Source organism: Pongo abelii, chromosome 4, assembly GCF_028885655.2.
Source record: "Pongo abelii isolate AG06213 chromosome 4, NHGRI_mPonAbe1-v2.0_pri, whole genome shotgun sequence".
Classification (NCBI taxonomy): domain Eukaryota; kingdom Metazoa; phylum Chordata; class Mammalia; order Primates; family Hominidae; genus Pongo; species Pongo abelii.
In genome coordinates, this window is record NC_071989.2 from 122352891 (window position 1) to 122641248 (window position 288358).

The window sequence follows — 288358 nt, forward strand, 5'->3', positions numbered from 1 at the left end:
AAATGTTAAGTCAGATCTTATTACTTCCATGGTTCAAGCTTTCCAGGGGGTTATAATCACTTTTAAAATAAAATCTAATTCTGTGAGGTTCTGTATGATCTGACTCTCCAGCCTCGTTTCCTAAAACTCTTTTGCCTGTCCTTGTTCTGTTCTCATTCTTGCCAACCTGACCTTTTTCTTTTTCCTTGAGCACACCAAGTCTTCTTTTGTCCTTATATTTGATATTTTCCTCTTTAGAGACTACCCTACACCCATATAGTCCTGTGCCTCCTTCCTTATTTCATTGAGATCAGTGCTCAAATACCTCCTTAGAGAAGTATTTTCTGACCACCTGTGTACCTCATCCATTGCTCTTTGTCCTTCTACTCAGGTTTTGTCTTCCTAACAAGGAAATATGCTTAACATTATATTGTATAATGCACTTATTTGTTTGCTGTGTATTTCTACCATTAAAATGTGAGCTCTTTGAGAGTTTGTTTGTATTTTGCAGGTTTCTTTATCCCTGATGAAGGTGTCAGCATCTAAAACATGGTAGATATTCAATATATACTATTTTTAGGATGAATAAATAAATGGCTATAGTACTTGCCAAATGTCCCTCATGGAAAGTTACACTTAAATTGGCATTTTAAAGACTGAGAAATCTGGCAATTCTATTAAATTTTGTTGAAGGCCTTTGTGTTTCACATGATTATTTGAGTGTGGCAAACTGTTTTCTAAGACCTTGATATTAAGACCTTGTAGAATCTTGTTATGGTTCTGTTTAACTGTTGAACCTAGGCTTGGTAGGAACTGCTTCCATTTTCTCCTTTCTCTCTGTCAATCTCTGTCTCTCTGTCTCTCTCTCTCTGTCCCCGCCCCTCCACCATCTCTGTGTGTGTGTGTGTGTGTGTGTGTGTGTGTGTGTATGTGTGCATGTGTGTGTATGATATCCTAGTCAGATTTTGCAGCAAAGGTACTTCTAGCTTTAAGATTAAATAATTTTTAAGCATATACTATGACCTGAAGCAGGTAAAATTTTAAAATAAGATAATAAATTATGTCCTTGAAGGCTTGAGTCAAATTTAAAATATCTGGATTTGGTGTCTATGATCAAGGTTGTAATTCTGATAATTTTCTGTGTTTTTTTTCTAGTGTCTATTAATATTTCATATTTCTTTGTAAATACTTAAATTTAAATATTTTTCTGGAAAGTCATCCATTACTTTGGATTATCTAGTTAGGGTGCTATAGTTTTTATATAATTTTCATTCTCATTTTAAAACACTTGTATGTAAATGCTTTTGTGATGCCATTCTCATGACTAATATTTATGTATTTGTGTCTTCTTGTATATATCCATATTTTGGCCCTTTGGCAGGCGTACTGGAGTTTTAGTACTGTATCAGTCTCTATCACTGGGTTTCATTTTTTTTTATTAATTCAACTATTTATTTCTTTTGGTGATAGATTTGTTTTTAATTCCTTTCTTTCTCGTTTCACATAATCTAATCATTCCTTTGTATGGGGAATTCATTTTTACTTCAGTTGAATTATAGCAGAAAACAAAGGAATCTAGGCATCTATGTTTTAGAATGTGTTGAAATTTCCATGTGATGGAACATGACCTGTTTTGTAAATATTGATTTTGTAAATGTTGCAGAGAACTTAAAGATCACATTTTATTTCTATTTATAATCAAGCTAATCATTATGAATGTCTTTTTAAGTTTTTGCTATTACTTTAAATTAGTAATACAATCATATTTATTGTCTTTTATTTCTAACAATTTTTTATGTATACATTTTTATGCCATGTGAACTAAAATGTAAAGATTTGTGGCTGTTGCATCAACTTCGTGAGATTTATCTGCATCTGTGATCATGACTGAGGCTGGCCTACATTTGTGTCCTTTTTATACGCTTTTGTTGGTTTTTGGTAACAAGGTTATGTTGGTATCATAAAATAAGGAAAGATCAGAGAGAGCTCTGTCTTCTTTTTCCTGTTCTCTAGAAGGCTTTGTGTAACATTGGATTTTTAAAAATATCTTTGATAGAACTTTCTGGAGAAGCTGTATGAAATCATAGTTTTCTTTGTGGGAAAGGTTTTATTGCATTCAATTAATGAATTCAATTCCATTTCTAACTGTACTTTCTTAAATAAATGTTTATACTTGCTCTGACTTCCAAAATCACTGTTAAGGTGTCAGTGATAGTCTGTGCTACTCCTATGAATTTAATCTGCTCCTCTGCTGCATTTAAGATTTTGTTATTGTCTTTTCTTTTCTGCAGCTCCACTATCATGTGAATTTGTTTTTATTCATTCTGCAAGTGCTTTTTTAGAACTGTTGAATAGGTACTGGTTTCTTTCATCAATCTGAGTTCAAGTATCAGTTCTCTTAAACATTGCTTCTGCCTCATTTTTCTTTCCTTTCCTTCTGAAACTCAAATTTAATGTACATTGGACTGTGTCTTTTGATGTCTGTTATCCTCTCCCGTGTGTGTCCCATATTTTTGTTTTGTCATGCTTCATTCCACATGGGTTCTTCTGATAAATCATCTAGTTTATTAATTTTCTCTTGAGTGGTGTTAAACCCATCTATTGAGTTTTAAATTTTTATTATTCTATTTTTCAATTCTATTATTTCTAGTTCGTTAGTTTTTGAATCTTCAGTATCACATTTTACTTTTTCCACATTTGCTATAATCTTAAATTCAGCTTATATTTCATTGGTTGTAATAACTATAACTGCAGTAGTTTCTACATTTGATGGTTTGCAAATATAGATTTTCTATATTTCTGTTTCTATTGACAATTGTTTGTACTGATTTTGACTATTGTCATCTTTGTATGTCTCTTATTGTCCTTATAGTCTTTCGTTGTTGCCTAAACATTTTGAGAAATTATTTGTAGGAAATGATTTGAGACTTGGAATATACCTTCTTCCAGATATTTGGAAGAAGCTTGAATGACAGGTTAGATCATTTGAAAAAGAAATTTTCTTTTTTGTATTCCAGGTACCTAGGAGTGAAAACAGTCTCAAATTAAGGCTTGAGGACTTTCTGAGCTACCTAGATGATCTGCCAAAATACCTCAGTTTAAGAGTACAACTCCTGAGCGTCCCTACCACATTAGAGTATACATTACCTTAGGTTTTTACCTTTGTCGTGCATTACATTCTGACTTGTCCTTCCAGCTCCTGAAATTTACCCAAGAGGTCAGCTTGCCTTCAAGCCATTTCCACAAGAATAGGCACGTTGGCCAGAGTAAGAATGACATCCAGGAAGAGGGGATATTCTTCAGGTTCTCTATTTCTGGTAACTTGAGGACCTTGAACCTCACACCTTTTCACTTTAAAGAGCTCCACCCCTCTCAGGTGATTTTTCTACAAAGGCAATTATTGCCTGAAAAGGAGGGCTCTAGTTCATCTCTTTTTTTCTATTCTCTTAGCAAGGAATTCCCTAATATCTTAGGTCTTTGATGTTAAGTAAGATCTTTTCTGACTTTTAATCGAGTTTTTTAGTCGTCTTCAGCAAAAGGGTTAGTGCAAATCACCTAGTATGCCATTATCAGAGTGAAAGCCTGTGTGTATGAATATGCATGTTTGTGTGAATAATAATTGGATTTTTTAAAAAATTCTGTTTTAGTAGGAGCTATTTCTTTGGTTATGCAACTTGCTGTTCTCTTTCTAAATTGTGAGTTTTCATCTTATGTCTATAATTTTTCATTGGCTACTCATATAACAAACTAATCCAGATAGTTGAGTACAGATAAAAGTCATCTCCATTTTTTCTTTTTTCTTTTTTTTTTTTTTTTTTTTTTTGAGATGGAGTCTTGCTCTGTTGCCAGTCTGGAGTGCAGTGGCACAATATCGGCTCACTGCAATCTTTGACTCCCTGGTTCAAGTGATTCTCCTGCCTCAGACTCCCCAGTAGCTGGAATTAAAGGAATGCGCCACCATACCCAGCTAATTTTGTGCTTTTTTAGTAGAGACGGGGTTTCACCATGTTGGCCAGGATGGTCTTGATCTCCTGACCTGGTGATCCACCCACCTCAGCCTCCCAAAGTGCTGGGATTACAGGCGTCAGCCACCGCGCCTGGCTGATCATCTCCATTTTTGATCTTGTTGACCTTTACCACTGTACGGGTGAAATCTTCCGGTGTGTACCAGATGAAAACAGACAGACTTTCCAGCCTCTAGAGCTGTGAAAAAATAAATTTCTGTTGTTTAAGCTACCCAGTCTGTAGGATTTTGTTATGGTACCTTGAGCAGAGTAAGACAGTTGGCAGGCCGGGCGCGGTGGCTCACGCCTGTAATCCCAGCACTTTGGGAGGCTGAGGCGGGCGGATCACGAGGTCAGGAGATCAAGACCATCCTGGCTAACACGGTGAAACCCCGTCTCTACTAAAAAATACAAAAAAATTAGCTGGGTATGGTGGCAGGTGCTTGTAGTCCCAGCTACTGGGGAGGCTGAGGCAGGAGAATGGCGTGAACCAGGGAGGCAGAGCTTGCAGTGAGCCGAGATCGTGCCACTGCACTCCAGCCTGGCGACACAGTGAGATTCCATCTCAAAAAAAAAAAAAAAAAAGAGAGAGAGACAGTTGGCAAAAAGATATAGGTAATTCCAAGTAGGGGAGAAAAATATGAAGAAACACATGGAGGAAAGAATGAGTGCAGTCTGTGAGGGTGTGTGCAAATGGTTTAATAATGTTAGAACATAAAATCAAGACTGTGATAAATGAGGAAGAATGGCAGAAATAGGAAATAAGGATAAGTAAATCAAGCCATTTCTTGGAAATCCTTAAGTCCCATACCAAGGAACCTGGATTGTCTCCTAAAATTATAGATCAGAATTAAGTAGCAAATTTGCAAGGTGATATTTGTACAGCTTTTAAAATTTTATTTTTATTCAATAATTGTAGATTATGTGAATAATTAATTTGATGTAAACATACATTGAGTGTGGGCAGATCAGTAGGAAGCTGTTTCAGTCCTCCAGGTAACAGATGATGATGCTTTAAACTGCTACTGTAGAGTTGAAGATGGAAAAGGCTGAAATGGATCTAAAAATTCTTGTGCATATAAAATAACTCAATATTCTCCTTGAGGTGAAATTGCAGATAAAGAGAAATGTAAAGAATTAGCTGCAGACAGAAATAGATCCAGATTTTTAAGGTTCTGAGGCACCTACAATTTGGGAAGCTTTTTTTTTTTTTTTTCCGACGGAGTTTCACCCTTGTTGCCCAGGCTAGAGTGCAATGGCATGATCTCGACTCACAGCAACCTCCTCCTCCTGGGTTCACGCGATTATCCTGTCTCAGCTTCCTGAGTAGCTGGGATTACAGGCATGTGCCACCATGCCTGGCTAATTTTGTATTTTTAGTAGAGACAGGGTTTCTCCACATCCAAAAGTATAAAATCAAAACGTCCTAGTCTCCTTCCTAATTTAGCTTCAGGAAGGAGAAGCCACCTCCACTGGCTCGTTTTAAGTTTGAATGACAGGGTAGATCAGGAGCCACCAATGCAGCTAAAAATTATATGGGAAGGTCAGGATTAGAGAAGAAGGTGATGGGTTTAGTTTTGAACATACCCTTGGTATCAGAGAAGCAGTTAGAGATGTTTGAAAGGATGCTCAGCATGTTAGTCTGAAGCTTTTGAAATCTGAATTTCAAGAATAAATATGTTCATTTAGGAGTCATCGAAGATCAAGTAGAAGTTGAAATCAAGAAAAATAATTCGATCATCCAGAGAAGTTAAGAAGAATGATAAAAAAAAAGAGGGGCAAGTATGAAAATCTGAGGAAAACTAATGTTTTAGTGTAGGCTGGGACCAGTGCAAGAACAGTTAACATTATAGTTCCACATTTTATATATATCATAAAGGCCTGAACCACAGCAGTGGCAAAGAGAAGGGAGAAGAGGGGAGTTGTTTCTGAGATTTTAGTTGACTAACAAGACTAGGAGAACAATTTTCTATGAAGGGATGAATGAAAAGAGTGAAATAAAGATGACAATGAGTTTCTAGTGCAGAGAGAAAAATGAATGTTTAGATAAAATCGCTTGGACAAAATAGTGAATAGATAAAATATCCATTTACTGATATAGAAAGTCAGACAGAAGAGATTTAGGAAGAAATGGTTATTTTGAACTGCCTTTAGACTATCATGACACAAGTGTCTATTAATCAGTTAGAAATAGATCCAGCAATTGTAGATTTTGAAGTAGATATTATCTTTCTCTATTTTCCAATGTAAAGAAAAAAATGAGTAGAAAAAAATGTTATATCACTTGTCTAGAATTATACAGTAACTGGTGCTCCTACAGTTAGTAAGCTCAGAATCATCAGCCAGTCAGTGTTACATGCAGAAGACGCCCATGGACAGAACCCTGGAGAATACCAAGGGCCAAAAGAGTAGAGGGTGAAAAGCTAGTTTAAAAACAATTGTTCCAACCATTGTGGAAGACAGTGTGGTGATTCCTCAAGGATCTAGAAACAGAAATACCATTTGACCCAGCAATCCCATTACTGGGTGTATACCCAAAGGATTATAAATCATTCTACTATAAAGACACATGCATACATGTTTATTATAGCACTATTTACAATAGCGAAGACTTGGAACCAACCCAAATGCCCATCAATGATAGACTGGGTAAAGAAAATGTGGCACATATACACCAAGGAATACTATGCGGCCATAGAAAAGAATGAGTTCATGTCCTTTACAGGGACATGGATAAAGCTGGAAACCATCATCCTCAGCAAACTAACACAGGAACAGAAAACCAAACATCACATGTTCTGACTCATAAGTGGGAGTTGAACAAGGAGAACACATGGACACATGGAGGGGAACAACACACATCGGGCCTGTCGGGGGGTGGGGGGCAAGGGGAGGGATAACATTAGGACAAATACCTAATGCATGTGGGGCTTAAAACCTAGATGACGGGTTGATGGGTGCAGTAAACCACCATGGCACGTGTATACCTATGTAACCTGCACTTTCTGCACATGTATCTCGGAACTTAAAAAGAAAAAAAGAAGAAGAATACTCAGAGAGTAGGATGCTTTCTAACTAGAAAGGGTTGATGGTAAACTACAAAACTTTTAGACATCAACAAGTTTTCCTATGCTGTGTTTTATTATGTTTTAGTTTTTCTTATTTGATATAGATGATTATTTTATTTCTAAATTGAAGTTTTCTTTTTCTCTAAGTAATGGTGCACAGAGATTCAAGGTAAAATTATACTATCAATCAATCAATAAATAAATACAATTGTTCTTCACTATCCTCTTCCACTACTCCCTGGCACCCAGTAACCTGCTTTCTGTCATTCTGGATATTTCATACAAATGATGTTATACAATGTGTGCTCTTTTGTGTCTGGCTTCCATTACTTAGCATAAGGTTTTCAAGGTTCATCCAAGTGAGGGCATATATCAGTACTTCATTCCTTTTTATGGAGTGAATAACATTTCCTTCTGTGTATATACCACAGTTTGTTTAACATTTGGGTTGTTTCTACATTTTTGCTATTGCAGATAGTCCTGTTGTAAACAAGTGTTTACATGTAATTGTTTGAATACCACTTTTCAATTATTTTCAAGTATATACTTAGTAGTGGAATTGCTAGGTCATATGGAAATTCTGTGTTAAACTTTTTGGGATTCACCAAACTGTTTTCCACAGACCAATTTTACATTCCCATCAGTAACATATGAGGGTTTCAATGTCTTGACATCTTTGCCATTACTTCATATATATATACATATACACACACACACACACACACACATACATAATGTTTTTTGATAGCCACACTTGTTCGTGTAAGGTGGTATGTCGTTGTGGTTTTGATTTGCATTTCTCTAATGACTAATAATATTATGCATATTTTTATGTGCTTGTTGTCAATCATATATTTTCTTTGGAGAAATGTCTACTCAAGCCCATTGTTCATTTTTTAATTGCATTGTCTTTTTGTTATTGAGTTGTAAGTATCTTTATATTCTAGAGAATAAACCCTTGTTAGATATATGATTTGAAAATATTTTCACGCATCCTGTAGGTTGTCTTTTCACCTTCTTAATAATGTCCATTGACACACAAGACTTTTTAAATTTGATGAAGTTCAGCTTATTTTTTTTTCATTGCTTATGCTTTTGGTGTCCTATCTAAGAATCTATTGCCAAAACCCAGATTTACCCCTATATTTTTTTCTAAGAGTTTTATGCTTTTTGCCCCTTGCTTTGCTCATTGACCCATCTTGCGTTAATTTGTGCACGTGGTGTAGAGGCACAACTTCATTCCCTTGAACGTGGATATACAGTTTTCCCAGCACCATTTGTTGAGAAGATTAATCTTTTCCCCCATCAAATGGTCTTAGCGCCCTTGTTGAAAATGTATTAATAATAGAAGTATGGGTTTATTTCTGAACTCTTAGTTCTATTTCACTGGTCTGTATGTTTATCCTTATGCCAGTACCATGCTGTTTGGATTGCCATAACTTTATGTTTTGAAATCACAAGTACAGGTCCTCCAATTTTGTTCTTTTTCAAGATCATTTTGGCTGTTTGACCAGTTTCAACATTGTTTAGCTTGCAGTTCCATATGAATTTTAGAATCAACTTTTTTTTTTTTTTTTTTTTTTTTGTTTGAGACAGAGTCTCACTCACTGTGTGGCCCAAGCATGGAGTACAGTGGGGCAATCTCTCTGCTCACTGTTACCTCCACCTCACAGATTCAAGTGATTCTCCTGCCTCAGCCTCCCAAGTAGCTGGGATTACAGGCGTGCACCACCATGCCTGGGTAACTTTTGTATTTTTAGTCTAAATGCGGTTTCACCGTGTTGGCCAGGGTGGTCTCAAACTCCTGACCTCAAGTGATCTGCCCGCCTTGGCCTTTCAAAGTGCTGGGATTACAGGAGTAAGCCACCGCACCTGGCCTGAATCAACTTTTCTATTTCTGAGAAAAGGACTGATGAAATTTTGATAGAATTGCATTGAATCTTTAAACTGCTTTGGCTAGTATTGCCATCTTAACAGAATTAATAGTAAATCATTAACATGGGAAGTTTTCCATTTATTTAGGTCTTTTAAAATTTACTTCAGCAATGTCCTACAGTTTTCAGTGTACAAGTCTTTCATTTTCTTGATTAAATTCATTTCTAGGCATTTTATTCTTTTGGATACTATTGTAAATAGAATTATTTTTTAAACTTCCTTTTTTGGATTATTTATTGCTGGCATAAAAAATACAACTGTACTGTGTTTTGCTCTTTACCCTGCAACTTTGCTGAATTAGTTTATTATTCTTAAAGGATATTGGCCTGTAGTCTTCTCTTCTTGTGGTATCTTTATCTGGCCTTGGTATTGCTGTGGCCTCATAGAATGAGTTAGAATATGTTCCCTCTTATTCTGTTAATTTGGAATAGTTTGAGAAAGATTGATGTTAAATCTTTTTTATTTGTTTGGTGGAATTCACCAGTGAAATCTGGTGCTGGACTTTTCTTTATGGGGATGTTGGTTACTGATTAAATCTCTAGTTGTTATAGGTGTTTTCAGATTCTCTATTCCTTCTCAAATCAGTTTTAGTAATTTTTATATTTCCATGAATCTATATTCATATAGGTTATTATATATAATTTGTTGGCATATAATTACTTATAGTATTATAATCCTTTTTATTCCTGTAAGGTCAGTAGTTATGTCCCTAGATTTCATTTCTGAATTTAGTTATTTGCATCTTCCCTCTTTTTTTCTTAGTCTAGCTAAAGCTTTATCAATTTTATTGATTTTTTTAAAGCATCAACTTTTAGTTTCATTTATTTTCTTCATTATTTTTCTTGTCACTATTCTCTAATCTTTATTATTACTTTCTTCCTGTTAGCTTTGGCTTCAGTCTGCTCTTTATTTTCTAGTTCCTTAAGGTGGTAAGTTAGATTATTGATTTGTGATGTTTGTCTTTGTTAATGTAGGCATTTATGAGCTATAAATTTACCTCTGAACACTGCTTTTGCTGTATTCCGTAAGTTTCTTTAATGCTATGTTTTTGTTTACTTTTATCTCTAAATATCTTCTAATTCTCCTTGTGGTTTCTTTTCTGGCATATTGATTGTTTCAGAGTGTGTAGTTTAATTTCTACATATTTGTAAACTTTTCTATTTTCCTTGTTACTGATTTCTAGCTTCATGAAGCTAGAATGATGTTTCATATGGTTGCAATCCTTTTAAACTTACTGAAACTTGTTTTGCCGCCTGACATATGGCCTATCCAGGAGAATGTTTTATGTACACTTGTGTATGTATTCTGCTACAACTATGTTTTTGCACATAAAATAAAGTACATGGGATTATAAAGGAAACTATAATAATAGAATAGGAAAACTATATTAAATATAGTCATTAAAATATTTTAAAATGTGTAATACAGTAATATATGAGCTTTTAGTTTTTATTATTATTATTATACTTTAAGTTTTAGGGTACATGTGCACAGTGTGCAGGTTTGTTACATATATGTACATGTGCCATGTTGGTGTGCTACACGCATTAACACGTCATTTAGCATTAGGTATATCTCCTAATGCTATCCCTCCCCCCTCCCCCCACCCCACAACAGTCCCCGGAGTGTGATGTTCCCCTTCCTGTGTCCATGTGTTCTCATTGCTCAATTCCCACCTATGAGTGAGAACATGCAGTGTTTGGTTTTTTGTCCTTGCCATAGTTTGCTGAGAATGATGGTTTCCAGTTTCATCCATGTCCCTACAAAGGACATGAACTCATCATTTTTATGGCTGCATAGTATTCCATGGTGTATATGTGCCACATTTTCTTAATCCAGTCTATCGTTGTTGGACGTTTGGGTTGATTCCAAGTCTATGCTATTGTGAATAGTGCCGCAATAAACATACGTGTGCATGTGTCTTTATAGCAGCATGATTTATAATCCTTTGGGTATATACCCAGTAATGGAGATGGCTGGGTCAAATGGTATTTCTAGTTCTAGATCCCTGAGGAATAGCCACACTGACTTCCACAATCGTTGAACTAGTTTACAGTCCCACCAGCAGTGTAAAAGTGTTCCTATTTCTCCACATCCTCTCCAGCACCTGTTGTTTCCTGACTTTTTAATGATCGCCATTCTAACTGGTGTGAGATGGTATCTCATTGTGGTTTTGATTTGCATTTGTCTGATGGCCAGTGATGATGAGCATTTTTTTCATGTGTTTTTTGGCTGCATAAATGTCTTCTTTTGAGAAGTGTCTGTTCATATCCTTCGCCCACTTTTTGATGGGGTTGTTTGTTTTTTTCTTGTAAATTTGTTTGAGTTCATTGTAGATTCTGGATATTAGCCTTTTGTCACATGAGTAGGTTGCGAAAATTTTCTCCCATTTTGTAGGTTGCCTGTTCACTCTGAAGGTAGTTTCTTTTGCTGTGCAGAAGCTCTTTAGTTTAATTATATCACATTTGTCAATTTTGGCTTTTGTTGCCATTGCTTTTGGTGTTTTAGACATGAAGTCCTTGCCCATGCCTGTGTCCTGAATGGTATTGCCTAGGTTTTCTTCTAGGGTTTTTATGGTTTTAGGTCTAACATGTAAGTCTTTAATCCATCTTGAATTAATTTTTGTATAAGGTGTAAGGAAGGGATCCAGTTTCAGCTTTCTACATATGGCTAGTCAGTTTTCCCAGCACCATTTATTAAATAGGGAATCCTTTCCCCATTGCTTGTTTTTCTCAGGTTTGTCAAAGATCAGATGGTTGTAGATACACAGCATTATTTCTGAGGGCTCTGTTCTGTTCCATTGATCTATATCTCTGTTTTGGTACCAGTACCATGCTGTTTTGGTTACTGTAGCCTTGTAGTAGAGTTTGAAGTCAGGTAGCGTGATGCCTCCAGCTTTGTTCTTTTGGCTGAGGATTGACTTGGCGATGCAGGCTCTTTTTTGATTCCATATGAACTTTAAAGTAATTTTTTCCAATTCTGTGAATAAAGTCGTTGGTAGCTTGATAGGGATGGCATTGAATCTATAAATTACCTTGGGCAGTATGGCCATTTTCACGATATTGATTCTTCCTACCCATGAGCATGGAATGTTCTTCCATTTCTTTGTATCCTCTTTTATTTCATTGAGCAGTGGTTTGTAGTTCTCCTTGAAGAGGTCCTTCACATCCCTTGTAAGTTGGATTCCTAGGTATTTTATTCCCTTGAAGCAATTGTGATTGGGAGTTCACTCATGATTTGGCTCTCTGTTTGTCTGTTGTTGGTGTATAAGAATGCTTGTGATGTTTGCACATCGATTTTGTATCCTGAGCCTTTGCTGAAGTTGCTTATCAGCTTAAGGAGATTTTGGGCTGAGACAATGGGGTTTTCTAGATATACAATCATGTCATCTGCAAACAGGGACACTTTGACTTCCTCTTTTCCTAATTGAATACCCTTTATTTCCTTCTCCTGCCTGATTGCCCCGGCCAGAACTTCCAACAGTATGTTGAATAGGAGTGGTGAGAGAGGGCATCCCTGTCTTGTGCCAGTTTTCAAAGGGAATGCTTCCAGTTTTTGCCCATTCAGTATGATATTGGCTGTGGGTTTCTCATAGATAGCTCTTATTATTTTGAGATACGTCGCATCCATACCTAATTTATGGAGAGTTTTTAGCATGAAGGGTTGTTGAATTTTGTCAAAGGCCTTTTCTGCATCTATTGAGATAATCATGTGGTTTTTGTCTTTAGTTCTGTTTATATGCTGGATTACATTTATTGATTTGCATATATTGAACCAGCCTTGCATCCCTGGGATGAAGCCCACTTGATCATGGTGGATAAGCTTTTTGATGTGCTGCTGGATTCGGTTTGCCAGTATTTTATTGAGGACTTTTGCATCAATGTTCATCAAGGATATTGGTCTAAAATCCTCTTTTTTTGTTGTGTCTCTGCCAGGCTTTGGTATCAGGATGATGCTGGCCTCATAAAATGAGTTAGGGAGGATTCCCTCTTTTTCTATTGATTGGAATAGTTTCAGAAGGAATGGTAGGTACCAGCTCCTCCTTGTACCTCTGGTAGAATTCGGCTGTGAATCCTTCTGGTCCTGGACTTTTTTTGGTTGGTAAGCTATTGATTATTGCCGCAATTTCAGAGCCTGTTATTGGTGTATTCAGAGATTCAACTTCTTCCTGGTTCAGTCTTGGGAGGGTGTATGTTTCGAGGAATTTATCCATTTCTTCTAGATTTTCTAGTTTATTTGCATAGAGGTGTTTGTAGTATTCTCTGATGGTAGTTTGTATTTCTGTGGGATCGGTGGTGATATCCCCTTTATCATTTTTTATTGCGTCTATTTGATTCTACTCTCTTTTCTTCTTTATTAGTCTTGCTAGTGGTCTATCAATTTTGTTGATCTATTCAAAAAACCAGCTCCTGGATTCATTAATTTTTTGAAGTGTTTTTTGTGTCTCTATTTCCTTCAGTTCTGCTCTGATTTTAGTTATTTCTTGCTTTCTGCCAGCTTTTGAATGTGTTTGCTCTTGCTTTTCTAGTTCTTTTAATTGTGATGTTAGGGTGTCAATTTTGGATCTTTCATGCTTTCTCTTGTGGGAATTTAGTGCTATCAATTTCCCTCTACACACTGCTTTGAATGTGTCCCAGAGATTTTGGTATGTTGTGTCTTTATTCTCATTGGTTTCAAAGAACATCTTTATTTCTGCCTTCATTTCGTTATGTACCCAGTAGTCACTCAGGAGCACGTTGTTCAGTTTCCATGTAGTTGAGCAGTTTTGAGTGAGTTTCTTAATTCTGAGTTCTAGTTTTATTGCACTGTGGTCTGAGAGACAGTTTGTTATAATTTCTGTTCTTTTACATTTACTGAGGAGAGCTTTACTTCCAAGTATGTGGTCAATTTTGGAATAGGTGTGGTGTGGTGCTGAAAAGAATGTATATTGTGTTGATTTGGGGTGGAGAGTTCTGTAGATGTCTACTAGGTCTGCTTGGTGCAGAGCTGAGTTCAATTCCTGGGTATCCTTGTTAACTTTCTGTCTCATTGATCTGTCTAATGTTGACAGTGGGGTGTTAAAGTCTCCCATTATTATTGTGTGGGAGTCTAAGTCTCTTTGTAGGTTAATCAGGACTCGCTTTATGAATCTGGGTGCTCCTGTATTGGGTGCATATAAATTTAGGATAGTTAGCTCTTCTTGTTGAATTGATCCCTTTACCATTATGTAATGGCCTTCTTTGTCTCTTTTGATCTTTGTTGGTTTAAAGTCTGTTTTATCAGAAACCAGGATTGCAACCCCTGCCTTTTTTTGTTTTCCATTTGCTTGGTAGATCTTCCTCCATCTCTTTATTTTGAGCCTATGTGTGTCTCTGCACGTGAGATGGGTTTCCTGAATACAGCACACTGATAGGTCTTGACTCTTTATCCAATTTGTCAGTCTGTGTCTTTTAATTGGAGCATTTAGCCTATTTACATTTAAAGTTAATATTATTATGTGTGAATTTGTTCCTGTCATTATGATGTTAGCTGGTTATTTTGCTCGTTAGTTGATGCAGTTTCTTCCTAGCCTTGATGGTCTTTACATTTTGGCATGTTTCTGCAATGGCTGGTACTGGTTGTTCCTTTCCATGTGTAGTGCTTCCTTCAGGAGCTCTTTTAGGGCAGGCCTGGTGGTGACAAAATCTCTCAGCATTTGCTTGTCTGTAAAGGATTTTATTTCTCCTTCACTTATGAAGCTTAGTTTGGCTAGATATGAAATTCTGGGTTGAAAATTCTTTTCTTTAAGAATGTTGAATATTGGCCCCCACTCTTCTGGCTTGTAGAGTTTCTGCTGAGAGATCAGCTGTTAGTCTGATGGGCTTCCCTTTGTGGGTAACCTGACCTTTCTCTCTGGCTGCCCTTAACATTTTTTCCTTCATTTCAACTTTGGTGAATCTGACAATTATGTGTCTTGGAGTTGCTCTTCTCGAGGAGTATCTTTATGGCATTCTCTGTATTTCCTGAATCTGAATGTTGGTCTGCCTTGCTAGATTGGGGAAGTTCTCCTGGATAATATCCTGCAGAGTGTTTTCCAACTTGGTTGCATTCTCCCCGTCACTTTCAGGTGCACCAATCAGACGTAGATTTGGTCTTTTCACATAGTCCCATATTTCTTGGAGGCTTTGTTCATTTCTTCTTATTGTTTTTTCTCTAAACTTCTCTTCTTGCTTTGTTTCATTCATTTCATCTTGCATCACTGATACCCTTTCTTCCAGTTGATCGCATCAGCTCCTGAGGTTTCTGCATTCTTCACGTAGTTCTCGACCCTTGGCTTTCAGCTCCATCAGGTTCTTTAAGGACTTCTCTGCTTTGGTTATTCTAGGTATCCATTCGTCTAATTTTTTTTCAAAGTTTTTAACTTCTTTGCCATTGGTTTGAATTCCTCCTGTAGCTCAGAGTAGTCTGATTGTCTGAAGCCTTCTTGTCTCAACTCGTCAAAGTCATTCTCCATCCAGCTTTGTTCCATTGCTGGTGAGGAACTGTGTTCCTTTGGAGGAGGAGAGGTGCTCTGCTTTTTAGAGTTTCCAGTTTTTCTGCTCTGTTTTTTCCCTATCTTTGTGGTTTTATCTATTTTATCTACTTTTGGTCTTTGATGATGGTGACGTACAGATGGGTTTTTGGTGTGGATGTCCTTTCTGTGTGTTAGTTTTCCTTCTAACAGTGAGGACCCTCAGCTGCAGGTCTGTTGGAGTTTGCTAGAGTTCCACTCCAGACGCTGTTTGCCTGGGTATCAGCAGTGGTCGCTGCAGAACATCGGTGGCTGTAGAACTGTGGATATTGGTGAACCGCAAATGCTGCTGCCTGATTGTTCCCCTGGAAGTTTTTTCTCAGAGGAGTACCCGGCCGTGTGAGGTGTCTGTGTGCCACTGGGGGGGGGGGGGGCCTCCCAGTTAGTCTGCTCGGGGGTCAGGGACCCACTTGAGGAGGTATTCTGCCCGTTCTCAGATCTCCACCTGCATGCTGGGAGAACCACTGCTCTCTTCAAAGCTGTCAGACAGGTACATTTAAGTCTGCAGAGGTTACTGCTGTCTTTTTGTTTGTCTGTGCCCTGCCCCCAGAGGTGGAGCCTACAGAGGCAGGAAGGCCTCCTTGAGCTGTGGTGGGCTCCACCCAGTTCGAGCTTCCAGGCTGCTTTGTTTACCTAATCAAGCCTGGGCAATGGCGGGCGCCCCTCCCCCAGCCTCGCTGCCGCCTTGCAGTTTGATCTCAGACTGCTGTGCTAGCAATCAGTGAGACTCCGTGGGCGTAGGACCCTCCGAGCCAGGGGCAGGATATAATCTCCTGGTGTGCCGTTTTTTAAGCCCGTTGGAAAAGCGCAGTATTAGGGTGGGAGTGACCCGATTTTCCAGTTGCTGTCTGTCACGCCTTTCTTTGACTGGGAAAGGTAACTCCCTGACCCCTTGTGCTTCCTGAGTGAGGCAATGCCTCACCCTGCTTTGGCTCACGCACAGTGCGCTGCACCCACTGTCCTGCGCCCACTGTCTCGCACTCCCTAGTGAGATGAACCCAGTACCTTAGATGGAAATGCAGAAATCACCCATCTTCTGTGTCGCTCATGCTGGGAGCTGTAGACCGGAGCTGTTCCTATTTGACCATCTTGGCTCCACCACAATATATGAGCTTTTAAATTAAAATTTGAAATAAGCTACCATAATCCCAAAGTAGTAATATGGATAAACACTATTTCAAGATTCCTGCATAACCTAAGGTGCCATGAAAATATCTATAATTTCTGCTGGTAATAGTCATAAGTACTACTAATACTACTGTGGTATTATTGGTATAACAAAAATAAAGATGTGATTGTTTTCCCCACCTAAGCTCATAGATATACTGTACTCTATCCCCAGATTATCTGGTGGTCTGAAGAACCTAGATTAAGAACTCTTGTTTAATGATTTGTCCTTCAGTTTGAAAAACATTGTTCTAAGCCATCAGATAAATAAATAGTTTTTCTAAGTTAAAGGAGGGAGAATGAGTAACCTCTTATAGCCTGTCAGAAGTCGTCTCCACCCTGGAAAAAGAGACTGATTGTCCCCTCCTGGTGGCATCTTGGGCCCAAACTGGTATCACACAACGTGAGTTCATCCTTATGTCTGAAGACCATCCTGATGGAAGGAAGAAGCTGGAACCTTGCCTCAGCTGCTGATGTCATTGTTTACGCTAAGAATATTGCTTTAGGGACAAACCCTTAGGCATTTTGTAAGACTAGAAGAGAAAGTCTCATTTCTGAGGCTTAATTAGTATTTGTGAAACACCAAGAGGTCTCTGTAGAAATGGCCTTGGGTAACAGCAAATTAGTATTTTTAATTATTATCATTAAAAATGAATATTTACAAGAAATTGGGCTGAAGGCCATCTGGCCCAAACACATTCCTAAGGGAGGCCATAAGCACTAAAGGAGGGAGGCAGGTGCATGGTGCAGAATGGATGGAACTATTTATAGTTTCTCAAAGCTTTCGTTTAGGTCATCAACTAGAAAGGGCATTTAAAAGTTAAGCTAAGCACCAAGAGACCCAATGGAAAGAATAAGTAAATATTGTTTGCTTTTAATTTTTGAGAAACATGTTCATATTTTGACATTAAAATGTGACAATATATATTTCTTCCTTTTCCTCATGTATATATTCTTCACTGTTTCTCTTAATTGAAAGATACAAAGCAAACATTTAGACATAATTCTATTTACATGCAGCCTTGGCAGGTCATTTTATTTCGGGGGCTCTGTGTGAGTATTTCCTCCTTAGCTACTTGCTTGGTATTATATTGATGAAAGAATTAATGTTTGAAAGGTTGTGTAGTATTTGAATTCTTTTAAAGTATAATTTGTCATTTCTGTAATTCAATATAATGTATTAAATATAGGATTGAATATTCAGGTATTAATTTTACTATTCAGATCATTTATTTTATCAAAATTTTAAAACTGTGGCTGAACATAGTGGCTTATGCCCGTAATCCTGACTACTAGGAGGCAGAGGTGGGAGGAACGCTTAAGTCCAGGAGTTGGAGGTTACAGTGAGCTGTGATTGCACCACTGCACTGCAGCCTGGGTGATAGGGCAAGTCTCTGTCTCTAAAATAGAGAAATAATCTTTAAAAATAATTTATTAATTATAAAATTTAAAAGCAAATCAAAGTTTTGTTATTGATTCAATATATTAATGAAATGATATATTGAATATTGCTCTTTATTATCAATAACAGAGAAAAGAATATGTGCTACTTGATGATAGTGACAGTTCAGTGAAAGAGGCATCTCTCCTACTTTACATTAGGTATGTAAATTGGTACATCATCTTTGAAAAGTAATTTGCAATATAACTCGAGAGCTTTAAAATAGTCATACCACTAAACTTCATAATACTACTTCTGAGAATGTATCCCTCCAAAACCTCTAAATACAGAAAAATCTTTCTTTGCAAATATATTTACTGCAGCATTATTTATTAAATAAAAGAGTGAAACAATCTAAGTATTTCATAATAGAGGTCTGGTTATATAAAGGATATAATATTGATTTAGTCATTAAAATAATATGTTATCAGAGTTTTAATAACATGAAAAATATTCAAGAAATTATGTATTATATAACAAGTTTACAGTATATAACAAGGCTTGTAACACAGTGGTAAAAGCTTAAGTTTCTTAGCTGTGTTCTTGGTCAGATTATTTCCCCTATGTCTCAGTTTCCTTATACATGAAATGGAAATGATATTCCATTCCCTGAAATAAAATGGAAAAATAAATAAATATAAAATGAAACTGATAGACTGTGAAATGACAGTACCTACTTTGTATAATTACCATGAAAATTAGGAGTTAGTTTATGTCAATTGCTTAAAAGGTACCTGATACTAAGTAAGTGCTCCGTAGATGCTAGATGCTGTTATTATCATCATCTACTGCAGGGTTGTCACAACAGGCTCAGGAAAAGAAACCAGCAGACACTGGCAAAGAATACACATTCTTTAATGTAGACAAAAGATGCCACTTACTGCACAGAGATGGCTCTGCTAGGAAAGGGACACAGAAGTACTCTCAGTTGGAGGACCAAGCTTCTAGTGCCTTCTCCCTCCACAGGGGAACCCTGCTCCATAGATGCCACAGACAGTGTGAAGAACCACCAGGTCATTCAGCAGCCTGGTGGACCCTCCTGGCCCCTCCCCGCTCTTCTCTTCACTCAGCCAGGGCCTGCTGGCTCACCAGGTGCAACACTGGTGGCAATCCCAGCATACCCTAAGTGATCACCAGGAGATGAAAAACCGAATTTAGGTCAGTTTTCCAGGCTTTAGGGTTTTGGAGTTTATCCCTACAATTGCTTGTTAGGTGAAAAAAACAGGATCCAAAATTAGGATATAAAATATCATCACAAATATTCTATAAGAAATAATCCTGAATAGAAACCAAGAATCAAATTAAGGAAGCCAAAATATACCCAGATGTTGCTTTGGGGTAGTAAAACCATGGGTGATAAATTTTGTTCTTTTTCAAATTTTCTGTTTTCCAAAATTGCATAATTCAAATGCACTGTTTTATAAACAAAAATGTAAACTAACAAGTAATAATGGTGGTGAGGATTTTCTACATCATGTATGATCACTCTCTTTTTTTGGCTTCACTTCAGGTATAGTGTTTTTCATGGGGAATCTCTGTAACAGGCTGGTAAGATATAGCCAAGGCAAATTTGATCACTATCAGTATAAATTAGGAAATGCAGTTGAAACTATCAGAAACACCTGATTAAACCTGAATAAAAAAAATAATTATTAGTAATTAACCCCAGCATTGGGGCTGTTTTCAGGGTGAAGGTTAATTCAACAGTATAATAATGTCACTAAGAAACACTTCCCCCCCCTTTTCTTTCTTCCTTCCTCTTATTCTTTCTTTGGTTTTCTTGTTCTTTCCATCTCTGCATCTATAAGGTTGGTTTTATCCTAAGGCTGCCTCCTCTATGTTTGTCAGCAGCACCAAGGCTACAGGTCTTCTCATTCACACATACACAAATATTCTGTTGGGAGCAACTTAGGTCCAATGGTCATTCCTGAATCAATTACTTTGGCTCAGAGAATGCCATACACTAATGGCATAGGCTTGAATTTCAGGCTCATTTCTGAATCCATTACTGTACTAAAAGAGGTAGGATTTTCCTTATCGGTGCTGAGTGTAGCCCCATTTCTAAATGTTTAAAAACAATAAACAAATATAAAAGGTAAAGAGCTTAAACACAATTCTCAGAGTTCTCTCTTTTTCCCTTTTCCTCCTTCTACTCTTCCTTGGGATTCAGTTTCTTTCTGGGGGGATAGATACTAATGTGTCCTGCTATCCTCTGGAAAGGATGTAACATCTGTGTCATCTGTGCTCACTGACCTCCACAGAGACACAACCTATCCCATCTAGTCCCATCTCTGGGCACTGGCAACCACTGCTGATAGCTCTAGTCTCACCCAGTGCCTCCAGTCATGTGGTCCTTGTACTCTGTAGCAACTTCAGGTCCTTTGAGTCTTCCAGTTTATCCTCAGCCACTTCTGTGCTCCTTTGAGGAGGCCATGGCAACCCAGTTAGGTTCTGTGGGACTTTGTGAAGATATCTCCAGGTCTATCTACCCAGTCATCTACCACCTTCAGTCATTACTCCCTACACACAGGGTCATGTTGGAAATAACTTCCAGTATCAGATGCTGGTTACCTGTTTATTCAGAAGTCATCTCCAACCTGGAAAAGAGACTTTCTGGGGCTATGCCCCAGAAAGCCTGGTGGTGATTCTTCCAAAAATGGTGTTTTTTGTCCACTCCTCCCAGATACTCAGCCCTCCTACCTTCTTCATAGTCAGACGCTCCTTCCCCTTCTTACAAAACCATGAATTCTCTAATATTTTATTTTTGGGAAAACTGTATGACCTCTTCCTTCAGGTTTTGGCTCTTGGTTTCCAAGCCAAGTTTTGAAAATTCCCGAAATTCTCACCTCTTTCATAAAAGTGACTTTCAAGATTATTGCCTCTACTATATGTTTTTAAAAGTCTACTTTGGAGTTAAAAGCATGGAAATCAACTCTTTGTTCTCAGTGAGCGCTTTTCTGTTTTTTTCTTTCCAGGGACAACAGTCTCAGCCTCCAGACCTTGTTTTAATTACAGAAGGGCTTTAGAGTGAAATCATAATTAGAGCAATTACATTGGAGAATATTTCAAAATGTTGTCTTGCTACCATAATAAATGTCAAGAATGATGCAGACATTAAACACTGTAGAGATCTAGGGAAAAGATAGATTAAGTTATAGCAATGGAAGATCAGATATTATTTATAAATGTAGTGAGACTTGAGATAATTTTTAAAGAATAAGTAGAAGTTTGGTAAGAAGAAGAAAAGGGAAAGAGAAATGGAGTTATTCTCAGTTATTTGCTTTTGTTGTAATAGATTATATTGTAGAATATTTTCTCTGATGAGCTGCTCCTTTAGCAAAGCTCTGACAGGAGTGGATCCACATATTTTTAAAGCATAAATGTTGATTACAAATATAATTTCCCTTAAGAGGATACTTCACATAATTCTCATCAACTTCAGAAAATACTTTAAAAGCACATATTTGCCGCTCTAAGGTCAATGAACTGTCCTGAATTTTAGCGTTATCCACATGACTGTGTTGGACTGGATCAGTGCGTCTCACAATGGGGGATCACAAGAGTTTTATTTCATTTTCCTTTAGATCATGGTGTAAAAATACAAGCAAAAGCTAAAATTTATTATTTTTAGTAATGACTTTTTTGGAAAGTGTTTTCCGAAAAGTAAAGTTTCCTTTATTAAATCTTTTTTTTTTTTTAATTTTACTTTGTTTTCTAACTGGGACCTATAGACTGTTCTTGAGAGTCCTTACATTACTGTGTAAATAAGGTCTCCAATAGCATTGTTTTCTTCCAGGAGTGATTCTGCTGATTCCTAAAGTTTGAATTGCAGCTTTACTGTTTATTAGCTCTGTAACCTTGGACTTTTATTTAATCTTTGTCTTTGTATCCTTTTCTGTAAAAGGGTAATGAAAAATTTTATCTTACTATGTCTTGTGAGGATTAAATAAAGAAAATTAATTAAAACCTGATAGCTACCTTCATTCTGGTTAGAATTATTATTTGATAACATAAATGTCCATATTGTCATTTCTCTTATCACATGCCTACCGAGCGCCTGTTTCTTGGGTCTTTTCTCTGTATACAAAAAGCTCTCTTGTAATCTATTTCTACCCTAATGCTGGTGCCATGAAACACCCTTTTAGTGTCTGTATCTGGGCTTGCCATTCTCCCCTTCTCCCTGGTAGTCACCTTTCTGGGAGGTGGGAACTGTTTCCAGCTACCCACTCATATCTGCACTGAGGCTCGGGGAACAAGCCAGCGTGGGAGCCAAACTAACATAACTTGCCCCATTGGCTCCAGGCAGCACTTGTGCCAGACAGGAGTCTGAGTCCTGGGTAGCCTTTTGGCTGAGAAGTTATTCAATAAAAACCTACAGAAGACTGTAGGATTAATCTACTCAGCACTGGACAGATTTGAGCCCATAGAGTAAGACAGGTTTTATGCTGTGGCAAAACTACATTTGATTATTTGACCAAAGCAGTGTAACAGCGGAGGTTTGTTAAGTGACCAGGAAATGTAAAACACTTTACTTATGTTATCTCTAATACCCCTTCAAAAAAAATCCTTGCGAGATATGAATTACTATCCTTATTTTAGATTTGAAAATGCTGATGCTTGGCATTAAATGGCACCAAACAAAAGTACTGTCCATATCTGTCAAACTTGAGGAATAGTCTGTTTCTACCATTTTGTTCTACCTTCCTAAAAACTGGAAAGTATCTATTAGAACTACTTCAGATAGAGGGTAGGCTGCTGATCGAAAGTACTCTTAGCTGGGTTGCTGATCTCACCTACCTTATCCTTCTTTTCGTACTGTTGAACTTATAATCATGCTTGACTTTGCATAGTTATTAACAGTACATTTGTAAATAACTTATGTCTCCACCTACAAGATAAATTCCTTGGGGATTGAGGTCTTGTGTATATTTCTACCATGGCTAGCACAATACAATGAATATTTATTTGTTCATTCCAAAAACATTTATTTAGGACCTACTATATTCAAGGTATTGTATTAGATAGCTGCTACTGCAGACAAAATATAAAGGCACAAGTTATCTAATCATAAGGAAATTCTCCATCTAGTAGGAGAGCTACCTGGAATAACAGTTACAATGGAAGAAACTGAAGAAAATGATAGGTATTAGGGTTTTGGAAGTAATTAGAAAAATGACAATGGGTGGTTGGCGAAAGAAAGGCAAAATAAAGAGCAAAATTTTATTTTATTTAACACTGCATCCCTCTTAGAGAAATAAAAATTACAGGAGATTTTTCCTAGGTCTTGTGATTCTACCCTTGAATTTGAGAGTTCTGAGGCAGTTAGAAGTAGAGCATTCTGGAGGGTTTGGTGCCTTCTGGCATGAGATCATTGCAAACAATTTACAACCAGGCCTGGGTTTAGAACAAGGTTTCTCTGAAGTGCCTCAATAATATAGCTGCCATAAGACGGCTGAAAAAAGTACTCAAGCAGGTGTTACTCTGCATTTCAGGGCCATACTGGTTGCACTTAGGAGAGAGATAACACAAGCCCCTATGGAATTTCAAATGTGAGAGAGAAAACTTCTTATTGGAAAGGACCAGAAGAGGCTCCATAGACAGGAATATGCAGGCAGATAGAACAATCTTAGCAAAGCCCAGAGGCAGTAAACTTGGATATATGTCAATGTACTGAAAACATTTTGCCAAGAAGACAATTCAATTTGGCATTCTGGCCATTGAATAAGTTGACTTTGGAAAATTGGCCTGCTTCTGAAAGCAGGGATAAATATACATCTTGGGACAAACATAAAAAGGGAGAATAAATCAGTATACCGTATTTATTGCTTTCCTACTAGGTATCAGAGACTCTACTTCGTGTTTTATATGTATTATTTCACCTGTTCAGCAAGGCTTTATGGTAGGTATTAATTATACTAATTTTTAGATGAGAAACGCTGAACATCACAGTCAGTGTGTAAAGGTGTGGCCCAAGATCTCAGTTACTTAGCTGAAGGGCTGTGATTGGAACACAGATTTACTTGGCTTTAACTCTGTAGTTTCTGCTTTAATACACAGCCCAAGTTTGTGTTGAAGTAGGAAGACTTTATGAAGGGAAATTGGTGAAAATTGGTTTATAAAGGCAGGCAGAGGCCAGAGCTCGCACGCCAAACCAAAGAGCTTGAACCTGACAGCTCGGAACCACCGATTCACTGGAAGAAAGAGAATGACAGTACATTACAGGGCTTTTTGAAAATAAATCTTATAATCTTGTGCATAGGGTTAAGGAGACCACATAAAAGCCCATTGCAGTAGGTCCAGTAGCAATAAAAATATACTTAATAACTTAAGTTGCAATGCAAATAGTAGAATAAAACAGATTTGACAGAGGTAGAATGGCAAGACAATAGAAATTAGGGATTGATTGGTGGTAGGGCACTAGAAAAAGGAATGAGATTGTAATGAAAGCATAACTACTGAGGAAGTTTGGAAGTTATTATAGAGTAGATTCAGAAGGAAGGACGATATATTTCTGACATATAGAATTTCTGGAATCAATTGTATACACAGCAGAGATGTCCTCTTGGCAGTTGGAAATTTGTGACTTGCCCTTGGGAAAAGTTTTGGCTGGGGTATAATTTAGGAGTCATTTACATAAAAAGAACTGTTATATACTTCATTTTGAATAAAATTACTTAGAGAGGGAAAGTGTAGTTAGAAAACAGAGTTAGACTGAGCTCTGTCCACTGGAAGAATTTCCCTTCATTACTGTTCTTTAGGGCTACTCCTGGTGGGAGGGATATAGACAGTAGCAACCTGTTTTCAGCTAGAGCCAACATAGTGGGCCAACCCATCTGAGAAGCAGGCTTGAGGTTTTTTTCCTCCATCAGCTGGTTATAAGACACTTTTTATGAGGCCATAGATGTAAATTATTGGAGGAGAGTTGGTGCAAAAAAGGTAGGTGTCATGGGAGTCTGGGCCATCTTATCATACAACTTCTTTAGGCCTTTTGGCCCCACTCAGACTAAATGTGAATGTACCATTTTTGCAGTGCAGTTGATTGCTACAGAGCCTACCTACCCTTATGATTTGGCGAATCTTATAATATCCAGCTCATGATGGGAACTTGGATCACACAGTCACTTGATGGTCCATCATCAAGTGCTTCATCTTAACCAGGGCAGACTAACGTGCCAGAAGCTGTTTATCAAATGGCAAGTAGTTCTCTGCCTCAAAAGGTGTGGCCTTACTCCAGAATCCTAAGGGTCTGTGCTGCAATTCTCTTTTGGGGCTGAGACTCCACATAGCATCCTTAGCCCTAATAGTAGAACTCTTGCCAGAATGGCAGACAGCTTGTACCAAAACCTGAACCTGAAGCAGAACCCCTTCTTCCATGGAACCCCCTCAAAACTGAGAACTTTTCAAGTCTTCAGAAAGATAGATCAGAGAGATTTTCCCAAGTAGTGTCTATGTTACCTTCAAAATCCAATGATATCTACCAAGTGCTGCACTTGCTTTTGAGTGCTAAGGGTTTTGAGTTACAACACTTTGTCTTCTGCCTTGGAGAGGATGACTCTGCCTGCCATTTGACCACTGGGCCTCTAAAGTATTTGCCAAAATAACAGATTGCTGATTATTTTTTAAGATTATATCAGTCAGCGTCTAATCGCAAGATGGAAACCACACAATAATTTGAACAGGGAAAGTTTAATATTAGAAATTCTTAACTATAACAGGAGACTATAAAGATGTAAACAGAACTCTAGAAGATAGCCTAAGGTTGAAGGAAAATATGCAAGGAAAAAATAATCTTGTTTGGTAGGGGCAAGGGGTTGTCTCCTCAGCAAGGCTGGGATTCAAATTCTCAGAAAAGGTGCCGTTAGTTGCAGCTTCCTGGATGGTAAAGAAATTCACTGGCTTGCCTAGGCCAGAGATGGCCTATGATCTCTGAGCAAACAGGAGATACCTCTCTGGGATGAAGGCAGGCAAAGGCAGGCTGGTGGGTGGGCTCACATAGAGTGTTAGGCTCAAGAGCCAGCTCAACATGGAGTGGGGGTTCCTTCCTTGGGATGTATCTTATCTCTGTGTTGGGGTACCAAGAGAAATAAACCTCCAGGCTGTGGATGGGTCAAGGGAGTCAGGGCATCAGGAGCTTGCTCACCTTCAGGGTAGCACAGAGCCTGAGTTCTGTGTATACATCCAGAGGGCCTCAGCCAGATGGTCTCTGGGCCATGGCTAGGGCTGAGGCTGCAAGTTCCCAAAGGGATTTTGTGTACTGGGGGTGCTGCTATGGCAAGGCACTGCTGGATGTCCACACATACATACACACACACTGTCTTCTGCTAGTTGCACAGTAGGAACAAAAAGAAGCAAAACAGCAGCACAACTGGACCAGGAAGAGAAACCCCTTCCTCCTGAAATGTCCCTCCAGTGCCCTCTATTGACAAAGATTAACATGCTCACTGCAAAGGAGAGATTCTTAAATGTTTCCGGTCCACTACCACAAAATAGGTTTATAGGTCTAAAAGGGTAGATAAAGCAATATACTTGTAAGTGACAGAGGGATTCAAACACTACCCTGTGGCATGCATATTTTTTATTAGGGTAATTTTTGTTTTCTGATCATCAAGTCTAATAACATGATGTCATCTGTAGTGAAGCAGCATAATATTCTTTGGTATGTCAAGGTGATCAAGGTCTCTATAGATTGCATTATGACAGAGAGAAGTAGAGTTGTCATAGCCCTGGAGCAACACTGTGAATTTGAACTGGTATCTTTACTGCATAAAAGCAAACTGCTTTTGATTTCCTTTACTGATGGTGATTAAGAAAGACACATTTGCCAGCTATATAGCATTCACCAGATCTGCCTGCCAAGTGCCACAGTCTATGTTGATCTCTCCTATAAGGATAGCACATTCAGCACAGCAGCTGTGACTGGGGCTACTACTTGGTTAACTTTATAGGTGCCCACTATCATGTATCATGCTCTATCTGGTTTTACAGAGGCCAAACAGATAAATTGAATTAAAGTCCCTGATAGTGATCCTAATCTCTGCAATTCTGGAACATGACATTGTTTCTAATTTGCTATGTAATTGGAGATGGGGTGGTTATAAGGCTCTCATTTGGCTCTTTCTACAAAAATGATTCATGCTTTACTGGTCAGAGAAGAACAGTAAGAGTTCTGTTAGATACTAATGATATGTAGCTCAATTATACTTTTAGGGACCAGGAAAATAACCACAGGATGGGTCTGAGGACCTGATGGAAATGTATTTAGGGCAGAAATACATTTACTACCCACCTTTCATCAGTTCACACTTAAATTTTTTTTTTTTTTTTTTTTTTTGAGACCTAGTCTCGCTCTGTCACCCAGGCTGGAGTGCAGTGGCACGAACTCAGCTCGCTGCAACTTCCGCCACCCAGATTCAAGTGATTCTTCTGCCTCAGCCTCCTGAGAAGCTGGGACTACAGGCACACGCCATCATTCCCAGCTAATTTTTTTGTATTTTTTTAGTAGAGACGAGGTGTCGCCATGTTAGCCAGGCTGGTCTTGAACTCCTGACCTCAGGTGATCCACGCACCTCGGCCTCCCAAAGTGCTGGGATTACACATATGAGCCACTTTCATAAAGGGGCTGTGATCAAGTTTTGGTTCCCCTAGTATCAGTGTTAGACCCTGTGTTCCATAGTCCTTGCAAAGTCTATATATTATCTTTGACCCAGTGCAGTTATCTGTAAGTGGCTTTAGTTGTTTTCAAGAAAGGATAATGAGAATATTTATTTACACATTTATGGTGTCATTGGGTTATCTCAAGTTTTCCCAGCCTCCTCATCAGTCAGTGGGTTCTCGGTCTGTGAACTAACTTAGATCTGGAGACTGAATGAGGAATCCTGATTTATTCCATTGCAGCAACTGACATTATAATTCTGCTCACCAACCCCTGGTTTAAAAGAAATAAGCAATACACTAATTATGTATATTTATATATGTATTGCTAGGTCCTATGGGTCTGATTGCTACGCCGGTCTGGCCTTGTTGCCCGTTATGATAATTCTGTCAACCTTTCCTCTGATGCTTAAATGCCACCCACCTTACTTTTGCCATTCTAGAATCATATCCTCATTGATACTGTAAAACCCAGTCCCATGGTCACATCTCTTATAGTAAACTGTGTCCAATAGGGGACAACTCTCACTATGGTCTCAAAAATGTCAGTATTCTCTTACCAGTGCATTCCTGATTACCTTAATGAAAGGACAATTCTCTAGACCTTTCTGGAAATAGTCAGGGGTGAGTTCTCTGATCGTATATAATAAATTCATTCTAACATTTCTACCTCCTCAAGCCATCTACCCTCAGTAATCTGCCAAGACAGTTTTAGCATCTCCACCTTATTTAATATTGGCTATCATTGAGGCCAAGCTTCAATGACCCATCCAGCAGCATATTAGGACTGGATCCATGGGTGCCTGCAGGACTTTGAACATCAGCTTGATTCCTCCTTATACTTTCTATTCAGCTTGATTCCTCCCCATACCCCAATCAAAAATCCTCGTGATCCACTCCTATACATAATCTACTCATTCCTCCTGATACACACACACATACACATACATATGTATATGTGCATATGTCAGCCAGTCCCTTTGTTGTATAAATTATTTACTCCCAGAGAGGAAACTGTGTTTTTCCTATCAGGCTTTGCTGAAGTTTCTCCTATCTAGCCCATCTCAATTTATCACAGCTGAGAATAATTGTGATGCCACCACATGCTGGAGATTACCACCACCCACTGACCATCAACAAAGGGATCTGCCTTGCTATTTGACTGGTAGGGGATCTAGCTCCAAAAGCCCATTGTCATGTCTTTGTACAGCCAATCCTGATACCTGCTGTTTTATCCTTGGTCTCCCTTAAAGTCCAGCTTGAGATGAAGACTTGTATAAGAGCAGTTTAATTTGGAAGTGATTCTAAAGAGTGGGAATGAAGGAGTTGGGAAGTGAAGCAGAGAAGAGAGACTATACAATATTGCATTATCAAGTTGGCCATGTTGCAGGTGACTGATGCTTGATCCCGTGTTCGTCAAAAGTAGCCTCACGGTCATTTATTCTCTTGAACTTCTAGGTTACATATGTGTATCAAGCGTGTTACCACACCTCCGTATCAGAGAACCACTAGAACAGGAAGCAGTAGCACACAGTTCAGGTTGAGATACTGTGATAGCATGTGTAAAGCTGGCCAAAGCCAGTATGGAATGGGTGGTAATGGTAATGAGTATAGTGAGAGTTGGAGCTGAAAGATGCTAAATGTTGCATAATAGTTGTGCAACTCACCGAGAGAGCCCACAGCTAATGGCTCACAGCAGGATGGATGGACAGATGGATGGATTAGGACTAAATGAAAAATTTAAAAATCCCTATTTCTCTGTTTCAAGTCTTGATTTATAAAATCAAAATGTTATGCTACATTATTCCTTTCTGAAGAGAAAAGTGAAATTTTGCTAATAATTATAATTTATAGAAAATTTATTTTCATGTTCTAACAACTCTCTGTCAAAGGAATTGGTTATTGTACAGCTTTATTTACTCCATGACTTAAAATTATTAAAGAAATTGGAATGTTTAATTCTAACACTTGATTTAGGCCTGAAGGAGCTGAAAATTAAATTAATCTTATTGCCTGATTTATATTCTTATCACTAGTGAACTAGCTGCAAATCTATTTAATTTGAAGAATGTTAGTAATTATATTTATTCACTTATGTCTATTTGAGAGCTTGCATGTTACCTTTTAAATGCTTCATATGGGCCAACAGTTTTACCCAAGGCAGACAAAATTGGGACAGTATTTTTCAGAGGTAAATAGCGATTCAAAATTAAATTCAAGGTCCATAACACAACTAGGCTCAATTATCAAGGCCAATTCCAGCATTCAGCTTTATTGCTCACGGGAAGCATGCTCACACAACAGCAGGTTTTTTAGACTGGATTTTCCTCACAAATTATATATTACTCTGTAAGAAACCAGCATGTAAATTACAAAGCTTATGCCCTGAGTCCAAATTGCTTTGTGTATATGGTGAGTTTAATGTATTTTCCTCAAATATTAGGAGACATGAGGCAACAATTGTTTGGATCATTCCTCTATAGGAAAGGCAGGCAAGTGACACTACAGGCCTGTGGATGTAATGAAGACAAAGGCAGATAAAGTCATTAATTCATTTGTCAGAGAGACCCACTAGGGACCTATCATTCATGCCAGGCTAGGTGCTAACAGGGATATGGAAAGTGGGGAAGAACTAGCTATCTAGGAGAGTCAACCGTAAAACACACAGACAGGTGTAATATGGGTATGATGAATGCCATAGTGGAGTGCAAAGTGATTCCTGGCTCAAAGAGTGAAATGAAAATATGAACAGGTACAGGTGTGACATTGGGAATGGGTTTACAGATAGTCTAGAGTCCAAACTGAACCCTGAAGGGATAGGTTAGATTTTGAAAGATGAAAATAGAGGTGGAATGGCAACAGGTGGACAGAACAACTCTGCTATCCTTCAGGTTTCAACCCAAATGCAGTTTATTTCACAAAAGACTTTCCTTACTCCTCTCAAGTTGCAGGACCTAACCCTTCTTAAAACTTTTTGTGCCTCTTCTCTAGCACATACAATTTACTGTCATAGGTTATTGTTGCATGCATATCATAGTGCAAATTTTGCAAATTCATATTCTCTTCACCTTGTGAGAATTTTTTCACCAGTGAAATCTTTCTTTCCACCTCTTGCCAAAGTGCCCTTCTGTGTTTGCATACCAACACAAGAGAGAAAGAAGAAGAGAGAGAGGGAGAGACCACGAGAGAGATGGAGCCACCAAGATGCACAGAAACCACAGTGCTCCCGCCCCAGTACCCCACATGGTTAATGGAGTGACTGACGCAAACACAAGGCTGCCTTTCAAAGATGCCTTTGTGAAAGAGCAGGTTAGTAGTGCAGAAGTAATACATTTAATTTCCTTTTCTCTATTGAAAAAATTTAAACACATTAAAGTGAGGACCAGATAAACTAAAAGTATCTGTTACTTGAATAATAAACACAGGATAGCTCAATATTTGTAGAATGTGTCATTTTCTTAGAAACACAGTTCCAGGGGGACTGTGCAGGATCCCCACTGAAGTACTCCAAAGGTTAATTTTTTTTCAAATGACCATTTTTAAAATATGTTCAGAGAAAACTGGGAACTTATGAACAGAGAGATAGGACATAGGAACTGTGACTGTATTAGACAGGAATATTTCATAATTTATAAGTTCTTAGGAAGGTGACACTTGGTATGAAAATGGCTAGATAAAATTGCACTTTCCTGTGTATTAAGCACAGTTGGAAGCTGAGGGCAAAGTGGGCCATATGAAATGGGAGTCTGTGTTCAATTCTGTTCCATGTGTCTAGTAAAATGTTCTGTTTTTAAAAGCAAAACTCATTTCCCTTTCTCTGGGAGCGAGTGTGTACCAGGAAATGAGGTACAGTGCTATCTAAGGTACAATATATCATGATGATTTGAGTTTATTCATCAAAGTCTACCCTCTTTTGCTGCCTCTTGACAGTTTCCTGCCTCATACAAGCCTAGAAACAGGGACACTTTCTGGTGGGAGAATCTAGTTTTCTGCAAATTTGGGCAGTGACTTGGTGAGATAAGCTTATATTAACATGAAACCTAAGTGAACTTTGTTTAAGCTGACCTTGCGTCTCTTTGCATCAAGCATATATATATTTTTTTAATATTAGGTGTTGGTAAATTTCCTTCTAAAAAGATAATGGCACTGGCTCAAAGTGACTTAATCCAGACATATTTTTCATACTTGAAGAAAGAGGTAACAATGTAAATAAAATAGTCCTTCATTTACTGTCTCATTTGTGTTGATGAAGCTACTCTTTAGATTCTGGAAATTAAAGTGATTCTACTAGCAATGACTCCTTTATAAAATAAGAAGCTCAGTAGTTTAATAGCCACGACCATGGATGTGGAACCTATCCAGTGAACGGCTGCATTTGGCTACTGCCCCTTGGCAGAGTCTTTTTCCTTTATAGTTGGATGAAATTATAATTCTCCTTTTAAAAAGTTTATTTTCACTGTTTTTGGCAGGCTCCCTCTCTCTCAGAAAATTATTCTCATGTCATCTCTTTCTACTTTGTGCCTTGCATTGATCTGAAGATTTCTCTTTTCAGTTGCTTTGGTTTTATCAAGCTTTTTGTGCAGGCTACCAACACAGAGCTAGGTGCCATTTACCTAGCCATTTACTAGATGCAGAGTTTATTACTGTTGTAACTAATAAGGTCTTTCTGCATGGATTAGAGATGAACCTTTGGTTTCATTTTCAGTACATTCAATTTGGGTTTTCAAGTTCTTGCTTTGCCACCTTCTGTATTTGAAAGGTTGAACCAGTTACAATTTCTCTGAGCCTCAGTTCCTCATCTATAAATGAGAAAACTCATGCTATCTCATGTGGCGCCATGAGGCTTAATAAAATGATGAATGCAATAATGCTTTGGATTCAGAAAGTGCAGTACACATAGTAGCTATTAATATGGAAAGAAAATCCAAACCTCACTATGAATTATTTACCTGTGTTATCCACTTCTTTTCATATCAGTGAATCAGGGATCTACCTCTAGTGAGTGGACAGAATGAATGGAAAGAAAGCTCTTAGAAGACATGGTAAGAGAAATCTCTCTGGCTTTCAGAGCCTCCTGGTGAGTAGGGCCATTGTAATGCTAATTCACAAGAGGGGTGCTGCCCCAGCTTTCTTCTTGCTTCTTCGCATGAGTTTTTGGAAGAATCTCTTTTCTTCCTGCTGCTGGCTTTTTGAACAGGCTGTCCAGGCATTTTCAATTTGGCAACCAATGCAATAAATTACTTCTTCTTAAAATAACTCAAATCACTTGATTTGGCTTGCCCCTAAGACTTTTCTCCTTTGATTCATCCTGTGAAATAAAAAAGGAGATACACACAAACACACACACACACACACACACACACACATATATATATATATATGGATCCAGCCTAGTCCATCTTCTCTTGTACAAACCCCCATATGGTCAAGAACCCAAGTGTTGCCCTTTTCCAGAACAGTTTACTCTGCCCAAAATTCTTAGCAGTAATGTCTAAGCCCTTCTAAGTGTTGAATGCAACCCCTGGAAAATTTATATTTGCAGAGGTATGTAAGCTATCCTTGTGTGAATTCCTCTAGGGGTTAAGCCCTAATGATTGTGGAAGAAATAAAATGGAAAAATCAGATATAACTGGAGAGGATTGCACTTGACATAATTTCCTAGCAACCTCCCAGTTTTCAAGGCAATGTTTATTTTATGTGCTGCTTTTCAAAGTGATGCCTTTAATGTTATTGCTATGTAACATGGCTAATTTTCTCAGTAACATATGTAGCCCAAGGAAGATCTGTGATAAGACTGGAAAACACAAGTTGTCAGTAATTGCACAGTGCCTAGTTAATTACATTTTAAGCTAGAAACATGTTTTTCTCATTTGCTGTATTGCTACTATATTTATAAGCTACCCTGCCTCTCTGGAACCTTGTTTTGATCTCTGTAGAAAAAGGAATATTAGTCTGAGTCTCTGTTATGTTTTCCCTTTGTTTTGTTCATTTGGCTCCCACTTACATAGCTCCTGTACTGCACATTTAGTTCATCATTCAAACATTTATTGTGAAAGCCATAGATTTTTCCTTTTCCTGTTTCCATCTGCTGGAACATTGAAGATTGTCACCTCCTTCAAATTAAAGTAGACCTCATTCACAAGGGAATCTTCCCAAGGTCTTCAAGAATCCTCAGTTATTAACTTCAAGGAACATTTAATTCCCCCCTCCACACAACAGTTAACTATAGCTGAAAATTTTAATTGAACTCTTCAGACCCTTAATAATTCTAGATATACAAGCTTAAGTCATTTGTATGTATATAGCTGCAGAAACAAAGCCAGCAAGTAAAATAAGCTCAATCCTGTATTACATTATATTCTTTTGCTAGTAACTTAAATCAGTGAAACTGCTACAGTGATAGTAAAAAGGTGCTGACATGTGGACAAAGATGAAGATGAAATGTACTCACAGAAGCACGAAGTTTGGTCACAGCAGCTCACTCGGGAAGGTGACCCTGAGATCTGGGCCAATCTACAAGATATCCAAGGAGATGTTCTGCCTTCAGCCTCTTTAGACTATAAATCATCTTTTTCCTTCTTGGATAAGAACATTTGCAAAAGGCATCTTCCCTTTAACATATGTCTGTTTCCTCTCTTTTACTCTGAAGACAGGCTTTTGCAGCTAAGTGGTTCTCTCCTATTAATTTCATAGCATGGAATACTTCCTAAAGTTTACTCATGGAAAAGGTCAGTGTAATTCATAAGAATCAGTCTCAAAGTCTCACTGGTTGCTTCATGAAATGTTTTTACAGGCTCTTTGCTTCTTCTAAAGTCACTTTTTAGTTAAACAGTGTTTTTTTGTTGTTGTTGACAAAACCAAATAACTACTTAATCAACTTCGATGAACATTTCTTTTTCTGTTTCATCAACAGCTTTGGCACAGGGAGTAGCACTCACTAAAATGATTTCGTGGATCACTTTTCTTGTTTCTACAGTTTTTGCCTAGCTGTTCATGTTGTATAGGACATGAACAAAATGAGGTAGGAGCTGCCGCCTCCTAACAACTTTTCATTAAAATTAATAGACTTTATTTTTAGAGCAATTTTAGGTTACTAAAAAATTGAGCAGAAAATACATACAGAGTTCCTATGTATCACTCCCCCGCTGCATAGTTTCGCTATTAACACCTTGCATTGGTGTGGAACATTTGTTACAATTGATGAACTGATATTGATGCACTTTTGTTAACTAAAGTCCATATTGTGTGTTAGGCTTCTCTCTTTGTGTTGTACTGTTCTATGGCTTTTAAAAAATATGTAATGTCATATATTTACCATTGCAGTGTCATACAGTTTTTCTACCCTAAAAATGTCCCATGTTTTACCTATTCCTCTTTTCCCTACCCTTAACCCTGGCAACCTCTGATCTTTTTAATCCTCTCTATAGTTTGCCATTTCTCATATAACTTTTCACTTTAAAAATTTTTTACTTTCTGGCTGAGAAGCATGCCTTTTACTTACGTTATTTTCCCTTCATTTTCCTCACTGAACTAGCAGAAGATTTTCTTTTCAGAAAGAATATAAATTTTACCACCAAAAAGTTATTGTACAGGCAGCCAAAGTGTACAATAATAATAGCCAGCCTGAAGTGTAGTTGTTTAGAGATAACCCAGGCCCACTCACTTACCAAGTGACTCCTTCTTTCACATTACACTTTGAAGCATAAGATTCAAACTAATTCATTTACAAAACAATAAATTGCTACATGGCATAGACCTTCAGGTGCTCTTGCGGACCCTCTAAACCATGAGGGTTAAATCCACAAATGCCAAAATGAACTAAAACCAGTATATTTGAGCATGTCATTGAGGCTAGTTCCCCTAACAAGAACACAGAGGTTTGATTACTGCCTCCTCATCTACAGCTGAGCTTGATTCATAGGCTACTAAATCAACAGGATCTGAGGGTAATGGTGACTCCAACCTAGGTTTCTTTTGTTTGGAGCAAACAGGAACCAGAATCTGTGCTTCACTGCTCTCAACCATCCTTGTCCCAGGAAGACTTGAGCACCTTCCATTCTTCTGTTCTTCTGTGGCCTTGTATGTTGTGTTGTGGGTTATGTTTCTCATAAACTATTATACCTGGTGAATTCAATTAATTCAAGCAACATTCTCACCAGTTACAGGTACTTAATAGTTTGGGTTCTTTGGATATCTGGGCAAGTATAGGGCTCGTATTTATTTTATAGAGATAGCAAAGAGACAAGTTTAATGCCTAGCATGGAACACACTAAAATAAGCAGCCTTAGAGTGTACCACCCATGGAAGGCAGAAACTATGTGTGTGTGTGTGTGTGTGTGTGTATATAACTTCTGTTTTAAAAGTGGACTGTTCTTATTATTTGTGATTCATGTTCATATTTTATTACCTATTTTAGTGGTTTTAAAATAAACTTACTATATTTTCACATTTCACAAAATCAGTAACATTGATTAAATATAGGCATAGTTGTCATCTCCCATTACAGAAAATTCAGAGAACTATCCAGATTTCTTTATTTTGTTGGATTTGTTGGATTTGGGTTAATCAAATATTTTGCTTATTGAAATTATGTGTTTATTGAAATAGAGTAACCCTGTTAACATACTTTTTAAAGGTTATATCAAGGAATATGTAATAGAAACAGATAAAAAGCACTTTGGAGTTCTCTGGGTCCTTGATAGAGAAGGTTTTCTGTGGAGTGACCTTATTGGAACATTCAAATCCTAGAAGCAGAATTACCTAAGATATGCTGAGATATAGGGTAGGGAAGCTGTTAGGAATCAGATATTGTCCTGAGGATGGGAGTTGGAAGGAGGCAAAAAAAACCATTTGGTCTGGGCCTTATATTTACCAAGGAACCTCAAATTGAGAGACTATCTTGAAATAAGTTTACTCATGCAGCAATAAAAAACACGGTACTGAAAGATATTCATCACACACGTATATAGTGTGTGTGTTGTAACCTGTTTTAGCATATATTCCATCTATCAGGAGCCCCAAAACTAAATGGCCAAGAGCTCTTCTGACTTATAGGAGATGCAGCATGGTACCTTATAAAATTAATAGGTGTGGATTGTTATAAATTTATTTTTAGTAATAATTTTTCCCATGACATTCTGTACAGAGTCCCAAAATATAAGAGAAATAGAAGCAGAACTATTCTCTTAGAATGAAAGGTCACTGGAGCCCCCTCCTGGCCCCTGAGCTTGTAGCTAAGATACATCTGAGGAAACTTCAGAAAACAAGATTTTGAAACCGCTAGACTGGCTTAACCCCCTTGATTTACAGATACCAACATGTAGGCTCAAAGAAGTTACATATTGTACTCAACATTGCCCAGCTGGGGAGAAGCAGACCCGCAGATTCACAATTGTTGGGTACTTTTCCAGCAGTAGGAATTGCTGAATAATAGTTTCACTTTGATCCTGTGTTATTCTGGATTCAGAAACCCAGAGTCCTCAGGAATAATGGTGCATGAAAAGCTGTTAACATGGTCCCCAAAATAAATCCATATGAAAAATGTAACCCAACCAGTCATATTACAAAACCATATCTCTAAATCGTTAATACATATCACTATCTAGTCCAGCCATGATTTAAAACACGCCCTAATGCAGTTATAATATTAAGGCATATATGTGTGTGTATGGACTCAGGTCTGGCCATCTATACTCATCTGTGAATATAAGTATAGGTGGTCACACCTGAGTCCACATGCACAAGAAAAAGGCAAGGAAAGGAACAGTCCAGGGTGTTCTTTGAAAACTGCAGGCATTTGGTAAATGTTTATGGAATAAATTCCAAATCTTGAGCTCATGCTAAGACCCTTTGAGATCAGCAAATGCTTTCCTGAAGGGGCTTTTCAGCTGAGTGACATCCTTGCAGCTTGTTCCCGGATTTTTTTTTTCACTTCCTTCAATTCCTTCATCTCTCTTCCTCGTGAACTTCTACTGGCCCTATGCTATAACTTTCTGCTTTTGAGCCATGGCCCCTTGAGATCTTGCAAAAATAAAAAGAAAATAGAGGCTTGTCTGGACTATAGAAATTTGGAAGCTTATTGATCCAATTTATTTTTTTTCAGGAAGCCAGCTGTGTAATGTCTCAAGCCTATCTTAAGGAAATACACTTTTTTACAAAGCTTATATCATCAGACCTGCAGTGTCTTGTTAGCTTGCCTTTTCTAATTCACTTTTAGTTTAGGCAAAAGTTACCCTCACAAGGTAACTTTGACTTCAGAGATCCCAGCTTCTTAATCAAAATATCTGAAATCGCTCATGCCAATTATATTATTCATTGTTTAAAGTGTGCAATGATAGCAAAAATCATCCATTTTTCCTTAGACTATAATTGTTGATCTCAAATCTTTTTTATCTGGAAATTAACCCCTTTCTGACTTACATTTTTTGGGGGACTTTCTGATCCCATTCCCTCCTTTGTTTTTGGCTGTAGCTTTCTCATGGTGGTGTTGACCATTCTGAAGAGTCCTGCACCTCCATGAGTTATGTGCTACAGAAAGTCTTAGAGTGAGTAGGAATTTTGGAAGTAGATCCTATGTCACAGGAGAACTCAGGTGACAATTCAGAGCAAAGAGGTGAAATACCAGTAGAAATAAAAGTAGCTTACACATTAGCCATTATGCTAAATTCTACAATACTCACATATTTAGCAAAATGGGCATATGTTTCTTAGCAACTGCCTGCCGCAGGCAACGTGCCTTCCCATCTTCACGGCAGCACAAGTATGACTATGAAATGAGTTGTAAAGCACTGAAGAGATAAGAGATAAGGGACTGGGAGGGGGCAGGGATAATGAGCAAACGAAAGCAACAGACCAACAGTACATGTGGATGTTTATTATGGTGTACTAGAAGGGTAAGTCCATTCACACTCCCTGTGTTTTTTTGTTCCATCTCTGTACTATACAGACTGTCTGCTCTTTACCTGACAGTGTCCTGCTCATCGCCTGTCTGCTCTTCAGTTGGACTCCTTATATTTCTACTTTCTGGAGATGCTTATTAGTTTAGTTTCCTTTTTGCCTAGGCAGGATAATGCTGTGTTTTAAGGAAAAGGCAATACAGTTTAAAGACAGGTTCTCTAAGTGCCCTACCTTCAGATTTTACCCATAATTTATTTTGGAATATTATCAAATCCTTATTACCATTATCAAATCCTTATTACCACTCATTGTTGTTTGTTTGATGTTCTCATCAAAAATATTTTTTTCCTAGTAAAAGCTGAAGGATGGCCACTTACATATGTATTAATAGAGTATATATCTTGTTTAAGGTATGTATTTATAACCCCAGATCTGAAAAAGTTGAAGCTTCTGATAATGTATGAACTGTAGCTATATTGTACTATATTATAATACCACTATATATAATTATACACTTATCATAACAATGATAATATCATAATGTAATTTTGTATTATATAAGGATACATAATTATATATGATAATTCATATATAATTATTGTGTATAATTTATTATACCATATTATTGTTCACAGGCTGGCAGGTACTGTAATTACATTCTTTCTGTAATCTAGATTTACTCAGGGTTCACTGACTAAATTTATACACTGTGGGTATAAATCATAGTTACAGTTTAGATTCTCTTCCTTTATAAATGTTCTTCCATAATCCTTGGATTATGCTTCTGGGAAACCTTGTTTCCTATATAAGCATGTATTATGTTCATATTTTGATTGTGTTCCTTTTAATTATTCTCACTGAACTATTTAAGTATTACAGCTGAAAAAGACATTGGAGAGTGGTGATTGAACTGTGGGTAAACTGAGGCTCAAAGATACTGAGTGAGACATCAGCCATGCCACTCTGCGATTTTATCATTTCATTCTTCTTTCTTCTGTGCCCCCAACATACACAGACCTCTGTATAAATCCTGAGGCTAAGGGGTATATTCAGGAATATACTCATTCCTACCCAGAGACTGAGTGACTGCCAAGAATAGGGGAGACAAAATAGATTAAGGATGACCTTCATATTCTGAGCAGGAAAGCAGCTAAGCCCACTGGCCCCTTCTTACAGTCAGTTTCCCACCACTGGTCTTATCTGCACACTGAGGGCTTCTAGCCCTCTCCATTGCTGTGTCTACCCTGAATCTCCCTGCAGGGAGCCTTCTTAAGGGGATGAGCTGTTTCCCTGAAGAGCCCTATGAAGACAGAGAAAGCAGAAGCTACACAGGTATATCTCCATGCAGTTCAGACCCAGCCTTTGGTACTGCCTTTCTGTCATCAGTTGGCTGTTTGCCTCAGCACAGTGGAAATTCATCATAGAAATGAACTCTGTCATATATAGCAATTTAGAATACAGCCTGAAACTCAGAGTGATAAAGGAGGATGGTTTTATGCCCATAAATATATTTAAAGCTGAGGTGAGTTGCTACTAGAAAATCATTGTTTTATATGTAAATCTCTACTCCTTTGCCATGGTTATTATAAATAAATCTTTATATATTCAGGCAAAAGTCTGACTTAAGTTGCACATCCAGGTTAATCTGAATGTAGTATAACACAATTGCTCCTCGCTTCTAAATCAAACACTGTAAGATATAATGCTTGATAATGTTTCATTATTATGCCAAAATGTCAAATTTTTCTCTTTTATTAAGGTAAGTTCAAATCAAAGATGCTTTGTCCCATCACATGCTGTCTCATTCTATAATATTTTTATGTGCTAATTGTGACTCATATAATCTGCTTACAGAAACTCTCCATTTTCTTCCTTGTTGTTAGTCAAAGGAAGGAATCCAGTGTTTCCTTTGATATAGAGCTCTGAGACAGACTTCTATTTTCAGTTGTCTGTTTCCCTTCCTTGAAGCTTATGAGAATTGTGGAGAAAATGTTTACCCATTGTTACTCCACCATCTTTTTTTAAAATGGAAGTTTTAACACATAAATAGAAACAGATCCCCTTCTTCATATCCCCAAACATGAATGAGTAACCATAAAACAGGAAAAGATTCAAGTACAGTCATATAACTGATGTATTAAATGGATGAATTTCATAGAGTAAAATCAACATACCCTGTCCTTCCTTGGGTCTGGATGTTATCACAGCCATGTCCCAGATCTTTTTTTGGTTCCACAGGGTATTAGATTAGTGAGGGTTAAAAAAAAATTTTAGTCCAATTTAAATAAAGCATTCATCCAGGCCGGGTGCGGTGCCTCACGCCTGTAATCCCAGCACTTTGGGAGGCTGAGGCGGGCGGATCACGAGGTCAGGAGATCAAGACCATCCTGGCTAACATGGTGAAACCCCGTCTCTACTAAAAAATACAAAAAATTAGCCAGGTGTGGTGGTGGGTGCCTGCAGTCCTAGCTACTCGGGAGGCTGAGGCAGGAGAATGGCATGAACCTGGGAGGCAGAGCTGGCAGTGAGCCGAGATCGCGCCACTGCACTCCAGCCTGGGCGACATAGCGAGACTCTGTCTCAAAAAAAAAAAAAAAAAAAAATGTTCATCCAATCCCAAGAGCCTCCCTCTCCACCAGATCTGGCCCAACTAGTGATCCCACAAGCAGGTTTGGAGGGGTAGGGTGCATGGTTTGTTCCTCTCCATCCTTCATGTATCTCCTTCTCCATTCATTCCAGAGAAAGCATAAGGATAGAGATAGTGACAGGTAAAAGAATAGTGTTGTTTGTTTGTTTGTTTTTAGTTGATGCTATCTTTTTCAGTTCTTTTAACTGTCAAGTATCCTCTGTCATGGAAATCATTGAAATGTTAGCTTTTTCATGAGGTTCAAGAGGAAGTACCCCATCCACAGATCTCTGATGTCCCCACATTGCACAGATCTCTGATGGAGTGCGAAAGGCTCCAGCTGAGCCCTTAGAATCCTCCCATGCTCCTGCTGTCCCTGTGGGTAGAAATAAAAGTAGCTTACACATTAGCCATTTCATTCAATTCTACAATTGTTTCCCACATCTTTGCATAGAGAGGTCCTTTTAGGATGCCTTTGAACCCAGATACCTTCTTAGCATTGAGTTGATTCCTGGGGGAAGTCTTGCTTTTCCAAACCATAGAAGTACAATTTACCCCCATTGTTCTTCTCTCTCCTCACCTTATATTGAGGGTTTGTTCTACTCAATTTTTCACCTTAATCTTCTCTATATAAGGAGTCTTGTGTTCATGTGTGCCCCCAAACTCCAAGACTCCCAAGCTCTGCTAAGAACTCTTTAGTGCCCTTCATCTTCTGGTAGCAGCATGGGGCAAGTCTACATGTTTCTAAAAGCTCAGGAACTATGGTGCAGGTTGGAGGTTGAAGGATATACAGATATCCTCATCTGGAATACAACTCTATTGTCTATAAGTAGCTCTCTTGGAGCCCCCTCACTTGACTTGGTGGCAGGAAATGAAAGCACAGGGAAGGAAGGGTAAATTCCAGTGTTCTCAACCGTGAAAAATCCTTCATTGTTTCCTCTTTGTAATGGACCTCTTGCCCTCTCTTACATCAGTTCTCAGGTATAATGTTCACTGGATTTGTTTTTTTTGTTGTTGTTGTTGTTTGTTTGTTTTGAGAGGGAGTGTTTGTTCTGTCCCCCGGGCTGGAGTGCAATGGCATGATCTCAGCTCACTGCATCCTCTGCCTCCTGGGTTCAAGTGATTCTCCTGCCTCAGCCTCCTGAGTAGCTGGGATTACAGGTGCATGCCACCACGCTAATTTTTATATTTTTAGTAGAGACGGGGTTTCACCATGTTGGTGACCTCAGGTGATCTGCCTGCCTCAGCCTCCCAAAGTGCTGGGATTATAAGTATGAGCCACCACACCTGGCCGTCACTGGATATTTTACAGAAGCTGTGAAGATGTATTTAGCTTCTGTCTTCAGAATGTGGTAGAATTTATTACCCAGTTTCCTCAGCTTAGAAGTTTTCAATAACATTCTAAGACAACTGGAAGTTCTCTCCAATATTCTGTTACAATAAAACTCACAATTAAGTTGCAAATAACATGAAGACACCAGTTTAAATTTTCCATTTCTTGGCTGTATTTCAAAATTAGTTTATTTGTAGAATCTACTGTAGTAAGAGTTCCTCAACCAGAAAATGACAGAATGTTGGGGCTTAAACAGACATTAAAATTCTGCTAGACCAACCATTTCACTTATTGGAAGACAAATAATGTCTAGTAAGTAGAAAAAGAAAGGCTTGCAATTCTTTGTAATGATCTTTGACTAAAAACTAGGATTTTTCGTAATGTATTCTCTGAAGTCTACTTAGAAGGTAAATTTTCAGAACCTGATGGAGACCCAAATCTCATATAGTCATATCTATTTATTTTATAAGTGAAAACACTAATTACAGTTCAAAGATTATAAATAAAATATTTTCATTCCAAGTACTCTTTTCATTGAACTTCAGGACATACTGCATGCATACACATGCACATATGCGTACACTCCCCCATGCACACACACACACACACACACACACACACTTGATTCCAGGACAGCTGAGTAACAGAGTGTTTTAACTGATGCCGCAGCTAAGCATGTGAAAGGTTTGAAAGTGTCAGAAACTGATCTCAATGAACCTTTGTGATCTTGTACAGTCTCTCCCTTGTTATTTATTTGAGAGGCTAAGTATAACTTTACATTTTGATGGTTATATATTTTAAAACATAAAATGCTTCTTTTTTAACTTTTATTATAGGTTTGAGGGTACATGTAAAGGTGTGTTACATAGGTAAACTCTTGTCACAGAAGGTATTGTACAGATTATTTCATCACCCAGGTATTAAGCCCAATACCCAATAGTTATCTTTTCTGCTCCTCTCCTCTTCCCACTCTCCCCGTCAAGTAGACTCCAGTGTCTTTTGTTTCCTTCTTTGTGTTCATAAGTTCTTATCGTTTAGCTCCTGCTAATAAGTGAGAGCATGAAGTATTTGGTTTCCTGTTTCTGCATTAGTTTGCTAAAAATAAAATGCCTATGCTTCTTTTAAGTGAGTCCATGCTCCTACTGGAAAAAGAGGAACCCCAGTTTACATTACAGGTACCTAATTTCAAAGCTACCAATAAACAGTAAAGCTCCTCAGTAGGAAACTGCAAAGCACAGTGGTTAAGAGCATCGTCTCCGGAGTCACATTTCCAGAGTTTAAACCTGTGTTAGTTACTACCCAGCTGTGAAACTTCAATAAAGTTGCTTGATGTCTCTGTGCCAGTGTTTTCTCATCTATAAATTAGAAATAATAAGAGTGTACCCATTTCATTTTGGTACCATCATAAGCACCAAATACTGACTTATCATGTGTTGACATTTCAAGTTCAGCCACTTAAGCTCTTAAATCTTTAAAGATAATAAAACTAAAAAAGTAATGAGAAAAATGTTTATTTTGTCATGTACAATATAAATTGCATTAATTTAATAAAAATTCACATCTGTAAGATATGGTATGATTTGTTCTTTTCTGTTTGGAAAACATGACAGAAACCATGTTTAGTATAGAGAATAAGTATCAGGATATAAACATATCAATTTTTTTTTTTTTTTTTTTTTTTTGCTGGTGGGGATGGAATCTCTCTCTGTTGCCAGGCTGGAGTGCACGGCCCGATCTCAGCTCACTGCAACCTCCGTCTGCCTGGTTCAAGCGATTCTTCTGCCTCAGCCTCCCCAGTAGCTGGGACTACAGGCATGTGCCACCATGCCCAGCTAATTTTTGTAGTTTTAGTAGAGATGGGGTTTCACCATGTTGGCCAGAATGGTCTTAATCTCTTGACCTCATGATATGCCCACCTTGGCCTCCCAAAGTGCTGGGATTACAGGTGTGAGCCACTGCGCCCAGCCTATCAAATATTTTAATATGTGAAACAGTGCTGTCTGAAAGCACATTGTGTTCTATAAGGTCCTATAAAATATTAAATGTTATTACTATAATTATAAACTAAATCTTCCTAGAATCTAACAGACTAACAGGTATTCACAGAGTATGAGCTAAAAAGCAATACATCAAAATAATTGTTAATTTGACCTTTTTTTGTCATCTTCATTAAAGAATAACTTTTATTATGATGTATTCTTCATATGTTGTACCAACACCTATGAAATATAAATTAAACAGTATTGTGGTAAGCCGAATAATGGGCTCCCTCTTGTCCTAATCATGAGAACATGTGAGTATGTTACTTTATATGAAAAAAAGGTCTTTGCAGGTATGATTAAAATTAAGAACCTTGAGATATGGGGCTTATCCTAAATTACATGGGTAGGCCTAATTTAATTATACACATCCTTAAAAATAGAGAACATTATTGGCTCTGGTCAGAGTCAAAAGCAGATGTGACTATGGAAGAAGGGAAAAAATGATGTCATCTTGCAGGCTTTGAAGATGAAAGAAAGGAATCAGAGCCAAGGTATATAGATGGCCTCTAGAAGGGTCGAAAACAGCAAGGAAACAGATTCTCCCTGTCAGCCCTGCTGACATCTTGATTTTAGCCCAGTGAAACCCATTTTGGACTTCTAATGTACAGACTTTTACTATAAGAAAGTAACGTTGTTTTAAGCCACTAAGTTTGCGATAATTTGTTACAGCAGCAATAGACAGGAATCCAGATTTTGGTACCTGGAAGTAGGACGCTGCTATAACAAATCCTTGAAATGTGGAAGTGGCTCTGGAACTGGGCAGTAGGCAGAAACTCGAAGAATTTTCATGAGTGTTACAGAAAAAGCCTAGGTTGCCTTTCACAGGCTGTTAGCAGAAATATGGATGTTAATGGCTCTGCTAGTGAGGACTCAGAAGTAAGTGAAGTACAGGGTAAAGAAAACATAAATGGCCTTAGAGAATACATAAGTCATCATGAACAGACTGTTAGTAAAAATATGGATGTTAAAAGCACTGTTGGTGATAGCTCAAAAAGAAATAAGGAACTTGTTATTGCAAGCTGAAGGAAAGAGGATTGTTCATATATAGTGTCAGAAAACTAAGCAGAATTGTGTCCTACAGTTATGTGGAAGGCAGATTTTTTAAATGATGATGAGATTTCCAAATAAAGTGTTGAAGGTACAGCTTTTTTTTGTTACTTATGGTAAAATGCAAGAAGAAACAGATAAATGAAGAAAGGAAGAGGAATCAGGATGTGATGATTTGGGAAATTCTGTGTTGAATATATAGCCTGGGTTATTCTTGCTGCTTATAGTAAAATGCAAGAAAAGAGATATAAATTGAGGGAATAAAAAAGAACCAGGATGTGATGATTTGGAAAATTCTCAACCTATCCAGATTGCAAAAGATGCTAAAATTAAATTATTTACTGTCAGAAAAGCATCCATTAGAGAAAAAGCTGAGAGTGTGGCTGCACAGCCTTTTGCTAATAGTTGAGAAACTATTCAGACTAAGAGTATTCAGTCACACAAAAGGCACTTGAAAGAGATTAAGAGTGTGACTTACAGATACCCTCAATTAAACCAGAAGTGTTTAGGAAGCTTAAAAGCCTTAATCGTCAGCCATCTCAGCAAAAGCCAAAAACAGAGATGGAATTATCTTGGAAAGACCTGTGGACAAGCTTCTTATCTAATGGAGTAAACTCCTATGACATACACCAACATAGTCACCATCTGGTGACTCCACAGTGCTTCAAAGAAGAGAAACAGGAAGCAGAGTTCATGTGAATCTGGATCTGTGCCCTGGTCTGGGGTGCACTGGAATTCCCCACTGGAACTGCATCTCATCTGGTTCTGTGAACTCAAGGGAGGGGGAATAGAGTAAATTTCCAGGAGTACTTCTGGTCCCTGGTGTCCACGTGGGTCTTAGGGCAGTACTATATGCATCAAATGTTGTCTGATACTTCCAGTGGGGGTCTGGGCCTGTGGTCAAACACTGCAGGTTTTTGGTTTTTGCAGTTAAATGCATGAATTCTCATATTAGTGACATAAATCAAAATTACAAGGTAACTTCACTTTGGGGTTTTCTGCCAAATGAATTATGAAAATATTAACACTTTCAGCTTTCAGAATTTGGAAGATTTTGAAATTTGGGGATTGCAGGCACGTGTGTGTGGTATTTGTGTGAAGGAGTGGGAGTTTGGTACAGACTGAGGAAGAGGGTGAGAATATTTTAGAGGGATGGATTAATTCTGCCTAGGTACAGGTGAGGTTAGACCTAGAGTAGCGGGTACATTTTCACAGAGGCCACGGGGATAGGGAACATTCCAGGTTGAGGAAACATGGACAATGGGGCAGAAGGCTGAAAGTAGGAGGTGCGATCTGAGGGCAGTAAGAAGGATGAAGTGGCTGGATATTGGGTGCCCAGGTGTGAGTAGTAAGTGATGGAGCTTCTGCTGGATTGGGAAGGCAAAAGAGTGTGGCTTTTGTTCTATACCAACGTGAGCCATCACAGGCTTCCAGATAGGGAGTGCCATGGCCAGTTCTGCCTGTGGGTCCATGTTGAAGGGTGAGTGCCTCTAGAAAACTGCTTCTCCACAATTCCTCTGAAAGCCCGTGAAAGACCAAACCTTGCCACACCATGGTTAGAATTTCCTTTATGGACCCTAATTTCAGTTCAGCTTTCTCCATACATCTGGTTGCCTTCATAGACTTCTGGACACACTGAAGCATTCCAGTAAAGGATTTTTATGAAGGAAGTTCCATTTTAAAATAAATTTTAGATTTTTTTCAATCTATTGTATATTCCAAATCCTTGGTCATGTTTTTGCTTTTCCATTTACTATAAGGGAATATAGCTATAGCAGCCATTTTTCAGGAATACACCCCATTCTGTTCTGTTGCTAATAGTGTATTCTGACTTGGAATAGAGAAGATACTGTTTAAAGGCTAAAGGAAAACATGCCAAAATGAGGTACTTTTCTACCTCCTCCACCTGGTTCCTCCTATCAAATATTGTTCAAAAAGCAAACAGATTAAAGGTGCTGTGAACAAATCACTGTCTCTCACACACAGACGTAAATGAGAGGTGAAGTGTGATGAAAACAGGAAACAAAAACAATGTTTTACATCAATAAAATGCCACATTTTCCCAGATCCCAAATGAAAACGATTCTTAGTTTTGATACAGTGAGAAGTAGAGAAATGATCCCAGGACTTACCCTGCAAGACAAATTGTGAACAGTCAATTGAAACAAAGTCTTAGTGTGTATTAGAGCATCACTGGTTTTAATTTTCTCATCTGCCGCACTCAAAATCAATATTTAGAAATTGGTCTTCTTCAGATCAACCTAGTGGGAGCAGAGTGCCACCCACAGATTCCCTGAACCAAGCTACCTTTCTAGAATGTCCTTCACTAGACAATGGGATTTTGATAAACACTTTTGGTGCAGTGCTTTTTGATCTGTTAACACAGATGTCATAATTACATCACTTCAAAGCACAGACAAAAGTCACATGTCTTTTCTGAAAAGAAAAAACACGCTGAGTTAATTTTAACTATATCATAAGAGCTGAGAAATAATTGGCCAGAAAAAAATTGAGTAGGACACAGAAGGTTAGAATTAGATAAATTATTTAAATCCATATCAAGCTAAATTTGTAGAATGAAAGGGGTAATTTTCTGATATTGGCAGTGAGTCAGTCATCGTTGCCATTCTAAGTGTTTCAGTCTGTGCTTTCTCCTTCTGTGTTATGTCCTCTTTGGGACCAAAGATGAGACATAACTTGGGCAAGGGTATTTTTGATATTCACTTCTAAATAGAGTGTTCAGGTAGTCTGATTTAGTAAATCAAACAGATATATGTCAATATACAATGAGGACATGACAAGCAGTTAGTACTCTTTTAATTCTCTTCTAGAAATACTACTATCTAAATCAGCTAGTCTATTAGTATGTGCTTGACATATTTATGCTCACTCTACTTTCACCAGAAAACCTGTGGTTATTACTAATTGAAGAGGCAAGTGGTCTTTTATATAGAGGTCGATCCTGAGGGCTTTGGGCACATTAGTAAATGTTATGTACTTTATTAAGGCTCATACTGATTTCTGTGGTAACTCTTAGAACCTTTTATTCTACATCACTGTCATGTAAAAGTCAATTTATGAGTGGGTGGCTTTTGTTTTTTTGGTGAGTCTGTGGTATAACCAGAGTCCTAATTGTGTGGAGCATTATGACTACAATTTATAACTCCAGGTGTGCTAGCTGCTGCTGAATCATTCTTAAGACTCTACCCTAGGTCATGCTAGGTGGGTTCTTTAATGGATCTGAGGCAGATCTACAGCAGCACACATACCATGGGTTAAGGAATAGATTTCACTGAGGACAGAAGAAACTGATAAAGCCATGAAGTAGCAAGAGAAGAGAAGGCATAGCCATTGCCCTACCGCCCACCCCCATCCCCACTCATCTTCCTCCCTTCCTAGGATGCTTTGCTAAATGTGCAGGAAAGCTCATATTTCCATCTCTCCACTCTCATTCTCCCTTGTTACAGTACACATGTGACTGCAACATTCTCAGTGGAGGGGATAAAGATCTTAGTACCAAGCAGTCTGTTTGAGTGACGGTTGTTTATAGGTATGATCCAGGAAACCAGCTGCCCAGTGCCTGGTCACCTTGAGGCCCATGGGAAACTGCCTCACCCTTCTGCAGGGAAGAAGACACCTTTCCTGTGGGAAGCTGAACTTTGGGGCAGTCCTTCCTTAGGGAACACCTTCCTCAATCCCACAACTCATTCCAGCTAGATTATTGTTTAGGCAACCCTGAATGAGAACCAGTGGTCACTTTCAGATCCTTCTGATCATTGCTCTTCACACTGCTGGCCCTAGGATAGCAAATGCCAAAAGACAATTATGAAAGGCCCCTTTAGCTGGCCAAAAAAGTGCGTATTTCTGCTTTCTACAATCCTTAATTATGTTCCCACATCCCTGTTCTCTGTTCATGACTGTCCTCCTTACTTATTGCCCTCCTTATTCCTTACATTGAATGTTCCAACAGTCTTATAACCAATCTTTGTGTGTCTCCTTCTTTATATTCCTAGATACATGTTCTTTCTATAGCCTAAATTTCCCTGATAACTCTCTTCTTCATGGATACAAATGGTATTTATCCTTGAATGGCCTTGGTACATTACACTCATCAGCTGATGATGCACAGCTCCCAGCCCGTTGCCAAGTCCAGCGTGATGGTTAATATTAAGTGTCAACTTGATTGGATTGAAGGATGCAAAACATTGTTCCTGGGTGTGTCAGTGAGGGTGTTGCCAAAGACGATTAACATTTGAGTCAGTGGACTGGGAGAGGCAGACCCACCCTCAATCTGTGTGGGCACCATCTAATCAGCTGCCAGTGTGGCTAGAATAAAGTAGGCAGGAGAAGGTGGAAGGACTTGACTTGCTGAGTCTTAAACAGCCTTCATCTTTCTTTCTCCCATGCTGGTTGCTTCCTGCCCTCAAACATCAGACTCCAAATTCTTCAGCTTTTGGACTGTTGGACTTACACCAGTGGTTGGTCAGGGGCTTTCGGGCCTTCGGCCACAGACCGAAAGCTGCACTGTTGGCTTCCTTAGTTTTGAGGTTTGGGGACTCAGACTGGCTTCTCCACTCCTCAGCTTGCAGATGGCCTATTGTGGGACTTTACCTTGTGACCGTGTGAGTCAATACTCCTTAATAAACTCTGCTTTATATATACGTATATCCTGTTAGTTCTGTCCCTTTGGAGATCCCTGACTAATACACCCAGCTCCCTCAAGAACTTGGAATTCCCAGAAATTCTCTTCCATCTGTTCTTCTTCCTCAGCCCCTACTTACTACTGCTTCTTTGCTGGGCCTGGTGGCCCTGATGCTGCTGTGTTGTGCTCTTAGGGTGACATTATTCCTCCTGCTGCTCTGCTGGACACAGTCTTTCTCTGCAGGCCACAACCCTGAACCCTCAGGAGAGCACCACCCTCTAATCTAGGTTTGCAACAGTGAAGGGGAAACTCCCTCTCTCTCCCCTTTGAGCCTGGCTGTCTTAGACACCAAGGCCCTGACAGAATGTGTTGAAATAGCCCATTCAGCTGCTTCATACCACTCATTCTCCTGTGACAACCTTGACCTTTTTCTAGTTGCCTGAAATGGAGGTGAGTTCCAGTATAAGATATAATGCTGATGCTGTACTCAGATTCCCCTCCAGCTAAGAAGTGGCCATTGCGTCAAGCTTACTGAGCTTAGTTCAGGAAGTTCCTGGGATGAGATCTGTCCTCAGGTACTTCCTACCAACATCCTCCATAATTCACATGTACACACTCATTCCTAACGGAGTACTCCACATGTTTTCCATTTATGCCCCAGACCATTTTTGAATCCCTAGCAATACGCAGAGTTAATTTACATACTCATTACATTTCTGAAAGTTAGACTGTAACTTTTCATTTTAAAGACATTCAATTGTATATAACATATCATTCAGAGCTTTTAAAATGGCTTCTATGATCATACATCATTTTTTGGGGGGGCCTCATTTCCTGCCACCTTTAAACACTCCACCCTCTAGATAAGAGTCTAATGTGTGCCTCTGTCAACATGTTATGCTTCTCATACCTCCAAGCCTCCACAAGGCTGTCCTCTTCCTGGAGCACACTGCTCTCAATCTATTTGACAAATTCCCACTCAACCTTTGGAGTGTAATTCAAAAGCCAATTTTTGCAAAGAATTCTTCCACAGCTGTAGTTCCTTTCTCCTCTGGCTCCTGTGGGCACATACCATGCTGAAGGACTTGCTACTCATGTGGTAATGGCCTGGGAGCAGAATCTTTCTCATTAAACCATAGCTCCCTGCCAGATGGGATGACCTTGACTTACTCAATTCTATATCTCAACTGAATGCAAAAAAAATTAGCAGGGGTTCAATGTTTATTAAGTAGACGGCAAAATATAAAGAGAACAACTATACATGCATCTTTATTTACAAAGCAGATCCACCTTATCACTGTGAATGAACTCCTCGCTACATTTTCAGATACTCTAGTGGATCATGTGTTCTCCATCACCGGTTGAAGTGCTGCAGAGCCAAGAGGAAGTCTGACAGCTCTGTTGCGACGGTTGAAGGAACAGTCAAGTTTCTGAGTATAAGCGGATCATAAACAAGGCAGAATTTTGAGCCATAGATAAGAACAAAAGGTAGGGTTGGAAGGAAGAAAATGAAAAATGAATGAAGGGGAAGTTTGGGAGGAAAAAATAACCATGGAGCTCACAGTGTGGAGACGTGAGAAGAGAGAGCTGAAAGTAGAAGATGCGGTGGCCACAGGAAGGGGCTGCTGCTCTATGAAAGTTCTGCTTTCCCCTCTCAGTGTGAAGAAGGCAATGTGGCTTGGGGTAAGCTTCACACAGCAGTGAATCAGCCACATGCAGGCCATGGGGACATATTGGCATTTTCTTAATATTAACAAAGCATCGGGAAACAAAGAAGCCTCATTAATTTGGATTTTGCTAACAGAATTTGTAGTGTTAAGGGGATGTGATAAAATGTAGCTTTACACTCTGTGCAGAATGCACTAAGCAAATTCATAGTATAAATAATCTACTTAAGAAAATCAACTGCTTTCAAGTACCCTCAAGTACTTTTGAAGCACTGATTACATAAAAACAATGATTAATTTTCTTCGTTAACAAGTGACCAAGTATGTTCTCTATAAACATATCATCAGTCTATTGTTGGTTAACTTATTTTAAATTATAAATATATCTGTAAGTAACAGGACCGATTTTCTTGAAAAATATTCTTTTTTTTCTTCAAATGCAACATGATCTTCTACTCAGATAATGCCCATTGATGGATTTACCCTGTTCATTTTTAAATATATATTGAGCACCTGCACCTGTAAGACTTGTGCAACCAGCTGGGGCTGTAAGAGAACCAAGCTCAGACCTTCCCTTAAGATGAGGAGAGTTTAGTTGGAAATTTTAATGTATCCAAAATATCTATAATACAAAAGATAAAAACCAAAAGGTTCCATGAGGGAGACATAGATGTGAATTATTTGGGACTTCAGAAAAGACAAAGATTATAGTAATTTATTCATTTCATTTGTTTATTCTTTTAAGTCTAGAATTTTTAATTTCAAATGCCATGTAGATTAAAAGTATAGAATATTCTCTGCCCTGAGGGAATTTACAGTTAATATCAGGGTTGAGTAGAAAAGGATGTGTGACAGACACAGACTGATAATTAATTAGTGCAGAAAACGGATGGCCCACTGCCTGCATGGGATGTGCCAATCCCCACACTAGCAACAAGCTGTGTCTTGAGAGACAGGAGTTTATTAGACAAAAGAGAACTCCCCTCTGATAACCCCAACCCTTGCAAGGTACTAGAACCAAGTGAAAGGAAGTAGCATAAAAGATTCTGGGAAAAGTTAGTAATTGGTAAGGTTAAATGATAGGGAAATATATAGAGTGGTGATTTGGCCAACAAAGCTGGGAATAGATTATGAACTGACTTAACTATCACAGTAAAGTTTTGGTAGTTCATTTGGGGTTGATATTTAACCAAACCTGAAAAAATTAAGATCTTGAGGTGGTCCTGGGCTTCTGTCTGGCCACCCTGCAGTTACAGAACTGTCTGTATATGTACCCAGCAAGCCATGAGCACAAGTTGTTTATTACCACACTTGCTGAAGTAACTACTCAAACACTTTTTATTGGTTACGGGGTGAGGACATCAGCTGAAAGCCAGGGAGGGGAGCTAATACTTGTTTTAACTGCTTTAATACATTGAATTAAACATTCCCAGAGTTCAAAGAACCGTTCTTTCCTCCCTTTCCACCTGCTTATTCAAATGCTACTCTTTTTTGCCTACTTTTGCTGGTGTTTAACCCAGAATATAACCTGGGAAGCAGTCCTCTCAATGTCAGATTCACCTAATTCCTCCTTGGAGAAATTCCATTTCTTCCTGCCTGGATTTATACAATACCTGGTCTCACCTCACAATAATCTAGGCCTTGTTAACCTTAGTAGATGCATTTTTACCCATAAAAATCATGTTTATTTGGCAACATACAGTGATTGACACCCTCTAAAAGTTTACAGTCAGAAAGAATAAATGCTGACATAGAGCACATGAAAGAAGTGAAATAATTGTTTATTTTAAACTGAGTAACGAAAAAGGAAGAATGGAATGTGAAGATAAAACACGGGAGCCAGGAGGGTGGAAACATGGCAAACCTGCCACCAAATGAAAATTGGACAGGCAAAAACCTTGTAAGACAATAAAGTTGAGGTACCTGCCACCAAATGAAAATTGGACAGGCAAAAACCTTGTAAGACAATAAAGTTGAGGTACCTGCCACCAAATGAAAATTGGACAGGCAAAAACCTTGTAAGACAATAAAGTTGAGGTGACCACAAATGAGTTTTCTTTATCCTTTTGCTTGTTTATATCTGACTTATGTTCTACATTTCATTCTGCCATGTTGTTTCTTGTTTATATTGAAGGTTATTTTTAAAATAATGTTTATTGTAAAAGTTACAAACAGACATCCTTTGCTGTTTTGAGGAATTTATTATGTACAAGCAAAGTCTATTTGATTTGTCTGAGGTGTCATAGGGACTGGCTTCCAATATTTTCTACGTAGGTGACTTTATGAAAAGTCACCAGCTAATGTAGTTCTACATTTCTGTAGATGGCAGTTACTGTTGTTGGGATGTTAGTAAAAAAAAAATTGAATTTACCAAAAATCATTCAAAGAATTTCTTGAAATGTTCTTATTTTAAATGGTTTTCTAGATTTAGAAATAAAATAAGAAATAAAATATTTATAAATTAAAGGGGTTAAGGAAAACTATATTTTAAAAGTTCTAAGTTAATAAATTCAACAAATTCAAGGAACTAAAGAGTTTTTTAACAGACAAAAGTTCCCCTTACACATAAAAATGCCATTGTGCTTAACTTTAGTTGTCTACTCATAACTGTCAATTATATTCAACTGAAACTGAGCCCATTTTTTTTTCTTCACCTTCTTTAAATTACCTTAATTTTATCCCAGTCATTTAGGGTGGATAACTTGGATTCCTAATTGATATCACTCTTCCTCTCCAGTAATGCAGCAATCAAGATTTCTTCACATGTTTTGTGGGTTCAATTGTTTCTATTTCCAAAACTTCTGCCATATTAAAGCACTTATTATTTCACACCTTAATTAAGAAATAATCTGCTGATTCTGGGCCAGTCTTTTTACCAACCCATAATGGATTAGTTATTATTTTATTATTTCCCTTCTCAAATTAAGAAAGCTTACCTCCTAGAGACCTCCCCAGACAACTCTGACCCACGGTGTGGAATCTACTCCATATGCCGGATATGTGTGTGTGTGTGTGTGTGTGTGTCTGTGTGTGTAAGGCTCTGGCTGTTGCCAACTGTGTAACTGTTGGTAGGTTACTTAACTTCTCTGAGCCTCAGGCTCTTTGTCTGAAAAATGGGGATAAGTCCAGTAGAAAGTGGGCAAAGAACATGGATAGACAGTTCACAGAATACAAATGAAGAGTGTATATATAGATATATATACACACATATATATGCACACATACATACACACATGCATATATATAATGCCCTTTATTACATGTTCATAATTTTAATAAACTTAATCATTTTATCATGACTTTCAACTTAAAGTCAGAAGTCTAAAATCACTTTTACATTTTAGACTCTATGGTTAAACTTAAATTTTCTAACATTACTAAAGTTTCTCATACATTCCAAACACTTAAAAAATCAAATATAAAAATGTTCTTTTCCTGAACACTAAAGTACTAATACTATGCATTTAATTGTTTTCATTTCTGTATTTCTAAACTATCCCATGAGTAAAAACTACCTACCCATTAAGAGACAAAATTGACCCATGTGAATTATGTAAGGTTGATTATTAACCAGTGATATTTGAAGAGGACAAATGCCCTGAAATTCATGTGTTTCAAGGGTGATTCTACTTGTGCCACTTAAGGGCACATTGCAGTTTTTTTTTTTTTGAGACGGAGTCTTGGTCTGTCGCCCAGGCTGGAGTGCAGTGTCACGATCTTGGCTCACTGGAAGCTCTGCCTCCTGGGTTCACGCCATTCTCCTGCCTCAGCCTCCCGAGTAGCTGGGACTACAGGCGCCCGCCTCCACGCCCGGCTAATTTTTTGTATTTTTAGTAGAGACGGGGTTTCACCATGTTAGCCAGGATGGTGTTTATCTCCTGATCCGCCAGTCTCAGCCAGTCTCAGCCTCCCAGAGTGCTGGGATTACAGGCACATTGCATATTTTTTATGCCCAATACGACCACTGGGGACTCAGATTTCCTCCCCTTCAGCTGTCTGGTTTCTCCCAGATTCCAGTTCCCCTTATGCGCAGCTGTATTCCTACAAAAGTTGTAACAAACAACCTTTACTACTAGATAGGATTCTGCCTCTCTTCAGCTTTCAGGACACTTAAAGGACGTAAAATAATACTTACTCCTTTGCAGAGGGAAGCCTGTGTTTCTTGCATGATGACAGCTAACTGCCTCACAAAACTCTTAAATGCTTTCTGAATTCCCTGTTTTTATCTTACTTTCTTGCATCGTTTCTGTTGTGTTAGGCCCTAATTCTGAGAATATTAATGTCATCCATTTGGTGGTACATACTCCACATACCATCATCTGACTCAGCAATATAAAAAATACAGACCTACTACTGACAAATTTAGAGAGAGATTTGGGCTGGTCTTCATAAAATGTGGCGTTTTCATCTGATAGAATGAATGCATGTGTAAATAAGCAGAACAAACAGTAGAGTTGTGAGTGTTGCCAAAGTTTAGGGCTCAAGAAAAAGATACAGAAAGAGTGGTTAGAAATATGGCAAGAGGTTCAGAATCACATGGAGCCCTAAGAAGCAAGAACAAAAAGAGCTTCAAGAAATGGAGGATGATGGATAGTTTCAGAAACTACGAGGCCATGTGAGATTAGGAATGAGAAAAAGTCTTTAGAATTGACTGGAAGAAACCTAGTTGAGCTCAGGTTTTGATTCAAGTTATATTCCTAATATTACTGTCAAGCTACTCCCTCAAAAACTAAATGATGAAAGTGATTGAAAATTGATCCCTTGAAGACATTCTAAAGCAACTAATTGATGTGGTTCAAAGCTAAAAGATGGTCATAACTGTCTTTAAGTACACGAATAAGGAGGATTAGTTGTTTACCTTGTTTTGCAAAGTGCTTAATGGAAACAAACATGTTTAAAACACAGGACTACAAGAAATAATCATTAAACAAAAAGAAGAACATGTTGGGATCTGATAGAGTATTTGGCCTTGGACATCTTCAAGAAGAACATGGGAAATTATTATAAACATATGCATGTATGATTTGTTCAGGAAAGCAGAAAAGTGAAATGATATCTAGGTTTTTGAAAAAGCTTTGTTATGAATTCTCTTGTAAAGGAATGGAGTATTGTATTTGACATGCCTACTAGAATAGCTAGAACATGACGAGTGCTCAAATAATAGTCATCTTGTGACATGCTCTACTTATTCATTCATTCATTTCTAAGTTCATGTGCATCACTGTACTAGGGATGCATCATTGAACGAGACACTATACCAACACTCACAAGCCTTGCATTCTAGTGGAAGAGGCAGGTGGAAAAGATAAACACATATGAATACAATAATTAAAATTTGTTTATCATTATGAAGAACCCAAATAAGGGACAGCAGTGCAGAACACCTGAATGGGGTGCTGGGGATGGCTATTGCAGAAACAAATGCCTCTTTGAGAATGTAATGTTAATCTGAGGGCTGAATGATGAGGATGTGGCAGCCATTCAGAGTGACGGAAAGCGCTTTCCATGAAAAGGAAATAGCTTGTCCAGTGATTCTGCTACTAGAATGAAGTTGGAGTTTTTAAGGGGCTTGCATAGTGAAGGTACACAGAGCAAGGGGAAGAGAGGCACAAGAAGAGACTCAGAGCTCAAATCATGGAGAACTTTCTGGGCCATGGTAAGAACTTTTGGACTTATTCTAAGTTTGATAGGAAGCCATGGAAAGATTTTAAACAATGTAGTAATATGATCTGATTTTTGATATTTTTTAAAAAACACCTCATCTTCTGTGTAGTGAATATATTGGAGGTTGGCAGGAGTGGAAGCAAGAAAACTAAGAAGTTGTTGCAGTCATCAAAGAAAAAGGGGATGATCACTGGAACAAAGAATGGAGATATCTGAGATAGATTTTGTAGACAGTGTTGATAGGACCTATTGAAATATTGGATATGATGGGTGAGGAAATGAAATTTATCCCATAGGTAAGTGGGGGTTATAAATAGACACAGAAAATTTAGGAGGTGGGTCAGGTCTAAGAGGGGTATGGATGAGCAGCTGAGACAGTATTTGAACTCACTGAGGTTGAGGTTCCTAGAAGACATTCAAGTGGTGATACCAAAGTAGAAGAAAGATGTCCCATGTAGCTAGTGAAAAGAACATTTACATGCAACTTGCAGTTATTTACAGTGCAACATTTTGACATATGAAAAACTGAATCCAACCTATTTAAATATCAAGTGTACGAAGTTTCTTTACTGGGCTGAATCAGGAAAGGTTTCTCATCTTGCATTCTCTATGGCAGTATAGCTAATGGTTACTTTGAATGAATATTCAAAGTTCAAGAATGTAGCCAAAGTTCTTCTTCTTTGTCTTGCCACAAGCTGGCTGATTTGTGATAATATCAAGTTGGTCTTGGTGAATGACCACAGACAATAGTATTTTCATCCAAGAAAAAATTCCCACTCTTGGCTTATATTGAATTTTACCCTGAATTTTACCCTTATCTTGAATTTTACCCTGTAGAGCTCAGCATGAACTCATAACTTCAGTCCAACTAGATTTGTCTTTCTGGGACAAATAATCTCACATATTAAAAGTTTTTAATGTTTTTGCCTTCTGTTAGTCATTAGGCAAAAAACCATAATGCTATGTGTCTGGATTGTACCTTTAATAAAGCTAGTCATTGGGAATAAAATATTAAATACACTGAATTTGTCCCAGCTAGAGAGGCTGGTTATATTTTCATTTTTTGTCAAAAGCTTTAAAGTCATTTCCTTGAGCAAAATCAACCAGCTATGCACTTTGAGTACCTTTTGCAGGACATTTTATGAATAGCGTTTTTTTAAGGTGCATTAAGCCAACATTGTGCTTTAACATCTATATTTTAAGTCATGCTTTCCTTTTTATTTTTCAAGCCCAATTTGGTAGGTGAATACAAATTAGTCAAATGCTATTTCCATCTTAAATCTTAATACTGAAAACTGTTTGGAGCTAAGAGGACTTGAATTAGTAATAAGCACAGGGAGGTGATGATAAAGACCTAAGCAGCCACTGATTTCTTCTAAATATGTACACATATGTAGGGACAAATAAATAGAATATTCTTATTGCACATGTAAAAGTTTTTGAATATTTGGGGGCAAGCTTGTGTTCCAAAGGTCCTTTCAAGTAAGTACCAAAGGTCCTTTAGTAAGTACCAAATATAGGTCATTCTCGTGACACTCCAGAGAAGTATGCACCATCCTCACTTTATAGATAAAAATGTTGAAACTTAGAAAAAGTAAGTAATATGCCAAGAAAATGGATAGATCAAGATTTAAATTCAGGTCTTCCTTCCTACATAGCTCTTCCTATTATTCTACATCACCATATGGGGAGGTTAGAATACCAGAATCAGCCCACAGAAGTGGATATAATCCATTAGCAGGGTAAAGAATAGCACTGCAATGATAGCTTTGGAAAACTCAGCATTATTCGTGGGTTTAGGGTTTCCCTATGGGAGTGGAAGGCTGTATTGTCCTGTCCCCAGGCCCTGCAGCCTGAACTCAGCAGCCTGGGACAGCACCTATACTAGGGCTGAAGATGGGGTGGCTAATGAGGTAAGAGGTAGATATCTGTTGATTTTCAGTGCACCCTGTCTTAGAAGTTACTGAAGGATGTGTTCCAGCAAAATGAGAGAGAAAACCCAGAAAAAGAAAAATGTGAATTTCAGGAATCAAGGAGGGTCTCTTTGACCTTGGGCCGTTAAAGAACCCTGAGAATTATGTGGTCAGTCATTGGTGGCAGCCTTCACTGTTGCTCTGTGCTTAAGACCGTTGGCCTACTAAGAGGTAGACAACTCCTTTGGTGGTTTTTCTCTTTCTTTGCCAAACGTACATAAGAGGAATCATCACAAAGGGTCGCTAAGAAATAATACTTGATATGGTTTCTCAGGGTCACCTCAACAGCCAGCTCAAGCTGAGGAGTTGTGGCCCTCTACTACCATGTTTGTGAAGGCTGAGGTCTTGTCCACACAGAAAACCCCAGCCCCCTTTCCAGGCTTCATTTCTGGTTACTGTCAACCTTTACACCCTTGCTAGATAATGCAGTTTCAGTTCCTCATGGTTCTGGCCAGAAGATGCAAACTGGTATTATTAGATGAGCTCTGAGCAGCAGACATGCCCTACCCACACTTCCTTGTATTACCAATGAAAAAACTACAAATATTTAACAACTGGCAGAGTTTAACATAAAGTGTTGGATTTTTTTCATGATTCTCTTTAAAATGCAGGCGATGGGCTGGGTGATGTGGCTCACGTTTGTAATTGCAGCATTTTGGGAGGCTGAGGTGGGCGGATTGCTTTAGCTCACAAGTTCGAGACCACCTTGGGCAACATGGAGAAACCCCGTCTCTACAAAAAATACAAAAATTAGCCAGGCATGGTGGTGTATGCCTATAGTCCCAGCTACTTGAAAGGCTGAGGTGGGAGGATGGCTTGAGCCCAGGAGGTGGAAGTTGCTGTGAGCCAAGACCATGCTACTGTACTTCAGCCTGGGCAATAGAGCCAGACCTTGTCACAAACAAACAAATAAATAAATAAATAAAAATTCATGATATATGGCAATATTGGGCCCACAGACCTCCATGACAACAGAAGAATGGTGCTGAATTGGGCCAATTTCCTTTAGGAAGAGTAAAAACAACAGGCAAGTTAATTTCTCACTCATCCTGCCACATATAGCAGAACTTTAGCTTGGAAAAATGAAAAACTTGCCTATGGATATATGACTCAAGTCAGGATTTGAATTCAGGACTTTCTATCTCTAAAGTCCAAATGCTTTCTATTACACAACGAAAGACTGTTTAAAAATAAAGTAGAAGTCAATTTTTTTGCCAAAAAGATTAAAAATTTTAATTGAGTCTATCAATTTTGTTGATTTAATCTCCCAACATTTTTCACCTATGAAGAGAGAAATCCAAATGATCACTTTCATAAACATGAAGCAGATTGTCATTGTTTAATTGTGTTCTATTTAAGTTGCCCCGATCTTCCACTTGACAACCAAATTACAGTGTATTGTACAAATATTTTCATAATTTGTAGCCCACTGATTATGTGCCAAATGGCTGTGATCTAAAAATTGTTTAAAGTATATGTGTGTATATATTATAGTTTATATATATACATTCACACACACATAGATACACACATTTCCCTTGGTTAATTTTCTTTTTCAAGTAGCCATCTTCCATTAAAATTATCAATAGCCAGAATATAATCTACATTTCTAGAAATAAAAATGGTATATATTTAAGGTATAGAACATGATATTTTGACATATGTATACATTGTGAAATAGTTATAACAGTAAAGCTAATTAACATATCCATCACCTCACACCACTATGGGGTGTGTGTGTGTGTGTGTGTGTGTGTGTGATGGGACCACTCAATATCTACTCTCTTAGCGAACTTCAAGTACACTATACAGTATTAATCACTATATCAGTAGTCACTGTGCTATAGTCTCCAGAAATTATTCATCCTGCAAACTGAACCTTTGCAGCCTTTGACCAATATCTCCCCATTTTCCCTTGCCTCAGGCCCTGGCAACTACCATTCTACTGTTCTGTTTACGAGTTTGACATTTTTATATTCCACATATAAGTAAGGTCATGCATTGTTTGTTTTTCTATGTCTGGATTATTTCACTTGGCATAATGTTTCCCAGATTCATCCTTGTCAAAAAGGGCAATATTTCCTTCTTTTTAAAGGATGAATATAATATTTCATTGTCTATATGTATATACCACATTTTCTTTATCCGGTCATCCATTGGCAGACACTTAGGTTGTTTCTGTATTGTGGCTGTTATGAATAATGCCTTCATAAAGCTGGAAAAATATTTACAATTAAAAAGACTGACTCTATATGTTAGTATAATCAAAGATAGCTAAATGTAAATCTCCAGCATTTGAAGTGCTGTCCATATGAATGTAAAAGTTGTTCAGTGTGCTGTAAAGAAGGGAAATTGGTACATAGATACTAAATTCATGGAAGATGGATTGTGGATCAGGAGTTCAGTTCTGGAAGTAAAGGTGCATCTGTAAAAAGGATAGCATAGAAAGTTTGTAGGAGCTAGAAATAAAATGAAGGTAAAAGGAGATGAATGCTGGAAATGAAATTATAAATTCATTTAGGAAAAGGGGAAAATTAGTGGTTTTCAGGTCCTGGACAACTTGCTTAGCATATCACAACCAGGTTATCACTAACTCCTGTTTGATGTCATTATAATTTATGTTGATGTCTACTATGATTGAGAAAGACACTCCCTCAAAATAAAAAAAAAGTCAGGATGTGGTTCCATTATCTTTGAAGCCAGAGATAGTAAAAGAAAATATTTCTGATTATAAAATACTATGAAAAATAAAAAATACATTTCTATAAAAATATTTCATTAGTCAAAAACATTTTACCCATAACATACTAATGATGAAGGTTTCTCGACTTTTCTATCCTTAGGTTTTGGTTTTATGGCCAAATTATGAAGTGTAAAGAACTTTTGGTCTTTCCAATTTTACTTGATAATGACACAGCCTACTGTTGGTTAAAATAGAGCATAAAACTGACACTAGAAGGTTTTCATAATGTGTGTGTTTTTTTTTTTTTTTTTTTTTTTTTTGAGACAGAGTCTCGCTCTGTCACCCAGGCTGGAGTGCAGTGGCGTGATCTCAGCTCACTGCAAGCTCAGCCTCCCGGGTTCATGCCATTCTCCTGCCTCCGCCTCCCAAGTAGCCGGGACTACAGGCACCCACCACCATGCCTGGCTAATTTTTTGTATTTTTAGCAGAGACGGGGTTTCACCATGTTAGCCAGGATGGTCTTGATCTCCTGACCTCGTCATCTGCCCACCTTGGCCTCCCAAAGTGCTGGGAGTACAGGCATCAGCCACTGTGCCCAGCCCATAATTTTTTTCAAAAATTATATCTCCAGAATTGTATTTTGCCAATTCTCTTAATCACTTAATCAAATAGCATATTAAAATACCTCCTTAGGCAAGGAGCTGTGAGGATAATCATGAAAAGCCAGTTAAATTGACATATTCCCTGAGAGCTTACATTTTGTAGGCATCAGTGAATTGATGCAGATACATCGAATGACAAGAATTATAAAAATTGTCTAATGTCATGCAAGCCATATGGTGTGTGCGTATTGGAGGTAGGGTTGATGATTATTTGTGGAATGTGGAGGAAAGATTCCCTCCAGAAAGATTTCATAGACTTTAGGTCACCAGCCTTTGTGATCTGAAAGTAGGCTTTCCACAATAAAGCCTTAACAAAATCAATTACAAAGTTACACAGTAAAGCCTTAACAAAATAAATTCTTAGAAATCTAGAATTGTTCATAGAAAACCAACATTCTAAGATAAAGGTTACGGCCCAAGAATTTTTTAAAAATAATTTCGAAGGTAATTCTTCTTAAATGTCGTATTATAAGTATATTCTTTCTTAATAGACTGTGGTATACATAATTTAGTTTTCTTGATCACTTAGGATCACCATCAAAACATATATTAGCCTCATCTTGAATTCAAGGATGGCACTGGGGCTTATTCAAGTATAAATGACCACTTGCCCTGATGTGTTTTTTCCCCTAACTTTTAAGTTTAGGGGTACATGTGCAGGATGTATAGGCTTGTTACATAGGTAAATGCATGCCATGGTGGTTTGCGGTACAGATCATCCCATCACCCAGGTCTTAAGCCCAGCATCCATTAGCCATTCTTCCTGATCCTCTCCCGATATGTTTTTTTGAGCTCTTATGCTGTGTTAAGTTCTGTTTATACATACACCATTAGTTTTTCAAGGAATCAGTTGTCACATCTTCATTTCTTGCTACATTTAATTTATCAAATTCAATAAGCCTTTCTTCTTAGTCTTAAACGTTTGATATGTAGTGGGTCAGGAAATCAATCAGGATTACTGAAAGTCTGAAGGCTTGTTAATGAATAGCCAACACAGGCTTTTTGACATTGATTTTGTCTCCAAAAGGCTGTGGTTTGTTCTGTCTTTGGCTAAATTATGGAAAGATGGGATGCTTGGTGAGAGAGTGCTATATAACTGAGTTCTTGTCTATATCTGATTATTGAGATATACTATTTTCCAAGTTCTAATAAATATTAAAGCATAAATGAGCATAGGTAGAAACAAATGAAAGGTAGCTTGTGGCCTGAATACATCTTTCAACTGTGACTTAACTAAAATAAGAGGTAGGATTTAGAGTGAATTTTAGGTGCAGGTAAGACCCTCAAATTTTCCATAAAAAATAATACATATAGTATTTTAGGGTCTGCTTTACTGGGGGTTAGATGTAGAAAGGAGAGAGGGGCAAAAGAATGAAGTCAGAGTGGCAGAAAGAATCCTCATCTCTCCAAGTGGGCTTTGGACAAAGACTCGAATACCATGGCTCCTTGGGGGACAAAGATGCATGGTGTGGGGGGAATAGCATGGTATTGGGGGGAACAGCAGGGTGTGGTGAGGGAATGAGTGGTACAATCCTAAAGACAACAGTTAATCCCTATGGTGGATAGAGTATTTATACCCATCTGCTTTTTTATAAAGTGCTTTGAGAAGCTGTCTAATTCCTCTGATGTCTGATGGGCAGGGATGCCTGATAGTCTGAGTTTCTCCTATTTATGTGGTCCTAGGGGATTTTCTCTTCCTCACCTATACCTGGAGACATCTGAGAACAGAGCACCTTTCTCTTCACACTTTGGTAAAGGATTCTAGTTTATATTTAATTCTTTAAACATGCACTGGAACTGAAACTAACACTGTCTTCCAGTTTTCTCTCTGTTAACCCAGAGATCTCGAGTTTAGCCTGCAGAAGTGCTGAACCACCCAGAGTTGTTAGCCAAAATGTGGGGTTGAGGGCATGGTCTTCAAGACTGCCAGGTTGGCCCAAACTTCTGACACCAACTGCAAGGAGTCTGGGTCTAACTACAAAGTAAGGAGCCCAGTCACCAAGACCTCCCTCACTTCTGACATCAACTGCAAGTATGAGGGGTTCCCAAAACCATCCTCAGGTTCAATAATTTGCTAGAAGGACTGACAGAACTCCCTGAAGACTGTATACTCACAGAAAAGAATGCAGATGGAAAGGAAGCGTGTAGGATAAGGTCTGCGAGGGCTGCAAGTGTAAAGCTTCTATGTCCTCTGGATGTGTTACCGTTTACAGCATCCATGTGCGACAATATGCATGGAGTATTAACAACCTGGGAAGCTCTTTCAAGCTTCAGTGTCCAGAGTTGTATTGGGGCATCATTACATAGACATGACTGATGGACATTACATAGACATGACTCCCTTCCCAGGAGTCAGCTGATATGTGACCCAAGGGACTGACCATGAGTCACCTCTTTAGCCCAAACTATAAGGTATGGTCTGAGGAGTCCATCATGAATAACAAAAACACTCCTATCACTTGGGAGAGTCTAAGCCTTTAGAGGTTACCTCCCTGGAGCCAAGGACAAAGGCCAGACCTTTCTTGGCCAAGGCTAAATTCTTTACTACACATGAAGAAACTCAGATTGTAAACTGCCACGGAAAAATTACAGCACATTTAATTTTGATTAATTGAAAAGGAAAGTCAAGATAATCTATTAGAGTAGGTGCTGCTTATTTAGGCAGCACTTAATCAAGAGACAATACATATACACTTACATTTTGACCTAGAAATACCCCTGCTAGGATTTTACCCTGAAGATACACCTTCATCAATTTGAAAATACATATGCACAAAGTTACTCATTTCAGCATTTTTTGTTCTGCAAAACATTGGAAACAACTTGAATGTCCCAAAATAAGAGAGTGTTTGAATGAACAATGCTACATCCACACAGTGAAGTACTGTGTAACTGTAAGAGTGAGAAAGATCTCTATGGATTCATATAAATACGTTTCCAAAATATCTTGTTCAGTGAAAAAAGTAAAGGGTAAAAGAATACACTACTCATTGTGGGAAAAAATATATACATGTGTCAACTTCCTGGTACAAAATAAATACAAGCAGGACAAAGCAGAAACTAATAAAATTGGTTTTCTATAAGGCATGGATGGGAAAAGGGCAAAAAGAATAACAGAATGGCAATGGAGTAGGGACCTTCCTGAATTCAGATTTCTCTGAGTATACCTGTTGCATAGCTCTGACACTTAGAATCATTGCACTATTTCAGAAACCCCAAAAGACAAATGAATGCTAATTAAAATCAACCAGGATGTAGGTGAAATAAAAATCGAATACAAATAGCAGTGAATGAAGCTAGCTAGCTGCATTACAGGTAAGAACAACACTGAAAGAGTTGGGGGGCAGAAAGAACCGATCTAACAAACTTTGGAAAACATTAATTATGACGTGTGTTAGTCCGTTCTTGCATTGTTATAAAGAAATAACTGAGACTGTGTAATTTCTAAAGAAAAGAGGTTTAATTGGCTCACAGTTCTGCAGGCTATACAAGCAGGGCAGTAGCATCTGCTTGGCTTCTGGGGAGGCCTCTGGGAGCTTTTTTATTTTTCTTGAGATGGAGTTTCGCTGTGTCACGCAGGCTGGACTGCAGTGGCGCAATCTCAGCTCACTGCAACCTCCGCCTCCCAGGTTCAAGTGATTCTTCTGCCTCGGCATCCAGAGTAGCTGAGACTACAGGCATGCGCTGCTGTGCCTGGCTAATTTTTGTATTTTTTTAGTAGAGACAGGGTTTCACCATGTTGGCCGGGCTTGTCTCCAACTCCTGACCTTAAGTGATCCCCTGCCACAGCCTCCCAAAGTGTTGGGATTACAGGCATGAGCCACAGTGCTCAGCCCTCAGGGAGCTTTTAATCATTGCAGAAGGCAAAGACAGAGCAGGCACATCACATGGCCAAAGCAGGAGTTGGGGGTGGGGAGCATAAACTTAAATAATCACAGATCTCATTAACACTCACTCACTATTGTGAGAACAGAATCAAGCCATGCGATGACAACACCAAGCCATGAGAAATTTGCCTTCATGACGCAAACACCTCCCACCAGGCCCCACCTCCAACATTGGGGATTACATCTCAGCATAAGATTTGGCAGGGACATAGATAGAAATTCTGTCAACATGTACTATAAGGTTAAGGACAAACAGAGCTGGACACAAGCATCATTTGCTAGTGAGTAAATTTGTTTTCTGTCTGGGAATGTACTAGCTATTCTGTAACTAAGATTGAGCAAATAAATAAATATATTGTGAGTAATGAGGGCCAGATTTTTCGTTGTTAAAGAAAAGAGTAACAAGGAAAATAATAAAGCAAAACTGAACTCTGGTATTGCATTAGAATTGGGTGTATGAATATGAATTTACTTCTAAATATATATACACAGAGATAGACATAGATATTAAATATAGTTCTATGTGTATGGGTTCATATACATGGATATATTTGTATCTCTGATAGCTGAAAGGGCCTGTAAAAAATGACATGGCAGTAACAGTGAGTATACCTTTGTATGCATATGTTGGTTTTAAAATTTATTCTCCAAAAAAAAAAAAGAACCAGGCATACCTGGAAAAATAGTTCACTCCAGGGGCTGGGACAGAAAAATATCCAGTTAAGCCTTGAACATCTTGTGATGCCAGAGGATGATGAACTGCTCAAAAAATAAGGGGGGAATGCCAAAAGGACACAGGGGCCAACCTGAAGGAGCTTTTAATGGCCAAGGCTGGAATCATTTGAGAACAAAATAAATAATGATAATGGATTATCACTCATAGAATAAAACACCCATTACCTTTATACTGTTACAATAATATTTCATTGAATAAATAAGTACATTAGGAAGTAGGGACATGTCTTTCTTAAAATATAATTTAGTTAATCAATATAGAAGGTATTATTAAAGGAGGATATCACCATTATAAACACCACATTTATAATTGCTACAGAAAATAATCATTGATTGGTGCTAAAATTACTGGGTGAAATTATGAAAAGTAATGCTATGTTTGCATAGTCTCAAAGAATCTTATAAGATACTTACTAACTGTGGAGGGAGAAACAGTAACTTTACAGTGGAGAAATCTGGAAGACACCATTGTCACCAAGTGATCAAAGTTAACATCACCAGTATTAAGAAAACCGTAGAATGGTACTCATCAATTACATCAGATTCCACCACTTATGGGTAAAGCCCACTTACTAGGCTGCATGCTTTATGTGTTCTCCAAAGTCCTGATCTTGAGATAATCAAAATACTGAAATGTAGACAAGGAAATATGAGTTCTTCATCATGGAACTACGTTTAATAACCCAGACAAAACTTTCTGATCAATCTTATTTCAGTGGTTTGGTATATTTCACATAATTTATCTTTGGGAACAAAGTGTTTTGTTTTCTACATCTTTTTCCATTGTCTGTGTGACCACTAAAAACAGTTTTCTTTTGACTCTTGATAAAATGTGTAATATATTTAAATAAAAACATGACCTTTACCTTGGCTAAAAACAAACCAAAAGAAAAACCCCATGAGTAAATTAGTTCTTCATAATAATGGGAAATAGTCAGGGATTATATGTACTGCTTCAAAGCTATCCTCACCTCTGAGTGACCCTAGATAACCATCCATGAGACAATGTTGAACTATTGGCTCAGCTGTCCCAAGAGAGCCTCTCACTCCCTTAGTCTCTCTTTTGAAGTGAGCACGCAGGTAAGTCTGATCCTAGTATTATAGCCACCTGTTAATATCAACAGAGACCCTTGCTAACTACACAGTGCCTGCCCATGTATGCCTTCTTGACCACTGAGCCCTTGAATATGTGTGCTTCAAACAGCCAAACCACATGCAGCAGGCTGTGTGTGAGTGCACTTTTGCTGCCAACTCTCAAAACTGAGAACATATATTTTCTAAATTGCCACCGAAAACATCTACAAAAGGCTCGGTCTCACGATGCTGTATGTATACGTTTGAGATACCAAAGGGTGACAGGAGAGCTAAAAGGTTACAAAGAAAATTAATTAATGGCCACAAGTAGCCATTACCAGTCATCTTCAGAGAATGCTTTAGTCTCACTTTTTTCTTGCTGTTAGGATCATTTCATGACAGTGATTTTTAACTGTAGAATTCAGTACAAAATATACTTGATCTGGTACTTACATATCATTGAGAGAAATCTAATTTCCACAATTAAAATAAAATGCCACACCTTATTTATATACTAAAATTCTTATTAGGACATTCATTGAACCATGATACTATTTGGATTTACAAACTCTGTGGATAGAGACTGACAAGAAAAAATCTTGAATCCTCAATTATCTTAAAATTCATAGATAGTCACTTATGCCACCTCGGAAAGCTGTTTCTTGTTCTTCCTAATCTTATAGATCAAAGGTTGACTAACCAATATTCATTTTAAATTGATACTTTCATTTTAGCATTCAGTTTTATTTGGGAATTGCTCTCATTACTTTTAAACAATTTTCTTGAGATAGAATTTATATACACCATACAATCTACCCATTTAAAGTGTATAAATCAATAGTTTTTAGTATATTCCCAGAGTTACATAACCATCACCACACTCCAATTTAAAAATATTTTTGATCACACCAAGAAGAAACACTGTACCTATTATCACTTACTCTAATTTGCTGCTCTCCTTCCCCCCAGCCCAAGACAACCAATTTTGCAACTTTTTGTCTTTAGCTTTGCCTATTCTGGACGTTTCCTACATATGGAATCATGTAACATATGTTCTGCGACTGGCTTTCCTTTATGTCTTTTCAAGGTTCATCCGTGTTGTATCATGTACCAAGACTTCATTGGTTTTTACTGGTGAATAATATTCTATTGTAAGGATATACAGGTTGAGTATCCCTAATCTGAAAATATAAAATTTGGAATGCTCCACAGTTTGAAAATTTTTGAGCACCAACATGACACCATAAGGAAAATTCCACACGTGATACCTTTGTTTTCTGATGGTTCAATGTACACAAACTTAGTTCCATGCACAAAATTACTTATTGTATAAAATTACCTTCAGGCTATGTGTATAAGGTGTATATGAAACAAAAATGAATTATGTGTTTAGACTTGGGTCTCATCCCTAAGATCTCTCATTATGTATATGAAAATATTCCAAAATTCAAAAAAATAAAAAATCAGAAGCATTCTGGATAAGGGATACTCAACCTGTACCACATTTTGTTTACATACTTATCAGTTGATGGGCTTTTGAATTGTTTCTACTTTTTGGTTATTATGGATTATGCTGCAGGGAACATTCATGTAAAAGTTTTTGTATGGATGTACATTTTCATTTCTCTTGAGTACATACCTAGAAGTGAAATGTTGAGTAAAATGGTATGTTTACATTTAATATTTTGAGGAATTGCTAAACTGTTTTCCAAAGCACCTGTCCCATTTTACATTCCCACTAGCAGTGTATGAAGGTTCAAATTTCATCACATCCTTGACAACACTTGTTATTATCTGTCTTTTTAAATATAGGCATCCTAGTGGGTGCGAAGTATCAAACTGTGGTTTCGATTTGCATTTCTTTAGGGCCAATGATGTTGTGCCTATGCTTTTCATGTGCCCATTGACCATTTTTATGTCTTCTTTGGATAAATGTCTATTCAGAGATTTTGCCTTTGGCTTATTTATTCTTTTAAAAATTTTTTAAATTATTTTTATTTGCAATTGACACAGAATTGTACTAATTTATAGGGTACAGTGTGATGTTTCGATGCATGTATACACTATATAATGATCACATCAGGATAATTACCATATCCATCACTTTGACATTTATTATTTCTTTGTAGTGATAACATTCAAAATCTTACCTTTTAGTTATCTTGAAATACACATTACATATTTATTTTTATAATTGAGTTATAAGAGTTCTTTATATACTATGGATACAAGTCCCTTTTCACATCTATGATTTGCAAATACTTTCTCTCATTCTGTAGGCAGTCTTTTCACTTTCCTGATGGTATCCTTTGAAGCACAAGTTTTTCATTTTGATTAAGCCCAATTTGTCTATGTTTTTCCTTTGTAGCTTATGCTGTTAGTGTTATATCTAAAATACCATTGCCGAGGTCACAAGCTCACAATGATTCACTCAAATGCTTTGAGTTTTACAGTTTATTCCTTACATTTAGGCCTTTGATCTATTTCGAGTTATTTTGTTTTGCATGGTGTAAGGAAAGGGTCCAGGTTCATGTTTTTGCATGTGAATATCCAGTTTTCCTAGCACTTTTTGCGGAAAAGATTGTTCTATCCCCCAATGAATTATCTAGGCACCCTTATTAAAGGTCAATCAGTCATAAATGTAAAGGTTTATTTCCGGACTCTCAATTCTGTTTCATTGGTCCTACATATCTATGTTATGCCATTACCACACTATCTTGATTACTATACCTTTGCAGTAAGTTTCCACTCAACAAGTGTGCATCCTCCAGCTGTATTCTATTTAAAGATTGCTTTGTCTATTCTTGGCTATTTGCATTTCTATATGAATGTTAGGGTCAGTTTGCCAATTTCTCCCAAACCCTATCAGCTAGGATTTTGATAGGGATTTGATTGTATCTGTGGGTCAATTTAGAGACTCTTGCCATTTTAACAATGTTAAGTATTTTGCCTTGGGAGCATAGATTGTATCTTCATTAATTTGTGCATTCTTTAATTTATTTAATTTTTCTTTTTACTTTCAGAGTATCAGTTTTGTACTTTTATTGTTACATTTCTAATTACTGTATTCTTTTTGATGACTTTACAAATGCAATCATTTTTAAATTTCATTTTTAGATTGTTCATTACTAGTATATTGTAGTACAATTGATTTGTATTGATGTTGACCTTGTATTTAGAAACCTGCTGATCCTGTTTATTAGTTCTAAGAGCATTTTAGTGAATTCCTTATGATTTTCTAGATCCACAGTCATGTCCTGTATAAAGAGATAGGTTGATTACTTCTTATCTATCTGAATACCTTTTGTTTCTTTTTATTACCTAACTGTACTGGCTAGAATTTCTAATACAATGTTTAATAAAAGTGGGAAGAACAAATATCGTTCTCTCATTTCGATCTTAAGGGAAATGCCATTTAGTCTCTCACCAGTAAGTATGTTATTAGTAGTAGATTTTTTTCATGGATGTCATCTGTCAGGCTGAGAAAGTCCTGTTCAACCTCTTCCTGGTATTCCTACTTTGTTGAGTGTGTTTATCATGAAAGAGTTTTGGATTTTGTCAAATATTTTTTCTGTGTCCATTGAGATGATTATATGGTTATTTTGCTTTATTGTATTGATAGTTTGTATTACACTAATTAATTTTATAACACTAAACTATGTATTCTTATGATAATTCCAACTTGGTCATGTATATGATAACTTTGTATGTTGCTGTATTTGGATTGGTTGTATTTTGTTGAAGATTTTTGCATGTATATACATAAACGCAGTTTTCTTATGATGTCTTTCATTTTGATATCAGGGTAATACTGGCCTTTTAAAATGGGTTGGGAAGTGTTTTTCCTCCTCTATTTTTTGGGAAAGGTTTGTGAAAAATTACTATTAATTATATGTTAAGTATACTATAGATTCACCAGCGAAGCCAACAGGGCCTGCCCATTTCTTCATAGAAAGTTAAAAAATGTCTAATACAATTACTTTACTTTGTACAGGCTCATTCAAATTTTTACTTAATCACGGGTCAGTTTTTGTATTTTCTAGGAATTTTCTCATTTTATTTAAGTCATCAATTTGTTGGCATATACTTGTTTATCTCATTCTCTTATAATCCTTTTCATTTCTGTAAGGTCAGTAGTGATGCCCTCCATTTATTTCCAGATTTTAGTAATATGCTCTTCTCTCTCTTTTTCTTTTTTTTTCCTGGTCAGTCTACTAAAGGTTCATCAATTTTATTGATCTTTTCAAAAACTAATTTTTATTTTCAATGATATGTTCTGTTTTTTATTGCCATTGTTAACTTCCACGCTAGTCTTCATGATTCCGTCTGCCTTGTTTTCTTCTTTTCTCATAAAGTAATATGTTACTTTTTTCTTAAAGTAATATGGTAGCTTATTGATTTGAAATATTTCATCTTTTTCCAGTTTACATATTTATGGCTAAGAATTTCCCTCTATGCATGGCTTTAGGTGCATCCTGTAGGTTTTTGCATGTTGTGATTTTGTTTTCATTTATCTTTAAATATTTTCTAATTCCCATTGTGATTTCTTCTTTGATTCTTATTTAGGAGTGTGCTGTTTAATATTTACATATTTCTGAATTTCCCAAAATTTTAAATAATTTGTATAAATATACGAGGTACAAGTGCAGTTTTGTTACATGCACAGATTGCATAATGGTCAAGTCAGTCTATTTTGGACAATGTTCCTTGTGTACGTGAGAAAAATGTGCGTTCTGCTGTTGCTGAGGAGAATGTTCTGTAAATGTCTGTGAGGTACAGTTGGTTTATACTGCTGTTAACATTTTCTGTATTCTTGTTAATCCTCTGCATAGCTGTTCTACCCATTATTAAAAGTAGAGTATTAAAATCTCTAACTATTATTATTGAATTGGCTAATTGTACTTTCAATTCTGGCAGTTTGCTTCATGTATCTTGGGATTCTGTTTTTATGCACATATGTATTTAAAATTGTTGTATTTTCCTGATGAACTGATGAACTGGCATTTTGTCCTTATAAAATTGTCTTCTTTGTCTCCAGTTACATTTTTTTTTTCTTAAAGTCCATTTTGGCTGTACTAATGTAGCCACTCCAATACTTATATGGTTGTTGTTTGCATGGTATAACAGACAGTAGATATATATTTATAGAACTTGTTATACTAACCTATTTATTTACCTTTTCTGGTCCTCTTCATTTCTTCCTGTGAATTCAAATTACCATCTGGTGTCATTTCTGTACTTCAATATGTCTTTCTTCTACCTCAATCCTTTGTGCTTTATTGTCAAATGTGTTAAATTTCTATATTATAGACCAAGCAGTATAATTATATATTCATTATTTTAAGGTATTTCATTTAATCAGGAGAAATTTAAAAATATGAAATTATATTGTTTTTTATAGTTATCCACATAATTACCACTGGCACTCTTTTTCTGTGTGTGTGTAGATTCAAATTATCAAATTACTGTTTGATGTTATCTGCTTTCAGCCTGAAAGCTTTCTTTAGCATTTCTGGAAAGGCAAGTCTGTTAGCATTACATTCTCTCAGTTTTTATTTCTCTGGGAAACTATTTATTTTGTCTTCATGTTTGTTAGTTACTAAATATTTTCTTAATTGACACATTTTTTTTTTCTTTCAGTGCTTTGAATATACCATCCCACTGCCTTCTGGTCACTATTGTTTAGTGATGAGAAGTCAGTGGTTGATCTTATTGGTGTTCTCCTGTACTTGGCATGTTATTTTTCTTTACCTATTCCAAAATTTTCCCTTTTTGACTATGCTGTTTCTGGGTATGGATTGCTTTAGTTTATCCTAAAGTTTGTTGAATTTCTTGGAGGTGTAGATGAATGTTTTTATCAAATTTGGAAAGTTTTCAGCTATTATTTCTTTGAATATTTTTTCTGCCTTTTTTCTCTTTTTTCTTTTGGTCTTCCATTTCATGTCTCTTGGTGCATGTAGTGGTGTCTCACATTTCTCTGAGGTGCTGGGGGTTTTCTTATTATTATGCTTTCTTTTCTCTGTTCTTCAGATTGCATAATCTTCATCAGTGTATTTTTCAGTTCATTGATTCTTTTTCTGCTGGCTCAAATCTATCATTGAATTTTTCATATGGTTACTCCACTTTTCAACTCCAAAATTTCAATTAGAGTCTTTTAAATAATTTCTGTTTATTTATCAATATTCTCTGTTTGATGAGTCATTCCCATCATACCTCCCTTTAACCATTCTTTATAGTTCAGAGTTGGGCATGTGAAGGAAGCTGGTTCAATTAGATATACTAGAAAATTGTTTGGAAAGTTGGGGCAGAGGATGACCTTCTTCCCTCTCAATGATTTGGGTATGAATATGAGGCCTAAAACTGCCACAGCTCTTTTTGCTACCATGAGGTAAGTTAACCTGAGGATTAAGCCAATACATATGAAGGAGGAGAATAATAAAATATCTAAGGAGACTGAAACACTGGTTGAAACACTGATGATGTCTTAACCTCTGAATCAAATAGCATTGAAGTTTTACCTAATAATACTTTCAGTTATATGAGCTAGGAAATACTCCTTGTTAAGATAATTTAACTTGTGAAAGTATCCAATAGTTTCAACTAATTAAAACAGGTTTTAGGAAGGACTCATCCTAAGTAGTGAGAAAAAAAGTTATATTTATTAAATAGTAAGTTTTGTCATTAAATTTGTCTAGCATATATCTGTTGTGTTTTTCCCGATATTTTACATAATATATATTGTTTTGTATGACCTAATTATTGTACATTAATAATTAAAACAGTGTAATAATTAATTAATTAATTAATTATTAATTAATTAATAATTAAAACAGTGGGATGGTATATTCAAAATAATTAAAACAGGGCTGTGATCAGGAAACCAGAAAAATGAGTCAATATATCTTGTGCCCTAACACTGTATGGAAGAAGAAAATAATTATGAAAATATACACTGGATTTCAAAGGGAAAATAAACCTTCAGTTTTTAGCCTCCCTATGTTTTAGCACTGAGCAACCAGGGAACTTTTGAGATTACCAACTGTAAGCTTTCACCTCAATATTTAGGGCTAGTTTTAATATCTTTGGTTCCACTTTTGCTGTTTAAGCCAACTGTGGGACACACTGGTTTTTCTCTCCTTGTGGCGTGCAGCCTGGCTTCCTTTCTCTGGTTCTCTCACTCTTTGGCATAAAAGGAGAAGCAGTGAGAGGACAAGTCTGCCAGAGTAGGAGCCAAGGAACCAAGCTGGATGCCTGCAAGACTGCAGACAAGTTCCTCTGAGCTGCAGGGTGAAGCCTGCTCCTCCTCCTTTATTATTTGGAAAAACTAAATGGCATTTGCCAGTGTCAATATTACCAAAAATTAGGAATCTACAGGCTGGCAGCAAAGTAGATAGAAGAGTGTGTCTGAATACATCAGTATCTGTATTTTTAAAATACATTTTAATTAGGTACCTTGGACCTGCAGGCATACAGCACTGCTATTTCATCTACATTTGTGTTATATCCTCACAAATTATTCTGTTAATCAAATGAAGTCAACAAGAGGACAATAGTTAAGGATCACAGAAATGAAAAAGCCAGTAAGGAAATGTCTGTGAGGCCCTTCACAGGCAGTTTCTAGTAATGAGAGGCGACTATATTCTTCAGCTGTGAAGAAGAGCTAGCAGAGTGTAAAACAGACCCACAGAAAAATTCAGAGGATTGTATTTGAAGTCTGGCTTCTCTTTGCTGCTCACTAGCTATGTCACCGTGGGTAGGGTAGGCATTGCATTTCAGATATTTTCATTACTTGTAAAACAGAGTTGATGATAAAACCTTTTCTTGCCTTCCATATGGCTTGTTGTGAGATGCAAATGAAATAAACACATAAGAAACTACTTTATAAACTAGAATGTGCTGTCTGCTAAGTTTTATGACTTTCTAGATGTGAGTGTTGTGTTTCTAGCTGCCAAAGGATATTTGTTCATGAAATCCACAGATTATTTTAATAAGACTTAGCATACACAATGATTTCTACCTGTTCACCCATTTAATTAACACAAGTTCTACTAGCAAACTCAGTATGAGTTTTACTTTTGTCTTTTTTTGCTGGCATTGCAGAGACTTTTATAGATATGTTAACTAGCTGAGAAACGGTAGGAGACAAGGGTGAGAATAGGAAAAACGGAAAAGTTAGGAAGTGAATGGATAGGCCCTAACACAATAATTAGCCCCGAAAAAAATAGAGGTATTGCTAAAAATTTATAAGACCGTCACCAATACGCTCATTCATGTCTTGATACTTTATAATCATAAGGCAGAAGTATGAAGAACACATATAATAATTATGATTTTTATGTTTTCTTCAAATTAGTAGATTTCTTATAAAGTGGGGCAATGTATGATTTAAAAATAATGGTGTTTTAGGGGCTTTTAATTGTTATGTTTCCAGAAACATGGAATTATTACTGTGCTAAGGAAATAAATGATACTATCCTGATTCCCCACTTGCATTTATTGCTAAGGACAGTAAGTTCAGAGTGGCGGTGTCTCATCACAACCTCTGTGTGTGGCACCACCAAATATTGTAGTTGACTCACCCAGGCAAAGAAAAAAATAATTCTCAGAAAAACATTTACTTTGTAGGTCAAAATTTTCCTTCAGACCACGCAATATGGGAAACAGATGCCAGGGACCCCTGGTCTGATTGCCTTTGGAAATATAACAAAAACACCCAAAGTCAAGAGAACCCTGCTTTTTAAGGTACAACAAAAAGACATAGCATAGACAATACTATAAAGAAGAGAATTATAAACAATGACATAATATAAATTTGAATAAAATAAGGGATTGGAGTGCAAACAACATGAAGTTTTTTCCCAAGCTCCTGTGGTCTGAAAAAAGACATTCTTCTAAGAAAATGTGTTTGTGTGTGGGATGGGTGTTTGCGTGCGTGTTCACAAGCTTGAAATTCAACAAACATGGGAAAGCAATTGTTGTAGGCCGTAAGAAAAAAATAGGCAATTTTTATTAAAAAGTGATGCTGGAAATAGATTTAATTGATTAGATTTGAAATACATTTTGTGGCTGAGTATGACCTCTGGTGTTAATCTAGGGAAATTCTCTCACTTATATGCTTTAATGGAACAAAAAGAAGGAAATTTAATTTTCTGAAAGCTTATCACTGGAAGTCATAGCCCTTGATCTGCGTCTTTTTTTTTCCCCCAATGTTTCTTCATTTCCTTCCTCTCTCCTTCTCTCTGTACTCACAAGTATAAATAAGTATCTACTATGTGCAAAGTACTATCCACGTGGGAGAATATTGCCTTTGTTGCTTCATTTAACATTACATGTTACATGTATCTCTACAATCCTGTACAGAAAAAAAGAAAAAATTATGTTATGCACATTTTAAATGTCTACATATAAACTTAAAATTTGTTGACTTTATTAAATGAGGAATGATGAAAATAAGAACTTCTTAAATGTGCCTGTTATAACCTAATAGTGTAAAATGCCTTAAACAATGAAGTTATGATTCAGACTAAAAATGAAACATAAAATTATCTTGTGTTTTTTCATCATCATAGTAATACAGGTTTATCACACTCTCAATATACAGATATTTATTAGCAAGATGGCTTTCTGAGTGTGTGTAATCAGTTAATTTCTTAACAGAAAGCCGATAAATGTTTGATTGATTTGCTCTCTGTCCAATCACAGTGAGTTTTACATTATTAAATTATTTTATGAGCTTTTTCAAAATAGTGCTAGCCAGAAGTAGTATTAGTCTGAGTTTTGGTGTTCCGACAGTCCCTCATGTTGTGGATCAAATTTCCATTTTCTTGTGAATTTTGTTTATTCTATCCTCCTGTGTACCCTCTTGAAGAGAAGTGAGAACTCCATGCAACATTGCCATAAATCTCAGTAGGCAATTTCTGAGATGTTTATTTCTACATGATTTCTACATGATTAATAGCACTGCAACTAATCCCATACTAGAGCATAGAGATATACATGGCAAAAGATACATTTTTGCCTATTATTTTGTTTTTGGAGCCTCTGTTGAAGCCGTGAATTTGTTATTTGACAAAGTCAGTTTGACACAAGGGATGCGGCCATTATTTTTCTTATGACAGTTTAGTAACTGTAGAACCTTATATCTAATTTAATGCTGGCAACAACTATGATGATATTTCAGGGCTGGAGGCTATGTAATCTTTTATCTAAATTTATGAATGGCTAATAAAAATATTTATTAATTTACCATAATGTTCCTTTGAAGTATTTAGATTTGTAAAGATGAATCAAACATTTTCACTCAATCGCTACCTATAGCAACTGGAAAGCTACATAATTTGTTGAAAAGGGTCCTAATACATGTTTGATGGATTTTCTGCATGAGTTGAATTTCTTTTTCAGACCAGAAGGTTAGTAACTTTTCATAGGGAAACTTTCATTTTAATTCAAATTACTTCTCAGAATTGTTTTGAATAGTCATGCTTTCCACACAATTTATGCGGTATCTACTCAGCTGCCCCGAAGACTCAATTAGCTTCGTGATTCTAAACAAGTTTTATTGAATTGCTATTTTGAAGATACAGAACAAAAATAGTAATAGATGATAAAAACAAAATGCTGTCTCTGATTGTTAGCCACTAAATTATATTCTTGACCAAGACCATTGAGAAATTCAATTCCGGACAGTATTCATTATCTCAAGTCCAGGGCTACGGGACTAAAAGCAGCTCTGCGCCCCCCACCCCTTTTTTTCTGCTGAATGTTTATTTGCACATACAAAAGATTAAAATTGTTTAACGTGTCCAAAGAACATCATAAAATGAATTATTCATTCCGTGACATTGAAAGCACACGCAGGCACACTCTTACAAGCAGATATCAGGTAAGGAAGTTTAGGGCAGCTGCCGAGTAGAATATCAAGAAATTGGATCCAGCTGAGAATTCCAATTACCTAATGACCTAATAAGGGTGATCCGCTTTCACTCTAATTTCTAGGTCTAATTCGTTGTAATAGTCTTTATCATGAAAAGCAGGCTTTAAAATAATTTAAAATGGAAGGAAATATTCAACGGGCCAATTTCTTTCACCTTCTTTAGGGGGAGACGGGAATTTGAATTCACAGAGAAATGCAAATGTAAAGACTTAAGATGGAGCAGAAACAAAGAACTTCATAAGGATCAACTAGTGCATTGTGTTGGTACATCTCTTAGAAGAACACAGCACAGGGAATTTCTGAGACACCAAATGCAATTTTTGTTAGTTTATTAGAGAGTAAATAAATAATGATACCGAACTCCAACAAAACTCCAGCACTGTCCGTGGGCAGCGACTATTCAGCCCAAGCTATCATTCTTAATAATTTCCCTGCCAGGCTGCGACTACCGGGGTGAATCAGGCCGCTCCAGGCCCCTTTCCCACCCGCCGCTGCAGTTAGGACTTGGCAAAGATGCTCGATGTTTGCGTATTTGTGACCGGTCTTTGCTTTGTGTCTGCGCTGCAGGTGAGGAGGAGGAAGCGAAGCAGAAAAGCGGCTGGAGGCCGGCGGTGGCTGAGCAGCCCCCACACCTTTGAGAGAGCCGCCTGCCTCTTCACCGCCAAGGAAGCCCTCGGACCTCCGGATTCGGGCTGCCGGAGGGCCGGAGGGCCTGAGCGCCAGAGCCCAGGACCCGGCGGCCGGGGGCGCCAGCCCCTCATGTTCCGGAGAAGGCGCAAATGTGAGCTGGCGGTAGCGGGGAAAGCCCTCTGCCCCCGCCAGGGGGGACCCGGGAAGCCCGGCCGGCTCTGCCGGCAGACTGCGGGGATCCCCTCCTCCGGCCCCGCCCCCACCCTCCCCCGGCCGGGGTGCCGAGGCGGTTAACCCTACCCGCGCCGCAGCGCACTTGGGCTAGAGCGCCGCGCACCCAATCCAGACTCCAGAGCCGGCCGGCGGGGAAAGATCCGGTCGCGGGGTCGGCTATGATCCCGCAGCGGCCAAGGCAGGGCTCAGGTCCCGGGATTCTCCCCACATGCTGCTGCACTGGCGTAGCCGGTCGCCAAACTTTTTCTCCCCAAAGCCAGTGCCCCCGCAGTTACTTGGCGGGCAGCCGGCAGCCCACTCTCGGCGGGATGATCTGGGAGAAGCGGGCGTGGGACGAGGGGGCTGCTGTTTTGCAGCCCTGCGAGGCGTGCAGGCGGAGAAGTGGTCGGGGTTCCACACCGTCCCTGCGCCTGCCCCCTGGCCAAGGTGGCCCGACGTGCTGCAGTGGCTGGCGCAGGTGATCCGGGCAGCGCGTCCGGCACTAGTCAGGGGGGTAGCTGCACGGGAGGGAGCGGCGCCTTTCTTTTTTCTCCTCCCCCTGCAGCCCAGCTGCACTGCTTGGGGGCTCTCCATCTCCACGCAATCAGCAGGCGGAATCCCTGCCCTGGAGCGCCCTGGCTCTGGACTGCACCCCCGTAGGTTTTGTCCTGCAGATTCCCCTCCCCATCTTTCTCTGCCACACACGCTTCCCTAAGCCGCGCGCGCCGCAAACTCGGTCTCGGTCCCCGCAGGTGATGTCATGCCCATTGTTTTGGTGCGCCCAACCAATCGGACTCGCCGCCTGGATTCTACCGGAGCCGGCATGGGCCCTTCCTCGCACCAGCAGCAGGAGTCCCCGCTCCCGACCATAACGCATTGCGCAGGGTGCACCACCGCTTGGTCTCCCTGCAGCTTTAACAGCCCTGACATGGAAACCCCATTGCAGTTCCAGCGCGGCTTCTTCCCAGAGCAGCCGCCGCCGCCGCCGCGCTCCTCACACCTGCATTGCCAGCAGCAGCAACAGAGCCAGGACAAGCCGTGCCCGCCCTTCGCGCCCCTCCCGCACCCTCACCACCATCCGCACCTCGCGCACCAGCAGCCGGCCAGCGGCGGCAGCAGCCCATGCCTCCGGTGCAACAGCTGCGCCTCCTCCGGTGCCCCGGCGGCGGGGGCGGGGGATAACCTGTCCCTGCTGCTCCGCACCTCCTCGCCCGGCGGCGCCTTCCGGACCCGCACCTCCTCGCCGCTGTCGGGCTCGTCGTGCTGCTGCTGCTGCTGCTCGTCGCGCCGGGGCAGCCAGCTCAATGTGAGCGAGCTGACGCCGTCCAGCCATGCCAGTGCGCTCCGGCAGCAGTACGCGCAGCAGTCCGCGTCCGCCTCCCAGTACCACCAGTGCCACAGCCTGCAGCCCGCCGCCAGCCCCACGGGCAGCCTCGGTAGCCTGGGCTCCGGGCCCCCGCTCTCGCACCACCACCACCACCCGCACCCGGCGCACCACCAGCACCACCAGCCCCAGGCGCGCCGCGAGAGCAACCCCTTCACCGAAATAGCCATGAGCAGCTGCAGGTACAACGGGGGCGTCATGCGGCCGCTCAGCAACTTGAGCGCGTCCCGCCGGAACCTGCACGAGATGGACTCAGAGGCGCAGCCCCTGCAGCCCCCCGCGTCTGTCGGAGGAGGTGGCGGCGCGTCCTCCCCGTCTGCAGCCGCTGCCGCCGCCGCCGCTGCTGCTTCGTCCTCAGCCCCCGAGATCGTGGTGTCTAAGCCCGAGCACAACAACTCCAACAACCTGGCGCTCTATGGAACCGGCGGCGGAGGCAGCACTGGAGGCGGCGGCGGCGGCGGTGGCGGGAGCGGGCACGGCAGCAGCAGTGGCACCAAGTCCAGCAAAAAGAAAAACCAGAACATCGGCTACAAGCTGGGCCACCGGCGCGCCCTGTTCGAAAAGCGCAAGCGGCTCAGCGACTACGCGCTCATTTTCGGCATGTTCGGCATCGTGGTCATGGTCATCGAGACCGAGCTGTCGTGGGGCGCCTACGACAAGGTACAGGCTTGAACCCCAGCCCACGCTACCGGAGTCGGGCACTGGGTGGTTGGGATGGGCACTGGCGGGGACCCTTTGCCTGCGGGTCCCTAGTCTGTCCGGGACGATCAAGGGAGCCCGCCAGGACAGCGGGCGCGTCTAGGACGCGCATCCGTAGTCAGCTAAGCAACTCGGAGATGAACCCTTTCCGCGTGCAGCCAAAGTTCTCGAGGCAGTTAAGAGTGCTCAGCGCATTCGGGCACCTTAAGTAAGTGGTTCTGGGAGTCAATGGGAAAACCATCTGTAATTCATCCCCTCGTGAATTATGTTTAGAAGGGCCCTTTCAACCTGCTCTCTTGAACTCAGGAGTAAGTTCCTCTGGTTTTGCTAGCCTGGAGGAGCGGCGCTTCGGTTCTCTATGGCGTGGACCCAGCAGCCCAGCCACGCGTCTTCCCAGTCTTTCCAGGTCTACTCTCGTCTCTTTTGGTTTTGAGGCCGAGTGATCTGACAGATCACAGAGCCAAGACAGGTGCACCCATCTCCCCTTATCTTTCTTCTGTGGGTTCAGGTCCACCTGTGGGGGACTGACTGACTCTGGGGACCTGGAAGGCGGTTAAAAGTGCTTCTTTCTTAAAAGTGCTTCTGTCTGACTGTGTTGCAGGCGTCGCTGTATTCCTTAGCTCTGAAATGCCTTATCAGCCTCTCCACGATCATCCTGCTCGGTCTGATCATCGTGTACCACGCCAGGGAAATACAGGTAACTTAGGTCCTGCTGTTTATGAATGACCCAAAGCCCTACAGTCAGCCTAGAGAAACGCAAGGCAGCAGAGGCTTTTTCCAAGCCGTCATGTCCTTGCTTGAGGTTACAGAAGACACATGCTGTGTTGTTACCGTCAGCACCTGACCTGTTCTTTCAGGAAGTGGAAAACAACACAAGGCAGGGTAGCATATAAACATGCAGCATTTTCTGAGATGTATTTGTTGGACCCTTAAGATTTTTATTTCTCTTCAATAGGTGGATCCTTTTCTCCAGATCAGTCACATTTTGTTCCTTAAGGCCAGTTATGCTCTAGTTTTAATCTGGAATGAACTTGTGTTCTTGTTTGAGACACATCTTCCTAGTGGGTGCGTCATTATGGGAGATTGTATCTATATAATCTTCTGTAATTTAGCATAGAGAAGAAAATTGGGTGATGAGTTGCTGGCTAATTTATATAAATGAGATATGGGAAAAGATCTAACCCCTTCCTAAATCCCCCACCATTAAAAAAAACTGTTGTAAGTTTAGAATGCAAATTTTGTGTATCCAGTCATTAAGTATTTTTTAAAATGTAATTTAAGAGTTAAGGCCACTGTCCTTGTGAGTTTTTTTTTTTATTTGAAAATATTTATTTTGTTTAAATGCAGCCAGGAGCTCTATATTTGACTGTTAGTATCCATATCAGAATGCTCTATAAAACTTTACAGGTCATCTTGTCAGTTGTTAGCCTACACAGGAATATTAAGGCTTTTAAATTAAAATAAGTATAGAGTTTTCGAAAATTAGATTGGGACTTTTTTCAGCTTAGAATTTGCACTGTGTGGGAGGTGCGGTGGTTCAGGCCTGTGGTACTGGTGCATGAGAATTTGCACTATGTATTTTCTGATTTTTTTTTTCTTTTTTGAGCAATTGTTAGACATTTGGTGGTACTTTGAGACCCTTAATTTAGGCCGTCTTCCTTTAGACCGCCTCAGATTTAAGCTGCCTTTCAATTTAAAATCTTATATAGGATTTGCTGTTGAAGTAATTTAGTATTAATTTAAATTAAATTAAGTTTAAATTAGTAATTAGCAAACACAAAGTAAATATGGAAGAAATCGTTTTTAATGATTGCCCAGACAAAATAGTGATGCACATTACTCCAAGTGCAGAGGGAGAAATTACTTCACCTTGCCTTTATATTTGTAAAACTTTGAAAAATGTGTTTTTGAAGGGATGAGGTTGGAGAATGATAATTAGAAAGAGTGAGACTACTCAGAAATAAATTACAAAACTGCGCTGACAAAATGAGATGAACACACATTTGAATTTTTTAAAGTTTTAACAGTTTACATAGATTCGTCCTTAATTCAATACTAGTGATGGTTGGGCTTTTGAGATTATTTTGAACATTTTAAAGTGATACTAAAATATAACTTAAACATTAGAAATTTATCTTTTCATTTTGACTTGAAGAGTAGACAATTAGAGCTGGAAGGAACAAAATAGGTTTAATGGTCCTTTGACTCAGTTTACAGATAAGGAATCTGAAATCAGCAGAGGTAGCTTGCCGGGCCACACAGCTAGACAGTGCACAGTGAGAACCAGCCCTGTCCTAGCTTCCAGGCCATAACGCTTCCTCTGCGAGCTGCTGCTACATGCCAAAAACTGTGAAATGTGGATATTTCTTTTTCTGCAGTTTCCCTCTGAATCCAAAAGTTTGGTATATAAATTCAGTTAAACTTAAAAGATCATCCAAAATGTTCTTACATGTTTTTAAAAATCAGGTTAACTTGAAAAATGTTTTGTTTGGAGGACGGAGTCGTTTTGCTTAATGATTCTGAAATGAGAGACCTTGCTGGGTTTTATTAAATATCAGCTTTGTGTTATTGCCTGTTTTTTGTGAAAATCACACGGCTAAAGAAACATTCATGGGGGAGGACACTTGCTGGTATTAACATCAAAAACAAAGTGTCTTGAAAACATTGACTCTTTAAGAATTTTTGGGAGATTTTTTGAAGTAATTCATAGGAGTCTAAGAGCTACCAAATGTTAACTGTTTATTTAAAAAAATTGATATCAGAACGCTTAAAATTTACAGAAGTTAATAAAAAATCATATTTTTATAGATTAATGCTTGAAAGCATTCCACTCATTGGCTAATTTTGAGGACCATTTCAGTTATGCATATGCACATATATTTTGATTAGGGTATGTATTGCATGGGTGAGAAAAATGACATGGAATGACCCTCCACAGCAAATATGCACAGTGAACTTCCTTACTGTTGGGCAACATAAACGTTATAGAATGTTATATGTTTTAAAATTCGGTTTATTTTATATGATATGTGGTTTCTGTTAAACCCACTATACTTAAGATAATTTCAAAATAGATGCTTGGGTCATATCATTTAATTAATTTGGATGTAGCTTTTTTACTTGGTGTATTATCTAGAGGGATTTCTCCTTTAAGCTGAAACTCCAAATTCTTATCTGAGATGCTTTTATTAAAAAAAAAATAAAATAAAATGGAGAAGGGCCAAATAAATGTGCAGACCCTTAACTGGAAGTCAAGAACCAGGAAAAGGTAAAGATGGTCTAATTTGTCCAGAGAAGAGCGTCAGCAGGGCTGTCAAATACCTTACTCTGAAACGCAATGAAACCAACTGCTCAGGCTTATGTATATGCGTGGAAAATGATGAATTGCACCCCCCCTCCTTTTTTACTTATTGATGTCACTGCTGTGGGTGTATATGTTTTTTCATAAAAAGTTTTAAGCTAATGAGCACTTCTCAGCTCACGCTAAATAATTCCAAATATATCAATTAGCTTTGAGTTAAGAAACTAAATGCAAGGTTATGCTGCCATTCATAGCGTGTCCTTGGATGTAGCATATAATCTAAAAGGACAGTTTTGCTTTTTCTTTTTAGTATGTCAGTATGATAATCAGATAGTAAAAGCTCGCTAGTGCAGATTTCTGGTGCATGATATGATTTCTCACTGCATTCAGGAAAAGTAAGTGTTATAGCTGACTTTCTGGCTCTATGTCCTCTGGAACTGCTTAATGAAGCAAGAGGAGGCCCTGACATTTTCATGGAGAACCTTGGAAAGCAAATCCGTGTGACCTTTTATAAAATGTTTATACACACTCTGGCAAAATAAGATGGTTCAGGTGAGTCATGGACGGAAGTGCTTGCATTAAAACAGTATGATGGGGAGGCTTTGTAAGATACCAGCTCAGTAAATTTCAGCTTTGGTGTCATTTTTCAGTACCACAGACAGCTCAGTGCACCAGGCAACAATTTTGTTCATTTTACTAATTACTTTTATACCTCACTACCAAAAATGAAATCACATTTTGGTCGTAATACTTATAAAACATCAGATTTAGTGGGAGTAATTTTTAGCTAAGGAGATGTTAGACTTTTTCAGGTGATATTGAACTTGTTTTCTATATCTATCAGTAAAGCTAAAAAATAAATGAACACATAAATAAATTTTAATAAATGCCTATGTATCGTGGCCTTATGACAAAAGAAAACATAATAGGGATTATTTTTATACAATTTGGAAAGGTCCCTTGATACTAAGTAAGTAGCCTCCCTACCTCAAGTCTCAAGGTCAAATTATAGGTAAAACAGAAGCATGCTTTTCAGTGACTTTTTTTTTCTTAACCCACCCCACAGTGGTGTTGGAGATGCATCTCTGATGGATAAAGTACAAAACGAAGTTCAACTATCCTTTAAGATCTTCAGCATCTGAAATTTTCAGTGTAGCTTCCACTTCATCTTTTCAGCTTTAGTATACTATTATTTTTCTTATACAGGTAATTTTAGGTGAAAGAGTTGTTTAGTACTTTGAAGTAGGCAAACATAAGATTCTAAGCAGGGACAGAAAACCGCTTGGACTAGTGCCTGATCTTTCTGGTTCTCTTGGGTCTTGGAAGAATGGCAGATGATATACTTCGAATTGGAAAACATTTTCATTTGTTTGTTTCTATAATGTACAGCTGACTTTTGAACAACATGGGTGAACTGTGTGGATCTACTTATACACAGATTTTTTTTTTTCAGTAAATATAGTGGGCCCTCCATATCCATGGGTTCTGCATCAGCAAAAATACAGTATTCACTGGCTGTAAAACCCTCATACAGAGGGTTGACTTTTCATTTATGTGGGTTGCAAAGTGCTGAAAGACTTAAGTATACATGGATTTTGGTGTCTGTGGGATTCCTGGAACTAATCCCCCGTGGTTACCAAGGGACAACTGTAATTATATAATAAATAGCATTAGGAAAAGCACTGTTTATTTGTCATCTTTTATGATGGAATAACTCTTTTCATCATCTTTAGAGTTAGCTTTTCAGAGATGGACTCTATAGCTCTATAATCGGAAGAACAGTAATGAAAATTTCTCTTCATTCGTGCACCAAGGCCACAGAAAAGAGGAAAGAGTGAGTGAGGGTGGGGGCCTCACCTGGACTAGTTGGGGAGGGGTGGTCCCTGTCTACTAGTAGGCTCTGTGGTTTGCTATGTGAAGGCTCAAGTCTGAAGAAGAAAGAAAGAATGTTCCCTTTTCTACTTCTACAGAGAGCAAACAGGTGTTTGCAGACCATGCGGAAAATACTGCATATAGTTTACTATTTTTATTAATAAAATAACCAATACACATAATAAAAACAATACAGCAGACTTTAGAATAAAAAGTGAAAGTCACATTCTCTCAGTCATGTTTCTCAGAGGTAACCACTTTTAAGTTTTATATATATACCTTCAGAACTTCAGTACGGAATATTTAGGAATACACCCATGCCTTGCTTATATTCTGTAGTATATCTTGGAGGTTTATCCTCAGCAGCAGTAGGGACCTATTTCATTTTTTTTAGCAGGTACATAAGATCCTATTCTATGGATGTACTGTGGTTTACTTCACCAGCCCCGATCTGAGAGCTGATAGGCAAATTGGAGTCTTCTAAGTTTTTGCTGTTACAAGTAATATTAAAATGAACATCCTTATATATTTATTTTAATCTATTTAGAGTATATACATACGGTAAATTTTCAGCAGTGAGACCACTGAATCAAAGGGAGTTTGCATTTTAAATGGAAAGGTATTGCCCACTAGTCCTCTAGAAAGGCCGTCAGAGTTTGTCTCTGCTTTCCCACGTTATTCCTCCACAGCATTGTCAACACTGGATGCTATAAAAAGATTTATTAAAGAAATCTAAAAAGTTTACCATTTTCTTACAAAACATTTTTTGGTGACAAATTGTTTAAGGACAAAGCTCAAGGCCTCAGGCTTCTTTGCATCTATTTTGTAATATCTAACAGTGCGTTATCTAATCTGCCAGCAAATGGAGTTATCAGAAGCAAATGTTTGCCAAAGTTTTATTATCTCAGTTAAAAAAAATTTGGAGGAGGTTGTTGAAGATGAAGGAAGCTAAAGAAGTAGAAGAAATTATCTTGGATTGGTCTTAAGTTTTCTGCTATGGTAGTTTCATGTACCTATGAGGTGGATAAAAATTATAGCAACAGGTTGAAGGTAAGACTCCAAAAGATAGTGAGGTAGAAAAGTTGCCTGAATTCCTTTGTTGAGTGGCGTTCAGCTCAGTGACTGATGTCTATATTGCCAGCATCCTCTATATCAGAAGTAATGAGATGCTCAGTCCCTTTGACTTTGTGTATACACTGTAGTAACGAAATCACTCAGGACTAATTTTCTCCGCCTGCCTGTGTAAAGATCTCTGCATTATTAATGGGTGTAATGCTAAATAAAGCGATCCTGGGGTGTTTACAGAGCAGCATCACAAATGAATGAAGAGTGGAACTTTAGGTTTACCACAAATGGGTTTTCTAGAGTATCCAACCTGTTTCTGGGCCATGTTTTGTATAGTTCAGAGATAAGGGCACTGTGGGCTGTCATCATCCCAAACCACATTTGCACCAAGGCAGCCTGCATTGATTTAACTTCAGAGAAGTTATATTCGGTTAGGATAGGAAGTGGTTTTGTGGGGTTGTTTTAGAGAGAATTTCTACTCATTAAGAAATAATATAATATTTGCTACTTTGGGAGTACATTTTCAACCTGAAACTCCTTAAGAATTCTATTTATAAAACTAGAAAACACATGGAGGGATCTTAATTATTGGGCCCAGTATCCCACCCAGCATGAGAATGTCCTTTATGTTATTGTTAATAAAAGTGAGTCACTCAGTTCCTGCTTAAACTCTTTTCCCAAGATTGGCAGTTCATACACGTACAAGGCCGTTTCATTCTTAGCTCTTATTATTAGTAAGATTTTATGTTCAGGTGAAGTCTCATTTTATTTATTCCATATTCAGCATTTTAAAAGTTTTTGAGGTCTGCAATTGCAATGAGGAATAAGACAGGAGGGGCCCTTTCCTCTTGGAGCTGATATTCCAAGGAGGAGGGGTTAAAGAAAGACAAAAAATTAATAATAAACAAAATTTTTGGAAGTTGTGATAAATTCCCTAGAGGAGAGACAAAGGGCTGAGATAGAAAGTTGGGAGGTAAGGGTTGCATACATCAGACAGGACCATCAAGGGAGGACTTTCTGAGAAAGTGACATTTAAACTGAGACATAAAGGGAAAGAAGTAGCCAGTATTGCCAGAGTCTGGGAACTACCTGTGTGAAGGCCTTATGACCAGGAATTTACTGTGCTTAAGCAAATGAGAGCAAACCAGCATAGCATAGCATAGCCCAAGCAGGAGCAGAATGGTACCAAACAGAGTGGGAGGGGATAAAGGGGCCTGATTTTCAAGGACTTGAGGCCATTGTAAGGATTTATGGATTTTTTTTTTCCCTCGACATGCAGTGGGGAAGTCAGTTAAGAGTTTAAAGCAGGCAAGGCTCATGATCCAGCTTAATGTTTAAGCAGGCCTTGTTTTGATGCTGTGAGAATTGGTCTGGATACTATTAGGAAGTTGTTGGCAAGCTGTTTCATAGAGAGAGATGATGCTCACCTGGCTTAATAGCATTCTTGCTTGTAGCAGCCATAGAGATGAGGAGAAGTGGGCTGATTGGAGGTAGAACAGACTTACCAGTGGATAGAATGGGGCAGGTAAGGGCAAGGGCCAATACAAAGATGATTGATGGGGTTCTGGTTGGAGCAACTGAGTGTGTTGTGCTGAGAAGGGAAGACTCAAATTGAGGAGCAGGGTGTAGAATCAGGAATTTCTTTTAGCATAATATATTTGAAATTATGCTGATTGTATATGAGAGTCTGGAGTGCAGAGGAAGTCTGTACCGGATATTTAAATTTGGGAGTTATCAGCACAGAGACTATTTAAACCCACAGGAATTGATGAAATCACTGAGAGAGAATAGAAAAATGAGAAGGTTGAGAGTTGATCATTCTCTGACATCTAGAGGTTGAGTAAAGTAAGAACTAGAAAAAAGAGACAAGAATGAATTGTCCCTGAGGTGAAGGAGTCTAAGAGATAGGAGTGTTTTAAGGAGGGCATAGCACTCTATATTGAATGCTACCAAGGTCTCTTAATATGGGGTAGAGAAGTGCTTTTTGGATTTGGGAAATTGAAGGTCACTGCTGACCTTGATGAGCCATGTCGGTGGAGTGGTAGAGACAGAAACAGACTGTAAGTTTTAGCATAAAAGAATAAGTTGATTTCCCTTTTCACAGGATCACAGAGCAAACATTTTAACATTAGATCCATTTAAATGCCCTCCTAGTTAAATAGTCCAATTTCTTTGAATATTCCTTCTCAGACATTGAATGTCCCTGATCACATCCTTCTGGACTTTACTCAGTTATGTTGAATTTCCTCTTCAAATGAGAAGGTCAGAAACATACCCAGCACTTTCAGATAGGATCTTCCAGTGGAGCTGTTACCTCTCTTCATCAAAAATGCTATATTATGCTGACTCTTATTAGTCTACAACGGTCATTGCTTCACAGAAATTTGCCCAGTGACGCGTGAAATTGTTATTGAACTAAATGCTCAGCTTTACATTTACTGACCCTTTTAAATAGCATCTTGATTTCAGACCAGCATATCAACCTGTCAGAATTGTTTGAATCATAATGCTAATGTTTATTTGACAAAAACTTGTTTAGGTTTGGAAAATCCTGTGTGTGGATGATCTATGGAATTGGCAAGACTCCAGCGTTTAAATTGGTGCTAGATTCTGTTCCAGAAACGTGGTCGATATTGGTGGTTCTTACTCGGTTTGGATACCTGTCGTTGACACATCTGACTTTTCTTTCCTAGTTTTGTGCTAGCTGTGAGTTTGAAAAGTGAACCTTTGGACAAGCCAAGGTCAGAGTTTAGAAGTAGGCCCTTTTTGTTGTTGAGCCATCTGCTCATCCATGATGTTTGAACTCTATGAACTCAATTAGCCACCTCACATTTCTCTAGTTTGTGTACAAGAATTTTATGAGGACTTATTAAAACCTTATTAAAATCCACATTTTCTGTGTATACTGCAGTGTCAGGATCTTTCAGTCTATTAGTGATATCCAAGAAGGAAATAAGACTGATTTGCTTGTAATTTTAGTATATAATATAAGCTCTATGACCTAATCCCTTTACTCTTAAAAATTTTATTTTTTCCCTTCAGATTATAAAATTAATAACTATTCATGTTAGAAAATTTGTGAAACATAGGAAAATATGAAAAGTAATATAAATTAGCCTAATCTTACTACCCAGTGATGACTATTATGTATGTTACCATGTATTTATATAAAGTATATGGACATGCTATTTGATATGTTGTTGTATAAGGAAATTTTATATTCTCTTCATATAACTTTTTATTGTTTTTCCTCATGTTTAAACATTCTTAATATTGTAGATGCAAGTTTTCTTTCATTATGTAGATATAATCAATTTAATTATTTTCCCTATTTTGGACACTTAAAAATTAGAAATAACATATTTTAAACATTTTTAATAACAAATACCCTTGCACATTAACTTTTGTGAGCATCTCTGGTGATTTCCTAGGGATAAACTGCCAAGAGAGAAATTACTGAATTAAAGGGTATTATTTAAGACAACTGATAGCTTGTAAAATTATTCTTCCAAAAGTTTTTATCAGTCCTTTTATTTTTTAAATGCTTTCAAACCACTTTATTAAATGTGGTTTATTGAACTGATGTGGCGATTTCTGCAGTATCTGGGTCCAGTGTGCCAGGTAGCATTGAGTACCGTGCCGTGTAAATCTGGCAATTTGCTTCCCTGTGGTCTCCTCTACCTTCCTAATTCTCCGCGGTCTTGGTTTCGAAATATTGGGTAAAAAGGCTTCTAAAAGGGTATCCCTTTTGAATAGTTAAAAGCAATTATATAGAAACAATGGGAAAGCAATATTGGAAGATAACTTTGTCTACAAATATTCCCAATTGTTTTCATTATGGGAAGCTTTAAAAGTCAAGATTTCTGACAATTTTCTCTCTGAACTTTCCTGCTGAGCAGAGCAATAGGACTGTCCTTTGTGTTGACTGTTTTTACAACATAGTCTTGTGGCTTTGTGCATTCATTCCCAGCTCTGCCACTAATCAGCTGTGTGACCTTGGACAGGTTACTTAATCTCTGTCAACTTCAATTTTCTTGTCTGTAAAATGGGGAATATAGAGTACCTCTCTCATGGGGTTGTTATGAAGATTATATATATATAATTACTTAGAACACTGCCTGGCATGTGGTAAGGGCTACTTACATGTCAGCTCTTGGTTAGTGTTCACTATTCTGGAGTTTGTTGGGGTGGAAGGGGAGGAATTGGAGCCCAGCTTCTCTGGGCTTTAGAAAACTGTGATTTTTTTTTTTCCTTATGAAACTTATGAGAGAGAGCAGGAAAAAAAAAAAGTGGCCATTCAAGCAGTCTTTATTAGTTTATTAACACTTAATCTAGGGTGTGTGTGCAAGCACATGCATATTTTTAAATGAAAGCTTTTGTTGTCTATTAAGGACAGCCATTTGTTTTTTTAAACAGATTCAGTTCTGAATCTTCCTGTGAGAAGGTTTGACTATCTTAGGAGAGAAGTAATAATTTTGTCTGTTAGGTTTTGGATCTGTAGTGATTGTTTAGGTACTATGATGCTAGGCTGACAGTTTGCACCAAAATGGCCATTTTCCACATAAACTTACCATGGGTGTGGTTTCATCCTGGAATCAAGGCCCTTTCTATGTTACATTAACTCCTTCAGGCATCACAGCTGACTGCCTCTCCTCACCTCTAATTAGGACCCTGGTGACTTAAAAGAGTTAAGTGAAGCACTCCTAAAAGTAAGCAAAGGGAATAATTTGGATGATGGAAAATTCTGGTATTAAACTCCTGCTGAAAGGATAAGAGGTAGTAAACACCCTAAGGCATATATGTAAATGACTGTAGTTGGCAGTATTTCTGTCTGTATTCTTTGTAGGTCTACAGGATATTTAAATAAAAGGTGCTTTTTTCTTTTTCTGGACTGGGTATATTTCTGGTGAGAGTTTTGTTTTCTTTGCTACCCTCAACCACAGTGCTTGAAGTACAGTGGTCTGAAAGAACTGGGAAGAATTTCTGTGTGTAAATATGACAAGTAACATCTCGAAATATTCTGGGTACAGTGATTGTTTTGCTTTTTCATCAGGGAGCTCGTATCTTTTCTGTTTTATTTCAAATAATCATTAATTGAATCTGCATTCTGTCCGTCCTTTGTTTAGAATAAGGTGTTATTGTTGAGTGAGTTTTGGACTTTGCTTTTCGAATTTATGGGACACATTGGGATTATACATTGTAAACTTGGAATGAATTATGTAGACCATTCTAACAACTGATATTCTACATCAATAATGTGTCCTTTGCTTTCTTTAATATTCTGGGCATTTTTGCCTGATTATGTAGCTATCTGTAGTGATTATCTGGTTTTAAGATGGGATTGTTTCCAGGTAATTTGACCACTGAGACTTTATTGTCTAGTTACTGAGTTAGTCGTCTTCTGTCAGGAAGCTTTCATTTTCCAGGGGAAATTCTATGCAATATTTGCATATTAGTTTTGACAAAGACATACTGATTTTTCAGGAGAAAGCAGAAAATACTATAGTATGCTTATCATGCTTTTCACCTTGGACAGTAGTTTTCTTAGAATAGTGTCTCCTGTCACAGGGTTAAAAATTGCATGGGTGCTATTTCATGAACTGTTTAATTTTTTACTGTGTGGCTAAGGGAAACTATGCCCTAGCTTTGGATAGTGGAGTATTTAAGAAATTGATAGTAGAGTGTTTAAGAAATTAAAACGTAATAATGAGGCTGAGTATTGAAGTTGTATGCATATAATGTGACATAAAAGTGATGGCTGTGGGATGTGTAATAGTAATCTCATGCTTTTTCAAAGATACATCTAATACTTTCAGGTAGGTACCCAAGCGAAGGTATTGACTGAAAACTTTGTTTTATTTATGTGGAATTAGCTATGAAGTTTTAAGACTTAAAGGTCTTAGCTTTTAGAAACTTGTTGTAAGTCAATTTTCATAAAGGTAAATCATCTCTCACTTGGAAAAAGTCATGTCAGTTTGTCTCTTGAGGTGAGAATACCTGAAGATATATTTATTTAGTTATACATGTCATTGGTTTAAAACCTTTAGCTTACTGCTTGAACCTCTTGGTAATGTTGCAAATTTTAATACTGTTGTTGAAAAATATTTTGAGTTAGAATTTTACTTCATCAGTAGTATTTTAGTCAAGAATTTACTAGTTGTTCTTATCTGTCAGCATCAAAGAGGTGACAATGAAAATGAGTTTGAGCAGGCTTCTACAATTTAAGCATGGGTGATACAAAGAGAAATCTCCAATATGCTTATTATTATTATTTTGCAAAAAGAAAGCAACAACACAATTCAGGGATGAAAACTATTTTTTAAAACTATTTTTGATTTTGTATTCACTGGCTCTTGTGGAGTTTTTATATCATTTAAAAAAAGACTCACAGCGTATATATATATATATATATATATATATAATTTTTTTTCCTTTAGCATATCTATTTCACACAGTTTCTTTTAACCTTTTTGACAACTATACCTATTTTTCAGTTGTTAAGTTTTCACCACGTTCTGCTTCTCATCTCCCAATGTGTCCTTTGGGTGTTTCTTACACTGGAGAATGAAGATCCAGCCCACTCACTGTCATGTTCACTGTCTCAGTCTGATGCTATGTGTACAGATTGCTTCAGTGGCAGCTATTTAGGAATAATGTATCCATCAAATGTGTCTTATACAAGTAGCCACAGAAGGAAAGGGGACATGTGTTTAGGACTTAGTCCGTCAAGCCCATGTCAGAACATCCTTCCTATACAGAGACCACACGGAGCACTCAGTGGGCCTGCATCTGCTCTGCAGCATTTACCCAGCAGCAAGAGGTCTCCTCTGCACTAGTGTGCAAGAACACAGATGGCTGCAGCAAGGTGATCAGTGTGATGGAGGGTGAGCAGAAGCCTCACCTTCAAAACTCCAATTATGACATGATGCCATATGGGAACACAATTCAGCAAATGAAAAGCAATAGGATAGGGAGGCTGATGGTGAGAAACGATAGGCTCAGATGCCCTTGCGACATATGCTGTAGCTGCATTTCCAGGCTGAATGCAAATTTTCATCAATTTGCTCACATTTCCTCTCTCCTCTTTTGTGGGAATGATGACCTGTGCATTCAGTGGGGTCCAAGCTATTGATGATTTTTAATCTTTTTCTTAAACACAATGGGGGAAATTACAATGAAGTGTTACAAGTGTACTTTTCCTTACTGAGGAGATAAAGAGAACAGGTTTTAAAATCATCTCATTGGCCAGCCATGGTGACTTATACCTGTAATCTCAATGCTTTGGGAGGCTGAGGAGAGAGGATTGCTTGAAGGAAGCCAGGAATTGGAGACCAGCCTGGGCAACATAGCAAGACCCCATCTGTGCAAAAATAAATAAATGAAACACTTAGCTGGGTGTGGTGGTGCATGCCTGTAGTCCTAGCTACTTGGGAAGATGGCTTGAGCCCAGGAGTTCAAGGCTGCAGTGAATTATGATTGTACTACCACCCTCCAGCCTGGGCAGCAGAGTGAGCCCCTGTCTCTTAAAAAATAAAATAAAAATAAATTATCTCGTTGACTTTATTTTAAATTTGCCTAATGGATCCTTTTGAGGAGCAGCTCTTCCTACCCAGTGCTCACTGAGTCCACCACTGGCTGTGTGTACATAACCTCTCCCTTTTTTTGGCCTCCCCAGACTTGTTTTCATTTAGGAATATTCCTGGGAACATCTGCTGTGTTTTGAGAATACCAGTCACGTCAGGATTCCCACTCTGCCTCTGATCCTGAGGGACATATTGAGGATCCCTGATGCTCTCTAATCCCCCTATGTGCATCATTATGATTGGAGGGTGGAAAAATAAGCGTAAGCGTAACATTTTCCAGTCATGTTGGGTGGTATCCGTTGCTTGTACTCGTGTTTATGTTGGACGTTAAAAGCTTGTGAAAAGCAGAAGAGCTGCTGCTTGAATGAAGGTGATAGATGCCACCTGGCTTGGCCTGTCACTGTCCAGCAGGGTGTGGGTGGCAGCACAGAGTGTAGACCCCAAGAGGACAGTGTAAGGGAAGACGCCCGAGGGACGCCTTCTATCTAGACAGACATTTGTTCCTCTGGAAAGCAGCCCAGACGCCAGTGAAGAACTTTGGCTCTGGATCCAGACAGATTTGAGTTAGAACTCAGTTTTACTCTGTGTGACCATAAGAAGACAGTATTACCCCTCCCAGGCTCATTTTTTCATCTGTAAAATGGAAATGATCATTGTACCTATCTCATTAGATTGTTTTTGGGATTCAGTGAGACAGTGTTTATGAAGAATCTAGCGTGATACCTGGCACATCGTAAATGCTCAGTAAGTCTTCTATTATTATTATTCTGTCATTGTTACTACTCTTCTGTCATTATTATTAAGTAAATGCTGTAGTCTTCACAAGGACGCAGAGCCTAGAATCTAGGAGTCTCTCAAGGTGGGAAGGGAGAAAGGCAATAATGCACCATGTGTCAAGGTAGCTGAAAGTTCTGGTAAGAGGGACATGGGGCAGAGAAGGCAAATATTTGCTTAGTTAGAACAGGGATTGGCAGACTGCAGCCCATGGGCCAAATCCGCCCCCTGAACAAATCTGGCCTACGTGTTTGTATATAAAAAAAACTTTTATTGGAACACAGCCATGCCCACTTGTTCAGGTATTGTATATTGCCGCTTTTGTGCTACGATGGCAGAGTTGAGTAGTTGCAACAGAGGCCATGTGGCCGGCAAAATGAAAAATATTTGCTTTCTGGTCCTTTACAGAAAAAGTTTGCCAACCCCTGAGTTAGAGAAGAGGATGGTCAGCAAAGGCAAGAAGAAACATGCCTGAAAGTGTTTGTTCTGTCTTTGCATCAAAAGCTATTTTATTCTTCGCTCTGATTTTTACTAAGGAAAGTGTGTGGTGGGCAGAGATTCAGGTAGATGCCAGTTGGGAAGTGCAGATTTTTGTAGGTGTAGGTGCAAGGCTTTCTGCTATGGCCCCTATCTCAGGCTTCTGTGGAGGAGTTTGTACCCCTGGGATTGATGTGGAATTGTGTGTTGAATTAGATTTACGTCATCACATGCAAGTGAAATGGCCGTAGTTGAAACTTCTGGTGCCTCGGGGTTGGGAGTCATTTTTGGGAGGGGCAGTATGGGCAGTGTGTTTGACCCTTGGTGGGGGGCATAACTTAGTCTCAGAAAAGCTAGGCATCTCATTGTGGCTTATAATGTTCTATGACGCTGTCGGTGTGGCTTGCCTCAATCATGAAGTGAGACTCATTTGTTTTATGTTGTGAAGAAAGTATTTTATAGCTGACTGTTCTCTAACTCTGTATTTTGCCGTAAGAAAGCCACAAATTAAGGTGGGAAGCAGTAAAGAGTGTTTGTTATTTTCTTTTGGTCTGAAGTTCTGGCAGCATGTATAATTTATTAATTTGCTTATTGCTGTTTCTAGTGATTAAAGTTATAATTCATGCAAATAATCTTCTCCATTCTGAGCTGCCTACTGGCAACTCCCCTTGGAAGCCCCTCAGCACCTCCCAGCCTTCTCATTCCTCTTAGACCTCCTAGTGGTAGCTGACATTTGCTGTCTTAGAGAAGGGCACCACTGTCCACCTGGGGCCCCAGGGAGGACCCTCGCCATCCCTTTTCTTCTGCCCATCTCCCCACACACTTGCAAGAGTCCTCAGGATACTATGGCCGTTCCCTCCTTAGTGTCCTTGGCATTACCTTTGCTCTCTGCTGACATTCTTCTGCCTTCATTCTGATTTCCAAACTTATTGACTCTTCCTGGGTCCTCCTACAATCTCTTTTATGAATATACTTACTGAATATTTTATAAATATTATGTAACATATTATATATTTATAGCATATATTATATAGCTTATATATTATATAGCATATTAATATTTTATAAATATATAGCATAATTATATTGTGACAGTATAATGAATAACATAATATATACCATCTATATTATATGTAAAGTGTAAAAATATATAAGTATAGAAAATTAATGTGTTATACATGTCATTTACATAATTTATTTTTTAATTTATATCATTTTATTTTTAGCTTAGACTTAGTATTTTTTTAACTCACTTATTTTAGTACCATCTTAAGAAACAGTTTCCATGAGATTATGGGTTGTAGTACAAATTACCTGTGTTTTCTAGTACACAATACAGTAAAACTGTAAATAAACAACATGCAGCCTGGACTTATCCCAAGGAACATGGAAAACTCCTTTTGGGAATTTCTGTGTCAATTGTTGCCATTTTCTTCTAACGTGGATTAATGTAGTCTCCTGCTTCCCTCCCCCTGCTTCTTTCTGCTCGTCCATCTCTGCTGTTGCAGGAATGTCTGCCCCAAACACAAACATGGTGCTGTCACAACAATTCTAAAAGAATGCCCTGGCTCTCTGTCTCATTTCATGGTGACAGTCTGTAATGTAGATTCCTGCAGTTCAATACAGCGCTACAGAGCATCAAAGAGAAAGGGATCGTGATTCAATCCCAGGTTTTCCTAACTTCTTATCAGTGATTTCCCACAACCTGTTAATAGGTGTGAGCTTCAGTTTGTCATCTGGGAAATGGGGGTAATAAGGTCCATCTCATGAGCTACTGTGAGAATTCTACTATACTTAGCCCAGTGCTAGACACATAATAACCACACAAACTGTAACATTAGTATTTTCATTATTGTATTCATCATTAATCATGACCTCTGTGATCCTTAGTTTCTCATATGTAACTGGGGATGAGGTATGATGAGGTTTTTGTTAGGATTGGGTGACCGGTTTGGGGGGCAGTAAGGGTGGGAGAGAGTAGTGAAATGCCTGGTATGACATGTGGCCTTTGGTGTCCACTAATGCAGGCCATTATTACAGTAGCACTTATCAGACTCTGTCTCTCAGTTGAGAGAGCAGCTCCCTGGGGGCAGGCATCATGTTTGATTCTGCTGGACATTCTCAGGGCTAAGCAGCCTAGTGAACAGACCTGAAGTGGATAAATCCAGGGTTCTCACATCTTATGTGTCATGGCCATTTAAATAGTCACTGTGTTTTCATCTGTGGTGTGGGGGCAGCCCTCCTTGTTCCTTCTTCTTGGTTCACCAAAAGCTAATTAAGAATGTGGATAAAATAACCTATCTTAGAGGAGGTGGTATGGCAATCTAATAAACTAATAATTGTCTAATTAATGTGCTTTTTCTTAGCATAAAATTTTTCTGCTCTTTTTCTGCCATAATGTTCTGTATCACTAAAGAAATTTAGGTTTTAACACTAGTTGGTGTTGTCTGACTTTAAATTATTAAAATAGATAATGAAATGGCTGGCAGTACAGTCAGAGATCATTGGTTGAAATCATTGCAGTGCATTTGTTTCTATTTTTTATAGCTGTATTGAAAGAGACAGATTTTGTAGTTTGGTTGTACGACTTGGCTGAAAGAAATACAAAAACAAATGTGTCTAGATGCAGTGGTGCTATGCTTACAATGCAGTGGTAATTTTAGGAGAGCCATGAGAATCTAAGAGCTCTAATAAGTGACAGATTAGCTTTAGATATCTCACTGGTATAATAAGACACAGAGACTCTTCTTTGGGCCCCCTTGTGTCCCTGCAAGAGGATCACAGCGTGTCCTACTGTGATTGTCCTCTTCTAATTCTTGATTTTACAAAATACCCTCGGATTCTTCAGCTCATCTCTAACATCACCTCCTCTGTGAAGCCTTCTCATTATTTCAGACGTTTTATTCTCTTCCTTTCCTGAGCAACATTTGCGTTTGTTACTGGTATTTAAGCCTCCTCAAGTGGTTTTCTGTGGCTATGCTTTACCTTCTCAAGGACAGTTACACATCTTTTTGCTTATAAGCAACATAAGCTATGCCAGTGTATGCTGCCATCCAGTGTTGCTGTGGGACTGAGCTAGGAGAGGGGCAGGACAGGAGCCAGTCCTCATGATAGTGCTGGGTGATGCAGGGATGGGAGTTGGATACCTGTCTGTTGATGGTTCAGATTCTTTTTTAGCCTGGAATAATATGATAGTATTCATGGATCTGGACAATTGTACTTGCATGAAAATGACAGATTGTTATCCTGTTAATGGATTAACCATGAGGTTAATGTTCTCTCCTGTATATGTTTCCTATATTTTAATCACGGATCAGAAATAGGCTTTGAAAATAGTTGCACAGAGGATAGCAACATAGAAGACCTGGCATATGTCTTCTTTTTGTTTACCGTTACTATTCTGCAGTGCAATGCTTGCCTTCAAGAACTGTTAAAATGGGATTTCCAGCTTTATCAGTTAGTCTTAAAAGTGACCATCCCTGGCATCCATCGTCTCTAACTCCCGTCAGTGTCACCTCTTTCCTTTCTGTGATATACAGCCATTGGAGAGGTTTACTAAGTAAAGTAAATTTTTGTCTGTAGTGGATATTCCCCAGCCTGAACTTGAGTCCTAATTGTTCGATGTGTATATATCTTTGTGAGGTTATTTCTTCTCTTGGGAAAATAGTTACTCTCTAGTCTCGTGTTTACTCTCATATTGGCATTTATGTTCTGTGTGCCATGTGATTACATTAGGAGATGCAAGTAACTCTGCTTTGAAGCACTAGACATAGATGGTCTCTTTCTGTGGGTGTTGGAGACAGAGAAAGAATGCTAATGGAGAAAAGCCACCTAAGACAATACTACTTCTCCTCTCAGGAGTCAGTAGTTCTCTTGTCTTAAAAGAGACTTTTATTCCATTTTCCCATTTGTGACACAAAATAAACGTTCTACCACGAAACAAATGGGTGGATGGCATCTGCTCTCACAACTCCAGTCATATGCCCAACCCTGGAAATTGGCCACTCCAAGGATTAGCAGCTTGCTTCAGTTAAATCCGAGTGATTGGGCCTGTCTGCTCATGTTCAGAATTTCTGTCTGGTTTGTTGGTGTTTAATATCACGCCTAGTTTACAGAATTGTTTCAGTGAACTTTTTATCGATGTGTGAACTGTCCTGAGTATAGCAGATGAAGTTAATAGAACAAATTAGTATCTTAGTTAGTATGTGTCAATTGAAAATCAATCAATCTAAAGACTCAAGGGAGGGGGGTGCAAATGAGGAGCTAAGAAAAGTGTTTTCTAGTTTGCCCAGGTATTAAGCTACGATAACTTAACCATTCTGTGACCTTTAGTGGAAAAACTGTTTAGCTGGGTTTTGTGCAGTTATCTGAAGGGTTTGCATAAGTTTTTCTTGGTTTAAGTCCCCTGTTTCCAAATTTGACCTTCCTCCTGACAGTATAGTCTGTGTGTGTAGACCCTGTACTTTCTTATTGCTCTCTCATTCATATAGTATTTGTTGATTCTCTCAAATATTAGATGTGGCTGTAAAGGTAACAAGAGGAAAGTGATATTCCTCAAGGAATATGCTAAAAGATTGATTGCCTGGGTGTGAATATGGTCTTAGAGGGGAAGGTGAGGCAAAGGGAAGATACTAGAAGACATACTAAGCCCCACTTAATGCTCTTTTTTTGTTGTTGTTGTTTTTTGAGGCGGAGTCTTGCTCTGTCACCCAGGCTGGAGTGCAGTGGTATGATCTCGGCCCACTGCAACCTCCGCCTCCTGGGTTTAAGCAATTATCCTGCCTCTATTTCCCAAGTAGCTGGGATTACAGGCGTGCAGAGCCACACTGGCTAATTTTTGTATTTTTAATAGGGTTAGGGTTTTGCCATGTTGGCCAGGCTGGTCTTGAACTCCTGACCTCAAGTGATCTGCCCACCTCAGCCTCCCAAAGTGCTGGGATTACAGGCATGAGCCACCATGCCTGGCCCACTTAATGCTTTTAAATGCATGTGGCACAGGAACAAAGGCCACCAACATGACTAATGAGGAAAATTGTGATGCAGTATAAGAGAAGTCAGGACATGTTTGCTTCATGCTTTATGGCTATTTTTTAGAAAGCTAAAATAACTAATATGTATCACAATAACTAATGTGTATCATATGCCTACTGGGAACAAGCACTATGCTAGGTACATTATACACATTGTCTCATTTCATCTACATTGTAGTTCTTATTCAGCCAGTGAGTAGCAAAGTTGAGAATCAAATTCAAATCTGTGACTTCAGAGGTTCTTTTCTTTTCTTTTTGCAGTAGGGCCTTTACTGTTAGGTGTGATTTTATCTGGAATGTATGAGAAAAGTTGTACCACTTTTTTCTGTCAGTTGTAATCATAAAACAAAATAAATACCTCTTAAAAACTTATGATATTCAAACACTTGGTTTACTTTAATATAGTTGAGGGAGATAGTTTCCTCTGAATTTTACATTCTGTTACCTTCAATTCACCACAGTTGATTTAAGAAGACTTGTAGAACAATCTTTATCCATAATTAGTTGTTCCATGAAATATGTATTATTTATTCTTTTTGTCTCTAGGGGTTGTTCAGAAAGAGCTACAGTGATAGAATAGAAGCAAATACTCAATTACCCATGAAAGTGAAGTAGAGGATGGGAAAGAATGCTGATAACTGTAATAAAATCTCGATGTTGTCTGAGTCTGTGCCATAAGTGTGCTTCACTCTGGGATTCCCATCTTAACCTTCTAATTCAAGACTGAGAGCATTTTCTTTGACATACTTCTCTAGAGTAGACACATATTCGACCAAATTAAGTGGCATGGTGCTCCAGGGAAAGATCTCTGGTAATGTTTATAAGAATATGAGGTACGTTCTTCTAATTGCATACGATCAGTAGGTTTTTTCTCAGATGCCAGTCCCTATTAATTGGTTGTGGCTGGCTGGAGCATACACAGTGCTGAGAGTGATTCTTTAGGCCACAGAAGGGCTGCACTGGAAAGGACTGGATTGATTCATCCAGTCTGCCATGACTGGAGAGGGAAGGGAGTGGGAGCCTACGTGACACACATTTGCCATCACTTTCTGCCACTTCTCTATGCAAATAAATTATGAGTCCTTAAGTAAAAAAGTTATTCAGTTTCAAAAATAATCATTAAGGAACTGGTCTTAATTATGTTTTTTTCTGCATGTACAGATCTGTCCCTGTCTAAGAAAGTTTATTTTAATAAATGTGGGATGAATGTGGTGAGTTGAAATGCTCTATCTTATTAACATTAAAGGTACGCAGATGTGTTGCCCTATTTTGTTTCTGTTAAAATTAGTGAGTCTGAAGTGTTAATAAACTGTCAGGCCACCAATTTCTCTCTTTCTTGCCTGTATTTACTTCCTTCCTTCATTTCCTTCCATCTTCCTCTTTTTTCTCTTGCTTTCTTCCTTCCCTCCCTTTTGCTCTCTTTCTCTCCCTTTCTCTCTTCATAACATCACAGAAGTTAGTCCCCAGCTACCAAACCTTAAATTTTTGTTGTACTGTTGCATGTTTGAAATTTACAAATGCTTAATTTACGTAACTGACATCAACCGTAGGCATCATCAGTACCTATAGTGTTGTGCACTGTGAAAGAAAAGCCAGATTCTTTCTTGTGGCATATAATGTTCTTTGTGATCTTACCTCTCCCATTCCTTCAGCCTCATTGTTTATTGACAGCGTGCACACATGCACACACACACACACACACATTATTGGAATCATGCTGACTTGTTTGGAGAGCTAGAGCCAAAACTGTGCCGTTCTTTCTGTTTTCTGTGCCTTTTACCTAGAGTATACCACTTTCACCCAGGTGCCTTTGGGCTCAGCGCAGGTCTCCCTCTTCTGGCAAGCTTTTCATGACCCCAAAGGCTGACGTAGTTGTCCTTCTTCTGTATTAGTATCCTGTAATAATAGTAATACTAATGTAATGTATGATAAATAATGATGATGCAGCACAACAGTGGATAATTGTTCAGCCTTTTTTTTTGCTAAGAGCCATACCTGGATTATCTTGTAATTATACAACAGTTTCTTAAAGTAGGTATTGAGGCCGGGTGCGGTGGTTCACGCCTGTAATCCCAACACTTTGGGAGGCCGAGGCAGGCGGATCGTGAGGTCAGGAAATTGAGACCAGCCTGGCTAACATGGTGAAACCCCGTCTCTATTAAAAAAATATATAAAAAAATTAGCCGGGCACAGTGGCGGGCACCTGTAGTCCCAGCTACTTGGGAGGCTGAAGCAGAAGAATGGCATGAACCTGGGAGACAGAGCTTGCGATGAGCCGCGGTCATGCCACTGCGCTCCAGCCTGGGGTGACAGAGCGAGACTCTGTATAAAAAAAAAAAAAAAAAAAAAAAAGTGAAGTATAGAGTGGTTAAGTGACTTGCTCAAAATCACACTGCTTGAGAGTGGTGGAATCTTTTCAAATGGAATAGTGATTGTGGATTTACACAGATTTTTCTCCCCTTGTATTTTGAGTTCTTAGACATCATGGACCATTTCATTGATTACTGTATCTCCACCAGGGGTTGGCATATGATATAAGCAGGAAAAAACAATTGTTCAATTACATTTGATTGAATTCTTATTTATAATGGATATAACCAGTCTATCACTTCCCCAAAATTTTTTATGTAGAAATATATAGTAAAATGGCTTTCTTTTTAAAAATTTCCTTCAGATTTTTTATCTTATTTGCCAATTTAAAAATCATGCAGCCTCAAATCCCACCTTTTTAGTAGTATCCTTAGGTTTGAATTTAATGTGATACAAAAATACAGAATTTAAAAATTCCCACCATCTGAAAGGTTGAGACAAGATTTATTTCTCTCATTCTTACTCTATGTATTTGTAATATAAGCACCTAAGGAGGAATATAAGGAGGGGCAAGGGATGCTGTAAGTTAAGGGAGTAGTTGACTAACATGTCAGCGAATACATTCTGTCTGCCTCTCAGAATTCTGAGACATTTCAGTCTCTATTTACCACCCCCCATTTATCAACAAGGTTGGTGATTCTTCTTTTTGATGGAGAACCCTCCTTAAGAAGTATGTAGATTTTTGCTTTCTACTGTCCTTACTTTCTTCATGCTACCTTTAGGATGCTGTACTTTTGTGTTAGGCCAGTTAGCAATCTTGAAATACTTCCTGGATATGTGTCATTCCCTACAGCATTTAGAGTAGAAAAAAATGGAGCCTAACTTGTGTTCTAGAGAAAACCTAACTTCATTGTGGCCACTTGATTATTTTTTCTTTAATCAAGATACAGCATTGAAAAAGAATATTTCTCTGATTCTGAATCCAAGTAATACAAATGGATAATCTTTATTAAAAATCATCAAAACCAGCTGTGACCAACAGGTCTTACCATGTGGGTATTCAGAGCTAGTCCCATGCTTTGTGCCTAATCACTGGCATGGCTGCTTGTGACAGACTTGCCACTTAATGTCTATTTTGTCATGTCATTTTAAAATCAGGGAAGTAACTATTAATGTAACAACATATGGCAGCCATTACATGGTAAAGTAGAATGTTTTAAAAAGGAAGTTTTTGGAATTAAGCACTGAGCTACAGCTTAGTGCATTTTTGCTTAACCTTGACTGTTATCAAACTGGGTTTAATGTGTTTCATAATACTGTATTTTCACTAAGTTTGAGAGCTTCAGTTAGAAAAAAATTTAAAAACTGCTAAAAAAAAAATTCCCTGTGGTTTTTGTTCTTAGACTTTGGGCTCATGTATCACATGCTTCTGGCATGTGTTCCCAGTTGCTAAGGCTCTGAGCAGTTCAGCCCGAAGAATCATTCTGTTCACTTTGTTCTTTTGTAGCTTCTTCATTGGTTTCAGCTCCAATAGAGCCTCTTTGTTGTACATAAGAAAGAACAGAAGAAAGGCCCTACATCCTGTAGCTCTGAGGGAGACTCAGAGACTAGACTCTCTGACATTTCAGAGATGTTCATTCTCAGAGGCTCTCTAGCTTTTTGCCAGTTGGCAGTAGAGGGCTTTGCTCTCCCCCTCTGCTCCCACCCAGATATTATTTATCATAAGAGAAAAAGAATATTACAGTTGAAATAGCCTTCATTTTCTTCCTAGTCTCTTTACCCGCCTTCTGTCTGTAGAGGCAGCTGCCATTCAGAAACTCAAGTGTATCCTTCCGTTCCATGCTCTTATGTGTTCACTAAATAGAATCGTATTTCTAAACAATATAGTATTTACATTCTTTCAATTTCATAGATGCTATGCTGTACCTATTATTTTACAACTTGCTTTTTTCTACTCAACATTATATTTTGGATGTATAGTTTAGTTCATTTACATTTTTATGGCAACTGTTATTTTTGTACCTGTTTCTGACATTATTTTGGGTTCGTAATGTTTTCACTGCTTCTATCTTTCTCCTTTCTTTCCTTATTTTGGGTGAAGTGAAATATTTAAACATTCATTTCTTTCTCTGGCATTTTAGATGTTATGCAATTTATATCCCCTCTTCTAGTGGTTACTCTTGAATTTTTAGCAAATATGTATATTTAACAATGTTTAAGGTTGATCAGAATTTCTGTTTTTCTGTACAGTGTAACAATCCTTGGAGGCCTTCATTCTGATCTGCCTTCCTCCTTCCATCATACTATTGATGTCCCACATTTTATTCATACCTTGCTTTTTTGACTTCCTCCAAATTAATCATATGGTTATGTTGATAACTAGAATTATATATAGTCAATTTGTGTTTAGACTTACTAGCATGGTTACTTGTTTCTTTCTTTAGCTCTTTCTTTCTGGTTTCTGTTTACTTCTTGCTGCATGCAGAGCACTCCTTAGCAGTCACTTCTATTCTCAATCTGTGTATGTCTCAAAATGTCTTTCACCCTTTCCTTCCCTCTGAGAGATAGTTAGTTCTGTATAGTCTTCTAGGCTGACCATCATTTTGTTTTAGTACTTTGAAGTTTACAGTGACTTATTCTATATCAATTTTTTTATTTTAACATTCTGGATAGGAATATTTCTAAAATTTAGACATAATTTAAATAATGATTTTACAGCCCTTCTGCATTCGAAAAGAGGATCAGTTAAGTCCCAGAGAGTCTTTGTTGAGGTCAACACTGTTATTTGGAACGTGAGGCTTTGCATTGTGTTGTAATACAGTGATGTTCTCTGGTAATTGAGGTATGTAAGAATGTTTGATTTTTCATTAGACGAGTTAAGACTGTTGGATTTTTTGAGAGCTTGTATCTGCTTTTTAGTGGTGTGTGTATGTGTGTGCATGTGTGAGTGTGTGTGTCTTTCCTCTCTGTCAATACTTGCTGCTGTACCTGATTTACTTAATGTAATAATTGTTTTCCTTTAAGCACCTCTTTTTTTGCCCATTGTATATGTTCATTTCTCCTTTGCTGAAAACAAGGGCCTTAGAAAACCAAACTGGTCAAGAATATGTGGGTTCATTTGATGTCATTGGCATTGTCTCTGTGTTCTTCCTGAAAAGATTTTATACTGGCTAAGTATGTGACAAGTCGCAGTATGCTTATTATGGACACAGGCTCTGAAGCCAGATTGCTTGGGTTCATATGCTGGCCCTGTACCATGTAACCGTGGCAAGTTCCTTAACCTCTAAGCCTCAGTTTTCTCTTCTCCAAGATGGACACAATTATAGTATACACCTTCTAGAATTGCTTCATGTTTTATATGAGTTAATACACACAACAGGCTAGAACAGTACCTGGTCCTGTTAACATGTGGTGAGTTATGCATACTTTAAAACAGCTTTCAAGTTTCATCCCAAATACCATGTGGACTGTGAAGTTCTATACAACTGAAGTTAAAAAAGTTTTCAGAATGAAAAATATCTAACTTGGAAAAAGACTAAACTAGGACGTAGTCTATTTCTGTTACCACGGGGCATTGAATGTAATGTCCAAGTTTATTTAAATATTTGCTTCTGCCGGAAAGCAGGAGGTCATCTAAGACCAGGGATGAAGATGTGACATTGGAGAAATCATAATGTAAATTAGTGGGTAAGCATGTTTTTGCTTTTTTAAGTATTGATTTGCTTCCAACTTTTCAGTACAGCCTGATGCCCCCATCAAATGATGTGAATGCTGGAAGACCTGAACTTTAGCTTCAGGTTTTTCAGTAACTCACACTGTGACCATGACCAAATTCTTTCAATTGCCTGTGCTTTAATTGGACTCTTCTAAGGGCAAATGAGATAATAACTATGACCTAGCTTTTAGCCAGCTTTTTAAGTGCTTAAAATAACTAAGGTGATCCTAATACATTTTAGCAATGTAGCAATATTACTATAATGCTTCAAATGAAAATGTGGAGTTTTTATCATTTCAGATTAAACTTTTAGAATCAAACATGTTGGCTTATATTTAATTATTTCATGGTTTGAGGCCTTATTAGGCTTATTTTATTTATGATTGGTTCCCCATCTACTTGCAGAAATGATTTAATGATACATACCATAATTTATAAACCATTAAAATAAGTAAAAGACTGACCATGGAGGAACTTTGAATTTCTCATTTCACCTAACCTTGATTTTCATCCTTTCCAGTAGCTACAATCAGTGATGTTGGTCTTTGTGTTCATCCCTTCTTATTCTACCTGAAGTTAGTTAAGGTTACATTTATTGGAGGCCAGATTTTGACACAATGCTGAAGTGAACTATTATGAAAGAAAATAACATTTGTTGAACACTATCCTTGTAGTCCTATGACCAGGCATCCTTAACAAATGATGAAACTGGAGCTCAGAAAGTTTAAGTAACTTTTCTGCAGTTACAGAGCTCATCAATTGTGGCATGTCAAAATCAACCCTAGATCTGCTTGACTCAATTCCAGAGTGCAGACACATAATCCATACACCACAGTGCTTTCTGTGATGTCAGTTCTGTTGAGAGAACCAAAAAGGGTAAAATGATTACGTTAACAGAGAAGTTCAAAAGTGATTTTTAGAGGCAACTTGCATAAATTCCAAAGTAATGTGAATGTGAACATAATTGCATGATAATATATCAACATGCATGCAGTGCCTTTTGTGAGACCACAGAAGGTGCGGGCCTGGTGATAAGAAACATGTGAAAGGGGAGTAAAATTCTAATTAAGTCTTAAGAGCAGCAGAACATGGATTTATTGTACATAACCTTAACTATCACTGCATCCTGGTGGATAATTCTAGGATTTTTGACCTGTAGGTGAAGCTCTTGCCTAAGTCAGGAGAAGACAATTTCAGAAACTCATTATTTTAGCAAATGACAAAAATACTTCTTTCAAAAATAGGTAGAGCTGGAGTTTCTAGAGATTTTCCCAATACTGACATTGCTCTAGATCTGTCTTTCCTTACCAATTTCCCTGCCTTCTCTTCCATGGCTAATTTTCCTATCTTTATATCACAAGTTATTATTTAATTCATCTACTTGTCCCTCTCTGAAGGTCCATGGAAGGCTAATACTTATTCATTTGGTCACTTTTACTAGGGACAGCAGAGTGGGTGTTAATGCATACTAATCATGTAAGGTTGATATTATTTTTATTTTTTTTGTAGCTGAAGAAACTGAAGTTTAGATAGATTAAATATATTGCCCCAAACCACTCAGCTAGTAAGTGGTCAAGCCAGAAATTAAATCCAAGCTTCTCTGGCTCCAAAATGTGTGTGTGTGTTTCCTGTGAGTCACACTACCAGATATTCAGAGCAGTTGGTTGATATTTAAAAGGCATGAACAAAAGCCACCCACCCCAGAAATAACTCTACCACTCAATGGTTATTGTATTTTAAATTTCAATATTTGAGATGCATTTCTTCTGCATTGTTGGCTGCTCTGTCCGTAAAATGTTTTAAGTTAATAAATGTTATTTTTCTTTTATAAATCTTTACATAGCACATTAATGAATATTAAATTAAATGCAGGCATACTTTCAGCTGCTCAAGTAACAGAACATCCACCTGATGGTGACTTTAACAAATGGGGTAGGTGGCTGCTGGTTCAGTGGCTTAAGATATCAGGGCTGGAATTACTGTGACTCTTTTGGTCTATTTTTCACGGTAACAGGGTGGCTGCTGCACATCCAAGTATCACCTCTATTTAGGGCTGGAGGAAGGGAAAGAAGAGGTCTATGTCAGCCATGTCTGTCTTTTTTTAATCTAAAAAAGCAAAGATATTCTACTAAGTTCTCGAGCAACCTTTTGCTTATGATTTCAGATTGGAACTGCGTCATATGGCTACACCTAACTGCAAAGGAGTCTGGGGAAATTGATATTTCTGTAGTGGAGATAGGCAAGAGAGAAGGATGGGAATACTATGGGGTTAGCCACTTCATAGTGTTGCCTACAACATATGATTTGTGTTCATTTTATTATTAAAATGACTTTCTGAAACAGCAAATAACATTATCTCCATTTTTACAGAGAGCAGAAATAAGGTTAACAAAGTTTGAATGACTTCCCAAGGTCATGTAACAAGTTAGTAGCATATCTAGGATCTGAGCCTTAGTTTTGTTCATTCCAGCAAGTTTTTTCTTCATACTTTTCTCCCAGAGAGGAGTTGGCAATTCAGTGATTAATACTTAATTAGTTTCACATTCCTCCTCCTTGGATGCAGAGAAGTTTCAGAGTGGCGAGGGTGAACAGGGTTGCTGGAATGGGCATGAGACTTCAAGACAGAGGAAGGTTCCGGGATGGATGGTGAGGGAATGACAAGCATCAGCTTTGCTTGTTTCTTCTGAGTTTTGCTCAGGATTGGTGAATTCTGAACATAGCTCTTCAATTTTTTCCCTCCTGCAGTTCTGGGCTAAGGATCTTGGAAGAGATCTCAATGAGACCGTTGAAAAGTCATCTCTCCCTTTCTGTATGTCTTTTGACCTAGTCTGTGATGGGCACCTGTAGTCTCATTTCTTTGTTGACTGAATCCTAGCAACACATTAATAAAGAAAACCTCATTATTTGGCTTTCGTCTGTAGTGTTTTTTGTGGGTTTTTTTTTTTTTCACTTTGTTACATCCAAATGCTAGTTTCTAAGGAAGGAGGCTTTTTTTGTTTTTTGTTTTTTTAAATGAATACATTTCTGTGCATTTTTGTTTGGGGCCATGATCCCAAACATGTCCTAAAAATGATACTGGAAGTTCCTTGTCATGGGTTATGTGAAGATTCTGGTGGGAAAAGCACCATATACTGTTCCATGATGGAGCCTCCTCTGACCTCCTCTGTATTTCCTCAGCATTTTCTTTGTTTCTCTGTTGTAGTACTTACCACAAGGAAACATTAAAATGTAAATTTAAATATAAATCTTTCATGTATATTGCTCTTCCGCATCAAACACTGAGAGGCTTTTTAATCCTTGTATCCACAGAACCTTACAAATAGAAGCATTCAGTAAGTGAATGAAAAAAGAGAGCTTGGTTTTATTGAATATTTGGTTTAAAGGTTAACCAAGAAATCTTATTTATTTTTGTTCATGCTGTTGAAAACAGTTATGTAATGTAATGGCTCAAGGATTTGTCTTAGTAAGCAGAATATTTTAGACGTAAATTGGATTCAGTGTGTTTGGCTATGTACGCTGTCATTCAGAACGTCAGTGATTACTTTCTAGTTTTGAAGTTTTGTACATGTAGACTGTTAGGATTTATTTGGATGTCTGGCAACCTCATTTATTCTCATTCTTCCCTCGTCTGTTTTTTAACCATAAAAACTGCTTTTATTATTAACTAACTTATATTCATTTACTCACATCTCCAAAGTAAAAAAAAAAGCATTAAATATTATATAATTAAAACTCTCCCATCCATTTCTAGTGCCCAGCCACTCAGTTCACCTCCCGTAAGTGACTTTTATCATTAATCTCTGGAGTATTCTTTCAGAGATACTTTATGCACACAAAAATACAAATATACCATCTCCCCTTTAACAAATCTGCACAAATAATTGCATATACTTTGCTTTAAAAAAAAAAAACCTCAGTACTTACTTGATATCTCTTTTTAATAGCTTATAACACATTTCTTCATCTTTTGTTTAACGGCATACTGTTCATTTTGTGGCCATTCATAATTCATTTAACCCGTTTCCCTACTAGATTATTCATATAATTTCCAGTTTTTTGCTAATATACAAGCAATGCTGCAACAAATAATCGTGTACATTCACTATTTTTCACTCTTGCAAATATATTGATATGACAGATTTTATTCTAAGGAAATTGAATTACATTATCAAAGAGAATGTATGCTTATAACCTGATAAATTGCTCTCCTCAGATTGTACCAATTTACACTTCTGTCTGAGATATGTGCAAGTACTGTTTCCTCATACATTCAATGGTATAACATGTTATAAAACTTTTACTGCCTATTCAATCTGACAGGTCAAAAAGTGGTGTCTCATTTTCTTCTTATGATTGAGGTTGGGCATTTGTTTCTATAAGTTTAAGAGCCATTGTTATCTCATTTTCCATGACCTAAGGCTTGTATCCTGCATTCATTTTTCTGCTGTGCTGCTTGTCTCTTTCTTGATGTTTAAGAACTTTTATGTATTAGGGAGGTTAGTCCTTTGTGATAGATGTTGTGAATGTTTTCCCGTGGTTTGGTCTTTGTCCTTTTACTCTCTTTATTGTAGTTTTAGTTAATTGCAGAAAGCAAAAGTTTCATGAAGTCAAATGCATTAAATGCATTAAAAGATAAGATGCAGTATTTTATCTTAAGACTCTGGAGTTTGTGTCAAAAAGGCCTTCCTTTCTCCAAGGTTACAGCCTAATTCTTACCTGATTTCTTTTAATATGCTAGTATTTTCATTTTCATATCTATGTCTTTCAAACACTTGTATGGGTATGAGGCATGGGTTTAACTCTGCTTTTCTCCAGGTGGTTACTTAGTTGTCTCCAAATCATTTTTCCAAAGGTATATTTTCCCCACTGATTGAGAGTCTACCTTTGTATTATTATGAAATTCCCAGTATATTGGGTCTGTTTTAGACTTTCTGTTCTGTTCCATCAGGCTTTCAGTTATATTAAGTGCCAGTACCACCTGATTTTAATGATTAATTTATGTTTTAAAATGTATGTGGCTGCTTCTCCCTTGTTACTCTTCCTTTTCAGAATTTTCCTGGCTATTCTACTTACTTTCCTAACAAATACATGACTAAAATTATTTTTTTCAGTGTGTAATTTTTAAGCCCCAGTTTTTTGCTGAGCAATACCCTGGATTATTTTCTAGAAGGTAAACCCAAGATGTTTAATGAATTGTCCCCAACTGCAAGAGCTTGCAGTTACATTGCAGAGGAAAAGCACATGCAGAAGGTAGATAGGAGAGGGGTTCTGCAGCCGAGCTCCTTCTGGTGTACACAGGTTACCTCTTTGTGGGCAGGCCTCTCCTGCTAAACTCCAGCACCTCTTCACTGATGTATGGTCAGTGCTAACTAATCTGTGATGATGAACTTGAAGTATATTACATTTGGTTATCTGAGCAAATACAAAACAGTTGCACTGGAAAGTTCATGCTCATGGTGGGACATATTCTGAGGGCATATTCAGCATTATGCCTACAAGTTACTTTAGACCTCTGGCCAAGACTGTTAACCATCACCCTAGAATTAAGGTAAATTAAACTGTTCTTCTGACCTAAAATCTTTCTTCTCTTAACAACCTCAGAATTGAATATAGAAGAACTAAATAATATTAGTTCTTCTCATTACTTTAACTCCCCTACAAGTGAGCTTAAAACAGATCATATATATTATAAAGATTATATGGAATGTAATGAGACTATTTCTACAGTTAGATTTTCATACTTGACATTGAATGAGTGTTGAATACCTGTGATGTTGAGAATGTTTTCATTTTCTTTATAGAATTGAGTGCATTAACATATCTCTCAACCTGGTAAATACCACTGGACAGTTTTTAATTGGCGGCACCTACCCTTGTCTCCTAGGTCAGTTCTTTCCTTCCTGCTTCACTGCCTGCTGCTTTTCGAATCCTCTTATGTCCTGACCTTCCAAATGCCCTCCGCATTTGGGCTTCCTCTGGACTTGACCTTGAGTACTGTTTTGTTCTCTTCACTTTGTCTGACTTTTCCTTTGATCTCATACAATTACCCAAATAACAATTTTCTGAAATTTACTTCAGTAGTCCAGACTTCTCTTCTGAGTGGCCTGCATGTGGCATATATACTCAGATGTAAATGGCCAAAATGAAACCTTTTATTTCTTATGTTCCTTGCCTCCCTCTAGCCCTTGGCCCATTGTACCCAGGAAATGGCACCACCATCCGCTGTGTTTCTCAGGGTAGAAACACAATAGCCATGTTTGCATCTTCTCTTTCTTTTATTGCCCCCACATTCAGCCCATCAGCAAGTTCTGACAAGATTTCTACTTTTGTTGTTGTTGTTGTTGTTGTTTAGATGGTAGTCAGTATTTTATTATTTGGTGAATCAGGAGAAAGGGCTTTTGTTTTCTTAAGGGAGACTAGGAAAACTAATTAAGAGGGAGAAACTGACAACATTACATAGGTGTTTTTCTGTGCTGTACAGCATTTTTCTTTGTGAAAGAATTGAAAACTTTATGTGTGCCTCTATTAAATGGATATTTTTAAACTTTTATTTTGGTTCAAGGGTACATGTGCAGGTTTGTTATATAGATAAATCGTGTGTCGAGGGGGGTTGGGTTATATCATGTAGGTAATAAGCATATAAGCATAGTACCCAATAGGTAGTCTTTTTTTTTTTTTGAAATGGAGTCTTGCTCTGTTGCCGAGGCTGGAGTACACTGGCACAATCTCGACTCACTGCAACCTCTGCCTCCCAGGTTCAGGCGATTCTCCTGCCTCAGCCTCCCGAGTAGCTGGGACCGAAGGCACGCATCACCACACCTGGCTAATTTTTGTATTTTTAGTAGAGACGGGGTTTCATCATATTGGCCAGGATGGTCTCGGACTCCTGACCTTGTGATCCGCCCGCCTTGGCCTCCAAAAGTGCTGGGATTACAGGCATGAGCCACCACGGCCAGCCTAGGTAGTCTTTTGATCCTCACCTTCCTCCCACCCTCTACCCTCAGGTAGGCCCTGGTGTCTCTCATTTCCTTCTTTGCGTCCACGTGTACTCAGTGATTAGCTCCCACTTATAAGTAAGAATATGTAGTATTTGATTTTCTATTCCTGCATTGGTTCACTTAGGATAATGGCCTCCAGTCCCATCCACGCTGCTGCAAATGATATGATCTCATTCTTTTTATGGCTGTGCAGTATTCCATAGTGTACACATACCATATTTTCTTTATCTACTCTACCAATGAAGGGCATTTAGGTTGATTTCATGTCTTTGCTATTGTGAATACTGCTGCAGTGAACATATGCGTGCGTGTGTCTTTGTGGCGGAATGATTTATAATCCTTTGGGTATGTACTCATTAATGGGATTGCTGGGTCTACTGGTAATTCTGTTTTAAGTTCTATGAGAAATCATCAAATTGCTTTCCACAATGGCTGAAGTCATTTACATTCCTACCAGAAGTGTGTAAGTGTTCCCTTTTCTCTGCAACCTCACCAGCATCTGTTTTTTATTTTTTTGAGACGGAGTTTTGCTCTTGTTGCCCAGGCTGGAGCACAGTGGTGCTATCTTGGCTCACTGCAACCTCCACTTCCTGGGTTCAAGTGATTCTCCTGTCTCAGCCTCCTGAGTAGCTGAGATTACAGGCACTCACCACAATGCCCGGCTAATTTTTGTATTTTTAGTAGAGATGGGGTTTCACCATATTGGCCAGGCTGGTCTCGAACTCCTGACGTCAAGTGATCTGCCCCGCCTTGGCCACCCAAAGTGCTGGGATTACAGGTGCAAGCCACCATGCCTGGCCACATCTATTATTTTTTGACTTTGTAATAATAGCCATTCTAACTGGTGTGAGATAGTATCTCATTGTGGTTTTGATTTGCCTTTTCTGATGATTAGTGATGATGAGCATTTTTTCATATGCTTGTTGGCTGCATGTACGTCTTATTTTTGAATGGAGTCTGTTCATGTCCTTTGCCTACTTTTTAATGGGGTTGTTTGTTTCTTGTAAATTTGTTTGTTTCTTATAGATGCTGGATATTAGACCTTTGTCAGAGGCATAGTTTGCATATGTTTTCTTTCTTTTTATAGGTTGTCTGTTTACTGTGTTCATAGTTTCCTTTGCTGTGCAGAAACTCTTTAGTTTAATTGGGTCCCATTTGTCAATTTTTGTTTTTGTTGCAATTGCTTTTGGTGTCTTCATCATGAAATCTTTTCTAGGTCCTATGTCCAGAATGACATTTCCTAGGTTATAGTACAGGGTTTTTATTGTTTGGGGTTTTACATTTAAGTCTATAACCCATTTAGAATTGATTTTGTATATTGTATAAAGAAGGGATCCAGTTTTAATCTTCTGTGTGTGGCTAGCCAGTTTTCCCAGTACCATGTATCAAATAGGGCATCCTTTCTTCATTGCTAGGTTTTGTCAATTTTGTTGAAGGTTGTAGATGTGTAGCATTATGTCTGCACTCTGTAGACCTCTGTATTTCTGCTCCATTGAACTATGTGTCTGTTTTTGTACCAGTGCCATGCTGTTTGGGTTACTGTAGCCTTGTAGTATAGTTTGAAGTTGGGTAATGTGATGCTTCCAGTATTGTTGGTTTTTTTTTTTTTTTTTTTTTTTTTTTGCTTAGGATTGCTTTGGCTATTCAGGCTTTTTTTGGTTCCAAGTGAATTTTAAAATAGTTTTTTCTATTTCTGTGAAGAATGTCATTGACAGTTTGATAGGAATAACACTGATTCTGTAAATTGCTTTGGGCAGTATGGCCATTTTAACAATACTGATTCTTGCTATCCATGAGCATCCAGGAATGCTTTTCCATCTGTTTATGTAATCTCTGATTTCTTTGGGCAGTGTTCTGTAATTTTCATCACAGAGATCTTTCATCTTGTTTGGTTGTATTCCTAGGTATTTTATTTTTTGTGGTTATTATGAATGGGATTTTGTTCTTGATTTGCCTCTGAACTTGAATGCTATTGGTGTATAGGAATGCTACTGGTTTTTATAGAGTGATTTTGTTTCCCGAAACTTTGCTGAAGTTGTTTATTAAATCATTGAACTTTTGTGTAGAGACTATGGAGTTCTGTAAGTATAAAATCATGTCACCTGCAAACAGGGATAGTTTGAATTGCTCTCTTCCTATTGGGATTCCTTTTATTTCTTTCTCTTACGTGATCCCTCTGGCTAAGACTTCCAGTACTATGTTGAATAGGAGAGGTAAGAGAGGACATCTTTGTTTTGTGCCAGTTTTCTAGGGGAATGCTTCCAGCTTTAGCCTATTCAGCATGATGTTGGCTGTGGGTTTGTCATAGATTGCTCTTATTGTTTTAAAGTATGTTCCTTCAGTGTCTAGTTTGTTGAGGGTTTTTAACATGATGGCCTGTTGAGTTTTACCAAAAGCCTTTTCTGCACATATTGACGAGATTGTGTGTGTTTAGGGTGGTATGGCCATAGACCTTTTCTGCATCTATTGAGATGATCATGTGATTTGTTTTTATCTCTGTTTATGTGATGAATCATGTTTAATGATTTACATATGTTGAACCAACCTTGCATCCCAGAAATAAAGTGTATTTCATTGTGTTGAGTTAGCTTTTTGATGTGCTGCTGGATTCTGGTTGCTAGTATTTTGTTGAGATTTTTTGCATCAACGTTCATCAAGGATATTTACCTGAAGTTTTATTTTTTTGTTGTGTCTCTGCCAGGTTTTGGTATCAGGTTGATGCTAGCCTCCTAGAATGTGATAGGGAGAAGTCTGTCCTTCTCAGTCTTTTGGAATAGCTTCAGTAGGTATGGTATCAGCTCTTACTTATATTAATACATCTGATAGAATTTGGCTATGAATTCCTCTGGTCCTCTGCTTTTTCTGGTTGATAGGCTTTTTATTACTGATTCCATTTTGGAACTTGTTATTGGTCTGTTCAGGTATTTCATTTCTTCTTGGTTCAATCTTGGGAGATTGTATGTTTTCAGGAATTTTTCTATTTCCTCTTAGTTTTCTAGCTTGTGTGCATAGAGATGTACATAGTAGGCTTTGAGGGTTTTTGTTTTTTTTTTTGTATTTCTATGTGGTTGGTGGTAATGTCCACCAATCATTTCTGATTGTGATTATTTGCATCTTCTCTGTTTTCTTTATTAGTCTAGCTAGTGGTCTATCTATTTATTCTTGCAAATAGCCAACTCCTTGACTGTTGATCTTTTATATGGTTTTCTGCTTCTCAATTTCCTTCAGTTCAGCTCGGATTTTGTTATTTCTTGTCTTCTATTAGCTTTTGGGCTGGTTTGCTCTTGTTTCTGTAGTTTCCCTAGGTTGATGTTAGGTTTTAAATTTGAGATCTTTTGAACTTTTTCACATGGGCATTTAGTGCTATAAACTTTTCTCTTAACACTGCTTTAGCTGTGAGCCAGAGAATTTGGTATGCTATAAGATCTTTATGTCCAGTGCACTCATTGTCTCCATTTCCAAGACAATCCCCCGATTTAGGTGATGAGGTGCAACAACCAATCAAATGCAGTAGAGCTTCCTAACTTTTATCCTTCCTTCCACACTTGCCCCTCTTCACCCTGTTTTCCCTAGAGTAGTATGGGTGAGCCCTTCAGGCTGAAAATCAGATCACATTATTCCTCTGCCTAATACCCTTTAATGGGTTCCCACTGGGCTTAGATTGAAATCCTGTCTAGATACCATGGGTCAACAAAGGCCTGCTTATCTGGTCCCAGTTAGTCTCTTCAAACTTATTTCCAGACTGATCTCCTTTCATGCTGCCCCTTGATCATTAAGTTTCAGCCACTCTGATGTTCCTTCATTTCTTTATGCATGCTAAGCTTTTATAAAGCCCAGGGCCTTTACATGTGCTGTTTCCTATGCCTAGAATATTATTCCTCTGGTTGTTTACATGACTGGCTTTTCTCTTAATCCAGATCTTGCATCAAATGTTACTTATCCAGAGGTTTTTCCTGATGACCACATCTACTGTCATCTCTAATGCATTATTCTCTATTTCATCTCTTGTTTCTTTCCTTCATAACAGTGTCCAAAAGCGTAATTACTTTATTCGATTTCTTTACGTCTGCTTTCTTGACTATGTTTTTTTCTTTCTTTTTTTTTTTTTTTTCATAGCGAAAGTTAGTTTCAATGGGCAGATTCTCTGTTCATCACAAATGCTGCTGTATGGCTGGTATGTAGAACAATACCTGGCACATAGTATTTAGTACACTGGATGAATAAATAAACAAGCAACATTGAGGGTCAGGATTATGTAGAGAATACAAGTAAATATTTTTCCTCAATTTCAGCATTAAAATATATGCTATGTTAAAAAAAAAAAAAGCATTTTAGGTATTCAGACCTTTGATAGTAAAAAAAACAACTATGTAATAGAACATTTTTGTGAGGAAGTTACCAAAGAGGAAAGTTATCTGGACTCTATGGAACTGCAAAATTATGCTGCTACAATGACTTATTATTTAGGTGAATGTGTCGTACATTCACTTGCATTATGCTTTGGTATTCTCAGCTTCCGCAAGTACATTTAATTGATATTAGAACCTATCCAGTGATTAGGATAGTCACTGTTAACTAAGAAATAACAAGGAAGTTTATTGATCAAGCATTTCTTACCCTCTACTAGGTAGACATGGAGTCTCACTAACAAGTAGGGGAGACAGTCTTATTAAGAAGTCTTTTATTGTCCTTTATGTGACAGCATCAATAAGAAGCACATATGAGGATCATGGTGGAACAAAGGAGGGAGTTTCCAGATTTTCACAGGGCATCTACTACATGCTAGAGGAGCTGATGTGGAGTTTGGTCTTGAAGGAATACAAATTTGCTAGATGGAGGCTTTCCAGGCCATGGGACAGAATGTACAAAGACCCAGAAGCATGATTAGGGTGGTGTGTTCTGGAATCTCCAACCATAGGGAGATGTAAGTAGAATAGTAGGCAATGAAGTTGGAGAGACAGGCAAAACCAGATTGCAGAATGGCTTGTGTGCTATGGGTATAGGTTAGATTTTACCCATCAGGCCATGGTGGGCCTTTGAATGATGTTAATCTTGAATTAAATTTTAAAAAGGTCATTAGAAAATGGAAGACAGGAGGAATCTGGTGATGGAGAGTGAAGGGTCAGACTACCCAGGGAAGTACAGAGTGAGAGAAAAGTCAGAGATAGACTCCAGTAGTGTGATGGTTAATATTGTGGGGACACATCCAAACCATACCAAGTAGGGACACAGAATGGAGAGAAAGACAGTGAGATCCTTAAGAGTGGCAGGAGATGGAAAAAGCAACATGTCACAGAAGCCAAGGAAAGAGATATTTCTTAGGGAAGCAAGAATGACAGGACAAATAAGATAAAAATTAAGATGGGAGGATCGGATTTCATAATGAAGGTATCTTTAGTGACCTTAGCAAGAGTAGTCTTGGTAGGCTAATGGGAGCAAGATCTGCCTGGAAGTTGTTTGAGAATGAATAAGTGAGAAAACAAACACAACCTAGAGTAGGCGTGGAGCCAGCCCTGGTTCTCTTTGTTTGGGTGTTTTGTTTTTAGTAAACAGTAGCAGTTTGACTTTGTAGACTCTGCTGAGAGAAAAGAGGCACAGGAACTAGACTATAGGCTATTGATGCAGGAGAACTGGATTTTGGTGAAACATTGCTTTAGACACATGAAGCAAAAGAGCAGGGAAATAAGGAGGAAAGGGTGTGGCTGTAGGTAAGATTGTGGCTAACGTATCAAATAGAGGGTATTTCTTCTGATACTGTGGGGAAAGTGCATGCTGAGAGAAAGGAGAACAATGGTGGCCCTCGAGGAAAACAACCCATGGTGGATGTGGGAATGATCACAAGGTGACTCTGAGGGTTCAGCTGAGCTTGAAGGCACAGGTGGGTGGTGGCCATAGGCCACCTGCAGCAGCCTGGATATCAGGTTCCAGATTGAGAGTTACCTGGACAGGATCACCTAAAGGATAAAGGGTGCTGCTGCTGAGAATGGCAGTAGGATTATGGTTGAAGGAGTGAGACTCAATAGAGAGAACCGGCCTAGTTAGGGAAGTGAGCAGAGGAGTAGTGAAAAGGGGCCTGAAAAAAAGAGAATAGAGTGAGGTGAGAGGAGCAAGTGCATTGGGGAGAATGGAAGGAGGGCCAGTCTTAGAAGGAGGAGACTTATTTGTAAGCAGTATATCGGAGTGATACATTCAGACTGACATTTCTTTACCAGATAAATACCTTGGAAGGTATTTATCCTGAGTTTGTACTGTTGTCCAAAACATTATGGTGAATAACTTTACTGGAACTCAGCTGGGACTTTGCTACACAGCTTTTGACTATTTGGAGTCTTGGTGATTCTTAGCCCGTTTGGAAGTGGATTTGATTTTTGCACACTGCTGGGTCATTTGGGGTCAAGTTTGGTGAATAAAGTAGATAATCAAGCTGGATAATAACATTTTTGGTAAGAATGGAAATGTGGATTTAAAGAACAGTACTATTTTATTTATGTGACTTGTAATAGTCCCTGATAGTAATTTCCAAAGGCAGCAATGACAGTATCTTTGGAATATATATAGCTTCTCAAAACAAAGGTCTTCCTAATACGTGGGGGTCCCAGCATTGAAGCATGGCTGGCATCCCTGGCTTCTGGGCCCTAAGTATCAGTATCCCTTGCAAGTCCTTGTGGCAGTCAGAAAAGCCACCACACATTTCCAAATGCTTCTGGTTGTCTCTAGACTGCCAGGGCCTGGAGGACTTGTTTACAGAGAGCCAGGGAAGAGAGGAAGATACTCTTTTCTGTCCCTTTTACTCTTTATCTATATATCTATTTACTTTGCTTTCTCTCTGGTTTTTTCTTCTTAAAAAATTTTGTTTGCTTTCATTGATTGTGGTGTGAGGAATGACAGAAACAGGAGGAAAAAGGGATCTTTATTAAATAAAGATTGAAAGTAAATGAATAATCCAAGGGAAGGCTATGGACGAATAGAAGAAAAGAGACAGAAAATAGAGTAGTCATGGGGAAACTGGAAGAAATGTTTCTGCCACATTTGTCTGTGGTCTCTTGTGATTTTCTCTGAAGCCAAGAATAAGATTTCCTGTAAGAACGCTTATGTGTTGTTGCATTATAGGGTATAACTGATTGCAGAGGCACCCTAAATAGATTTCACTGAGAATATAGTTAGAATTGTGTAAGGCTTTAAATCCAGACTGAAAGAGGAAAACAACTTGTTATAAGGCGAGTCCGTTTCGACTTCATCTGAGGGGGTTTTCTTGACTGATAGGCCCAAGCCCCTGTTTTAAAATGATGTTATTTACGTGATTGTCCAGGAACGTGAACTTCAAAACAGTTTTAGCTCCTGAGTACCAAGTTTTTAATTTAATTTGTACAAAATGAATACCAGTACCCTTTACTAAAAATAGTATACCTGGCTGGCATTTAAAAGTTATAACCTTTAGCTTGCCATGATTGCTAAAAGTCATCTGTTGTGTGTTTTTAAAATCTGCACTAACCCTTGTGGACCATTCATGCCATACTGAAGCTGATTTTCTACTTTATTTTTTCAGTTGTTCATGGTGGACAATGGAGCAGATGACTGGAGAATAGCCATGACTTATGAGCGTATTTTCTTCATCTGCTTGGAAATACTGGTGTGTGCTATTCATCCCATACCTGGGAATTATACATTCACATGGACGGCCCGGCTTGCCTTCTCCTATGCCCCATCCACAACCACCGCTGATGTGGATATTATTTTATCTATACCAATGTTCTTAAGACTCTATCTGATTGCCAGAGTCATGCTTTTACATAGCAAACTTTTCACTGATGCCTCCTCTAGAAGCATTGGAGCACTTAATAAGATAAACTTCAATACACGTTTTGTTATGAAGACTTTAATGACTATATGCCCAGGAACTGTACTCTTGGTTTTTAGTATCTCATTATGGATAATTGCCGCATGGACTGTCCGAGCTTGTGAAAGGTAAGTTTGTTTCTTTTCCTGAGAACATAATTTACCATGTGGTATCTTCACAAGTAAGAAAAAAAAAAAAATTTAGACTTGAGACGTGTAGTGTCTCACTCTTGGAAATTTTGGATTCTCTGACAGGCTTCTTTGAAATGACTGTGACAAAGCTTTTCTGAAGATTTTTTTCATAGAGCAAATGCCTTCATGCTTGTGTGTTTTCTTTCTAATTTGATCAATTTTCAGCAGAGGGCTGCCTTTATAATTTTGTGCCAAAATTTGGAGACCTAGAAATTGCACAGGACACTTTAATTGGAAATGTGAGTTTAATGGTAATATTGAGTCATTCCTGTGCCTGATTGCTTATGAGCGTTGTTTGTTGTTGAGACAGAAATCCTGTGAAACAGTGTTGATGCAAAATGCCTGGGCTTTAGGGAATATCTTAAAGCAGTTTGTTGGTTATAGTGCCTGTATATAACAGTTTTCAAATGATTACTTGATAAGGAGGTTATGGGTACATGTATTAGTTTGTATTGAACTTTCAACAATTAGTAAGAACAGGCAATGTGTATTTGTTTTAATATCTGCAGCACTCTGGTGGTCTAGACCTAGGCATATATTCTCAGATTTCAGGAGTGGCTCAGTGATCTTAATCAGTTATACGTTAATAATGTTAACTTTGCCATTTAAGAAAAATAGACTGACATAAACAGGAATAGTTGTATCATAGTGGGTTACGGAGTACCCTCACATGACCTTGGTTAAGAAAATTCAAGTTGAAATTAACAGTAGAGACATAGGAATGATTTAGACATTTCTAGGAGTGTTGAAAGTTCAGATGTTAGTCTTTATAGAATTTCTTTTTTTTTTTGAGACGGAGTCTTGCTGTGTCGCCCAGGCTGGAATGCATTGGCCCGATCTCAACTCACTGCAAGCTCTGCCTCCCAGGTTCACTCCATTCTCCTGCCTCAGCCTCCCAAGTAGCTGGGACTACAGGCACCCACCACCACACCTGGCTAATTTTTTGTATTTTTAGTAGAGATGGGGTTTCACTGTGTTAGCCAGGATGGTCTCAATCTCCTGACCTCGTGATCTGCCTGCCTCGGCCTCCCAAAGTGCTGGGATTACAGGCGTGAGCCACCGCACCAGGCTGAATTTTTTTTTTTTTTAATTTGGCTTTTGAAAGTCAAGGTTATACACTCAGATAGTTTAAGGAAGAAAAACAGCTATATGAGAGTTGCTGCAAAAAAAAAAAAAAAAAAAAAAAATTGTGAACCTGAACACCCCCCAGCCCATTCCAGCTTTCCAGAAGCATTCACTTTAAATCTTTTTAGCCATTCTCTTGGTAACTGCGTTTTATATTTTTGTATTTTAAATACAAACATAAATTGTATTTTAAATACAATTGCTTATGTTGCTGCATCTCGATTTTTTGTTGTTGTTTTGGAGCTATCTATTAACTTCCTTCTGGGGAAGTCAGAGTTTTTTTTTTTTTCCCCATACATAAACATACCCCTTTTACAACTTCACTCCTCCCCGAAAAAGTGATTTTTATCTCCCTATCTCCCAGTGAGATAAACCCTAAAATCTATATTCTATGTTTACGTTCTTATTACTGTATAAACTGCATTTGTAGCTGAACAAGATAATGTATCATAATCATTTTTCCTTTCCTGCACAATTTTTTATTTTTTCTGGAAGAAATAATTGCCTCATTTTTTATTTGCTTAGTTTTCTGTATACTTATCCCTAAATCATCTCTAAATTCTCTCACATTATATAAATACCTTTTACTCTTTTCAAATATATTCAGCAGTTTATCAACTTCACCTTGAAGAAATGACTCTTGGAACATTCTGACTTGCATCTCTATCATGTTGGGGACTTTCTTTGCCTTTTTTGTATGCTCAGTAGCCCCTTTCTTGAACCCCATTTCACCCTCTTTCTTCATTCTTTATTTTGGTAGAATCTGTCTTCCAGTAGTTTTGAAGCAAAGGTAGTGTATAAGAGAGATATTTTTGAGATCTTGCAGATATGGAAGTCTTTAGTCTTCTCTCATGCTTAACTGGTAATCAGCTGGATATAAAACTTTAGATTGGAAATCACTTTACTTCAGAATATTGAAGGGTCCATTTTCTTCTGGTATTCGGGTCTAGCAGTCTGATGCCGTGCTCCTTTTTTATTTATTTATTTTTTTTCTGCAGGGTTTTAGTATTGGTATTCTAAAATTACACAAGGATATATCTTGGTATGTGTCTATTTTAATCCATGGTACTGGGAACTTGGTGGACCTGTTCAATCTCAAAATTCATGTCCTTCAATTTTTGGAGATTTTTCTGAATTATTTAATGATTTTTGTTCCTATTTTCTGTTGTGTGGATAATGGCCCTCCTATATTATTCCCTAATTTTCCTATTCTTTGTTTATAGTTTTCCATTTGTTTTTGCTCTATATATGGAAGATAACCTCAAATTTATCTTTCACACTTTCTATTGAGATTTTATTTCTTCTGTATTGTGTATTAATTTCTGGTGTCTAATTTTTGATCCCTGAATGCCTTTTTTTTAATAGCATCATGCTTTTCTTTCATAGAAACTTTTCTCTGGAGATGTTAATTATGGCTTTTTGAAATTTTTCTCTTCGCATTTTGTTTCCCCAAAGGTGCATTTTTCTTTTGTTTTGGCTTCTGTTTTAGGAGCTTTTCATACATACTTCAAATTTGTCAACTGCAGGCTTTATTAAAGGGTGATTTGAGTGGGGGACATAGAACAGCAATTTCAGTACCTTTACATATTTTGTCTTCTCTGACCATCTGACCAGTGCATCGGAAGTCTTTTCTGCTCTCCTGCAATGAAAGCAGAAGCTTGAGGTGACAGCGTCTTGGGAATTGAAACACAGGGCAAAGAAGAGGTCTCAACAGTTACTATGCAAGCATTTGCTTGTTCTCCTGGTATCAGTACCGTAGCTTGCTCTCTCCAGTGTCTGATGCCCTGCAGTAGGTCCACAGACCTTGTGTTGTACTGTGTCCAGATAATAGATTTTCAGACTTCTGCCAGGTTGCCAAAGAACAGTTAGTGTTTCTACAAAGCAGAAGAGGACGTCTATGTGTCTAACTGCCTCTATGCCTTTTTCGAACCTATCCTCCCATTCGAAGCTCTATGGTTATCCCCACCTGCAGAGGCACTGGTGCCAACAGTGCCTAAGTCGTGGGTGAGGGGTTGGTTCTCAGTGCATGTGCGGTTGCCTCTTGGTTTTTCACCACTGTTGCCACAGAATTCTGCATTCTCATGTCAGGTAAGTCAGCGGCCCCCTGTCGACTGGCTTTCTAGCTTTTTTTTTTTAACTACTCTTTGTCATTCGTTCTTGTTCTTATGGGTTTACATGCTTTTTTGCTGTCTGTTTGTTTCACTATTATTTATAATCATTTTAAGGTTGTTAAGGGAAGGAGCTGAGGCCAGCATGTTTGTTGAGCCCACCTGCTTATACCAGAAATTTTGTAGTGACTAGTTTTTAATATCGTGTCTCTGAACCTTTTTAAAGAACTTCTCTGTGTAAATATGCCATCTGAGGGATTAACGTTTTCTTTTTAAGGAAAGGTAGACTGCTTATGGTAATGCTTTGTTTCCTAGCAATCATGGTATTTACAGGCTTATGATATTATTCTGGAGCATATGTACCTTATGATGGTTGAAGAATAAATATGGAAAACTCTAGTTGACATATCTATTTACTGTATAAAGATAAGCCCTAATTAAAAATTATGCATAACAATGTAACAGTGAGGGAAACAGCCAGGTCTAACAATATATACATCTCCACGGGTGGTCTCTAGTGCATCTGCTTCCAAAGGCCAATTAAGAGAGCCTCAAAATTGTGTACATGCCATACATTTTCTTTTCAAAAATAGTTCATCTTAGCTGTTTTAACCCATTATCACTAAATACCGAATGCCAAGGCAAGCTGTGCCACATTTGCTTAGCAGCCCCAAGTCTGTGTGTTTTTTAACATGCTCAGATTGTGAGGTGATGACCATTCCTGTTTTCATGTAAAGAGGCAATAAAAGGTGAAAACTTCATTTCATAGCAAGAATGAGAGTGTGTAGCCAGCAGTTACATAAAGGAAACAAATCTGTGACAGCATGGTGCGGAAGGGACAGAGGCCAAAACTCTGGATTGGGACACTGGGATTTAGTCTCAGTTGTGTAATTTAGGGGCTGAGTGACCTCAGGCCAAACATCTCACGTCTTTTTGCCTTAGTTTATTCATTTGCCAACTAAATGGCTTGTTAAGACTTCTTCCCAAGGTAATGTTTTATCATTACACAAATGTGTAAAAGAAAAAAAAATTATTTACCAGCATTGTGTTAATAGAAGATTTTCCACATTTGGTTTTTATTAAACTTCCCATTTTGCTGCACAAATTCTCCAGATTGTGGTTTGTAAGATACAAAGATAAAAAAAAAATTGTTTTTCCATAAATTTGCAATTTGGAGCATGATGTCACCAGTATCTTACACTTCCTTGATAATTATTTTCTGACCCTTTTTTTCCCTCTTATGTGAAGTTTACAATATAACACACAGCTTTTCTATTTATTTGGTTTAGGATTTGGATTTGAATGAATCCTACCAGTTCCATCTTTGGTTCATCCAAGCATCCTCTCCATGTAAAAAGGGGAGATTCATATCTGATAGAAATTTTTATTTTTAGTTAATTAGATATCTAAAAAGAGACTTAGATTTTTGGACTTTTTTAAAAGGAAAGAACTAGAGAAAAAGAGAAACAGCTTTCTAGAGAAGTTTGCATTAAAAACCTATTCCTGTCCTTCTAGGAGCACAAGATTCAGGATTTCTATAAGTTTCTAGAAACTGTTCTGTACTAATGGGGAGAGCATCCTATGGGAGGCATTTATTCCTTGTGGTATTATTTTCCCTGGCATATCATGCACCTCTGAAATTTTTTACCTCTGGGTAATAAAAGTTCTTTCTCTCTCTCTCTTTTTTTGGTGAATGATAGGAGGAAGCAGAGAAGCAAGAATCTAGCATTATTTCTGTGGCCTACATTTGTTAATAAGTAGCTTCCCCAGACCAGACCACAGTAATCTACTCTTTCTCTGGTTATGGTTTGGCTTTGTGTTAAGGTAGGCATCAGTCCTAGGAAGAACACTGTCCTCTGAAGCAGCTGAGAAGTGTGGCCTAGTGCCGCTAAGCGATCTCATGTTCATGGGGTCCCAGGCCAAGGCATTTAATCAGAATGTATTAGGAGAAATTTCAGGAACATTTATGTTTTAGAAGAAACCTGAAACTCAGAGCTTGGGGTCCTGAAGATTGGGAATTATCCAATCCTGACTTGTACCTTTTGAGACTTCTCTGGTTTTGTAAAGATAGCGTACATAGGCAGCTATTCACCCCAAAGTGTGTTTTGCTGGGCACAGTTTCTGAGCAAGAATAGTAGCTATTTTGCAAGAGGTAGAACTGGATATTGTGGGTCAGTGCTGTGTTACACAAAGAAAGGAGTTTTGTTTCTTTTTCACTGTAAGAGTTCAGAGCATTTAGTATATGTATATGCATTAGAAATACCCAAGAGGGAAAAGGTGTATTTATTTGGCCATGCTTTCTGAGAAACATACTTGACATATGACAATACTGAAGTTTTGGAGATAGAAAGAAATTGAACTTTTCTGCACAGTTTGGAAATTCAAAATAATGTTTCTGTGTTCAATGAAATCTTTTCCTTTTTGACATAGGTTTGTAATGCTGTGGTAGGGGGCAAATTGGGGATGGAAAGGAAAAGAGAGAGCAAAGGTGAGTTAGGTATTTAGGTGGTAGTGTTCCCAAGCAGAAAAGCAAACATTGTGATAATATGTAATAAATTGGAGATTCCAGGTAATGTTTGGAATGGAAAAGGGTCATTTGGTTAAAAAAGTGGCCAACTATTGTCCTTTCTTTTCCGATTATTTTATCTCTCGGGGCACTTAAATATGTATTAACTAGGTATCATTTGTTAAGAGGGAACATTTTCTAAAAATGACTTAACAATAATTTGCTCTTTTTGAAAGTAGACAAACTGGAGAAGCATAATGCAACTTTTGAATACCTTTGGATAATCTAAACTGCATTTTAGATGAATAAAGAATAAATTCTCGTGATCACTGAAAACTAATAGATGAAAATAAATTAGGTATTTATTCTCAAATTAGCATAGAGAACCTGAGGAATAGAGACTTCAATTTCAGTTGTGTTTAGAATCTACTATTCAGTGTCTTAAAAGTATATTTTGTTCTTTCATTAGAATAATCCAGGTAGATTTCACTCTATTTTTTGTCACCCTGTCACTAATACTCTCTATGTTGTATTATTTTGTTTTCGTTTTTAATTTCCTGGAAGATGATTTCTGAAATGCATTTGAAACATACTTTATTATTATATGGTCTGTTAGAGAAGCACAACCAAGAGGATATAGATATAAATATATGAGAGGGATTTATTAGGGGAATTGGCTCACATGATTATGGAGACTGAGAAGTCCCAAGGAGAGGCCATCTGCAAGCTGGAGACAGGGGATGCTGGTATATGTGGCTCAGTCCAAGTCCAAAAGCCTCAGATCCAAGGAAGCCAGTGGTGCAACTCTCAGTCCAAAGCTGAAGGCCTGTGAATCCAAAGAGATGCAGGTGCAAGTCCTGGAGTCCAAAGGCTGGAATGCCTGAAGTTCTGATGTCCAAGGACAGGAGAGGAAGAATGTCCCAGCTCCAGGAGAGAGAGAGAGGGAGAGAGAGGAGCTCACCTTTTCTCTACCTTTTTTGTCCTGTCCTAGCCCCCAGCCAGGATGGTGCTCACCCACATTGAGGGTGGATCTTCCTCACTCAGTTCGCTGACTCACACACCAGTCTCCTTTGGAAACACCCTCACAGACACTCAGAAATAATGCTTTACCAGTTCTCTAGGTATTCCTTAATCTAGTTAAGTTGACACCTAAAATTAACCATCACATATGGTATATTGTGGAATATTACAGTCAAATCATGCCCCATAATAAAACTACATACAACATAAGTTTTATATAAAATAGCTGCTTTTAGCACAAGGATCAGTTATGTCTTCTGACATCAGTAGTATGAAGGAGTTGCTAAGGGAAAGCTCCTGTAGGATGAGAGAATATCTCGTTTTGTAACTAGACAGATTTCTAGTCTCTTAGCACTCTTTTATAGAGGATATGAGATTTGGGGTCCCACTTTCTCTGTATCCCTATAGAGAATATGTAATTTGGGGTCCCACTTGCATATGGAATATGGGCATTGAATATAATTTTGTACATACTAACTTAAAATGAATACCCTTATTTCTGAGCACCAATAAAACAAAAAAATAGGATGGTAGTTGTTTACATCTAGTAAATTAATTTAGCATTGCAGTGGATGTCTTTTAGTAACTTAATATTAGTCTGTTGCTCTAACACCACATATATTCATTACTTCTCTTTGTAGAACATGCTTTTAAATGAACTTTAAGTTTCAATATGTGATCAACTCTCTATAGAGTTCTTAAATGATCTGGGTTCTAATTTTCATGTTTTCCATTTCAAAATAGTTTCAGTGTTTTTTATCTGTTTATATAACATAAGCCAGTTGTCATGGAGGAAGGGATGAATGGCATCTGAAAGTTTCACTTGTTCTATTTGTGGTTTTTTATTATTTACATAAGATGAATGTGAAATAGGGAGCCACATATTAGAGTGCTAGCTCATTTTTCCTGGTCTGCCAGCCATGGTTTTATTTTGTATTTTCAGGAGAGTCACCCAGAGGCCTACTCCTTTTCCAGCACTGGCCATTAGAGGTGCCTATTTCCTGATGATTTACTTCAATTTGAAACATGTTACTTGGGATCAAGTTTCTTTAATAGTTGTAAAAGTAGTCATAAAATATGCATTGCAGTGCTGGGAAAACATATCCACCTTGATTTATTACAGAATATTGGATAGTTATTGGATAATGAGATTATTTCCTACCACTTGAAGATTCAGCTGTTGCCAAGTAAACTCTAAGCATTTCATCAATGGATTTGTAATTTGTGGTTGATGGCAATGTAATACTTTGTAAACTTATACTTCCAAGTGGGTCTGATTCATACATACAGATATAGCATTTTCAGGCTCATAAATGAGTCACAACTTTAAAATGGGCCCTTTCAAGTTATAAAAGTCAGCAGTTTGAAAGCATTCATCCTGCATCTGTGACTTGCAAAACATCAATGCTAACTATAATGTTTGCCAAATAAATTGGTCATTAAAGTCTTTTATGGAAAGAAAAACCAGTACTCTCTCAAATTCAATTTTCTCTTCTTTCTTATGTAGATTTGCTTTTTGTTTTGTTTTGTTTTGTTTTTTGTAGTTTTATTTTTTGAGTTGGAGTCTCGCTCTTGTCACTCAGGCTGGAGTGCAATGGCGCAGTCTTGGCTCACTGCAACCTCTGCCTCCTGCGTTCAAGCGATTCTCCTGCCTCAGCCTCCCAAGTAGCTGGGACTACAGGTGCCCGCCACCATGCCTGGCTAATTTTTTAAGTACTTTTAGTAGAAACGGGGTTTCACCATGTTGGCCAGGCTGGTCTTGAACTCTTGACCTCAGGTGATCTGCCCACTTGGCCTCTCAAAGTGCTGGGATTACAGGTGTGAGCCACCACGCCTGGCCTTGTTTTTATTTTTTAACTCTTTTTGGTCTACCTCCTTAGAGAACAATGAGGAGTAATATTTGTTGTCAAGGGGCTTCGAGATCCTGGTTTAAAGAATGCAGATTGAACATACCAGCAGTGTTCAATTCACGTAGAAAAAAACATGAAAAGCTCAGCAGCTCAGGAATCCAACCTCAATGATCTCATAGTGAGTTCATTATGGTCCTCCTCATCCTGTCATCCATGCTGATGTACAGATTTCATGGAATAGAGGTCCTAAGTGTTTTCTGACTTTGAAATCCCTGTGATTATCCATATATACATTAGCAGCATGTATGTGTGCACTCCTGGGTAGCATTCTCATGTAATTCAGCTTCAGAACCACTGTGCCAGATAAAAAGAAGGAACATAAAGTCTAAATGTAAACATGCTGACATTCAAGCCATTTTGTCTTTAAGGAAATTAATAACATTTCTTAGACATAAATAGGGCTTGGTTGGAGAAAATGCAAGTGCTTCCTACTTCCTGCTAGGTTTTCTGCATTGTATTTTTTTAAATTTTATACTTTTTATTTTAAAATGTTTCCTTAATGTAAAATTGTATTAATACAACCGTAGAAATGCAAGACAAAAGTGCCTTTACATGCCGTAAAAAAAGACATTTTATATCTTGCTGAGCTTGGACGGATCTGCCTTCTATTATAATGTTAAGCTTTTATAACCTTAGTCCATGTTAATGGACTTGCTTACTATTATGAGAATTAAATGGGGAATGAGGTAGATTTTAGTATTGTATCCCCAAGCTGGTGTCAGGTAATAAAGCACCTACTGTCTTTCAAGGGAGCCTCTTTGCTTGAGTCTCTTAGGAGGGACTATGTGAACTGTTTCTCCGCTGCTTGCTGACTGGTAGAGCAATGTGTAGTCTATGGATGGTTCCTGAGGCTCTGTGGAGAGGGGCATCAGTCTCTCCCACCCTGGTAGTTCCAATGCTGTTTTGTCTCTCATTCAAAATCCCATGAGTCAATAAATAGTCTGATCACTGTCAAATAATTAGGGATGCTGAAAAAGGCCCAGTCATCAGATATTTAAACCATAGTGTGGTGGTAAAGTCAAAGCCATTTTGGGTTTGTGGCCATTATTCAGTGACTGTTTGGTGAATAAATATTAGAATTTAAAAACTTTATGTAGAATTTTACCATGATTTTTGGTTACAGTGTAAAAAGACAAAAGGATCTTTGTCATTTTTTAAAACAACTTTATTGAGGTATAATTTACGCACCGTAAACTCCACCTATTTAAAGTGTACAAGCCAAGAATTTTAGGGGCTATGCAGCCATCACTACAATCCAGTTTTAGAACAGTTCCATCACCCTCCAAAACTTTCATCATCTCTGTGCCCATTGGCAATAAATCCCTGCTCCCTCCGGCAGTCTTCCAGGTGACCACTAATATGCTATCTGTCTCCATAGATTTGCCTTTCTGAGACTGTCATATAAATTGAATCAAATAATATATAGTCTTTTACATCCAGTCTTTTTTACTTAAAGATTTTGATGTTTGCCTATGTTGTAGTATGTATTGAAGTTTGTTCTTTTTTATTGATGAATACTATTCTGTTGTAAGAATATGCTACAATTTGGTCACTCATTCACCAGTTGATCTACATTTAGTTTGTTTTCTGTTTTTGGCTACTAAGAATAGGGTTGCTGTGAACTTGTGCATACAGTTCTCTGGGTGAACTTGTTTTTTTTCTCTTAGGTAGCCATCTAAGAGTATATAATTTTATAAACCCACCAGCAATCAGCAATGTATGAAGGTTCCAGTTTTATCACATCCTTGACAACATTGTCAGTTGTGTGCGTGTGTGTGTGTATTATATCATATATATTGTCATATCTGGATATGGATATATAGCATTGCCAGTATGTCTGAATATACACATATGCATATGTCTTAATGTGTGTATATAAACATACAGAAATATATGGTCTTAATATACATTTATTTATAGTCTTATAACCATTCTAGTGAGTATAAAGTGGTATCTTATTGTGGTTGTAATTTGCAATCCTCTAATGACTAATAATGCTGAATATCTTTTATGTGATCATTAGTTCTTTGTGTATCTTCTTTGGCAAAATGGCAATTCAAATTGCCCATTTTTAAACTGGGGCATTTGTCTTATTACATTTTAAGAGTTCTTTGTATATTCTGATTATTAATATGTTATCAAATATATGATTTGCAAATATTTTCCATGGCTTGTGTTGTAATTTTCATTTTCATTGTTTTTGAATGTGCTGAGGCTGTGTACCCTTGGCTTTCTCTAAGTCAGTCTTGCCTTGCCTCCCAAAGCCATGCAGGAAAAAAGCCAGCTATACACACACAGCTGACTCTGAGCTCTTTGAAGAGGCTTAACTCCCTTGTTCAGTTCTGTGCTTCACATGCCTCTTCTTGCTGCCCTTTTCCTACCCTGAAGTCTTTCTTTTCTAGTAACCACTATTTTCTAGTAACAGCAAAGAGAGGAAAGAGCAAAAAAAGACTGTTTTTTAATCCTGCTTAAAAAGTATTTCCAGTTCTTGCATTGCTTTGATTGTTGTAGTAGCTGTGAAAAATGAAGCCCAGAGAATATCTGTCATTTTTTCACTTAGGATTAAGTGTTCCTGACTTGCCTCCAATGGGAATTTTAAGATTCTTTTTGTTTTCTCTCCTAGTTGAGGTAGTAATTTGTTTTGATTGATCCACAGCTTTCTTCATGACCAAAAGCAAACATTTGTAATGTGTCTGACCCCGTTTTAGGGATGTAGCTAGACATTGTGAAAAACCAAGCTCCTCCCTCCCTTTTAGGTGACCTTGCTGGGTTTTATGACCGTCCACAGTCATGACTTTGGAAGGATGATGCTCTAGCCATGGGCTGCTTGACCAAATGATCACTGTGTGACTGTTCTTTGTACTGTGCTTTGTATCACGTGACAGGATATTATGGTACGGGCCACAGGGATGTGGCAATTGATTTTGACATACGATATTCTCAATACCGCAGGAGGAAAAAGATGTTTGAGTGACTACTGTCTAATATCTTTGCTTTCACGTCTCTGCTCATGATTTAGTCTTCTAAAAGCTTTCTGTGTCATGTAAAATATACTGTTTCAGTTTATTAAATTGTATTTAATATTCTAAGAGAAGATATAATTTAAAAATAAGATTTTACAGACTTTTGTATTTAATGTTGTGGTTTTAGAACTTCATGTAAAACCTCATGTAAGAATCATGGTTTGTAAATATGAAAGCCACAACGTAAGGCACGTATTATTCAGAACCAATTTACTAGCAGAAAATATTTTTTGTATCAGTGATCAGGGGGAAAATTAAATTTAGTGACTTTCTTGCTTTAAAGAAATGGTTATGATTGAGCAATTAGTAATTATAAACTCTTGTTTTTGAACAAAACTGGGTTATACTAGGCATATGTGGAGAATCATCCTAAATGCTCATTTGGTATTATTTGGAATAATACCTTTTATATCAGAGGGCATCTTACGAAATGTAACATCCAGTAGACAAAGATCAGTAATTTCAATCTGGTTTAAATATTAATCTGTTTTTGTCCCAGAGGACATAATGTTATCAAATGAAATACCCAATATAAAAAGATCAGCTTTAGTCATCAGTTTTAATCTAATTTAATGGTGACCAGCCCTTAGAATTTCTGGCTTACTACATGTCTGGAAGGGAATGAGTATTCTTGTATTTATTGTTGTTATGATAATCTGCCTACTGTGCTTTCTACTGTTTAGTAAGGTGTTTTTGTTGTTTTGTTTTATTTTGTTTTGCTTTTAAGATGGGTTCTGAGAATTTTGGAGGTGTCGGTGTGAAGTGAGAAGCCACTCTGCTAGGTTTTTTTATCCCTGTTTAAAGATTCCATTTTTGAAATATCACACTGATACCTTTTGTTCCTCCTCTTAACCATCATTCACCGACTGTATCATCTAGATCTCTGTTCTTTCAGCCTTATCAAGGTCACTGGCATTTATTGTGATGTAGGTGCCTGATAGATAGTTGGGTGGTAAAAGGGATGAAGGTGCCACATTAGGCAGGTTTGATGTGGTCAGGAAAAGAACCAGGGGGACTGTTGTAGTCAGTAGTCAGTGGTGTAGTTGCTTAAAACTTTTGTCTGGCTCTGATTAGGTTAGGAGATGAGTTCCCTCTGCGGGTTAAAGGTGTTCATTAAATGCTTATGGTATTCTATACCATGTAAAAATGGGGGTACAAAAGCCTTATCTGAATCAAGCTCCTCAATGGTAAAAGGTGTATTTGATAGCATCTGAATAGCCACAGAGCCCAGAGCCCTTTAATATCTGGGTCAGATAAAACCTTACAAGTCATCTAATCCTATCAGGCCAAGAGGAACACCAACTGCTGTCATTCCATGAGGACTTGTGGGATAAATGTTTCTGCACAGATGTGTACCTATCAGTTATAACAATAGAAGAATGATAATTAACAGTTAATGAGTGACTTAAAGTGTTGAAATTTAACCCTACAAAGGGTCGTTATGAAGAGGATTACTAATGGGAATATTATATATTAAATGTGAAAAAAATTCTTACATCTTTATTTTATCTGGTTCATTTGCAAGTAATTAGGGTTTTACCATTTAGTAAATTAACAAAGGTTAATAAGGAAATCTGCATTAATTTAAAATTCCTGTGATTCAGGAGCAAAAATAGCACTTACTGAGTATCTGAAAGACTGCAGACAAATTGGTCTTGGAAATCTGAAGCCTTCCGTATGTGCTGGACTGACAGGAGGAGGGCTTCACAGAAACGTGACAGGCATAGTTCAGCACTGCTTGAAACCCTTCTGTGTGTTCAGCCTGGAAGTATTTCCATTTGCTCTGCTGGAGCACACAGACTTCAGACAGAGTTTTCTTCGTCTTTTATCTTGGATGTTGCCTTACAGGCTCTCAGCAACTGTTCAGCTGCCATCATTGTCTGAGATTTGCAATGGGGCAAGTGGGGCTGGCGGGGAGTTGGGGGACAGTGGCAAGCAAGGGAACCCCGTTCTGAGGCAACAGGAGAGACACAGCTCCAAAGTTGTTGTGACTGTTGTGAGTAACCCTAAAGCAGCATTTCAACTTTCCTTTCATGAAACTGTCCATGTGCTAAGATCACTGCCACTCAACTTAGGTCCTGCTGTGCATTTAATTTCTTGGGTATTTCCTGAAAGCCCCACTAATAGGAATAGCAATCTAGAATTGCTCCTTTTGGAAATGCACTCTGCAAATGCAACCCACTAAGATCTGCAGAACTTCTGCTAATCCCCACCACTGCCTCTGGGAAAAAAAGGATCATGAGTTTTAAACCCCCACGTTTCACTTCCTCATACAGGCATATCTTCAAGTAATCACATAACTGAATGTGCCTGAGTAGACTAAATTTGAAAGAGAACATAATTTTTTTCATAGCTCTGTATCCAGTTTTACTTTGTATTAGAGATTTTATCTGGTTTAGACTTTGTCTTAATTTGTGCTTCTTATTGATAATGTTTTGTAGAGAAAAATAGCAGCAAGGATTAAGAAAATGAAAATATTCTTTTTAGTGTGGTACACTAGTTAAAGCAGGGGTTGGTAAACCATGGCCTTTGGGCCAAATCTGGCCCACCGCTTGTTTTTGTAAAGCCTATGAGCTAAGAATAGTTTTCACATTTTTTAATTGTTTGGGGAAAAAGAGATTATGTGATAGAGACTATATGTAGTCTACAAAGCCTAAAATATTTATTACCTAGCCTTATGCTGAACAAGTTTGCCAACTTCTTATCTAAAGTAGCATCATTTTGTCAAATTTGTTTTAAGCACAATGTGATATTTTAAATTATAAAGCATTTAAAAATTTTTACTTTGAGGTCAGACAATGGATTTCTGTTTGTTATAGCTTAAATCTGGAGGCACCACCCCCTACCAAATAATAACTATAATATCTTTAGGACTAAATATAAACTACTTTTGGTACCAATGATCAAACATTGACATTAGTTCCAGTGATGATAGGTGCAAGTACCATACTCAGTAACCTAAGTCTTTCTGACTAGTGCTAGCTAGATGCATGAGTAATTTATTTTTACATATACTAAATAAAAACTACCTTATTGGCCTGTGCAGTGGCTCATGCCTGTTATCCCAGCAATTGGGAGGCCAAGGTGGGAGGATTGCTTTAGGCAAGGAATTCAAGACCAGCCTGGGCAACATAGTGAGACTCCCGTCTCTGCAAAAGTAAAAAAAAAATAAAAATTAGCCACATGTGGTGGCATGTGCCTGCAGGCCCAAATACTTAAGAGGCTGAGGCAGCAGGATCACTTGAGCCCAGGAGTTTGAGGCTGCAATGAGCTATGATCACGAGGCTATACTCCAGCCTGGGAGACGTAGTGAGACCCTGTCTCAAAACAAAGCTACCTTCTCCATTCATCTACAGAGAATGCAGTAAGATATGAAAGAATTGCTCTGATCTTTTGAGGAATCTGGTCTCCTAGATTTTAACTTCATTGACCTTGGGTAACATGAGTACAGCACTGAGTCAGTAAGAAATCTAATCTGAAAGCTGTGGAGGAGCAGGTCTTGGGATGGACTTGGAACAGAATCCTCCAAAACGTAGTCATTGGACATTGGCAGAATGCCTTTCCTTTGACTAGGGAAATAATGTAAACTCTTTTTGCAATATCTCTCTCTGCAAGCATGTAAACTGAGCTATGCAAAAAAGCAGTAGCTCCAGGCTAGTTATTCTTAGGGCAATTATAAGGATAAAATAACCTTTATTGCTGCTGTTTAGTGGAGTACTGTAATAAAGTACTGTGATTGCCTTTGTCCCCTGGTCTCTGCTTCCAAATGCAGGACTGCTTCTACCAAGTAAAGCCTACGTTACTTAACATGGGAGAAATTGACCAGCAAAAGATTAAAATAATTCCTGTTTGATTTTCTTATAGGAATCTCTACTAAGACCTCTTATGAGTTTGCCTGCTATCTCTCTTGAGCAATACTACCTTTTCCATAAACAGCATTCATTCCTTAGAAGAGTGTAAAGGAAGACGCTATAATTTGTCTAAGACACCAGATATCAGAGACAATGTCATGGTTGTGATAACATTTTTACTTTAAGAAAGCATTCACAGAATATGTTTTATAGGCAATCCGGAACTTTAATGGCATGATAAGAATTCCGTATTATGTTCAGATTGTAGCTTTCCTCTCCCTACTTCTTCATGCTGTTTGATCCTTCAGACAGGCTGTAGGTCTGGCTCATTTTGGCTGGGCCTGCTGTGGGCCAAAGGACTATCATTTTATGGCAATTTTCAAGCTAGGTAAAAATAATATTCCTCTTCCACATTATTTTTGATGGCCATATTTCTCATATTTAAGACAGTTTGGGATATGACTAAAAATTGTAGTGGTGATTCTTTTGCAAAACGAGTTGATTTCTTGAATGCTGCAGCTTTTGTACCTTTCCAATACAGCCTAATTTGTCTTAGCTACTTTTCGATCTATTTTGTACATAGCCTTGGATATTCTTGATTTTAGTATATGTTTCCTTTTTATAGAATGGTCTTTACTAGGAAGGAATAAATCCTGACATATGGTTTTTAGTGAACCAACATACATGAAATTTTACAAAAAACAAAAAAAAACCCAACATGTTGGTTAGGTGTTAAGATAAATTTAATTAATTAATTTTACTTTTTAAACATTTTTGAGACAGAGTCTCGCTCTGTGGCCCAAGCTGGAACGTAGTGGTGCAAGCCCAGCCCACTGCAACCTCCACCTCTTGGGTTCAAGTGATTCTCCTGCCTCAGCCTCCCGAGTAGCTGGGATTACAGGCGCCTGCCACCATGCCCGGCTAATTTTTGTATTTTTAGAAGAGATGCGGTTTCCCCATGTTGGCCACGCTGGTCTTGAACTCCTGACCTCAGGTGATCTGCCTGCCTAATTTATATTCCTACCAGAAGTGTATAAGTATTCCCTTTTCTCTGCAACCTCCCCAGCATCTGTTTTTTTTGTTTTGTTTTGTTTTTTGAGATGGAATTTCGCTCTTGTTACCCTGGCTGGAGTGCAATGGCATGATCTCGGCTCACTGCAACCTCTGCTTCCCAGGTTCAAGTGATTCTGTTGCCTCAGCCTCCTGAGTAGCTGGGATTACAGGCACCTGCCACTATGCCCGGCTAATTTTTGTATTTTTAGTAGAGACAGGGTTTCACCATGTTGTCCAGGCGGGTCTCGAACTCCTGACCTCAGGTTATCCGCCCGCCTCGGCCTCCCAAAGTGTTTACAGGCATGATTACAGGCATGAGCCACCGCACCTGGCCATAAATTAAAAAGAATGTATCTGTAATTCGGCCACCTTGATTCACATTCAAATTAATCTTTTTGGTCTTTCTTGTAAGAAGCCAAGGTATTTGAACCACTCTTATGTTTCCCAGTTTTTTATATCAGTAGTCACTGGTATTCTACCAAAACCATTCTGCTAATTAGGTTTTTCCAACATCACTGCTAGGCACGAAGAGAGAATGTGAGTCAATCAGAAAGAGAACTTGTGCTGCTACAGGAGGTGTGTCAAATCAGGGGGGCTATTTTGGACATGTCTTACTGCTATAGATTAAATTTTTATGTTCCCCCAAAATTCATGTTGACACCTAATTTCCAGTGTGATGATATTTGAAACTGGGGGCTTTCATAGATGATTGGGTCATGAGGGTGGAGCCCTCATGAATGGGATTAGTGTTCTTGTAAAAAGAGACCCCAGAGAGCTCCCTAGCCCCTTGCTCTGTGAGGACACAGAGAGGAGGTGATTGTCTGTGAACCATGAAATGGGCCCTCGCCTGACACTGAATCTTCCTGTGAATTGATCTTGGACTTCTCAGCCTTCAGAACTGTGAGAAATAAATGTCTGTTTTATATAAGCCAGTCAGCTTATGGTATTCTGATATAGCAGCTCAAACAGAGTAAGACAATTACCCTTCCCTAAAAAGAGAAAAAAGACTGAATGTACAAGTCTGTTATGGATTACAAATGGCTAGGCATTCCAAAATAAAACAAAATATAAAAAAACAGGATCATATATTATTTAAGTGTCATCTTTTAAATACCCTTCAGTAAGTCTGACCATGTGGTCTCCTGGATTTGCTTTGTGTACAGCTGTGGGCTGTTTTCTTTGAGCAAATGTGGGCAGACCATTGTCAGAGACTCATAGATGACTGGCACTCATCTGACTGGAATTTCTCAGAAAGCACATTCTGTTAAAGTTGGTTGTCCTATTGCCAGACAAATGATTAGCACTTTTATAATAAGTTTTATCAGCCTCGGGGCTATTCCTTGGCCAGATACAGTCTTAGAAGGTAAAAGTTACAATTCATGTTACGTGGCAAATAAAGTTAAAACATAGAAGTATCCACATCTCCCAGCACATAAGCTGGCACAAAGCTGGTGTTCAATTAATGCATTGTCTGTTAAGCATGACCTGAAGTAAAACAAGGGATATTTTCCCAAATTTTCAGAGAGTACTATACCGCTGATTCACAGCTTGACTCCTTGAGGGCAGGGATGATAGCTCTTATTTCCTCTGTGCCCGGCACCAAGCACTAAACCTGGAACGGAACCAGTGATCAGGAAATAGTTGTTGGATAAGAGAATCGGGCTAATTTTTGATATTTTGCTGATTTTTAAGGTTCATTTCTCATTGTGTCCTCAGATTTAATTAAATTGGAATATAGGTTCCCACTCACCCCCACACCCCCCAAAAAAGACACAAGAAGAATAACAGAATGGTATGATATGAGCCTAAATAAAGAGGCTAATCAAAAGCTAACTTCTCCAGGGACTTAGGAAGTGTTTCATAAGTTGCATTGCAATCAGTAAGTTAGATTTGCCCTTATTTATATTAAGACCTATTTCTAAAGGTATTCATTTATTAGGCGAGGCAAAAAAAAAAAAAAAAAACCCTGCAAACAGGTCCAGGGCAGGCAATGAAAAGAGATATAAAATTTCTTACCCATTATCTTATTTACAAATATATATATTGGCCTTTCTACTTGGTTGTGGGGACCATAAATATAAAAAATGGCATAGTGTTTGCCCTGTAGGAGCTTACAATATAATAGGTGTATGCATGTGTAAACAAACTGTCATTTGAGAGAGAAGCAATCACTATAATCAAGGGACAAGCAAACAGGTCATTAAGTCATAATTTCAAAACTCAGGGGAAGACTTTCCAGAAAGAAAACTTGATTTGAGGCTTCAGAATAAATCCAATTTCAAAAGGCCAAAAAGTGAGGCAGGATATCCCAGACAGAAGGAACAGCATAAATACAGGCATGGAGAAAGGGAAGGTGCAGGGCAGTTTCAAGGGTCGGAGAAGTATCTGTGTCCAAGTGAAGAATTTAGGAAGAAGGGTTGCAGTTGGAAATTAAGCTAAATTGGAGCTGATGCGTGGGAAAATATGGAGTCTGGATTTTAGTCCATAGGTATGTTCCCAAATTCTTTCTTAGTGATGTTTATGCCAACGGCATTATTATTTATTAGAACTTTTATTACATTGACATTTTTCTTAAATTCTTTGACTTACCATAACTATGGATAATAATCCTGTATTACTTGCTCTGAATAAATTCAAAAAACCAAACACTTATAACATTTTAATTTGACACTGTTCCTTCACTAATGCTCTGAGCCGAACCTGCAGGCTTGTTAAAAAGGGAGATGAGCACACATCAGAAGCATGATCCTGACCTATGAGCACTAAACTGACACCTTTTCTTAGCTATACTGAAAGAATCAAAATGAAAGTAAATTACTAAGAGATACTATATTTTTAAATCTTGAGGCTCTATGCTACTGAAATTCATCTCAAATACCTCCTAAAAATTTGGCCTGTGCCACTGCCTACATCTTATGCCTTCAGAAACTCAGCTAGAGACACTAGAGCAGGCCTGAAGTGTTTTAGGTATCTGAGTAATATAAATATTCCTCATATTTTAGAAGGAAAACCCTGGCAGCATTATAAAGGGCAGCTGGGAGAGGCCAGGCACTGGAAACAGGAAAGCCAACTGAGAGGCTATCATGTAACCTAGGCTAGTGGGGAGGGGTCTCCATTAAAGGGTGGATCCTTTAATATTCAGGACTGAGAGACTAGGACCAAGTGACCCAGACAGAGGCCAGACAGAAAGTTTGAAGAGGAATCTAAGATTACTAATGTATGTGAAGTAGCAAATGTAGTAGGTACTTACAATATACTCTGAACACAGGAGGAGGGAGTTGAAGAAGGGGCAATGATGGATTTTATCTTGTAGATGCCCAGATGTTGAAAGGTAGAAGAGAAGAAGGTGGTCAAGACAAGCCTGAGTATACCTCCATCTAAAGACGTTGTTTATATAATAGGGGAGGAAGAAAGGACAAATACGTCAAGGCTCAAGTCACGGAAAGGGAAGTTAAGGGAATTCACATCAAATGGCCCTTGGCATCTGTGAGATGAAAGATAAAGTTATGTATGAAAGGCAAGCCTGGTGAAGAAATGATGAAAATTCTAAATTCAGTAAATGAAAGATACTACAATTTGTTCTACCCAAGGCCATGGTGTGAATAAGGGGCTTAACTATCATGCTTTTAAATATTACAGATTCTGCATAAATCCCAAAATACTGCAACTTCCAATTCACATGGCAATTACTAGGGAAATTCAGCTAGGAGCTAATATAGTATGATTCTCATGCATGTCTGAAGGGTCCCACATTGCTAATTCTATAGGACCTACACCAACAGTCACAAAATGCACACATTCTCTGCGTCAGAGTCAGGATTTTGGAAGTTATGGATGGGAGGGATTTTCAAGGTTACCTTGTTCAACTATTAATTTAATTCTTGAATCCTATCAACCACACAAAGGGTCATTCAAGCCACGCCTGAAATCTTAAAGAATGCACATACCAACTCCTGAAAAAACCTGTTATGTTCTTGGGCCAATTTATTTTATTTTTAAATATATACAAATTTCCTCAGAGGAAATAATAATAATAATAGTTGTGCCTTGACTGGCTGGTTAAACCTGAATTTCTTGGCTTACCCATGACCCTGCAGCCCCCAGTCTTACCAGAACAAGAGGTAAGAATCAGGCTGATGCCTTGTTTCATGGCACCAGAGTTTACTTGATGCAAATATGGGGTTCCTTCTGTTTAAGATGTTTGGAACAGTTTAATTTTTAAATGCACTGTGTTTCCTCTCCAGAGCTTCAAAACACTCATTGTAACCTACTTAAGAATCTCTCCTTGCTGTCGATCTGGAATTATGTTACTATGGTCATTCACGTTGGATCTACCTGACAATAAGCTCCCTAATGCAGAGTCTACTTCTCATTCATGCATTGCTTCGTTTAACCATCTGTCACCTGCATATTGAGTGCTTGCTTGATGCCAGGCTCTATTCTAGGTCCAGGGAGAGTACACTGGCAGGTTATTTACATTCCACTGAATTCCACTGACCCCTGTGTAGATAAGTCATAGGGCCTTGCCCCAGTGCTCTGCACACCGTAACTGATCCATGAAGAGCTGATAAGTCAATGAAATACATCAGATAGTGGGCTTGAAGATAACTCTTTTGCTGCTGTCTGAGAGGGGTGAGGCCAAAGCTACTTGCAGCCCCAGCTCAGATCTCAAACCTCACAGGATTTGGGGGTTTTGATATGCATTCAAAAACAAATATACAAAAAAGTGTGCCTTGTATCTAGTCCAGGGGAAATTTGAGCTTAACAGAGATGAGGAGGTGGACAGGGGAGCAGGATTAAAGTAGCAAACACTGATTGCCTCACTCTTCTCCATCCTCCCCAAGAGTTACCTGCCCTTTCTGGTTTAGCCCGTTATCTGCCTGATGAGTGCATGCTTTCTGCTGGAGGTAGCCTAGACTGGCAGCACAGTTGATGTTACTAAGAAGAAAAACTAGTGGTAAGACATTTATTTTCTAAAAACATTTAAATCACAGCTGAACTTGAGGTGCATGTGTGAATGTGGGCAGTGTTTGAACTTTCTCTCCGCCTCCGTGATGTGAAGTTACAGAAGCTGATACACCAAGCGACCCATCACAGCCCCTGAGTACTTGTCATTTCTTTCTGCTCCTGCTGCTTACATACCATTGGCAGCTCCAAGAGACACGTTCTTGGGCTGGATTGTATGTTCTGTCTAATGATAGCATCTGTTCAGCCCTGAAAGATAGGTCTCCTTTCCTGCTCTGTGCTCCCTCTTTATTGTCCCTAGCAGCAGTATGTTCTGCCTTTTCGCCCCTTGGGGCAGGGTTTTGCGTTCTTTCAGGTAGGGAGGAAACGACTTGCAATGCTATAAGAATGAGTTTTCTGTGAACTCAGCCTCTGTAAAAATTAGGAAATGAAGTTTTTTCCTAAAAGCAACTGGAAAACAAGGATTTAATTATTTTTCATTTAAGGATGACTAACCTTGAACTTTGATTTGCAGGGAAAAAAAGAGAGGGTAACATTCCCTTCAGTTATGTCCATGAAATGATTGTATATGACTATATATGCAAGCTTTCATTTCTTTAGTTTCTGTAGCTCCATACTTCATTGAAAAGTTCAGAAGTAAGGAACTGTGTAAAAATGAATAAGGCTTGTTACCTCGATATTTCTACATGTGTAAGTCTCTTATACAAGAATTTTTAAAAATTAATCTTGAATTATATATCATCAAGGTAAAGCACGGTTTAATTTTTTATGATTTGTCTTTCCTTCATTAAAGTTTAACATTTTAAAAAGGACATAAACATGTTTATAAAGGGTTTAGCTGGAGATTCTGCCTGTCAACATCCTAAATATGCTTGTAGCTTTATCGTAGGCTTCCTTCCTGGGAACTGAAGTAAAAAACACACACACTCAAATTGAAAAGTGGACCTGGTTTACTAATTCATTTGCAAAATGAAAGAGGTAGACTAGCTAGTTGGTTTTTTTCCAGCCCGAACTTCTGTGCCTTTGTGATGTTGCAATGATTTGGCGGCTGTCAGGAGGCACTCTGGAGATGTATCTTTAGTATGGTGATCATGTTTTGTTGATCCATGTACATTATTTTGCACAATCAAGTAATGTGTAGTACAGCAATGCATTATAATAAAGGATAACTGTTCTCATGTTCTCAGGGATGCACAAATGTATTTCTGTAAACCAGTCAGATATCAGCTCCAAGACATAAAAGATCCAGATTATGTCTGGTGCCTACCAGTGCTCATTAACTCTTTGCTGAGCTACTTTGAAAAACAGACATATTATCTCATTCATTCCAGGGTGATATTGCCCGTAAGGGGGCAGACATTGGTTCTGGGTGGGGAGTTGTGAACAAATTTTACTTTTTACATCTAAAATATAAATAGTCATAAAGTACCAAATCAGACCTATTAGTATCCTGTGGTGTTAGAATATCATGGAGGGCAATTAGGAAAACAAGTGTCTAAAAAGTCTTCTCAGAGGAGTGAAAATGAAAAAAAAAAAAAGTCGAGAAATGCAGATTATCCTAATGTCTCTGCTAGAGGGTCTGAGGTTTAGAGAGTTAAGGTAGCCTATCAAGTTACCTGGCAGGTAAGTGATGGGGCCGGCTGGGCTCCGCAGGCTTGGCTGACCGTAAAGACCCAATGCAGCGTTAACCTGTTAGCTGACTTTGTTGGCTGGCCTGGTAGGAGTCAGCTGTGCAGGCTTTAGGGAGTTTGAGGTTATACAATATGTGCATAAAGTTTAACCAAACATTAATGGAGGCACTGGGGAAGTAGACAGGGTTATGCTCACCATGTTTCTAAGCAGTCCATTGTGTTATGCAGATGAGCAATGAGCGTCTTGGAATGGTGCTGTGCTAAATTCATTTTACTTATTTCTTTGATAGCTAAGGTGGATATTCAGATTTTTTAAAGAAATTTCAGATACTCCAAAAGATACTACATTGTAAATTTAAGAACCCTGTGCACGCTTTTGGCCTGTGACGTTGGCATAGGCTTTAATCCACATGGGCAGGTCATCGCACATGCTTGCTTGCTTCTGGTAATTCATAACTTCTCAGTCCCTGAGACACTTAATGTACCCAAACATAGGAGCTGCTGAATTCTTATCATTATATTACCATGATTACTGCATGGGTTCTTGTCATTGCTAGTGTAATGACACAGGTGGAGGTGACTGTTTGCCACTGGCAAAGAGTCTTGGGCCTACAGCACCATTCTCCATGTATACATACTTAGCCAGGATCTCTGGGTTGTGTTTACTGAGAACAAGGCCCAAGAACAGCACATCTCCTTGGAGCTTGTCCTCAAAGCCTCACCATGGAGGTTTATTTTTCCATTGAAGTCACATAATGATGCTCCTACCGTACCTTGTGATGTTCCTGACTGCTGATCCTCCAAGTTAAGAAAAGATTAGGAGGGAAATCACAGTTAGTGAGTTTTAGACATAGTCTAATGAATATAATGATTCAGCCACAGGAAATTTCTAGGATGTGAAAGGAAAAAAAAAAAAAAGGAAGGAGGAATCATGTTGCTGAAATGATATAGATTTAAAATTTCAGGGTCTCGCAGGCTAGTCTTCGAACTGCAAAAGGAAAACAGGCTTAAATTGCAACAGCAGTGTTTCATTCAGGTTAAGTGTAAGAAGGAATATCTTGGTAGTTGGAAGTCTTCGACATTTGAACCAGTTATTAAGGGAAGAAATGATGTGGACTTTTCTAAGGCTCTTTAAAAATAAGATTGATTTCCTGTCTGTCTGGAATGAAGTTGAGATAGGTCTACCTTGGAAGTAAACATAATTTGTTTAAGGTTTCTTGTGTCCAAAAAGCCTCTTGAGTGATAAAAATAAAATAAAATAAAAAGTTTTGTGTTTTTGTTTTTTTTTTCAAAGCAACTTTTCTATATGGAGTGGAAGAGAGGCAGCCAGTGGCAAACAGCATAGCCCCTGTCCTGGAGCTGGACGGCCTGACTTTGATCCCAGCCCTGCTGCCTACCAGCGTTGAGATTTTGTGGAACTTTCCCAGACTCCTGTCCCTCTATGTACTCATCTGCAAAGCAGGGCTACCATAGTACCTACCTCATATGGGTGCTACAAAGATTCGAATAAGTTAATATTTTTAAAATTCTATATAAGGGTTTATTAAAAGTCTTGAAAGTCATTATGTAAAGACTTTGTATCATTTTTATTTTACAACAAGATCTTTTATGCATCTTTGAGGTTGCATGCATATATTACTGTCTCATATCCACACGGACATTATGTAAATAAACTTTTGCCCATTTAAAGCATTTCCTGTGTAGAGATTCAGATATTTGCAAAGCGTATTTGAATTAAGAGAACCTAAAGAAACAAAACCTGCCCGCTATGATGCTGTTGGTGCCTTGACAGCAGTGGCTCAGATGGTGTGTTAGTGTTACAGTCTGTAACCCAAACTGGCTGCCTCTGAGGACACTGCTTGTCCAGGAGCTTTCTCAGGTGTTGGCTGTTTTCACCAGAACACCTCAATTACCTCCTCGCTGGAGATGCTTCTGGAGTCTTTCTTGCTCCTGGTTTCTCCTTCCAAACCAATGACCCTCTCTCCCTGCTCCTTAAAAGACCCCCTGCTCCTTAAAAGGATAGCACTTTTGCAACACATGCTTTAGATGCTCTTTCTTGTTGCAGTTCTCCACGTATTTTCCTCCTGCCTGCTCCGCCTGAAGATTTACCAACTTTCTCTTCACCACCTCAGCAGTCATCATTCTTGATGCTTTCAGTACCCACAGAGACAGCATATCCTAGACTCTCTTGCTCTTGGCCTCTATTCCACCTCAGCCACCCATTCCTCTAGTGCTACCCTAGACTAGTGATTCACAACCTTTACTGTGCATAGAAGTCACTTGGAGGTCCTGTTAAAATGCAGTTAGATTCAATAGTAGGCCTGGTGTGGGGGCTGAGATTCTGCATTTCTTATAGGCTCCCAGGTGTTGCTGATGCTCCTGGTCCAAGAACCATTTTTTGAGTAATAAAACTCCACACTTTCAAAATCTTCATCTCAAGCATCCTAATTTCTGGGCACCTCCTACTACTTTAAAAATATTTACAGCCCTGTGTCAAATGCCAATCTGTTGACCTTCCCAGCTTAGTTTACATGGTCCATAGTGATTGACAATCCCTCCTTTGCACACATCCTCAATAATCTTGCACCCTCTCCCTTCATCATACCTACCTGGAAAAACCAGCCTTGGTTAAATCAAATGCTCCACCTGCTCTGCCTGGACCCAACCTCAGATCATAGCTGCAGGAAAAACACACAAACATGCTGACAGGCGCACTTTAAATTTTTGTCTATCTGCAAATCCTGTTGGCTCTCCCTTCAAAATTATGTCCTGAATTCAACCACTTCTTAGCACTTCCTCAGCTGCCATTGTAGCCCAAGTCACCACCATTCTCATTATTAAGGGAAAATAGGTTGTCAAGCGTTTCTCCTGTAATTGCCTTCCACCTTGGCCCCCTGTGGCCACCCCTGCTCCCATGGGCAGGTCCCCACCAGCAGCCAAAGATCCTTTTAAAAACTGTGAAAAAAGGCCGGGTGCAGTGGCTCACACCTGCAATCCTAGCACTTTGTGAGGCCGAGGTGGGTGAATGACTTGAGCTCAGGACTTTGAGACCAACCTGGGCAACATGACAAAACCCCATCTCTACCAAAAAAAAAAAAAAAAAAAAAAAAGAAAAAGAAAAATTAGCTGGGCATGGTGGCACATACCTGTAGTCCCAGCTACTTGGGGAGCTGAGGCAGGAAGGTTGCTTGGCCCAGGACATTGAGATTGCAGTAAGCTGAGATCATGCCACTGCCCTCCACCCTGTCTCAAAAGAAAAAAAAAAGTGAAAAAGATCATATAATCTTCCTAATCACAAGCCTCCAGTGACTTCCCAATTATACTTTGAACAGATCCAAAGCGTGGTAGATTTTGTCAAATACTTTTCTTGTGTCTATCAAGATGCTTATATGTTTTTCAGATGTTAATCCAAGCTTGCATTCCTGTCATAAATCCCACTTGGTCATTTTGTATAATTCTTTTTACCTGTGTGTGTTGCTGAATTTGGTTTGCTAGTATTTTGTTGAGTTTTTAAAAATCCATATTCATAAAAGATATTGGTCTATAGTTTTTTTCTGATGATGTCTTTGATTTAATCTCAGGTTAATATTGACTCAGAATTAATTAAATGAAGCGTTCCTTCCATTTTTTGAAAGTATTTGTGAAGAGTGAGTAATAATTCTTCTTTAAACATAAGGTAGAATTCATTGATGATTTTATAGGCCTCTCATTTTTAAAATTTGTGCTGAGTATGAATATTTAGAACATTTGTGGTCATTGGAACTAAGTTTTTAAACTGTAGTCATTTTTACTGCTGTTAGAGAATGAAGAATAACAGCCAAATGAGAGTTCTTTTTAGATGTTTGTATTGAATGGTATCATATAGGGGAGGGGAAAGAATCACCCGGAATGCTCATAGTATATTATGTCTTACAGGATTCCCTTTGCGATTGTAGTTCTATCTTCCCAATCATTTCCCTCAGCTTTTAGTTAGATTCTCTAACAGAAGCATATAAAATTAACTTTCTGAATCGTTCCATGGGATGAAGCATTACACACTCACAGAGGAAAGGAAGGTTTCACATTTTGTAGACTACAAGAAATGTTTGCTTATTGTGGAATGGGGAACTTTTTAATGATGCCGTCTAAATTGAACCAAGTGGGAACATGCCCATCACCAGCCACCCACCTGCACCTGGAGTCATCTCCGTCCTGCCACAGCACTCACCATGTTTCCTTTACTTGGTCTCTTCTCCCCCTGCACCTTCTCCTCTTCCAAGAGCAAACTTGTCCTGGAACTTGCCTGACTTCTAGCTCACCAAGTTCCCAATGTTCTACTCACCTGGTATTTTAAGAATCTTGCCATTTCTTTGAAATATTTTCCAATTAAAAATAACAAAAAATTTTTGACATCTGGATTTGATGGGAGTATTCAGACTGCAGGGGAGAAAGAAGACAAGGGAGGAACATTCACTAGGACTTTGGACCAACTGAGGGGAGTGGGACTGGCCCCTGTGGGGACAATCCCATAGGTGGAGCTAATGGGTGGTAGATGACGCAGACAGCCCAAGTGGCTGTTTGGGTATTTGGCTGGCTTCTAAATTCCCATCAAATCAATCCCACTCTTGTTTATTAGAGTCCTATTATGTTAATATTGGTCCCAGTGTTTATAGAATTTGTACTCTGGAGCAGTTTATACCATTTGGTGATAAAAGCACTATACAAGAGTATTCTTCACGTATGTGCTGATTTCTCCTGGAACATTTCCTTGCAGCTGTCAGTAAATGGGGCCTCCCCCAGATAAAGGAAATCTCTTTCTTGGAAAATCTTTAAAAATAAGATGGAATGCTAAGGGATAGCCTTATTAATAAGGTGGGGAATAAATTAAATGACCCATAGGCCTTTGGAAGCCAAGTGTTTTATTCTGCTTAATATTTTAATGATGGCTTTGGGCCTTCTTAGCACTGCATTATAACAGAGTCAATCCATTATAGATAAATTGGTACTATTAATCTAAAAGTGCTAATTCGGACTTACATCTACTGTGCTTCTATTTCTTGTGAGATCAAAACACATCATAATGGGCATTTGCTCCTAGGAAAGGGCGTTATATGTATGAGAAGGTAAAGGAGAAAAACTGTAATACCTCGGGCCTGTTTTGTCTCAAGTTAAGAGTAAGCTGTACTCATTTCAGTTCATTTAAGAGCTGGTCAAGGATTCTTCTCTCTTCCTCTGTTTCTTTATGTCTTTCATATTTATTCAATGAAAAGTTTATAGCTCTTTAATCTGTATTAGGTCTCAATTTTACAAAGTAATTTTGTTAGACCATAATTTTTCATTTCAGTCTCTGTTTTATGAAGAGTTTCTCATTAGAATAATGAATGTATGTGTTTTAATAACAAATAGAAAAAATAAAAATCCCTTAAAGGGACAAGTATTAAATGAATCTGCTCCATCATTTACTGGGAATTTCTAGTTATTCAGATATATTTGCAGTACCTTATTATGCTAATAGAATAGTTGATATCTCCTAAAGTATAATCCTATTCCTTATGTCTAGAAAATATTGGTTTTGAACTCTTTAGAAAAACATGTTTTAAGCCTAACTTAGTTTTTTATCTATAAAAGTATGCATATTTATTATAAAAGCATTTTGAAAACACAGGTAAAGATCAAATAAAATAATTTCATTGATATATTCTATTTTAATACTAATGTCTTTGTGAAAATTATGTAAAAATGTATTTCTGTTTGTTGGTTTTTAATTTCTTAAGAAATAATCATTTAATGCAGTGAATATATCCACTGCCCTAAAAAATCTCATCAGTCTACCTATTAATCCCTTTCTTCTCTATTCTGCCCCCATAATCCCCTGGCAATCACTGATCTTTTCATTGTCTTCGTATTTTTATCTATTTTAACATGTCATATAGTTGAATTCATAGAGTATGTACCCCTTTCAGATTGGCTTCTTTCACTTAGCAATATGCATTTAAGATTCTTCCATATCTTTTTGTGGCTTGATAGCTCATTTCTTTTTAATGCTAAATAATCCATTGTCTGAATGTACTACAGTTTATTCATTTACCCATTAGAGGGCATCTTGGTGGCTTCCAAGTTTGGGCAATTATAAATGTAACTGTTACAAACATTTCATGTGTAGGTATTTGAGTGGACATAAGTTTTCAAGTCATTTGGATTAATACCTGGGAGCATGATTGATGGATCATATGGAAAGAATATGTTTAGTTTTGTAAGGAACTGAAAAACTGTCTTCCAAAGCGACATACCATTTTGTAGTTCCACCAGCAATGAATGAGAGTTCCTTTTCTCCACATCCTTATCAGCATTTGTTTTTGCAACAACAAATACTGGTAAATACAAATCAAAATACAATGAGATACCACTATGTATCTATTAGAATGGCCAAAATCTAAAAATAATAGAAAGGATCAATTTTGGCTATGCTAATATGTATGTAGTGGTATCTCGTTGTTGTTTTGATTTCTATTTCCCTAATGACAGATGATGTGGCGCATCTTTTCATTTGCTCATTTGCCATCTGTATATCTTCTTTAATGTGTTGCTGTTCAGATCTTTTGCCCATTTTCTAGATCCGGTTGTTCATTTTCTTATTGTAGAGTTTTAAATGTTCTTTGTATCTCTTGGATACTCCCAGTCTGTGGCTTGTACTTTGTGTCCTCAGCAGAGAAGCTTTTAAGTTTAATGAAGGCCAGCACAATCAATGTTTTCTTCCATGGATTGTGCCTTTGGAGTTGTATCTAAAAAGTTCTTGGCAAACCCAAGTTTACCTAGATTTTCTCCTAATATATTTTCTAGGATTTTTATAGTTTTGCATTTTACATTTGAGTCTATGATCCATTTTGAGGGTTTGGGGGGTTTTTTTGTGGGTAGAAAGGTGTAAGGTCTGTATCTAGATGCTTTTTTTTTTTTTTTTTTTTAACATGTGGATGCCCTGTTCTAGCATCATTTGTGGAAAAGATTGTCCTTTCTCTCTGTTGATTTGCCTGTATCAATGATAAGTTGATTATACTTGCATGAGTGTATTTTCTACCTTGCCTATTCTGTTACATTGGTCTATTTGTATATTTTTTTACTATTACCATACTGTCTTGATTAATGGCACATTATACTAAGTCTTGAAGTCAAATAGTGTTATTCCTCTAAACTTACTCTTCTCCTTCAAAATTATGTTGGTCATTCTGGCTCCTTTGTTTCTCCATAGAAACTTTAGAATCAATTTGTTGATATCCACAAAATAACTTGCTGTAATTTTGGTTGAGATTGTGTTGAATCTTTACATGAAGTTAGAAGAACTGAAATCTCAACAATTGTTAGTCTTTCTATCTATGAACATGGATTATTTATTTATTTAGCTCTTCTTGGATTTCTTTCCTCAGTGTTTTGTAGTGTTCATCATAGAGCTTGTATACATTTTGTTAGATGTATAACTATTATTCATTTATTTGCTGCTAATGTAAATGGTGTTGTGTTTTTTATTTTAAATTCGATTTCGTTGCTGATACATAGAAAAGTAATAGACTTGGATATTATCTTTGTATCCTGCAACCTTGCAGTACTTACTTATAAGTTCCAGTGTTCTTGTCCCTTCCTTGGGATTTACAGAGAAAATTGTTTATCTGTGAAAAAGATGGTTTTATTTCTTCCTTCTCAATCTGTGTACTATTTTTTCTTGTCTTTATTAGCTAGAACTTTCAGTACAAAGTTGAATAGGAATGACGAGAACAGACATCCTTGCCTTGTTCCTGATCTTAGCAGGAAAGCACCTAGTTTCTTAAGTGTGATATTAACTGTAATTATAGCTGTAGGTTTTTGTAGATGTTTTTTAACAAGTTGAGGAAATTCCCGTCTATTCTTAGGTTCCTGGTAGATTTTACCGTGAATGGGTGTTAGATTTTTGTCAAGTGCCTTTTCTGCATCTATTGATATGATTATGTAATTTTTCTTTCTTAACCTGTGGATGTGATTGATGGATTACATTGATTTTCAAATGTTGAACCAGCCTTGTATGCAAAGAATAAATTCCGTTTAGTTGTGGTATAAAAGTGATTTGTACTTTAAACTTGCTAACATTTTTTGAGGATTTTTGCATCTACATTCATGAGAGATATTAGTTGATAGTCTTACGTCCTTATAATCTCTTTGGTTTTGGTATTAGGGTAATCCTGGCTTTATACAATGAGTTAGAAACTTACACCCCACCCCCGCTTCTGTCTCTAGAAGACGTTGTAGAGAATTAGTATAATTTCTTTAAATATTTGGGAGAATTCACCAGTGAACCCATCTGGTCCTGGGGCTTTCTGTTTTGGAAGGTTATTAGTAGTTTTTTGTGTTTCTTTAATAGATATGGGCCTCTTCAGTTATTTTTTTTCTTGTGTGATTTTTGGCAGATTGTGTCATTCAAGGAATTTTTCCATTTTATCTACGTTGTCAAATGTGTGGGCAGAATGTTGTTCATAATATTACTTTGCTATCCTTTAAACCTTATGGAATCAGCAGTGATGCCCCCTCTTTCATTTCTGATGTTTGTAATTTTTGTCTTTTTTCCTTCATTTGCTTGTCATAAAATTTATCAATTTTATTAATTTTTTCAAAGAACTAGCTTTTGATTTTTCTGATTTTCTCCATTGACTTACTGTTTTCCACTTCATTGATATCTGCTCTAATTTTTAAAATTTTTTCCTTTTGCTTACTTTGGGGTTAACTTCTCTTTTTCTCATTTTCTAAGGTGGAAGCTTGAATACTGATTTTAAAACTTTCTTCTTTTCTAATATATGTATTCAGTGCTATAAATTTCCTTCCAAGTACTGCTTTTGGTGTGTCTCACAAATTTTGATACATTGTATTTTCAATTTCATTTACTTTAAAATATTTTTAAATTTCTCTTGAGAATTGTTCTGGGACTCATGTACTATTTCAGAATTTATTGTTTAGTGTCCAGGTATTTGGGATTTTCCAGTTATCTTTGTGTTTTTGATTTCTAGTTTAATACCATTTTGTTCTGAGAGCACATATTATATGATTTCTATTCTTTAAAAATTTTTAAGTTATTTTTCATGGCCGAGAATATGTCTATTTTAGTGAATATGTGGGCTTAAGAAAGTGTATTCTGCCGTTGTTGTGTAAAGTATTCTATAAATGTCAGCTAGATCCAGTTGATTGATGGTGGTCCTCAATTCAACTATGTCGTTACTGATTTTCTGCCTGTTGGATCTATGAATTACTAACAGAGATGTTGAAATCTCCAACTATAATAGTGGATTTGTTCTTTTCTCCTTGCAGTTGTATCAGCTTTTGCTTTATATATTTTGATACTCTGTTGTTAGGTCTACACCCGATAAGGATTGTTATGTCTCCTTGGAAGATTGACCTTTTAACATTATGTAATGCCCGTCTTTATCTCTGATAGGCTCTTTTGCTCTGAAATTTGCTTTCTCTGAAATTAATATAGCTACTCCAACTTTCTTTTGATTAGTATTACCATGGTATGTCATCCTCTATTCCCTTACTTTTAATTCATATGTGTCTTTATTATTAAAGTGGGTTTCTTGTGGACAACACATGGTTGGGTCTTGTTTTTATTCACTCTGACAGCCTCTTTTGACTGATGTATTCAGACCATTGAAGTTTAAAGTGATTATTAGTATAGTTGTATTATTATTTATCATATTTTTCTTTATTTTCTGTTCATTGCCCTTGTTCTGTTTTTTGTTAATTTTTTTGTCTTCTGCCCTTTTTCTGATTTCTGTAGTATTAATTGAGCATAATATGATTTTACTTTCTGTCCTTTTTAGCATATCAATTATACTACTATTTTTTTTTTCTGTTTGGGAGGTTTCTATTGAAATATCTTCAAACTCAGAGATTTTTTTTCCTTTGCTGTAAAGTCTACTCATAAGCCCATCAAGACATTCTTTATTTTTGATACAGTGTTTTGATCTCTAGCATTTCTTTTTGTTTTTTTTCTTACAATTTCTATCTCTCTGCTTACCTTACCCATTTATTCTTGCATGCTGCCTCTTTTTCCTTTAGATCCCTTAACATACTAATCATAGTTATTTTAAATCCCAGTCTGATAACCCCAACATTCCTACCATATCTGAGTCTGGTTGATGTTTGCTCTGTCTTCAAACTTTTTTATTTGGAATGCCTTGTAATTTTGTGTTGAAAGCCAGACATAAGATACTGGGTAAAAGGAGCTGGGATAAACCGGTCTGTTGTAATCCCCTGGTATTATACAAGAGCCCTGTTGATGTAGTGGTTAGCTGTGAGAAGAAAGGAGCCATTCTGTAGTCCGGTGATTAGTTCTCAGTTGTTTGGTAAGTACAGGTCCCTGGGCTGTGACTTTCATCAGTGCTTCTCAGGTTTTTTTCCTCTCCCATTTAGATGCAACAGGAAGGCTAGAAGGGGCTGAAGTGGGGTGTTTTCCTTCCCTCAAATGCCAGATCACTCCGGGGGGAAATGGGGAATGGGGTGCCTGTAATTGGGTATTTCCCTTTTCCCAAGTGTTTAGGCTCTGGTGAAACCCAAGGTGGTTACAGTCTGGTAAAATAATTTCCTATGAGGGCAAGCTATTGTTAAGAACAAAATGTTCTGGGCTTATAAAATGGTTACTTTTCCATTTTCTCTGCTGGAAGCAGGAGGGGATTTTTCTGTGATCTTGATCCTAAGATCCTATTGGAGCTCCTGGAAATTAAACTTAGAAAAATGTGATGCCACTCTCTACCCGTCACTCCCCACCCCTCACCCCTCACCACAGGACCAGGCCTTCCTCAGTTTGTTTTCTCTCTCAAACTAGTGAGTGCACAGTCTCTAGCAATTAGTCAATTACCTTTTAAGTATCATTACCTGAGGGTGGCTTCAGAGGTGGTTTCTAGGTGGTTTTTGTTCCAGGTAAGCTGTGGGTTTTCCTTATCTACCTGTGTGCCTAGTTTTGAGGGTGGTGGTTTGTCTTATGACCTTAATTCTCTGCTAGATCTAAGGAAATTTGTTGGTTTTCAGTTTTTCACCTTTTTTTATTTTCTTGTTGTGAGGATAGGAACGATGACTCTCAAACTCCTTTGGGCCAGAAACTGGTAGTCTAGAAACATTATTTTTCATTACTTCATAGTATTCTATCAGGTGGATTGTGTCTCACTCTAAACAAAACTCCTTTTGAAAGCAGGAGAAAATCTTTTAGTTTGATCAAAGAGCCAAATATAGGCATCACAGAATTTGCTTTATTTTTTACTCTAAAAAAATAGATGATTTAGATAGTATTTAGATGATTATAATGTTATTTGGATGATTATAATTTTATATATTAAGTTATACATTTTACATTCTTTTCATTTAAGCCTCCTACATCATGAGTAAATGTGAAATGTTAAGTGATAATCATTTTAAATTAAAGTCTTTTAATTTTATGTTTTTACATGAATATGAAAACAAAGTTTAGTCACTGCTTCTAAAGTGAAACCGTATTTTGGATTATCTTCAAGAAGGCACAATTCCTTAAGTAGATAAGTTAATGAGCATTTGGACTTTTACTTTTGGTCATTATGCTTCTTTGTAAGGGTGCCTTAAATTTGGCTAGTTTCTGTTTTGTCTAAAGTAGGGGTTTTTATTTCTGACCACCTTGAACTGATTTGCATTGTAACTTGTTTGTCTTAATCTTTTTGCATTTGCTCTGCAAAGCTGCGTTTCACACCTCCTACTGTAATGGATCAGTCAGGGTCATCTCATTATACTTGAAATATGAAATGACACCCTGTAGGTCGTCATCGCCCTGCGTGTCTACCAGAAATGAGAAATTGTCCTTAAGAATACACTTTGTCAGCTTGGAGTTACAAGTACCAAAGTGGTTACAGTATTTTACATTGGGTTTTGAAGTATTTTTTAAGTTTTAGGTGTTTAATCAGTGTAACAGATTTAGGAATGGTTTCCTATCAACTATGAGATAGTCTGTAACACAGTATTTTGGATTTTAGTATATAATCAGTTCAACTGATTCTTTTTGTTCCCCTTATGGAATCATTAAACGATCGTAAAATTAGGAGACCAACAAATGCCTCAAATTAAACAATCTTGGTTTACTTGTATGTCATTTGATCAAATGAATAAGGCCTTAGAAAATCAACTAAATAAAGTCAGCATTCAGAGTCCTGACTTTGGCCTTGCCATTTATTATGAAATTCCACCTAGACATACATACTTGGAGGGTTGTTTGGTTTTTTTCCTCACGATACTTTGTTTCTTCATCTTTTGGACTATGTATAACATTGACATTTAATGAAACATATCTGTACATTTTTCATTTGGCTAAATAAAGGCATACAAGTATGAAAGGGAAAAAAAATCAATGAATAAATCATGCAGTTCAGCTTCCTACCATTTTTTCTAAAATCTATAGAAGCTTTGAAACAGTGCTATCCAATAGAACTTTCTGCAGTGATGGCAGTGCTCTTTTACACTATCCAATGTGATATCCACTAGCCAGATGAGGTTACTGAGCCTTTGAAATGTGGCTGGCATTATTGAGGAATTGAATTTTTTATTTTATTTTATTTTACTTAAATGTAAGTAGCACTTTGAGCTAGTGGCTACCATATTGGACAGCACAGATTTAGGTTTTTATTTGTGGGTGGTTTTTTTCTTATCTATAAAAATGGGTGTGTGTGTGTGTGTGTGTGTGTGTGTATGCATGCATGTGTTGCAAGAAAAGCTGAGCTTTAAGTACAAGTCTTTCATTCAAGGAAAGGTATCAAGAAGAGAAATTGGCACCAAAACAGTAGAATTGGATATATATATATAGAATCTGTCCAAGAAATCATTTAAAACATAGTAAATTTGGTACACAGAATTAAATGGACTTCTTCCCAGAACAATGGAACAGCAGTCGAGGAATTGAAAACAGTGCCTGCTGGAGAAAAACAGGAAGAGAAAGAGACCGTGGGAACAGAGAGAAGGGGAGGAAGAGAGGATGTGAATGAATGCAGGTGTTATTTATTGACATTTTAGAAGGTTAATTGAGGTGATATTACTGTACTGGCATTGTAATCTAGTAGGGGAAAAAGCTAATTTAGTCTAGCGTCTTTTTGTAGTGAAGACTCAATAGTTAAATAAACAGTGCTTTGCAGAATCTGTTTATTCCTTCAAAACAGTTAACCCTTCAGATTAAAGATGGCAAGAGCTAAAAGTAGAAAATAAAAAAGTGTTATATTGACAGGTTTGGGGACTATTGAAAGTGTTACATAGTTCAGATCCTTCTGATTAACTTGAGTTTCCAACTACATGTGATCACATAACATACTATAGTTTGAAATTAAAGAACCAGCATTTTTGTAGGACTCTCTGGTGTAAAAGGATCTTCATTCTGGGAAGGTAGAAAATCATGAGTCTGGGGAAGAGGACATTGAGAAGCAGTCATGTATCTATTTGCCCGGGTGATATTTGAGTAAGATTTTTTCTGGGTCGTCAGTAAATTTGTTTTTGGCTTTTCTAAACTTTGTTTCTTAGTTCTTTTTCTTAAATATTTCTTTTTCTCTTGGTTTTTACCTATCCCAGAAAATTATCATCCAGTTCTAGGAGCATAATAACGTGTTTAAATGTTGTGACCAGTTAAAACACAAAGCCCCACTTTATCTACACCAATCTGTTAATATAATTCCTTTCACCTTTATCTCCTTCTCAGTCTTTCTAAAGCAACTGTACAGCTTTTACTTTCTTGGAGAAAGAAAACAGATTGCCAGCAATCTGCCACATTTGAGTGTTGTGGTCTGGGTGTGACATTTCTGAGCATAGTGATTCCAGTAGAACACGCTTACTATATTTACAGTTTAAAATGTAGGAGTGCCAGATAGTAACATAAAGGGAGGTTGAAAGTTTTACATAATGAGATGCTTAGCATCAGCTTGGTTTGGATGAACTGTTCTATGGACACTAATTCCCATCACTCCATGTGACTAGATGAAATTTTGGCTGGGTCATTGGCATTTGGGAGGATTATGATAGGGGAAAGTGTAGAATTCCAGAGATGGGACATAGTGGTATTAGAAAAAATATATTTCTGTTACATCTTTTGATCTTTTGGGGACAGGATAGAAAAGGGGCTTAGCAGCTAGAATCTCTAATTTCATGCCTCACTTAAAAAAAAAAATTTGTCTAGAACATCTTAGGGAATGTTCCCAGGGGTAGTTTAGCCATGCCAACAACAGCAACAACAAAAACAAACAGTCTCTATGATGCTTCCTCCTGTCCCCATTTGTTAGGGAAAATGGTGATGTCACCATGCTTCAGACACTCCCCTAGCATGTTGTCATTATGCCTACCAGCCATCTTACCTTAGCACTTGGTCAAAAATAAATTCTGCCCTGGTGCCTCTTTAAGTTCTGTTTTCCCCATTTGCCTGTCTGAAAACTCCTGTTGCTCTTATGAACTGGACAATAAAGCTGCAAAACCCTAATGTTAGAGAATCTCTTTCTACAGATAAATGTGACAGCGTTGGTACAGCAATGAGTGCGTTGGAAAGCACATTTCATAACTTTCTGTAGTGTCATTATAAAATATGTTAATATTAATAGAGTGTAGTTACAACATATTTTGACTGTAAATTTAACTTAGACATTATGGTGCATGCATTCAAATAAAATTCAAAGGAAAAATTATGGTATATAAAAAAATCTGAAATTTCATATTCAGTAAAATGATAGACTTGATATTCTCATAACCTTTTACGTAACATCTAGAGAAGCTGGACAAATGGACGCCCATAGCTAAATGGGAAGGGAAATCCCCACATGCCTACATATATGTATATAAACATATCAGCAGAAATGCAAGTAATAAGCTGCCTCTCACACTTCAGCTACTCTGAGGACCACTTCTAATCTTGGTAATCAAGAGCCTTGACTTTTTTAGGTTCTTTTTTTAAAGAGAAAACTGCAGTAAGAATATAATTTACATTAGAACATGGTATATAATCTCTCTCTCACACCCCACTGAATAGCAGATTTTGTAGCAATGTGCACAGTTCTTACTAAGGGTCAATGTTAACTACTCTTTTTTACTATTGTACTCCGTTCTGTTTTATTACAAAATGCTAGTCATAATGGTGGTTCTCAGTCTTGACACCTAGGAGCCATAAGAATATATATGCCAGGGTCCCACCCTCAGTGATTCTGATTTCATTGGTCTTGGGTTGTGGTCCAGGAGTCAGGGTTTTAAAAGCTCCCTGGGTGATTCTAATGCACCGCCAAGATTAAGAACCATAGCACCAAATTGATTTCACTATGTACTAATAGAACTTGACAGCATATTTCAAAACCACTGCTCTAAAGGGATATACCTATAATAAAAGAACACACTAAATATAAAATCTCCCACCATAGAAAGAAAGCAAACCAACAAACAAACACCCTTGATTCCCGGGCTGGGTGGGGTGTGTGCTTAGTGAGGTTATAGGGGTAGAAAGTGGTCTACCCTAAAGAATATGTAACCAAAGGCCTACTCACATATGCTTTTGAAATTATACTACGACAAGTTCAGAAATCAGCATTTAAATCCCTGGTGGGTAACACCTTGAATTGCATGGTGGAAGCAAACACTAATCTCTATGAAGGGATATACCTTGACCCAGGTTCAGCTGGGTTTTTTTTCTGACATAAGACATAAGCCTCCCTCCACCCAGCCACCCAAGGCTGCAAGCTGCAATCACTTCTGAGAGTGAGCAGAAACAACAAACAGAAAAATGGAGTACTGTGTCCCCCAGAACTTCAGATATGTAGAGGAGGAAACAAATTCTGTCTAAACTGATGAAAGAAAGATAAAATGCATAAGACAGAGGTATGCTATCAAGAAAAAAAAAAAACAAAAACCCGGGACAAAAGTTAAAAGAACCAGAGAGGAATCTCAGTGGATAGGCAAAGTATTAATAATAGATTGGACACAGCTAATTCATAGAGATGTAGTAAACTCGACGATGGAACTGAACAAATATTTGTCAAATTTTGCATATTCCTTATCTCTGTAGAAGTAGATAGAAAACATGAAAGAGATGAAGAAACACATGGGCACAATGAGATGGTTTAAGTACCTCAAATTGGATTTCCAGAAGAAGAAAATAACAAAAAAGGAAGCATGGCCTGGAATTTTTTAGAAGAATAAGATACAAATTCTCTGTTTCTGGAAGCCTAACAGATCCAAAGCCAAGTAAAGAAAAAAGAAACCTACATGTAGACACATGAACGTAAAAGGAGTCAGAAAAAGAAAAGAAAAAACTTGCCACAATGATTGCTGATCCTAAAACATCCTAACATAAAAAACTAGAGCTGGAATATACTGCCTATTTCTAAACTGCTGAAAGAAGTTAATTCCTAACCTAGACTTCTATGCCTTCCTAAATTTAATTTAAAAACAGAGGCAAAATAAAGGCATTAGATAATTAAAAAGTGAGAGTATTTACCACCAGGTGCTCACTAAAATGACTTCTAAAGGATTTCCCTCAAAAAGAGGGATGAGATCCCAGAAAGGATTTTTGACATCTTAAACGTGAGAAGGAATAGGGAGGAAAGAAAAAATAGCCCTCTGGATAAATGTAAACAAACGGGGTCTACAAATAACAAAACACCACCAAAAATGAGTACTTGGGAGGGTAAAGAAGGTTGAACTGAGGAGTTGGGTGACATGGTACAGGTGTGATTAGATTTAAAGGCTTCTAAGGGCCATGCACTTGCACTACTCAGGGGAAGTGGGGTGGGGGGGCTTTGAATTCTAAGTCTACAATCAAGTATGTCTTGTTAAAAGTTATAAGTATAACCTGTAAAGTAATAAAAATAGAATGTATAACATCTAAGCAAATAGAGAATAGAAAAATGTGTGGTTATGAAGGGAGCATATAACAAACAGGGAATTATTAATAGAAATTTGAACAGAATGTGATGGCTAAAACCCACAGATGTCAGTGACCACAATAAATGATATTATTCTTTTTTTTTATTCTAACTATATAAAGTTTTCAAGAGTTATAGCTAAAACAAGTATGTCAATGGGTTGAAAATAAAAGATTGGAAAAGATACAACAGGCAAATACTTACCAAAATGAGTTTAGTGTCACTGTGTTAATATCTGATAAAAATAGTGTTAAAAGCAAAAACTAGTAGGAATAAAAAAGAGCACTACATAATGTAAACTACAATTCACTGCAAAGTTGTAATAATTCTAAACTTGTTTGATATATTATATAACCTCAAAATATATAAAATAAAACTGAGCAAATTAGAGAAATTAACACATTTACTATTACAGTGCAAGCTTAATACAACTCAGTATTTAATGAGTCATGCAGATGAAAAAGATTATAGATGATTTGAATAACACAGTTAACAAGCTTGATCTAGCATACATATATTAAACCCTGTAGCCAATAACTAGTAAAGATACATTCCTTTCCAGCACACATAGACTGTTTCAGTAATTGACCATATGTGATGCCATAAAATACATCTCAGTAGATTTCATGGAATTAGTATCAATGTGTAATTCATGTTCTCAGAAAACAATGCAGAAAAATTAGAAATCAAAACTCCAGAAGTAACTAAACTAAAAACATACTGTTAGTCTTCCCTCCTCCCTAGCAATAAACACTATTTTCCTAGGAAAAATGTCATGATAATATGAGGGTGGCATCCTTTCAAACTGTATATAAATGTATAATTTTTTTTTCAAAACAGGGACTATTTGTATGATCATGTAATTTGGTTTCTGTTTGTTTTTAACTCAGCAGGCTATTACAGATATGCTGCCATGGTAGTACACACAGGTCTCCCACTAGACTAGATCACTAATATATGTATCTAAAACAAGAGCTTAGTAAACCAGACACTTGACTTTGGGTCACCTCACTTTGCTCCTAGAGATCTATTATCCCACAGCCTGTCCCTCCAGAATTCAAACTGAGAAAGAAACAAGACTGCCAATGAGTAGCCAAAAATGCATGTTTTAAAACTTAACTGCTTTATTCATAGAAAAAATAATTGGTGGACTCAGGGATAGCTTTCTGCCTTTCATTGGATACTATTTTAGTATAGCTCAGAATCCCATTTCTCAAACAAAAGTTAAAAAGAGAAAAAAGCCACTGGAGTGAGGATAACAGAAGTTAGTGACAACCTGGTTGGTTCCTGGTTAGGAACAGAATAAACAAAACAGTACAAAAGTGACATTATTAGAAACCACAATCTAGAGAGATTTCACGTGGGGGAGAGACATCCCTCTCAAGTGCATCACCATTACAGCAGAACGAATTATATATATACATATATATATATAATTTTCACATATTTACTGTATATATATATAGAGAGAGAGTCAATATTTGTAAATATAAGAAAAGAGTAAACCTCTGTTCATTGAAGTTTGGAGGACAGGGACATTTATGTAGTTATTTTAAGGAAAAACAATGCATTTAAAAATGGAGTTGATGCAGAAAGTTACCTGGTTATAGGGGCTGAAATCATCAGGAATTTACCTATGTGGGGTGAACTTTGGCAAGTCCCTTCACCAGGCTGAACCTCAGTTTCCTCAGTGATATGACAAGCTGCTCCCGTGCTTCTGTCCTGGGATACAGTTGTCTCTTTCGTGCCCTCATGCAGTACGTCTCTATGAACACCTCCTCTTTGAAGTATGCCTCGCCAGATGCTATTGGGGCTTATGAATGGCAAACCACGGAAGACTCAGACCATAAACCTGCCCTTCGGGTTTACAGTCTAGGAGGAACGATGAGAGATGTGTACCAGTAATGGCAGTGCAGGGCCTAAAGGATATGTAAGAGAGGGATGGAAAACACTATGGCGTATAAAATTAAGTCTCATCGGAACAGGACCTTCAGAATATGAAACACTTGTGAACTGAGGGAGAGATGTGGGCAAGTGGGAAGAGAGGACACACAGTAGTTCTGTTTAAGAACATCGTGCATGAGCATGGTCAGAAGGGTAAATTGGAACCTCATTTAGAGGGACCTCATGCCAGCACAAGAGATTTTAAAGGTGCTTTTTTCACAAAGGAGTGACTAGTTATTTAAATGCTTAAGGCCAGGTGCGGTGGCTCACGTCTGTAATCCCAGCACTTTGGGAGGCTGAGGGAGGCAGATCACGAGGTCAGGAGTTTGAGACCAGCCTGACCAACATGGTGAAACCCTGTCTCTGCTAAAAATACAAAAATTAACCGGGCGTGGTGGCACGTGCCTGTGATCCCAGCTACTCAGGAGGCTGAGGCAGGTTGCAGTGTGCCGAGATAATGCCACTGACTCCAGCCTGGTGACAGAGAGAGACTCTGTCTCAAAAAAAAAAAAAAAAAAAAAAAAAAAAAAAAAAAAAAAAAAAAAAGAGGCTTAAGAACATGAGGGTCATTAATACAGTACTAACAGTTGATTTAAAAGTTTTCTGCTTCAGCGGAAGACTTGTAGGTTATTTTCAGCATTTGGTCACATAATGTTCATTGTTCTCATGTAGAAAGAACTTTAGAATCATTAGATGCTGCTTCGTTGGGATTATGTAAGGAATGTCTTGCTTCCGGAGTCTAAATCAGATTGAAGAGTTAAAAGGGAACAAGAACACAAAGATCTCAAATTATCCATTGCATAAAATATTTAATTTCCTATGAATAAGTGGATTTTACTAAAATTATTTTTCTGCCCTCAGGGGCTCTCAGGAAAGCAGTTTAATGAAGGGTACTGATTTTAGAAGCTCTTAAAATTTTTATAGTAGAAATAATCTGTGAAGGCACATGAAATAGATCCACGGGTGGCAAGTATTGAAATCTATATTCCAGTGGGTGAACCTCAGATTTACCAAGAAGCAGCCTGAACGTGTGTTTGGCAGTAAAGAGATCTGGGTTATCACTCTTCTCTGCTCATAATTTGTCATGTGGCTGGTGATAAGAAGAAATGTCAAGAAAGGTGGGTTGGGACCCAATTATTAATGGCTTGGGGTATATGCTAAAGCAATTGGACTTTTCGTTCTAAGCAGTGGGGAATCATCTTGTTTTAGAAAGATAACACAGAATAATGAGAAGGATGATATAGAGAGGTAGGCTGGAGACAAGGAAAGAGGTAGACTGGTAAGATGTCTGTTAAAATGGACTAAGCTTCTGTCTTCTCATCACTAGAATAAGGCAGTGGAAATGGGAATTCTCCCACTTATTCATTCACCAAGACTCTCTTTTTTGAGTATCTACCATGTAACAGGTATGGTTCTAACCAGCACAGGGCATATTGCTTTGAGCAAGACACAGAGACCACTCCTTAGGACAAGTAGTGGTAATTCCAGGTGCCATGGGCCGTACAGCAAGGGATACGTAACCCCTTCTCGGGAGGAGGAGGGGTTAGAGTATTAAGAAATGACTGACTTCAGAATGTGAAGGAGCAAAATAGAGGCCAAAGTGGGGATTAAGATACAAGAAAAAAAAGACAGCATATGAGAATCCTGGAGGGGTAAGAACAATATATGCCCCATGAATTGAAACTACTTCAGCTGGAGCTTAGGGTGCAAGTTCAGGACAAGCAAAAATTAAGATTGGAGTGGCAAGCAGAGGCCAGTCCAAAAAGAATGCTCAACTTGAGAATGTTTGAAAGTGGATGCCCCAGAACGTCAGGGTTCCTTGATTTGAGGAATGAGACCTAGGTAAAGGTGACTTCAACTTGTCTGATTTGATTTCAGGCACCTTGGTATTTGGAAATACCATCTTAACAGATGAAAGGAATATGGAGGGAGGACAGCTGTGTGCTGTGCTGACCTGAAGCTTCACAAAAACACCTTCTTGTCTCACCAAATGAGTCTGGGGATTGAACACAGCTGAAGAAAGCCTGCTGCTCTTCCTAGAACCTCCCCTCACTCAAATGCCCCCTGAAAAAATTTTTCTCCTTGCTCCCCACGTTGCATCAAGTATAGTGATTTGCACAGTGTGGGTCTTCATTGTATTATTTTTCTAAACCAGCAGTTTGTTTATTTAGAACAAAAAGTTTAGATGGTTCATGATTTGTATATGATGGGAGGTCACAATTCTGAATACAGTAGTAACATAACGTATGTGCTTGCATGTATATGTGTGTGTCTATACATGTATATGTATATATGCAATGTGGGGTGCAAAGAGAAAAGCTATTTCAGGGACTATTTGGGGGATTTCTAGGAAGAGCAGCAGGCCGTCTTTAGCTGTGCCCAAGTGATTTCAGGATAAGCACCTTTTATGATAAAGTGTATGTAAATTGGATCAAATAAATCTTTAATATGTTAAAAGCAAAAATGCCCTACAACATACCTTACCTCCGTTTACTAAGAAAAAAAGGGTTATTATGAGATCCCTTTTCAATTGTAGATGTCAACATTTTAATAAAGTGTTCAGCTACCTTTGCATCCGTTAGACACTTTATAAAAATATTACTTATCAGTAAAATACACAAGTTAAGAAACACTTTAATTGCAAAGAGCAAAAGAAAGCTTTAGTTGACTGCATTACTCTTCACACTGTGTTTTAAAACTATTTCTATGTAAGCTAAGTAGCTACACAAATAGTCACACCATTGGAAGCATCTGTTTTAAAATGTTTGACATGCATCAAAATACACGAAGTAATAAAAAGATCATCTCTATATGTATTCCATGACTTTTTTCCTGTAGTTTGCTATCAATATACATATCACTAAACAATATATAAAATTATCTTGTAAATGTATAAATTAAGCCTTGCTTCTGTTATTTCTTCAGCAGCATGCCAGGTGAGCAGAATCTCAATACTGGGTAATGAGAGACACTCTCTTTTGTTCTAGTTGTTTGATTTGGAAAGCAATGCATCCCAAAAGCATCTACCCTGCAATAACCTTTTTGTGGATCCCACCTTGGGCACCAGCTGTTTCCCACAGTATGGGCAGGATCACGGGAAGTGACCAACATAGGCTTAATAGGAAGAACAGGGGTGCTTTGCAAGCCTGTGAAGACTAGGATAATTCTTCACTTCTTGTGGATGTCAGAATTTCTGGATAGAGGTTACTGGCCTCCTCCCCTGGCCCCAGTACTTGGTACAGTCTTCCTATGAACTAGGGGAGTACTACATGTCTGAGTAAACTAATATACAAAAATGAGTCTAAACTCATTTATTTAAAGTATTTGACTTATTTTCCTTGTCCAAGAAGCATCACAACAATATAACCAAATGACAGAAGCGCATAGAATACTGTGTCAAATATGTATATATAAAGTCTTGGAAGTTGGGGAAAGTATTCTATCTTCTGTGTCCTATTTTACTTTGGCAAAGAGGAAGTTCGGAGTGAATCTTAATGGCTAAATTGAAATAGCCATGTTATCAAAGCATTTATATATGTGTTCTGTGGATCTCACAACTTGGCTCTCTGGTCCTTGCTGTCCAGCATGGCAGCCAATAACATCATACGGCTATTTAAATTTAATTTATATTTTATTTTATTTTTTTGAGACAGAGTCTCGCCTTGTTGCCCAGGCTGGAGTGCAGTGGTGTGATCTCAGCTCACTGCAACCTCCGTCTCCCAGGTTCAAGCTATTCTCCTGCCTCAGCCTCCCAAACAGCTGGAATTACAGGCATGCACCTCTGTGCCCGGCTAATTTTTGTAATTTTTTTGGTAGAGACAGGGTTTCGCCATGTTGGCCAGGCTGGTTTCAGACTCCTGACCTCAAGTGATCCGGCTGCCTCAGCCTCCCAAATTTCTGAGATTACAGGCATGAGTCACCACACCCGGCCTTTAAATTTAATTTTAATTGCCTGTAATCTACTTGGAAGGCTGAAGCAGGAGAATCGCTTGAATCTGGGAGGTGGAAGTTGCAGTGAGCCGAGATCACACCACTGCACTCCAGACTGGGTGACAGAGCAAGACTCTGTCTCAATCAATCAGTCAATCAAAATTTTAATTTATTAAAATGACATAAACTTAAAAATTTAGTTCCTCATTTGACACTATTCATCTTCAGGTGCTCAGTAGACACATGTGGCTAGTGGCCACTGTGTTGTACAGCACAGATATTGAATATTTTCATTATTTTTGCAGAAAGTTATTTTGAACAATGCTGTAGTGCAGCTCCTATTTCCTATTCTAATATGCTTCCAGGTCAGATATTTCCTATAAGCTTCCTCAAAGCCTATGTAGAACACATGCAAATACTTAAATACTTATTTATATCCTCTAGAGCACCCCTGTGGTTACCAAGCTGGGCACATAGTAATTCTTATCCTGATTGGTAGAATGGAGGAGAAAGCTGGTTTTGATCCTTTTGACTTTTACCTGCCTAGTAGCCATTTATCATTTAAGTTCACTGCACTGAGAACTGAATGGTTTTAGATCCAGCTATTGTATTTTGGCTAAGAGTTTGACTATCATCAGCCTAATTTTGTTATTTTAATAGAAGGAAGTGTCTCTGGGTTTGATAGGTTCATGTTTGGGAAGTATAGTTTAACAGAGGTAGAATTTAAGAAGATGTCCTGTGCTTGTTTTGAAGAGAGATGACTGACAAACATTGCACAACTGAGCTCAAGCTCATGGGTTTGTCTGATTTTTGTAATTCTGATCCTTGATGGCCTTTAGTTAACTGCAAAACAGTCAAAGTGCAGAGGCTATTCTCTCTCCAAGCTTCCCTTTGCAGTATTCCATTCTGTTGATTCGTGCATTACCTATAGGGGGAAAAAAAGAGTTCATCACACCAATTTAGTGAGCCAGAATTGTGATTCTGTTCAGGAAAATGTCTGCTGTATTTGTCATTGCTAGTCATTTTACAAGTGTATTTTGATGAGCTGAGTATGTAGCACACTTTACGAAGGTGCACTTTTTCCTCTTTGCTTCTACAGGTGAAAACCTTCAACCAGGAGGCATTTTTATCATTTTAAATTCCAAAAATATTAATATTTAAGAATAATGAAATAATATTGAATTGCCTTTTTATTTTCACCTTTTTTTCTGGATTAGTTGGAAACTTTACAGGAACTAGTGAAAGCTACATGATCTATTTGTGGATAGTGCTGGAAAACAAGGCTGGCTTTTTAAGTAATTAGTAGGCTGGCTAGCGTTGAAAGTTTTGGGGTTTTCATGATTTATGTAGTGATTTTTCTCCAACCATTATATTTTTACAAAATTTTACTTGCAGTTATTTTCACTCTTTTATTCACTTTCTCACTTTCAGCTCCCCTATCTCTTCCTTTCTTGTTACCCAACTCTTCTTTTCTTCCCTTCATTTCTTATTTTCTGCCTGTATAAAAATATTTTTCTGGCTTTAACACAGCATATTGTGTCAGTTCCAGATCTCTACAAGGGTGTTCTGAAGCCTTTATGGAGTAGGGGACTGGTGGGTCTTAGCGGTGATGGTTTGAGTTTGAGACAGCTTCGTTCACTACACTGTGCTCTTCCTGCATGAACCTAGACCTGTGTTTTAATTCAGTTCCTGACATTTTGGCATTGAAGTCTATATTTTAGCTGCCCATGCTGAATCAAGCAAGGTGCAATTAGGAGGCATTCTAAGACTAATTTTTAGAATTGACGTGGGAAAATTTAACTGGTAAACCTTGAAAATGACCTTCCCAGAAAATCTGTGCTCATTCTCCTCAGCCTGTCTGGAATCATCTTCATCCGAGAACTCTCTCAGCTCGCTGGGTTTGGTGGCTCAGTTTTCTGACTCTGCTTCTTATCCCTCTCTGAGGAATAATGCAATGACATTCAGGAATGTTCTGCTTCCCTAGAAACATAGCTTGAAACTGTGAAGTGCTGGAGGCTAAGACTTCTTGTCATTGTTTGTTCTATGTAGGAATTTTCATTTGCTGTATTTTGAAAATTAAAAATTTGGAATCAATTTGTGATAACTGCCTACTGTAGATGGGGCACCTTAAGCTGGTTGATTTGGATCAGTGGCGCATATTTTTTTCTCAGTTCACTGAGAGCCCTAAACAGAAGCCCTGTCAAAAAATTCTCAGGAATACGTGACTGATACTAGACATAGAGATGTACGTCCTCCCTCGGCCTGCCACCCTGGGGATTGAAGTGCTAGTGTTGGTAGGAGGAGAGGCAGCTGAGGGGGCCCAAAAATGAAATGGCACAGAATGATCGTGAGCTTTCTTTTTTCATTTGGACTTCTTGTCATTGAACTTCCCACTTTCTTCCTGCTTTCATTTTGTGGGCTGCTGTACCATGTTGCTTCTGCCTTTCCAAGGGACCTCTGGACTAACCTCTTCCTCTCCCTCCTCTCCTTCTCCAGCCCTCTTTTTGTCGTACTGGTCACTGTGCTTATTGGCAGTGGCAGCAAAATGTAGTGTAGGGTAGAAGGGAGCAAAACCAAAGCTGCGCATGCTCTGAGCAGCCCTCAGGTATGTCACCTTGCTTCTGTGCAAGAAGGCCCGCTTCCAAAAGTAATGACTTTTCTTTGTATCTACTTTTACGTAAATAGAGAACTTGCTGAATGTAGAGCACACAGTCTGTACACTGATGAGGACTTGGGTGGGTTTTGTTATCTCCGTGCTCACAGCCACCTGGTGAGGTAGACAGTCTGTTCTCTTAGAGAAAAGTGAGGCTCAGACATTAGGATGCACTGCTGTGGGTCACGCAGAACAAGAGGTGGGGCAGCACCTCCGAACCCAGCTCAGTCCCTCCTTGCCTCTTGTCTCAGAGCAACTGAACAAGACCCTGACTTTTGTATCTTCAAATGCAGGTTCATTTCCAACATTTGCCTAGTTAAAAATATCCACAGGGATTTTTTTTTTTTCCTTACAGATTTAAGAGATAAGATCTGGTCTTTGATCTTGAGAATCTCCGAGGGGTGAAATGTACAGATCCTGCCTCCTCAGATCTGCTACCTTAGATTGGATGTAGAATAGAGTAAGCATCCAGAGACAGACACACACACACACACACACACACACACACACACACACACACACACACACACACACACACACACACACACACACACACACACACACACACACACACACACACACACACACACACACACACACACACACACACACACACTCTTCCCTTAGAAGAGCCCTTAACCCTTAAAGTTCTTGGTAACACCCCCGGGCTCCTGGGCATAGGAATGGCCTGGGACTTGTTTGCTTCAGCGGTGACTTCTGTTTCCCATGTTGAACACCCTCTCCAGGGTGCCCAGAATGGGGGCTTTCCCTGCAGGGTATTCCCACAACATCTCCTCACAGCCCTCCTCTAGCACTGATCTGGCTGAACTCTGCAGAGCAGTCGTGGGGATAAACTGGTGTGGCACTGCCACCTAGTGACTGCCCGCCACGCCGTTCTTTGCCTCTGAGGTGCCGTGCATCCGTCAGCTGGCTGCTACCCATCATGGAAAATCATGGTGGGGGCTTCTAAAAATAGAGTCTGCCAGGCCAGTGTCAACATGCTCTCTCTGCTATCAGCAGAGCCTGGCACGCATCAGACATGGATTAGATTAAGTGTTTTTGAAAAAGTGGTTTTTTGGGTAAGGGAATCTTTGGGCCTGGTCGAGCATGGCTCCATCTGTCTGCTGGGGTTCCAGTTTCCTCTTGGAGGAGCTCACAGTGTGCACAGGGTGCCTGGCACGCAGCAGGAGCTGAATGAATAGAGGTGGCCCCGCAATGTTTAAATATCTACAGGTCTGGAAGTTAGAAAAGGAACAGGAGGAATGAGAAACTTGGTCAGAAATGCTAGTCCTGGTTAAAACATTGTTCTGGATTTTGATATTTTTTGATTTCCCAGAAAGTATCAGGGGCTTGAGAATATAATTCTCTTCAGGCGTTTTTGCCAAATTCCAAGATTTTCTAGTTTCACTGCTTTACAGATGTGTTGATATGAAGCCAGCTCCAGATTGTCTGATGGCCATTACTAGAGTCCCAGCTGCCCTGAAACTCTAGGCCAGTGGTTCAGAACAGGAGTAATACCGCCCCCAGGGGAATTATGGAAATTAGTGGAGAATTTTTTTTCTTGTTGCTGCCTTGGGCCAGGGATGCTGTGTATCTGTTACACATTTAACAAAACACTGTTCTACATCCCACTTGACTTCAGATTGACCTACTGGATATTACATATATCAAAAACCTGTTTATAATTTTCTTAGCTTAGACCTAAATTCATTTTAAATAAGGACATAAAATATTTTTGCTCAGTAGTAATCAACATTTAATTTTCAAATAATGTAATTTTCTAATAATATATAAATTGGGGAAAATTATTAGTGATACCGTCTGTGTTCTTATAGGTTTTTAACATAGTAGTGAAAGTTATATAGGTGTGAGATTTGAGACTTTTAACTTATTGACAGATAAGCCATTGCTGAAGTTACTTATTCCAATATGACATGTAAATGCCTAGTGAATAATAGAGTTAGAAAACAAAACCTCTTTGTCACCTCAGGGAAACATGATAAATGTAATTCTTCAAGTTTGAAAATTTGTGTATGTTCTATCATTCCCTTCTTTTCCATTGGGACTTTGAACTTTATTTTAAAGTAAGCTTATGCTCTTAGAACATAGCCACTGATGGTCTGGAGACAAAAAAGTAAGTTGTCTATATCCCAAGTGTGAATGAAACTCTCATTAGCCAAGGTTAATGCATGAAAAGAAACCGGACCTTTTACAGAACCATGCCCCGCCAAACATATGCACACACACACGGGGAAAGAGAAAAGTGGTTAGCTTTGACATTTTTGTCAATGAAAAGAAGAGAGGAAAACATTCCAAATGTGCAAAGTTAAAGGAGCAAAAGAAAATCAAGGTAAAAATACTCACTTTGGCATTTTAGAGTCAATAAAGAATTATATAATTTATAAAAATTCAAGGCCGGACGCGGTGGCTCAAGCCTGTACTCCCAGCACTTTGGGAGGCCAAGGAGGGCGGATCACGAGGTCAGGAGATCAAGACCATCCTGGCTAACACGGTGAAACCCCATCTCTACTAAAAATACAAAAAAATTAGCCGGGCATGGTAGCGGGCGCCTGTAGTCTCAGCTACTTGGGAGGCTGAGGCAGGAGAATGGCATGAACCCGGGTGGTGGAGCTTGCAGTGAGCCGAGATCTCGCCACTGCACTCCAGCCTGGGTGAGAGAGCAAGACTCCGTCTCAAAAAAAAAAAGAATCAAATGGAATCCTGCCTAAATTAAAGCTGAGCTTTAGATGTAGCAGCATTTTACTGCCTGTTGCCACTGCTGCTTCTCTTTGTTTACTTACTAATATTAAAGGAAGTCTGTATTGAAATCCTCAAGATCCTAAAGCCATGTTTATGTTTTCATAACTCAGTTATTGGGAAAACATAAGAGTGCAAGGAGGGGACTATGAGAACGTCAAATAGATTGGGGCAGTTTACATTCTCATACGTTCTATAAATTAGTTCCAGAGAGAATAGTTTCATACATAAAACTACAGCATTTATACTTTATAGCACCCTCACTTAGGGAGGTTTTTATTAAAGTGTTTGGACTTACTGGATTTTACATTTTATTTGAATTTAGAACTGTAATTTTAGGTGTCAGTGTTGGAACATTATTAGACGTGTCATCATTTTCAATCTGTTGCATATATTTTTCTTTGATAGGTCTTTACATCTGGTGTTCACATTTATTACAGCTTGCATATTACCTTATTCCTTGCAACCAGTTTTCTCCCTTACCACATTTTGAGCTTCTCATGAACGCTTACTATTTTTACTCATCTACATATTCTCAGTGCCTCCAAAAGTTTCTTTACATGTAGATGTTCACTATGTTATTGAATGAGAAACTCCTGAAATAAAGCTAATTGATGGTTCTCAGACTAGATAGCACATTAAAATCATCTGGGGAGCTTTTAAAAAATCCCTGTGCCATGGCTTCACCCCCGGAGACCACAGCTTCATTGTTTACGGATGGGGCTTTGCACAGGATTCCTTTTAACACTTCCCAGGTGGCTCCAATATGCAGCTACAGGTGAATATGCAGCTACAGCGAATAGCTACGTGTGAATATCAGCAACAAGTAAGAGACATATGTTAGCTCTTTTTTCTGAGCCATTGGCAGTCAGCTCTTTTCCTTTTGAACTTAGATATGTATCTTCTTTGAATTTCTTTTTATGCTTATATGTTCTAATTAATTGAAGCACTTATTTTATTTGCCTTTACTTCAAATCAAAACTACATGCACATAGTTGCAATTTGGAAGGAGACCATTTATCAGACTCCTTGCATCTCTCTGAGCCTCCAGCTGGTGGACACAGAAATATCAGCTTCGTTACTGAAATTAAACAGATTTGGACACCACCACTTGCCCTACAGCCACATGGGCTTTCTAATGTTCTGCTGATTTACCACTGAATTTGAAAAAATTCGTAGGTGTACCCTCACACTGAGGGAGTCACTCTGTGTCCCAGGTGAGCTTACCACATAGAAAACCCCATACACCTGCTTTGTGGGCAAGCCAAGGAAAGAGAGGGCCTAATCTGTGCCTGCTCAGTTCCTACTCCCAGATTTTTCATCCCTCCCCTCTACAAAACAAGAGATGCATTGCCTACCTCTTTTCCTCCCAACACACATACACACTACTTAAAACAAATAATGTTAGAGGCAAGCATTTGAATATTTAGCTCGGTCTATTTTTCTCCTCTTTGAAACTTTTTAAGATCTTCTCTTTATTCCTGGTATTTGAAAATTTACAGTGATCTGCCATGACTTAGGTCATTTCTTATTTCGTGTACATATTCTCAGTAGAATCTTCCCTTTAGAGATAGATGTGTGCCTTCCAGTTTTCCAGTCAAAGAAATAGAAGAACATTATTTCTTTTCTTCCACTGTCCATATTATCCTTCTGGAAAGACAGTTGTTGGAACTTCTGTTTTAATTGTCTGAGAATGTATCTTTTTTGTTCTCCTCTTTCCTTCTTTTTGTCTTTTTCTACTTTCTGGGAAATTTCTGTCAACTTACATTCTAACTGTATTACGGTTACTTTTTCATCATAACTTGGTGTTGTATAGTTGTATTCCACTTTTTCTCTTCCTATCAGTGTAATTTTTTTTAAACTTTCAGTTCCTGTGATACATGTACTGAATGTGTAGGTCTGTTACATTGATATACATGTGTCATGGTGGTTTGCTGCACCTATCAACCCATCATCTAGGTTTTAAGCCCCACATGCATTATGTATTTGTCCTAATGCTCTCCCTCTCCTTTCTCACCACACCCAGTAGGCCCCAGTATGTGATGTTCCCCGCCCTGTGTCCATGCATTCTCATTGTTGAACTCCCACTTATGAGTGAGAACATGCAGTGTTTGGTTTTCTGTTCCTGTGTTAGTTTGCCAAGAATGATGGTTTCCAGCTTCATCCATGTCCCTGCAAAGCACATGAACTCATTCTTTTTTATGGCTGCATAGTAAAGTTTTTATTTAGCTTTTTTGTAGTATAATTTACATAGTTCAGGAGTCCTGTCCCCTCATCACTCTACGTCATCTCAGGTTTGTTCTGTTTCCTCCCTTCCCTTCCTTTCTTTCTTCCTCCCTCCTTTTTGTATCTTTTCTATAGAAATCAGATTCAGGTGTGTGCTGATCATTTGCCATTCTCTCGTATTAAGAGTGGCAATTGGAAGCCAGTTGGAAGCTTGGTAAGGGTAAGGGCTTACTGTTTGATGACAATCACTGTGGGGTGATAGCTGAGTTTTTCATTAGGGAATTCTTGATATTAATACATGAGTGTCTTTCCTGAGAAGTTGTCCTGTTTCTCCAGGGAAAAATATTCTTTCCCTGTATTATCAAATTCTAATATTAGGGTCAGTTATGGGAAGCGAAGGAAAGAGACTAGAAATGCTACTGTTCAGCTTAGAAACTTGAACTTAAGGCCCCAAACACTTCTTCTGCCCTTGGCTGGGCCCTGAGTCTCTGAGTATCCAGTCTATCCCCAGAGAATGAACCTATCTCCTGTGAGTTGTCTGTTGATACCAGGCAGGGCAGGTACATGAGTATCCATCATTCTATATACTTAGACTTAATCATTTCCCCTGTTTTTAGCTTTGGACTTTATCCACACATTTTGTGGTACTTGGCTTTTCCAAGTTGTGACACTTCCACGGGTTCTATGACAATTTGTGCCTTCGAATTGGGGGTACACAGACCATTTATATTTAATGTGGTTACAGATACGCTTATGTAAATCTCTCTTCTTGCTATTTGTTTACTATTTGCTCCATCTCTTTTTTTCCTTTACTTCTGGCTCTCTTGGGATTTTTTTTAATATTCAATTTTCTATCCTTTATTGAGTTATCAGCTATTCTTTTTCAATGTATTATTTCAGTGGTTCCTTTGGGGTTTAGAGCACACAGGCTTACCTCATTTTATTGTGCTCCACTTTATTGTGTTTCACAGATACTGCATTTTTTACAAACTGAAGGACTGTGTCAGTGCTGCATCGAGCTAGGCGATCAGCATCATTTTTTCCATAGCACATCCTCAGTTGGTGTCTTTGTGTCACATTTTGGTAATTCTTGTAGTTTTTCAAACTTTTTCATTATTGTACCTCTTATGGTGATTTATGATCAGGGATCTTTGATATTACAATTGTAATTATCTTGGGGTTCCATGAATCAAGCCCTTAAAAGAAGGCAAACCTAATTGATAAATGTGTATGCTGACTGCTTCATCAACTAGCTGTTCCCCCATCTCTCTCACTTTTATCTGGCTTTCCTATTCCCTGAAACGCAGTGATACTTAAATGAGGCCAACAAATGACCTACAATGTCTTCCAAGTGTTCACGTGACAGGAAGGATTGCATATCTCTCACTTTCAATCAAAAGCTAGACATGATTAAGCTTAATGAGGAAGGCATTTCAAAAGCTGGGATAAGCTGAAAGCTAGGCTTCTTAATACCAAACATTTATCCAAGTTGTGAATGCAAAGGAAAAGTTGAAGGAAATTAAAAGTGCTACTCCAGTAAACACATGAATAATAGGAAACAAAACAGCCTTAATGCACTTATGGAGAAAGTTTGAGTAGTCTGCATAGAAGATAAAACAAGCTGCAACATTTCCTCAAGCCAAAGCCTAATCCAGACAAGGTCCTAACTCTCTTCAATTCTTTGAAGGCTGAGAGAGGTGAGGAAGCTGCAGAAGAAAAGCTTGAAGCTAGCAGAGGTTGGTTCTTTAGGTTTAAGGAAAGAAACCATCTTTTTAACATAAAAACATGTTAAACATGTTTTATGTTTATGTAGAAACAAAAGCAAGGTGAAGCAGGAAGTGCTGATGTGGTGACAGCAAGGTGTCCACATGTGATCTAGCTAAGATCATTGAAGGTGGCTACAATAAACAATAGATTTTCAATGTAGATGAAACAGGCTTCTATTGGAAAAATATGTCATCTAGGAATTCCATAGCTAGAGTGGAGAAGTTAATGCCTGGCTTCAAAGTTTCAAAGGACACGTGAACTGTCTTGTTTAGGTACTAATGCTGCTGGTGACTCTGAGTTGAAGCCAATCCTGATTTACCATGCTGAAAAACCTAGGGCCGTTAAGAATTATACTAAATCTACTTTCCTGTGCCCTGTAAATAGAACAACAAAGCCTGGATGACAGGCACATCTATTTATAGCATCATTTACTGAATATTTTAAGCCACTTTTGAGACCTGTTGCTCAAAACAAACAAACAAACAAAAAAGAGACTTCTCTCAAATTATTACTGATCACTGACAATGCACTTGGTCACCCAAGAACTCCGATGGAGATGGACAAGATTAGTGTTGTTTTCATGCCTGCTAACACAACATCTATTCTGCAGCACACAGATCAAGGAGTAATTATGACTTTCAAGTCATATTATTTCAAAAATACATTTTGTAAGGCTATAGCTGATGGAGCTAGGCAAAGTAAATTGAAAACCTTCTGGAAAGGATTCATTTATTCTACATGCCATTAAGAACATCTGTGATTCAGGGAAGGAGGTCAAAATAGCAACTTTAACAGTAGTTTGGAAGAAGTTGATTCTAAACCTCATGGATAACTTGAAAGGATTCAAATTTCAACAGAAGCAGCAGCTGCAGGTATAATGGAAATAGCAAGAGAACTAGAAATATTAATAGAAGTAGAGCCTGAAGAAGTGATTGAATTGCTGCAATCTCATGATCAAACTTGAATGTATGGGGAGTTTGCTTTGCTTCCTATGGATCAGCAAATAAACTGTTTCTTGAGGTGGAATCTACTCCTGGAGAAGATGCTGTGCACATTGTTGAAATGACAACAAAGACTTTAGAAAATACATAAACTTAGTTGATAAAGCTGTGTCAGGGTTTGGGAGGATTGATTCCAATTTTGAAAGAAGTTCTGTGGGTAAAATGCTATCAAATAGCATCATATGCTACAGATAAATCTTTCCTGAAAGAAAGAGTCCATTGATGTGGCAAACTTCATTGCTGTGTTATTTTAAGAAATTGCCACAGCCATCTCAACCTTCAGCAAGCACCACCCTGATCAGTCAGCAGCCATCAACATTGAGGCAAGACCCTCCACCAGCAAAAAGATTAAGACTCATTGAAGACTTAAATCCATAGAATTTTTGAGCATACAGCACTCTTCAATTAAGATATATACTTTTTTTAAGACATCATGCTATAGAAACAAATTTGTGTGACTTGCTTTATTGAAATATTTGCATGATTGCAGTGATCTGCATCTGAACCTGCAATATCCCCCAGGTATGACTGCACTTACACACTTAGGCATACTATACCTATGTTAGCACAGTCTTTCTTCACCTGATAGTATATACTATCTTTTACTGCAGTCTGTCTTCAAGCGGTACTGTATCACTTCACATAGATGAGTTTTCAGCTGAATAATCAAGCAGAACCCTTTGAAGTTCTCTGCATGTGTCTCTGTACAGGTGTCTCCTTCTTGATTTTTGCCCTTTTGAATTCTTAACCTCCCTGGATTTCCAGCTCTGTCCTTCAACAGAGGGAGACCTCCAGGCAGTGCCAGGTTTCCTTCCCTGAACTGCACCTGGGAGATTCTCTTTAGTCATTAAAGTGGGGGCCATTGTATTGCTCAGTTGCTTTCCATCTCTCAAGAATCACTGTCCTTTGTTGCTAGATAACCAATGTCTTGATAACCGTTGTATCAAATATTCTATCTGCTTTTTTAGTTGTTTCAAGAGAGAGTATAAATCTAGTTCTCTGTTGCTCCATCTTGGCTGAAAGCAAGATACACAGTAATTCACATAAGAATGTGTTGTTTCTTCTTCTCTGATGTCTCCTTTCATTTCCCTTTGTTCTTGTTGGTTTACACCTTTTAAAAAAATGCATTGCTGTCACTTTAATGGTATTTCAGGAGAGAGGTGGATTCCAGAAAGAGAACTGATGGTGGATTGATCACATGCATTTACATCTCCATAATACTTCTCACTAACTATGGCTGACATTTGAGACCAGAGCTGACATTTGAGATGAGATATGTTTTTCCATTTTTAGTATTACTGGTAAGTTTAATAGAAAAGGATTAATGAACACAATTTGTTAGCTGTTAACCTCCACGACTGAATTATTTTTACAGGTATAAAAATACCTTCTAAGTTGCACACAGATCTTGGAACGTAACATGACAAATCCAATTTATGTTCACTGATGAGCAAGAATTATTTTTATCCACTTTTTGTATGTCTATGTATATGATCCTAAAAATCTAGCATGTGGCCTAGGGCAAGTCAACTTGAGGACATGTTTCCCTTTGTCACACTAATTACTTCAAATATTACTTCCCTGCTATATTTTTGTAAGCATCTGTGACTATACAACAACGAATAAGGCATAGTCGTTATCTTCAAATTCTTTATAATTTTGATTCTAAGGGCATGTTAGATGAGCGAATTCCACATTACCTGTCTTATGACCCAAAGTAACATTTATCAAATGGTGCTAGAGATATCTACAAGATGTTCCTGGGATACAGAGAGGGAACCAGGCTTGGAGTATCGTGCTGACCAAAAGCTACAGGGAGTCTGGAGAAGGGGACCCACAAACAGATCCTCAGAGTACAAACGAGGGTTAGAGAGAAGGGGGAACATGTTTCCCAGCAGAAGGAAACACATCTGCAGAGAAAGAGAGCTGTGAAGGAGAACAGCATACCTCCCAGCCATTAGTGCGCAGGTGCTGAGGGAGGCAGGAGCGCAGGCCAGAGGCCGTCACTCTCTTGGGGAAGAAGGCACTGATTCCTTGGGAAAGATAACTCCTGTGAACTTTGACAAACGTTAATAGAAAGCTGTCATATTTGTAATCTAAGAAAGAGTGTGAGACCCTTAGTCAGCAATGAATTAAGAAATGAACTAGGAATAGAAACTAAGAAAAGGAACAGTTTGCTTGTTTTAAAACATTAAAGTTGATTTTACAGTCTTTGTCTCTGACGCATGCAGTTCATTCCAAAACTCCAAAGTCCTCATTTTAAAAGCTTGAGATTATTGGGCATTCCTTGCACTAATTTTAATCTAATTGAATGTGTTTTTATTAAATCAGCATTCATGTTGATCAAAACTTGAAATTTGTATGAATCATTTCTTCATGCCTTTCTCAGAATAGTTCTCCTTGTAGAGAAGGTTGGAATTGTCTAAGTATGTGAACTTCCATAAAAAATGTTTTGAAAATTTTTAAACATTATATTAATCATTCACAGTGATGTGAATCTGTCATAGATGAAAAACCTGGGATGTTCAAAATGATAATATCATCGTGTGAAAAGTCTAATTTTGTTTCTGAGTTGCTGGAGAACAAAATAGGGGATTATTCTAATAGTATCTAATTTGGTTCCTGATTACCTCATCTTGAATATTCACAATCATGTATGTCTGAGTGTAACATAAACATTAGTATGAGATGTTATTTTTCTATTCTGAGCTATTTTTTAGGGCAGGTTGTTTATTTTGTAAGCAAAAAGGATAATTTATCATTGAATCCCAAGCCCTAAAATGCCAGCTCCTAGAAAGATGCTTGTTTCTATTTAAAGCCCTTTGATACAGGATGACAGTCTCTGATGCAGTGTAATGCGCACGGCATATAGTAAATATTAATTGAGTGATTTAATGATGTATTTCTTGAGAGTATTTGGCAAATAAGGTTGGAAGAAATTTGTCTATCTAAGATTTGAACATTTATTAAAGGTAAGCGTCTAATGAGTTAGCTTGCCTAAATGTTCCAGTGGATGCTTTTCATTGCAGTTTTTAGTCATTTACTGCCCCCAACTCTGAAAAACATTTTTAATAAAAAGTGCTGCAGGAGGAAGAGATTAGAAAGACCTTCACACCCATGCCAAAGTTGAAATTTCCCTGCAGGCAACGGCCATGAACGTACCGCCTAGAAAGCTTTGTTTATCGTGTGAAATCTCTTACTTCTCTTCGTAGTTACCTGCTCTATGAAAACCACATGCCTAGGCAGGTTGTTGTTTTTTTTTTGTTTGTTGTTTTTTTGACAAGGAGTCTCACTCTGTCATCCAGGCTGGAGTGCAGTGGCAGTGCAGTCTTGGCTCACTGCAGCCTCCGCTTCCCAGGTTTAAGTGATTCCCCGCCCTCAGCCTCCCAAGTAGGTGGGACTATAGGCTCACACTACCACACCTGGCTAACTTTTGTATTTTTAGTAGAGATGGGGTTTCACTATGTTGGCCCAAGCTGGTCCTGAACTCCTGAGCTCAGGAGATCCGCCTACCTTGGTCTCCCAAGGTGGTAGGATTCCAGGTGTGAGCCACCATACCTGGCTGGCCTAGCTAGATATTAATAATAGTGTTCTGGTCACTCACTGTGGCAGTGAAAAAACAACTTGAAGATTTCACTGGGACCCAGGCACATTTTCTAAGTTTCTAGAAACTAAGTATCTAAGGACACTTTGCTGATATAGAGATGGTCAAGAATATAACTGTTTCAGCCAAAGATTGTCCATGCATTACAACATACGTCAAATGAGAAAATGCAAGTTAAGCTCTGAGCACATAGTGAACACTCAGTAAGTATGGTATGTACATTCATATGCATCAGGGAACCAGAGCCATTAACTCTTAAGTGTATCACATCGGTGTATGAATCATGCTGAGAAGCAGCTTTATCTCACAATTAAAAATTGAATAGGAAATGAACTCTTTTACCTCCCCTCTCTTTACAGACCATTCTTATGACAGGGTAATGTATTTCCTGTTTTAGGAAATTGCTTGGTGAGGAATACTTACTAGAGAGCCCCAATATTATTAATAAGTTATAATCCAGAGCTTATTTCTAGGGGTTTTATTTTGAAAGGAAAACCACGTCCTCCCGTTGAAGCTCTGTTACATATGCATAGCAGGCTCCCAGAGCAGTCCACAGAATCCTGCTTAGCTCATTATTGTGGCTGAGCATAGCACTGATCACATAGCATCTTCCTAGGTATATATATTAGGTAACAAAGATTATCAGGGGAAATGCACTCAGCTCCCTTCCTGGAATGCTAGGAATGCATATGATTTTCCTTTTGACAATGACAGCCTCTACACCAAGAGCTTCTGGGGAGAGGGGACTCTACAGCTAGGTCATGGAGGCTATTTAGGGGTGAGGAACGGTGGTGATTTCTGCACCTCTGCCACCAGAAACTTGCAGGATGCTCCTAACCAGGCTGGCTGCCTGTTCACATGCCCTTCCCTTTGATTCCAGGAGATCAGTGATTGCCCTTTCTCTGGGGTTCCACTCACTCCAGCCCAGAGCCTCTTTCCTTAGTCCATAGTAGCAGGAAACATAATTTCTTAGCTTCTCTGTTCTTTGGAAGAAGGCAAAGGGACAAATATGATAAGAATGGGTCTCTTGTATGTCCAAAGATAGAGTGTAAGATCTACGGATATTGTGGAGAAAAGCTTATACCCTATAAGATAAATCGGCATTTTTTATTTTTGAAGCAGGAAGCTTGGCATGGGATGAGGGACAGGGAAAAAAAAAAAAAGAATAGCGAATGCTGTGGCCCGGTGTAGGTTGCTTATAGGGCTAATCCTGAGGCTCTGGCTAGGAGCAGCCTCCTTGCCACCACAGCCCTGGCAGCACAGACACGGGGAATTGAGTTGAAAGGCAGGACTGAGTGAGCATAGCAGGCGATGATGAGTACCACGCAATTGTCAGTATATTTTGCAGAGCAAGAAATGAGGAAAGGAAAGCCCTCTGAGTGGTATCTGAGAGATGGGAAGGAGTGGTGGTCCTTTCCAATGGTGGCTGAAAAGTAAGGAAGTCTTCTAGTGACCAGAGTCTGGGGCCTGACTGTCATAGAAACCAGAGCAGGGCCTCTCTGCCCCATGACCACACAGAATGTGCATCCAGAGCAAATTCTTCTAGGGTGACAACTCTCATTGGCCTTGCTGTTGTATGCATACATGCTATTGTGTAAAACCAGTGTCCACATGATGGGCACAGAGGGTTACTGTTTCGTACTGTTAATTCAACCAAAGTGTGATAGGATACCTGTTTCTGATATAAAAGCTTTCTTCCCTACCAGTAAAATTTGACACCTCAAAGAATGATCAGGATACTTTGTATCCCTCTCCCTCTTTTCGACTGTTAAGTTCTTTGTGTATAACTGGTAAGACAAGTTCTATTAAGCTCTGGTTATGGGCAGGGACTCTGTGATCAGAGGTACAGTTTCTGTGTTCAAGGATGAAGGACATCCAGGTAGATTGACCTATTATAATATAGTCCCGTGATCGAGGGATGTGCACGATACTCAGGGAGCACAGGGGAAGCACTGAGGGGAAGAGAAGACAGAAAAGGCTCCCACTTGAACTTACTTTGAAGGATGAAGAGGAGTTAGTCCATCGTCAGGAAATCAAGGTAGCAAAGGACAGTCCAAGTAAAGGGAACATCATGATTCATTTTGGTTACAAAGGTGTGGAGTGAGATTGGGCAGCTGTATATTGTCTCTTAAGTGTGGCACATCAGCTAGGCAAGGAGTGACGAGACACGGGCAGGGGCCGGAGGAGTCTACAAAGATTAATGTGCCTGTATCATCTTACGCCAGTGAGGAAATCTGTTTTATATTTTACAGTCTCTTTCAGATGATATATAAAATTGAGGCACTTTCTGATGTCGTGGATTGCTTAGATGGAACCTCAATTTTGTTAATATTCACAAGCTTTGAAAACTTCTAAACATAGCAGTTTATAGAAGATACAGTAAATTCATTGAATTGAACCAAACCACACTTAGCTATCATATTGGAGATTATAAAGGACTGGTTTTGTTTGCTGTTTTTCAGGTACCATGATCAACAGGATGTTACTAGCAACTTCCTTGGAGCGATGTGGTTGATATCAATAACTTTTCTCTCCATTGGTTATGGTGACATGGTACCTAACACATACTGTGGAAAAGGAGTCTGCTTACTTACTGGAATTATGGTAAGTGTCTTTATACTTCACAACTCTTTTATTTACGCTCAAGAAGGCACTTAAACCACTCAGTCCACGTGCATAAGTAATTGTGAGCTACTTCTTTTCCCATCAGCAGGAAATCAGTATAAATAAATCAATTTTGTGTTGAGAGAGAGTGTCAATAGTTTTTCATCTTAATTCTTCTCATCATGAAATTCTGTTGAAGAGGTAGAGCTGTTCGATTGCCCCTTGTGGGGCATGCACTGATTTGATGAACTAATTTGATCTTGGAGCTTTGGCTTCAGAGTCAGGAAGTCCTTTAAGACTGTGTCCTCCCATCTCCTACTAGCTGTGCAAATTTGAGTAAATTGTAAAATGTGGCCCATAATAACTATCTTGAAGTGTGTTGAAGGGTTGAAGATATATTAATTATAATATTTATTTTTCTTTTAACAAATGTTTGTTGAGTGCCAGGCACTGGCCTAGGTACTGGGAATACATCAAAAGAAGATAGAAACTTACTGCCCTGCCCTCATGGAGCTTACAAGGGAAGACTTGCATTTTAAAAATAATAAATAATGGTTCATTACATTTGTGAACTAGCAAAGCTTCTGACCTGTTTTGGGCCTGGGGGAGAGGGATGGGATCTACTCAGAGAAATCATCACTAGAAAATTGATTTTTACGCTGAAGTGAGAAGGGTCCATACCCAGGAAGGGAGGTAGGAAGAGCATTCCAGGAAGAGGAAATGGTTTATTTGAAGGCAATGAGGCAAGAAGGAGCTCAGTACATTGGAGCCAGGTCATTGGGCCAGTAGTACACAGAGCAAAAGGGGAGAGCGGCCTGGCATGAGGCAGGGACAGGAGGCCAGGTCTTGTGGAGCACTTGGGAAAGGTCTGCTGCTGACATTCCATCGTTCTTCTGGCATGTCTAATAGGTTCAGACATCTTTTTTGCCCCTCCACACATGACTAACCAGGACCACTTTTTTGCTCCATTTGTTTTTTAGGTATAGGAAATGGGAGGCTAGCAAGCTGTGATTATAATGTGGTATGAACTTCTAAATATTTAAGCCAGGGGTAGTTTCAAATTGTTGATGCACAGTTTTCAATGACCTAGGCTTGTCTGCATTCTTTATCTACTTTTTAAAGTTTGCTTACAGCAGAGTGTCATCTTGATCCTTGTGTGGTCTCTGTCTACATGAGGATGTGAACGAATACTGCAGGTTCCAAATTCTCAGAATTTCTGGAAATCAGGCACCCTGTTCAACACCTCTAACTGTATTCACTCACAGGCTGGTAGGAGAGAGCAGAGGGTTGTCATTTGAGGGCCTCTGAGTGGTGGCCAGTGGAGGGTGCACACCCTTGCAGAAGCTGCCTGGGAAGACTGCTCCAAGAGTCACAGCTAAATGGAAAGAGGGCGTGCCCTTGGCATAGACAGGCAACATCCTTCTCCCCCTCGGTAGTGTTCAACTAGGATAAGGCAGCTAACTTTGAAAATAAAAATCCAGGGTCAATTTTAATGTCCCAGTAGTAACAAGATGGCCATTTCAAGTCCCAATTGTAGAAAATATAATTTGGGGGCATAATTTAACATTATTTGCTTTTAAAAGAAAAATAATAGTTTTAATTATAGTGAACTTTAAAAAAAAAAAACGGTATGCTGCATTATCTGTTTACTATTGGATCACTTCCCCTTTTTTCCTCAAATAATAGCATTTTGTTATGTGGTAATAATGCTTTGGGAAATGTAATTTGCATAGATATATTTTTAGGAGGCCCATAACAAGTCCACAAGGGATATAAATGATGCTATTTATAAAAACTGGTAATTGCAGAGTCTTTCCCCTAGTGCTTCTTAGAAACAACTTCCTTAGCGTTACTTTTTGTCAAGACGGTACCCTCTTTTATTCTCGAATCAGGTGTGACTCAAGGGTCATGTGCACAGGCTTATTTGCCGTGGAATCCGAGCCAAATTTGAGGTTAACCTTGCCTGGGTTTTACAAAATGTTTATCATTCCTTGATATTTTCTTGTTCCTCGTGTCTCAAAAACTGTTCCTTCAAAGTCTCATCAGATAGTACAAATCTTTTATTTACCTTCTTGAACTGCCTCTTGCTCAGGTTTCACTACCGATCTTACTTTGCTTAAAAAAGAGAGGTTATGGCCTGGCACTGTGGCTCACGCCTGTAATCCCAACACTTTGGGAGGCCGAGGCAGGTGGATCACCTGAGGTTGGGAGTTCGAGACCAGCCTGACCAACATGGAGAAACCCCCTCTCTACTAAAAATACGAAATTAGCCCAGGTGTGGTGGCACATGCCTGTAATCCCAGCTACTCAGGAGGCTGAGGCAGGAGAATCTCTTGAACGTGGGAGGCGGAGGTTGCGGTGAGCCAAGATTGCACCATTGCACTCTAGCCTGTGCAACAAGAGTGAAACTACATCTCAAAAAAAAAAAAAAAAAAAAAAAAAAAAGAGAGGTTATAGTACCATTAAATATATGTGGACACAAAAATGTTATATGTAATGGAATTTATGGTGACTTCGTTCCAGCCCTTACGCTTATGGTAAAAGAGTCCCTCTATTCTTAGTCTGAGGAGCTCCATTCCCTCTCCTTCATAAGGATCAGACTTATTTCTTAATTGACTTGATCAAAATGTGTTTACTTGCATACAGAGAAATTCACTAATATTTGAGCAACATATTTGAGATGCTTTGTAGAGTTGGATTATCTCTTCTAGACCAAACAGATTCGTGGAGTCAGGCTACGGGGCACTCTTCCTGGGATTCACATCTGGCAATTGATTACATCTCACATCTGCTCCTTAGGGATCAAGAGCATATGGATGGAAGTGACCTAGACACTCCTATGGAGAATGTAGAAATTTCTTCATTACCAAGACGAATATGGGAATTAAAGCTTAAGAGACCAAGATCTCTTATTATTAATGTTTTTATAAAATAAGTCATGGGATTGCCTAATAGAAGAAATAGAAGAAAACCACTCACTACCCTTCAAGAGAAAACCATTATGGTTGTAATTACTTATTTTCTCTTTATTCTTCTACCCTTCTGCTATTTGAGGAAGTACTGAGGACCTGAGGATTTACTATTGTAAAGGTCATGATAAACAATGGGATGATTTCTAAGTAGCTTTATACTTTCGGTTGAAGGTGGTAGTCAAGTAACATGGTTAGATCACAGTGTCTATCAGCTTTTGGACAGCACCAGCTAGTTTCTCAATGTCTCCAATTTTCCAATAAAGTAATTGTTTTACTTAGCGTTTACAAAGTTATTTTATCTTCCTAGACATATATATATATATATATATATATATATATATATATAAAACACACATCCTGCAAGCTATGAATTCTCCCACAACTATGAATATATATGATTGTTTCAAGAGTAAAAAATAGCCTTGTGGGTAAGGGTATCTTTCATCTTATACTAGAATTAAGGTTGCTCATTTGTTCTTTTTGCTTCTCTATTTCTGTAAAATTACAGTGACTCTTGGTGGCCTTTTGACTAGAGTATGGATGACTGGATTTTTTTGGCTTAATTATCTTTAAATATCGAGTAATATCTGTTCATTCCTAGGGATGCAGGTTGTTATTCAGTAAATGGTTCTCTAATAGTGATTTATAAACCACTAGACTTTGACAACATCTAGCATGACTCCCTCAACAAAACTGAGGACACTTCAGATATGAGTGATTTAGGTTTCTTCCGTCCCACTAGTAGTTCTATGTAAACAAAAGCAATGCGTAAAGCTTTTCGCAGTTCATAGCAATTTGAAAATCACTACGCTAATTAAATTTTAAAATTTTATTCAAGGAGCAAAAAAACAAGTCAAGTTCAGGACAGAAGCCTTTACACAGCCTTGCCTTTTCCTTAAGATTTGATAATAATCCTTTCCACGTTAAATTTGCCCTGTGCTGAGGAAATCTTAATTTAACATCACGTGGTGACTCCATCAGTTGTCAGTTAAACAGTTTGCATCCTGAAGAGCAATGACACTACCCTGTTAAGTCGGTAAGAGGGTGTTCCAAAACAGCACCAATTAGCTAGAGCTCATAAAAAAGAAATGATTGGTATGAAAGAATGCGAAACCTAAGGTCTCATTATACTCCTCTTCCTGTAACACCCTCTGTTTCCATTTGAGGATTTGTTTTCCCCTGCCAGTGTACATAGAAATCCTGCAAAACTGTTCTGAAGCCATTCCTTGGTGTTGAACGTTTGAGAATGTGCAAAACACTCAAGGATTTTTAAAAATGTCTTATACAATTTGACACTGGGTGTTTAATTTTGAAGAGGTTTTAACTTTCGAATTGCTTGCTTTTTGGTTCTTTCTGGTGTGTTCACTGAATCTCATCAAATAAAGCCCCAGTGAAGAGAGTGTATCTTTAAGTTCTTACAGTAGTTTCTATTTTGTGCAGAGCAGCTGGAGGAGATGGGCCTTTTCAGTCATAAGGCTAAATTCCCCACCAGTGTCCTTTCTTGGGGACCTTCACTTCCCCCCAAGAAATTTCATAAGTGGATCGCAAAAAAAATTTCTTAAATATGACAGCTGCCGTCTTCCGGGTACAGGAAAGTATAGCTGGAAGTTGTTGTGACCTTTTAGCACACAGCTCATGAACTCCACAATTTCACCCAATTTTTCTAAACTATCAGCACTTTTAATTGGCAGAGCTGCCCTTCCTATCTCTGAAGTACCTGCACTTACACCGGCACTGTTGCTAATCAGGAGATTTAAACCGAGGGATGACTCATTGTTGATGACCAGTTTTATGAGGTACTTCCTTCTTTCTGACCCTAAAAGTAGAAGAATGAGCTGAACAAGCAAATCACTATAAAGGAGGCTTGGGTTGCCCAGGCCCAGGCTTAATAACTGGGCTCAAACACCACAGACTCTCCCCTCTTTCCTTAGAATGAGGACATTTGAAATTGACCTCCACCCTTAGTAGCAAATATCAACTTGTATTTGAAGACACTTACAGGGCATTTTTGATAGAATTTGTCTTCAAAATTTCCTTGAATCTTATTTATTTTCATGACCTGAGGAAACCTTGCAAAACTCCAATGGGATATAATATTAAAGCAGAGTGCTTTATAAAATGTTATTTTCCAGAATTGATTGTTTCACATATTTTTATGAAAGAATAATTATGTCAGTCAAGTATAGTAAAAATGTTTTTATGGTTCTAGTACATGGAGTCAGTCAGCCCCACGGACAGAAAAACAGGCAGTGTGTTCAAGTATTTGTTTTACCTTCCTTTTGGAGGGCAAGCTGATTTGTGAAAGATCTTAAAGCTGTTTTATTTTTACATAAAAGCATGATTTTTTTTTCAAATTAACTATTTTGATAAATTTTAATTATAGGCTAATAGTCTATTTAGTCTAATAAACTGGCTATCAAACTGAATTTTGAACTTTTAGGAGCTATTATAAATCCCACAGGAGGATACTTTAAGCCTAGAATATTTTGAACATTAGTGTTTTCTATCAGAGCCATTCTCTGTAGTAGTAAAAATTCTGGAATTTGTTTAAAAAGTATAAATTTCGTTATTATGTTGAATCTTTTGAAGATGTCTTTTTCACAGTTGAAATAATCAAAACCTTTCCACAGTGTGCTATATGAAGGAATTTCTCTTTTTCATAGGCTTGTATCCTTGTTATTAAAGCTTGATGCCAAAATGGTTTTTCAAAATGATTCTTGGAAGTATTTGCAGGATCAGCATAAGTAGATGATTTAGGGTAAAAAATATGTCACATTTTAATTTTTCAAATATTATGTGATACATGATTTTGAGGGAAATGGGATACCTGAACTTCTTTTACATCCAAGGGCTCAACATGGCTTACAGTTTCTGTGCTCTAATGGAGAAGAATACAATGGAGAAAAGCACTACATTTCAGTTTTAACTTGGCAGCATCTAAGACTATCCACGTGTTGGGATTTCCCTAGAGGTACATAGGTAATAGTAACTAATCGTCATTTGTCTGTTCAGTTTGATCTGGCTTGGCTTAGGGTAGTAAACATTAACAACACTTGTCATTACCTTTTCTAAAGCAAAGTCCCTCTCCCTCTGCCCCCCTTAACTTATCCCTTTTTCTCTTTCAACATCTTCTCTGTTAGAAGGAAAGATGATAAACAAGCCAAGGGAAACCTAAACCTTTGCTTTTAATATATTGACTTCCTGAATACACTGTATTTTCTTCATTTTGTTATTAAATGCCCAAGCATCTTGAAGTGGCAGGTTAGTGATTTTGCTTAAGTTTTTTTCTAAGAAGATAAATGAAATGAGAGAAAAGTAACCAGGATACTTTTTCTGACTTTGGTGAAAGGAATATGACTCATCTTGTTAAATGCATACAGGGATCTTAATTTCAGAGAGTAACATATGTTAGTCCCAACTGTTTCTACATCGATTGTGGTGGTGACAAGCTTTGGAGAAAATGTTGTAAAATTGTACTTATTTCCATTCTTATTCACTTTATGAAACAGAATCGTCCTGGAAATAGACACTGGGTGGACAATAATATTATGCCATTACTTAAATTACTATAACCATGAATATGTTGGCAGGAATTTACCTTGAACCTAGAAAGCTTTTGGAAGTGAGCCAGCTTCATCTTGCATAACTCTAAAAATTAAAAAATAAAGGTTACTTTCATCAGATTCTCTTATGACTTATTAATCTAGGGAGGTATACGTTTATGGTTTTCTTCACTAAAATAAACAGTTAAGGGGTTTGTATTTGAACAAAAAGGTTTCGAAGTGGCTCTGGAGGTATAACTTAAAGGGGTAGAGTTAGGATAATGGAGTGAGGTATATAGATAATGGTTTTGATAATTACTAAATGATTGGATTAATTTCTTTTCCACTTTGCAACAGAGGTACTCATTTTTAATGCATGTCTTAGATGACACCCGGTGAGAAATGGGCCAGTAGCATAAAAGAATGGAGGCTGAGAATAAACACAAATAAAAATCCACTTTCCAAGGCTCTTGATTCCAGTGATTTTCCACTCCTGTTAGGATTTTGATTTCTTTCCAGAAAGATCTCAGCAGAGGCCACCTGCCAGGGGAGAACAGTATTCAACTTTTTATGCCAACTACCCTCTCATAGCTGTCTCTCTAGTAGTTAGGAACCCCTCAGGTTTTTATGACCTCTGCTTATTAAAGAACCATTGCTGCCCTGAACCACCAAGTTCCCGTAGAACCCAGTGATTGAAGAGTAGTACCTAGGAGCATATCTGCAAAAGGCTAGCCTGTGTTTGTCGAGCATACGCTATACCATACAGCAAGTAGCTGTATGGTGGTTATCATAGGTGGTCACTCATTTGGTCTCATCAGCCTGCTAGAACTCTTTAGACTTCACGGTGGATGTTTGAAAGTCAGTAAAATGGGTAGACATGCTTCCAAAGGCCATTCTGTTCTTTCATTAGTACCTAGATCTAAAATACCTCGCTTTCATTGTCTGCACGTGGCACAAAATGTCAAAATAACATCACACCCTCTGCCTTTACTTTCCTTGTTTATCATGTCTTGAATGTCTTCATAAGTCAGTCAAATGACTCTTATAAGAATTTTGACCCTCTTGTTTTAATAGAAGGTTTATGGAGTTCGTCATAGTCACTGCATATCCTCCTTTATCTAAAGCAGTGACTGTACCTTGGGATCACCTGGAGAGCTTTTAAAAAAATTCAGACACCTGGGTTTTATCCCTGACGATGAAGATTTGCTGTGAGGCACACAGTTCTCAGCACTAGGATTTTTACATACTTTCCAAGTGATTCTATAGTCAAGGTTAAAAACTACCAATTTAAAAGTTATACCAGTTACAAAATAGGAACAATGTTGATCATTTTGATAACCATATTGCTTGATTTTTAGACATTCATACTTTACTTTATCATATAAAATAGGTGAATTTGAATTTTCTGTCTTGCTTTGAAATACAGTGCTTCATAATGCATTGTGGCTATGGAATAATCACAAATAAGAATATACAGTCATCCCTTAGTATCCATGAGGGTTCAGTTCCAGAACCCCACTTCCTGCCATGAATACCAAAATTCACAGATGTTCAAGTCCTTTATAAAATAGTGTATCACTTGCATGTAACCTAGGTACATCCTCCTGTGTACTTTAATCTCTAGATTACTTATAATACTTAATACAATGTAAATGCTCTGCAAATAGTTGCTAAACAGTATTGTTATTGTTTAAAGAATAATTACAAAAGAAAACAGTCTATAATGTTCAGTACAGGTGCAACCATCCATTTTTTTACCGAAATATTTTCAATCCAGTTGAATCCATGTATACGGAACCCATGGATATAGAGATTCAACTGTATGTGATCCTAAATATAGATATTATGAGATGAAGTAAAGAGTAGGAAAAATATCAGTGCTAATCCAGGTTTATAACTGAATAATCATTTACTCTGCTTTAGTTGTCTCATCTCTAAAATCAGAGGGCTAAATGAGAATGTCTAAATACTTGGCAACCTCTTTCTCTCATCATGTGATCAGTAGCACTTTCTTTCTGAGGATACTGATTTCTTCATAGAACTAGATGGAGCAGGCTATTTAAGCCCTCTGGAAATATATTAAAGCAGTATTGGCTCATCATTGTGGCAATGTTTCCATGACTATAAGGATCAGGTCGTGTATTTATTTTCTCCTTTTCTCCTCAGTCTTGTCCCTCCTGCCAGATTTGTTGCAGCAACTCACTGAGTATAGCAACTCATTGGTCTATAACTGAATAGCTAAATCACATCTACTTTCTGTGCCTCTGTGCAGTGGACTCTGCCTGTGCCCTGCCGTTTACGTTGTTATCTGTTTGTTGAGACTAGCTGGGCAATGTCTATGGCTCTGTGGTCCTCTTCAGGGTTGAGATTCTATCTGGAGGTGTGACTTCCCTTTCACAGACCCCTGAGGTAGTTCCTCACATGCCCCCTTCCCTGCTGGGAGGTTCGCTGTGCCCAGGACTGATGAAGTGGCTGCAGCACCCTGACCTTGCCTGGGCCCTCCAATCGGTGCCCCAGCAAGTAGTTGCTGGTCTTTCAGCAAAGAAGACTCTCACAACTTGGAATGAGCACACCTTGATCACGGAGCGGGAGGACTGTAATTCTTAGAGTACCACACAGAGTCTCTTTTTCAAGAGATCAGAACAATTGTCTGCAATTCAAAAAGGAACACTGTTGGTTTTTTCAAAATGAAGATGACCCGTGCCTTTCCTAGTGTCATGTTAGTAAACCTGTAAAATAGTATAATGATCACCCCTTACCTTCAGTACTTCATCTATCTCTGTTGCCCAGGTTAAGATCACTGTGATCTTCCTGTTGTGCTTCCTCTTGTGTGTGTGGAACACTGAAACTGTGTATATGCTGAGATACTTTATTGTTTTTATTCCTGGTGCATTGCAGTTGATCACCTTGAAGGCCTGCTGATCGCCTCTTAAGATTAGAGGTTTATTCTGTATGGAAAAATCCTTATTTCTACCCCATATACATTTATGCTAATCTACTCATTTGTTATTTGTTCCTATTATAATTACAGGTATATAACCGATTTGCTCTGTTTTTTAAAAACTCTCCAAAAATTCACCAAGTTGCTTTTAGGCCGTTTATTTCTTAGAATGGAAATGTTTTTTCCAAATATGCTTTTGTTCTTAAAATATGTAAACTAAATTTTTAATCCCAGTTTAAGGCACATTGCTTACATTTGTTGATCACACATTTTCTGTAATACTTATTGAAGACAATGCTTTTAATCCTGAGAAACTTTTGCATTTGATGCAAAACATTTTCTGATGTGTCTGAGACAGAAAGTAGTAATGCTTTGAGTTTCTCTTCTCTCCTTGTTTTCAGGGTGCTGGTTGCACAGCCCTGGTGGTAGCTGTAGTGGCAAGGAAGCTAGAACTTACCAAAGCAGAAAAACACGTGCACAATTTCATGATGGATACTCAGCTGACTAAAAGAGTAAGTTACTATCCATATATCTTCAAAGAGAGAATATTATTGTGATTTTTTCAATGTTAGGAAATATGGTTTTTATTTTGACATCTGAAGCTGAAATGACATCGTTTGAAAGTATAGGCATTCTTGGAATCACTTCACATTTTGAGAACAGACTATTTCTAACTTTAGATCAGTTAGGAAGTAATTGGGCAGTCTTGGTATTTGGGTAAAGACGAGTCACATAAATGTTAGGTATGCCTACTTGTTTAGATTTCAGTATGGTATACGAGACCAATTATTGGATTGAATAGGAAGGAAAATACTATTAATGTAAAATAGTAATTTGATGGAAAGGTGATTGAAAAGGTTTTACTGAACTTCTAAGATCAAGTCACTGTTCTCAAGACAGGGTTGCAAAGACAAAAGAAACCACCACTAACTTTTAGAAGCTCAAGGTAGGGCCAGAAACAGGCTCTTTCCTTGACTTACAGGCCATAAAAGAGATGTTTAAAATAGTATACCATCCAGTTGGGCAATCGCTGTCTAATTATTAGCAGAAAAAACAGTAATCACAGTGTTTAAGAGCACTTTCTGTGCCAGGCACTGTTCCAAGTGTGCCATGTGTATAAACTCACTTCATCCTCATAACAGCTTTATGAGGGAAGTGCTATTATTCTGGCCATTTTATAAATGTGGAAACTAAGACACCAAGGGGTTAGGTAGAAAACTGCAAGAAGAGAAAGGTTTTTATTAGACTAAATTTTTAGCCTTTATTGATAGTCACTTAAGACAAATGCCACAGTCAAAAAATTATTTTATAGTAGAGTCATCTTGCTATGTAACTACTGCTCAATGTGGAATGCAATCAGGCTGTCACTGAAATAACAAAATACATTGTCAACTTGGTAACTTTACCCATAAATGAATCAATAGATATTTCAAGCATAGTTCCAACTTTCAGTGTTTTCACTCACTCTTGATTTTGGTTGTATATTTAAAAGTAATCTTGATTAATTTGGTTAATACTTCCCAACAGACCAGTCATTTTAATGCAAATATATATTTATATAGATTATACTTAGGAAATGAAAACATGAATTGCAGTTGCCTGCTCATGCTAAGTCTTACCTATCAGACGCTCCTGTGATACTTCATTGCAGTTAGTAGGTCCATGTTTATAGTAGATGATCAGAGCCTCCCAGGTTCAGATGCTACATTTTCAGCCTACATTTACCACTTTGGAATGTCTTCTACTCTCCGTGATTTACTCTCATTTTCCTCAAACTCCTAAATTTGTTCTCAAAACTTGTGAACATCCCTGTATGAGAGTGTGTAGGGAAAAAGGTCAACGAGGAGTTGAATAAAGGCTTGGGTTTCTTTTACTTTTTAAAGATCTGCTAGAGATAAAAATATGTGCATGTGAGATTAGTCTACATCAAATCCATAAATTGGAGCAGATGTTTTGTGTATTTCATCATGTGCGTGTTTGGTCCTTTCAGGGCTCTATGCTGGGACAGTTTGTGTTTAAGAGTCACAAGTTTTATAATATTCAAAAGAACACTTGCATTAAGACCCTTGTAATCCATATTATTTTACCATGAAGATTATACATTTCCTCAGGAATTAAGTTAATGCCACACTTAAGATATTAGGCAGAAAAATACCTTAAAATACCATGTCGCCCATATGTTTGCCTGTAAATCTTAACAGAAAAAAAAAAGTGACAGAATCACAAATAAGAAAGCCAAGTTAGCATGTTTGGGCAGACTTCTCCACGTTTCATAAGCAGATTTTAATTTCATCTTAAGAAAGAAGCATATAGTTTCTCTAAATATTACTTTGGAATATTGATATTCGATATCTTAATTATTAAAACATTTTAAGAGTTAGTTAGAAAAGACAAAGACTTTGAGTACAAAATTTACAGTATCACACTGCCATCTGCCACCTTTGATAAAAATTTTTTTATGAAGTTCACCGAGGTCAGCCAGTTTCATTTGGGACACATTCCAAGTTGGTTTTATAGTGCAGTTGCTGTATTCCAGGGCCTCTCAACCTTGGCACTTGTGACTTTTATTCTTTTTCATGTGGGACTGTCCTGTGTGTTCTGGATGTTTCTCACCATACTAGACTTCTGTACACTAGATGCCAGTAGCACTACCCCCAACTTGTAACAATCAGAAATCGCTCAAGAGACAAAATCACCTGCAGGAGAGAACCACCTTTTAATGTGCTGTTCCACAAGGATTTGACATCTTAGAAAGGACAGTCTCTCTTAAAAGATATTGAGTCTACTGAATATATTGTAATTTCCTTTTTTGGAATAACATATAAAAAATATACTGTATACTAAATATGGTTGGCATGCTGTGTTAAGGATCAAGAGCTAAAGTATCATATTCAAGTATTCCAAAGATTTTAAGCTTTTCCAATACTGACCACTCAGAAAATCAGATGAAATCTCAGATGCTTCCTGCTTGGCAGAAAAGTGCACGTGTGCTCGTGCTCGTGCTCATGGGTCCCCTAAAATCCAGTCAGAGGCCCCTTTAGAGAACTATGGATCCAGGATCTAGATCTATGGATTTTGGTGACCTTCCTTCAGTTTTTATGAATGAAAAGCATCTTCGTTGTAGCATTTTTTTTTTGACATGATCTTGAACTTACTATAGTCCAATTTACCAACTCTTGCCTTTATGGTTAATATTTTTTGTATCCTTATTAAGAAAAAAGTGAATTTTTTTTTGCCTGTCATATGGATTATCATATGAATTGAGATCAGCAATCCATTTGGAATTGGTTTTTCTTTATGGTGTGAGGATGGGGTCAAGGTGTAATGTTTTCATATGGCTGTCTAAATGGCCCAGCACCATTTATTAAAAAGGCCATTCTTCTCCACACCATTATGTGCCATAAATGCGAGTCTGCTCCTGGATTCCATTCTGTCCTTTTCATCAGCTTGCTAATCCTTGCACTAATACCACACTCTTATTACTTACTTCAACTTTATAATATTTAATTTGCTTTATAAAGGATCTTGAGTAATTATAGCACAACAATAGCATGCATTGTTTTTCTTTAAGTAGAAATGCAGCAGAATCTCTAAGCAAACATAATTAATCAGTGACTTTAGCAATGTTAAATATAAGATTGTTTTGTTTTATATCAACAACTAACAAATGAAAAACAAAATTAAAAAATATTTCAGTAAAAAAAAAAAAAAAAAGAAAAAAAGAAAAGCATCTTCCCAAACTGACAAAGTTTTCTGATGATGCTACAGCTTTTTTGTTGTAAGTTCTTGTATACTTTAAACTTCCTTCAGATAATGTTGCCTGAATTGTCAAGTTATTGCCTGTTGAAAGCTTTTTCATTAAGTACTGTTCTGATTTCAAATTCTACATTTTATATAATACTTATCATGCTTTAATAATTCTGTTATTTCATTACTACTTTTTAAAAGTAGAACTACCTTGCAGTATTTCTTGAGACCAGAGTCTCTTATAGGTCTGAGAAATATACTCTAGTAGGCTTGCTGACAGACCCATTTTTTTTTTTTTTTTTTTGAGACAGAGTTTTGCTCTTGTTGCCCAGGCTGCAGCGCAGTGGCATAATCTCAGCTCACTGCAACCTCCACCTCCTGGATTCTCCTGCCTCAGCCCCCCGAATAACTGGGATTACAGGCATGCACCACCATGCCCAGCTAATTTTTTGTATTTTTAGTAGAGACGGGGTTTCTCCATGTTGGTCAGGCTGGTCTTGAACTCCCAACCTCAGGTGATCCGCCTGCCTTAGCCTCCCAGAGTGCTGGGATTACAGGCATCAGCCACCATGTCTGGCCGACAGATCCATTTAATGACATCCAAGATGTCACTAAATAAAGATATAAATGTTAAAATGACACTAGAAGAAAACAAATTGCTGGTTTATGATACCCATTCCTTTATTACATATACTCAACAAGGTATAGGCAAATAATAGCCATTTTATAGTCCTCTCATTATTTTATACAAAGTCATCAACTTACTGAGTATCATTTACTTGGAACTTGATTCCATTTGCTTATTTATGGAAATTCCAAATGGACTCATATAAATGAGTATAAACTGTAAACTTTTAAAATAATTCTAAAATGCTGAATGATTTATGAATAATTAAAAGTAAATAGAGATCTAAAAACCATACCTAGTAACTAAGATACAAACTCAAGGTCACTATATATTGTTAGAGAAAAATACAACTATTCCCTGAAACACTATCTAGAAAGAAATCATTTTTTCTGATGGTTAACAGGAGTAATAGTCACAGATGTTCTGAAATCTGAATATGACTCTAAAGAAAAAACCAATATGAATGTTAAAAGATAGGCTATTCTCCCAGGAACAGATGTAACATTCCAAGTCTTCCAGTTTGTATCTTTAGTGAACTGAACAATTTCTATGAAAAATTATTCACTATGTACAGATTTTCAGGGGAACAATTTTATATAAAAGTTGTTTCTCTGTATGACTACATTAACCAAGTAAAATACTGTATTTGAAAGTAGAACACTATTTATTGTACATCAGCACTGAGAAGATTGTTTTGTCTAATCCTAAAAATTTACATGACATTCTGCAATTCAAAAATGGCCAACAGGTACAGGTATCCAGAATAAACTAATAAACTAATGATTTTGAAGTGAAAACATAATACCATTACCTTGTCTCCTAGTTTAGTAAGACAGGACCAGCTATTTAATAGATTTACAGTTTATCACCTTTCAGGGGCCATATATTTACCATGCTGTATCTTTTGAAAATATATTATTATTACTACTCATTCCATTCTGAGCAAACACGAAATCTTGTAGTTTGATCCCCAGAATACCTTTTTGGAAAGGAAACTTGAAAACAAGCAATTCCAAAACCCAGACATAATTTTTAAAGTTGCTAGATACCCCACAAAGGATAATTATACATATTAATGTCCACTGTGGGTGTTGTTAATCTGTTAAGAATTCTCAATCAGATCCATAATAAGAACACTATTATGCAGTTATATAATTTTGTTTCCTGTATGTCTCTTAACAAGGGAACAGAAATGCTAAAGGATTTATTTCACATTGTCCTTGGCTCACAGCCCAGGGGGTTAACACATGAAAATTAATCACTTGGCTATGCCCTGTTCCACAGCTACAACATTCACCCAGGCCTCATACACCTGACCTAAAGAAAAACTGGAGAGACAGGTTGGAGCATAAACAAATCTATCCCTGCTGCTGCAAGGGTGGCTGAGAGCATATGGCACCCTGGTGCATTCCCCTTGAATTGGCGAGGAGTGGAAGTGTTATGCTAAAAAAGCCTCTGAGAAAGCAGCAGGAGAAAAAAACAACAACAAAGAAATGGAAGTTGAAAATGAAGATCCAAAATAGCCTTTTAAACTATGTTGTCATTACCTATATGCTATAGGTTTGAACAAAGCAAAGTTTTAATGAAAAGAATGAATGAAAAAGAATGAACAAAACCTCCGACAATATGGAATTATATGAAGAGATCAAACATACAACTGATTGGGGTACCTGAAAGAGATGGGAAGTATGGTACCAAGTTGGAAAACATACTTCCGGATATCATCCAGGAGAATTTCCTCAGCCTAGCAAGACAGGCCAACATTCAAATTCAGGAAATGCAGAGATGCCCAGTAAGGTACTCCACAAGAAGGTCAACCCCCAAGACACAAAAGCATCAGATTCTCCAAGGTCAAACTGCAAGAAAAAAAGTTAAGGGAAGCCAGAGAGAAAGGCCAGATCACTTATGAAAGAAAACCCATCTGACTAACAGTAGACCTCTCAGCAGAAATCCTACAAGGCAGAAGAGACTGGGGGCCCATATTCAACATTCTTAAAGAATTTCCAACCTAGAATTTCATATCTGGCCAAACTAAGCTTCATAAGTGAAGAAGAAATAAGATCCTTTTCAGACAAGCAAGTGCTGAGGGAATTCATCACCACCAGGCCTGCCTTGCAAGAGCTCCTGAAGGAAGCACTAAATACGGAAAGGAAAAGCCGTTACCACCCACTACAAAAACATACCAAAGTACATAGACCACTGACACTATGAAGCAACCAAATAAGCAAGTCTGCAAGGTAACCAGCTAGCATCGTGATGACAGGATCAAATTCACACAAAGCAATAGTAACCTTAAATTTAAATAGGTGGCTAAATGCCCCAATTAAAAGACACAGAATGGCAAGCTGGATAAAGAGCCAAGACCCATCAGTGTGCTGTCTTCAAGAGACCCTCTCATGTGCAGACACACACATAGGCTCAAAATAAAGGGATGGAGGAAAATTTACCAACCAAATGGAAACTACAAAAAAAAAAGAAAAAAAAACAGGGGTTGAAATCCTAGTTCCTGACAAAACAGACTTCAAACCAACAAAGATTAAAAAAAGATGAAGAGCATTATATAATGGTAAAGGGTTCAATTCAACAAAAGAGTTAACTATTCTAAATATATATGTACCCAATTCAGGAACACCCAGATTCATAAAGCAAGTACTTAGAGACCTACAAAGAAACATTGACTTCCACACAATAATAGTAGGAGACTTTAATACCTCACTGTCAGTGTTAGATAATTGAGACAGAAAATTGTAACAGAGATATTCAGAACCTGAACTCAGCTTTGGATCAAGTGGACCTGATAGCAACAGAATACACATTGTTCTGATCGCCATGTGGCATTTAATGTAAAACTGATGACATAATCAGCAGTACAACACTCCTCAGCAAATGCAAAAGAACTGAAATCATAACAAACAGTCTCAGATCACAATGCAATCAAATTAGATCACAAGATCAAGAATTTTCAAGAAGTTCTTTGAAACTAAATGAGAACAAAAAGACAACGTAGCAGAATCTCTTGGATGCAGCTAAAGCAGTGTTAAGAAGGAAATTTATAGCACTAAATCCCCACACCAAAAAGCCAGAAAGATTTCAAGTTACAACCAAACATCTGGAGAACCAAGAACAAACAAACCCCAAAGATAGCAGAAGACAAGAAATAACCAAGATCAGAGCTGAACTGAAGGAGACAGAGACACAAATAACCCTTCAAAAAAAATCAACAAATCCAGGAGCTGGTTCTTTGAAGAAATTAAAATAGATAGACCACTAGATAGACAAAGAAGAAAAGAGCAAAGAGTCAAATAAACACTATCAGAAATGATAAGGGGGATATCACCACTGACCCCACAGAAATACAAACAACCATCAGAGAATGCTATTAAACACCTCTATGCACATAAACTAGAAAATCTAGAAGAAATGGATAAATTCCTGGACACATACACCCTCCTAAGACCGAACCAGGAAGAAATTGAAATCCTGAATAGACCAATAATGAGTTCTGAAATTGAGGCAGGAATAAATTGCTTAGGAACAGATGCATTCACAACTGAATTTTACCAGAGGTACAAAGAAGAGCTGGTGCCATTTCTACAGAAACTATCCCAAAAAATCACAAAGGAGGGACTGCTCCCTAACTCATTCTATGAGGCTAGCATCATCCTAATACCAAAACCTGGCAGAGATACAACAAAAAAAGAAAACTTCTAGTCAATATCCTTGGTGAACATTGATGAAAAAATCCTCAATAAAATACTGGCAAACCAAATTCAGCATCACATCAAAAGGCTTATCCACCATGATCGAGTTGGCTTCATCCCTGGGATGCAAGATTGGTTCAACATATGCAAATCAATAAATGTGATTCACCACAATAACAGAACTAAAGACAAAAACCACACAATTGTCTCCATAGATGCAGAAAAGGCCATCAAAAAAATTCAACATCCCTGCATGTTAAATGCTCTCAATAAACTAGGTACTGAAGGAACATACCTCCAAATAATAAGAGCCATCTATGACAAATCCACAGCCAGTATCATAATGGGCAAAAGCCAGAAGCATTCCCCTTGAAAACCAGCACAAAATAAGGATGCCCTCTCTCACCACTCCTATTCAACATAGTATGGGAAGTTCTGGCCAGGGTAATCAGGCAAGAGAAAAAAAGAAAGTATTCAAATAGGAAGAGAGGAAGTCAAATTACCTTTGCAGATGACATGATCCTATATCTAGAAAACCCCAACATCTCAGCCCAAAAGCTGCTTAAGCTGATAAGCAACTTCAGCAAAGCCTCAGGATACAAAATCAGTGTGCAAAAATCACTATAAGCAACTTCAGCAAAGCCTCAGGATACAAAATCAGTGTGCAAAAATTGCTAGCATTTCCTATACACCACCAACAGGCAAGCAGAGAGCCAAATCATGAATGAACTGCCATCCACAACTGCTACAAAAGAATAAAATACTTAGGAATACAGCTAACAAGGGAAGTGAAGGACCTCTTCAAGGAGAACTACAAACCACTGCTCAAAGAAATCAGAAAGGGACACAAACAAATTGGGAAACATTCCATGCTCATAGATAAGAATATCTTGAAAATAGCCATACTGCCCAAAGTAATTTAATAGTTTCAATGCTATTCCCATTAAACTACCATTGCCATTCTTCACAGAATTAGAAAAAAAACTATTTTAAAATTTACATGGAACCAAAAAAGAGTTGGAGTTGTCAAGACAATCCTAAGCAAAAAGAACAAAGCTGGAGGCATCATGCTACCCAACTTCAAACTATATTATAGGGCTACAGTAACTAAAATACTGTGGTAAACTGGTACAAAAACAGACACATAGACCAATGGAACAGAAATGAAGGCCACACACCTACAACCATCTGATCTTCAACAAACCTGACAAAAACAAGCAATGCAGAAAGGAGTCCCTATTTAATAAATGATGCTGGGAGATCTGGCTAGCTATATGCAGAAAATAGAAACTGGACCCCTTCCTTACAGCTTATACAAAATTAACCAAGGTGTATTAAAGACTTAAATGTAAAACCCAAAACTATAAAAACCCTAGGAGAATATCTGGGCAGTACCATTCAGGACATAGTCACAGGCAAAGATTTTATGACAGAAATGCCAAAAGCAATTGCAACAAGCAAAAATTGACAAATGGGATCTAATTAAAGTAAAGAGTTTCTGCACAGCAGAAGAAACTATTGACAAAGTGAACAGACAACCTATAGAATGAGAGAAAATGTTTGCAATCTGTCCATCTGACAAAGGTGTAATATCCAAAGTCTATAAGAACTTAAACAAATTTACAAGAAAAAAAAACATTAAAAAGTGGGCAAAGGACATGAACAGACACATCTTAAAAGAAAACATCCATGCAGCCAACAAAATTATGAAAAAATGCTCACCAACACTGGTCATTAGAGAAATGCAAATCAAAAACCACAATGAGATACCATCTCACACCCATCAGAATGGCCATTATTAAAAAGTCAAAAAACAACAGATGCTGGCCAGGTTGCAGAGAAAGAGGAATGCTTTTACACTGTTCGTGGGAGTATAAATTAATTCAACCATTGTGAAAGACATTAGGGACGACAATTAAGGACCTAGAGGCAGGAATACCATTTGACCCAGCAACCTCATTACTGGGTACATACCCAAAGGAATATAAATCATTCTATTATAAACATATATGCATGTGTATGTTCATTGCTGCACTAGTCACAATAGCAAAGACATGGAATCAACCTAAATGCCCATCAGTAATAGACTGGATAAAGAAAATGTGGTACATATATACCACAGAATAGTATACAGCCATAAAAAGGAACAAGGTCATCTCCTTTGCAGGGGCATGGATAGAGCTGGAATCCATTATCCTCATCAAACTAATGCAGGAACAGAAAATCAAACACTACATGTTCTGACTTATAAGTGACAGCTGAATGATGAGAATACATGGACACATGGTGGGAGGGAACAGCACACACTGAAACCTTTTGGAGGAGGGGGTGAGGGAGTGAGAGCATCAGGAAGACTAGCTAATGAACGCTGGGTTTAATAGCTGGGTGATGGAATGATCTGTGCAGCAAACCACCATGGCACCTGTTTACCTATATAACATACCTGCACATCCTGCAAATGTACCCCAGAATTTAAAATAAAATTTGAAGAAAAAAAAAACAACAAAAGTCTAGCAGCCTCAAGTGCTTTGGTGATCTGTAAAGTACTATTATACTTAAAAATATTTTGTGTCTTACTACCCTTGGTTTTATTATTTTATAATTAACTGTGAGTCACAATATAATATCTCCTGGCCTGTATACCTATGAAAGTTGTTAAGGAATCTGGGTAAGTACTACCACTACCAATAATATAGTAGTAGTAGTTCTTTCTTTTTTTTGAGAGACGGAGTCGCTTTGTCACCCAGGCTGGAGCACAACAGCGCAATCTCGGCTCACTGCAACCTCCACCTCCTGGGTTCAAGCGATTCTCCTGCCTCAGCCTCCCAAGTAGCTGGGACTACAGGCATGCTCAACCACGCCCATCTAATTTTGTATTTTTAGTAGAGATGGGGTTCCACTAGATGTTGGCCACGCTGGTCAAAAACTCCTGACCTCAAGTGAGCCACTCATCTCGGCCTCCCTAAGTGCTGGGATTACAAACGTGAGCCACAGCGCCCAGCCAGTTGTAGTATATCTTTTAGAGCCTTTGCTTTTTCAAATTATTATAAAAATTATTGATATGTCTTCTAACATTTTTCTGACAGACTTTGATTACAGTTGATTACTAGTGAGGCAGAGCAAATGTTCTTATTTTTTAACAGTGTGTGTGTGTGTGTGTGTGTGTGTAAAGATGTTCCTGTTAATAAAGATCCTTCCCCCCACTTTCCTTATTTTTTGATCAACAGAAAATGACTTTTATTTCATAGGTCTTTTGGCCTGTTTATTGGCTATAGAATTATACCTACTAAATGTTTGATGGACATCTGTAAATCCTCTCATACCACTTATCACAGTATCTAGCATGTAGTAGAGATTCAGTACATAGGTTGAATTTATAAGTGGAAATGCATTGATCCATTTAGAGCTTAGGTCTCTGAATCTGTATACCCTTGTTATCAAGAGGGTCCTTTGGTTAACAAATATGTATTAGTGTGGTTCATGAGAAGAAGTTTTTATGTATAAATTATATGTGCTGTGGTGCCCAGTTAACACCATAGACATTTATTTAGTACGGGCTGTGCCTAAAGTACTGAGGTAGAGAGACACAAAGATTAGTGATATGACCCCTGAGAGTTTCTGAAAGCCCTGGAAAGGGGACAAAAGGGCATTCAAGTGTTACATAACTAGATGGTTATATGGCAGGGTTCTTGACTGAGGATACAAAGGAAACTTTCCCTCCAAAGTTGGGAGGGAGGTGAGGGATAGGAAATTACTTAATGGGTACAATGTATACTATTTGGGTGATTATTACACTAAAAGCCCAGGCTTCATTACTACACAATGTATTCATGCAGCAAAATTGCACTTACACTGCCTAAGTTTATATAAATTAAAAAAATGAATGCATAGACCTATTTCTCCCCATTTTTCCTGGAAGTTTACATATCACTTTCTTGTACCAATTCCCTGTTGTTCAAACGTGGAAAACACTGAGGTGCCTTTGACCCTGTCTTCTCACTGTCCTCTGTTCCTTTTCAACCCTAGATGGAAAGGAAGACCCTGCTATTAGAAACACATCTCAGTAATAGGCAGAGAGTGGGATTTTTATTCTGGGACGTATTGTTCTGTGGCTGCCATGTTGAAAAGTAGCAGTTAAATATGATGCCTTAGGAGGTTTGTTCCTGTATTTGACAACCTGTTAGGGAATTAGAAAGGGGATGGGATGTTTCAAAATAAATTCCTGTATTTCGAAGTTTTTAAAAGCATCTGCAGGGATTTCATTTTCAGATGAGGAATCATTTTCGTTTAAGCCCATCAGCTAAAATGAGTGCTTAGTGAATACAAAGCCTGTAACATAAGGCCTTGAGGGCATTACCCCCACTCCACTGAACTCTGAGATTAAGATTCTGTATTCCCCTTCAACCACTTTCTTCATATACCCAAGAGAAGGAATCATTTAAAATGCATCAATCACCTTCTTAAAAGTGTATTGACTTTAGAAATAATTTGGCATTTGCTGTTTGTAGATGGGAATACAAATTGAAATCAAGTGCTATGTTCTCCATTGAGCACTGCTGTGTTCCGTTGCTGTGTTTCTGACCCATTGGTTTTTACCCAGGGTTTTAACCTGGTTTTCCAGCTTCCTCACCAGGCAGGGATCTAGGCTTCTCTTCTATGCCTTTGACTGGTAAAATCAGAGAGAGAGCCTCCATCAGGGCCCCTTGCCAATCTTCCAGGTATCTACAGTTGCTTAGAGATCTGAGACTCTCTCTTTCCTCACAGGGAAAGGCTGTTCCAACCCCAGGGACTGCTGGCCAGTCACTTCCCACTCCTCTCTCCTTAAAAGCAAGGTCCTCAAATAACAACTACTCATGCTGTACCCATTTCCTTACCTTTGAAAGGACATGAGGATCAGATGAAAAAAGCTTCTGAAAGGTGGCTCTCCCGGCTGTCTGAGGAAGTGGAAGTATGAAGATGGATCCAAGAATTTACTTGAACTCCTTTTAACTTCACTGTGGATGGTGGTAGTGTTACTTATACGCAGTGCTGGCACTTGGCTTCTGTGTCAATCATTTTTGTTGGTTTGAGGATTCTCTCCATGCACAGAATCTAATGGATATCCAAAGGCAGCGCATTACGAACCAGAGTCACTCCTAAAAGAAGCTTTACTGTAAAAAGACCATTTTCTTAAAATGAGTTCTAGAAATATAATTTTGCTCAAAAAGAAAACTTTTTCGCTCCATGAAAAAGATTCACCATCAGTTACCAAACCTGACGTTTTCTTTGCTAAAGTGAAAAATATAAATACAAACTTGGGCCCATAGTTTAGTGTAATTCTAAAGCTCATCCTTATTGTAAATCTAATGATTGAGAGAACTTTAATATTCATTATTTCTAACTTTCTGGTGTTCCAGAAAACTGCAGTCCTATGAGGTTAGCTGATCACTTCAACCTGACTTGGTTAGTGCAAAGTCAAGTACTTAGAACCCAGTTATCAATCTCAGCTCATTGTTTTGTCTTCCCCACTACATTGCCTTTCTTAAAAAGTTATCTTCCTCCACCTAGCACCCCAGTAACCTGTGGCTCTCTTTGTGAAATATCCTTTATCCATCACTCAAAAGAATTAAATGGAACAACTTCTTATAGTAAGTAATCCAAAAGCCCAAGTGAAAGCTGTGGGTCATCAGATCCCATAGTGTGAGCAAGGAAGAAGACAGAATCTGCCCTTGCTGGCCCTTTATCAGCTCCCAGGATTTGTTGAAGACTTTCATCAAGAAAGCAAGTGACTAGATTAAGTATCCATGCCTTTCATCAGCTGCTGTAGGTCTTGGCAGTGTTACTGCAATGCTTTCACCCTTTTCATTTGTCCCATCCATTTGAAATGCAGTGTACTTAAATTTCCAACAAAATCATAACATAGACTCTGTCAGTTAATTAAAGTATACTAACAAGCATACAAATTGCTAAGTCATTCGGGGAGGCTATCAGTACTGGGTGTACTTATACATTCAGCACTGGAAACATGCCCTTCCAGTAGTGCACAGCCAGAAATACCAAGCAGGCTTGCAAAGGACAAGATTAACCTTGGCCTCATGGCATTTTGTCTTTCTGCAGGGAAAGGAAGATCATAGAGACAACAATTGCAATACACGGTGGAGACCTCAACACCTCTTGATTAAAAAAAAAAAAAAAAAAATAGTTTAATAAAAAAGAAGTTTCCTGAAGGAGTAGGATAGAATTTACCACAGAAAGAAAGTGGTAGTATCTCCCTTTTCAATTTAAGTGTTGTTCCCAGGCAGATACAAGTACTTCTGAAAATGCGTAGATTGAAGAAAAATGGTATTTGGAGTCATAGTTACTAAATGAAGCTACAGCTCACCATTATCCTTGAGATGAAGACTATGACCCCCAGCAAAGTTACAAAGGATTCTGCTCTGGAATTGAGCAACTGCTTTGTTTGTTCTCTTAACAGGTAAAAAATGCAGCTGCCAATGTACTCAGGGAAACATGGCTAATTTACAAAAATACAAAGCTAGTGAAAAAGATAGATCATGCAAAAGTAAGAAAACATCAACGAAAATTCCTGCAAGCTATTCATCAGTAAGTATCATTTTTCATTTTTATCCTGTTGTTGTGTCCTTGGCTTTCAATTTTTGCACTTGTTTATTCTTGTTTCATAAGGAAGGAAAAAAGAAAACATTGTCATTTTGTTCCCAGAAGATGTTATCTGGCAATCTAATCATTCCAGAATAAGATCCTGAGAATAACCTCAGTTCCTTTAATGATTAAAAATCACTTATTAGTACTAGAATATTTATTAAAATATCTTCTCAGTTTCTTTTTAGAATAACTTCTGCTGAAATTGTATTTCTTAATTTGACCTATTTATTCAGATAGTTTGCTCTAGGATATTTTCAGCTTTATTTTCTAAACATAGCTTCAAACATATTTATATGAATGTAGTGCATATAACTGATTTAATACTTGAATTTTAAATTAGTTTTTAATCAGAATTTTGGCTGTGTTCATTTAAAATTTTCTAGTTTGTGTAGACCTTTTATTCTCTTATCATTATTTTAACTTTATCCGGACCACTATTATTGTTTAAGTCCTTCGTGCTGTTCCATTGTTATATAATTAGCATAGACTTTTAAAGTAACAATCTGTGTCTAGTAAGATGCACTGATAATTTGAAAGCACAGGATCTTTCTCCTCCAGGCTGGCAGCATCCTTACTGTAAGTATTATTCATGTGGGTATCGATTGTGATGCCATGCAGACTTGCTCTTAATACCATTTCTGTATGGAGAAGAGCAGATATGGTCACATTTGTGGCTCAGAAAAGTAGCTTTCCTTATGAAACCTACCAGGGTAATAATGGAAAGGTGGGTAAATACAAGATGCTTTGGCTATCCAATGAGATTTGTCTCTCAGAGCCAACTAGTATAACAGACAAGAAAACTCAGAGGCTGCAATTTTTATTTTGCATGTTCAGGTAATTCATATGTAATATGGTGCCACTAACATTCTATAGGAAATTACTAAGCATTCATCTTCTACCCTAGAATACAAAACGTGTCCACTGAACTGCCCTGCTTAAATAGGTATCACTGAAAATGTAGAATATGTAATTATGGACAGATTCATACTTCCATAGACATTAAAACTCAAGTATCCTGAGATTTATAGTAGAGGCAGGCTCTGCACGTATGGTACAGTATCTGGCCTTCATTGCTACTCACTCATGCTCTTTCGCCAGCTTTACTAACACACTTTCCTAAGATAGTGATGCTATTTCCTCTGTAGCTCAGTGACTTGACACACCCCTATGCTTTTTCTCCCTTTGTAAGGAAAACACAAGGCTAGAGTTTTCAAATAATACTCTTAAAATAAGGAAAAACACAGAAAGGAACATTATATTCCATCCGGCTCACGAGAGGGACCTTGCTCCCTAGACTTACAGTTACCCTTATAACCCACAACTACCATCCAGGAGCCCTTGCCTAGAAATCTTGATTCCTTGAAATTTAGATTGAAGAGAATGAGAACCCTCCCTGCCTCCCCACCCAGAGATGCTGAGCTTTCGCCTCTGTGTTCCTCACCCTATTTTCCTGTGGAACAGGCATCTTCCTCAAGGGACTCACCTCGCACAACTCTCCTATTAGAGTGGTCTTCCCCTGCTAAAACCATACTACCCAGTAACCCCAACACATTCATACAGGAGGTCCAGAGGCCATACCATGCATGGCAAAATCATTTTTTGTACCTTTAATATTTTGATATTAACCTATATTTAGTATGTTAAAAAGAAACCTTACCTTGGTGCATGTGAGGAGATACGTATGTCCAGGGTGGAAGGGTGTGAGATGACAAGGCAGTGAGCAAGTGTGGTCGGTCTATGTGTTGAGCAGCCACACATCCCATTGCCTCCAGGATCTTATCTGGGTCCTTTCCTGTCAGTCAGACCTATCAAATGGATAATTACATGTGATTTACCTTTAATAAATTTTCATATAATAACAAATCCAAGAAAATGCTGTGATAGTTTTTATAATACGGTTCTGTAGCCATGTGCAGTGGGGATTTGTAGTACATCTTGTAATATAAGACTCTTCTGGACTATTACGTTCAGAATACATTCACATTCAAAAGCCTGGGGGAGAATTTAGAGGTTTTTACTGTAAAATGCTTTCAGCTTTGCCGTAGGTTATTACGTTTTTACATTAAAACATTAGAAAAAAAGTATTTGGGGAAGTTTGAAAACTTTCCCTAAGCAAGTTGCAAATGCACCCTACAAGGCATGTCGGCCCTTTCTTAAGAGTGGGTACTGTGGAGTCGCTTGCACGGGGTCTCTTAGCATATTGTGTTTGGATAGAGTGACAGAGGAAGCTACTTGTGATTTTTCTGCTTCCGTCAGACATTTCTTATTCTGTTTCTTCTGCAGCAATGTGTACTTCTAAAGTGGATAAGCTTCAGGCAACTCAGAAATGCTCTGAATTGCTTTATAAATTCATCTAGGGGTTACCGGGTTTCCGTTACAGTGGGGGACATTTATACTTTTAAAAGTGTAACTGAGTACGTTTATTTATACAAGCTTTGTTTGGCTAGATCATTCTAATCATGCATACTTACCTTTCATTTTAGCTTAGTGTTGGAAGTTAGGGAGTGAAGTCATAGGGGAAGCACACAGGGCTCGATTCCTAAGGGCAAGGCTTCCATTGCCCACTGTGCAGATCCAGTGAGACCCTCGGCCTTATCTGTCGGCACTGGGTACAATCAGACCTTACTAGCTGAAGAAAAATGTTAAAATTCATTCGATAGATCACTCCTGGCCTCTCCTACTCTCTGATTTGTCCTGAGCACTTTTTCAGCAGCTCTCTGCTTCTACCAGTCCATGCTATCTCAACTCTGTTTCTCTTTTCCAAACTTCATAGCCTCTCTAGTCTCTGCTGAACTGTCCAGGCCTGTGCCCTCTTTTCAGTAATTGTCTTTTTGGATTGTCACTTAGTGTCATGAAGTGTTCTCTTTCTCTAACTTTTAACCCTTTTTCTGATAGCAACTTTACCTTTAAAGTTTATCATTCTTTTATCTCAACTATGGACCAACATAAATTTGTTTCAGAGCCAAGAAATCCAATCTACTTGATTTGTATATCATGAGAGTTGGATTACCTGCCTTTCAGAAACCCCAGGCTTCTGAGTTGTCCTAATTTGGAAAAGATGTACCCCCACAAAAAAAATTATAATGCCTTTGTTTCAAATATTGTTCTTTTAACCATATCACATTCATATTAGGCAAAAATATTTCTTGTTGTTCACTTGAACATCAAATATCAAGAGGCCATGATGACTTTATGCATGCTCTTCCTTCTGAACTCTTATTCAGGAGGAAGCTGAGTGCTTTCAGATGGGAAAGTATAGTAGCAATGAAGAAGGATAATTGAATAGTGTTTCTCTTTGGCCAATATTTCAAAATCCTGCAGAACCATAACAGGATCTTCCAGCTAATGAATCGAGCCCCCTGTGCACAACTGAACACCACATTGTGTTATTTTGTTCCAGAATATTTTACAGTTTCTTTTCTTTTGTTTTGTCTTTTTATTTCAACAAAATGAAAATAGAGCTCGGAAGTAAGTTGTGTGAGCCACTCCTTTCAACATTTGCAGAATTTTCTACTGGCTGCATGCACCCAGCGGATCCTTTATTTGTGAATTTTAGTAGTCTGATTGCTGCTATGGAAATGTGATCCAAAATCATGATATTTTCCTGTGATAAGTGAAGTTCACAAGGAAGAAATCAACATATGTTTCTTATTCTTTTTTGGGGGAAAAAAGTGTAATACACATCTGCATGTTACCTTTTATTCTGGCAGCTGCAGCTTAAGCAGGCTTTTTCTATCAGCTCTCCTACATTACAGGCAGTATAAGAAACAAACAACCAGACAAGATGATTCAAGTTCCGGAAGCTAAAGGAATTCCAATCAAATAAGGCTACTGTATGTCAGCTTTCCAGATTAGTAGAAAATAAAATGGGCAAAATTCTACTGTCAGACACAGTATAGTAATCCAAGAGAAGTAAATTAGGCCCCGTTGTTTATAAGGTGAAGTACCTACTTAAGCTAAGAAACTGCCACTGGCCCTTCTAGCCTGACTTACAGAATTCAGGACTTTCTCTGTACTCATTACTTGCTGGAGGCATGTGGTCCAGAGCCCAAACTTCAGTCATTTATGTGCCACCAATACTACAACTTACTTAAATTTGAACATGAAACTTTATACAAATTCCTTTATACAAATTTATTTGAACATGAAACTTTATACAAATTCCTTTATACAAATTTTAATCCATTTTTATACAAATGGATTAAAAAATATTACGAAGAAAGGTAAAGGTAATCGTCAGTTGATAGTTGAAACACCGGTATTGAATTCTAGCCATAGGCTGTTGCCTGCAGAAAGCTCTGAGCTGAGATTCTGCCTTTTTTTTTTTTTTTTTAAAAAAAAGCAGGTGTTAGGAGATAAAGACAGAGTAGGACCAGCCTGTGATGTTTTTCTTGCAGTAATGAAAAATTAGAAGAGAACTAAAAGGAATAACTTTTCCATCTTAAGTATCACTTAAAGTCATCTAGAATACCTCTGTTGGTATGAATCCAGCAGTGCAGAAACATTGTTCTAATCTAACACACTTCATTTCATATGTGAGGAAACTAAAGGTCCAGTTAGAGTCAGTAAGGATGGAATCCACTGTTGTACACTGCTCTTTCTTTAGTACACTTCTGTGTAATGACCCACAGATGTCTAAGTGTTCTTTTTAGGGGGTGTAGGGTGGGGGCAGTTGCCTGTTTTTCAAAGGCACACATCAAAAATTGTAACCCTATTAATTACTGAGAGAAATCTTTCTCAACAATATATTGGATCTAAGTACATGCTTGTAAATTTTAGACTAGGACATATTCCATCTCTGTAATAGCATAAAAAGGAGCAATTAACTTCGTTCCAGCATTCTAATAGACACATAGTCGCAATGAGAAGTTATAACCTTAAACTGTTTTAGATTGTTAAAGATCGTGTTGTAGGTAGGTGTCAGCTAAACTACTGGCAGAAGGCACTACATCTTCACTGTAGAGCAGATTTGGTGACATATTGGATATCCTAGTTTCGGAACAAAATCACTGAACATTATGAACATATTACAAAATCTCCCTGGCAGTAAAATCTTGCCCTGTGAGTTTTTATTCCTTCTACATAATTACCTTTCATTTCAATTGAAAAATAATAAAAAATACTCTCTCTAGCATTAAAACTATACTTTGTAAAACGACTTGTCATCAAAGCAAAATAAGATTGGCATGACTTTTTGTTTGTTTTCATTAAATAGTTTAGAAGAACCTACTTCTCTTTTGGGAAAAAGCTTTTAATTGTTAGCTTAAGGAACAATAAACCACATTTCTCTTATTGGAAAATCTTTCTTGGTACATAGTAAACACTGAATAAATATTTGTTGAAAAATAATGTAGTAAATAAAGTTAAAGAATAGCAGAGTTCTTAACTAAAAGTGTTTTTTTAATACCATTTTTTGATTCTTAATTGACTCTTCATCAGGTATATACCATGATATTTAACAGTAGCTAAACATAATCTTAAAAGTAGAGATTCCATCTGCCAGATAATATAATTGTCCTCTGACTTTTATCTACACTGAAAATTAACGGAAATTTTTCCTAGGAAATGGTCTGGCCTCCTTTCAAATTTAATGGCAGTTCAAGATAAAAGTTAAATGAAATACAATGAAGAATAAGATAATAATTATGTGTTTTGTGTTATATTGCTGCTGGTTGAATAAAAGTTTTTTTTTTTTTGTTATAAGAATCTCACTTATCACTGTGTTTTCATCAGGTTCAAATACCTAACTCAATCCATTTCGGACTAAACAGGGCTAATACCTGTATCTAGTCATGTAGGCATAGGAAGGTGCTCATTGCTCCAACATCAATGAAATTCCAGTTGCTTTGCATATTTCTTCCTATGTCTATTTGTCATGATACTGGGGCTTTAAGGAATGTTTTGGCTTTTTCTCATATGGTTAAATCCTTATGAGTCTTTCTGAATTCAACTTTACCTGGTAAATAGTTGTCCTAAGGACATCTCATCTCTTGCTGTCTCTCTCCTTTCTTTTTTGCGGTGTTGGGGAAGCATGCTTCTCATTTGTACCAGACACATAACCAGTTTGGACTTACCCCAAATATTCAAGGCATTATCCATGCAGTTATTTGCTCTTGTCAATTTTGTGCATGCTCTTTGGAAGGCATAAGATTGCCATAGAAAGAAGGGAACCTTTCTGATACCAGATTCTATCTTTTAGATTAAGAAGTGTAAAAATGGAGCAGAGGAAACTGAATGACCAAGCAAACACCTTGGTGGACTTGGCAAAGGTAAGCCTGAGGTGCTTAGCCCTCATAGTTGCATCTGTTGAAAGCAACCACTTCACAGTCACTAATCATTAATGTTTCAAGAGGATCCCAACCCAAATCTAATTAATAAATCAAACCAACAAAGCACCCTAAAATGATGGTCCAACTTAAAAGAATGTTTCTATAACTCTCATTTAATGTACTCTTTCCCTATTACGTTATTCAACCCCATTCTGAAAACATTCCTAGTTACAGTGATTTGGAAGTACCATAAGAAGCTTAAGTGGAATGGGAGACAATACCTGTGGGATTTTTATTTGCATGTAAATCTCATCTCAGTGAGAGCAGAACTGCATCCTAGGTGTGACTGATATTCAGGAATGAATAGGACTCATCAGTTAAATTTTGTTCTGTGTATTTTAAGCAAACTCAAAAGAATGTAAAGTTGAAATAAAAATAAAAGATACCAGAAATTACATCCTAGAATGAAAGTTATCACCCCAAAGTGATCACTTTTTTATGGTTATTTCTCCATTTCATTGTTTCAAAATCATACCACTTTTTAAAAAGTATGTTAACAGTCTCCAAACTATTCTACCTTATGTATAAGATTTATCTGATCAATTTTTGTTTGTTTCTCCCCACATAAAACCCATTCTTAAAACATAAATATTTGTCAACAATCAAAACATTGCATTTTCCTGGGTGAATTCTAAAGGTGGTATTAAAATAGCATTTATATAATTGTTCAGCCTTTTACCCAAATGCTTTGAAAGAGGCAACTCTCAGTTGCATCTTACAAACTGTTATTTTTTGTTTGATAAATCAATCAGCCATGACTTTGCTAAAGCCTCAAGTATAATCCATAAAAATTACAAATACTTGTCCTAGTCTCATTAAATAATGCATCTAAATTACATTCATTTTAATATATAGCAATAACACATACTAGATGTTGAAGATGGTAAGTATTTAATGACTTACCCTAGGAGAGCATATATCATGCATATAAACTGGACAGCACACATATAAAAAGTATGAGGACATCCTCGATTAATGTATATAAATGTGGCTGTTACTTGGACATATGAAAAAAAGGGCAAGCTCCATCACTCCTAGGTTAAATGATTTTTAATGGGTATTTTTATGAAAAAATGGACAGACCACATTGAAATATGATGTGGAGATGTAATTTTACTTCAAGAGTACCACTGTGAGGGAAGATGCTGTTTCTTTATTAATGTACATATTATGACCACAGGACTGTACATAATGCCATAAAGGCTCAGTATTTTCTTAAATGAATGGATGCTATTCACATGTTCTCAAGACTATGTAGTAAAATTAAATGTATGCACTCTGTCTCTGGTCAAACTGAAACAAGGTGCCTATATTCTGAATAATAACTCCCTTATCGGTTCATTTACCATCTTTAAAAGATTGTTAAGCAGAAGAAGAGCATATGATAGAAGGGAAATGAAGTAGGAGGGACGGCTTAAATAAAGGGATCTCAGACTTGGGAAAGTCTGCACTAAACTAAGATTAAAACCTTTTCCTCCCTCTTCACCAGCCTTTTCCCTTTCTAGCTCTGAGGTGATCAGTCCTCCCTCTTTGTCTCTTGGCTACTCAGGAAATATACCTAGAAATCAGAGTTATGGATACCCTGTGATCAAGACAATCAATTTCAGGGTTCACTAGGAATCCAGAAACATTTTCCTATTTTAACCACTTAGCTTTGATTAAGCCATAGCCAGGAGGTCAGAGCCATGGCCAACAAGGTAGACTGGTAACTTTAGTATCTCCCTCAACTAATATTTTCTCAATGGTTATCTGTAAAAATTCCATTTGACCCAATGGAGAGAGGCCCGTAATTTGGAACAAAGGATAACAAACAATATTTAGGAATTTATTGCTTTAAATTACAAAATTATCAAACCAGTTAATCCTAAACTTCATTTATATTCTACCCTCAACATTTCTGCTACATCCCAATGCCATCTGTATTATTATTTATCTTTCTGTATTATTTATTGTTCTTTGACTCTGCCCATTTTTTAAAAATTACCCTTGCCCTAATTAACATGTTGCAAAATAAATTTGATGTACTAACCTTTGTGACAACCTTTAAAATACATATATAAATATTAAATTGAAATGTTTCTGTCTATCCTGATACCACCTAAAATCAATGGGCATGCCACCAGTAGAAGTACCTGCTCCACATTTTCTGCAACTGAACCAAAGATCTTATATTTCTATTATAAATCCTGGCACTGAACACATACAATGAAATGGCTTTGCAAGATGAGCTGTTCAGTTAGCTGACACCCCTGCTACACTGAATGCTACCAGCAAGAGACTAGCGCTAAACCTCTGAGAGGTGGACAGTTTGTGTTCAGGGCAAGTATAATTAACCTTCTTCTCAATCCTGTTTTTCAGACCCAGAACATCATGTATGATATGATTTCTGACTTAAACGAAAGGAGTGAAGACTTCGAGAAGAGGATTGTTACCCTGGAAACAAAATTAGAGACTCTGATTGGTAGCATCCACGCCCTCCCTGGGCTCATAAGCCAGACCATCAGGCAGCAGCAGAGAGATTTCATTGAGGCTCAGATGGAGAGCTACGACAAGCATGTCACTTACAATGCTGAGCGGTCCCGGTCCTCATCCAGGAGGCGGCGGTCCTCTTCCACAGCGCCACCAACTTCATCAGAGAGTAGCTAGAAGAGAATAAGTTAACCACAAAATAAGACTTTTTGCCATCATATGGTCAATATTTTAGCTTTTATTGTAAAGCCCCTATGGTTCTAATCAGCGTTATCCGGGTTCTGATGTCAGAATCCTGGGAACCTGAACACTAAGTTTTAGGCCAAAATGAGTGAAAACTCTTTTTTTTTCTTTCAGATGCACAGGGAATGCACCTATTATTGCTATATAGATTGTTCCTCCTGTAATTTCACTAACTAACTTTTTATTCATGCACTTCAAACAAACTTTACTACTACATTATATGATATATAATAAAAAAAGTTAATTTCTGCACATACTCGTTTGGTCACTTGACATTTCTAAAGCTTCACTTCTCACATTTTCAAGGTAAAATAGCTGATTATCATCTGATGCACACTGATAATTTTGATAGCCAAGAGTCTGGCTGGTTGGAAAAAAAGACTTTCAGTTCCTAAAAGCCCTGTTCCTAAGATTTTTCTCTTGATATGAATTATTTGCATCAATCATTTGAACCAGCATAGCTTACTATTTTTGGGTTTGCAGTGTCTCATTATTTTTAATTCAATATTTTTTTTCAAAATGTAGAAAGTCTTTTATCAGAACATATACAAATAAGGAGTAGAGATGCTTTCAAGAATTTTTTAATTCCCAGTTTACACCACTGGGTACACTCGGTGGTACACCACTGTCTGTAAACAGATGGTGCAGAATTTTAGTTCTCAACTAGTTATTTCATATCTTTCCCTTTATTTATTATGAAAGGCCAAGCATGCACTTTAAATGTTTGGGGCCTACATGTTTATATTCATAGGTACATCTTTATATTCATAGATACATGTTTATATTCATAGGTACATGTTTATATTCATAGATACATGTTTATATTCATAGATACATGTTTGCATACAACAGCATAGTGAACATACATAAGCCTAACTCCTAACATAAGTGCTCTCTTGGTCTGTACTTACATATTTAACAAAAGCCAATAGCATCTAGTAAATTTCATGTGTTTTAGGACACTTGTTTCATGGATGGTTAAGGTCAGTTTGTGTGAAAGAGAACTGAGTGGTTATTGCTACAAACCCATGTGTTTGCAAATTTGCTCTAAGAATCCACTGGATTTAGAAGAACCATGTGTGAGATGATAGCAGTATGGAATTTCCTCATGTGGTGCTGTTCCCAAGAGTGTACAAGAAAGCTGATGGTGGTAGGGATAATGCATCAGTGGCGGTAGGGATAATGCGTCTTAAAAATAAGGCTTCGTTTGGACGGCGCTGAAAGCAACCTGCTTGTATCAGCCTAAACCTAAAAATACTCCATTTTCAGGGCAATCTGTTTCAGAAGCTTTTGTCCCGCTTCCACTTCATTTTATACCATACCCTTTGGTGTCAACCTTACAACATTGCAAGTTGCTAGTATAATATGTTGTTCCTTCTTTAGCACAAACTGGAGTGATATATTTGATCCACCCTATATAGTCCAATGGATAAAATAACATTCATAACATTCTTCATAATTAATTAAAAAACCAAACAGTTCCTTTCAATATCAAGGATATAAAACTGATTGCTTTAGATTGCGTGAGAACCACTTGCCATTTATCTATCCAAAATGGCTGAAACTAAAGCCCATTCATATGGCTTATATATGCCTGTGTTGGATAGAATTAGGCCTGGAATTTTTTTTTTTTTTTAATAATAAGTGGAAGAAAAACAGAACACTGGTTATAGAAACATACTGCCAGGTTAAATGAACATCCAGATCCTACTTTATCAAGATTTCTACTTCATGGATGAAATTAAAATCTCATTTTATGTATTTTGGGTTGCATACAAGAATATATCAAGCATTTGGTATAAACACTGGATGTAAGAGGGAGAAATTTTGGAAAAAATATTATTTGTTGTTACAATTTATGTAGTTAATTCTTGTATCTTCTACCTTTGTTGTGACTAAAAGGCAGAGTAGCAGCTGAAGTTTATCATCTTACAGATCAATGAACACTATCACCCCAGAACACTAGGGGACTAGGGAAAGAATAATGTATTGCTTCTCTTGTCAAAGATGAGAGAAGACAAAGATTTTAATTTATAGTTCTTTGCCTTGCATTTATTCTCTTCTTTTTAACTGTAGCTCTTCTAGAATAAGTTACTCTGTTATCCTTCAAAATCAATTTTACATTTCCTATTCTATGCAGAGTATATGAAAACTGGTAAATATTAAATCTTTTATTTCTATTATTTTTTTAAATGCTAAATAACCACAGTTTTAAAAGGAGGAGGGGACCCCTCGGTTACAGACATTCTGGCGTGTCATTTGGCGAATCAACCCCACTTTAGGCAGAGCTACCAAGTCTCCTCCCAAATGGCTTTGAACATTAGTCAGAGTCTTCTGAGGGCTGCTTAGAAGACTGCTCTTGTGGTGATAAATGCCCTTACTTGCATTTTGCTTTTCAGAATTCCTAATAATGATTGAGTTCTGTTTGTCTCATCTCAGCCTGCCACACCCTGGTCTGTTTCTCTACAGCCAGCACAAGCCATTTGGCTTCTGCAAATCATTTTAAATTACAATGGCACCACCTTCCTCAATAATTTTCTTCATTTCCTCCACTTATACTCAGTGTCAAGGTTAGTCACTAGAAAGAAGACCCTGTGCTCTTACAGAAATGAGGATGAGCCAAATGCATAACAGGTACTAAATTTTGGAAATTTCATGTGCTTTCTCCCTAGTTTCTCCTCCCTTTCTATTTGTTTTCCAAGAGTCTCTCCATCAAAACATCTACAGTAATCGAGTAATTATGCTCCAAAACAGAATTTGTGAATTCTGATAAAAAGCTAGGGGTTAGGGTTAATATGAGCATCGAGCAATGGATTAAATAATACAGTCCTCCTATTTTTTAGCTTTGCTCAGTTTTGAGAAATAGCATGGCAAAGTGGAAGGAGTCAGACTTGGTTGTGGAACTTAGCCCTGCCACTCACTAGCTCTGTGCACTTAAACACCATTGATTCTCCGAGACTTTTGTTTCCTCATTTGTAAAATGAGCCTAAAAAGACACCGATATCGGAGGGGCGGGGCGGTCTGTAAATCCTGGCATCTATTTCATCAAATGATGGTAGTTACTTGTATTACCACTTACAGCAAAAGGCAGCAAATATTAAACACCTCCATTATCTGCTTATCTTCTAACTTTTAGCACCTGACTGTATATATATATTCTCCCCCTCACTTGTCTAGTTCATTCTTGAAGCAAGTTACTGGACTCTGGATTAGCATATCCATTTCCTTATCCTATCACTGTTTGTTTAATATAACCTAGAATATCAATATGTATGTATGCTTTTTGTGATTCTGACATACTCCCTTTCTGCTTCTTGGAATTCCAACAAAACCTGTTCATAAATATGATCCAGAAAAGTAGAGGGTGTTAGTTTAGGGAGTGCTGGGAAGGTCACCTGAGAGTTGGACCAAAGGGCTCATTTACTTTTCCAAACCCATCCCTGTAGGTCCTGAGCCTCCACCCACTGCTCCTAGTCTGTGTAACACACCCTGATGCCATTTATGTGTTTTCACTTGGGGTCCCCAACCCTGGGGGCCTGGCCGGTTAGGAACTGGGCTGCACAGCAGGAAGTAAGCAATGGTACAGCCATTGACGCTTAATCTGTATTTACATCCGCTCCTCATGGCTCTCATTACCACCTGAGCTCTGCCTCCTGTCAGATCAGTGGCAGCATTAGATTCTCATAGAAGCGCGAACGCTATTGTGATTGCGCATGTGAAGGATCTAGGTTGCGAGCTTCTTATGAGAATTTAATGCCTGATGATCTGTCACTGTCTTCCATCAGCCTCAGATGGGCCCTTCTCATTGCAGGAAAACAAGCTCAGGGGTCCTGCTGATTCTACATTATGGTTAGTTATTTCATTATATATTACAGTGTAATAATAGAAATAAAGTGCACAATAAATGTAATGCACTTGAATCATCCCAAAACTATTGCCCCACAACCCCCAGTCCAAGGAAAAACTGCCTTCCACGAAACTGGTCCCTGGTGCCAAAGAGGTTGGGGACCACTATTTTAACTGAATTTTCAAGCAATCCAGTATGAAAAAAATCATCAAACTGGTTGTTTGATAAATAAAATCCCAGGAGATGTTGAGAGACCTGGAAGACCCTGCAATAAGCAGTATAATACAAAGGACTTCTCCCCATCTCACTGTCACTACTGCTACGGCCCTGATGAACATGATCTTTTTCAGTTTGTTAGACTAGGGAAGGAAAAAAATGCCCTGTCAATGCTGCTCTCTAGTTCTTCTGTTAAATATGTCATGAGTCAGTGAACCCAGAAATAGAAAACATAGATTATAGTTTCCCAGGTATTTTTAGAAATACTTAGAATTTGTTCCCCCCAGAAAATGCCTTTTTCTCCAGTTATGGTTTCCTCAGCCCCAAGACCCATGCTCCCTAGGTGGTAGTGTGGAGTGGAGGATGCTACTCAATTGATTAGAAATTACTATGGCTGGGCTCAGTGGTATGTAGCCTATAGTCCCAGCTACTCAGGAGGGTGAGGCAAGAGGATAGCTTGAGGCCACAAGTTTGATACCAGCCTAAGAAATATAGCACCCCATCGCAGAAAGCAAGAGCAAGAGAGTGAGTGAGAGAGAGGAAAGAAAGGAGAGAAGGAGGAAAAGAAAAGGAGGAAGAGGAAGAAGGAAAGGACGTAAGGAAGGAAGGGAGGGAGGAGGAAGACTTACTAGGGCTACAGTGTCAGGAGTACTATATTAAACACTTACTTAACCTTAGGTCCAGCTAAAAGTTGCGTCTAAGGGAGGCTGTGGTCGGCAGATTGTGGCCAAGCAGAGCAGAACGGAGAGACACTTTGTTCGAGTTTTTCTACTCTGTTAATAACTTGCCTTCCCTGCCCCTCTTAGGAAAGCGGTCTCTCTCCATAACCCAACTCTTTTCATCTCTCTTGGAGACAGGTCTCATTTAATCCTTTAATTCCTGCATCAACCCTATGTTTATTTCCATTTTACAGATGAAAATACTGAAGGGAGTATCTATTTCTAAAATAAGTTAAAGGAACTAAGTTCGTTTCTCAAAAACTTAAATTATCAATTTCCCTGGGGTTTCCTTCCCTGCCTCCCACTCCCAAATAAAGAGGCCTATAAACAAGATAATATTTCTCATTTGTCCATCCTGTCACTTATAAAAATATTTGAGGACAGTGAATATGCAGTGTCCTCTCCTAAGGTAAAAAAATTATATATATTTGCAGACCCTGAACTGGTTCAGCTCAAAGGAAAAGTACACCTGCACAGTGGGAGATTATGTGGGTTTGAGTCATAAAAGAAAGAATCCAACAGATCACAGAATGCACTCAGTGTTGCACCCACATTTGGAGGTGATGCTACCTGTTACCTCTGCTGAAGCTGGGTCAGGCAATGAACCCTCAGCCATCCAGGCCCATCACCTCCCCTGCTGAAGAGACTGGCCACCAGACCTCCTTAGGTGGTTGGATGAGGGATGATACAAGATACTAAGATTAAGTCTAAACTATATCTTCAGTGTTGCGGAAAAATCAAAATGGCTTCAGTAAGAAAATATTTGGCATAATGTGTACCAAAATCCTTCTGGACATAATATTCTAAGTCTACATTGTTCTGCCTAATAATACCTGTACCATCTACCATCCCTTCAGAGTGGGCTGGAGTGAACCCATATGCTCAAGCACATTTTATATGTAGAACCTGAGGAGACAGGCCTATTATAGGTAGGCCTTCAGATTCTACATATAAAATGTGCACAATTCCATGTTGTACATGAACCTAATTCTTCCTCTATCTCATTTCCTTCCACTTTTGTCTTACTGCTTAAATGGAATTGTTAAGTTGAACATTCATATTTTTGTGGGCTTTGGGAATGCAAGGCTAAAATTAGCGTGTCTTTCTGTTGGGTAAGATCACACAGCCTCAGAGAGGAAACTAACAATGAATAGATAAAAGGACTTTAAATTAACCAACAGTTTTATTTTTGAGTTTATAGGAGGAAGTTATATACTATGAAGAAATACTGGCATCACTTAAATATGATTGTGTAAGGAGCTTTTCCCTTTATTTTTCTAAAAACCTATTTATACGTGTTCTGAAATGTTTTAAGAGAGTTTGAAAATTATAAGTGTCTTTGACAGGGATCACTGATAGCAAAGGTCTTAAAACAGGTTGCTGTGGGGAATAAAAATATTAGGTGGACATTTCCTAGTAAATGTGAAGCAGCCCAAGTGGGGAATCCTTTGTATCTTCATGAGATTCCTATCCCCTCTCTCTTTTAGAAAACACCACAGTAAGAGAATATTTCTTCTGTATAAATAATAGAGAGGACTTGAAAATTAGCAAAAAAGCAGAATATTGCTAAATAATTTAAATGATTAAATATTTAGAGGAAAAAAAACCCTTTGCAAAGGCATTTAATGAAAACTTATTTACATATATAGGAGAATAAAGGTAATGACACGCTCTTATTCTTGACTTTGATAATTTAAAAACTAAGTAAAAACTATTTTGGAAAGACAAAAAAGGCAAGAAAGCATAAAAAATAAAAAAGTGAGAAAGCACAAAGCAAGAAGGTGAAACCTAATAGCCTAACAACAAGTACCAATAGTTTAACTCACCCGTTTAAAGGATAGAAAATACAAGCTTGGGTTAAAAAGAAAATAAATATATATGCTTTTTATGAAAGAAATATAAAATAAAATGGCAGGTCAAACTAAAGCCCAAGTTACAAGGGAGAATTCAGGCTGGTCCAAACAAAAAAGTGGTAGCAATGTTCATTCAGACTAAAGCAAATCAAATGAAAAGTATAAAATCACAAAAAGATGCCACGTTAGACTGATAAACATTCAACTGATACTGAAGAGAAAGCTGCACAAAGTGTATGCACTAAATAATAACACATATAAATTAAAACTCTCAGAAATAAAAGGAAAAGCATAATTGTGTGGGAGACTGGAAGATCTCTGCAGCCTATACAGATCAAAATGTAATAGACCAAGAATATGGTTTTTCAAAAACCATTACCAAAATTGGCCCAAGAACTAGTAGAAATATGAATAGAAAAATAACTATAAAAGAAATAGAAATGTAGTCAAAAATATAACAAGTCAAAAAGCACTCATACCAGTTGCTTTGAAAGAATACTTTGCATTTTATATAAAATCTCCCTGAGAATTAAATAACATAAAGTTAGCCAACTTATTTTACTAAGTATATGACCCTAAAGTCATAACTAGGCAAGGAAAACGTAAGATAAAGCTACAAACCAATCAACATGGAAAGTTGCATGTAAAAATCCTCAATATAATATTAGAAAACCATATCCAGTGCTATATTAAGACAATAATACAGCATGACCAAGAAAGTTTAATCAGCCTTTCAAAAATATTAAACCCTAATAATATAATCACAGCATGTAACAGAGTAAAGACAGTCATATAATTACTTCAGTCAATGCTAAAGCTACATCTGATAAAATTCAACACTCATTCAAAAAATAGTTATAGTAAACTAATAAGATAGAGGAACTTATTTAATTTGATAAAGCATATCTGCAAGATACTAAGTAACAGCAAAACTCTAGACATATCCTCCTTAATGACAAGAAGGAGTATGCCCAGCATCATCACTACCGTTCAACACTGTGCCAGAGCCCCAGCCAGTGCCCCTTCACACTGCTAAACTTCACACTGTTACTCTACCCCCAGATGATAAAGATCCAAGCCTGACACACACACATGCACGCACACACACAGTTCAGGAGGATTTTTTTTATGACTTTACAGTATGTGAGACCTTCTCACACAAGACAGAAAAAGCAAAAGTCATAAAGGAAAAAATTTAAACATTTGCTTTTGGCAAAATTAGAAAGTTTCTGATATAAGGTAAAATTATAGGAGAAAAATGTTTACAATACTATATGACAAAAAGGCATTTTTATTCAGAATACATATATGTAGATGGATATGGATATAATAGTATTTTATATATATATATCTATATCTAGATAAATATATAAAGATAGATCTCTATCTCTCTGTATGGACTATCCATAAGTAAAAGACAAAAATCTGGTAGGAAAACAGCAAAGTAAAGGATTTCTACAGGCTACTCACAAAAGAGGCAATAAACATGTGAAGAATACCAAACCTACTGATAATAAGAGAAATGTGCAGTAAGACACCAATAAGGCATTATTTTTTCCCAGTAGACAAAGTGTTAACAGTATAACACACATTAGTATGGAATAGGTAAGGGGAACTAGGTCTCTCATATACTACTAGTCTGAATATTCGTAAACTGGTTCAAAGCTATTTAAGACCACCCATTAAAATTTAAAATGCATATACCTGCTTTGGAAAATTCTCAAATTTCCTTTTTAAGACTGAAAAATAAATAAGTAATAGTGTTTCCCTTTCCTGAGAGAAAGACAAAACTCACAAACTTTGTCAGCAAGTGAGACAAGGTCTGTGTCTACTGCTCCCAGAAGATCAGTCTTTATTTGCCAGCAAATGAAGCTACCAGGACCCTCATTATCGGAGGAGAGAGAAACATCAAAACACTTCTCTCTTTGGTGTCACTTGCATAGAGAGAGAGCGCATGTGAGAGAGAGTGCGTGTGAGAGAGAGCGCGAGCACGCGCCAAGACACTTGGACCAAGTGCAAAGTGTTTTTCTATTGCCATATTACTTCATAATCAGAATACTATTAAATAGCATTCTCATATCACAGTCTTTTCAGACCTCTGGTGAAGATTCCTCTCAAGGCTCCAGGCAAGAGGAACCTGTGCTTTCAGCCTAGCATTTGCAAGGATCTTGCATATCACACACAGTGAAACTTAGGAACATGTCTCTTGATGTTATTCTCTTGAAACACTTTAAATAAAGCGTACTAAAAACCCATCAAATGGGAATTTCAGGAGAGGAATTATTGTGCCAAATTATCCCTGCAATCCCAGGCCAGACTATAAAGACCTGGGGACATAAACATGTATTTTGAGCCGGGAGGAGGGAGGAAGTAGATAGTTTTTTGTCCCTGGTAAACATCCACACAATCCCACCACTCAGTCTCTTCTTTAGAGTAACACCAGCACCTATAGCCATGCTGGAAGGTCTGTGAACTTTTAACTGCAACTGTGCTTTTAATATCTTTTTAATTCCAAATGTCTTTAAATAGAGAAACTGCTGAATAAATTGTTATAAATACACAAATTAACAACTTTAAAGTATTTGGAAGATCTAAAGTTACTCACCTAGAAAGATCCTTAAGATATATTAATATTTGTTAGCAATAAATACAAACTTCAGAACATTACTAAGAGTAGTAATAAGGCACTATACTGGAAGACTTAGATAATGCATTTAGGCAAATGTCGTTAGAGCTGTAAGAAAACTATCAAAGCTTTATTTTCAAATATTGTAAAACAATTTGACAACTCCACAGAATCAATAATAACAATAATTCAAATGATACAAAAATTCAGCAAGTTAATGGGTATAAAAATAGCATGTAGAGATTGAAACTGAACCCATTCCTTACACTATATACAAAAATTAACTCAAGATGGATTAAAGACTTAAATGTAAAACCAAAAACTATAAAAAACTCTGGAAGGCAACCTAGGCAGTACCATTCTGGACACCGAAATGAGCAAATATTTTGAGAAGACACCAAAAGCAATGGAAAGAAAAGCAAAAATTGATAAATGGGATCTAATTAAACCAAAGAGCTTCTGCACAGCAAAGGAAGCCATCAACCGAGTAAACAGACAACCTATAGAATGGGGGAAAATTTCTGCAAACTATGCATCTGAGGCCTGCTGTCCAGCATCTATAAGGTTTGCTGTCCAGCATCTATAAGGTTTGCTGTCCAGCATCTATAAAGAACTTAAATTTATAAGAAAAAACAAACAATCCCATTAAAAATTGGGCAAAGTTCATGAACAGACACTTTACCAAAAGAAGACATACATGCAGCCAACAATCATATGATAAAAAGCTCAACATCACTGATCATTAGAGAAATGCAAATCAAAACCACAATGAGATGCCACCTCTCACCAGTAAGAATGGCTATTAATAAAAAGTCAAAAAATAACAGATGCTGGTGAGGTTGTGGAGAAAAAGGAACACTTACACACTGTCAGTGGGAGTGTAAATTAGTTCAACCATTGTGGACTACAGTGTGGAAACTCCTCAAAGACCTAAAGATGGAAATACCATTTAACCCAGCAATCCCATTACTGGTTATATACCCAAATAAATATACATCATTCCACTATAAAGACACATGCATGTGTATGTTCATTGCAGCACCATTCACAATAGCAAAGACATGGAATCAACCTAAATTCCCCATCAGTGGTAGACTAGATAAAGAAAATGTGGTACATATATACTATGGACTACTATGCAGTCATAATAAAGAAGAAGATCATGTCCTTTGCAAGAATAAGGATGTAGCTGGAGGTCATTATCCTTATCAAACTAGCACAGGAACAGAAAACCAAATATTGCATGCTCTCACCTATAAGTGGGAGCTAAATTATGAGAACACATGGACACAAAGAGTGGAACAACACATGCTGGTGCCTATTTGAGGGTGGAAGGTGGGAGGGAGGCAGAGGATCAGGAAAAGTAGCTAATGAGTTTCTAGGCTTAATACCTAAATGACAAAATGGTCTGTACAACAAACACTTATGACCCAAGTTTACCTATATAACAGACAAGTTTACCTATATGACACAAGTTTACCTATATACCTGCACATGTATCCCTGAACTTAAAAGTTAAATTTAAAAAATAGCATGCCGAGGCCAGCTGTGGTGACTCACACCTGTAATCCCAACACTTTGGGAGGCCGAGGCAGGCGGATCACCTGAGGTCAGGAGGTCGAGACCAGCCTGACCAACATGGAGAAACCCTGTCGTTACTAAAAATACAAAATTAGCTGGGCGTGGGGGTGCATGCCTATAATCCCAGCTACTCGGGAGGCTGAGGCAGGAAAATCACTTGAACCTGGGAGGCGGAGAGGTTGTGGTGAGCCGAGATCGCGCCATTGCACTCCAGCCTGGGCAACATGAGCGAAACTCTATCTCAGAAAAAAAAAAAAAAAAAAAAGCATGCAGAAATCAATAGCTTTGATGTACACACCACTAATCAATTGGAATATATAATGGTAGTGAGAAACACCCAATTTATAATTACAAAAAAAATACTTAGGAATAAACTTAACAAGAAATGAGCAAAATCCTCATGATAAAACTTTAAAACATCCCTGAAAGACATAAAAATAGACTTGAACAGATTAGAAAACATCTCTTTTACTTGATTGAATAGCTCAACATTAGAAAGATGTAAGTTCTCCTCATTTAGTTTTACAATGCAATCCCAATTTAAAATATATTAAGAAGCTTTTTAAAATGGAGCTACACAGGTTGATACTGAAGTTCACATAGACAGAATAAGAATAAAAATACTTATCTTTTTAAAAGCTATGGCTGGTGGTCTTTTTGCCACAAAAAAATATAACATGGTATAAAACATCTATATTTAAAATATTATGGTACTAGCACAATATAGAAAGATCAGTGAAATAGAACAGAAATTCTAGAAATAGAGCCAAGTATGTCTGGAAAGTTATTATATAATAAAGGTGGTATTTCAAGTAATTGGGACACAGATGTACTTTATAATAAATGGGCTGAAACAACTGAATAGCAATGTGGAAAAAATTGGTAAAACTAGAGCCATACTTCACATTATATGAAGATTAAACTCCAACTGGATCCCAGAGTTACACATAAAAACTGAAACCACACAAGTAATAGAAGACAACATGGGTGAATTTTTCTAAAACTCAGGTAGAGTGAAGGGCTTTCTGGAATGCAGAGGCAATAAAAGACATGACTGATAAATTTAACTACATAAAAACAAAAGAATTTTGAATAACAAAGAAGAACACCTCAACCAACCTCTTTGGACAGAGTCAAAAGCAGATGATACACTGGGAAAAATATTTGTAACACAACACAGACAAAGGACTGAAATCTCTAATATTGTAAAAAATTCTTATAATTGAGAGGAAAAAATTCTAAAACCCTGATAGAAAATAGGACAATGGGCAAAAGACAGATGATTCACAAAATATATATATAATTCTAAACATTTAAAATATACTCATTATATTCATAATATGAGAAATGCAAATTAAAACTATACAAATATATTAATATCATTTTTCTCACATTGGTAACAATTGAAAGCTTGACAACATATTTTGTTGTGAACAAAATGAACAGACACTTTCATACTTTTCTTATGGGAATGTAAAAAGGCATACTCCTCTGGAGGGAAATTTGACAGCATCTAACAACTTATTTTTCACCCAGAAACCTGTCTTCTAGATTTATACCATGAAGACACAACTTCAACATTACAAAGGTATATACCCATGAGATTCTTAATTACATTACTGTAATTGCAAAACATTGGATGCGACACGAATGCCTTCATTTTTAAAATTTGTTCAAAATGAAGAACTTTGCAGCTGCACAAAAGAATGGGGAAGATATCCATGAACAGATAGGGAATGACTCCCAGGATTTATTGATAAATGTAAAGAAAGCAAAAGTACAAAAAAAGTGCAAAAGTGTATAAATAGTGTATTTGTGTAAAAAAACTTTTTGCAGAAAAGAGACACACTGGAAGGATGAGGCAGAAAGGAATGAAATGGTATCTACAGAAGGTAGGTGGGAAGAGACTGGAAGGGAAGGGGGAGTAACTGACACTTGTCTAAGTATATTTTTAAGAATAATTTTTACTTTCGGAACTATGTTAATATTTTATATATACTCAAAGCATTCTATCAGTGAGAATAGGGGGAAAACCCTAAAACAAAATAATAAACAAAACTAAATGAACCACATTGTATTCCAAATGAAAAAATAACCATATTAAGTGAGTGTACTGTGGGAGAAACAACATTAGTAATTCCTATTTTATAGAAAAGTTTCAAAAAACAACATGGAACATTTCCTTATATCCCCTGTTCAGTTTTCTTAATGTTAATGTCATCAAGAATAAGAAATTAACACTGGTACATTATGAATTAATTTACCTTACTTTAACTAAATAACCTCAATCTAAATAACCTCAGTTGTCACTAAATAACCTAAGTTTAATAAATTTCAAGACATTTTTTAGGCTTATTTTTCCCAGTAGTGTTGGTTAGCAATTCAGAAATGACTTTCTGTGTACTGAGCAAATGAATAAATATACTGACAGTGGGAACAAGTTTCTCTTGAAGAAGGGACTTAGAATGTGGAATGCTGGCAGATAGGCTAGGAAAAATCTTGTGGTGTTGGATGGGAATTAGAGGCATCAGTATGAATTTATGGACATATAGTTATAAAAATATGTTTGTATAGTACTGCATGTTCTCACTTATAAGTGGGAGCTAAATGATGAGAACACATGGACACACAGAGGGGAGCAACACACACAGGGGCCTATTAGGGGGTGGAAAGTGGGCAGAGGAAGACAATCAGGAAAAGTTACTCATGGGTACTAGGCTTAACACTTGGGTGATGAAATAATCTGTACAACAAACCCCCATGACACAAGTTTACCTGTAAAACAAACCTTCACGTGTACTTCTGAACTTAAAAGTTAAGAGAAAGAGAGAGCAAGAGAAAGGAAAGAAAAGGAAGAAAGGAAGATAGAAAGATGAGAGAGAGCAAGAGAGAGGGACAGAAAAAGAAAAAGAAAAAGACAGAAAGAAAGACGGAAAGACAGAATGACAAAAGAAAGAAAAAGGAAACAAAAAGAAAAGGAAGAAAAGAAAGAGAGAAAGAGAGAGAAGGCAAGAAAGCTAGATAGATTGATTTTGAGGACAAAGCTCTGATTTTTTATCCTGCCCAAATTCCTATCTAAGGGGTCTGGGGAGTCATGCCCTCCAAACCATAAATTCTCATCAGATGGGTTTTATTTGACCATGTATATCGTGACTTACTTTCCAATATGACTGTGGCATAACAAGGAAGAAAATCAAAATGTTTTACCCCAAAATATATTTTGTTGCTATACCTTGAAATTGCCCTGCAAAGTCTCTTGTGGGAAAAACCCACATTCTATAGGAATCCCCTTTTCCCTTTGTTTTCCTTCCTTCCTTCCCAGATCCAGGAGACAATCAGCTAAGAGCCAGGCATCCTTTGAGGTCTGATAAGGAACATTTTACAACCTGCTCTCTCTCTCTGAAGTTTGCTGTCTGAGAGATTCCTCTGCACAATAAAACTTGATCTCCACAATCCTTTACCTTAACCTGAACATTCCTTTTCATTCATCCCAGGTCTTCAGATAAACTCAACCAATCGTCAACCAGAAAATGTTTAAAATTACCTATAGCCTGGAAACCCCTCTGGCCTGCTGCTTTGAGTTGCCCTGCCTTTCTGAACCAAACCAATATATTTCTTAAATGTATTTGATTGATGTCTCATGCCTCCCTAAAATATATAAAACCAAGCGGTACCCCAACCATCTTAGGCACATGGTCTCAGGATCTCCTAAGGGCTGTGTCATAGGCCGTGGTCACTCATATTTGGCTCAGAATAAATCTCTGCAAATATTTTACAGAGTTTGACTCTTTTCATCAACATTTGTATGAACATATATTGCTGTTCATTTCCTAATTCTGTCTGCTAAAAAGTCCTGGGAGCAATAAAATCTCAAACCTAGTGAGCATATCTTGGATTCTTCAGACCATTATTCTTGGAGAAATAGCTCAGTCCAGGACAAGAACCAGAAAGTTCAACATGAGCGTGGAACATCTTCCCACACCAGAAGGTAAGAAATGTTCAAAAATGATGAGGACATATCAAAAGGACATGAAGGCCAGCCTGAAGAAGCTTTTGCTGGCCAAATCTGGAACAGTTTGGGCATCAAAAAATAGTAATATTAATAGTTTGTTATCCACTGAATAAAATAAGAATCCATACTTCCATGTTTAAATAGAAAAGGAAAACTCTTTTTACAGTGGGTGAAAGATTATAGGGAAGAGGATAGATATTTACATCATCTTGAAAGATCTCGCAATACATTTTTCACTAATCGTACAGGGTTAATGGTAATTTTACTGTTAAGAAAAATAAAAGAAGAAAAACCTAGTGAGAACTACGTTCACCAAAGAAATGAAGTAATACTGCCAATAATGGTACCAGCCAATATCGTATGCCTCCTGATACAATGCAACAAGGAGGCTCATCACTGAGGTGATATTCCTGCCAAAAAGCATAATATGAATCTAATAATCAGAAAATATTGGACAATCCGATTGATAGAGCAAAACAAGTAAAATGATTGAAAAATAAACTAGCCTATGTTCTTTAAAAAGGTTAGAAAAGAAAGCCTGAAGAAATAGTCTACATTACAGAAGACAAAGTAACAACTAAATGCAAGTCATCTTTCTAGATTAGACTCTGGACCAGGAGAAAAACAACTCTAGGGGACATTACAGGGACAATTGGCAAAATTTGAATTTGTAGATTAGGTAATAGTTTTGTATCAATCTTGAATTTTCTTATTCTGCTAACTATATTGCGATTATAAAAGACAAGTCTTTGTTCTTATGAAATACACATTCAAGAATTTGTCATAAAGGAGCATAATGTCTTCAACTTATCCTCAAATGGTTCAGGAAATGGAAGGGTGGGGCACATAGAGAGGTAACAAGAGAAACTGATAAAGGAATATGGAAAAATGTTAACCATCAGTGAATTTAGGTGAAAGGTATACAAAAATTCTTTATATTTTTCCTACCACTTTCCTGCAAGTTTAAAATTCTATCAAAAGTTACAAAGAAACTAAAGGACCATCAATAGGGGACAGATTTTTAAAAAGCAGTTCTTATCAAAAGTACAAAGAATGAAATAGATCTATACACAGTCATGGAAAGCTCTCTAAGGAATACTATTAAAGTTTTCTTTTATAAATAGTTGGACAATAATTAGCCCACATATCTAAAGCATAAACCTGTACATGTCTTTGCATTCATATTCATATGCATAAATTCATAGAAAACTTATGACAGAGGATATTCAAAAATATAATGTCAGTTACCTCTGGAAAGCAGTGAAAATGTCAGACTGGTCAAAGAAGATCTTTACTTTCATTTGAGTTTTCAGAGAACATATGTTCAGATATTACTGACATTAATGAAAACAAAGTAAACAGAAAAACTTTTTAAAGCATACTAGAAGGTAAATAACTTATGCAACAGTAGAAAATGAGAAGGGATTCAAAAACACTAAGGAAAGAATTAGCCTTGAATAAAGAGATTATGTTTTTTTGCAACATCCAGGAAAGGAAGGTTGTGAAGCTAGATGCAGGTATAGATTTATTTGGAGGTGCAGGTGGGAGAAGGTGTTTCACATCTGATGGTCTCTGTTTTTCCATGAGATAGGATGTAAGGTTAACCACTAAGTTAAAGAGGAAGTTTTCGGAGTGAGTTTAGCCTGAGGAATGAAAACTAATGGGAGACATGATAGTTGTTTTCATATACTTGCAAGACTCTTATGGAGGGAAGAATAGATTCAGTCTATGTAGGCAAGAACCATCAGGAGTAAGACCTAAAAAGGTAGATTTTTAATTCAAAATCATGGTTTTCCAACATGGAATGGGCTGCCTTTACATACAATAAGCCTACTGACATTAGAATTGTTTAGACAGAGGTTGAAAATATTAACAAGCGTATTCTTTGCATATCAACACATGTCAGGCCAGGCACGGGGGCTCACACTTGTGATCCCAGCACTTTGGGAGGCTGAGGCAGGTGGATCACTTGAGGCCAGGAGTTCGAGACCAGCCTGGCCAACATGGCGAAACCCTGTGACTACTAAAAATAAAAAATAATTAGCCAGGCATGGTGGTGCACAAGGTTGAGGCACGAGAATTGCTTGAACCCGGGAGATGGAGGTTGCAGTGAGTTGACTTCATGCCATTGCACTCCAGCCTGGGCGATAGAGTAAGATCATACCTGAAAAAAAAAAAAAAAAAGACATCTCAAGTCTCTGCCTCTTGCCTAGGCTCCAACCACGCTGAATCATTCTGTGATGGAGTTTCTGTAGAACTCTGCTGTTGCCAAATTGTTTGACTCTAGAACTTCTCTTAAAAATTATTATAAACTATTTCTCATAATACTGAAATATCTAAACATAATACACTCACCCACCTACCACCCAGCTTGATAAATAAAACTTTATAACTACATAAGAAATCCTTTGTACTCCTAGGATATTGCATTTCCTTTTCACTCCATTCCCTCTCCTCCCTATCATTATCGTGAACTTAGTATTTCTCTTCCTCATGCTTTTCTTTATACTTTTTATAAAATGTATCCTCTATTTTTATAAATGTCTAAATTTTATGTAATGTTTCCCTTTATGTATTTTCTGATAATTCCCTTTTGGGCTCAAAATTATGAGATTCATTTGGGGGTCTGTGTGTGTGTGTGTGTGTGTGTGTGTGTGTGTGTGTGTGTGTGTGTAGGTGGATAGTTTATTGTAGTATATTCATTTTGCTGATGGGCATTTAAGTCAGTTTTGATATTTCCATGGTTATACACAGTACTGATATGAAAGTTCTTGCACGTATCTTCTTGTGCATCTTCTTGTGTTGAGTGTTGCTAGGGCAGAGCTCACCAAACAACAGTCTACAGGTTCCTTTTTGCCATGACTGGCTTATTGTTGAGCTGAGGTGGTAACACCTCTTAGGCTTTAAGTTGGCCAACTGGAGTCTAGGAGTCCATAGAGTTATCTACAGACACAAAGATTATCATCCATTAACTCTAGTATGTCATAAACTATTAACATTGCCTCTCTCTCTCAAGTCACACAAGAATGTTGAGAACAGTGCTAGAACCATGCTTCTAAAACTATCAGGAAGACTAGATTTTTATTTCCAATTGATCCTAGACTGATATTTTTGTATAATACAAAATAGATGACATAACAATATCAAATTATTATCAAAGTTTTAGCCTACTCTCAATATTGAGGCTCATTTCCTCATGGACTGGTCACAGCAGTTCATAGAATGAAGCTTGCTTGAGGACCACACTTTGAGTAGCACTATTCTATATACCTGGGAGTGGAGTTGCTGTGCAATTAAATTTGCACATCTTGAAATTTACTAAATTGGTCAAATTGCTCTTCAAAACAATAGAACCTATTTACAACCTACCAACTGGCGAAAATTGTTTATACTGTGTCATATAGTTGTTAACTATTAGTATGAACACAATTTTTAACTTTCACTGTCTCATAGCTATGAAGTTGTATTACCTAGTGATTTTGAGTTGTAAAAACTTTTCATATTTATTGGACATGTGGGTTTCTTCTTCTTTTAATTATCTATTCATTTCTTTGCCCATTTTGTTCCTACTGGGTGGCATTTTATTTACTAATTTTTTAGGCTTTCTTCACATGTTATGAAACATTATTTGTATAAATTTGGTTATGATATTGTAAATATTTATTGATAATTTTAATTTGCTAATAGTTTATTTAGGAATTTTGCTTTGGTGTTCATACATGACAATGGCCTAAAATTTTAATTTGTTATATTGTACTAGCATCATAAAAGTACCTATTGAGTGCTACAGTGGTCCTTTTTATCATAATTTAGGATTTTCTCTTTCTAGATTTACAAAATTGGAATTAACTGTCACTTGAGAGTTTTCTTGAACTTGTCTGGAAAATCACCTGGCCTATAGTTTTCCATGGAAAGATATTTAACCACTCACTCGCTCACTGATTTAAAACAGTTATGAGTTTATTGAAGAAGTCACTTTCCTGAGTCACTTAAAATCTTTTATTTTCTAAGAACAATTCTATTCTGTTTTCAGTTCTATTGGAGTAAAGTTACTCAGGACATCTTTTATTATAGTTTTAAAAACCTACTACACCCATTGTTATGACTTTCATTTAAATTTCTACAATTACTTATTTGTACTTTCTCTGTATTTTTTACGTTGGTAACATTTCCCAAAAGTTTATCTGTATTATTAGTCTTTCAAAGACCCAACTTTTTGCCTTACTCATCTTCTTTGTTCCTGTTTAAAATTTTACTAAATACTCCTGTTAGCTATTTCATTTTTTCCCTTAAACTTTATTTGCGCTTATTCTTTTCTAATATATATACTTCTTCTTTTATTCATATTTCCTTTCATTCTCTGTTTTTGGTGTTTAACAGTATTCTTTTTTGAACTTTTTAAATTGGGCACTTAGCTCAATTTTTAACTTAAACCTTCCCTTTTGTGAACTAAGTAAATACCTGTAAGCATTTTAAACATGCTTTCTGAAGTTCCATATGTTTGTGTATGAACTATATATATATATGCATCATTGTGCACAAATTATTATACAGCCCAACACACTTTACCAGGACCCCAGATGCTCCTATCATGACCTCTTCAGACATTTACCTCCCCTCCCCAAAGGCAACCATTATTCTGACTGCTAACAACAAACACAGAGATTACTTTAGTTTATTTTGAACTTTATTTATATATGTAAGATTATATTGTATGTGTTTGTGTATTGCATTTTTCATACCACATTATGTCTGTGAGATTCATCTATGTTAAACTAGTTACAGTGACTTTTTTCATTTCTATCACTGTATTTTCATTGTATACTTACATCACATTACTTATATTTTCTACCATTAATATTCATTTTTGTTGTTTTTAATTTTGACTAACAAGAATAATGTTATCATAAATATGCTTATACATCTATTTTAGGAGATATATTTATGCCTTTCTATTAGGTATATACACAGGAGTGAAATTGATGAGGCACAGGGCATGTGAGTATATTCAACTTTAGTAGTTAATTATTGCCAGTTTTCCAAAGTGGTTGTACTTATTTGTATTCCTACATCCAATATCTGAGAGTTTCAATTGCTCTGCATCATCAGCAATACTTGATATTGTTGGTCTTTTTAATATTAACCATCCTGGTCAATGTCTAGTAGGATCTCAATGTAGTTTTAATTTACATTTATCTGATCAATAGTGAAGTGAAACACCTTTTCATATACATATTGCTCATTTTCTTTATGATTTGTAAGAGTCCTTTTACACATACTGGATAAGAGTCTGTGCCTTTTGGCTTATATTGTTATAATTGGAATGGAACTTTTTATTGGTTTTTCTTAAAATATATACTTTTTTTCTTTCTTATTTTGAATTCCAATTGTATGATGATCTGTAGCTTCATTATGATTTGTCTAGATATTTATCTTTCTTGACACTTACCATGCTTCCTGAATTTAAGAAATTACACATTTCATCAATTGTGAAAAATTGTGTTTTATTTTTGAATATAGTTTCTCCTACATCTCTCCAGTCTCTTTTACTGGAATTACAATTATTTCTACATTAGACATCCTCATTCTATGCTCCATGTCTCCTAGCCTCACTTTATTACTGTGCATGGCATTCTGGGCATTCTCTTTGGATCTATATTCTAGTTCATTAATTTTCTCAGCTTCTACTCTATGCTTTAGATAACATCCTTCTCTTTTCTTCATTAATATTAATCTTCCTCCACTTCTTGAACCTCACTGACCCATTTTTGACCTCAGAGTCTTTACATAGGCTGTTGCTTTTTGCTTGAAAGCTCTGTCTACCAGACACAGAACACAGGTCTGGGTACAGCTAACTCCTTATCATTTAGGCCTCGATTTAAGTGCAACCTCCTTAGAATTGACCAACAATGATAATACAACATCAAAACTGTGGTATGCAGCAAACACCATGCTTAGAGGGAAACGTATAACTTTAAATACGTATATAAGAAAGGCTGCATATCCTAACAAATGAAAAAGAAAACAAAGTATAGAGGATCATCAGGGAGAAAAGTTGGTTCTTTGAACAGATTTATAAAATTAATAAACATTTGGCAAGTGTGCTGAAGATCAAAACCAAACCATACCAAACAGACAATGTAATGAATGATAAAAGAGACATCACACATGATACCACAGACATTAAAAGACACTAAGGGAATATTATGAACAATTTATAAGCAATCAATTTGAAAATTTAGATAAAATGGATAATTTCCTAGAAAAATATAGCTTACTAAGACTGACAAAAGTAGAAATAGAAAAGATGAAGAGTTCTATATTACTAAATTAATTTATAATCAGAAACCTCACCATATAAACTTCCTACATCAGATATACTTATCAATAAACTCCACCAAACATTTAAATAGGTAGTAACAAAAACAGAAACAGAAAAAAGATTCTCAATTCATTCTATGAGGATGCCAAAATCTCCATACAAAAACCTGAAAAGCATTATCATAAGGAAAAAATATTATCAATCATTCTTCCTACATTTTGCAAATGTAAAATTAAGGAAAAATTTATTGGTACAAGAAAATCTGTGTATATATGTATGTACATATGTATGCATGTACGTATCCGTACATTTATCTGGGTTTATTCAAGAACTGCAAGACTGGTTTATCATTCAACATTCAATCAAAATAATTTGAAATTCAGTCAAAGTAATTAACCAGATTAATAGAATAAAAAATATATAACTTCAACAGACTCATAAAAAACATTTGGTAAAATTAAATACCAATTCATTAGAGTAACTTTGGAAACCTAGAAAGAAAAAGGTACTTTCTTAATCCAATAAAAGAAATGTACAGAAAACCTACAGCAGAAATCTTATTTAACAGTAAAATATTGAAAGTTCACACTCTAAGATCTTGAGGAGAACAACATTTTCTAGAAGTTCTAGATCGAACAATAAAGAAAAATGAAATTAATTATAAGGACTAAAAAGGAAGAAATAATATTGTCAACACAGTATTACTGTAATAACATAATTGTAATACAATTTAATCATGTACATAGATATTTCAAAACAGTTTACAAATCAATTATAAAATTAAGAGAGGTGCAAGTTTGAGGGGTAAAAGATAATATAGAAAAATCAATTGTATTCTATATATCAGCAACAAATAATTATAAATTAAAAATGTTTAAAAGATATAATTCGCAATAGCATAAAAAATCAAATATCTAGGAGTAAATTTAATGGAAGATATAAAAGACTCTTACACAGAAATTTATTATGAAGATATTTTTAAAGACCAAAAACAAAGGGATATATTATATTCATAGATTAGATAATTCCATAATGTAAAGATGTCATTTCTCATCTATTTGATCTATGGAGTCAGTATAATCCCTTTCAATCTTCCAGCAGATTTTTCGGGGACATTGAAAAGATAGCTTAAACATTTTTAAAGAACTGCAAAAGGCCAAGAATGCCAGGATGATTTTAAAGAAAAAAATGTTAAGATATTTCACTTTCTGATCTCAAAACTTACTACAAAGGTAGAATGAGTAACAACAGTGTGACACTGCCAAAGGTATAGAGACCAAAGGAACAGAAGAGAGAGGCCTGAAGCAGATACTTATTTGTGGACATTTGATTTATAACACATGTAGCCTTGAGGAGAAGTAGGGAAAATGAATACTTTTTCAATAGATGGTATTGTATCAACAGTCAGCTGGACTTCCATACGAAGTGGGGAACGCGCGAAAAGGAAAAAAATATTGGTCCTAGTTTTATTGAACTCTATTTATGTCCTCTGTTCTGCACATTTACTAGGACCAATTGCAATAAGATTTTGTTCAAGTCCCCTGCAAGATTTGTGGGAGAAAAACTAGATGGAAACCAAGAAAGGTTAGACATAAAGGTTACTGCAGAGGGCCATAGAGGGACTTGTAATCTGTGTTACTGCAGACCAAGATGCAGGGAGAAGGTCATGGTACCCTTAGATAGACTTGGAGTTAGAATAGAATACACTTGTGTCCCAATCCTCAGGAAGAACTCAGGGAGATGGCTCACATCTGTCATAGTGTAGAAGCAGACACAATGTTTGCATGTTATGTCTAAGCAGATAGAAAGACACAACCTCACAGTGTTCTTCACACCATCGTTTGGCAATGAAGTTGCATGATGATCTATGTGCCAGACACAAGCAAAACTTTCCAAAGCCAAATTCATGAAGGAGCAGTAGGATGTTTCCCATGTGAAGGAGACAATGACATGGTACAGAAAGTTTGGAGGCCTGAGGTCCTGAAGCTGTAAACTATGAAGGATGCAAGTACCTGACATGGAACAATGAAAAGCCAGACAGGCCGGGCTCAGTGGCTCACGCCTGTAATCCCAGCACTTTGGGAGGCCGAGCTGGGAATCACCTGAGGTCAGGAGTTCGAGACCCGCTGAGTCTGTCCGGCAGACTCTGGCTGAGCAACAGATGAAAGAAGTATGCAGACACAGGTATTTTACCTGACAGCATGGCTAGGAAACTGCACCACTTAGCACCAACAACAAGAGTGCAGCCCCAATAAGCCGGAGACACTCATATTTATTTTGGTACTGATTTAATGGCAAAGGCTCAGAGCAAACACAATTTGTGGGTAATTAACACTGTCAACACCCTCCCCCCAGCCCCAGTGGAGAGCAGTCCTGCACGCAAATGATTGAAGGTAGGTTTCTGGAGACTTAAGTAAACAAATTTATCTACATAAGTTCCTTTACATTCCCTTGTTATGTACTGTTTGCTCTGAAGATAATTTAGCTGAAGGCAGCTAAATTAGCTGGTCCTTCCAAGAAGGTTTGCATCTTTCCCTATAATTTTTCCCACCATCTTGACCAATCTCCTACAAAGACCAGCCTGGCCAACCTGGTGAAATCCCATCTCTACTAAAAATACAAAAAATTAGCCAGGAGAGGGGGAAGATACCTGTAATCCCAGCTACTCGGGAGGCTGAGGCAGGAGAACTGTTTGATCCCGGGAAGTGGAGTGGGCTGAGATAGCACCATTGTACTCCAGCCTGGCAACAAGAGTGAAACTCCATCTCAAAAAAAAAAAGAAAAGAAAAGAAAAGAAAACCCAGACAAAAATGTGGCCAATTCAACAGGTTCCAGTTTACATCACTACTCCAAGAAACAAATGCACATGCCGGAGGCCTTATCCCTGAAGGCCCCTGAAACTAAAACATGACTCTGGTTAAATCCTAAGATACTTCAAACTGACTGAGATTAAATTTCTGCAGGCTGAATTTTATACTCACCACATGAGTTTGTCTGAATCTGGAAAACAACCCTAAAAATGGGAACTGCCAAATAATTTCAGGGCCCACATTTACATTTGAGTTTGCAAATATATTGTCTCCGAAAAGTGCAAAAGATGTTGTATAAAAGAATGTTTGTAATAGTTAGAGCAGAATAGAATTTACATGGTCAGCAAAAGCATAAATACAGCAAAAACAAAAACATGGCGCACGTGTACCATAAAATCTAAAGTATAATAATAATAATAATAATAAATAAAATTAAAAAAAGATATTAAGTACAGTTATTGTTTGCAAATTATCTTTCCTGAGTACTAGTTCATTAGCAGTAATAATAGTAAATTAGTAATGAGGAATTTTGTTTTTTCCTTATTCCAGCAATGATTGGATTAGAAATAAAAATCAATTTCAATATCACTGCAATGTTAATTTGATGTTCAATGAACAAAATAGTTCTGCAGTTATTCAGAACACTAATAAAACTGGTACATCATGTTTTCTTATTGCCAGAGTATGTTACAGTGTGAGTTATAATTTTCCTGAACTGCCAACTAGTTGAAAATTTTAATATCTTAGTAACATAATTTTATGAATAGGCTAAAGTACAACTGAATTATTACATCTGTGTGAATTTGTCCAAAGTAACAACAAAAAGCCAAATAAACAGACACAAATGTGTGGCCCCCAAATTTTGCTATTAAATCTAACACCATTGTTTCAATTTCTGTATCATTTGTTATGTTTCCTTAATGTTTATAATTTGAGTTTTCCTGGCTTTATAGTTTTACTTATTTTGAAAATTTGCCTTAGATTTATATTTGTCAAATAACTATAAAGAACTTATCTCTAGTTTTGTGTTTATACACATTTAGGTAACATTAAAAGGATAATAATTACTTCAATACTGATGGTAATTTAAAAATTCAGTCCTTACTCAAATTTGAGAAATACTGCAGTAAACCATTAGCATCTCACAAGTCTTATCCTAGAGCACTCCTGGCTTGGATCATAAAGAGACATCACTATTGTAACACAAAAATAATTTATTATTTAAATCAAATGCTTCAGTTTTATTTACAAACTGGTCCATCTTCAGGGCAAATGTTCATTTAACTCTGTGACATAACATATATCATTTAACCCAAGAGCTAAGCCTAAGATATAGACATTCTCTCCCTCTTACAGATTAGAAAAGACATTTAGGAGGGCTAATGCCCATGGTCCTTTTTTGGTAAGTGACCCAGGCAGGATCAAATCCAGTTGATTCTAAAGCCCATTCATTCAATAGCCACGCTGTATTTTCTCGACTCTTAAACTTTCATATAAATTATTTACTCATTCTTGCTTCTTCTCTCACCCATGCCGAATTGACCAACCAAACAAGCAACTGGTCTCTAACTTTGATATTTCTTCGGTGAGATGGTTCCTGTTAGTACTTGCTTCATTTTCCCATAGCCTCCAACCTGCCTAACTCAGGCCATGACATTTTCCCAGCCTACTGTAAGTCTCCTCAATATTCTGCATATCCCAGTATCTTGAACCTTGGTTCAAGCCCCAGACTCTGCAGGATATACCTTGAAAACCTGCCCATAGAATCAACCACAAATTTTTGGCATAGCTCAAAATGTTCTTGGTGCCTCACCAGTTGGTGTGTCCTAGTGTTAACCCTATAATTTTCCCATTGGGTAACTTCATGTCCTAAACCATTTCCTTCAGGGATCCTTCCCCAGCTTCCTAGTCCTCTCTGGAGGATCTGTATATGTGAGAGTCTTGTGCCAACTGCTGTTTGCCTTGATGCTACCACTACTTTGCTTTCCTCTTTAACCACATAAAGTATCACTGATCTTTTTCTTAGATTATTGTGGGTTGTTTTATAACAATTCCCCTCTTTACCACTAACAGGAGCTATTGAAGTGACTAGGAAATACAAACCTCTACACTATTATTCTCTTAGAGGAGTCACTTTGTAGGGTTTTGTAGGTTAAAAGTTTGGCAATCCTCTCCTTTCCACAGATACAGAGCTTTGAGGTCTCAGATCTGTCACTGCAATCTGACTCTTAGGCCCTTATGCTGAGTCTAATGCATCATGCCTAATTTCTTACTGTGTGGAAGTTTTTCTTCCAGAGGCTCTGCAGTTTATTTTTACAATTTAGTTTCTTTATGGCCTCTCCAACCCCTTTACTAGGCACATTTACATAGGTCAAACCTCGGTATACACAATATACTTTCCCACAAAATTCCTTTCCCACAAAGCTCTTAAATCGTCAAGCAAATCAGCAGATTCTGAGGTGTGGATATTGGCTAACAAAACACAGCCTAAATGCATCTAAGTCTCCACTCCAGTCCAGATAGGACCATGCTTATATGCTAGTTAAGGCCTGCCCTGACTTCACCCCAAATATTGCCCTTCATGTTCTTTCCTTTGCTTTCACTTAATGTATTCCCTAGGATTCCCTTTTTCTTCCCTAATCATGCTGTTAGAATCCTACCTGTCCTCTGGGGCTCAGCTCAAATGCAACTTCCGATGTGGCCTTCCCCACTAATCTCAGCTGAAAATGAAGGCTTCTTTCTCTGGGCTCTCGGACTGCTTCCATGGCTTTCACCTTGGGGCTTAACATACCTTGCCTTCTGCTTCAGGTAAGAATGGACAAGACCTCTTCTTCATAAACAGAGAAGAGGGTTGTGTTTTTCTGGGCATTGCTCAAAAATTCAAAGTATATTGAATTATACATGTTTTATGCCCATTAGTATTTATTAATTGAACAGAAATTTATTGGCCTTGAAGTTAGTATCCTAGCAAGGATCCTTGGTCCCAATTAGAAGATAAAATCTCATTGTCTCCTGTCAGTCTCTTGAGTTCTTAGTGTTCTCCTGATGGCCTCTTGAGCAGTCAGTTGATCCTCACTTAGAAAGCTTGATCCAGAGCTCCTGCTGCTTGGAGCCTACCAGCAGGCTGAACCACACTGCAGCTGAGTTCCAGAGATATTTGCTTTCAAACACTTAACATTTGCTTTGTGTTACCCTTTTATTAGGAAGATTAAAATTGAAAGGGAAGCAAGTGAGGCAGGGCTTTCTTCTTTTCTTTCTGCAAGAACAGCTTGTTTCCATGACATTTATACAGTGAGCTTTTTCTAAATGACAAGCAGATTGTTAGATGTTATTTTCTATTTCTTTGCTTTGGGTCTTCACTTTGTGGGTGTAATGTAAGAGAGACAGCCTCACTAGGAGGGTGACTGTCAGGTATTCGGATTCCAGGGGGGGATTAAGTAGGGGTTTGTTGAATACTTTCTTTTAGGGTTGCTATAGCAGCAGCCTAACATATTCTGGCTAGAAGTTGTAAGAGGTATTAGTGTTATTTGTTTTTACATGGAGTAACATTTCTACAGATATAAGTGTCTGCTCTTTTTAGTTCTCATAGTGAAGAAAGCTGAATGCTCACAGAAGCCATCCATGGTGGCAGAAGGAAGTTGTGAGTACCAAGACTGAGATGAAATGGCTGAATTTAGCTTGCATCAGGGCTTGTCATCTGCAGAAGAGAAGTTGGCCTCCGAGGGATCTAATCATAAATCTGCTTACCCAGGCTGCTGATCATGACGCTGTGACTAATGAAAGAAGAAAGCATCAGGCCCTCCAACACTGAACCCAGCCATGCTCCATCTAAAAAGTCAGTATCACCTCATATCTGCTCACTTTGTACAGGATTCAAATTGCTTTAACCCATATTATCTCTCAAAAAGAACTCCAAGGAGACAGGCTTCATTCTGTATTAGAAGTCTTTCCTTTAACCAGATCTCACCCTTTGCCATGCTCTCTCTTCATATTCAGTGTTACTTTCTTGATTTAGGTCTCATGGGTGCCTACATGGATTTTTGCAACATGTCTCTGAGCTCTTGGCACCAAATCTTCTCTCCTTGCTCTCCCAAGGGTAATAAATTACCCTAAAAACCAAACCTTATTATGTCACTCCATCTAATAGAAGAACTCATTTCTTCCCTACTGCCTACAAGATAAATACCAAACTTGTAAGATCAATATAGAAAGCTCTTCACATTTAATTCCAAAAGTGCTCTCTCCCTTCGCTTCCCACTAACTCTGCTAGCTGCCTCTGCACTACACCCCCAAGCATCCTAGCCTGGATTTCTCTCTCTTCCTCAAATACACTAAGCATGAAATTATCACTGTCAGAGGTTGAGAGGCAGAAAAGGCTTTTGATAAAATCCAACATCCACTCACATTAAAAACTCTCAATAAACTAGGTATTGAAGGAGCATACCTCAAAATAACAAGAGCCACCTATGACAAACCCACAGCCAACATCATACTGAATGGTCAAAAGCTGAAAGCATTCCCTTTGAAAACCAGCACAAGACAAAGATTCCCTCTCTCACCACTCCTATTCAACATAGTGCTTGAAGTTCTGGCCAGGGTAATCAGGCAAGAGGAAGAAATAAAGAGCATTCAAATAGGAAGAGAGGAAGTCAACTATCCCTACTTGTAGATAACATTCCTAGAAAACCTAGAAAACCCCATAGCCTCAACCCAAAAGCTTCTTAGGCTAACAAATAACTTCAGTAAAGTCTCAGCATATAAAATCAATGCACAACAATCAGTAGCATTCCTGTACACCAATGATAGTCAAGATGAGAGCCAAATCACAAACGAACTCCCATTCACAATTGCCACAAAAAAGAATAAAATGTTTAGGAATACAGCTAACTAGGGAGGTGAAAGATCTGTCCTAGGATAATTACAAAACACTGTTCAAATAAATCAGAGATGATACAAACAAATGGAAAAACATTCCATGCTCATGAATGAGAAGAATCACTATAGTTAAAATAGCCATACTGCCCAAAGCAATTTATAGATTGTCATTCCTATTAAACTACCACTGATGTTTCTTAAAGGACTAGAGAAAAGTATTTTAAAATTCATGTGGAACCAAAAATGGGCCCCAATAGCCAAGGCAATCCTAAGAAAAAAGGACAAAGCTGGAGGCATCATACTACCTGAATTCAAAATATACTACAGGGCTATATTAATCAAAACAGCATGGTAATGGTACAAAGCAGACACAGAAACCAATGGAACAGAATAGAGAACCCAGAAATAAGACTGCATACCTACAACCAACAGATTTCTGACAAACCAGATGAAAACAAGCAATGGGGAAATAATTCCCTTTTTATTATTATTAATAATAATAAGTGGTGCTGGAATAACTGATTATAGGCAAAAGACTGAAACTGGACACTTTCCTTATACCATATACAAAAATTAACTCAAGAGGGATTAAAAACTTAAATGTAAAACCCCAAACTATAAAAACCCTGGAAGACAACCTAGGCAATACCATCCTGGACAGAGGAACAGGAAAAGATTTAATGATTAAGATGCCAAAAGCAATTGCAACAAAAGCAAAAAGTGACAAATGGGATATAATTAAGGTAAAGAGCTTCTGCAAAGCAAAACAAAGTATCAACAGAGTAAAGAGACAACCTACAGAATGGGTGAAAATTTTTGCAAATTATGCATCTAACAAAGATCTAATATCCAGTACCTATAAGGAACTTAAACAAATTTACAAGAAAAAAAAGAAAACTAACCCAATTTGGGCAAAGGACATGAACAGACACTTTTCAAAAGAAGACACACATGTGACCAACAATCATCTGAAAGAAAAGCCACACCACTGATCATTAAAGAAATGCAAATCAAACCACATTGAGATATGCCAGTCAGAATGGCTATTATTAAAAAGTCAAAAAAATAACAGATGCCAGTGAGGTTGTGGAGAAAAAGGAACACTTACACACTGTCAGTGGGTGTGTAAATTACTTCAACAATTGTGAAAGACAGTGTGGCTGTTCCTCAAAGAGCTACAAACAGAAATAACCATTCAGCCCAGCAATCCCATTACTGGATATATACCCAAAGGAAAATAAGTTGTGCTATCATAAAGACACATGCACACGTAAATTCACCGCAGCACTATTCACAATAACAAAGACGTGGAATCAACCTAAATGCCCATCAATAGTAGACTGGATAAAGCAAATGTGGTACATATACACTATAGAATACTATGCAGCCATAAAAAAGAATGAGATCATGTCCTATGCAAGAATGGAGCCATTATGCTTAGCAAATTAAAATAGGAACAGAAAACCAAATACTGCATGTTCTCACTTATAAGTGGGAGCTAAATAATAAGAACACATGGACTCAAAGAGAGGAACAACACACACTGGGGCCTTTTCAAGGGTGGAGGATGGGAGGAGGGAGAGGATCAGGACAGATAACTAATGAGTACTAGGCTTAATACCTGGGTGATGAAATAACTTGTACAACAAATCCCCATGGTACAAGTTTACCTACATAGCAAATCTGTACATGTATCCCTGAACTTAAAAGTCAAGAAAAAGACAGTAGAATCTTATTTTACCTCAAGATATTTGTTTGTTTGATCAGAATATTTTTAAATAATTTAAATAGCTTTAAACAGGCACATGTTCTCCAACTTGCCACAGGGCCCTTTAATATTCCACCTACCCCCCTTCACTTTGCATATTTATATCACTTGTCTACTCCTAAAGGCATTTGAATTTATGCTCCTTGAACAAAAACTACACTTCCTTTCTGGTAATAACATCTGCATCTTGTGTTATCTAGAACAAATATCACTACTAATTCAAAACACATTATGGTTTACCCAAAAAGAGTGTTGCTCCATTTTCTCTCCCACAATCTGTTCTTTCATCTACAATAACATTAATGAGACACTTATAATTATGTTTGTAATATGTCTCTCCACCCAACCATATTGCCAGATTCCTCAGGAGAAGTCAGTCTACAAATTTCTATAAGCATACTGTCTATCAGGGAGCTGAGCTGGGTAAAAATTTGTTGCAAAAATGATCACTGTTTTACAGGTGACAAAGCAGTTTCAAGTTGGTTAAGCATATTCAGTGGCATAGATTTTGTAAGGAGCAACACCACAAGTTGAGTCCTGGTGTTGTAAGACCAGTATTTTCACAGATCCCCACACTACCAGGGTTTCAGAAGCAAAAGGTCCATCATTCCTTTGTTCCAGTAACCTTATTAACTGCATGTAGCTGAGTCCTTGTATCACAGAGCTACTGGAGCTGAACATCAGTTAACTCCACGTGACCTTTGTGGTGGAGACAACAGCAATGAAATATAAACATACTCTCCCTCACCTTCTAAGTAGAATCCTGTGAACAATTTGGCCTGGGTTCATTGTTGTACTTCCAAGGGCAATGGAGAGAAATGAAGAGGCAAGCCCCAAGAATGGGTAGATGGTTCTAAGAAAAGAATTAGGGGCACCTGGAGAAGAAAATATTCGGGTGTGAAGAAATAGAAGGTTAGGAGGGGAAAAGGGGAAACAGAATCCACTGTGTCACATGGGACTTGGTGAGGAGCATGGCTCAAGAGAATTTTTAAGAAATTTTGCTGTATGTGGAGCTGTTTAATTTTCTGCCTCACTCCTCCCCTGGAGAAGGCCTTCTTGTAGAAAACTCCATGAATCTTTCAAGCCGTGGGAGTCAGGTCTGTGTTTGTTTATGTTGTGTTCACGTATTGCAGTGTTATGTTATGTAAAGGAACAGCAGAAAGGCTCAGGATCATTTGGTAGCATATTTACTTATTTTCATGTTCAATCAAACTTAAGAATTATTGTATCAGATATTAAAGCAGAGGCCCAGAGAAACCACTTGATTTGTTGAGTTGCTTTCAAACCAGAGAAGTCACACTTTTTTTTCAGGTGTTAAACTAGAGCCCCATGAAAATAAAGAGAAAGGAGTAAGATCCTCCCAGATGTAAGAAATACATTATAAAAAAGGTGATTTAAAGAAAAAAAATCTTTGAGTGGAAGCTGAAAATTTCAGCCATGAAGTTGCTCTTCTGTATTGTGGAATTTATAACTCATGTTTCATCATCCCCTTACATCCATTCCCCTCAATCAAAAGGAAAAGCAAATTATGTAGATAACAAAACTCTTCATTGATACACTGAACTATTTGTTCTACCAGCTTTCTCCAGTCCATCCATTTTTGAATCAAGTTAAGCTCATAGCAGAGACATACTGATACCAATGTTTTTTGAAACCTTTCATTTGTTAAGTGATTTTCTTCCTTTCTTCTTTTTTGAGACAGAATCTCACTCTGTTGCCCAGGCTGGAGTGCAGTGGCAGAACACTGGCTCATTGGAACCTGTGCCTCCTGGGTTCAAGCGATTCTCCTGCTTCAGCCTCCCGAGTAGCTGGGATTACAGGCACGCCCTACCATGCCCAGTTAATTTTTGTGTTTTTAGTAGAGACGGGGTTTCATCATGTTGGCCGGGCTTGTCTCAAACTCCTGACCTCAAGTGATCTGCCCACCTAGGCCTCCCAAAGTGTTGGGATTACAGGCATGAGCAACCACACCCGACTGATTTTCTTCTTTTAAACATTAGAGACCATAGAGTGGCTGTGTAAAGAAGAAATATTTTTCCACTGTAACTGAAATAATGTGTTCAAAAAGGTAAGGAGAAATACTGTAAGGAAGACAAGTACCCTCTGAAAGGTAGGAAATTACCAAACATTTGAATCAGTTATGAACCAGTTGAAGGTATATTATGGTATGTATACATTTAAGGATAGTTGTCTGAAGCATTCAGCAGTGTGTTCATTGTTATCTGTGTCTGACTTCCTCCATCTCTGCCATCAACTGTGTGACTGCTCAGTGCATTCAATCTTTTTGAGTCCCTAACTTTGCCAATATACTATGTTCATGCCTTGGAAGAGTCAATATTGTATTGAGATATTAATTCTTTCTAAATTGTACTACAGATGTAATGCTATCCTATTAAAATCCCAGCAAGTATTTCTATAGAAATTGACCCGTTGATTAAAAAGTGTGAATGGAAATGCAAAGGACCTAGTATAACCAAAACAACCTTGAAAACAAAGAACAGAGCTAGAGGAATCAAACTACCTGATTTCAAGGCTTAATTGTAATTGGGATATTGGCATAATTATATATTAAACAGAGAACAGAACATAGCTTATAAATATATATCCATAAAATATATAAATACTCAGTGAGAACATTTATACTGTATATGTGTATGTGTACATCCATGAACATGCACCATGATAAATAAGAAAAGAATAATTTCTCAAAAACTGGGGCTGAACAATTAAATATCTATATTTAAAAAGTAAAACTGACCCTTAAATAATGCCATATATAATAATTAACTAGATATTGATTATAAGCCAAAACATAAGAAATAGAACTTCATAGTTCTATTTCTAGAAGAAAATATAGTATAAAATGTTTCTGACCTTGTGGTAGACAAAGATTTCACAGACAGGACATGAAAGTCTTGAATCATACAATTAAAAAATTGACAGAGTGGGTTTTATCAGTTTCTGGCACTCCAAAGACACTATTAATAAAATGAAAAGACAAGTCACAGATTAGGTGGGATTATATCATATATACATGTATATTATATATAATACTAAATAAAATATATAAAGTAATAGAATTATTTTGAAAAACATATTGATATTAAAAAGTTAGACATGGACTTATCAAATAACCCAGAAGTTCCACCGTTAAATGTTTACCCAAGAAAGTTGAAAGCAATACATTGATATTTGGTATATTCACTAACAACATATTACTTAGCAAGAAAAAGAAGTGAACTATACACATGCAGATGAATCTAAAAATTATTAGGCTTAGCAATAGAAGCCACCCACAAGAGAGTTCATATTGTGACTCCATTTATATAAGGTAAAATTAATCCATAGTGATAAAATTAAACAGTGCTTGCCTGGGGCAAGGGGCAAGGAGAGGAACTGGCTGCAAAGGGGTAAGAAAGAAACTTCTTGGGTGACAGAAACTTTCTATGTTTTGATTGAGATGGTATATTTATGTGTCAACTTATAGAACTATACACTTAAAATTGGTGTATTTTACTGCATACAAATTTTAATTTATTAGATTTTATGTTTAAAAATGTAGCCACACTGCATTTCAATCCAGTGAAACAGAGGAAATAAACTTATCACTCCTAGCCTTTCAGTCTTAAAAGTCAGTGGACTATGTCTTACACATCCTTGAATTCACTGTTAGTACCACTCAATGGATATTTGAGCCACACTCATTCTTAACTCAAAGGTATTTCAGAGCAGCTGCCCTTTACTTTTATGGCGTTAAATGATGCTGGAGGGACTAGGATACTAGTTTTTAGTTTCCCAAAATGCCATGGAGTTTTGTAGGTCAAAGATTTTTTTTCTTTTCTTTTTAATATATGTATCTTTTTATTATACTTTAAGTCCTAGGGTACATGTACACAACGTGCAGGTTAGTTACATATGTATACATGAGCCATGTTGGTGTGCTGTACCCATTAACTCATCATTTACAATGGGTATATCTCCTAATGCTATCCCTCCCCCCTCCCCCCAGCCCACAACAGGCCCTGGTGTGTGATGTTCCCCACCCTGTGTCCAGGTATTCTCATTGTTCAATTCCCACCTATGAGTGAGAACATGTGGTGTATGCTTTTTTGTCCTTGCGATAGTTTGCTGAGAATGATGGTTTCCACCTTCATCTATGTCCCAACAAAGGACATGAACTCATCCTTTTTTATGGCTATATAGTATTCCATGGTGTATATGTGCCACATTTTCTTAATCCAGTCTATCATTGTTGGACATTTGGCTTGGTTCCAAGTCTTTGCTATTGTGAATAGTGCTGCAATAAACATATGTGTGCATGTGTTTTTATAGTAGCATGATTTATATTCCTTCGGGTATATACCCAGTAATGGGATGGCTGGGTCAAATGGTATTTCTAGTTGTAGCTCCCTGAGGAATCACCACACTGTCTTCGCAATGGTTGAACTAGCTTACAGTCCCACCAACAGTGTAAAAGTGTTCCTATTTCTCCACATCCTCTCCAGCACCTGCTGTTTCCTGACTTTTTAATGATCGCTATTCTAACTGCTGTGAGATGGTATCTCATTGTGGTTTTGATTTGCTTTTCTCTGATGGCCAGTGATGATAAGCATTTTTTCATGTGTCTGTTGGCTGCATAAATATCTTCTTTTGAGAAGTGTCTGTTCACATCCTTTGTCCACTTGTTGATGGGGTTGTTTGTTTTTTTCTTGTAAATTTGTTTGAGTTATTTGTAGATTCTGGATATTAGCCCTCTGTCAGATGAGTAGACTGACAAACTTTTCTCCCATTTTGTAGGTTGCCTGTTCACTCTGATGGTAGTTTCTTTTGCTGTGCAGAAGCTCTTTAGTTTAATTAGATCCCATTTGTCAATTTTGGCTTTTGTTGCCATTACTTTTGGTGTTTTAGACATGAAGTCCTTGCCGATGCCTATGTCCTGAATGGTATTGCCTAGGTTTTCTTCTAGGGTTTTCATGGTTTTAGGTCGAACATTTAAGTCTTTAATCCATCTTGAATTAATTTTTGTATAGGGTGTAAGGAAGGGATCCAGTTTCAGCTTTCTACATATGGCTAGCCAGTTTTCCCAGCACCGTTTGTTAAATAGGGAATCTTTTCCCCATTTCTTATTTTTCTCAGGTTTGCCAACGATCAGATAGTTGTAGATGTGTGGTGTTATTTCTGAGGGCTCTGTTCTTTTCCATTGCTCTATATCTCTGCTTTGGTACTAGTACCATGCTGTTTTGATTACTGTAGCCGTGTAGTATAGTTTGAAGTCAGGTAGTGTGATTCCTCCGGCTTTGTTCTTTTGGCTTAGGATTGACTTGGCAATGTGGGCTCTTTTTTGGTTCCATATGAACTCTAAAGTAGTTTTTTCCAATTCTGTGAAGAAAGTCATTGGTAGCTTGATGGGGATGGCATTGAATCTATAAATTACCTTGGGCAGTATGGCCATTTTCACAATATTGATTCTTCCTATCCATGAGCACGGAATGTTCTTCCATTTGTTTGTATCCTCTTTTATTTCCTTGAGCAGTGGTTTGTAGTTCTCCTTCAAGAGGTCCTTCACATCCCTTGTAAGTTGGATTCGTAGGTATTTTATTATCTTTGAAGCAACTGTGAATGGGAGTTCACTCATGATTTGGCTCTCTGTTTGTCTGTTATTAGTGTATAAGAATGCTTGTGATTTTTGAACATTGATTTTGTATCCTGAGACTTTGCTGAAGTTGTTTAACAGCTTAAGGAGATTTTGGGCTAAGACGATGGGGTTTTCTAGATATACAATCATGTTATCTGCAAACAGGGACAATTTGGCTTCCTCTTTTCCTAATTGAATACCCTTTATTTCTTTCTCCTGCCTGATTGCCCTGGCCAGAACTTCCAACACTATGTTGAATAGGAGTGGTGAGAGAGGGCATCCCTGTCTTGTGCCAGTTTTCAAAGGGAATGCTTCCAGTTTTTGCCCATTCAGTATGATATTGGCTGTGGATTTGTCATAAATAGGCCTTATTATTTTTAGATACGTCCCATCAATACCTAGTTTATTGAGAGTTTTTAGCATGAAGCATTGTTGAATTTTGTCAAAGGCCTTTTCCGCATCTGTTGAGGTAATCATGTGGTTTTTGTCTTTGGTTCTGTCTATATGCTGGATTACGTTTATTGATTTGCATTTGTTGAACCAGCCTTGCATCCCAGGGATGAAGCCCACATGATCATGGTGGATAAGCTTTTTGATGTGCTGCTGGATTCGGTTTGCCAGTATTTTATTGAGGATTTTTGCATCGATGTTCATCAGGGATATTGGTCTAAAATTCTCTTCTTTTTGTTGTGTCTCTGCCAGGCTTTGGTATCAGGATGATGGTGGCCTCATAAAATGAGTTAAGGAGGATGCCCTCTTTTTCTATTGATTGGAATAGTTTCAGAATGAATGGTCCCAGCTCCTCCTTGTACCTCTGGTAGAATTCGGTGTGAATCCGTCTGTTCCCTGGACTTTTTTTGGTTGGTAAGCTATTAATTATTGCCTCAATTTCAGAGCCTGTTATTGGTCTATTAAGGGATTCAACTTCTTCCTGGTTTAGTCTTGGGAAGGTGTATGTGTCAAGGAATTTATCCATTTCTTCTAGATTTTCTAGTTTATTTGTGTAGAGGTGTTTATAGTATTCTCTGATGGTAGTTTGTATTTCTGTGGGATCGGTGGTGATATCCCCTTTATCATTTTTATTGCATCTATTTGATTCTTCTCTTTCTTCTTCTTTATTAGTCTTGCTAGCAGTCTATCAATTTTGTTGATCCTTTCAAAAAACCAGCTCCTGGATTCATGGATTTTTTGAAGGGTTTTTGTGTCTCTATTTCCTTCAGTTCTGCTCCAATCCTAGTTATTTCTTGCCTTCTGCTAGCTTTGGAATGTGTTTGCTCTTGCTTCTCTAGTTCTTTAATTGTGATGTTACTGTGTCAATTTCAGATCTTTCCTACTTTCTCTTGTGGGCATTTAGTGCTATAAATTTCCCTCTACATACTGCTTTAAATGTGTCCCAGAGATTCTGGTATGTTGTGTCTTTGTTCTCATTGGTTTCAAAGAACATCTTTATTTCTGCCTTCATTTCATTATGTACCCAGTAGTCATTCAGGAGCAGGTTGTTCAGTTTCATGTAGTTGAGCAGTTTTGAGTGAGTTTCTCAATCCTGAGTTCTAGTTTGATTGCACTGTGGTCTCAGAGACAGTTTGTTATAATTTCTGTTCTTTTACATTTGCTGAGGAGTGCTTTACTTCCAACTATGTGGTCAATTTTGGAATAGGTGTAGTGTGGTGCTGAGAAGAATATATATTCTGTTGATTTGGGGTAGAGAGTTCTGTAGATGTCTATTAGGTCCACTTGGTGCAGAGCTGAGTTCAATTCCTGGATATCCTTGTTAACTTTCTGTCTCATTGATCTGCCTAATGTTGACAGTGGGGTGTTAAAGTCTCCCATTATTATTGTGTGGGAGTCTAAGTCTCTTTGTAGGTCTCTAAGGACTTGCATTATGAATCTGGGTGCTCCTGTATTGGGTGCATGTATATTTAGGATAGTTAGCTCTTCTTGTTGAATTGATCCCTTTACCATTATGTAATGGCCTTCTTTGTCTCTTTTGATCTTTGTTGGTTTAAAGCCTGTTTTATCAGAGACTAGGATTGCAACCCTTGCCTTTTTTTGTTTTCCATTTGCCTGGTGGATCTTCCTCCATCCCTTTATTTTGAGCCTATGTGTGTCTCTGCATGTGAGATGGGTTTCCCAAATACAGCACACTGATGGATCTTGACTCTTTATCCAATTTGCCAGTCTGTGTCTTTTAATTGGAGCACTTAGCCCATTTACATTTAAGGTTAATATTGTTATGTGTGAATTTGATCCTGTCGTTATGATGTTAACTGGTTATTTTGCTTGTTAGTTGATGCAGTTTCTTCCTAGCATCGATGGTCTTTACAATTTGGAATGTTTTTGCAGTGGCTGGTACCAGTTTTTCCTTTCCATGTTGAGTGCTTCCTTCAGGAGCTCTTTTAGGGCAGGCCTGGTGGTGACAAAATCTCTCAGCATTTGTTTGTCTGTAAAGTATTTTATTTCTCCTTCTCTTATGAAGCTTAGTTTGGCTGGGTATGAAATTCTGGTTTGAAAATTCTTTTCTTTAAGAATGTTAAATATTGGTCCCCACTGTCTTCTGGCTTATAGAGTTTCTGCAGAGAGATCAGCTGTTAGTCCGATGGGCTTCCCTTTGTGGGTAACCCAACCTTTCTCTCTGGCTGCACTTAACATTTTTTCCTTCATTTCAACTTTGGTGAATCTGACAATCACGTGTCTTGGAGCTGCTCTTCTCAAGGAGTATCTTTGTGGTGTTCTCTGTATTTCCTGAATTTGAATGTTGGCCTGTCTTGCTAGGCTGGGGAAGTTCTCCTGAACAATATCCTGAAGAATGTTTTCCAACTTGGTTCCATTCTCCCTGTCACTTTCAGGTACACCAATTAGACGTAGGTTTGGTCTTTTCACATAGTTCCATATTTCTTGGAGGCTTTGTTCCTTGATTTTTATTCTTTTTTCTCTAAACTTCTCTTCTCGCTTCATTTCATTCATTTGATCTTCAATCACTGATACCCTTTCTTCCAGTTGATCGAATTGGTTACTGAAGCTTGTGCATTCATCACATAGTTCTCATGCCATGGTTTTCAGCTCCATCAGGTCCTTTAAGGACTTCTCTGCATTGGTTATTCTAGTTAGCCATTTGTCTAGTCTTTTTTCAAAGTTTTTAACTTCTTTGTGATGGGTTTGAACTTCCTTCTTTAGCTTGGAGAAGTTTGATCATCTGAAGTCTTTTTCTCTCAACTCGTCAAAGTCATTCTCTATCCAGCTTTGTTCAGTTGCAGGTGAGGAGCTGCATTCCTTTGGAGGAGAGGTGCTCTGATTTTTAGAATTTTCAGTTTTTCTGTTCTTTTTTTTCCCCATCTTTGTGGTTTTATCTACCTTTGGTCTTTGATGATGGTGACATACAGATGGGGTTTTGGTGTGGATGTCCTTTCTGTTTGTTAGTTTTCCTTTTAACAGTCAGGACCCTCAGCTGCAGGTCTGTTGGAGTTTGCTGGAGGTCCACTCCAGACCCTCTTTGCCTGGGTATGAGCAGCGGAGGCTGCAGAACAGCGAATATTGCTGAACAGTAAATGTTGCTATCTGATCATTCCTCTGGAGGTTTCATCTCAGAGGGGTACCTGGCCATGTGAGGTGTCAGTCTGCCCCTACTTGGGTGCCTCCCAGATAGGCTACTCAGGGGTCTGGGACCCACTTGAGGAGGCAGTCTGTCCGTTCTCAGATCTCAAACTCCATGCTGGGAGAACCACTACTCTCTTCAAAGCTGTCAGACAGGGACATTTAAGTCTGCAGAGGTTTCTGCTGCCTTTGGTTTGGCTATGTCCTGCCCCCAGAGGTGGAGTCTACAGAGGCAGGCAGGCCTCCTTGAGCTGCAGTGGGCTCCACCCAGTTCAAGCTTCCCAGCCACTTTGTTTACCTACTCAAGCCTCAGCAATGGCAGGCGCCCCTCCTCCAGCATCGCTGCCACCTTGCAGTTTGATCTCAGACTGCTGTGCTAGCAATGAGCAAGGCTCCATGGGCATGGGACCCTCTGAGCCAGGTGTGGGATATAATCTCCTGGTGTGCCCTTTGCTAAGACAATTGGAAAAGCTCAGTATTAGGGTAGGAGTGACCCGATTTTCCAGGTGCTGTCTGTCACTGCTTTACTTGGCTATGAAAGGGAATTCCCTGACCCCTTGCATTTCCTGGGTGAGGCGATGCCTCACCCTGCTTTGGCTCATGTTCGGTGTGCTGCACCCACTGTCCTGCACCCACTGTCCAGCAAGCCCCAGTGAGATGATCCCAGTACCTCAGTTGGAAATGCAGAAATCACCTGTCCTGCATTGCTCACACTGGGAGCTGTAGACTGGAGCTGTTCCTATTCAGCCATCTTGGAACCGCCTCAGATGTTTTTTTCATCGTATGTTATGTACATTCTCTGATGGAGTCTCCAGGCTAGACTGTTCTGTTCAAGGTAAAGGAATACCATCATGAGTCTACTGCAGTTCTTGGAGAAGCTATTTTCACTAGAAGCGTCAGTGGAGGTTTTACCTTTTATGCTATATACTTTTTACCCTTAAGCATAAAAGAAAATGTCACTTATTCAGAAAATATCCTTTGCAATTTCACAGACTCTGATTATTAAATTCACATTTGCTACTATATATTCCATCATTGTATTTTTTAGCAAGAGTGAAGAGCCGTAGGAGTGTTTCATTATTTTTGTTACCTTCATATAACTAGTAATTTAGGATACTTTGCCACCCAAACAAACTGACAGCTACTGGCATTGTGGACTTGATTTAAGAAATGTACTTGGTGTAGTTAAAAATTGTCCAAACAAGTTATTTTTGGTGAATGGCCATTCTAATGTTGTGATTAACTATTCAAGCTATCAGCTTCTTTATTGCTATAGTCCAGCTGGAGAAAAAAGAATCTCTTCACTTATCCCTAGGGAAACTTAACTGACTTGCTAATTTTTATGTAAGGCAGTAAGATGTACCCTATAAATATATATAACTACTATGTATGCAAAAAAATTTAAAAAATTACAAAAAGAAATAAAATATTGACAAAATTTAACAACTTTTTATTGGGAACCCCTTCTATGTCTGACATTCTACTGGATGTCTGATCAAAAAATGGGTAAGACATGGCCCCATATGTAGAAACCAGATCTGGGTCTCTGCAGCGTTTAGGTAAAATATGTTTGGATAATGTTGGATATACCCACATCCGTTGAAGTCTGTATAGAAATCTTACAATTAGATTAATTCTATAATTACTCCAATTTTCTATTCAGGCTATCACAATGATATTGATCTGATATACAAATAACTGAACTGGGAATGAGATAATCCAAACAGTAGTTTGTATCACTTACTTCTCACATCACATACCCATCTCCAAAGCTAGAATGTGGGGTCCTTCGTGACGGAAACTGCATCGTTTATTTCTACATCCACAGCCTTTAACAAAGTATCTGGCAAGGAGATAGCATTAAACTAACATCGCTGAATCAATGACTGCTAGATTTTAATTCTAATCTAAAAAGTTACATATTGTAGTTCTTAATCTTTTCTAATTCATGGACTCCTTTGAGAACTGGAAGAAAACTGTATCTTCACCAGAGACAAATGCACAGAATATAGTATTATGCAGGTTATTTTAGGGGGTACCCTGAATTCCATCTTTGCTCTATATGCTTAGAATTTTATACAGAAATTTAAAAGTTGGTATATTCCTGTCTCAGAACTAATAATCTATTTAGCCTTCTAGTTTATGTATTCATAGTTACACTTAACCTGTTAAATCTTCAAAAATTTCTTTTGGAATAAAAAATTCTCTTGAAGACTACTATCCAAATTACACTAGTTCCATTGACAGTTCTGCTACTAGCCACCTGTATGACTTTTGATACATCCCATAAGTAATCTGGGCTTTAGTTCTAGACCTGTAAATTTAGGAATTTGAGCTAAAATGATTTCTAATATTCCTCATGGCTCTGATATTCTCAGTTCCAAGGCACTGGAGTTCCTCTGATGAAGAAAGGAATATGTATAATGTAAATAATGACTTTACAATCTGCCATGAGGGGGAGGCATGAAGCATCAGATTTAATGATTTAAAAGTGACTTAAATCAACTCTTTGCAGATATCTGCAGGAGTCTAAGAATCAGATGTACAGCTTAGACATATACAAATTTTGAGGGCCCCCCTAGATTTTCAGTTCTTAAGGAAGAAAACGGTCTTTCTCCCCATTGACTACTGGCTTTAAACATAATCTAAATATTCAGAATATCCCATCACCCAAAATTACTTCTGATATCCAAGTGTACAATAAATTAGCTGTTCCTAGGCATGAACTGTTGAGCCAAGCTTTTGACATTCACAGCAAAAGAGAATTATGAATTTGAGTTTGGAGCAAGGCATGCAACAGAGAGAGGGAGACACCTTTCCAAAAAGGGAGACTAGAAATCTATCCTGTTTTAGAGTTTCTAGAAAATAAAACTTGGGCAAGAACAGACACCAGAACCAAGAATGATATATTCTTTCTGTGAGACTAAATTCTCTTCTTGACCTCAGATATAATATCCTATGACATCAGTGCATGCAGGGTAGTATTCTGTTAGATTCATCTTTTAAAAATGCCTCTTAAATCATTTCATTCCCTGCTCCAAAATCCCAAGTACTTTACCACTCACCAAAAGAATAAAGTCTAAGCTTCTGTCTGTGAACATAAAGCCAACCAACCATCTGGTCTCAATGGACACTAATTTTTCCTGTTATCTCCATACTGAGTGACCTATTTTAGACAAGTTAGTCATCCATGTCCTGCCAACATATCCAAACTTGACTTCTTCCATGTCATGTTCAGATCACTGTCCTTTCCACCAATATCCTATTAAACACAGAGTTCCAGTCCCAGTAATGGGAAACAAGGAATTATGATCAACCTTCTTGATGAAAATATAGCTAGATAAAACTTTAAGGGAACATCCATTTGAAGGTATCACTGAGCTTAGGTTGGGAACAGGCCCCCCAAAATCTGGCCATAAACTGGCCCCAAAACTGGCCATAAACAAAATCTCTGCAGCACTGTGACATGCTCATGATGTCCATGATGCCCACGCTGGAAGGTTGTGGGTTTACCGGAATGAGGGCAAGGAACACCTGGCCCACCCAGGGCAGAAAACCACTTAAATGTGTTCTTAAACCATGAACAATAGCATAAGTGATCTGTGCCTTAAGGACATGATCCTACTGCAGATAACTAGCCAAACCCATCCCTTTATTTCATCCCATCCCTTTGTTTCCCATAAGGAATACTTTTAATTAATCTATAATCTGTAGAAACAATGCTTATCACCAGCTTGCTGCTAATAAAAATGTGGGTAAATCTCTGTTTGAGGCTGTCAGCTCTGAAGGTTGTGAGATCCCTGATTTCCCATTTCACACCTCTATATTTCTGTGTGTGTGTCTATAATTCCTGTAGCGCCACTGGATTAGGGTCTCCCTGACCAAGCTGGTCTTGGCAGCTTATAAAAAAAGAGTGAAGATTTACAGGCCAATATCTGGGAGACAAGAAAAATCAGATAACTGAGCTTGCTTTTACCCAGGTTATCTACCAGTTCTGCAAAAGCCTGCTTAGACACTGAGAAGCTGTTCAGAGCTCTTGACAATCAAAGCAAAAGAGAAATATGAATTTGAATTCAGGGCAACAAAGGAAGAAAAGGGAGACTTATCAAAAGGGGTGGACTAGAAATCAACCCGGAAATCAACCACCTTGCAAAAAGGGGTGGACTAGAAATCAACCCTGTTTATGAGCCTAAAGCCCAGGCATATCAATTCCAATCCTAATTGGGTAAGATGATCTGATGACTGTGAGAAACAAAAATGAATCTTCTGCAAAGGATAAGACAGAAAACAAAATTTTATGCTCACATCATATCTAAGTCTTTCATATACTGTACCCTGAACCCAATTTAAAAAATTACCAGCTACTGAGGAGTGAGAACATTTTATAAAGCCAAGAAAAACAATATATGATAGAAATAAACCCATAAGAGACATTCATAATAGACTCATAAGACATAGATTTTAAGTTAACTACATAAGTTCAAAAAATAGATTGGGATTTTCTCCTAAAATAGGAAAGGAGAACTCATTAAAATCTTAAAAATGAAAAATAAAATAACTGATATTAAAGAGATAAAATTAAAAGCAGATTAGACAGAACAAAAGGGCGATTTAATGAATTTCAAGACAGGCCAGAGAAAATATCAATAATGAAGGATCAATATTTAAAAAGGCCAAAAGCACAGAAAAAGATATAACAGACAAAAGGAACAGGAGGCAAAGGAGTGTAAGAAGAATGCAGTGGGAAAAAAATGTAACGTATCTGTAATTACAACCCCAGAAAATAAAAAGATACAAGAAAATGTAATGGAAGCAGTATTTTAAAATTTAATGGCTGAGAATTCTACAAAACAGAGGAAATATATCATTACAATTTTTAAGAAAGTATGAAGTCTAAACATGATTAATGCAATGAAAACCCACTAAAACACATAGAAAAAGTTGTCAAAATAAAAAACTAAGTGATTTTTTTTTTTACTTTAAGTTTAGGGGTACATGTGGAGGATGTGCAGTTTTGTTACATAGGTAAATGTGTGTCATGGGGGTTTGTTGTACCAATTATTTCATCACTCAGGTACTATGCTCTGTACCCAATGGCTATTTTTTTCTAATCCTTTCCCTCCTCCTATCCTCCACCCTCCAATAGGCCCCAGTGTCTGTTGTTCCCCTCATTGAATCCATGTGTTCTAATCATTAGCTTCCACTTATAAGAACACATGGTGTTTGGTTTTCTGTTCCTGCATTAGTTTGCTGAGGATAATGGCCTCCAGCTGCATCCACAACCCTGCAAAGGACATGTTCTCATTCTTTTTTATGGCTGTGTAGCATTCCATGGTGTATATGTACTACATTTTCTTTATCCAATCTGCCATTGATGGGCATTTAGGTTGATTCCATGTCTTTGCTATTGTGAATAGTGCTGCAATGAACGTACAAGTGCATGTGTCTTTATGGTAGAATGATTTATCTTCCTTTGGGTATATACCCAGTAATGGTTGGATTGATGGGTCTAATGGTAGTCCTGTTTGTTGCTCTTTGAGGAATCACCACACTGCTTCTACAATGGTTGAACTAATTTATACTCCCATCAACAGTATATAAGAGTTTGCTTTTCTCTGCAACCTTGCCAGCACCTTTTTTTTTTTTTTTTTTTTTTTTTACTTTTTAATAATAGCCATTCTGACTGGTGTGACATGGTATTTCATTGTGGTTTTGCTTTGCATTTCTCTAATGATTAGGGATGTTGAGCTTTTCTTTATATATGCTTTTTGGCTGACTGTATGTCTTCTTTTGAAAAGTGTCTGTTCACTTCCAAAGTGATTATTTTTAAAAGCTGGAGGAATAAAAGATGACTCACTTTCAAACAATCGAAAATAGAATTGGAGCTAAGTTCAACAGAATTAATCACAGAAGCTACAACTGCCATTCTAATATTCCAAAACCAGCAAATATTTTCCCAGAAAAATAAATGTAAAAGAAAATACTTTTTAGAAAAATAAAAGCAGGAACTTTATTATCAAATAAATAGTACAGGAATTTCCTTAGGCAGAAGAAAAAAATTATCCCAGGGAGAAGCTCAGAGATACAATAAATGAAGAGCAACCTAAAGAATAAATGTGTGGGAAACTGAAAGAAATATTTGCAGTCAAAAACATTAGCAATAATGGACTGTGAGGCTTAAACATATATTTAATATACACTCCTAAACAATAGTGTAAGTGAGAAAGGAGGTAAAAAGACTTAAAGAATTTTAGGATTCTTACAGTCTCAGGGAAGAGATAAAAACAAACTTATAACAAACATTAAGTCAAGGACGCATAGTATGACAGCTATTAAAAAAAGTAAAATTATGTACAAATAATAAGCTAATAGAGGATGAAAGCATGTAATGAAAAATTAATCCAGGCAAAGAAAAGAGGAAAAATGCTGAACATCATCGAATATAGAGTGAGGATGTGAAATTAAAACCACACATATCAGTACTTAGGTTAAATTTCAAGATGTTAAATTTCCAAATGTTAACAGAATCATAATGTTTAAAACATTAAACTCAACTCTATGCAGTTTCAAGAGACATCTCAAAGATATAAAGATACAGAACTTATGAAGATAGAACGGTTAAAAAATATCATGAAGAAAACTAAACAAAAGGAAACAAAAGGAAGCTTGTATAGTTATAGTAAACAGGCATACTGTTAGACAAAAAGCCTTAATAGAGATAAAGAAGACCATGTTATACAAGACCTAACTATTCTAAATATATATGCACCTAATGCAGGAACACCCAGATTCAGAAAGCAAGTTCTTAGAGACCTTCAAAGAGATTTAGACCCCCATGCAATAATAGTGTGAGACTTTAACATTCCATTGACAATATTAGACAAATCATCAAGACAGGAAATTTACAAATATAATCAGGTCCTGAACTCAACACTTGGTCAAATGGACCTGACAGACATCTACAGAACTCTCCACCCAGAAACAACAGAATATACAATTTTTCTCATCACCATACAGCACATACTCTAAAATTGATCACATAATCAGAAATAAAACTCTCTTCAGCTAGGCCAGGCATGGTAGCTCACACCTGTAATCCCAGCACTTTGGGAGGATGAAGTGGGCAGATCACGAGGTCAGGAGATCTAGACCATCCTGGCTAACACGGTGAAACTCTATCTCTACTAAAAATACAAAAAAAATTAGTTCGGCATGGTGGCAGGTGGGGTGCCTGTAGTCCCAGCTACTCAGGAGGCTGAGGCAGGAGAATGGCATTAACCCAGGAGGCGGAGCTTGCAGTGAGCCAAGACAGCACCACTGCACTCCTGCCTGGGCAACAAAGTGAGGCTGTGTCTCAAAAAAAAAAAAAAAAAAAAAAATTCTCTCTTCAGCTAAATGGAAAAAAACTGAAATCCTAACCATCTATTTTGTAATCAAATTAGAAATCAGGACTAAGAAATTTACTCAAAACCATACAATTACTTGGAAACAAAATAATCTACTCCTGAATTACTTTTGGGTAAATAATGAAATTAAGGCAGAAATCAAGATGTTATTTGAAACGAACTGCAACAAAGATACAACATACCAGAATCTCGGGACACAGCTAAGGCAATGTTGAAAGGGAAATTTATAGCACTAAATGCCCACATCAAAGTTAGAGAATCTCAATTTAACAACCTAAGGTCACAATGAAAAGAAATAGAGAACCAAGAGCAAACCAATCCCAAGGCTAGAAGAAGACAAGAAATAACCAAAATCAGAGGTTAGCTGAAGGAGACTGAGACATGCAAAATCATTCAAAAGATCAACGAATCCAGGAACTAGTTTTTTTTTTTAAAATAAGAAAATAGACCACTAGCTAGACTAATAAGAAAAAAAAGAAGATTCAAATAAACACAATCAGAAGTGACAAGGGGGATAATACCACTGACCACACAGAAATACAAACAACAGAGAACATTATGAACACCTTTATGCACATAAACTAGAAAATCTAGAAGCAGTGGATAAATTCCTAGACACATACACCCTCTTACAACTGAAGAAGGAAGAAACTGAATCGCTTAATAGACCAATGACAAGTTCTGACATTGAGGCAGTAATAAATAGCCTACTAACCAAAAAAACTTCATAACCAGAAGACCTCACAGCTGTGTTCTACCTGATGTACAATGAAGACATGATACCATTCCTGTTGAAACTATTCCATAAATGTTAAGGAGAAGGGGCAGGGCCAAGATGGCTGACTAGAAACAGCAGTGATCAGAGGCTCCTATGGAAAAGAACCATAATTAGCATGTGAATCCTTTACCAGCAACCAGGGTATCCAGGTTCTGTCATCAGAACTGACTAGGTGGCTGGCATGATCCATGTAGAGGAAGGAAGGGCAGTGTGGTACAGTGGCCCACCTGAGAGCCACACAGGGCAGGGGAGATCCCACCCCACAGCCCCCAGCCAAGGGAGGCAGTGAGGGAGTGTGCTACCCAGCCAGGGAAACCGTGCTTTTTCCACAGAACTTTACAACCCACTCACAAACCCAAGCCAGCGGGTCCTAGGATCCCAATCTCCGAGCCCTGCAGATCCTCAACAGCCTCTCAGCTGGAACCTGCCTAAGCCTCCTGAGCTCCTGAGAGGAGAGGAGACCAGCACCACAGCTGCAGCTGCCTGCTAAGCCCTTTGAGCTCCTGGAGGAGGGGCAGCAGCCAGCACTGGGACTCATAAATGCCTAACATGCTAAGCTCCCTGGATGGGGGAAGGGCAGCATCCATCTCTATAGCTCCAGGCCACACATTTCCCCTGCTGGGGCCAGGGAAGCTAGATGGCTTGGTCCCAAGAGGTGTCCCCCACAGTCCAAAACACTGGCTGCGGCAGACTGCGGCCAGACTGCCTCTACAGGCCTGACCCTGACCCATCCTTCCTCACTGGGTGGGGCTTCCCTGCAGGAACTCCAACTCCAGCCAGAGGCTTATGGACAGGACCTTGATCTCCAAGGGCCTGAGCCCTAGAGGGAGGGGTGGCCACAGACTCTGTGGACCAGCAGACTTAGCCTTTCCTCCTGGCAGCTCCAGACAAGTAGGTTTCACCCCAGTGAAGCACACTCCCTCCACCAAGAGACAGTCAAGTGCTTCATTAAACGGTTCCTGTTCCCCATGGGTGAGACCCTCTGACAAGGGTTGTCAGACAGCCTATACAGGAACGATCCTACTGGCATCAGGTTGGTGTCACCTGAGGTCAGAGATCCCAGAAGGAGTAGGCACCCATCTTTGCTGTTCTCCAGCCTCCTTGAGTGACATCTCCAGGCACAGTAGCGAACCAGATGAATAGGGCCTGAAGTGAACCCCCAGCAAACCATAGCAGTCTTACAGAACAGAGACCTGACCCTTGAAAGAAAAACAAAGCAACAACAGCATCAACAAAAAAAGTCCCCACAAAAAGCCCATCCAAAGCAGCAGCCTCAAAGATCAAAACTAGACAAACTCATGAAGCTGAGAAAGAATCAATGATTAAATGGTGAAAACCCAAAAGGCCAGACTGCCTCTTCTCCTCCAAATGATTACAGTGCCTCTCCAGCAAGGATGCAGAACTGGAAGGAGTATGAGATGGATGAATTGATAGAAGTAAGTTTCAGAAGATGGGTAATAAAAAACTCTGCTGAGATAAAGGAGCATGTTGTAACCCAATGCAAAGAAGCTAAGAACCTTGATAAAAGGTTAGAGGAGCTGCTAACTATAATTACCAGTTTAGAGAGGAACATAAATAATCTGATAGAGCTGAAAAACACAGCATGAGAACTTCGTGAAGCATACACAAGTATCAGTAGCCAAACTGATTAAGCAGAAGAAAGGATATCAGAGATTGAAGATCAACTTACTGAAATAAGACATGCAGACAAGAACAGAGAAAAAAGAATAAAAAGGAAGGAACAAAGCCTCCATTAAATATGGGACTTCATAAAAAGAACAAACCTATGATTGATTAGAGTACATGGAGGAGATGGGGATAATGGAAAGAAGGTAGAAAACACACTTCAGGATATTATCCAGGAGAACTTCCCCAACCTAGCAAGACAGGCCAACATGCAAATTCAGAAAATACAGAGAATACCACTAAGATACTCCAGGAGAAGATCAACCCATAATCATCACATAATCAACACATAATGATCAGATTCTCCAAGGTCAAAATGAAGGAAAAACTGTTAAGGGCAGCCAGAAAGAAAGGCCAGGTAACCTACAAAGGGAAGACCATCAGGCTAACAGCAGACCTCTCAGCAGAAATTCTACAAGCCAGAAGAGATTGAGGGCCAGTATTCAACATTCTTAAACAAAATAATTTTCAACCCAGAATTTCATATCCAGCCAAACTAAGTTTCATTCACAAGCAAAGGAGAAACAAAATCCTTTCCAGACAAACAAATGTTGAGGGATTTTGTTACCACCAGGCCTGCCTTGCAAGAGCTCCTGAATGAAGCACTAATATGGAAAGGAAAAACCAGTACCAACCACTGCAAAAACACACCCAAATATAAAGACCAATGACCCTCTGAAGAAACCACATCAACTAGTGTGCAAAATAACCAGACAGCATCATGATGACAGGATCAAATTCAAACATAACAATACTAACCTTAAGTAAATGGGCTAAATATTTCAATTAAAAGACACAGACTGGCAAATTGGATAAAGAGTCAAGACCCATCAGTATGCTGTATTCAGGAGACCCATCTCATGTGCAAAGACATGCATGGGCTCAAAATAAAGAAATGGAGGAAAATTTACCAACCAAATAGAAACCAAAAGAAAGCAGGGGTTGCAATACTAGTCTCTGACAAAACAGACTTTAAACAACAAAGATCAAAAAAGACAAAGAAAGGCATTACATAATGGTAAAGGGAACAATTCAACAAGAAGAGCTAACTATTCTGAATATGCACACAATACAGGAGCACGCAGATTCATAAAACAAGTTCTTAGAAACATACAAAGAGACTTAGGCTCCCACACAATAATAGTGGGAGACTTTAACACCCCACTGTCAATACTAGACAGATCAGAGAAAAAGAAAATTAACAAGGATATTCAGGAATTGAACTCAGCTCTTGATCAAGTGGACCTAATAGATATCTACAGAACTCGCCACCCCAAATCAACAGACTATACATTCTTCTCAGTGCCACATGGCACTTATTTTAAAATTGACTACATAATGGGAAATAAAACAGTCCTCAGCAAATGCAAAAGAACTGAAATCCTAACAAACACTCTCTCACACCACAGTGCAATCAAATTAGAACTCAGGATTAAGAAATTCACTCAAAACAACACAATTACATGGAAATTGAACAACCTGCACCTCAATGACTCCTGGGTAAATAATGAATTTAATGTAGAATCAAGAATTTCTTTGAAACCAATGAGAACAAAGAGACAATGTACCAGAATCTCTGGGACACCACTAAAGCAGTGTTAAGTGAGAAATTTATATCACTAAATGCCCACATTAGAAAACTAAAAGATTACAAATCTACACCATAACATCACCAATTAAAAGAGCTAGAGAGGCAAGAGCAAACTAATCCAAAAACACCAGAAATAACTAAAATCAAAGCTGAACAGAAAACCCTTCAAAAAAATCAATGAATTCAGGAGCTTTTTTTTAAAAAAAATTAATAAAACGGATGGCTAGCTAGACTAATAAAGAAGAAAAGAGAGAAGAATCAAATAGACACAATAAATAAAAGATCATAAGGGGACATCACCACTGACCCCACAAAAATACAAACTACCATCACAGAATACTCTAAACACCTCTACACAAATAAACTAGAAAATCTAGAAGAAATGGATAAATTCCTGGACACATACACCCTCCCAAGACTAAACCAGGAAGAAGTTGAATTCCTGAATATACCAGTAACAAGTTCTGAAATTGAGGCAGTAATTAATAGCCTACCAATCAAAAAAAGCACAGATCCAGATGGAGTCACAGCCTAATTTTACCAGAAATACAAAGAGTAGCTGGTATCATTTTTTCTAAAACTATTCCAAACAACTGAAAAAGAGGGACTAATTTTAAGAAGCCAGCATCATCCTGATACCAAAACTGGGCAAAGACAACAAAAAAAGAAAACTTCAGGCCAATATCCCTGATGAACATTGATGCCAAAATCCTCAATAAAGTACTGGCAGACTGAATCCAGCAGCATGAAAATCTTCTCCACCATGATCAAGTCAGCTTCATCCCTGGGATGCAAAGCTGGTTCAACATATGCAAATCAATAAATGTTATCCATCACATAAACAGAACCAAAGACAAGAACCACATGATTATCTCAATAGATGCAGAAAAGGCCTTTGATGAAATTCAAAATCGCTTCATGCTAAAAACTCTCAATAAACTAGGTATTGATGGAACATATTTCACAATAATAAGAGCTATTTATGAAAAATCCACAGCCAATATCATACTGAATGGGTAAAAGCTGGAAGTGTCCCCTTTGAACACCAGCACAAGACAAGGATGCCCTCTCGCACCACTCTTATTCAACATATTATTGGAAGTTCTGCCCAGGGCAATCAGGCAAGAGAAAGAAAAAAAGGGTATTCAAGTAGGACGAGAGGAATTTGAATTGTCTCTGTTTGTAGATGACATGATTTTATATTTAGAAAATCCCATCATCTCAGCCTAAAGCTAATTAAACTTATAAGCAACTTCAGCAAAGTCTCAGGATAAAAAATTAATGTGCAAAAATCACAAGCATTGCTTTACACCAACAATAGACATGCAGAGGGCCAAATCATGAATGAACTCCCATTCACAATCACTACAAAGAGAATAAAATATCTAGGAATACAGCTAACGAGATATAAAGAACCTCTTCAAGGAGAACTACAAACCACTGCTCAAGGAAATCAGAGAGGACACAAACAAAATGGAAAAACACTCCATCCTCATGGATAGGAAAATCAATATTGTGAAAATGGCCATCCTGCCCAAAGTAATTTATAGATTCAATACTATTCCCATCACACTACCATTGACTTTCTTCAAATAATTAGAAAAAACCACTTTAAATTTCATTTGGAATCAAAGAAGACCCCATATAGCCAAGAAAATCCTAAGCAAAAAGAACAAAGCTGGAGGTATCACACTACCTGACTTCAAACTATATTACAAGGCACCAGTAAACAAAACAGCATGATACTGGTACCAAAACAGACATATAGACCAATGGAACAGAAGAGAGACCTCAGAAATAACACCATACATCTAAACCATCTGATCTTCAACAAACCTGACGAAAGCAATGTGGAAAGAATCTCCTCTTCAATAAATGATGCTGGGAAAACTGGCTAGCCATATGCAGAAAACTGAAACTGGATCCCTTCCTTACACCTTATACAAAAATTAACTCAAGATGGAATAAAGACTTAAATGTAAAACCCAAAACTATAAAAACCCTAGAAGAAAACCCAGGCAATGCCATTCAGGACATAGGCATGGGCAAAGACTTCATGACGAAAACGCCTAAAGCAATTGAGACCAATGCCAAAACTGACAAACGAGATATAGTTAAACCAAAGAGCTTCTGCACAGCAAAAGGAACTGCCATCAGAGTAAACAGGAAGCATACAGAATGGGAGAAAATTTTTGTGATCAACCCATCTGACAAAGGGCTAATATCCAGAATCTACAAATAACTTAAACAAATTTACAAGAAATAAATAAACAACCCCATCAAAAAGTGAGCAGAAGATATGAACAGACACTTCTCAAAAGAAGACATGTATGTGGCCAACAAACATATGAAAAAAACTCAATATCATTGATCATTAGAGAAATGCAAATCAAAACCATAATGAGATACCATCTCATTACAGTCAGAATGGCTATTATTAAAAAGTCAGTAAATAACAGATACTGGTCTGGCTGTGGAGAAATAGGAATGCTTTTACGGTGTTGATGGGAATGTAAATTAGTTCAACCACTGTGGAAGACAGTATGGGATTCCTCAAGAATCTAGAAACAGAAATACCATTTGACCCAGCAATCTCATTACTGGGTATATACCCAAAGGAATATAAATCACTCTACTATAAAGACACATGCACATGTTTGTTGACTGCAACACTATTAACAATAGCAAAGTCATGGAACCAACCCAAATGCCCATCAATGATAGACTGGATAAAGAAAATGTGGTACACATACATCATGAAATACTACAAAGCCATAAAAAGGAGTGAGATCATGTCCTTTGCAGGGACATGGATGAAGCTGGAAGCCATCATCCTCAGCAAACTAACACAGGAACAGAAAACCAACCACTACATGTTCTCACTCATAAGTAGGAGTTGAACAATGAGAACACATGGACACAGGAAGGTGAACAACACACAAGGGCCTGTTGGGGGTTGGGGAGCAAGGGGAGGGAACTTAGAGGATGGGTCAATAGGTGCAGCAAACCACCATGGCACACATATACCTATGTAACAAACCTGCATGTTCTGCACATGTATCCCGGAACTTAAAGTTAAAAAAAAAATTGAGGAGGAGAAAGTCCTCCCTAATGCATTTTGTGTGGCCAGCATCATCCTGATACCAAAACCTGGCAAACACACACACACACACACACACACACACACACATGCATGCACATACAGACACACACACACACACACACACACAGACACAACTTCAGGTCAATATCCTTAATGAACATCAATGCAAACATCGTCAACAAAATACTGGCAAACCAAACCTAACAGCATATCAAAAAGCTTATCTACCACAATCAAATAGGATTTATCCCTGTGATGTAAGGTTGGTTCAACATGCACAAATCAATAAATGTGATTTATCACATAAACAGAACTAAAGACAAAAAGCGCATAATTATCTTAATAGTTGCAGAAAAGACTTTACACTAAACTGAACACTTCTTCATGTTGAAAACTCTTTAAAACTCATGCTGAACTAGGTATTGAAGGAACATGCCTCAAAATAATAAGAGCCATATATGGAAAACCCACAGCTGATATCATACTGAATGGACAAAACCCTGGAAGCATTCCCCTTGAACATTGGCACAAGACAAGAATGCCCTCTTTCACCACTACTATTCACATAGTATTAGAACCTAGAGATAGCCATCAGGCAAGAGAAAAAAAATAATGAGCATCCCAACAGGAAGAGAGGAAGTCAAACTATTCCCGTTTGTAGTTGACATGATCCTATATCTAGAAAATCCCATAGTTTTGGCTCAAAAGATCCTTAACCTAATAAGCAACTTCTCCAAAGTCTCAGGATATAAAATCAATGCAAAAATCACTAGCACTTCTATACCCCAAAAAACAGTAAAGCCAAGAGCCATATCAGAAATGCAATCCAATTTGCAATTGCCAACAACAAAACAAAAAGAACAGCAGCAGCAACAACAACAAAAAACACAAAAACCTTAGGAACACGTCTAAGTATGGAGATGAAAGATCTCCACAAGGAAAGCTACAAAACATTGCTAAAAGAAATCAGAGATGGTCCAAACAGATGGAAAAACATTCCATGCTCATGGATAGAAAGAATCAATATTGTGAAAATGGCTATACTGCCCAAAACTATTTATAGATTTAATGATATGCCTTTTAATCTACCAATGACATTTTTTAAAGGACTAGACAAAACTATTTTGAAATTCATATGGAACCAAAAAAGACCCCAAGGTAACCAAGGCAATCCTAAGCAACAAGAACAAAGCTGGAGGCATCATGCTACCCAACTTAAAACTATACTACAGGGCTATAGTAACCAAAACAGCATGGTACTCGTACAAGAACAGACACATAGACTAATGGAACACAATAGAAAACCCAGACAAAAGATCACACACCTAAAACCATCAGATATCTGACAAATGAGACAAAAAACAAGCAATGGGGAAAGGATACACTATTTAATAAATGGTGCTTGGAAAACTGGCTAGCCATAAGCAGAAAATTGAAACCGGACCCCTTCTTTAGACCTTATAAAAATTTACTCAAGATGGATTAAAGACCTCAAAGAATTAGGAAAAACTCTTTTAAAATTCTGATAGAATCAAAAAAGAGCCCAAGTAGTCAAGGCAACCCTAAGCAGAAAGAACAAAGCTAGAGGCAGCATGCTACACAACAACAAACTATACTACAGAGCTATGGTAATCAAAACAGCATGGTACTGGTAACAGAACAGAAACATAGACCAATGTAATGGAATTGATAACCCAGGAAAAGACCACACATTGACAACTACCCAATTTTTGACAAACCTTACAAAAACAAGTGGTGAAAAAAGGATTCCCCATTACATAAATGGTGCTGGGATAACTGGCTAGCCATATACAGAAGATTGAGACACTAGACTGCCAAGACCTGCTTGGTCTGGGAGACCCTAACCCAGTGGCGGCAGAGGAATTAAAGACACACACACAGAAATATAGAAGTGTGAAGTGGGAAATCAGGGGTCTCACAGCCTTCAGAGCTGAGAGCCCCGAACAGAGACTTACCCACATATTTATTAACAGCAAGCCAGTCATTAGCATTGTTTCTATAGATATCAAATTAACTAAAAGTATCCCTTATGGGAAATGAAGGGATGGGCTGAATTAAAGGAATAGGTTGGGCTAGTTAACTGCAGCAGGAGCATGTCCTTAAGGCACAGATCCCTCATGCTATTGTTTGTGGCTTAAAAACGCCTTTAAGCTGTTTTCCACCCTGGGCAGGCCAGGTGTTCCTTGCCCTCATTCTGGTAAACCCACAACCTTCCATAGTGGGTGTTATGGCCATCATGACCATGTCACAGTACTGCAGAGATTTTGTTTATGGCCAGTTTTAGGGCCAGTTTATGGCCAGATTTTGGGTGGCCTGTTCCCAACACTAGACCTCTTCCTCACATAATATACAAAAATTAAGTCAAGATAAAGACTAAAATGCAAAACCCAAAAGTATAAAAACCCTGGAAGACAACCTAGGCAATACCATTAGGGACATAGGCATGAGCAAATATTTTATGATGAAGATGCCAAGAGCAATTGTAACAATCAAAAACTGACAAATGGGATCTAATTAAAGAGCTTCTGTACAGCAAAAGAAACTATTATCAAAGTGAACAGAGAACCTACAGAATGGGAGAAAAATTTTGCAAATTATGCATCTGACAAAGGTCTAATATCCAGCATCTATAAATAGCTTAAACAAATGCACAAGAAAAAACAACCCCATTAGAAGTTAGGCAAAACACATGAACAGCCACTTTTCAAAAAATGACATACATGCAGGCAACAATCACAGAAAAGAAAGCTCAGCATCACTGATCATTAGCAAAATGCAAATCAAAACCACAATGAGATACCACCAGTTGGAATGGCTACTATTAAGTCTAAAAATAACAGATCCTGGTGAGGCTGTGGGAAAAAAGAAATGCTTACACACTGTAGGTGGGAGTGTAAATTAGTTCAGCCATTATGTAAGATAGTGTGGTGATTACTCAAAGACGTGAAAACAGAAATACCATTCGACCCACAATCTTATTACTGGGTATACACCTAAAGGAATATAAATTTTTCTGTCATAAAGACACATGCACACGTATGTTCATTGCAGCACTATTCACAATAGCAATGACATGGAATCAACCTAAATGCCCAAAATGCCCATCAATGATAGACTGGATAAAGAAAATGTTGTACATATACATCACGGAATACTATGCAGCTATAAAAAAGAAAGAGATCATGTCCATTGCAGGAACATGGATGGAGCTGGAGTCCATTATCCTTAGCAAACCAACACAAGAACAGAAAATCAAATACTGCATATTCTTCCTTACAAATGGAAGCTAAATGATGGAACACATGAACACATAGAGGTGAGCAACACATGCTGGGGCCAATTTAAGGGTTGGTGGTGGGTGGGAAGAGGGACATGATCAGGAAAAATAACAAATGAGTACTAGGCTTAATACCTGGGTGACAAAATAATCTGTACAACAAACCCCCATGATTCAAGTTTAACTATATAACAAACCTGCTGTATTAGTCTGTTATCACACACTTATAGAGATACTACACAAGACTGGATAATTTACAAAGGAAAAATGTTGACTCCCCGTTACACATGACTGGGGAGGCCTCAGGAAACTTACAACCATGGCAGAAGAGAAAGCAGGCACCTTCTTCATAAGGCAGCAAGAGAGAGAAGTGCCAGCAGGAGAAATGCCAGATACTTATAAAACCGCCCCCATGATCCAATCACCTCCCTCCATCAACACGTGGGGGATTACAGGTCCCTCTCTTACACATGGGGATTAAAATTCAAGATGAGATTTGGCTGGGGACACAGAGCCAAACCATATCATTCTGTCCCTGGACCCTCACAAATCTCATGTATTTTATACATTTCAAAACAAATAATGCCTTCTCAACGTACCCCAAAGTCTTAACTCATTCCAACATTAACTGAAAAGTCCAAGGCAAAATCTCATCCAAGACAAGGCAAGTTTTCAAAACCAATCATTCCTTCCCAACAATTCCTCAAGTCTTAACTCATTCCAGCATTAACTCAAAAGTCCAAGTCCAAAGTCTCATCTGAGACAAGGCAGCCCCTTCCATCTATGACCCTGTAAAATAAAAAACAAGTTAGTTACTTCCAAGATACAATGGGAGTACAGGCATTGGTTAAATGTTCCCATTCCAAAAGGGAGAAAGTGGCCAAAAAAAAGGGGGACAGGCCCCATGCAATTCCGAAATCCAGTGGAACACTCATTAAATATTAAAGCTCTAAAATGCCCTCCTTTGCCTCAATGTCTCACATTCAGGACATGCTGATGTAAAGGGGTGGGCTCCCATGGCCTTCGGCAGCTCCTTCAAGGGCTGGCATTGAGTGCTTGCAGCTTTTCTAGGTGCACAGCGCAAGCTGTTCATGGATCTACCATTCTGGGGTCTGGAGGATGGTGGCCCTCTTCTCACAACTCCACTAGGCAGTACCCCAAAGGGCTTCTATATTGGGGTTCCAACCCCACATTTCCCTTCTGCACGGCCCTACCACAGGTGCTCCATGAGGGCTCCACTCCTGCAGCAAACTTTTGCCTGGACATCCAAGTGTTTCCATACATCCTCTGAAATCTAGGTGGAGGTTCCCAAACCTCAATTTTTCATTTCTGTGCAACCACAGGCTCAACACCACATGGAAACCACCAAAGCTTGGGGCGTGCACCCTCTGAAGCAATGGTCTGAGCTGTATCTTGGCCCATTTTAGCCATGGCTGGAGCTGAAGCAGCTGGGACACAGGACACCATGTTCTGAGGCTACACAGAGCAGGGGGCGGGGCCCGAAGCCCAGGCCATGAAACCATTTTTCCTTCCTAGGCCTTACCACCAAGATCTCTGACGTGCCCTGGAGACATTTTCCCCCTTTGACTTGGCTACTAACATTCAGGTCGTCATTACTTATGCAAATTTCTGCAGCAGGCTTCAATTTCTCCCCAGAAAATCAGTTTTTCATTTCTATCACATCATCAGGCTGCAAATTTTCCACAATATTTTGCTCTACTTCTCTTTTGAACATAAGCTTCAATTTCAGATCATCTCTCTCAAGTTCAAAGTTCCACAGATCTCTAGGGCAAAGGCAAAATCCTTCCAGTTTCTTTGCTAAAGCACAGCAAGAGTGACCTTTACCCCAGTTCCCAAGAAGTTTCTCAACTCCATTTGAGACCTCCTCAGCCTAGACTTCATTGTTTATACCACTATCAGAATTTTGGTCAAAACCATTCAACAAGTCTTCACCAGAGATTCTACACACTTCTCTCAGTAGTTTCTAAGATCAAGCAGACCAAAAAATAATAATTCAACAATGTTTTGTTAACCAACAAAATGAATAAGCTAGATACAATTGAGTGTATTAATCACTGAAAAATATGTATTATTTGTAAGTAAAAACAGAACATTTACAAAAATTGACCTTATGCTGTCTACAAAGAGTGTCTCTAAAATTGGTAAAGGATATGAATCAGACAGACTTTGCTCTGACCACAGTGGAATAAAGCTAGACAGAGCTCTTTAAAATTTAACTGAAAAAAAATCTCTAAATCTCTGGAGGTTAACGAGAACACTGTTAAACAAACCAGGAATCAAAAAAGAAATGATAGAAACCAAACATATGTGAAATGAATTAAGATTAGAAAAAGAGCAAAATTTGTAGGATGCAGCTAAAGTTTCTTAGAAATGGAATCATAAGTTATCATTTATTGCCTTACATTGTTTTCATATATTAATAGCTATTATTAAAAAAAGAGGCCATAAAATGAACACTACCAGCAACTATCCTATTAAGTTAGACAAAGGAATGCAAATCAAACTTAAGGATTAATGATAAACAAAGGCAAGAAGTAATATAGATAGGAGTAGAGAGAAATAGGAACCAAAATTACAAAGAAGAGAGTCAAAGTTAAAAGATTTTTTTAAAACTAATCAAATCGATAAACCCATGGTGAAAATGATTTAAGGAATATGAGCAAAAGAAAATATAAGCAATATCTAGAATGATAAAGGAGGTTCTAGGTGAGATATTACAAACATCACAAAGATAATAAAATAATACTGTGAGGATTTGCCTGTGAAAAATACACATCAGTGTTCAGTTGAAATAAAAAAGTTACTTGAAAAAATATTTTATCAAAACTGATATAAGACGTAAAAAACACTAAATGCCCTATAACTATTAGAAAATTAGATCTAAAATTAACAGCATATCAATGAAAAAAAATCCAGATCAAGATGGCTTTATCAGTTAGTTCACCAAATATTCAAGAAAAAATTATCACCAGGCTTGTTTTTCTACACACTAGAATAAGAGGAAAAATGTCCCTGTTCATTTTATGAGGTTTGCATAACCTTGATACCAAAACCTGTCAAGCATATTAACATCATAGGCTGATATAATAATCATAGGTGAAAAATATTTTAATGTCAAATTCAGCTATATATAAAAAGATTAACGTACATGAAGAGTTTGGGCTTATTCTAGGAAAAAGAATGGTTCAAGGTTTGAAAACAATCACCATAATTCATGCCTCATTAACAGAATAAAGGAGAAAAACCATGATCATCTCAACTGATACAAAGCATTTAATAAAATTAAACATTCATTCACACTAATTTTAAAAATAACTAATAGAAAGCGGGGAACAAAGGTAGATTTCTTCATTTGTCAAAGGAGAAAGCATGCACACACAGAAGCCTACAGCAAAATTATACTTGATAGAAAATGTTAAAATTTTTCCTTGAAACATCAGGAATGCTATAGTAATACCCACTAATGCTACTTGTGTTAGGTTATGCTCAGTGTAGTAAGGGATGAAAAAAGGAAAAAAAGGTGAAAGAATCAGAGTGGAGGAAACAATACTGTTATTTGTAAATGACATAATTACATATATAAAAATATATTGAACATTTCTGGTTTCAAGGTTAATATATCAAAAATTAGGACAGGCACAGTAGCTCAAGCATGCATTCCCAGCACTTTGAAAGGCCAAGGTGGGAGGATCACTTGAGCCTCAGAATTTGAGACCAGCCTGGACAACACAGCAAGATCCTGTCTCTAAAAAAAAGAATTGCTTTTCTATACCAGCAATCATTAGAAAATGAAATTTAAAAACAGATGTAAATTATAGTTGTACCAAAAATATCAAATACCTAAGATTAATCTATAAAAACATATATAAGATCTCTAACCAAAAAATAAAGACAACATTATTGAGATCATTTTTTTTTCTTGTTTTTTGAGACAGAGCCTCAATCTGTCACCCAGCTTGGAGTGCAGTGGCGTGATCTCGGCTCACTGCAGTGTCCACCTCCTGGGTTCAAGCGATTCTTCTGCCTCAGCCTCCCGAGTAGCTGTGACTACAGGTGCGTGCCACCATGCCCAGCTAATTTTTGTATTTTTAGTAGAGACGGGGTTTCACCATATTGGCCAGGCTGGTCTCGAACTCCTGACCTCATGATACGCCCGCCTCAGCCTCCCAAAGTGCTGGGGTTAGAGGTGTAGCCACCGCACCCGGCCGAGAGTAATTTTTAAAGGACTTCCACGAATGGAGAGTCAGTCGTGTTCATCAATTAGATAAATCATTATTGTGAAGATTATGTCAGTCATTTCCACTGAAAATGATCTATAGATTGAATGCAATCTCAATTAGAATTTAAACAGTCATTTTGGGAGAAAAATAACAAGCTTATCTAAGGTTTACATGAAAATTACAAAGGCCAAGAATATTCAAGATGTTCCTGAATAACAATAAGGAATTATTTGTTCTATCAGTTTTCAATTTTTTAAATAACAAAACAATGGAGTACATAGATTATACTAAAGATATTCTCATAATCTGAATTACAAAATCAATAATAAACAGAATACTTAAAATACAACCCATAAAGGGAAAGACAGCTAAATTAAACTATATAAGAAAAATTGTATTCATTAAAACATACCACTGAAATGAAATGAAAAGACAAGAGAGGGTAGAGGATGAACATTTTCTGTAACTATAAACAACAAAGAATTTTTTGAATTTGTGGATTTCTTACCAATGAACAATAAAGACTAACATTGCAATACAAAAAAATAAAGAAGACCTACACATAGACACTCCACAAAAGAGAATATTCAAATGAACAATACATACTTGGAAAGCTCCTAAACCTTATGATTCAACATGGAACTAGAATTTCAAAATGCAATAATATTACTACTACATACCAACAATAGTGGCAATAGTAAAAATTATTGACAACACCCAATGTTTTAGAACATGTACATCAATAGAACATTTATTCTTGGGAATATAAACTGGTACAACCACCTCAGAAAAGATATCATTATCTATGTAAGTTAAACATGATTGTTGCTTCAGGACCAAGTAATTTCCTTCCTAAGCACATATGCAACAAAAATACATGCACGTATGTACCAAAAAAATTTGCAAGAATATGCATAGCAAAATTATTTATTCTACTTTTAAGTTGGAAACAATCCAAATGTCAACAGTAGAATGGATAAATTGTGGTATACCCATGCAATGAAATACTACCAAAAAAAAACCCATAGCTACATGCAGTGACATTGATGAAGCTCCAAAACTTGATGCTGAACAAAAGATGACAATGAAAACATAGTATGCAGTATATTACTGTTTTACATAAACTTCAAAAATAACATATGGAAGTCATGACACTGCTTACCAGGAGGAGCTGTGTTTTAATGAGAAGGGGCATGAGGATGGCGTCTGGGGTCAATATTCTATTCTTTATAACATCAACTCTGAAGATAGAAAAGGTTTCTCAGGGCCTGCTATATATTGAACACTGGTATATGAATGGCCATTAGACTGTTCACTTTATAACTTATAATTTAAAGGCAAAAGAATGGGGATACACAACGAGGTATTTAAGTTGAAGGTCCCAGGCTTGGTTGCTTTCTTATGCTGATATAATCCATTTGTGTCAGCCTTTCATCAAATTTGTAACCAAACTGCAACCCATGTGTGGTGATTTGGGGCATCAGAAGCTGCATCTGAACACCTGAAGTCTCTGTGATGATGCTGCAGTTAGTCCTTGATCTGCATCTTTTTTTTTAAGCTAAATAAATTTGGTGCTGCATAAGCCTAATTGTGTTTTGAGAGTTTGATCGGGGATTCAAACCTACACGCCCCCTCCAGAAGCCTTGTAGATTGGGAAGTTGCATGCTTATGTCTCCTTTGTGGTAATTAACTGATTTGTGTACTTTTCTATGTGTGTTTTCACTTCAATGTAAAAGTGTATGAAAATTAAGTAGCCTGCAGGTCCCAGGCTGAACCTTCCCATTTCTATGTAGTGCTCTCTGATTACCCAAGAAAACCGGGGTAGAGAAGCAAGAGTTTATGATGCAAGATACATAGATAGACACCCACTCAATATATACAGACATGTATGTCTATGTATCACCACTGCTTAGAATAGTAGTTATTCACAGGAGATTAACCTCAAAATGTGTAACTAAAGATTTCCACAGTTTTTGCCTTTTTCTTTTTTGAGTTTTATATCTCCTTTGTCTATAACCATACTACAAGTTAGCCATTTTTTCCGATTTTCATTATGGAACTTTTGTCAGCTGGTGGACACTGTTTTATTGCAATGAAGCATTTTCCCAATTCACAGGAGTTAGAAATTAAAAAAGAAAAGATCAAGGAGGCTGAGTAGATTAGGAGATGCAAGACAGTTGGCAAGTCCCCCTCACTAAGTTATTAATTAAGGCAGACCAGACTTAAGACGTAAGAAAGTCCAAGCCATGCCCCTACAGAATTTTAAATTTCTACCTGACACAGACATGGTTGCCATAACAAGTAACAACACTGATTACAAAATCGACAAATGTCAATAAGTCTAGACAATGATGACAGTTTTATCCATTTCTTGTCTTGCCTAAGCAAGTACAAGTCACCTAAGGTCAGCTTTGTTCCTAGCAAGCATTGAATAAATTGTAACAAAATAAGTAAAATGAATGAAAATGGGCTATGTTTATTTATTTTTAACTTATTTAATTCTGGAACATCAAGAATTCTGCCAGGATGAACAAATGCTTAAGATAACACCTGTAAACTGGGACTGTCCTGTCTAAGCCAAAATGTATGGTCACTCTACACCCGAACCATGTAATTTTTAACAGTATCTCTTTTACTTCCAAAATGTTCCAGAGTGAACAGAAGTTTAGCTGGTTATTCTATTCAAAGAAATGCTTTCCCATCAGTTAGCTATAACTACAATAATATCATGTAAAAAGCAACCATAATTTGTCAGTGGCATAGAGTAAGTATTTGTTTAGCTCACAAGCATGTGTATTGGTTTGTAGGTAGCTAATTTAAGCTGGAGTGACTCAATTGCATCTCTTTCTCATCCTTCTTCTTAGACTCAGTGGTCTAACATGGGCTGTTTCTTCTTATGCTGATGGCAGAGAGCAAGACCAAATGCACGGCACTCCCCAAGCTTTTGATCACGTCTCACCCACTAATGTTCTGTTTTTTGCTTTTTTTTAACTTAAAAAATGTAGGTGTACATGTGTACTTTTATTTTTTTATTTTTATTTTTTATTATTATTATACTTTAAGTTTTAGGGTACATGTGCACAATGTGCAGGTTAGTTACATATGTATACATGTGCCATGCTGGTGCGCTGCACCTACTAACTCATCATCTAGCATTAGGTATATCGCCCAATGCTATCCCTCCCCCTCCCCCCACCCACAACAGTTCCCAGAGTGTGGTGATGTTCCGCTTCCAAATCTACGTCTGATTGATGTTCTGTTGACTAAAGCAAACCACATGGGACTTTCAAGTTAAGAGGCAGAAAAATACAGCACAACTCTTTTGTGGAAGGAACCTGCAGTCATACGGAAAAGAACCTGAACCCAGGGAAGATGCAATCTACCACTGCACTTCATAATTGCAAACAATTACCACCGTGTCTGAGAGGTCTATGAATGAGACCATCCTCACTGCAAGATGGTAAGATGACTTCACTTGTCACTTCACACTCCAGTGTCTTTCATAGATCCACGTGAGAGGAATTTTATCACAAGCTGAAGCTATCTGGCTCTTAAAAAACAGTTAAGCCCAATAGATAACAAGTGGAATCCCAACAGATAAATGGTGGAACGTTGTGTGATGTTTTCCTCTGAGAACCCTGTCTGAAATGCTGTCCACTGACGACTCACGAGTGCACTGAGATGTCCTTGAACTAAGTGCAAGCCAATTTTTCATCTGATGACTGTTACAGAACACTCACTCTCCACCCTGTCCCTCAGTGGACAGAAACAACAGAAACAAAGGCAGAAGCCACAGAGCACAGCCTGGGGTACAGAAAGCAACACTCTGTCTTATAAACTCAACTAAACAGAACTGGACAGTTAGCAAACTTCTCCTAAGCTTTATGAATTATGTTCCTTTGGTAACTCTGAGCAAAACCCAATGTTCACCTAACTGACATGTACCAGAGATCAGCAACATGCCATCAGGACCCTGTACTCTTCATTCCCGACGTAAGGAGCTGGATTTACATGGTATTCCTACGCTCACAGGCTGTATGATTCTTCCTTGGCCTTTCAAGGTAGAAACTGCCTGGCAGAGAGGAGCCTCTCTAGAAATGACTATCATCTTTTGCTCCTCTTCTTATTTCTTATCCATGGGAAAGGTGAAAAGATGTATGTTTACATCTAAGAAGGTATCACTTTTCAAGGCTCTGGTACATTAGACAAGTACATACTGGGCCTCATAGCTGATCACTGTACTTTAACAGGCAGAAATAACTATCCAGAAATCACCAGGTCAAATCAGATGAAATAACTGGAGCAAGCAGATGAGTAATCAAGTTAAGTTCTACCATCAGGTTGAATGAGACATGAGCCCACTGGGTTGTGTGTCCATTTCCTCATCTGTACTAGATTATATTAGAGTCTTCATGACTCCTTTCAGTAATTTCTGTATTTATGAAGTCAATAATAATAAACTCACAATGCCCTGCCAAATGTGAATGCCCTAGTTTCACTGGGAAATAAATACTCAGCTTCCATGCAATCCTGGACAAGGAGAATGGTACTAATATTTCTTAGAATATTTTCTTCCTTCTTAGCATCTTCCTATTAATTTCCTAAAGCATGCTTACAACTCCCTGATTACGAACTTCTTTTCTGTCACTAAGGTGAAAACAGTAGCTCATCTTACATAACTCCTTTTTGGAGCATGGAGAATGTAAAAGAATGAATGAAAAAATGAGCAACATTATCTCAGTGCCATGGCAGAAAGAAGAATATTGCACCAGACATCCTCCATCCTCTACTTTAGCATTAATTTATTCAAACATTTATGGAGCTAGGCATTCAGTACAAGTTTCAGAGAATGCAAAGATGAATACAGAAAAAGAGAAATACTTGTTTCAAACAGTTCTGAATCTAATAGGCAGATAAATTCACACAAAAGACCATTCAGCTATAGTAGTGTCATACATGTTGTAGTAAAGATTCATTCAAAGGTCACGAAGACCCAAAGAATGGAAGACCTAACTGTAAATAACTTTTTGAACAATAATTAACACTTCTATATTGGGTAATGCTTTACAAAATCATTGATGTCAATTATTTGATTTTCCAAAGTCTTGTGATGAAGATATGCATGCTTTCATTACCATCCTCCTTTTGTAGAAAAACAAAGGCTGAGAGATATTTAATATCTCACTTTTAGATGTATTGGGATTATACAGATGACATACTATAAAAAATCCATAGAGACCTTCTTAACCTTTAACCCAGCAATTCCACTCCTAGGAATTCAGCCTACCTGGCCTCCTGAGTATATAGTGTAATATCCTGGGTCAAGTGTATCAAACATTAGAATGAAATTTCTAATGATCAGACTGATGACATATAAGCATGGAAATATCCTTGATTGCTTAAAAACTACAATCAGTTATCTCAATTCTGTTAACATATTAAACTTCCCGTAGACCAAAACAAGGTAGATTATGTGTAATACAAATATTTTCTAACAAAGATAAACATAGGAATGATTCCTTGTCATTAAGAAATGATTGTGCTACTAAAAATAATGAACATAAAATGTACTTATAAAAATGTGTATTCCCTAACAGCCATTTTAATCACTTATTATATTCAATTACAAACAAAAATTAATATTTTAGATAACACTGTTTCCCAACCAGCATATATATTTTTCCCAACTTGTATTTATGTATATTATTTTTCAGATTCTTAGGATCTCATCTTCCACATAATTCACATGAGGAGCAATCACTTTGATTATTGATCTTTTCCCATAACATCATATTTAGTTCCTTCTAGATTATACTCCTCACTTTCTTACTCCAGATTTTAAAAATAATTTGTAAAATCTTTGAGAGAGAAATCACAACATTTGAAGGGAAGAAAGAAAAATATTATCTCCCTCACCTAAATGATACCATGCTAAGAAAAGTACAAAAATTTTAAACACATTCATGTTCAATGCCACTGCTTTAATCATAACCTACAGTAAAAGAAACATTGTGATATGCAGTGCTGTGCTCTCCTTTAAGTAAATCTGGCAGATATAAATTAACAATTTGCATTTACAATAAAATTCTCTACTCTCAGTGAAAACTTCCTTATTTCACTGAAATGTTGGTACTCTGGATAATTAAGCACCAGAGAAAAAAGGAGAGGAATGGGAAGATAAAAGCCATATTTTAATTAATTAGCAAAAAAGACAAATATTCTTTAAAATTACACTGTAAGTCAATAATACCAAATTTACACATGCACACAGAAAAAACGTGCTTTACCTCAAATTTTCAAACCTTTGTCTATTACATGAAATAAATTATAACTTTGTAAATATGTTAGTATTATTTTTCAGTAATTTCACAGAATTATTAATAATTTTAATTGAGTGCTTATTTTCTGCCATTTATAGTACCAAGTATTTTATGTATCATCTAATTTTCACAATTCTTACTATAACAGAAGAGGAAATAATCCCAAGTTAGTTGATATGTCCAAGATTATATAGCCAATAAGAAAAGGAGTGAGGATTTCAAGCCAGCTTTAACTAATTCCAAGTAGTGTGTCATTTTCACCACAACGAACAATTCCTATGTATGCAGGTACTGTATAGAAGTGTCTGTATGTGTTTTATGTGTTTTCCTTTATTTCTTTTATCAGAGGCTACAATTTTAGACTTGTGATTATTTAATTAACATTTGTTATGTTTCTATTAGATTACAGGGGCAGGAATATTTTGCTTGCTATTGTTTCCACCATCTAGGAAATGAGCACATAGCACATAGTAAGTGCTCAATAAGTATTCTTTCATGATTTGTCCAAAAGATGCAGACCAGTAATCTTTTTTTTTTTTTTTTTAACACAGTCTCACACTGTCTTCCAGGCTAGAGTGCAGT

At 37.7% G+C, this 288358-nt stretch overlaps 1 protein-coding gene across 3 annotated transcripts; it reads left to right on the forward strand.

Annotated features, from left to right (window-relative positions):
- Positions 1–80204: 80204 nt before the first annotated feature.
- On the forward strand, positions 80205–219750 carry KCNN2 (potassium calcium-activated channel subfamily N member 2). 3 transcript variants are annotated; one of them, XM_024246638.3, is made up of 9 exons: positions 80205–80419; positions 81234–82525; positions 83166–83261; positions 123236–123654; positions 186143–186284; positions 196141–196251; positions 210270–210397; positions 216657–216726; positions 219145–219750. In XM_024246638.3, exons 1-9 carry the CDS (start codon positions 80398–80400, stop codon positions 219430–219432), a joined length of 2568 nt encoding a protein of 855 aa, XP_024102406.2. In that variant the 5' UTR covers positions 80205–80397; the 3' UTR covers positions 219433–219750.
- The last annotated feature ends 68608 nt before the right edge of the window (positions 219751–288358 follow it).

Excerpts from the sequence above, each read along its gene's own strand:
- KCNN2 (XM_024246638.3), top strand. The coding sequence starts at position 80,398 with ATGTTCCGGAGAAGGCGCAAAT. Across the intron at positions 123,655-186,142 it reads ACTGTCCGAGCTTGTGAAAG|GTACCATGATCAACAGGATG; the intron begins GTAAGTTTGTTT and ends GCTGTTTTTCAG. Across the intron at positions 210,398-216,656 it reads TTCCTGCAAGCTATTCATCA|ATTAAGAAGTGTAAAAATGG; the intron begins GTAAGTATCATT and ends TCTATCTTTTAG.